Consider the following 288,358-nt stretch of genomic DNA (forward strand, 5'->3'; position numbering starts at 1 on the left):
ACCAAGAGGTATACCCTGGTGAAGCCACAGGGATCATGGTATATTGTAGCTGATTTCTGGTAACTTTCCCGGGACATGTTCTAACTTCTTAATACCATTTGTGATGCCCAGAAGAAAAAAAAGATATGTGAGATGGTGGGAGAGAAAGTTGGAGAATAGGAAGAGAGAGTGGAACCATTGTCTCCATAGTTAATTCCAACAGAAAGTGTGACTGGCATTCAAACTGATTTTGTTGTTGTTCGTTGTTTCAGTTCTGGCTTACCGTTTCCTCCTCCACTTCATTTTCTGAATAGATGAAGAACTGAAGCAAATAGGGTTAATGTACTTGTCCAAGGTCACACAGCTAGTAAGTGTCTGAGGCCAGATTAGAACTCATGAAGATGAGTTTTCCTGGTTCCACACTAAGGGTTCTATCCATTGTACCATCTACATTCAAACCCCTATTCAGCCAGAATCCTGATTTCTTAGAAGGAAAAGTAGAGTTCAGACCCCCTTAACCTTTTCTATCAATGAATTAGATGACGGGATAGATGCGGGGATGTGCTGGTAAATGTTTAACAACCAGTTCTCCAGGAAAAAAAAAATGTGCACAAGACGGGCTCTTAAGTTTAATCCGCATTAGTAACATTTTCTCTATCACTTTCTTAAGTTTAGACAATCAACAAAATTCTCAATCAAACCCCAATTGGTAGTGTTTACTGATTTTCAAAGTGTAATGAGCTCCAGCACACCCCTGGAGAGATGATATTCTTATCAAATTTCTCAATGGCAAAAGCTGGTTAGGACAGTTCATACCTCGGATGACAGAATCAGTATCCAGAAATATCTTGCTAAGCTGGGACTGTGTCCTAAAGCTAACAAGATGAAATTTAATTGGTACATAAATACAGAAGGTTTTTTACTTGCATGGCCAGTTCTTTGAAATGACAAAATGGGAGAGAAGTACCTAGAAAGCAGTTCACTTTGTTCCCTTTAAAAAAATAGTATTTTGGGGCAGCTAGGTGGCGCAGTGGATAGAGCACCGGCCCTGAATTCAGGAGGACCTGAGTTCAAATCCTGCCTCAGACACAACTCTTACTAGCTATGTGACCCTGGGCAAGTCACTTAACCCTCATTGCCCTGCAAGACAAACAAATAAACAAAATAGTATTTTATTTTATTTTTCCAAATTAGAAGTTCACTTGAAAAAAAGATTCAAGGATTTTAGTGGTCTGGCTGCCAGCTTAATATAGTATCAGATCTGACATGCCAAAAAGCTAATGTGATTTTAGTCTGCATTAATAGAAGCACAATGTCTGTAATAAGGGAGGTGATGAGCCTGCTGTCTTCTGCTCTGGCCAAAGTACATCTCAAGCATTTTGTCTAGCTCTGTCCACCACCATCCATAGGAGTTGTTGACCAGGTAGAACACCTGCCAGAGAGGAAAGCAATCAGAATGGTGATGCAGCTGCATTTCATGTCACAGAAAGACCAGGCAAAGCAACTGACTAATGGTTTGAATGGAAAAGAGAGGCTTGTGGGAAATAAGATGGTTATATTCAAGTATTTAAAAAGTTGTCTTGGAAAAGAGGGATTATACTTGGACTTCTTGGTTGTGAAGGGTAGAATTAGGTACAATGGAAGTTATACGGAGGCACATTTTGGTTCAGAAAGAGGAATATGATTTTATAATATTTATGTTTATCTTTACATTCTGTGGAGTTCAGATGGAAATGGCCTTAGGAAAAATCACTATCATACTTTTTAAATGTCTAATATTTATCTAACTATTATGCAGGTGATTAAAATAATTGGGCAACCAGGTGGTACAGTAGACAGCGCCTGGCATGGAGGGAGGAAGACTCATCTCCCTGAGTTCAAATCTGGCTTCAGACACCTCCTGAGCAACTCACTGAACACTTTTGCCTCAGTTTCCTCATATGTAAAATGAGCTGGAGAAGGAAATGGCAAATCACTCCAGTATCTTTGCCAAGAAAACCCCAAATGGAGTCATGAAGTGTCAGACATGATTGAAATGACTGAACAACAACAATAAAATAATTTATTCTTGCAATTAAACGAAAGTGTTGGGATGCAAGCTCATTTTCTCTAGACTCACGGAACAACTCCAATAGCAGAGAAGACAACAAGGTTGACATGCACTTTATCCTTCTCCCATGTGTTCTTTTTTTTTTTTTTTTTTGAGGCAATGAGGGTTAAGTGACTTGCCCAGGTTCACACAGCTAGTGTCAAGTGTCTGAGGCTGGATTTGAACTCAGGTCCTCCTGAATCCAAGGCCAGTGCTTTATCCACTGTGCCACCTAGCTGCCCCACCATGTGTTCTTAATTTCTTCCTAACTACATTGATTTTATTTGTACAAAACCTTTTGAAGTTTGTTTAATAAAAATTATCCCATTTCAGCATCTATGATCCTCTTTAGCTTTTGTTTGGTCAATAACTTCTCTTCAGAGTTCTGAGAGGCATCTCCTATTCTCTATTTTTATATTAACTTTTATATTTAGGTCGTGCATGCGTTTGGAGCTTATTGACTTATATTGTGTGAGATGTTCTTCTAAACATAATTTCTGATGAAATGCTTTCTAGTTTTCCTGACAGTATTTGTTAGATGGTAAGTCCTTCTCCAAATAGTTGACATCTTTTGGTTTATCAACAATTATTTTACTTATTTATTTGTTTTTCTTGTGCTGTAAACCTAATTGTTTCAGTGATTGATTTTTCTATTTTATTCCAGGACCAAATAGTTTTGTATCATAGTTTGAGGTATGGTACTCATATGCCTACTTCCTTTATACTTTTTTTTCTATTACTTCCCTTGAGATTCTTGACCTTTTGGTTCTCCAGATTAACAAATTTTTCTAGCTCTATAAGGTTATATGTCATCTCTAACTTTTCTAAAATTTTATTCAGGCCCTTAACTTCTTTCTTATTTAACTTTTTTGTTAAATATGTTGGTCTAGTTCTGAAAGGGGTGCATTGATTCTCCAAAATATTATAATTTTGTTGTCTATTTCTCCCTATAATTCTATTAATTTTCCTAGGTACTTAGGTGTTATGCCATTCAGCACATCTATAGCACTCAATCAATCAGCATTTATATGGCAGGCTCTGTTATTATTTCATTGTCTCTGCTGCTTTTTAGTACAATGTATTTTCCAAGGCAGCTAGGTGGCTCAATGGATAGAGTGCTGGGCCTAAAGTCAGGAAAACTCAGTTTCCTGAGTTCAAATCTGGCCCCAGACACTTACTAGCTGTGTGACCTTGGGCAAGTCACTTAATCCTCTTTGCCTTAGTTCCTCATCTGTAACATGAGTTGGAGAAGGAAATTGCAAACCACTCCAGTGTCTTTACCAACAAAACCCTCAATGGGATCACACAGAGCCAGACTAAACTAAAACAACTCAACAAGAAGTTTCACTATGCATTTCCTTTAACTATATCTATTTTAACTGCTGACTGTTGCCCCTCCTATTTTAGTTCACCTAAAGCACATTTAATTTGCTATATCCCCTTATTTTTACTTTCTAAATCTTTATGCTTCAACTGTGTTTCTTATGAACAATATATTTTTGGATTCTCCTTTCTAATTCTCCATTCTGCTGTTCTTTGTTTTATAGGTCAGTTCATCCCACTTATGTTCATCATTACTATGATTGCTAATTGTGTATTTTCCTACATGATATCCTCTTATTCTCTTTTCCTTTCCTTCAGGATAATAGATTTTGAAGTGGAAGAGAGCTCAAAGGTCACTGAGTCTACCCCTCTCATTTTACAAATGAAGAAACTGAGTCTAGAAAAATTAAGTACTATGTCCAGGGTCACACAACTAGTAAGAGGCTAAAATAGGATTTTAACCTAAGTCTTCCTGATTTCAAGTCCAACACTCTATCCACTGCATCATTCTGTACTTCCTAGTTGTTTCCGACGTCAACATTTTTGGGTTTCTAACCATCCTGTTGCTTTCCTGTTAGAAAGAGCTTTGCTCTCACTACCTCTGGATATAGAGTCTTTTGTGGTTCTGACTGTGGTTCCTGAGTACTCAAACTCTTTCTGCTTACATATAGTTTTTTTTCCTTGACATGTAAGCTCTGGATTTGGATTATGACTTTCCTGGATGTTTTCAGTTTGAGTTTAGTTGGTGATTGGTGAATTCTTTCTATTTTCACCTTGCTCTCTGCTACTAATAGATCTGGGCAGTTTTCTTTCATTATTTTTTGAAATATGGTTTCCAGGTTTTACATTTGGTCATTATTTTTAGGGAGTTCTGGATTCTGTCCTAATTGTTGATTTATTTCTCATAGAAATATTTTAAGGTCATTTTAAGATACTTCATATATATATATATTCTTTTATTAGATTGTATGCACCATGAGGGCAGGGACTGTTTTTGGTTTTTGTTGTTGTTGTTGTTGTTATTGTTGGTTTTTTGCAGGACAACGAGAGTTAAGTGACTTGCCTAGGGTCACACTGCTAGCGTCAAGTGTCTGAGGCCATATTTGAACTCAGGTCCTCCTGAATCCAGGGCCGGTGCTTTATCTACTGTGCCACCTAGCTGCCCCCAGGGACTGTCTTTTTTTAAAAAAATTGTATTTGTATCCCCAGTGCTTAGCACTTTACCTGTTCTTACCTTAGTTTCTGGCACATGGTAGGCACTTAATAAATATTTATTGATTGATTTTTTTGTTTTTTTCCCCCCAAGGTTTTGACTTTGTTCTAAGATTTCTTATTGTCTCATGAAGTCATTGGCATCTGCTTGCCCCATTATGTTTTCCATGGAGCCCATTACTTGAGTAAATGTTTTACTTTCTGTTCTAACAATTTATTTTCCTTCCCATTTTCCCTTTCAAACTCTATTTTAGGGGCAGCTAGGTGGCACAGTGGATAGAGCACTGGTCCTGGAGTTCAAATCCAGCCTCAGACACCTGATACTTTCTAGCTGTGTGACCCTGGGCAAGTCACTTAACCCTAATTGCCTTACCAAAAAAACAAGCAAAACAAACTCTATTTTAAATTATAATTTGTTTTTATCTCTTGCTTAACTTCTTCCAGTTCTCCCTGTACTTCTGTTACTAAGTTCTTATTTTTTCTGAGCCTCTGCTCATAGTTTTTAATTGGGGTGGGGGAGTAGTCTTTTCCTCTAGGTAGGTTTACTTCTTGGACTTTTTTTTGAATTATAGTTTTTCTTTATTTTGATCATTGCTTGCTTCTGTTTGCTCATATTGTCTACATCAGTTCTGGGACTGGCATTTTGTGTTTGGGCTAGGCTCCTCCAGCTCTCTTGAATAGGTTGGGCAGACTTGGTTTGGTCCTGTTTCTTCTGCAGTGTAGGTGTGACAGCTGACACTGATTTTGATGAGGTAGAAGGCCCCATCCTCCACCCCAACCGCAAGATAGTCTCCCGTGGTCCACTGCAGTTTCTGGCTTCAGTCAGTCTCTGTCTTCTCCTTTCACAGGAGCTGGTTCTGTCCCCTGCTCTGGCTCTGGATATCCAAAGAGGGATGTCAAGGAACATGATGGTCTTAGACTTCCTTCACAGTCTGCAATAGTGACACCTAGGTGCTGTTGGCCGAGTCTTCTGCTGCATTTCTAAGGGCCCCAAGGATGGCAGGACTGAGCCCCCTCTCTCAGTGCAGTGACATCCAGTCCCAGGATATGAGATATCATTGTGGTTTGGGAATCCCCTCTTGTCAGAACACCAGCTGGCTTATCATACAAGAGCTTGCCCTGGCTTTTCTGGCTCAGCCCCTCTCCCAGCCTCTGCTGGTTTTAAAATTTTATCTGCATTTGCATTGGCTTTCCTACTGTGACCTCTCTGTCAGCTTCAAGTTGTTTTTTTGTGCAGTTCAGCATGGAATGGAGGTAGAGCTGTCTAATGGGATCTTTTTCAAATGTTTCTTGGGGTTAATGTGGGAAAGTCGGACTTCTCTATGAACTTTCATGTCATCATTTTGACTAGAAGTCTTCATTTTCGTCTTCTTCAACAGTGTCTATGCCACACTTGTTTTTTTGCAGGGCAATGAGGGTTAAGTGACTTGCCCAGGGTCACACAGCTAGTAAGTGTCAAGTGTCTGAGGCTGGACTTGAACTCAGGTCCTCCTGAATCCAGGGCTGGTGCTTTATGCACTGCGCCACCTAGCTGCCCCCAATAACTTCTTTTTATGGTTGAATAATAATAGCAAGCACTTATATAGTGCTTTACAAATATGATTTCACAATAACCCTTGGAGATAAGTGCTAGCATTATCTACATTTTATAGTTGAGAAGTTAAATGACTTGCCCACAGTCACAAAGCTAGGAAATATCTGAGGCAGAATTATTAACTCAGGTCTTCCTGACTACAGGCTCCGCCCTTTATCCAACTGTACCATCTAGCTGCCCCTCCCTGGCAGCAATAACCCCACCATTTCCATTAAAAACAAAACAAACAGAAACAAACAAAACAAACAAACAAACAAAACCCTCTGAATGATTCATCCAATTGTATGAAGTTTCATTGTTGATATACTGTTGGCTGCTTTTATGTTGATGTCATCCTTGGTTGGCCTTTTGATGTCACTCTTGGATCTCAGTCATTTCATGGGTTCCATTCAGAAGCAAACCACTTCTGGTTGCATTGGACATATCCAATGGAGTGTACTTGTTATCTGCCTTTAGTGAGGCTCAGTAATGTCTGCTTATTCCAAAAGTACTTCTGGAGTTTTTTGACTATTTGTCATGTGCTCCAAAAATGTCTATCAATCGTCTTTGTCTCTTTTCTTATCAAAGAAGTGTTAATCATTCTGTTATCATTGTTATAATTAGTCTGAACCTGTTGTTTCATCTGTATAACAGAACTCTTGGTGAGAAAATTCCCTTTGCTGATGTAAATTTACAAATGTTCTGCAACTCTAGAGTCTTAGAAAATCGCTTGAGGCAATGAGAGTTTAAATGACTTTCCCAGGGTCACACTGTCAGTATTTGTCAGAGGCAAGACTTAAAACCAGTGATGCAGTGTATAGAATGTCAGGCTTGGAGTTAGGAAGACCTGAGTTCAAATCTGGTCTCAGATACTTACTAGCTGTGTGACCCTGGGCAATCTACTTAATCTTTATTTGCCTCAGTTCCCTCAACTGTAAAATGAAGATAATAACACCCCCTGATTCCCAGGGTGGTTGTGAGGATCACAAATCCTCAAATGAAATGAAATATCAAATGAGATAATACACTTAAAGTGCTTAGCATGGTGCCTAGCACATAGTAGGTGTTTTATAGATGCTATCAGTTATTGCTATTATTATTTTTATTGCTTTCCTCATCATCATGATTACTATGATTATAATTATAATTATCCTGACTCCTTGGCTAGCTCCCTATTCACTAAGTTTCTTTCCGACAACAAGAATAATCAAATAAAAAATAAAAGGGTTGCCTATGTCTGGAGCAAAGGTAGGCTGATAGTATCATAGATTCAGAATTGGTAGGGAATGTTCATAATCTTCCAAATGACACCCCCGCCTATTTTGTATATAGAAGGAAACTGGACCTCAGAGAAATCAAGCAACTTCTTCCAGCACTTAGCCCTGTTCCTGGCACATAGTAGGCACTTAATCAATGCTGACTGATTGATTGATGGACTGATTCAACAAGGCTCTTCTCATTGGTGATCTTCAAACTGGGCGGGTTGGACCACTTTTCAAGCATGTTGTAGATAGAATTCATGACAGGTGAGGACTAGATGACCTCTGAGCTATCTCACATCTCTAAGACTCATGATTATCAGGATCATGCTATCCTTCTACTTGTATAATGGGTGAAGAGTCAGTGTGAGGGGCAAGTATCATTTTGTTCTAGGGGAATTGGTGGCTTGGGGAGTGACTCATACTCCATGACTTCCAGAGAAGAGGGAGCCCAATCACTAGAAAAGCCAGCTATAAAATAAAGTCATTGCTGTACAAGTGACCAGAGGGATTGCTGTAAAGGATTCAGAACAGTACTTGGAGTTGGAGACTTTTGTCCCCACTGAGTCACATCAATCAAAGGCTTTAGATTAGGTGGGGAAAGCCTTTGTTTAATTTAGGAATCCAAAGCCATTCAACCAAATGGATTGATGGAAACATATAGGAAATATATTTGGAGTGGTTGAGGAAACTTGGCCATGCCCTATGAGTTTTGTATAAATGGAACCCAGGCATTCTAGCACCTGACAGCTGAATGAAAAAAGCTCCTATAACTTTGTAAGAAACATGAAGGGCTAAGTAAGGACAGAATAGACTGGAAAGGAAAAAAGTTGGCCATTGCTCCCACAGTAACTGGATGCTCTTTTTGGCTTTCCTTCTACCTTGCAGGAAGTTGCCTTTCCCAGAAGAATGGCAGAACTGAGTCCAGGTCTAATAAAGGTCAAATCACAAGAAAGAGGAAAAGACCTATTTGTACAAAAATATTTATAGCCAGGGGCAGCTAGGTGGTGCAGTGGATAAAGCACCAGCCCTGGATTCAGGAAGACCTGAGTTCAAATCTAGTCTCAGACATTTGATACCACCTCTCCTGTGTTGCCTCTCTGAACCTCTGTTTCCTCATCTCTAAAATGATGATGTTGGACAAGATGACTTCTGAAGTCCCTTCTCAAGTTGGGAGAGAAAGTCTAAAGCCCAAGGGATACACTCTTAGGGAAGAGAGGGAAGGGTCTTTCTCATCCAGATAGCCAGAATTGGGGTAAAGACGGTTGTACTCCAAGCCCTAGTCAATGAAGAGAAAAGTTTGTTTGGGGAGATGGGGAGGCATGGGGAAAGCTATAACACATCAAGGCCAACAACTGCTAGATCCAGAGGCAGGGATTCTAGAAGGGCTAAATCCCTCACAGCTTTGTTAAATGTGATTCATCGGTCAGTCAAACAATAAAGATTTATTAAGTGAATACCGTATCCCAGGTACTGAGCTAAGCCCTGGGGGGGGGGGCACAGAGAAAGGCATAGGACTCCCTTTGGGAGTTCATAATAAGCCAGAGATCAAGAACCTCTGGTGGATGATAGCCAAGTGGCTGACTTTGACATAGAGTAGTAGAACGTCCTCCTGGAAGAAAAAGAAAATAGTGAAAATGAGTCCCATCTACACGTGTGCTTAAGCCTAAGACTGACTAATAAGATCATACATTTCAGCAGGACGGGACCTCAAAAGCTATCTAGTTCCACTTCTTCATTATACAGATGAGGAAAATGAGGCTCCAGAAAAGGGAAGCGACTTGCTCAATATTACACAAGAAATAAATTAGCAGAGCTGGGTTTTGAACCTGGGTCCTCTGACTCCAAAGCAAAGGTCATTCTACCGTTAGGTAACCTTTTGATTGCTTTTCTATCCTCTCCCCTGCAATATGTTTTCCTGTAATGTTTAGTACTGAAAAACAACCCCCCAGCATTATGGAATCCCAACAAAAATGTGGATGATATGATGTTCTCCAGCAGCAAGAAAAGATAAAGGACTAAGAGATGGAGGCAGGTTATTTCCATGCCAAGCTAGAGAAGGGAGATGGTGGCAATTAAAGTCAAGCCCTTGGGTTTCCAGGTAGAAGAAAGGAATCAGGTCAAGTGGAGTCACAGCGTGCCATGGGTCACATCACCCACTCAAATCTGTGGTATAGAAAAAAGACCCCAAGCCTTGGAGGGGGGAAACAAGTTCAAGTCTCAACTCAGACATTTACTAGTAGTATGACCAATGAAACACAGAATCATGGACAAAGAGCTGGAAAGAAACTCAGAAGCCAGCTAATCCAACCCCTTCATTTTTACAGATGAGAAAACTGAGGATGAGGAAGTTAACTGCTCTTAATTAATTAATTAGTTAGATTAATTAATGTCAATTAATGTTAATGCTTTTAGTATTAATGGTACTTAAATTACCTACTTCACAGGATTGTTGAGAAGATCAAATGAAATGGTGTCTAAGCCACTTTGAAATCCAGGGCATACTCCATAAGCGTCAGCTGTTTTTACTACTTCCTGTGCTCACCAGAGTGAGACCACGGGTGACAGAGAATCAAACCTGAGCAATATCAACCACATTTGAGGAAGGCAGAGAACTTGCAAATGACCAATTCCTGACATGAGACAATAGTGACAAAAAAAATAATTACATAGAAAACTTTCAGGGCCTGGTAATGGGAATGAAGAGAAGAGGAAGGAGAGAGAGAAAAGAGAAAAGGAAGGAGTGCTCCTATGGGAATGTGTAGAGAAAGTGGGAAAGCTAGGACATTGTCTAGTCAGTAGGTGATACCCTTGGCCTTAATCTCTGAGGGGACAATACCATCATACTATAAGAGTAGGGATCCATTAAATTAATCAATGAATCGATCGATCATCCCATCCCACTGAAAAGTAATTATACTGGGGCAGCTAGGTGGCACAGTGGATAAAGCACCAGCACTGGATTCAGGAGGATCTGAGTTCAAATCTGGACTCAGACGCTTGACACTAGCTGCGTGACCCTGGGCAAGTCACTTAACCCTCATTGCCCCACCAAAAAAAAAAAGTAATTACACTAACCAGACACAAACATCTCCACTGAGTCACATCAATCAAAGGCTTTAGATTAGGTGGGGAAAGCCTTTGTTTAATTTAGGAATCCAAAGCCATTCAACCAAATGGATTGATGGAAACATATAGGAAATATATTTGGAGTGGTTGAGGAAACTTGGCCATGCCCTATGAGTTTTGTATAAATGGAACCCAGGCATTCTAGCACCTGACAGCTGAATGAAAAAAGCTCCTATAACTTTGTAAGAAACATGAAGGGCTAAGTAAGGACAGAATGGACTGGAAAAGAAAAAAGTTGGCCATTGCTCCCATAGTAACTGGATGCTCTTTTTGGCTTTCCTTCTACCTTGCAGGAAGTTGCCTTTCCCAGAAGAGTGGCAGAACTGAGTCCAGGTCTAATAAAGGTCAAATCACAAGAAAGAGGAAAAGACCTATTTGTACAAAAATATTTATAGCCAGGGGCAGCTAGGTGGTGCAGTGGATAAAGCACCAGCCCTGGATTCAGGAAGACCTGAGTTCAAATCTAGTCTCAGACATTTGATACTTACTAGCTATGTGACCCTGGGCAAGTCACTTAACCCTCATTGCCCCACCAAAAAAAAAAAAAAAAGATGAAATAAGGGACTCACAAGCCATTGAATGAAGGAGACATTTTTTGTCCCCAAACAGCAAGAAGATGAAATAAGAATTAAAGTGGCATTTAGTTTTTATGGAGATGATCTTTCCCAGGGTCACACAGCTAGTAAGTGTCAAGTTTCTGAGGCTGGATTTGAACTCAGGTCCTCCCGAATCCAGGGCTGGTGCTTTATCCACTGCATGACCTAGCTGCCCCACCTCATTTCATCTTAATGTTGAACCTGAACTTTAAAAAGTGCCATTCTTAAAGTTGTGACTTCAACAGGCATGGACACAGGTAGAAAAAGGCATGTAAGTAGATGAGCTGAGTTGGGGCTGAGGGACCAAAGAAGAAATATCATTGGAGAGGGATGCGGGACTCAGCGGCCAGAGGATATTGAATGCTTGGCAGAGTTTAGATTTGATATGATGGTTAATAGGAAACAATTTATTAGAAGAATTATCGTAGCTGATGAAGAAAATTCCTGGGCACAACTGCCTACCAAGGGGTAAGCAGATTCATAGATGTTTTGGCCAGTCACCCTTACCATACCAATGGTCCATGGAATTGGTTTTCACAGTAAAGAAGTCTAAAGGGAGTAGGAGACCCTGTGTGTGTGTGTGTGTGTGTGTGTGTGTGTGTGAGAGAGAGAGAGAGAGAGAGAGAGAGAGAGAGCAATTAATACAGTTGGTACAGTTGGAATCATGTTCTCCATGACTACTAGACACAATTGTTGTTCAGTCATTTCAGTTGTGTCTGACTCTGTGAGAAGAGTTGTAACCCCATCTGGGATGGCTTTGTCTTTACTATCAGGAGGAAGACACATGGGAAAGAAGACAATACTTTCTCCCCATTGTAGTGTTAAAGGCAAAATTCTTCATTTGGGCTTTCATCCTAATTAATGAACAACAAAGAGAATTAAAAGAATTTTAGCATAAGTACTTCAAGGTAGCAACACACTGATGGGCTGCTCACTGAATATCAGTCATGGCTCCAAGGTGGGGACGGCTTTTATAGGTAACTATGACAATCCAGATAGATCCACCTCAGCAAAAGAGGTTGGGTCCTTGAATCTCAGTTCCTTTCCAAAGTAGCAAGAACATGACAATTAGCAGGTAGGGGTACATGACAAAGAACAGGTGATGAAAAAACTACAGTCTTGGTGTCTACTTTCCCAGCAGAGCATCCCCCCAAAACTGACTGATCATCAGGCCTGGGAACAATGGGTAACTGAGGCAACCTAAGTTTCAACAGTAGTTTCCTTTTTCTAGCTAGTCTCGCCTATCTCATCCTTCTCTGAATTCCTTTTGCATTGAGTGGCTATAACATTTACTGTGACTATTATACATGTGTATGAGTTCTTGTCTCCCAGGGAAATGTTAGGTTCCCCAAGCTCTGAGTACATCCAGGAAATACTTGTTGAGTGAATGAAGGACTAGCTGAAAGATAAAATGGATAAATGAAAGAATGAATAAATACCCTTATGCCGCTCATATGCCATACCATACGCACTTTGAATAAGCCTCTCCCTATGTATAATTTCAGAGCCTTGACCAGCTTATTAAAGAGCCCTTTATTACACCATCACATCCTTGCAAGGCCAAGAGTATTACTCCCATATAGAAAGAAAAGAAAATGAGTCAGTCAAGAGGCCAAGAAGCCTGGGATGGAATGGGATGGGATGAAGAAGAAAGGAAAAGGAAGAGCATGAAGAAAGGGGTGTGGGAGAGAGAAAACAAAAGATCAATAAAAAGAGAAGGGAGGTGACTTCAGAAAGCAGAGGGAGTCAATCTCCTGATTAGAATTCATGAACTCCTCTCTTACATTAAGTCTTTATATGACACCTGGCCTTTAATGCGAAGCTGCCTGCGAGCATTAAAAATTAAAAGCCGAAGGTAGGCTACATCCATCTCCGATAGTGCGCGTGGTGCGGCTCCCCTCCTATCTGAGGTCTGCACAAAGCTATTACACATTGATAAATTATTTTGGGTAATAGCTGAGATATTACATTGTTTCTGAGTGAAGGTAAAATCTCTTCATGACATGGGCATTTATCAGGAGTGCCTTTCATCCTATTTATTATGGTCCAGATGAGCTCCTGGTCTGCTGGCAGAGCTGGGATGTTGGGCTGGTCCCCCTGCCCCCTTCCAGTCACCTCCCTTTTCCTCTGTCACTCCAGTGATGGGATATTGATGGGCCTTGTGACAAGTTAATTATTAACTAAAGATATGCAGTTCACCTTTAAGGGGGTGGGGGTACCAGGGAAGAGGGAAGGATGGCTCTTGAAAAACCAGATCCATCATGGACCTGTTTATCGATTCTCCCTCCTCCCCAACCCCTAGCCCCACTTACAGTTCTGTTTTTTTTTTTTTTCCTGTTGGATCAAGCTTGCAATGGGGGCCCAGGCAGGTAGTAAACCAAAGATATTTTCTTCTCTCTGGATCTTCTCCCTTGTCTCCTTAAATTATCTTCTGTTTATTTATCTGTGCCTGTGTTCTCCCTGCCCCTAGAAGATTGTATACTCCTTGAGGACAGAGACTTTCTCAGGGCTTTTGTCCTTGTATTCTTGCTAACTAGCACTGTGCCTGACACATAGTAGTAGCTTCTTAATAAATGCTCATTGGCTATGTTCAAATCAAATTGACATGGGTGTTGGCAATTCCTACCAGTCCCCTAATCCCTAGGTATGGAGAATAGGATGAAGCCTATGTCATCTCCAACACTTAGGTCAGCCTTTGGAGAGGTGACAGGCAGGTGAATGGAGAGCCTGGAGAACCAAGCTGGGATAGAGAGCAGTGGTAGAGAGATGCAAAAGGGGCAGCATCTCTCTCAAATGATTCAAGGTTGTGCTGAATCAAGATTGAGTGTAGAGTTAAATAGAAAAGAAGAAGAAAGGCTCTGATTTGTGAAGCCTATCTAAGGTAGGTTTCCTTAAGATTCAAGCTTAGTGAGCTAGATTGGCTTGGTGAGCCACTATTATTTTTATTATTATTTTTTTGTGTGTGCGGGGCAATGAGGGTTAAGTGACTTGTCCAGGGTCACACAGCTATTAAGTGTCAAGTGTCTGAGGCCGGATTTGAACTCAGGTCCTCCTGAATCCAGGGCCAGTGCTTTATCCACTGTGCCACCTAGCTGCCCTCGGTGAGCCACTATTATTGTTGGTTCCAAGATCTGGGATTCCCATAGGATTTTTGTCTGTGGTCCTTTTTCTGGCAGGCCTCAGTAGCCTGACTTGGGCCAGGGAAATTCAGTCATTCTACATACAATATTCCATTTCCCAAATCATGGCTGTGTTTAAAGACACATGAGGCAGAAGTGGTAGGATCATACGATTATCTACTTGGAACTGAAAGAGATCTTAGACACCATCCAGGCCAACTTTCTGGCCACTGAAATAACATTTCCAATATATTGTACTAACATATATGGACATCCATGAGACAGAGACCATTATCTCACTGCTTCTAAGGAAAGGTTGATAAGCATGAGTAGAATAATAAAAATCAAGAGTGTGTCATTTATATTTATTTTATAAATTAAAAATAAGACGAGAGAGAGTATTTGTTTAGTCTGTTGGATATTTCTTTGACCTTTCCATAGAATTTCTGCTAAGCCCTCACTGTTTATCTCCTGGGGTAGGGGATTGGAATGGGGCAGAAACTGGGTTCATATCCTGCCTCTGACTCTATCCTCTGTGTGACTTCAGCCACATGTCCTAATTGGCCAAGAAAACAAGGGGGTCATTTTGCTATCAATCCCATGAAAAACTTCCTACACTCAGTTGTGGGTTTAGCTGGAGTTCTTTCTTCTTTTTCTCTCCTCTCCCTGAGGCATGCCATATAATGTGATGGATCAAAGAGTTAAGGAGGTTGCACAGAGAACTGGGCCTTCAGTCAGGAAGACCTGAATTCAAATCTGACCTCAGATACTTACTAGCTGTCTGACCCTGGACAAGTCATTTAACCCCGTTAGCCTCAGTCCCTTCATCTATAAAATGAGCTGGAGAAGGAAATGGTGAACCACTCTAGTATCTTTGCCAAAAAAATCTCAAATAGGGTCACAAAGAGTCAGACAATACTGAAAATGAATAAACAATAACAGCAACATTACATGAGTGGCTACTGTGTTTGAAGACACATGTAATAGAAATGGTAGGATCATAAAAATCCTATATTTAGAATTAGAAAGGGTTGTAGATGCCTTCTATTCTAATTCTTCCTCTCATTACATAACTCTGCTGATTGGATGCTAGGGTGCTTAAAGTGATTTGACATTGTAGGAATTTAGTCAAATGATACTAAAATGCAATGAGAAAAAGATTAAAACATAACAACACTTCATTAATCTGTATTCCACTCATTTGGAAGCATGGGCATACCTCAGAGATATTGCAGATTGGGTTCTAGCCACCTCCATAAAGCGAATATTACAACAAAGCAAGTCACATATTTTTATTTTTTGGTTTCAAAGAGCATATAGAAGGTGTGTTTCCACTATACTATAGCCTATAAGTATGCAATAGTAGTATGCCTAAAACAATGTACAAATCTTAATTAAAATACTTTATTGCTTAAAAATGCTATCATCTGGGTCTTCAGCAAGATGTGAGTCATAATCACTTTGCTGTTGGAAGGTCTTGCCTCAGTGCTGATGGCTACTGACTGATCAGGGTGGTGGGTTGCTGAAGGTTGGGGTTATGGCAATTTCTTAAAATAAGACAACAATGGAGTCTACTACAATTGACTGACTCTTCCTTTCATGGAAGATTTCTCTGCAGCATGCAATATTGTTTGATAGTGTGAGATTTTGGTGGGAGGATCCTTAAGGTCCCTTCCACGATCGCCAAACTGTGAGATTTAAAATTGGATATAAGAGCATTAAACTCCCCTTTAACCTTTCCCTTATATATCTCCCAGACCAGTAAGAGAAAGAAGCCTCTGAGCTTTAGTTATAGATGGATTACTTAGCTTTTATTGTTTGGGAATTAATTAGCCAACAAACAAGGTGATGCTGATTAGAGAAATAGGAAAGTAGAAATACAAATAAATAGTCTTAGATCTAAGCTTAGTCTATATTCCTTGTAAAACTCACCAAATCCCAAGGCCACCTCTGAGGCTGAGAACCGCGTCAAGCACGTGCTGTTACTGAGGACCAGGCTGATCACCAGACCATGCCGTCAAACCTGAGTCAGTGTGTGTGTGCAGAGCAAGAGCGAGAGAGCAAGTGAGAGAGAGGGAGAGGGAGAGGGAGAGGGAGAGAGAGAGAGAGAGAGAGAGAGAGAGAGAGAGAGAGAGAGAGAGAGACCACTTCCGTTCTCTCCTTCCTTTTAAGCTCGCACCCCGGAAGTGGAGTGCTCGGTATCAGCAGGCGCAGGGCTGTTCGTCACGGTCTCCTCCCCGAAAGGGCAGTCCTTCAAAAACTGGCGTCCTTCAGTTATTGTTAACCAACTCTTTTAAATTTTAGTTAAAAGCTTTCATTTTTTGCCACAATGGTATTTTACTCATAGTAGAACTTCTTTCAAAATTGGAATCAATCTTCTCAAATCCAGTCACTGCTTTATCAACTAAGTTTATGTGATATTCTACAATATTGTTGTGTCTCACTGAATAGGGAGGCCCAAGGAGAGAGACAGAGACAGGAGAACAACTGGTCAGAGGAATAGTCAGAACAAACACATTTATCAATTAAGTTTTCAGTCTTATATGGGTGTGGTTTGTGGCCCCCAAAACAATTATAGTTAATTTTAAAAGTGATTTTTAGAGTCATTTGTTAAAATTTTTTCTCCATGACATTCTTAACTCTAGACATCAACAAAACAATAAATCTAGCCCTGATTTACTGATTGCTGAGTTATAAATGCTCACACTGAAAATTTAACAGACAAGCAGGTTCGAGCTGGCTCCAGCACACCCCTATAAGTTACTGCAAATCATTTACTTGTTCAGTAAAATCATTTGTCTGTTCAATTTCTAAATGATTTGCCAATTCAATTCCATTCAACTCATGAAGCACTTACTCTGTGCATAATAGACACTGGGTCCTCAAAGATAAGTATCCAATAGATATTCTTAAGTTGCTTACAGTTTAAAGGGGTGGAGGCAAAAATGCAAATATCTGTAATGAAAGGAAGAGTGAGACAAGTATGAATGGATAGGTCTGTGTCAAATGCTATGAGAAGTTTGGGGGAGTAGAGATAGCTTTCACCTGATCAGAGGGAAGGGATTGGTACAGAAGGTTCCATGGAAAAGGTGACATCCATGTTGGACCTTGAAGACAGGACATTAATAGATAACTATTCAACAGAAGAAATGCATTCTAGGCATTGAGAATGACATGAGCCAATTCACAGAAAGAGGTGGGGACAGCATGAGAATTAGATAGACATTAGTTCAGTTTGGTTGAAATATAGTGTATATATAGAGTAATTATATGAAAAAGACTAGATGATAAAGTGAAGCCAGATTATGGAGGACCCTTAAGGTCAGATTCGGGAGTTTTTATTTTAATCAGGAGACACAAAAATTTTTGACTAGAGGAGAAATATAATCACAGTTGTGTAAAAAGGGTATTTGGTTAGTGTTTTGGAGGATGGATTGAAGAAGAGTTAGACTGTAGGCATGAAGATAAATTAGGAGACTTATAATAGAGTACAAGAATAAGACAAACTGACATTTTAAAAACATGTTGAAGTTTGCAAAGTGCATTAGGTACATCACTGCATTTGAACTGATGGTAAGACTGATTCTACAGGTATTATTATACCCACTTTACAAATGAAGAAACTCAGGCTCAGACTTGACTTGCCTGTGGTCACAAATTAAGGGACAGAGGCAAGATGGGAACCAAGGTCTTTCTAACTCCATGTCTAACACTCCATCCAATGCCAGAGATGTTGTTGTTATTTTGTTCAGTCCTTTCAGTCACGTCCAACTCTTCATACCAGAGATGACAGTCTAAAATAAGTTAATTTTAGAGGAAGTAGAGAGGAGGGACACCTATGAGAGATAGTGAAAGGTAGAAACAAAAGGACTTGTGAATCAATTGAATATGAGAGAGGGGAAAAGAGAGAAGAGTAGATGATGACACCAAGGTTATGAATCCAGGTGATTAGAAGCAAGGCAGGGCTATGAATCCAAAAAAGGGATTTGGGGAAAGGGGAACAATTGGGGCAAGGGACATGAGTTCAACTGTTTATTTAAATTTGAAGTATCAAGTGTAGGTATCTAAAAGGCAGTTCGGAATATGGAACTAGAGCTTGGTGGAGAATCTAAAGAAAGAAATACGGATTTGGAAAAAATCACTGTAAGTAATAATTGAAGTTATCTGCATACAAGATGTTGGGGGAGAGGGGACAGAAGAGAGCCCAAGATAGATCCTTGAAGGTACTGACATGTTTATGGAGTGGGAGAAAGACACAGGTGCAAGCAAAAGATACAGGAAAATGGGTGAGAGATGGAGGAAAGCAATGTTATGAAAGTCAAGGGAAAAAAGTCAAAGGAAGAATGTTCATAAAGGAAAGGGTGATTCAACAATATACCACAGAGACTTCAAAGAAAGGGGCTGAAAAAAGGCCACTGGGTTAGTGATAAGTGACCTCACATTGTTGACCTTGAAGTGATTGATCTCTCTCATTAGAATTATAGGGCCAGAAGTCATATTGCAAGGGGTTAAAAAGGGAGGGAGTCATGAGGAAGTGGAAGCAACAAGTGCAGGCTGCTCTTCCTAGGAATTTGACAGTGAATGGAGAGAGGGGACAATAGTTCGAGGGAAGTGGCTAGATGAAGAAAAGGCCATTGGCTTTTTTAGGTTAGAGGAGACATGAACATGTTTATAAGTTGAGGGGAAGGACCCAGTAGAGAAAGAGAGATTGAAACATGGGGGAGGAAGGATGATAGATGGCGAAGTCATGAAGGAAATGGAATCAGATGGGGATGGAAGGGTTGGCTTTAGCAAAAAGGAAGGCCTCTTATTCCTCTGAGACTGGAGGGAAGGAGGAGGAGATGCATGAGACTGATAGATTTAGAAGAGAGAATTCAAAGGGGAATTCATATCAGAAGACCTCATCTTCTCAGTAAAGTGGATGAAGTCATCTTCTCAAAATGAGGTAAGTGGCAGTGGAATTGAGGGATTTATAATAGAAGATGTGGAACAACTGTTATAGAGGTTGTAATAGTCGATAAGAGTCTAATAAAAAAGATTTCATGGTCCAGTTGAGATTTGGTAGCATATATTTGAAGTGGACCTAATCATTTTGTGATGTCCTTCCCACAGTGTCTAGTGGGCTATACTAGGATCTGAATAGGTTGGGGAGTACAGGATGTTATTAGGGAAGCACAAATGATAGGAGACCAAGGATTTCTGGGATAGAAGAGAGGATTTTTTTTGTTTGTTTGTGTGTTTTTTTGTGGAGCAATGAGGATTAAGTGACTTGCCCAGGGTCACACAGCTAATTAGTGTCAAGTGCCTGTGGCCAGATTTGAACTTAGGTCCTCCTGAATCCAGGGCTGGTGCTTTATCTACTGTGCCACCTAGCTGCCCCAAAAGAGGGTATTATTGAAGTGACTAACCCAGTCAAGACTAGATAGGGAGGAAAATCACATAAGGGTTGAGTGATAAGGGGAACAGAGAGGAGTTAAAAGATCAAAGGTCATGATAAGGATAAAGACTAGATAAAGGAGGAATAAGGGAATTCAGAGAGGTGTAAGGACAAGAAGACTGTTGGCTAAGAGGGGAATTTCAGAGCTCAGAATCTTGGAGAAAAGAGTAGTTTTGTGTAATACTGAGGTTTGAAGTGTGACCTCTCCCTCCCCACTCCTCCCCTCCCCCTCACTCCCTGCCCAGGGAAATAACTGAAGAAGAGTAGATGTGAAAGTTATGAAACTTGCTTGTGGATGTGTTGGTTAATTTTGATGAACTGCTTTTTTTCTCCTTTTTCTTTTTTTAATCCCTTGTTACAAAGGGCAGTGGGGGCATATGAAAATATTAAAATAATGTAAAAACAAAAGTTTTCCATACAATTTCAAAATAAAAAGTTTTACTTGATAAGTTCAAATGGGGAAAGGGAATAAGAAACAACTATGTACCAGGAACTGTGCTATGCATTGACAAAAATTATCTCATTTGATCCTCCAAACAACCCTGAGATAGTTATTATTATTATACCCATTTTGAGGCTTAGGAAAATGAGGTAGAGAGGTTAAATGGCTTTCCTAGGTTCACACAGCTAGCTTATAAGTACCTGAAGCAGGATTTGAACTCAGACTGACTCCAGGCCTAGTACTCTGTCTATCAAAACTACCTAGCTGCTTCAAACTATAAAGACAAGGCATTAAAAAGGTTGTCCAGGGGCAGCTAGGTGGCACAGTGGATAAAGCACCAGCCCTGGATTCAGGAGGACCTGAGTTCAAATCCGGCTTCAGACACTTGACACTTACTAGCTGTGTGACCCTGGGCAAGTCACTTAACCCTCAGTGCCCTGCCCCCCACCCCCAAAAGGTGGTCCACATGGATATTAAAATATCTAAGGATAGTGGTAGGCAAAAAGAGTGATTAAATCATGGAGAAAGATAGGAAGGCATTTAGAAAGTTGGCAAATAGTGACATAGATAGGGAGGGGATGGACTGACTAGTGCCATGGATTTCAAAGAGGTTGTTGAGAGTCATGGTGGAAAGCAAAGGTTTGGAAAGAGTAGTGGGGAGCAAAGAATAGATTGATTTCTCTTCCATTCTCCATGAAATTGGAGGACAAGGGGTGACGAGACTTAGAGAGGGCAGCTAGAATGGTGGAATAGTAGTGGTAGAGTAGGGGAAAGCTCGATCAGTCAATTTGGAAAGAATATATAGGAGAAAATGGTCCAGGATTGGGGGCTCCATAGAAGACTTACCCAGACAAGATATAGCCTGAGAGGAGTAGGGTTAGGTGAATGAGAATGAAATTAGGAAGGAAGGTACTGGTAAGATGGAACTTGTGGCTCAGTGTTGGTGACTGGATGACTAGGATTGAGGGAACAGGATAGTGGGAACTTTGGAGGGACAAACACCATGAAAGGGACCTTAAGTTGGAGTGGTGAGGATCAACTGTGTTTCCAATGAGAAAGAGACCTTGGGACAGAGCCTTTCATGGGTGGAGACCCTAGGATACCATAATGCCATGGCTAGGGAGGATGTGCCCAGAGAGAGGGAATGGACCAACTGGTAGCTTGCCATTCTCACTAGTTATTCTAATTGACTAGGTGCTAACATTAATTGTTTCTTCAGGTTTGGCTTCTCAAAAGTCGGATTACTGGGTGCTGGGGGTGGAATATAACCTTTATATCAAATAGATGCTTCCAAGGAGGTTTGTAAGAGGCCAATATTCACCCCCACCCCCTCAACTTGGGGAACCCCGAGGGCCAGACACATAACCACAGTTGAGTTAATACTTACTCCTCCAGAAAGCAACTGCTAAGGTACTCAATCTTAGCATCCTTTTACCAGTCTCTATCCATCACATTCTTCTTTAGAGTAGCACAATTTTTTTGCATCTTCTAAATTTCATACTCTGGGGCAAAACTCTGGTTACCCAACCCTAGTTTGGGCTCTAGGGTTTAAGGTAAATTATTAAATTACATTAAATTATGTCTGGGAAAGATGGAAGTAGAGGGAAGTTAAGGAACATGGTCTTTTCTCTTGTTAATGAATACCTGGACATAGCCTTTAGTGTAGAATAAGCAATACAACATTTAAAAATGTAATAATTTAACCCATTTGTCAAGCAATAATAATAAGTCTGGATGTGGGATCATATGTATATGATGTGACTCTGTGTATATGAATTGTTGATCCCTGACTCCAGCTCAGTGTGACTTCAGGGAATGGTCATTGTTTCTAATTTTCATGTTTAAAGGTTCCCGTTAGATAGAACTTCTTAGTTATTCATTCATTCAATAAACATTTAATTAAGCATATATTCTGTGCCATAATAGTATTCCATCACATTCATGCCATAATTCATTCAGCTATTCTCCAACTGATGGATACCCGCTCAGTTTCCAATACTGCTTTTCATGGGGGTGACTAGGGCATAGAACATAGAATAATCCCCCCACTACACACTGTCACCAAGTCCCATCTGCTGGGATAGCCAAGCCCAACCTTCACATACACAGAACAAGTTCAATAGAGTGGTCAGGGACAGAAGCCAAATTAAAAGGGGTGGAAGACAGAGAAGGTGGTGAGGAAGTGGAGGCAACAAGGACCTAGAATCTTTTTCCTGAGTTCCAGTATCCTGAAGATTTACCTGTTCTCCTTTAAACAGGCCCTCTGACAGTCCTGAACCAAGCTGAGAAACATTTGGCAGCTTCCTCTACAGGAAGAGATTCATTCATCATTTCAACACTGAATTTTATAGATGGAAGGGACCTTGAGGATGATTTAGTCCAGCCTTATCATTTTACAGGAAGACTAAGAAACCAGTCTCCCCCAAAGTTAGAGAGGGATTGAGAAGTTAAGAGTAGAAATTTTCTTCTACTAAAGAACACACACACTCTCTTTCTCTTTCTCTCTCTTTCTCTCTCCCACCCTCTCTCTCTCTCCTTCCTCTCTCTCTTCATTTGCCCTATGCATTATGTAAAAACCAGTTATTATCATTACAATAATATTCCCTTAGCATTAAAATTTTAGATGGGATCTTCTGGTGGTACCACCAAGCAGATAAGATAAGCACAGGAGCCCTGGGAGTGGTAGAACCTCTCAGACCATCAGTCCTAATTCAAACACAGACCTCACAGCCATCATTTAGACTAGCAATTTCTGTGGAGAAAAGGTCAAAGATGGAAGGCAGAATATGCCCAGGAAGTCAAACCTAGACCTAGACCACCACCTTCCTTCAGTTCCAGATGGAGATAGCCCAGGACCCTGAACCTAAGAGCCTTAGGAATAGAAATGACTCTAGTCCAGCACCCTCAGCCATCATCCAGGGAAGCAACTCTTGTTCAAATGCATCCTAGCAACTGCTCCTACAGGTGCTATAGTCACAGCTACTGAAGACTCAGAAAAGAAAATACTTGCTGCCAAAGTCCTCGGTACCATCAAATGTTTCAATATCAGGCACTGATACTGTTTTGTCAGTGAAAATTGCATTAAAGAAAAGGCATTACTGTCCTGCCACTGTAGTCTCAAGACCACCTTTCCATCTGACTAGCAACTGAATCCTTCCATTGATGTTATCTCCCCCATTAGAACGTGCGTTTCTTGACAGTATGGAATGTCTTACTTTTCTCTTTGGACCCCCAGCCCTCAGTACAGTACCTTGTACACAGTAAGTGCTTAACGAATGCTTCATTCATTCATTCACTCATTCACTCATTTATTCATTCTAGGGATTCTGGATATCAGTGCTGATTGTACTAGCAAGGTTTGAGGGTTTGAGGAGATAGAGATTTATGGTGGATCAAAGCTGGAGAACAAAGTCCACATTTCCAGAGCTATTCCACAGTAGAATGGGCTGTCAGTGGAAGTCTGCAAGCAGAGCACAGCTTACCACTTGTGGAGAATGTCAATGCTGAGGACTCTTGCTCAGGTAATAGATAGGGATGCATCAAGACTGATTGTCCCAGCTTACCTGTTCCTGTGGGACGGTGAGAGAATCAGGTCACTTGGGTTCCTTTCCCATCCTATATTCCCCGACACCTAGCCTGCTGGTAGTGACTGACAAGGATTCAGAGAAACAGGTCACATATGCCTGGTAAACCCTATTCTCCCTCCACTTCAACCATCTTTCCTCACTTCTTAAAATTTTCAAGCTGTTCTGGATCATTATTTTGAATGCGTTTCCTTGGATTCAAAAGAAATGCAATATTATTGCTCTTTTTCAAATTCGTTGGGAAGGTCCAAAGACTGTCCTTCCCAAGAAAGGATTTCTCAGAGCTTGCAAAGCTGGGCTCTTTCTCACTGGGCAGAGGAGGATATTTCCTGCATACACCACAGTCCAACCTCATGGAAGTGAGGGAAACCTGCCTATGCAAAAAAAAAGGAAAAAAGAGAACAAAAAAATTTACATGATGGCTTTATTACATATTTAAAAGGAATAGTAAGTGGTACATAATAGACTTGCAATTTCATGTGCAATCATCTTTTTTTATTATACTATGTTATGGAAATGCTTGTTTTATTCTATAAACAAACAAATAAATAAATAATATTTTTAGAAAAAAGAAGCATTTGACTCAAGGTTGGTAGAGGAATCACATTAGTCTAGGCCCAGCCCCCCAAAGCAAAAACTAGACTAGAAGGTGTCTGATAAGCTTCTTCTCACTTTTGATGTCATTATGCAAGAGGTAGCTAGGCAGTAAGTTTGGTGCATTAAGTGTTAGAACCTGGAGTGAGGTAGACCTGAGTTCAAATCTAGCTTCAAACAATTCCTAGTGGTGTGACCAAAGTAAAATCAATTTGTCAGCTCCACTTTCCTCATTTGCAAAATGGGGATAATAATAGCACCCATCTACTAGGGTTGTAGCAAAGGTCAAATGAGATAACATCCAGAAAGCCCTTTGCAAACTTTAAAGGGTAGTGAAAATGCTGCTATTGTTGTCATTATCATTATTCTTAGCAGGTGGGATCTTTCTGACTCTTTGTCTAAAGGGTTAATCTCTCTGCTTTGGAGGGTGGGAGAAAGAGGGGAGGTGACAAGGTAAGATGGAGGGGGGTGGGGAGAGTTTCTATAAGCCCATTGCCTCTGCTCCTAGAATCTGCTAAGGGGCAGTGGTCAGAGGGAAACAGAGGGAGAGAAAGATATCAAGTGTAGTAATCAGAATGAAAAATGGAGCTTCGGTTACTTTAAACAAGAGCTAATTCATCACAAGAACGAGTGGATAAGTAGCTGAGTTTCAGACGTTCAGTAAGTTCCCCGTTCTGCTCCAAAAATTATTCCACCCCTGTCTCCATGCTCCCATAAATCATCCCCTTCTTCACATCGGCTCCGATTACCAATTACTCCTGCCTACAACAGGCTTTCCCTGCCCAATGCCATCTGATGGGGCCTTGCCTTTTAATTTTACAAATGCCTTCCCCCCCTTCCTCCCTCCTTCCTTCTTTCTATTCTTTACTTCTCTTTCAGTCTCTCTCCCTCTCTCTCCCTCCCCCCTCCCCCATCTCTCTCCCTCTCTCTTACACACACACACACACACACACACACACACACACGTGCATGTGCACACACACCTGAGAGGAAAATCTCCATAGGTGATGAGCAGTGATCCGGGGTGGATATTGGAGTGATAGCACCATAAGCAAAAGAAGGATCACAGGGAATAAGCTTTTTCTCTTCATACTGACTCACCCAGGCATTCCATCTCAGATTAGGAGTTGGGAAGGGTTTAAGAACTGGGATTTTGGTTTCAAAAAAAAAATTGCAATGGTAAAAGCAAAGCCAAGACTAGGACTAGGTGAAGTAGGCAGAAACCCAGAGAAATAATAAGAAGAAAAATCACATTTATATCACTCCTAGGCTAATTGGCTGGAGACAGAGTGATACTAAAAAGAACTCTGGATTTGGAGTCAGGTTCAAATTCCAACTCTGTAATGGCACAATGCAAAAGGTTCAGGATTAATAGTCAGAGAATGGGTTCAAATACTGCTTTCTAATAGATACAATTTATGTAATCTTAGACAAGTCATTTCACCTCAAATAATATCATCTGTAGAATGAGCAGATTTGACTCAATCTTTCCATCTGTAAGTCTATGATCTTACCTGTGTGACCTGAGGCAAATCACTTCAACTTTCTATGCCTTGGTTTCCCCATATGTAAAAGGAAGGGGCTGGATTAGATTACTGCTAAATTTCTTTATGACTCTAAATACATGATATTAGAGTCTTATAATCCAACTCCTTCATTTGTGAAGATAAGGCAATTGAGACTTGGAGAGGTGAAATGATAACTTCAGGTTACACAACTAGTAAGTAGCAATTCTAGAAGTCAAATACAGATACTCAGCCATCAAATTCAATGCTTTTTAATTCCATGATATCATCACTGTTTCCAAATTTGTCCACAACAATCCTGTGATATATCTAATACAAGTTGTTGTTTAGTTGTTTTTCAGTCAAGTCTCACTCTTCATGATCCCTTTTGGGGTTTTCTTGGCAAAGATATTAGAGTGGTTTGTCATTTCCTTCTTCCCCTCATTTTTCAGATGAGGAAACTAAGGCAAACAGGGTTAAGTGACTTGCCTGGGGTCACACAGCTAGTAAGTGCCTGAGACCAGATCTGAAATCTGGTCTTCCTGACTCCAGGCTCAGCACTCTAGATGATGCACCAACCCAGTTGCTACAAATATGTATAGCGTATACGGGGCAGCTAGGTGGATACAGTGCTGGGCCTCGAATCAGAAAGACCCATCTTTCTGAGTTCAAATCCAACCATAAGCACTGACTAGCTATGTGGCCCTGGGCAAGTCACTTAACTCTGTTTGAGCTGTACAAGCGAATGACAAACTACTCCAGTATCTTTGCCAAGAAAACCCCAAATGGGGTCACAGAGTCCAACACAACCAAAAAATGACTGAGCAAGGATCAAATTTGTTCAGATCTGCAGACAGAGACACATAAAGTGGTTTGCCATTGTCTCAAGGCCAGTAAATGTCTGTCTGAGTCCGGATTTGAACTAAGGCTTTCTGATGATCCCAAGCCTCTTGATTCCAAGTCCAGTGCTCTTTTCACTGTACCATGTTACATATACACCCACAGTTATGACTTGAGTCACAACAACCGACCCTTTTTGGTAATACATTTAAAAAGAAACGTGCTGATTTCTAATGCCAGAAAATTCCACTTTCCATGGAGTACTTCCCTGTATTTATGTTGTGACTCTAAACCAAATGATGAGTTAGAGTGATTGCCCAAACCCTCTGGTGGCCAGTAAACATGGAGAGAATGAAATCAAACCTTGCCTTGGGCACATAAAAGCCTTGTTTTGGCTGTAAGTAAAAGAATAGATGTTCTGCCCATTGACACAGCCCTAAGCTCCCCTCAAACCCAGGTGGTTACACAGTGAATATAATTATCACTATTGTGACCCAGCCTAAAAATAAATGTTTATTGGCTACTGGCAATTAAAGGAGGCGAACTGAGTTGGGCTTTCTAAATACCCTGGAGAGACATCTTACTCTCCCTGGTATTGCCTGCCTTTTATCTTCTAAGTTGTTTCTCTCATAGTCTTAAATACTGGGGTAGGCTACAGTGAAATGTATATGGAATGAGGAGGTCGGAGATCTGAGTTCTAATCTAGACATGCCGCTCACTAATAGTTTGACTTTTGGAACTTAAAAAAAAAAACCTGTAAATTAATTTGAGTATCATTGTTTTTATTATATATTAACACTTGTTGCCCAGTTGTGTCTAACTTCTTGTTCATGGACCATATTGTCCATGGGATTTTCTTGGCAAAGAAATTAGAGTGGTTTACCATTTCCTTCTGTAGACAATGGATACCCTCTTTTGGTGAAATTACTAAACCTCTCATAGCTCTAACAAAAAGTTCTGTCCCAGACATTTTACAATTGGATCCCCAGCATCTCTCAGCCATAAAAGAATTAAAACGGGCCTTGTTATCAGCACCTGCCCTAGGACTACCAGATTATAGTAAGCCTTTCACTCTCTTTGTGCATGAACAAAGGGGGGTGGCTTCTGGAGTTCTGACTCAATCACTGTGGCCTAACCAACACCCTATAGCCTACTATTCAACTCAGCTGGACCCTGTAGAGGCTGGAGCGCCACCTTGCCTTAGGGCAGTGGCAGCCACAGCCCTTTTGGTAGAAAAAGCCTCTGATTTGGTCCTAGGTAACCCTCTAACGGTGCAATGCCCTCATGAAGTAGGGGCTCTCTTACTACGTCACAGGACATAAGCCTTTTCAGATCAAAGGCTGGCTAAGTATGAAATAACCCTGTTAGGTAATGAGAATATCACTTTAAAACGCTGCACAGTTCTCAATCCAGCAACGCTACTCCCTAACTTACCATTCTCGGGGGAACCATTGCACGGCTGTGCTTCTTTAGTTGATATGGCTGAAAAACCCCGTGATGATCTTTTTGATACACCTTTAGAAAATCCTGATCTTGTCCTCTATACAGTTTCACACTTCTCTGGTGATTAAGGCAAACAGAGGTTAAGTGACTTGTCTAGGGTCACACAGGCTGGATTTGAGCTCAGATCTTCCTGACTCCAAGCCCAGTGCTCTATCCACCGAAATATTATTTTATTTTATTTTATTTTTGCTGAGATAAACCTTTTTATTTATGTTTCTCCATTTCACTTTTTAAAAATCCTTAATGTAGCTGGTATAGCCCCATCCTAATACATCACAGAGACCTGAGAGGTAAGGTGAAATGTACATGGGACAGGAGGAAAGGAGGAAATAGATATGAAAATACCCTGAAATCTGCAAAGGGACATATAAATGTGAGGCTGGAACTATGACTTGTTAGGCAAGCGGCACTTAGTACAATGCCTGGCACATAGTAGACACTAAATAAATGTTTATTGACTGACTGGCTGTAGCATCCAGTTGTAGATTCAAGGTTGTTTGTTTGTTTGGATTTGTTTTTTTCCAGCACATACTTATGATTCATTAGTGTGATACAGTACTTAGCACTGTACCTAGTGCTTATTAAATGTTTATTGATCAATTGTTTTCCACTTCATTGTGGAAACCCCCTCTGCCCATACGGGATTGACAACCTGGGCATCAGTGTTCCCATCTGTAAAAAAGGCAAACAATACTTGTATTTGCCTCAAAGGGTTGTTGTGGGAACAAAATGAAGTAAGAGGAATGTATTTTGTTTTGTCTGGACTTATGTTTTTATAACTATGGGGAGCTCCTGGTGGTGGGTGGCAGATCCTTCTGCAGATCTAGACAGGCAATTCATTTGTAATGCACATAGGCTTAGAGACACTTGCTGGGGCAACCTGAGGCTAAATGACTTCCCCATAGGCATATTGCTAGTGTTGTCGTTGAGTCTTGCCCCACTCTTAGTAACCTGTGTACCATACTGTCCATGGGGTTTTCTTGACAAAGATACTAGAGTGGTTTGCCATTTCCTTCTCCAGTGGGTTAAGGCAAACAGAGATTAAGTGAATTGTCCAGGGTCACACAGCTAGTATCAGAGGCTAGATTGGAACTCAGGTCTTCCTGACTCTAGCCCCAGAAGTCTATCTACTACACCATCTAGCTACTTCAGTATGACAAAGATAGAACTTGAACCCAGGTCCTTTGGACTCTAGCACTAATCTTTTATTCCCTGAGCTCCCCAGGTTCAATTTATATTTTTCTATTTGTATTTAGAACACCAGGAATCTGTGTGTTTTGATAGAATCTGGAGACAGATTTGAATACTCCATATGCTTTTATATTATCATAAAGAGGTACTGGGAGGCACAGTAGTGGGGCATGGAGTCAGGAAAACCTGAGTTCAAATGTGACCTCATACTTACTAGCTATGTGACCTTGGGCAAGTCATATAACCTCTGTTTGCCTCACTTTCATTGACTGTAAAACATGGATCAAATGAGATAATATTTGTAAAGCACTTTCCACAGCACCTGGCACATAGTAGGTACCCAATAAATACTTCTTTTCTGCCCTATATTTGTATATTCTATTCCATTTCCAGAATGAGAATTTCACTGACAATGATGCCTTTATAAGTGGGAAAAAACCAACTGCCCCTATGGGATTAAGAGAAATCAGTGTAGAAGGGTACAAATCCCCAGGAGAGAAGGTAGCATGCTACTTTAGATACTACATAGAGGAAGGCAAGATTTTAATCCTCTCTGCTTTGATCACCAAGATAAAAGTAGTGTGAGAAATAATGGGTTTTGGGATGCTCAGAGGCCCCCACTCCAGGGGATTATATGAAGATTGATTCGATTGACTTTGCTGATTGACTCACTTGGAGTTAACTTGATTGGAACCACATGCACCTGAAGGCCTGGCCCTCAGGGGGTGTGTTCTCTGAACCCTGACCTCAGCATGTTCTGCTCATGGACCACCCTCAGGTTCAGTGGGCCAATGGATTTGAGTAATACTAGCCAATTAACTTTGAGCAGTGTGGAAGGGCCGTCTCTCCTCCAGACCCAGAGGAAATCTCCACCCTCAGTTTGGCTCTCAGACAGGCTCTTGGTGGAGAACTTAGAGGAAGAAGCAGGCCAGGCTGAGCTATAGGCTAGATAGGCCTTTTCTTAACTTTCTGAGCCAAGTGTCCTCTCTTTACTCATATTTGGTATGCTTTAATAAATGCTTAATGCCCAAAACTGGTGCTAAAGCTTCTAATTTATAAATAACAAATATATTAGAAACCCCAGCTAATTTTCCCTAAACTTGGGACAGAAATAAGGTGACCACATATAGTTTTACTTGCCACAGTTTGTAGGGTGCAGATAGGTGGTACAGTGGATAAAGCACTGGCCCTGAATTCAGAAGGACCTGAGTTCAAATCTAGCTTCATACACTTGATGCTTACCAGCTGCGTGACCCTGGGCAAGTCACTTAACCCTCATTGCCCCATTTAAAAAAAAAAGTAGGCAATGATTTTGCCGATTTGTTTTAGGCAGGAGTTATTTCCATTTCACAGATAGAGTGTATGGGGTGTTCAAGGAGGCCTAGCATGATGGGGGCTTGCCAAAACCTTTTCAGGGCTGATCATACACCTTTGGTATCTACATGGCACTCAACTCTCACTTGTGGCTCCAAGAACCTGTAGTATGTGCAGTATCCACACCCAGGTAAACAAACCTCTTCTCACTTCTCTCTTTTTTTTTTTTTGGGTGGGGCAATGAGGGTTAAGAGACTTGCCCAGGGTCACACAGCTAGTAAGTGTCAAGTGTCTGAGGCTGGATTTTGTATGATATGATTATGGATTTGAGTCAGATTAAACTCTGAGGATGGGGTCTGGAAGGTACCCAGCCCTGACCCAGTATAGTTTGTTTAGAAGTTTATTGCTTATCAAATTCTCACTGTCTCCTTTAAGTTTTATTGCCAATTAACAGTATTTTTACTTCTGCTCAGTCTCCCCACTTGTCAGCTACATATTAGTTTTGTCTGCAATCCATCATGTGTCAGAACTCCAGTCAGTGGGTCAGGGAGTTTGCCCACCAATTCAATACTCGGGACTCAAGAAGAAAGGATGGGGCTTGGCACAGGATGCAGCAATTGAGTTGAGACCAGATGTTAAGTGACATTGTCTCTTTTTCTCAGAGCAGAATCCCCTTGGCCCTGGGGTCCCAACAATGGATTATTCTTTTCTTCACAACATAACCGAAGATAAATTTTAACCCTGTCATCCTTAACAATACTGAAGCACCTGAGTGACTCTTCCTGTTATTCAGGTTGAATATCTTTAGAGGCAGGGGCCAGGAGAGGGGAGTCAGTGGGAACTGTGAGATCTGAAACATCTGACTGTCACTCCCCTGTTTCCTCTTCCTTTGGTTTGACCTTGTTCCCCCTCCCCTTTTCCCCCTTGCTCCTGGAACACGTATGCATTGATCACGAGCTAAACACGCACCCTGGGTGAGACAGGACTGGATGTTAGATTGTGAGCTCGACCTAGTGTGCGTGGGGACTTCCCCTCTGACCGACATTCCTATATAAGGTCAAGGAATGTATTGGCTGGCGAGGTTCAGGTATTGAACTTGCCCATTCCCAAGGGAATATAATAAATCTGTCTCTGCTTGACTTGGTGGTCTCCTCGAGTTATTTGGGTAAACTGAGGCAGTTTGCTCCATACAATTTGAACTCAGGTCCTCCTGAATCCAGGGCTGGTGGTTTATCCACTGCATCACCTAGCTGCCCTGCTCTTCTCACTTCTAATGTCATTATTCAAGAGGTAGCTAGGTGGTAAGTTTGGTTAGCAGACAGGCTAAACCAGGTTAAGGGTATGTGACAGGCCTCAAACCCATCAGTGAGAGGGGGACATCTACCCTAAGCATGTGAAAGTCTTCACTCCCTGGTGGAATGGGCAGATGAGAAAAATTTACCCCAACGACCATGAGGTGGCTGATCAGGTGCTGTGGAGTGCTTAGAGCTTGGTCAGGCATTGAAGGTCATCTCCAGTGTTCCTGACTTTTGTCTTTCCACTGGACTTTGATGACTCTGGAAGAGAGAGTGAGGTGGATGACTTGAGGCAACTCTGCCTCACTGAAATCCCATTCACACACGAGTCAAGACATTACCCTGCTTCTCTTCAGAAATGAAGGGCAAATAACAACAACAAATAAGGCACCAAGTCATCACAAAAACCCTATGGGCTACACAAGCTGGCAAACCACAGTCTTCCAAAAACTGAAGCTGAGATCTTCCACTGCAGCTGGGGCCAGTCATCTTGACCTATATCCTGCCACTGAATTCTGATAACTCTCGAGCAGAGAGTGAGGCCAATGACTTTGTGCATTTCTGCCTCACTTAAATCAGGTTCTCACCCTCTTATGTCATTAGTCTTCTTTGAGAATGAAGGATGAACAACAACAACAACAAACTGCCTTCCCTCCTCCATTTTTTATGCTTTGTGATAGGTTTCTTAGGAGGAAAATAGGAAAGAAATATTTGGGAATAAAGGTGCCACAAAACCAAATTATATCAATAAAAGTTTTATTTTATTTTTTAAAGAAAGCATTCCTGGCTACAAACCATAAATTATCAAGTTTGATATAGTGAAAAGAGTACTGGACTTAGAGTTAGGAGATTTGGATAAAAATCCCACCTCTGAAGCTTGCAGACTGTGTGGTCATTGGGCAAATCTCTGAGCCTCAGTTTTTGCATTTGAAAAATGGGGACAATAATAGTTGCAATAGTTACCCCACAGGGTTTGTTTGTTATAAACCTTAAAGTAGAAGTATGAGCCGTTATTAGAGCAAGAGTCCCAAAGTAGATGAGTGAGCTCTACTATAGACTTTGAAACCAATGGCCACTGCCATGACCACCCCCTTCAAAGACTGCCAAGATTCTTATCAGTGGGAACCAGAGTGAATGGCAGAGACTTCACTGTCATCCAGACTTCCTCACCCCCAATGTGCCTCCATGTTCTGGAGAACTGTGAAGTAATTCCTACACACACACACACACACACACACACACACACACACACACAAGGACATTGAAATATTCCAGCAGAAGTTGAATTATACTTGGGGTGGAGGAGGTGCAGTTGCAGAGTAATGGAGAGCACAATGGATTTGAGATCACAGGGTCTGGGTTCAAAATCTGTCTACTTGCTGGCTCTGTGACCCTGGGTAGCTTGTTTAATCCCTCTGAGCTTCAGCTTCCTTATCTGTTTTGTTTTGTTTTTAAAGAGAGTAAGACCTGTACTGCTTATATCACAGAACTATTGTGAGAATCAAAGGAACTGTAAAATCAGGCATGTATGTAAAAGTAAAATATAAGGTGTTATATGGGTAGCTAAGTAGTACAGTGGATAAAGAGCCAGGCCTGGAGTCAGGAAGACTTGAGTTCAAATCTGGCCTCAGTCATTTACTAGCTGCATCACCCTGGGCAAGTCATTTAACCCTGTCTGCCTCAAGTTTCCTCATCTGTAAAATGAGCTGGAGAAGGAAATAGTAAACCACTCCAGTATTTTTGCCAAAAACTTCAAATAGGGGCACAAAGAGTTGGACAGGACTAAAACGATTGAACAACAACAATATATTATATAAATATGTTTTAGAAATGCCATATATGTTAAATTTATATGTTATACAAATGTCAATCACTACTATTACTATTACTAAATACTATTACTAAAATTATTATTATTACTATTGCTAATAGGAACACTTACCATCATTACTGTTGCTAATAGGAGCACTTATCATTATTACTATTGCTAATAGTAGTAATTACCATTATTTCTTTTTTTTTAATTTTTTTGCTGAGGCAATGAGGGTTAAATGACTTGCCCAGGGTCACACAGCTAGTAAGTGTCAAGCGTCTGAAGCCAAATTTGAACTCAGGTCCTTCTGAATCCAGGGCCAGTGCTTTATCCACCAGGCCACCTAGCTGTCCCAATTACCATTATTTCTATTAATATTAAGAATTACTACCAATATTAGATAAGGAAGTAAAGTTCAGAGGTCAAATGGACCTCATGTTTTGAGGTCCAAGAGTAGAATGGGTGTGCCTCAAGAGGTGGTGGTCTTCTTGAAGGTCTTCAACCAGAGGCTATAGCCTCTTGTACAACCATTTGTTACAAAAAAGATTCCTTTAGGTTATGGGTTGGCCCCTGAGATACCTTCCACCTCTCAAATTCTGTGATTTTGTGATCATCTGAAATATCCAATAGTGAAACACTGGGGACTCAAAGTCAAGTCTTCTGAATCCAAGTGTAAGATTGTTTTTTGACCAACCTAACTAATATGAGCAGGCAAAGAATGACAGGCAAACCAGTGGAACGTGTACTTTAGCCTGGGGGATTGAAAGATAATGAATGAGCCATGAAGTACCATTATTTACTTTCATGTGTTTTCTCCCCTAGTTAGAGTGCAAGATGCCTGAGGGCAGGGACTTTTAAAATTTATTTTATTTTATTTTTTTTGTATTTGTAACCCCAGAACTTAGAGCATTTCTTGCCACAAGGGAAGTACTTAAATGAATGCTCTTTCACTCATTCATCTATTCAATCATTCATTTATTTATTCAGAATATGGAAGATTCTGTAGGGAAAGAGTCACAAGGCACACATGACTCAAATACTTTTTTTTTTGGTCTGCTTGGAGATCAGGGGAGAAAAATACAGAGAAGGATACAGACATGGTCACTGGCCTTCAAAGAGATTACAAGTAGAAAAGTGTGAACAGAAACTAATCCTCTCCTAGAAATGGAGGAAAGGAAAAGAGACTAAGCATGTAGATTGCAGATAAGGCAGACCAAGGGGAAAGGAACATTGTCAAGAAAGGCAACTTCTTCCCAAGCAATGAGGTGCACAAAATCAATAAGGAGCCTCCGGTGACTGAGCATGAGGCTGTCTATTCAAGCTTGTTTGTAATAAGGAAAAAAAAAGGAAGGGAAATGAATGCAATTACAGAGTAATAATTTTTAAAAAACAGGCAGAGGGTCACTTAGAAAAATTAAATACCACTGGCATAAATCAAGGTGTTGGATAGTATGCTTATAGAAGGTTTTAAAGAGTATTAGCTAATGAAACTATGTAACTCCTGGTAAGTAGTTTCAGGAAGTTGCAGTGAACTGGAAGAGGGAAAGATCAGGTGATTTCAGGGAGCCCCACTGTCCTCTGCCCTGGTCAAACCATATCTGGAGAGCCAGCTTTAGTTCTGGATGCATTAATTCCAGGACATTGAAAAACTGAAAGAAATTCAGAGTAGGGCAGCTAAGATGGTGAGGAGGCTTGCCATGTGAGAACTGGCTGAAGGAACCAAGGAGTGTTTAGCCTATAGAGAAAAACGCTTGGGGAGCGGGCATGATAGTTGTCTTTTAATCATTTGAAGAACAGTCATATGAAAGTAACATGAGCATTATTATGCTTGTGGCATAGTGGGTAGAGCCCTGGGCCTGGAATAAGGAAGATCTGGGTTCAGATATGATCTCTGACATTACCTCTGTGATCTTGGACAAGTCACTCACCTAACCTTGGTTTGCCTCAGTTTCCTCAACTGAAAAATGAGGCTAATAATAGAACCTATCTCTTAGGGTTGTTGTGAGGATCGTATGAGATATTGTTTATAAAGTGCTTAGTACAGTGCCTGGCATAGTACTATAGAGATGCCATTTTTCATCTATCTATCTATCTATCTATCCACCCACCCTTCCATCCATCCATCCATCATTTATCTATCATCTATCCATCTATCATCTATCTGTCTGTCTGTCTGTCTATCTGTCTATCCATCCATCCATCTCCCCATCCATATATCCATCCATAAATCTACTTATGAGTTTATCTATTTATCTGTCTGTGTATCTAAGTATCTAGTTATCTAGTTTCAGAGAGCAGAACTAGAAGAAAGGGATAGGAGTTCATGGGATTATAGATTTGGAGCTGAAAGAGCCCTGGAGACTATCAAGTCCAATCCCTTCCTTTTGTAGATGAGTGACTTCCCCAGGGTCACACAGCTTGTAAGTGTATGAGGTAGATTTGAACCCACATCTTCCTGACTACTCTATCCACTACTTGAAGCTGTGTTAGAAAGGCAAATTCGAGTTTGATAAGAAGAAAAAACTTACTAATTATTAGAACTATTCGAAAGTGAAATGCGCTGGCTAGGGATATGCTTAATTCTCCATCACTAGAAAGTCTTTAAGCAGAGGATGATTGACCTGTTAAAGATGTTGTCTAGAGGATTCTTGTTCAAGTAGGAGTTGAACAAGATAAGCTTCTATGGTATTTATAGCCTATAAAAATAGGAAGAAAATTAGCATGGTAAATTTCCCAAGTTGAATCATAAGTCCAGTCTCTGAATAAGCCAAAAGAAAAATCTTATAGAATATTAAAGCTGAAAGGACCTTAGGGTTCATCTAGTTCAATGTCCTTTTACATTTAAAGAACCTGAGGCACAGAGAGGTAAAGGGACTTGCCCAAGTACACACAGCTAGGTTGGCAGACAAGACAATATTAGAACTATGTTCTGCTGACCTTTGCCTAGCCCTCTGCTCTTTTCCTATACCCAAATTTCAAATGAATGACTGAGTGACTGAGTGACTGAATAAATGAATGTCAGAAGAACAATTGATCAGGGGCAGCTAGGTGGTGCAGTGGAGAGAGCACCAGCCCTGGATTCAGGAGGACCTGAGTTCAACTCTGACCTGAGACACTTGACACTTACTAGCTGTGTGACCCTAGGCAAGTCACTTAACCCCAATTGCCTCACTAAAAAAAAAGAACAATTGATCTAGGACTCTAAGGTCATCCCATGAGGTTGATCCAAAAAACCAGGAACCCCACCATAGCTTTGGATTCTAACCAATTTATAGCATTAACAAATTGAGGAACTGCCCAAGATTTAGTATGCTTTTAAGAAAAACCTTTAATTCAGTGCCTCATGAAATCTGACTTTCAAAATTAATTTTAATTAGCAACTATTAGTAGTAGTTGAAGGGTAGGAATAGTAAATAGGGGTGATAAGAAAACTGAGGCTAACAGGGTTAAGTGACTTGCCCAAGGTCACAGAGCTAGGAAATGTCTGAGTCCAGATTTCAACTCAGAAAGAAGAATCTTCCTGATTCCAGGCTCTGTGCACTATCCACTGTGCCACCTAGCTGCTCCAACAGATGAGTTCCTCCCAGAATTTCTTTTTGGAAGAAGTGTCCAAACCAGGCATGCTCAGTCCTTCACTTCCAGCTCCACTCTTGACTCTATGCTTCTCCCTGCTTCCCCCAGGGATCTTCACCCCACTTCTCAGCCCCACTCTAAGCATTGTCTCCTTCCATGTGAATGTAAGTTGCTTGAGGGCAGGTACTGTTTTTCCTTTTGCTTCTATGTATATCTAGTCAAATACAGGCACTCCACCCTTGGGATAGAGGAGGACAAGCTTCCTCAGACAACCAGCTGCTAGATCAATTTTGCATTCCTTATTCTGTTGTACAGTCTGCAAGGGGAAGGCTGTTAGGAGCCAAATGGGCACGCTTAACTGTCAGACCAAGTATGGACTGGTGTTATCTTCTAGAGATATATTCCTAAAGCCCCAGTCATCATTGTTGTTCATTTATGTCCAACTCTTCCTGACCCCGTGGGCCAAAGCACACCATTCTGATGCCATATCTTTTAGCATTTTAGTGAAGTCAGTGGGGGTTTCTTGGCAAAGATACTGGAGTGCTTTGCCATTTCCTTCTTTAGTGGATCAATCACTTTGTGTAGCTCTGCCTCCCTTAGATCTAGTTCTCAAGCAAGTCAAGACATCACCCTCCTGTTGCTATTGGTCCTCTTCAAGAATGAAGGATGGGGGCAGCTAGGTGGCTCAGTGGATAGAGCACTGGCCCTGGAGTCAGGAGTACCTGAGTTCAAATCCGGCCTCAGACACTTAACACTAGCTGTGTGAACCTGGGCAAGTCACTTAACCCCAATTGCCTCACTAAAAAAACAAAAAAAAGAATGAAGGATGGAGGGCAGCAAGGTGGCACAGTGGATAAAGCACCAGCCCTGGATTCAGGAGGCCCTGAGTTCAAATCTGGCCTCAGACACTTGACACTAGCTGTGTGACCCTGGGCAAATCACTTAACCCTCATTGCCCCATCCCCACCCCCACCCCAAAATGAAGGATGAACAACAACAACAACAACAACAATAACAAATTCCTTTATCCAGAATGCTTCAATATGACCTGTTTGTCTTGGGTAACCCTGAACAGAGTTCATAGTTCATAGTTTCATTGAGCTACATGAGCCCATCCACAATGACAAGACAGTGATCCAGGATGGGTTTTGTTATAGAAAAGATTAAAATACACTAACAGGAAAGCCTCCCGGTCTGAGGAAGTCCATCCCCAGCTAATTTTGGGCCCCTCAATAAAAGTTAGCCCCATTTCCCATCTTCTTTTGAGTCATTGTCCAATAAGTCACTCTGATCAACTTCAGGTCACATGGCTGGTGTGTGTGAGAGTGTGTGAGAGTGTGTGTGTGTGTGTGTGTGTGTGTGTGTAAATGTTAATGGCTATCTCTAGAACCACAGTATATAGCTGCCTACTCATACTAAGGGAGTTGGTAATAATCACTTGCATTTCTATGGTATTTTATCATTTACAAAGCATTTCTCACACATATACACCCTGGAAATACCTGCAACATGATAAAGGATACTATGGCAAGAAACTATATGTGCAAAGACTCCTCCCGCCCCCCCCCTCCCCCCAAACCCTCTGGTCTGACTGTAGCTCACAATATGATTCTCCTTTTCCCCTAGCCCCAGAGCAGTACTTAGGACAGGGTTCCCAAGGCTTTGTCCCAGGGCACCAACAGGGATCCAGCATCTTGGGGCCAGGGTGGGGTGGGGGTGGGGGGGGGGTGGCTCGGTGATCTTCCAACCTGCCTATTCTATGCCTTTCAATCTTTTTCCTGCCCACAACCATAAGCTACTATCCTTGAGGGTTCCACACTTCTCTGGGACCCATTTTCTCCTACTACCATGACCCCTGCCTGTCACATCTCTAATCCTTTGCCTCTTCCTAGTGGCTAGGAACTTTGGGGTCTGCCATGTTGTAGGAAATGGAGTCAGATTCTCTAAGGAATACGCCATCCCCCTTTCCCACTCAACTGATGTATATTTAGGCTCTGCCTAGACCTCTTCCAAACCCCAACAGTGTGCTACTACTATGGTGGGGCAAAAGAGAGGGAATAGAAGCCAGCTACACAAGAGGGAGCGAAGGAGAAGGGAATGAATATAGACAGTCTAAAGGGAGCTGAAGACTTACATACTAACTTGGAGCTATGGTAAAGTGTCTCCATGATGTTCATCTAGGTAGGTTTCTTTCACATTTATTTCATGTCTTGAAAACAATCTCATTCTAGAAGGTTATCTTGGAAGCTCTTTAACTGATCCTTGCCTGTGTCCATTACAAGAGAAAACCAATTAAACTGCCCTAGAGGCACTGCTGCTGCCCAGCAGGGCTGGGATGGGTGTATCTAGTTTGGGCAGGAGCAATGATGTGGAATTCTGTATTCACAAGGCTCTAGGAACAGCAGACAATTGGGCCAATTTCCAGATCCTTCACCTACCTCAATAGAATACACATATGACCTATAGCTCCAATCTCCTCATATCAGCAAATTTCTTCGTAAACTGATCCCAACCTACCTTTCTAGCTTCATTTTCCATTACTGTCCTGTATGAACCCTTCAATTCCAGCCAGAAGGGTCTGTTCATTATCCTTCAAATATACCCAACTGTTTCCAGATTCCCTGCCCTAGTTTAGGCTTATTTAGTCTGCCTGGAATGTCCTGACCCCTCTTCTTGAACTACAGAAATCCAGTTTATCCTTTAACTCCTTCCTGTTTATCTCCCAACTCTAATTCTTTGATCATCCCAGTCTAAAGTACCCTCTCCTCCTCCTAACTTCTGGCATTCATATGACAGTTATCACATCCTGCCTTGTATTATAGTGATCTGCAATTGAGTCATTTCCATAATTGCAGTCCTTATTATTCCAGAGTCCTGGATCAGGGATTGGTGTATTTGAGACATGCTTAAAATTCAGTCATCACACAGGTTTGGACAACTTTGTGACTCAGTTTTCCCCAGTTTCTCCTCAATGCGCTCCACCTCCCAGAGCAGGGATACTGTCCGGTTTAGTTATTGGTTCTAACAGCTTCTTGAACTTATAATTTTAATCATGTCTGACTCTTTATAACCCCATTTGGAGTTTTCTTGGCAAAGATACTAGAGTGGTTTGCCATTTCCTTCTCCAGCTCATTTTACAGATAAGGAAACTGAAGCAAATAGTGTTAAGTGAGTTGCCCAAGGTCACACAGCTAGTAAGTGTCTGGGGCCAGATTGGAATTCAGGAAGATGAATCTTCCTTATTCTAGATGGAGCACTCTATCCACTGCACAGAGCTTCAGGCCATGTAATAAATATTTACCAAGGAGGCAGGTCACTGATTTTACTGAATCAGGTACCAGGGAGAATCCTCTGGGAGGAAATCCCCAGTATTCACTCCACAATTCCATACACAAGCCTCCTTAGGGATTCTGTTAGTTCCTTCTACTGGAAACAGTCATTGGAGTGGACAGAGGCCTAGATTTGGAATCTGAGGATTCCATTCTATCCATTCAATGTTATTTCTGCTACCTGTGGTCTTCAGCAAGTTGCAGCCTCTTCAAGCTTCTATAGAATGAGACAAGTGGGCTAAAAGACTTATAAAGTCTCTTATAACTCAAAATTCTATGATCCTAAAGTTGTTATCCTGAGCAGCCAATCAGGATGTCCCAGAAGGGAATGGATGAAAACTCTTACAGTTATAGCTGTGTGACCATAGAATTTAGAGCTTATCTAAGGTAATAGGATTGCTGTTTGTCCTTCATTCTCTAGGTAGCACAGTGTATAGAGCACTGGCCCTGAGGTTGGGAGGACCTGAGTTCAAATCTCACCTCAGACACTTACTAGTTGTATGACCCTGGGTAAGTCACTTAACCCCAATTGCCCTAAACATGCATGACCACTTCCAGTCATCCTGATCTCTCTCTCTCTCTCTCTCTCTCTCTCTCTCTCTCTCTCTCTCTCTCTCTCTCTCTCTCTCTTTCTCTCTCCCCCTCCCTCTCCCTCTCTTTCTCTCTGGGATTAGGTAATGGGATAATAGGGTATCCTAAGGTACTAGGGCTAAAGATATGTTGTATAACTCCTTCATTTTACGGATAAGGAAACTGAGGCTTAAGGAAGAAGGTTAAGTGAATAAACCACTGATAACAAGTATTAGAGGCAGGATTTGAACCTGGGTCCTTGGACAATGAAGTTAGTATTATTTCCACTGTATTTCTTGCCTAAAGAGTAAGCAGTCTGAGTCTTGGCACTTAAAAGGAATCAGTAGCTCCCACAATCTCCGTCTCTATATCTCTGACTCTGTCTCTCTGTTTCTCTCTGTCTTTGTCTCGTCTGTCTGTCTGTCTGTCTGTCTCTCTCACACACACACACACACACACACTTAACCTCTCCATACTTCTTGGAGTTCCTTTAATAGGGAATGAGGGCTTCATTTTCACAATTAGAAGGATTCAAATACAAATACCCCCGGGAGAGGGAAAACTGTGACTAACCGTCACATTGAGCCATAAGTGACTGACGTGTCTACCTTTCCTGAGAGTGGGAGAAAACACCAGCCAAAGGGTCAGCACTGCCTACAATGATCCTTTTCTGGTAAGTTCACTTTAGACATCAGGTTGGAAAGCTGCCTTGGCTTGCCGGGGCCCAGAGAAGGTTAAGGTATCCAGACCAGCTTCTAAAATCTGGCTGCTCGTCTCTGTGCTATTCAATGTGTTTTATCAATAACTTGGATGAAGACACAGATAATATCCTTATCATATTTGGGGATGACACAAAATATGTTCGATGGTAGGAGAGAGAGATGAACTCAATGGATTAGAACAATTGGGCCAAATCCAATCAAATGGAATGGAAGAGGGATAAACATAAAATTTTCCACTTGTATTCAAAAGGTCAACTGCACAGACACAGGATAGGAAGGAGAAAAAGACTTATTGAGCATGAGCTACGTACCAGGCACTGTGTTAAGCATTTTACAAACATTAACTCATTAGATCATCACGACAACCCTAGGAGGCAGGTGCTATTATCATTGTCCCCACTTTATAGGGGCAGCTAGGAGGTGTCTGGAAGACTCATCTTTCTGAGTTCAAATCTGGCCTCACACACTTACTAGTTGTGTGACCCTGGGCAAGTCACTTAACCCTATTTGCCTCAGTTTCCTCATCTGTAAAATGAGCTGGGGAAGGAAATGACAAGACGCTCCAGTATCTTTGACAAGAAAAAGCCAAATGAAGTCATGGGGAGTCAGACACGACTGAAACACCTCAACAACAAGAGAGCAGATCTAGAAGCAGGGGGTGGAAGATGCAGACAGGTGGCCTTTTCTTAAAATTATTAGGAAGTTTTCTTTACATTAAACTGCACGAAAGTGGAGCAGACTGCCTCTGATGATTCCTTTCCCTGAGGGTCTTTAAGCTGCTATTGGATGCTGGGGCTGACAGAGAGGGATTCCAATTCAGCTGAGCTAGAATGATCTCTGAGGTCCTGGCTAAGTCTAAGATTCTGTGATTTTTCCCCCCATACTTTTCCAATGTTATAACATACGTCGGCACTTTATGTTTTAGCCCAAGTAATCTTTTATTCCTAATTTTGCCTTATCCTTCCTTACCTCATCAGACTTGTGGCCCTTCCTGGAAGGGATTTCCTCCTCAACTTAGCCTGTTTTAATCTTCTTCTTTCTCTTAGACCCAGCTTAAGGTGCCAACTCTGTGAAGCACCCTGCCCCCTGTAATCCTCTCCTCCCATTCCCACCCAGAAAGCATTCTGCTCTGTTTGACTTATGTACTTGATACATTCTAAGGTATAATATATATGTGTGTGCACGTATATATGCATGTATATGTAGTTACACATATACACACATATACACACTATATATGTATGTGTATGTATATGTGTGTGTTTATATTTATGTGTGTGTGTATAGATAGGTATACATACATACACATGCATACATACATATATACATACATATACCATCTCTCTACTGGATTCGGATTTGCTAGAAACCAGAGACACTCTGGGGTTTTTTTTGTTTGTTTTTTGTCTTTGTTGTTTTGTTGTTGTTTTATTGTTTTTAATCTGAGCCTTCTCAGGGCCCATTCCTGAATATAGAAGACACTTCAGGGATGTTTGTTGAATTGAATTGTTAACCTGATTTAATTAGAAAATTGCTAAGCATCCGTTATGGTGCCAGGCACCAAGATGAAATTAAGGGGCACCTAGGTGGCATGGATAAAGATCTGGGCTAGAGTCAAATCTGGCTTCCAACACTAGCTGCGTGACCTTGGGCAAGTCACAAGCCCTATGTGCCTTGGTTTCCTCAACTGTAAAATGGGAAAAACACTTACCTCCCAGGGTTGGCATAAGGATCTAATGTGATAATAATTGTAAAGTGCTTAGCATAGTTCCTGGTACATTGTAAACTAACATATAAATGTTACATTATTATTATTGTTTTTGTTGTTATTATTATTATTAAATTAGGTAATCCCTGCCCTCAATGGGTTTAAAATCTGAAAGGGGGATGGGACATACCTACAAAAATAACTATACTACTGAAGGGGTAAGGAGCAAAAACCAAAATGTACACAGTTAAGTAAATACAAAGTAATTTGGAAGGTGGACATGAATAATACTTACCTCCCTCCCTTTCTCCTTTCCTTCCTCCTTCTCTCTGTCTCTGCTACATCCCACAGACGTTTCTACTCATGGTCCCAACTCAACCTCTCTGTCTCCTACCCCCTCCCCGGTTTCTGGACTCTGATCAAGATGCAGCATCACACTGAGTTGTTTTTAATCCTCTCTCTATCTCCTTTATTTTTTTTCCCCTTTGCTGGGCTTCCTGGGCTGTAATTTTTCCCTCGATGTAATCCATCACAGACACAACGTGGCTTGTGCAAATTAAAATGCACCTCGGAATAATAAAAAAGAAGCTTTTTTCCCTCTCCCTGTCTCTCCCTCCTTTCTTCCCAGCAGCAACTCCTCACCAGAAACCATTTGTCTCTGGTCAGGAATGCGGGGAAAGTTAACCCCGTACATGCCATCCCCTCATCCCATACCCACCTGTGTGGCTGGGTAGAGCTTCTGAGTTAAGTAGCCAGAAGGGAAGGGTTAGAAGCATGATGCCCTCCCCTGTTTGTCACTGTTCTCTTTGCCAAACAAGCTTCCTTCTCTGGGGCCTCCAAGCTGCCAATATGAGAGGAAACTAATCGGGCTAGGGTAAGAGAGGCCTTTGCCTAGGGCATTGAAATTTAGGCTGAGAGTGCTCAAACTTCTTTCCAAAGTATAGGAACAATTGAGCTGAGCACCTGGACAGCAAGAATAATTAAATAGGAAGCTACCAGGTAGCAGATGTCTTCACCCCAGGTTTTCAGACACATCCTGCTCCCCATAGCAGCCTCAGGAGCAGCCTTGCTTTGTCCTGGGGTCTCTTCTCCCGGCTTCTCAAGTTGAATTTGTTTTGAAAAGTTGATCTGAGGTTGCATTTCACGCTTTATGTCCTAGGCAACAAAACTGTTAGTTATAGGCCTGTCTGAGGGTAAACTTCTAATTGGGGGGATTCACAAACTCATCAGCTTCCCTCTATAAAGACCCCTTTCCCATTCACAGGTCCAATATTTTAGAAAAGACTGTTTCCTCCTTTAGATATTCCTTAATTTCCCTCATCAGAAAAGCTTGTATCATACCTTCTTTTTTTTTTTTTTTTTGCGGGGCAATGAGGTATATAAGTGACTTGCCTGGGGCCATGCAGCTAGTAAGTATCAAGTGTCTTAGGTCGGATTTGAACTCAGGACCTTCTGAATCCAGGGCCGGTGCTTTATCCACTGTGCCACCTAGCTGCCCCATATCATAGCTTTTTTAAGCTCTTATTTTTTTCTGGCACTTAAAGCTTTTCACAAATTGGCTCCAGCTCCCCTTTCCAGGTGAATTACACATTGCTCCCCTTCACACAATTGACAGTCTAGTTGATCTGTCCTTTTTGCTGTTCTGTAGACAAAACATTTGATCTCCCATTTTCATGACTTTTCATAGGCTGTCCGCCATTCCTGGACTCTCCCTCTTCATGCCTACTTCTTAATATCCCTAATGTCCTTCAAAGCTCAGTTCAACCCCTCTTCTAACCACTCCCCTTCCCCCACTCCTCCACTGCTAGCACTTCTCCAAAATTACCTTGTTTTCACTTTGTGTATTTATTTGTGCAGTGTGTGTATGGGGCAGTGGGTCTTGGTTTTCCCACCCAGTCCAGTTGTTAAAATCACAGAAGGGGGGCAAGTAACAGGGAGACAACATGCTAATGTATTCAAAAAGGTTCCAGCTAAAATGCAAAAATCAGTCTATGTCCTGTTATCTATTTATGGAGTATATAGAAGTTTTCCTCATGGAATTGGAAGGGCAATTGGCCATTGACTGACAAAAGATTGATCACATTCCTAGTGACCTTTAAAAAGCTATGTCCACCAGCTCCAGAAGGAGTTAAATAACTTGAGTTCCCTTTGTGGAATATGACCCATGTACTTCTACCAGAGGGCAGCAGGGGTGAAGGGATTTCTCATCCCTGTCTCTCCTTGGTCCCGACAACTGTAAGTGGATTAACTCATTCAATAGGAGACATCACATCTATCAGGGAGGAGAGACAGGGACAGATGAAGCTTCAAGAATCATGACCTCTGGCAGCAGAGAAGAGAGTCAGCTATGTAATCAAGACAGTACTAGTTCTAATAGTTGAGTTGAGCTTCAGAGAAGAGCACATCCAGGGAGATCAGCTGAGAGACCTGCATAACAGTGATACCAAGTCAAAGAGGAGCAACATGAAGCTCATGAGAAGAGAAAGTACATATGTGCCCTCAAGGACCAGAGTTATGAGTTACCTTAGCCATGTATGTTCCCTGGGTGTGTGCCTCACTATTAGTGGATATTAAATTTGTGCCCATTCTTCACAGAGACATTACATGAATTTATGGAAAAGTATTCCCTCTGTTAATTATTTCTTATTTCTCTCATATGTAGCTTGTTTGTAGATACTTGTTTGCATGTTGTCTCCCCCATTAGATCGTGAGTTCCTTGAGAGCAAGAACTGTCTTTTGCCTCTTTTTGTATGCCCAGAACTTAGCACAGTGCCTGGAAGGTAGAAAGCACTTAATAAATATTGATTAATTATTGTGGGAAGGAGGATATTTTACGATTGTTCTTATTATGCCATCTTAACAAATGCATTTGCTTTGTGTAAATTGTGTCTTTGTTGTTGTTGTTGTTGTTGTTGTTGTTGTTGTTGTTGTCCAGTCACTTTTCAATCCTATCCAACTCTTTGTGACCGAATTTGGGGTTTTCTTGGCAAAGATACTGGGGTGGTTTGTCATTTCCTTCTACAGCTCATTTTACAGGTGAGGAAACTGGGGCAAACAGGATTAAGTTACCTGCCCAGGGTCACACAGCTAGTAAGTGTCTGAGGACAGTTTTGAACTCACAGAGATGAATTTTCTTGACTCTAGGCCTGGCACTCCATCCACTGCACCATGTAGCTGCCACAAAATTGTGTTTACTCTCTAACTATTAAAAATAAGTTCATCAAATAAGGCCTGCAAATTATTTTGTTAAGAGTGTGAATTCACAGAGTACAATTCACAGAGAACATAGGAGTGCTTTGGGAGCCCAATATAGAAACCTTTGAGTACTGAGTTGAGGGGAAAGCCAAGATTCTACATGCTTATAAACTTATGTGTGTATATGTATGCATATATAAAAATATATACACATATACATGTATGTAATACATACAAGCGAACATATGTATGGGTGCATGCATAGGCATGTGTATGTATATGTATATGTGTATGTGTATGTGTGTGTGTGTGTCTATATATATATCCCTTCAATGTTGGTCCAATATTACAAATATATAATCTCACCCATTCCTGAAAGCTCTGTCCCCAGGAATTCTCCCATTGGCCTGGTGTTACAAGAATATTCACAGGCCAGCTGGAGGCACATCGTTCAACCCTGCTTGATGATCAAGAAGTTGGAAGCACTTTACTCCCATCCCCAAACTTCTAATCCCATTTCTTTGTCTCCATTGAAATTAAATGGAAATGGATATTTGGCATTCTCCCTTGAAAGCATGTGCTAAAAAAATTGTAATTGGAACCCAGAATACAACCAGCTGCCTCCCTGATCTTTGCCATCCCCACCCACTCCAACCATCCCCCCACAAAGAAGGAGGAAAGAAAAAGAAGCAGCTCTCCTACAGGAAGGAGAGGTAATAGGGGAGAAGAGGTTGGTGTTGGTGGGGGGAGAGTGATGGAAATCACCATTATTCTTAATCATTACCCGGCATATTAGAATAATATGATTATTCTGTGGAATTCTAATTAGGGCTAATGAAGAGTAATAGACATGCAAGTGGGTTTAGAATATATAGAGATACATGCTTTTACCCCCAAGCAAAGAAATACAAATGCCTCACTCAATTTTCCAATCACCCTACCTGTCTAAGGGGATGAGACCAGTCATCTAACCTGACTGACAGGTAACTAGTTAGCAAGAAAGTCTCTCAAAAACAATCTGGTCTGTGGTAGAGGGTGGGAAGCCAGGCTGTAGGTCCTACTTGGAGAAGTTCATTCATCTTCATTAGTTAACAAAATACAGTGGGAACTACAGTGTTCAATGGGATGGCCAAGGAGTGTGGAGAGGCAGAGTCAGTATGATGGCACATGGGTCACATGTCCAGGTGGCACGGGGTGTCTGGGCAGATTGCTCATCTCTTCCAGGTGAGCAATGATGGCATGGTAGGGAGGAGAATCAAGAGGAGAGGGTCAAGCATGCTGTGAATAGAAAGGCCTCTCTAAATGACTAGTTTCATGGAAAGTCAAAGGGAAAAGTTACATAGCTTACCATTTTCTGCCTCTAAGAATATTAAATGAGCACTGAAACTCACCCATCTTTCTTCTATACTGGCTCTCAGTTATTGTTTTATGCCAAAGTCCTGGCTGAGTATCTGAAATTTCGACTTCAACACCACCCTCTACCGAATTCTCACCCTGAAATATCCCTGATCTAGTGGGGCCTCCTCACCCAAACAACCATCCACCATGCCAGCTCACATTGGTGAATTCTTCCCAAGGTCTCAAGTTTGGAGAGGGACCCAGGCTGGCCAACTTTGATTCCTGTCCCAGCTGTGCCTCTGACTTTCTGATTTCATCATCATGCTCCACATTGAATATGGTAGGTCTGCTTTGTGTGTTGTCTCATCCCTCTAGGACACAAGCTTCTTGAGGGTAGGGAGTAGGTTTCTTTTTCTTTTTTTCTTTTTCTTCCTTCCTTCCTTCCTTCCTTCCTTCCTTCCTTCCTTCCTTCCTTCCTTCCTTCCTTCCTTCCTTCCTTCCTTCCTTCCTTCCTTCCTTCCTTCCTTCCTTCCTTCCTTCCTTTCTTTCTTTCTTTCTTTCTTTCTTTCTTTCTTTCTTTCTTTCTTTCTTTCTTTCTTTCTTTCTTTCTTTCTTTTTAGTGAGGCAATTGGGGTTAAGTGACTTGCCCAGGGTCACACAGCTAGTAAGTGTTAAGTGTCTGAGTTCAGATTTGAACTCAGGTCCTCCTGACTGCGGGCCAGTGCTCTATCCACTACGCCACCTAGCAGCCCCTGGTAGGTTTCTTTTTGCTCGTATTTGTATCCTCAGTGCTTAGCATTCCCTAGCACATAATACATAGTAATAATTAATAAATGCTTGTTGTCTTGCATTCCTTAAAATTCCTCCTGTTTCTGTGAAACATGGAAGACCATACCTCTTGAATTAATTTTTATGATTAGTGTACTCATCATCACAATAATAATAATAATATGTCATGATATAATATATAATAATAATTATCACCTACCATTAATATAATGCTTTAAGGTTTATAAAAGGCTTTACAAAAATTATTGTCAACACAGCCTTGGGAGGCAGGTATTTTTTAATCATCTTATTTTGCAGATGAAGAGACTGAGTACGTGATTTGCTCAGGGTCATACAGCTAATAAGTATTTGAGGCCTAATTTGAACTCAGTTCTTCCTTACAGGTCCAGTACTCAATCTACTGTGCCACCTCACTGCCTATCTGCCTATCACCACCACCATTACTACCACCACCGCCATCACTCCTGATTGCCTACCATTAGCCTGGCAAACTGTCTTCCCAAGACTCACACCTTTGAAATGGGGAAAGTGTGCCATATATAATCTCAGATGCTTCCAGCCCTGACCAATGTGTTGCTTGTATTTCTATTTATAACACTAGCCAATGTCTGCTATTCTACTGACATGGACACCTATTTTCCTTGCTTAGCTATGTCTTTTTTTGTGGGGCAATGAGGGTTAAGTGACTTGCCCAGGGTCACACAGCTAGTGTCAAGTGTCTGAGGCCAGATTTGAACTCAGGTCCTCCTGAATCCAGGACCAGTGCTTTATCCACTGTGCCACCTAGCTGCCCCTTAGCTATGTCTTAATCACATGACAAAACTCCTGGGATCCTGGACACCTTCATATAGTCTCAGACACTCCCTCCTCTGACCCTATGCACCCATCTTCTCTTTTTAACCCTCGACTAGTATTCCCATGAGGCAAACACTCCATTGCACTGGCATGCAATCTAATGGAAATGGAAATTCCAGGAATTTCTCTTCTTCCTGAGTTCAAATCTAGCCTCATACTAGCTGTGTGACCCTGGGCAAGTCACTTTACTCTGTCTGCCTCAATTTCCTCATCTGTAAAATGAACTGGAGAAGGAAATGGCAAACTACTCAGGTATCTTTGGCAAGAATAAAAATATGTGTGTGTATATACACATACACCTACACACATGAGTGTGCATGCATGATCATGCATGCATGATGGCCATGGAAACATATATACATACACAGAATACATATGCACATGCATTTGTTCTTATTCTGGAGTCAAATATGAGATAATTCCAAGTACTGACAATAAAAGAAAATCAAAGACTGTTTCAGGGAGAAGGTACCTTAGAGAGTGTTTGGTCTACAGCCCTCATTTTATAGGCAAGGAACCCAGAGATATAAAATGATTTGTCCCAGGTTTATACAGTTAAATGGCACAGTAGGACCAAGATGAGAATATAGACTGCTCAACTTCCAGTCCTTTAACTCAATGCATCTGAATAATCCCTCTTCCCTGCCCCTTGCCCCCCCCAACAAACCCCTGAGATACCCTAGTATCTCTAATTTTCTCTTCACCTCCTTATGCATCAATTTCAGCTTGTTTTGCTCCTAGATGATGCTGAGTTCTGCTAATATTTTAGTGTCTCTTAATGGAAGGTCTTTCTCCCACTGAGCTAGGGCTGAAGCCCATCTGATTCACGGTGACAAGCCACCCCCTGGTCGTGGAGGATGCTGTGTATAGCAAAGAGACATTTCCAAAAGGAGAATTCTCCACAGAGATGGAGAAATCCCTGATGGTGGAGGGTGGCTAGGCTGCATTGACCTCCCTCTCTCCCAGCAGCCCCAAGATTCCCTCTCTTCTCCCTCCACCCCTCTTTGGAAGGCACCCCCAAAGGAAGATGGATTGGGCTGCTGACTCTGAGCAGAAGTGACTTGATAGTCAGTGCATCTTTCGAAAGCAATGTACTGCCCTGTGCCCGCGGCTCGTTATGTGCTGGCTTCATTGCTCTGACAGCATGAAGGATGCCTCGTTTTGTTCCTTGTGCTGTTATCATTTATCATCCTCTTGTTAAGCTGGAACCCTCCACCTGCTCCCCCTCCCCCACCCTCTGTGCCCCTCTGGCCACTGAGTTACCTTGTTCTTGCCTCTCTTCTTCCCTAAGGAAGAGAACTCTAGGTCTTTGGGGCTCATCTCTGAAACTGGCCTTTAGACTTCCAGCTAGGATGGGCAAGTGAACGGTCACAGAAAAGCTCACATCCTATAGAAACCCCAGAAAATATCTGAAACCAACCTCGAAAGTACCAATGATAAAGAACTACCCCCACTCCCCAAAGAAAGAGAAAATATACCCCCATGCCCCAAAGAAAGAGAAAATATACCCCCACCCAGGCCACAACTACAGAAAAATTCTGGTCATAGACAGTAGAGGCTGGTAGAGGGGTCAGACCAGGATCCAAGGCCAGCACAGGTAAGTATATTAGTGATACAGGTAAGGATACACTTGGACAGGGAAGTCAACATGAACGCTGACAGCCTAGATGGAAGGTGGCAGAGGCAGAAAGAAGAGGGAATGTAGGGCCTGCAAATGAAAATGAAGCACACCAACATTCCAAACAAGGGAGCACTTGCTGTGATAATTGGGTACCTGAAGCTGGATCCATGCCCTGGCATAGCATAACAAAAAAGGCAGACAGGATCAACTCTGACAGGTCACTATGCACAGAGACAGGGCATGGTCATATAATGCTCAAAGGCCTGGGGGGTTGTATCAGGTTATATGACCAATTCAGCACCTGGGTGCCAATGCCAGGGGAGTAGGGCAGGAGGCCTGCCCAGTATGATCTCCCATATCCCACTGTGACCTATATCTGAAACCAGCCTCAAAAAGATCAGTGATAAAGAAATCTGCTCCCCTCTCAAAGAAAAAGAAATGCATACCCCTATCTAAGCTAGAACTGCACAAATATATACTGGCAGTAAAGAGTAGAGGCTGGTAGAGGGGTCTCTACCATCAGGGTGTGGAATCAACTCCAAATTAAGGATTGTGCAAAGAGAAGGAATAAAAGACCAACTGACTGCTGAATGTGCACTGGACAGTCTAGAGTTTGAGACTGAAAGGAGGCACTGAGTGGCTGGTAGGGTCTAATACCAGCCAACACTCCTGGATCAACAGTAGCTAGCACCCAGATTAGATAGGGGGAGAGAATCAAAGAAAGTCTACATGACTGGCCTGAGAGTGTCAAAAGGACTGGCCAGAACACAGAATTCCAATCCAAGAGCTAAGGTTAAAAATAAGACTTAATAGGAGAATTTTACACAATGATGAAATATTATGGGTTAAAGAAGCCCAAGAGGTGAACACAGAAGAGAGTAACCTCAAAACTGCAAGCAGAATCTCAGGAGGGGAAAAACACTTGGCCAAAAGGACTAGAAGAGTTGCTGAAAGAAACAAAGCTAGAGAAAAAAATGAAATGAGAATTTGAGGGGGAAAAAATGAAAGACTAAATAGTTTAGAACAGAAAGTGAAAAGCCTTACCTAAATATTAGACTTTTTCAAATACAGAAGGGAGAAAACAGAGATCAATGTAATACAACAAGAAATACTGGAACAGAGTTAAAAACCTGAAAAATATAATAAAATTTGTTATCTACTATAAAAATTGACCTGGAAAACAGATCAATGAGAGGTATTTTTCTAAAATAAGGTTTTGTCAATGTCTTCTGTTTCTTATATCATCATAGTTAATTTCAACTATCCCAAATATCTCCCTGTCCCTCCCAGAGGCTCATTCTACATAACAAGTAGCATTTTAGGGGAGTAGGGGAAAAATCAGCAAAATTGATTGAAACATTGAAAAAGTCTGAAAACACGTGCAATATTCACACCTGTGGACCTCCCACCTCCACAAAGGGGTGAATTGGGGGTGTTCTCAATGAGAATCAATCAAATAAAGAATCGTTGGACACCCTGGAAACAAAAATGTAAACATAATAGTTCAAGGAATATTAAAGGAGAGGCAGCTAGGTGGTGGAGTGGATAGAGCACCGACTCTGGAGTCAGGAGGACCTGAGTTCAAATCAAGCCTCAGACACTTGACACTTACTAGCTGTGTGAACCTGAGCAAGTCACTTAACCCCAATTGCCTCACCAAAAAACAAACAAACAAACAAAAAGAAATATTAAAGTAAAAATTCAAGAAACAGTAAAAGAAAATCTTCCATATTTATTAAAACCAAAGGGCAAAGTAAAAGTAGAAACAATCTACCAGTAACCTCCCAAAAGAAATCCTGAACTGAAAATGCCCAGGAATATCATAGTCAGAATATAGGCATATCTCATTTTATTGCACTTCACTTTATTGAGCTTTGCAGATATTATGAATCTGGATGTTTGTTTTATACAAATTGAAGGTTTGTGCATCGAGCAAGTCTTTATGCACCATTTTTCCAATAGCATATGCTCACAGCATGTTTCTGTGTCATGTTCTGGTAATTCTGACAATATTTCAAACTTTTTCATTATGATTATATCTGTTATCATGATGCGTGATCCATGATCTTTGATGTTACTATTGTAATTGTTTTGGGGCAGCAACAGTTGTGCCCATAGAAGATGGAGAGTTTAATCTATAAATGCTAGGTTTGTTCTGATTGCTCCACCAAACCAGCTGTTCCCCCATCTCTTTCCCTCCCCTTGGGCTTCCCTATTCCCTGAGACACAACAATATTGAACAAAATTACAACAAAATTACAAAAACTTAGTTGATAAAGCAGCAACAGGGTTTGAGAGAGTTGACTCTAATTTTGAAAGAAGTTCCACTATGGGTAAGATGCTATCAAACAGCATGACATGCTACAGAGAAATTTTTCATGAAAGGAAGAATCAATTGATGTGGCAAACTTCATTTTTGTCTAACTTTAAGAAATCGCCATAGCCACCCAACCTGCAGCAAACACCACCCTGATTAATCAGCAGCCATCAACATTCAGGCAAGACCCTCCACCAGCAAACAGATTATGACTCTCTGAAGGTTCAGGTTATGGCTAGCAATAAAGCATTTTTAATTTAAGGTATGTACATTGATTTTTTTATACAATACTACTGCAGACTTACTAGACTATAGTATAGTATAAATGCAACTTTTATATGCACTGGGAAACCAAAAATTTCTTGTCACTCCCTTTATTGCAATATTTGCTTTATGGTGTTGGTTTGGAACTGAACCTGCAATATATCCAAGGCATGCAAGTATAGAGTTTATAAGTTAAAGGAAAAAAAAATCCACAAGCAGTCAGAAAGAAAGAGTTCAAGTATCAAGGAGGCATAGCCAGGATTACACAAACTTTGGTAATAACTGTTGTAAAGAAGAAAAAATCTTGGAATACAATATTCTAAATGGTGAAAGATAAAGCTTTACAATAAGGAATAATTTCTCTTGTAAAATTGAGTATGTTCTTAAGAAGGGAAAATAGATCTTAAATAGAATAGAGGACTTTTAAGCATTCTTGATTTTAAAAAGAAAAGCTGAGTAGAAATATTGAAATACAAAAACAGGAGTCAAGAGAAATCTAGGAAAGTTAAATATATTTGAGCACTTATAAGGGGTTACATTGGGGCAACCAGGTGACACAGAGGATAAAGTTCTGGGCCTGAAGTCAGAAAAACTCATCTCTTGTAGTTCAAATTTCAACTCGGACACTTACTAACTGTGTGACTCTAGGGAAGTCACTGAATCCTGTTTGCCTCAGTTTCCTCATCTGGAAGACATGGAGAAGGAAATGGCAAACCACTCTAGTATCTTTGCCAAGAAAACTCCAAATGGGGTTGCAAAGAGTAGGACATGACTGAAAAAAAACTAAAAAGGCACTAAATAATGATGAAGTATCTACATATTAGACCAATTTGGATTTAAAACAGGTATTCAGGGTTGGTTCAACATTAGGAACTATCAATACCATAGAACACAAGAAACTTTACTTTCATCTCTTCAATTGACCTAAGACCACAGAGAAGAATAGGGGATTTTAGAAACCAAAGTTGGAAAATAAAGGAAACTGCTTGAAGTAATATAGTCATAGAGGAAATATATTACAATTGAATAGTAGGGATATGTACTGAAATAACCTGGGTTTAAATTCCACCTCTATCACTTTCTACCTCTGTGACTTTAGGTAAGTTATCTAATCTCTCTCAGCCTCAGTTTCCTCATATATAAAATTGTGGGATTGCATTGATGGTCTCCAAGGTACCTTCCAGCTCAAGATCTATGATCCAGACAGAGAAGCCATCTGGTCTTATAGGACATATTCTAGAATGCTGAAGGTCCAACTTTTTAGAGATACTGTAGGGATGGGAGGACAGCTAGTCTAGTAGCTTTTGAAATTACAACTCGTGCTTCTCAATAGAGTTGACCAACTCTACATGTAGCAATGGTGCTGGGATCTAGGTGGTGCAGTGGTTAGAGCAATGGGCTTGGACTCAGGGAAACTCATCTTTCTGAATTCAAATTTGGCCTTAGACACTCACTAGCTGTGTCATCTTGGGAAAGTTACTTAAGTCTGTTTGCCTCAGTTTCCTCATCTGTAAAATAAACTGGAGAAGGAAATGGCAAGCCACTCTACTATCTTTGTCAGGAAAACCCCAACTGGGGTCATGAAGAATTGGATGTACTGAACAACAACAAAGCATTGATGCTTACCGCATAACAATGACTACATTATAGACTGAATGAACAAGTTACTTAAAACTTTTTTTATTTAAAACATTTTAAAGATACAGTATGCCATTTCATTGTCCCATTGAAGTCATTCCCATCAAATATAGGAAGTTAAATTCAATTCAAGATACATTTATTAAGTGCCTTCTATATACAAGGGATTATATTAGGCTCTAAGGATATAAAGGCAAGAACAAAATAGCCCCTACCCTCTAGGAGGTCAACATTCTACTATTGTAGAATAGGACAGGCTTTGTAGAGGAGATTTGATCTAAGCTGAGTCTTGAAGGAAGCTAAGGATTTGAAGATGTGGCGTGTGAGGAGATAGTATCTTGCAAAATTAGCAGTCACAGGAGATGGTGTACTGTATTAGAGGGACAAAGTGAAGGCTAGCTTGGCTGGAAAATAGAGTGAGGAAAGAGAAGTAATGTATAATGATGCTAGAAAGAGAAATTTAGGACAGGTTGTTAAGGGCTTTGAAAGTCAAACAGAGGAGTTTATAATTATAACAGAGGCATTCACAATACTAAGGCTAATAGAGATTACCTGAAGTTTATTAAGTAAGGGAGTGACATGGTCAAACTTGTACTTAAGGAAAACCATTTGTGGAGGACAGATTGGAGTGGGGGAGAGACTTGAGGCAGGGAGGCCAATTAGGAGGCTACTGTAATAATCTTGGTGAGAAATAATGAGAGCCTTGACTAAGGTGGTGGCTATGTGAGGAGAGAGGTATGAGAAGAGAAGGAGTAGAGTTAGAAAAGGCAAGATTTGACAGTTTATTGGATATGCATGTTGAAGACAGACAGACAGACAAAGAGAAAGAGGGAGACAGAGAGACAGAACAAGAGAGAAGAGAGAGTAAAAAAGAAGAGACAGAGAAAGAAGAGACAGAGAGAATAAGGGGAGGGAAGGAAGAAGAAGAAGAAGAAGGAGGAGGAGGAGGAGGAGGAGGAGGAGAAGAAGAAGAAGAAGAAGAAGAAGAAGAAGAAGAAGAAGAAGAAGAAGAAGAAGAAAGGAGGATCTTGTTACTATTGTTGTTGTTTGTCTTTCATTCTCAAAGAGGACCATGATATTGGGGTGATGTCATGACTTACACTGAATTGGATTTAAGTGAAGGAGGGCTATGTAAGGTCACCAACTTTATTCTCTCCTCTAGAGCCATCTGAGATATAGTGGCGAGATATAGATCAATATAATCGGAGATGGCCCTGCATGATTTAAGGCAGTTGGGGTTTAGTGATTTGCCCAGGGTCACACAGCTAGTAAGTGTCTGAGGTGAGATTTGAACTCAGGTCCTCCCAACTTCAGGGACAGTGCTCTATCCACTGTGTCACTTAGCTGCCCCAATCTAAAAAAGGTACTAATTCTTTTTGTTTGTTTTTGTTTTTGGTGGGGCAATGAGGGTTAAGTGACTTGACCAGGGTCACACAACTAAGTAAGTGTCAAGTGTCTGAGGTCAGATTTGAACTCAGGTCCTCCTGAATCCAGGGCCAGTGCTTTATCTACTACACCACCTAGCTGGCCCCCAAAAGGTACTAATTCTCATGGTGAAACTTATTAATATGATCACAGGGAAAGTCTACTTAAGATTTATACTTTTTTATCATCCTCATTACATTTCCAATGTTGCTAATATCCCAAGTTTTCACAATTTTTCACTCCTACTTAAAGAAATCCTTGGAAAATGGTTGCATTTTTTTATTGTAGAATCTAACATTGGAGAATTAGCCAAAGTTCCTAAGTAAGCTGTTACTGGGGACTTAGCAACTTCTTTAGAACCAGTTACTTAGAAAGGTCTTGTTGTAAGTCCTTAATTTACTTAGACCAGGAGTTCTTAACCTTTCTGATGTCATGGACCTCTTTGATAGTCTGATGAAGCCTATGGGCTCTTTCTAAGAATATTGCTTTTAAATGCCTAAAATAAAAACATAGAATTACAAAGGAAAATGATTACTTTTTTCTTTTTCTTTTTCTTTTTTTCGAGGCAGTTGACATCAAGTGACTTGCCCAGGGCCACATAGCTAGTAAATTTTATATTGAAATAAAGATATATCATTTTCCCCCCATGCAAGTTTTTGGGTTCCTTGGAATCATGCAAGTTTATGGATCCCAGGTTAAGAACCTTTGGTTTAGAGGTAACACTCACACTGGAGAAGGAAATGTTCTAAAGTTGCCTCTAGAGAAGCTTTTGCAGGTCTTCTAGGAAAAAGAAAATGATAAAATCACAGATCTAAAGCTGGAAGAGATCTCAGAAGCCATCTTGTTCAAATCTCCCATTTTACAGATAAATAAACTGAGTCAAAGAGAAGGAAAATGACTTGGCCAGAGTCACACTGCACATTAGTGTCAGACCCGAATCTCCACCCTAGGTCTCCTGACTCCCAGGTGAGTGAACTTTTCATCATATCACACAGCCTCCCTTTGAAGACTACCTGGTTTAGTTGGGGAGAGAGGAAACAATGAGAAAATGATATAAGACCATGGGGAATCACAAGACAAATTGTATAGCATTGTAAGTGCAACAGTTCTTACTACTCTACAGAATTGTGATTCACTGTCCCAGTGGTGGGTGGCACCCAAGAATTATAGGGTTTTGAACTCGTCAAATACTGATTCAAATCCTGAAATTTTAGATTTTGAAGGGCCCTTAGATGTTTTCCAGTGCAGCGTCCTCATTTACAGAGGTGGAAGTAGAGCCCTACATAGATTTAATGACTTGCCTAAGGTCGTAGGAATCCCAGGGGAAGGCTTCAACCCTATGTCCTTTATCCCAAATTGAGGGATCCTTCGGCTGTCCCACAATGCCCCATGTCTCCATCAGCCAGAAGCAGACAGCATCCCAATGGAGTTCATTCCTGGGCTCTATTTCTGAGGTCTATGTAAATACTCTTGGTAGAGCTGACCTTACTTGGTGGGTATATGTGTAAACCTGCCCCTTGCCTGGGTCTCTGGGTTCCTTCCAACCCCTTATCAATCTTCTTTCCGAAGAGCTCTCCTATCACCCAGCCTGTCCTTGTTCTGGCCGCCCTCAGTGGCTGGCACACATCGGAGGAGTGACTTACAGGGGGCCTTCTCTTCCTGGGCTTGCATTTGCATCCAGTGATTGATGCTGATATGTCATCTAAACACCTCTGCATTTTGCATTTTAAACAAAGCAATTGCCAGAGAAGGCAGGCTAGAGAGAAATTGGAAAGTTTCCTATAGGCTCCCAGGAACCATCACTCAACCCCCTTCTCTTTGCCCAACCCCTCTACCTACTCTCTCTGTGTAGGTCAGAGGATCATAAGTCCATAGGATTTTGGAGCTAGAAAGGCTCATGGAGGTCACCCGGCCCAATTCCTTCATTCTCTAGCTGAGGAAACTGAGGGATAGAGAAGGGGAGTGATCTGTTCAAGACCTACTTATACCTGAACATCAGACATGTCACACTAGGTCAGGCCCATGGTTTGCCCATCCCCATCTGGGACAGGAGCACAAAAGAACACGTGAGAGGGTCAGGCAAGGACACTGGCCAGGTAATGGTAGCTCATGTTTACACAACTAACAAAGCGATTTCCCTCTAATAACCCCATGAGAAAGACAGGTCAAGTATTGCTCTCTATCCCCTTTTTCAGATGAGGAACAGAGATCTTAGAGGAAAGAAATAATCTAAACCCAACTAATCAATGTCAGAGCCAGGATACCAGGCCAATTCTCTTCACTATGTGTCCAATGTTCTTTCCAGTGCATCACATGGAACAAAGTGCTTGATAAATTAAAGAGGATAGCTAGAAAAAGAAAATTAGTAACAGTAACAATAAGAATACTTTCAGAGGGGCAGCTAGGTGGCACAGTGGATAAAGCACTGGCCCTGGATTCAGGAGTACCTGAGTTCAAATCCAGCCTCAGACACTTGACACTTAGTAGCTGTGTGACCCTAGGCAAGTCACTTAACCCCCATTGCCCCACAAAAAAAAGAAAGAGAGAGAGAGAGAGAGAGAGAGAGAGAGAGAGAGAGAGAGAGAGAGAGGGAGAGAGAGAGAGAGAGAAAGGAAAAGAATACTTTCAGAATCAAATATAAAATCCTCCATCTGACTCTTAAAGCCCTCCATGATCTGGACCCTTCCTACTTTTCTAGTCTTCTTCTGGAGGGGTTTACTCCCCTACAGCTACTCTGCAATCCAGGGACATTGGCCTCTTTGCTGTTCTTGCTATGAGACAGTCCATCTTCTGACTCTATACATCTTCTTTGACTGTTCCCATGTTTTCCTCAACACCTTTGCCTCCTTACTTCCCTGGGTTCTTTTAAATTTCAGCTAAAATCCCACTTTTTGCAAGATTAATTAATCCTGATTAAGCCTTTCCCCCTCAATGCCTTTCTTCTGAGATTATCTCTAGTTTATCACACAGACACACAACACATACACATGCATATGCAAACACAGTATGTATACATGTATACACGTGTATGCATGCACACCACACAAATGCATATTATACACACATGTGCAATGCACATATGTGTACACAATAAAATAAATTCTATATCCTGTGTCATATGTGAATGTATACATAATTAAATATCCATGTACATACATATACTGGAGAAGGAAATGGTGAACCACTCTGGTATCTTTGACAAGAGAAGCCAATGGACAGTCTTGGCATGCTATGATCCACAGGATCATGAAAGAGTTGGATGTGATTAAACAACTGAAGAATAAAATACACACACACATATATATGTGTTTGTGTGTGTATATAGAAATGTACACACATACACACAATTATTTGTATACTGTTTTCCCCATTAGACTATGAGCTAAGAGCAGGGATTTATTTCACCTTTATATTACCAGGCCTTAGCATAGTGTCCAGTTCACAGTGGGTGCTTAATAAATGCACTTTATTTGACCTGATTACTCAATAAAAACAAAACTTTCACCTCTTTACAAAACAAAACTTTTCACCTTTTTACATAGAACTGAGCTTGATTTGCTTTGTGAGACAGTAGGAATCCCTTGGATTCTAGGTGGTTATAGTTCTAGGAAATTTTAAAAAAATGTTTAATTTCAGTGTTTAGCCAGAGTTAGGGCAAGAAGGAAGTTTGTTAAAGTTGTATTTGTGGTGTTGGCTCATATTCAAGGCCTTTGGCCTCTTTGCTTTTCACTTGTGTGAAATAATTCAGTTTTACTAAGAAAACACTAGAGGTCTGCTATGTGCAAGGATGAAAAGATAAAAATGTTATACAGGCTCTGCCCTGAAGAAGTTTACATTTTATTATGTGGGTTAAGTATTGTACACATATAATATAAAGTGGAATTTGGGGCAAGGGAAAGATACAGACTGGATTCACTAGGAAAGTTTGTGAAAGGAGAGCAAATTTCCAGCTGGGGTGGGTAAATCAGGAAAGAAAAGGATTAGGAAAGGTAGCTGATTAGAGGTGGAGTTAAGTGAGTAGGAAAGGTCAGAGATGACTCTGAGGTTTCAAACCTGGATGAATGGGAGTATCTTGGTACCTTTATTTTATTTTATTTTTTTGCGCAGGGCAATGAGGATTAAGTGACTTGCCCAAGGTCACACAGCTAGTAAGTGTCAAGTGTCTGAGGCTGGATTTGAACTCAGATCCTCCTGCTTTATCCACTGTGCCACCTAGCTGCCCCCCCGCCCCGTACCTTTATAAGAAATAAGGAAATTGGGAGAAGGGGCAGGTTTATTGGGGAAGGTGATGAGTTCAGTTTTATATATATTGAGTTTGAGTTGAGAACAAGACATCCAGGAGAACTATTCAGCAGACAACTGTTGATGTAGCCAGTTCAGTAGAAAATTTAGAGAAGACTATATAGAACTGGGAGTCATCATGGAGCCCATGTACATGGATCAGTGTATGTAAGGGATATGGTGGTAAGTGATGTTGAAGGCTAATGAGAATGAGGGCTGAAAAAAATATCATTGGACTGAGCAATTAAGGGGTCATTAATAACTTTATGAGAAATTTCAGCAGTGATGGGATCTGAAATCAGGTTGCAAGGACTGACGAGTGAATTGAAGAAACAGGGATTGTAAACAATATTGATCTTTCTAAGAGTTTAGCAGTGGAGAGACACAAGATCTTAGCCTATGGAGATGGCAGAGTCCAGGGAAGGTTTTTTTTTTTTTAGTTTTGCTTTGTTTTGTTTTTAAACATGAGACCTGTACATGTTTGTGGATTGAAGAGAAGGAGCAAGTGGTTAAGGACAGACTTGAACATAGATAAAAAATGATCAATGGGGCAAGATCCAGAGGGAGATGGACAGGAATGTGATTAAAAGCATATGTAGAAGAATTAGTCTTGGGAAAGAGAAGTCCACTTCATCCTTTGATACTAGTACAAAGTAAGAAAGGATGGGTGAAGTATATACTAGAGAGACTCTGGAACATGGATAAGATTTAGTAAGGTAGTTCAGTAGAGCGTCAATCTTCATAGAATTGTAAAAGGGGAGGTCATCTGATGAGGGAGTGGGATGGGGATGGGCCGGGCTGGAGTTAGAAGTTTGAGGGGAGAAAAAGATTTGATTTGGAAGAGCCAGAGTAGGGAGTGTGATAGGTTAAAGAGCTGTAACCAGCAATTTTGGTGCCTGGGGCAGGCAGCAGGAAATGAACTTTCAAATAAATTTTATAATTCATGGTATAAAAATTGTACAAGAAATAAGACATATGCATTTGAGTTGGAAAGAAAAGTGATTATCCTAGTGACTTCTATCGTGTTGAAGGACTACATGTGTTAAATTTTTGTAACTGCTAAATTTTGGTGCCCAGATGAAAAATCCCAGACATCCCCACTAGCTACCGCTCTGGATAAGTATTCAAATAGAGATGAATAAAAGGACTTCTATTCCATGGTGACTGAGCAACAGAACTCAAATAACATTAATTTGTACTGAAACCCGTTCACTGTTTCAGGATTTTCTTCAGCAGTTCAGGGATAACAGCAGAGAAAAATGGATGGTGGGGAATGACCCAACATAGTGGTATGCAGAAGATTACCCCCATCTATGACCAGGTTGTCCATGACTGTAGCCACTCTACAAGAAAATGGGGAAGAGAAAGTGGGTGAGACAATAATGAATATTGTAATTCTATGCACTGAAGCCAAAGATATTCCCCATTTTACAGATAGGGAAATGAATCAAAGTTAAGTGACTTGCCCAGGGCAACAGAGTTGACTCATATGTAAGGCAAGATTTAAATTTAGATCTTCCTGTCTCCAAGTCCAGCACTCTATCCCCTATATCACCTAGCCAATAATAGCCAGATGAGTCAAATACTATTTAGCTGGAATTGAAATAATGTGGGTGAGACAGTATAGGACATCATGGTGCTACAGGCTAGAGCCAAATGTAGATCCAGCTCCTCTTGGGGTTGCCAATCAATACTAAAAAAACAGTTGAACTCTAATGAATGATGTCAGTTCTGGAGAAACTGCTAAGGAAACCAACTAGTATGTACTGTCAAATGTGGTTGCTATGTCATTTGCCTTTAAATGTTGTTATTCTAAGGGTGGGTTAAATACAGGGGGTAGGAATAGAGGAGGTTATGGGGAAATACATACAATATGGGGCACTTGTGGTGCAAAAATAAAAGATAACATGATATCTTTCTATAGTGCTGGATTAGGAGTGAAAACCTCTGTTCTAGTCTCAACCTTCCCACTAATGAGCTGGGGGCTCTTATGCAAATGGTTTCATTTTCTTCATCTGCAAAAACAGATGGTTGGATGGGATGGTCTCAAACATCTCTTCTAGCTCTCAATTTTATGACAAACACCGAAATCCTTTGCCCTTCACTGGCATCAATAAAATGACATCATTAGACTAAATGTCTCAAAGGTCTGGAGGATTCTATTATTTCAGGATTCTAAACTCCTGGATTTCTTAATCCCCTTTCTGCTGATTTGGCATGCCAACAAAAATCTTTCTTTTCTAAATGATGGGTTGCTTCTCTGGTCTAGTGAGACCCGAAGAGATAGTGAAGGACTTAGAATTCCTCTCAGGAAAAATTAAACAATCATAAAACATGGCTGTCCCTTCCTGTAAGTGATTCAACAGCAGAGAGTGGGGGGAGAAGTGCCTGGTGGGCGCTTGATTTCCTTTTGCTGCCAAACAGGGCATCTCCAGGTCTGGTAAGAGGGGTTGTAAAAGTTTCCAATTCAAAATGAGCTTAAGGTCACTTTAATTCTGAAAACACATATGGCTTTGTGTATGTAGAGGGCAGTGAGATGACGTCTTCCATCTACTGAAGAGAGGATACGACGAGGAAAAAAAAAAGAAAAAGGCTTAAAACAAAACGGCAGATGACTTAAGGAAGGGCCCATCCAGATGGATGAGGTTGTTGATATTGAGAGCTGTTGACCCTGAAATGCATTATTAAGGAAGGCTTTGCTTCCAGTTCGGAATTTACTACAGAATCAAGTTTCTGTCCTCTTCTTTAAGCTATGACTTAGCTCCCTGATCTGTCAAAGGTGAGGATAGTTACATGAATAATGGTAAGGTTCTTTTAACTCGATTAAATGATCAACTATCATTGTTTGGTTTTAACTAATGAAGGAACCAGTAACGACTGAGCCTCAAACTGAACAACACCCTAACTTCATATTTATCTTTAGAAGGCATTATAATTTTATAACACAGTTAGCTTTCCAATTCTGTTTTATTGAAACTGCTACTTTTCATCCCCCAATATAGACCAAGACAAAAGCCATGGGGAGGTAGAGAGAGGTGAGTACTGAATGATCTGGGTATAGTGGCAAGTATGTTGGGAGCATTCCGAGTATTGGTGCAGAGGATGACCTGAATATTGTCTGAAAATAAACTACAATGTGGATAATTTCAACTCAGCAAATATTTATTAGGACCATACTATGGATTATCATAGCAGGTACAGAGGACTTGAAGTCAGAAGATCTTATTTCGAATCCCACCCCTGCTGCTTACTCCCTCTATGAACTTGAATAAATCACTTAAACTCTCTGGGTCTCAGCTTTCTCATCTGTAAAGTGAGGAGGTGAGACTTTTAGCTCCAAATTGAAGCAGCTAAGTGGTGCAGTAGATATAGTGCTGGACTTAGAGTCTGAAAGACCTGAGTTTAAATCCAGTCTTAGACACTTACTAGCTGTATAACTCTGGGTAAGTCACTTAACCTCAGTCTACCCCAGTTTCCTTATCTGTAAAATAGGGATAATAATTGTACCTATATATCTGGGTTATTGTCAGGATAAGTTAATAGTTATAAAGTACTTTACAAACCTATGAAAATGATTTTGTTTGTTGTTCAGTCATTTTTTCAGTTGTGACTCTTCGTGGCCCCTTTCTGGGATTTTCTTGGCAAAGATACTGAAGTAGTTTGCCATGTCTTTCTCCAGCTCATTTTCCAGATGAGGAAACTGAATCAAACAGGGTTAAATGACTTGCCCAAGGTCATACAGCTAGTAAATGTCTGAGGCCAGATTTGAACTCAAGTCTTCCTGACTCCAGGCCCCGTGCTTTAGCCACCATATCACCTAGCATGTAAATGCTACTTATTGTTGTTGTTGTTGTTGTTGTTGAATCTATGATTTTTTGAGAGGCAGCTAGGTGGCACAGTGGATAGAGCACTGGGCTTGGAGTCAGGAAGACCTGAGTTCAAATCTGACCTCTGACACTACCTGTGTGACCCTGGGTAACTTAATCCTGTTTGCCTCAGTTTCCTCATCTGGAAAATGAGCTGGAGAAGGAAATAGCAAACCACTTCAATTCTTTGCCAGGAAAACCTCAAATAGGGTCATAAAGGGTCAGACTTGACTGAAATGCCTGAAAAACAACAAATGATCCTATGAAACTGGGTGACATGGCATAGCCAAAAGGAGTATGTGGCAGGGGATATGGAAAGAGACCTTAGAGATCATGTAGTACAGATGAGAATACTATTAAATGACTTGTTCTGGGTCATATAGGTAATAAGTAGCAGGATCAGGATTTAACATTGGCCCCCTCACTTCAAATTCAGTGCTTTTCCTACCATACCACATTTTCTTGTCCTCAAGGAAATTTTCAAGCAGTTAATAAGCTGGCTATACCCTGAAATGCTTAACTTTTGAGGCTCCTCCCTGCCTCCTCAAAGTTTGCCCTCTGTCCTGATCCCCAGTATAGGGTGCGAACTCTGGGGCTGAGAGCAGCTGTGTGATGGGGGAGGGGAAGAATGTGGCAGGGCAAAGGGAGAGAGGATGGAGAGAACAGTTGTATCTGTTGCTGTCTATTCCAAAGCCGAAAAGGCTTTGTCTTTTTAGATCATCTGTTATCTGTGACCATTAGTTATGTCGATACTTCAAGGATCTGTGATTTCATCAATGTCACTGCCTGGTTCTTCTACCATTAACAACTTAATAGGCAATTTCAAAAGTTTCTGTGGCCAAAAAAAAAAAAAAATCATTACCTGGTATCCAGTCTTCTGCTGATGAGCCTCTGTGATTTTGTAGGTTGGTCCTCAGGCAATAGACAAATGTCACCAAGCTGTACACAAACCTGTTCACAAGACTTAGAGCTAGAAGGAACCCTAGAGATTGTCTAGTTTAAACCCCTCTTTTTTACAAATGGGGAAATTGAGGCCTGGAAAGGGACTTACCCAAGATCATACAGTTAGTAAAAACAACAAAGGTATTGATTGAGCTTAGGCCTTGATTCCAAAACTAAAGTTCTTTTAACTAGGCTATACTGTCTCTCAACTTGGTAGGATCAGTCCAAGGGCATGGTCTTTAATCAATTGATAGCTGTTATTCAGTTGTTTCTGAGTCTTCATGACCCATTTTGGGGTTCTCTTGACAGAGATACTGGATTGGTTTGCCATTTCCTTCTCCAGCTCATTTTATAGATAAGGAAACTGAGGCAAACAGGGTGTAGTGACTGGCCCAAGGTCACACAGCTAGTAAAGTGTTTGAGGTCAGATTAGAACTGAGGAAGATGAGTCTTCTTGATTCTGAGCCATTGTTTTATCTACTGCATCACCTAGCTGCCCAGTCAAACATTTAAGTAAGCCTCTACTATATGCTAGGCTCTGTGCTCAGCACTGGGGATAAAAAAAAAAAAAAGAGAGAGAGAAAAAGGAGTCATTTCCCTCAAGCAGCTTACACTCTAGTAAGGGAATCAATGGAGTCACTTCCACAGCATAACCAGGAATCAGAAGAGGGTTTCAGCAGCCTCTCTCCACCATTTTCCAAATAATATCACAGAATGTTGCTTCCCAGATCTCCTCCTTACACCCAGATCGTGAGAACACCCCTCCTCCCAACTTGTACTCCTTCAGGCTTTACTGCTGAGTAAATGCTGACAGGAATTCTCAGTGAAATTGGAGTAAACACCTTGGAGTTGGGCCTTCTTTGCATCAGGGACCACTCTGGAAGTCTGGTAAAACCTATCTATGGTTGGCTCCCTTCTCAGACTAATGCTTAAATGCACACACAAAAATAAATAAGATCCCAGAGAAAACCAATCATACTGAAATAATTGTCAAAATGATTTTTTTCTGAAAGTTCACAGATCAAGTGAAGAACGCTTAAACCACGGGGCAGCTAGGTGGTGCAGTGGATAAAGCACCAGCCCTAGATTCAGGAGGTCCTGTGTTCAAATTCGGTCTCAGACACTTGACACTTACTAGCTGTGTGACCCTGGGCAAGTCACTTAATCCTCATTGCCCCGGGAAAAAAAAATCCTGTTTGGCTGTTAAAGAACGCTTAACCCTTTGAATCTTTAGAGCGGGCTTTGCAACAATAACTTGGGACACCTGTTTCGATCTGCCTGAAACAGGACTAGAAAGATAAAGAGTGCAGGGGGTGAGGGGGAAGAACGTTTCCATATACCTTTCGTGATTTATTAGAGATAGGGATGAGCCGTTTCATGACATCTAATGTATAAGGAGTTCTTCAGGAAAACATAAACAGAGACAGAGGAGACAAATGAGGGAGGCTGCAACGTAGGGATGGTGTCTTGAAAACTATTAACAGTTTGGGAAGCCATTTGGGTGAAAAAAAAAAGTGATCTTTTCTAGCATTTGTTTGTTTGGATGGTTCTCTTTCTTCCCACCTTTCTATTCCATGGGGATCTGGGTTCTCTGAGTTTTCCTGGGTTCCTTGGTTCTCTGAGCTATCCTGCAATTTGCCTCCTTGCTTCTCCCAAGCTTCCACAGGAAGCCGAATGGGGCTACCTGTACAGAAGTCTACCTCTCCGGGGACAGCAGCTCAGATGAAGAGGTTAGAGTCTAGCAGGAAAGGAAGGGGACTTTCAACAGGGAGGGAAGTTTGGGGGTCCAATTCCATGTGCCCTAGGGAGCCACTGATAGTATTACCTGACCAATTTAAAGCCACCAGCATGGCCCAGTGACACCCTGGCCTGGGTCTGAGTGCTTTGCTGTACTCCAAGGGATGATCCTTACATCTTGTTCTTATGTCTCCCTCTCTCTTGTGTGATGTTTGGCCTCAAAGGGCAGTGTGTGGAAAGTAGGGGAGCCTCTTAGGGCCAGGAAAGTGAACACAAATAATAATAAAACACTACATCTCTAAGGTTCCTTTGGGAGGAGAGAGGATTCAAGAAAGCCCAGCAAATACTATTTTCTTCAGGGTTGGATTTTTACATTTTATTTCTTGGATTGTTCAAAATGACCTGTACCACAAGAATACAATTGATTAGAGCATGTATTTCTTCTTTACAGAATTTTTTAGGAGCAGCTGTTTTTGTATAACCTTTAGGCTAAGTCTTTTTGTTTGGGGTATGGCAGTGCCCCTGAGCCTTTCTTCCCACCTTTCCATCTCTTCGGATTCCCTTGAGCATCTCCAATATCCCATCACCACCCCCCTGATCCTCATTCCTAACATATGAGCTGGCCTCAAGGATCAGGCAAAGGCTACAGAAAGTGTGGCCGCTCCTACTTCTTCCATTAGAGATGGATCCGCCAACCATTTACCAAAAGTTTTCCCATGGTCACTTATAACATTTAGTTTCTGAGCAAGTTCTGAATAGATTTAAAAGGGAGAACCTCTTGATCTACCTGCCCCTGCTCCCCAGTAATAATAGAAAGAAGGGGGTGCCACAGAAGCATGGGTTCCACGGCCATTTTCTGTGGGACAATGATGACACAATTTCGAGTTGTGATGTCCTCCCTGCATCCAAGAGTGGGACAAAGTTCAGTTTTATCTGGAAGGTCCATTTCCCATGCTGTTTTCTAACCTGCATTGAATTGCCTTCCATAGCACTGGCAGCCAAGGATGCCCCATTCCCAGAACAGATCAGCAGCAGATCATCAGGAGCTGTTTCTGAACCTCGGGCTGGGGCAGAGCTGTTCTTTACACTAGGCTGGCTGAGGGGTGCTCTGCAGCGGTGATGGAAGTGTCCCAATAAGGAAGAACCATGGCCTAATTTTCAACGCTGATAAAGTGGAGCCCATCTCCCTAACCATCCTGCACTTTTTTCCTAGGAGTTCTCTTTGTCAGAAATCAGAGTAATTCCCATAAAGCCGATCCCAATTTATCCTCTGTGAAGTTTTCTCAGCTCAAACCCTACAGGGCATGTGAACTCTAAGGATGTATCTTGCGGGATATTTTTTACAATAGGTTTGGTTTCTTAGTTATAATGCCCAGATCCCAGCTGAGTCTGAGAAAGAGAGAGAGCTATTGCTTTGGGTGCATGTGACTGTATAGATGAGGGTCAATGGATGAGTAATTGTTCCTGGGAGTGAAGAGTGATGTATGGGTTTGGGTCCTAATGCTTCTACTGACTTGCAGTATAACTAGCATTTTGTCTCCCCAAGCCTCAGTTTCCCTACAGACAAACCGTAGGGAGCATATTGCTTCCTGGTGAAGTATCTCGTGATTTGGGGTGAAATAGTCTATGTGAACACATAGCACTAACAGTTACAATATTGCTGCTGCCGACTCACCTATCGAGCCAGTCTGTCAAACATCTTGGTTTGCTACAAGGAGGTCGGGCCTCAGTGAATACCAGAAGCTCTGTTGGGGGTAGGACAGAGTGAGAGTCTATTGAGGTGAAGAGGCAGGGTGAGTGTATTGGAGGGAAGAGAAGTCTCTGTAACTGCTTCCTACTTAAAAATTATTCAGTATCAGGGTAGAAGGAATGTATGGTTTGTAGAGGTGGGAGCAGGAGGATTCTTGAGATCCTTGTCCATTTCTGGCCTTGCCACATGATGTGGCTTGGATAACAGCTGTCAAGTGAGAATAGGATGCCCAGGCCCTCAGCATGACAGAGGATTGGTTAGTTAGGGATAGAAGTGCGGGGATGCCTAGTATGAGTTCCTATACAGGCATCTGAAATAGAGTTTCTTTCTTTGTTCCCTTTGGTCAACTCAGCAGGGAGACCTCGTGCCCTGCCTTAGGAGACACGGTTCATATTAAGTTACAAATGCCTCTTCCTTCTCTCTGGGAACAGTTGCAGGACTTCTGAGGGATCACAAGAGAAGGGGCCTTTTTCTCAGAAATGACCAGGCAGGCCTCACGCAGAACTGAATCTCTTGTCCAGTTGGCCCCCTTACTGGTAGCAGACATATGTGGGTCTGGTTCTGATCGAAAGCTCCCCCACAATCGTTCCGGGGTGATATGTACTGAACACCTTTGAGGACTTCGCCAAATCCCCACCCCCAGTTCTAGGACTATTTAATTCCGGAGAGTTTTCCTATTCCCCAATCTTGTTGGATGTAAGAGAGTCAACAGATTTTACTGGTAGAACCCCAGCTCATCCCTCCATGCCCAAGGGAGTCTTCAGGGGACCTTGGATCATCCTTTATCCCCCCCACCCCCAGCTCCACACCTTCCTTGCTTTCTGATACCACGGATATGGCATAAAATAAGCTGTGTGGCAGTCTGAACTCAAGCATTGTCCCTCCTAGGACTGAGCCAGAGGGCAAAGGAATCTGCTGAGGGAACCCAATGGCCTCTGATTCTTTTATCAGGTGATACCACACTGGTTTCCTAGCTCGAGACACAATCCAGAGGTCACAGACACATCTGGCTAGACCCAGGATGGGGAGTGACAGATTCTCTGTGGCTGAAAGTACATTTCTTCTGTTGGATCAGGACCAACGCTGGGAGTGGGGTGAGGGGGTGGACAGGGCTGTGGAGCTTGGAATGAGGAAGGCAACCTTGGGCTTTGCTTTCTGATGGTGTTTGAGACATTTTCTCACTTCCCGTGGGCGGTTGAGTCTGTTGGTATGAATTAAATACATAAATGACCTATGATTTCATCGAACTGGAAATTCTCAATATGAGATCTGGCTATAACCTAGGAGGTAAACCCTATGGAGTTGCCTGAAGCCCATAGAAAATAAACGACTTGTCCAGGGTCAAAGGAAACTAGTAAGCGTGAGAGCCAGGATTTGAACCCAAGCCTTTCTAACTCCAAGATCAGTGCTCTATCCCTTCTACCATCCTGACTCTATTTAAATGCCTCTTTTTAAAGTCTTTAAAATGAATCTCTTTGGGGAACGAGTGGAATAGGGTCACAGTTAGCTATCTTACAGAGCTACTGTGAGTGAGGCCAACAGAGAAGCCACAAACTACCTGCCACCAGTGACTTTTACTCTTTTACTCCCAGCTACCAAAGTCTGTGACCAGACCAGCTGGCCAGAACCCAGACAAACTGGCTTCAGTGTTCTCTTTCCCTCGTCTTTCCCCTCCTTCACGTGCTGGGGAGGGGGGTGATGAATGGTGGTGAAAGGAGATTAGGAGAGGGAATCAGGGAGGCTGACTCCAAGAGGCAGGAGGTAGACTGTCTAAATACCAAGTTTCTTTTCCAGCTGGATTATTAGCCCCTTAGTCATCAGGAATTGAGTGAGCAGAGTTATTAGCCCCCTTGGCAGCTCTCTTTTTGTTTGTTTCCAAAGGCCTAAGGAGAAAAAGAAAGGATGAAGACTTGGGACTCATGATTCCTCATTCTCTTAAGTGATGTAAATCTCCCCAAGAGAGACTCAACTTTTCGTTTCTAAGAGTCTACAGAGTAGACCCAGAATGCTGAGTACTTCTAGACTAGAGCAAGCTCCTCCTCTTCTTTGTTACCTTGACCCACCATAATTCAGACCCCTTTCCCTCCCCCCACCAAGGCCTTAAGACTAATCTGGGGCAAGTTCTAGGGGTGCTACACCAGGGGCTATATGCTGGAACACATTTTCTGGGTTTTGCATTCCCATCTAGAATTCTCCTTTCTGTTCAGATGCCCTGCTTCCCTCCCCCATATATCAGTTGGTTTTTCATATTTAAATGTTTTCCTTGGTTTCTGTGATGCTCACATCACCTTAGCTGGATAACCACCTCAGCCAAGCAAGTGGAGGTAAGACTATATGTAGCCAAGGAGAAATCCTGGGGAATTGGAGAAGGAAATTATATGTTGGGAAAGGGAGTTAGGAAGGTACTTGGTTCCTGTGGAGGGAATCACCTTGGAAGGACGGAGATATACTAAAGAGCACATTAGCACTGGCTGTGATTCCTTCATCAATCAATGGGGGTTCTGGTATTGAACTCTGAGTGAGCTTAACTGGGTGTATGGGCAGATGCCTTCTAGCCTTTTGGTGCCAGCAGGAAGTTGTGATGCTAAGTGGGTAAGAAGAGACGGCATCCTGGAACTAAGGTGAAAAAAGGACTAGAAGCCCAGAGAAATTAGAAGACCAATATCCTATGAGCATTTCTGGTGGAGGCCTGACCCTCCTGGCACTGCCCCCACTGACAACACAGATGTTCCTGATTGGATAAAATCTCCTACTCTTTTTGGAAGGGGGAAAAACAGGTTCCTCTAGACTTTCTTCCCCCTGCCTCAATCCTACTGGACAATTTCCCCCCAAATTCTTGTCTTCCTCCCTGCCCATCCTCATCTTCCTGCTATTTCCCCGGGGAATGGAAGGGCAAGGCAAGCTGGGTAAGAATTGGGCAGTGTGAGTGCTCACTCCTGATTGGGGGTGCTAGCTTCAACACTTTCTCTAGGGATCTCCTATCTCTTCCCAGGAACTGGCCTTGACAGGGACCTTAGGGCTGCCCACCAAGGAAGATGCACAACCAAAAAGAAAAAGAAAACCAAAAAATCAGATCACAAATGAGCCGAACAGCCCCTCTTCTCCCCCAGCCCGCCCCCTCCCACCCCCCACATCCCCGCACCCCATTGTACATGTGATTCTGCATACAGACAGATGGTAAATGACTTCTTCCGGTTTTGCTCTTAGCCACAATGAATGATTGGAAGGTAAAAGCCAGTGGCCGCGGGATTGATTTTTCCCTCCCTCCCCACGTCTGTCTGTGGGCTGGAGTCTGTGTGTTTGCTAGGAGTGGACGCCAGGGCCGTCAGACCTTTGCCTCCAGCATTTCTAGGAAGAGTTTGTGCATGGGCACTTTGCCCTGCAGTTTGATGCTGTAGAAGTGTTGGACGGCCTTGGCTGCCGTCTGCCGCAGCAGGGGCAAGGTCAGCAGCAGCTTGCCCGCCCTCCGAGGCTCCTCGTGGCGCTGGCTCAGCTCGTAGTCCTGAAGGGCCTCATGGAGCAGGTCTTGGAGCTTCTGCACCGCCTCCATGTCTTCTATGTGCATGGAATCTGCAAGGAGAAGAAAGGCCAGGGAGTAAGATGGTGGTGACTAATGGGAGGGAAAACCCCTCCACAAATAAATAGTAGAATCATGGGATGTTTGAGCTGGAAAGGATCTTAGGGATGGAGAATGTTTGAGCTGGAAGAGGCCATCCTTAGAGGTCATCTGGTTCAAGATCTTCCTTTTTTTTTTTTTTTTTTTTGGTGGGGCAATGAGGGTTAAGTGACTTGCCCAGGGTCACACAGCTAGTGTCAAGTGTCTGAGACTGAATTTGAACTCAGGTCCTCCTGAATTCAGGGCCAATGCTTTATCCACTGAGCCACCTAGCTGCCCCCCAAGCTCTTCCTTTTATAGATGAGACAACCAAGGCTTAAGAGAGAGAGGAAATGACTTGGCCAAGGTCACACAACTAGTTTATGTTAAACCAGGCACCATACTCTAAGCTGCCTGATTCAGTTATCTCCTCATTATACCACCCCATCTCTTTTATTAAGCCCCTATCATTCTCCTGAGCATGAGTCTATGGAATTTCCATAGCTACTCATATGGGTTCAGCACCAATTACAGTTATCCCTTCCACATTGTGACTTTCTCCATCGAGGTTTTGATATATGGGCATAAGAAATTAAATGGGAATTTGGGGAGAATTTTTCAGAAGCTGCAGACAACATACAAAGGCCAGCAGATGACACAGAAAACATTTAGAAATTCAGAAATGCATAACACATTATTATTGTCTAATATCAGCAGATTTTATCTTTTAATACCCTGATAATTCAGATTTCTCTTTGGGTACAAAGGGAGGGCCAAAATATTTTACATGGATCTTCCAGATGTCCCTAACCCCCATGATGTGGAATGGATAACTATACCTGCATTCCCTTTGTCCTCCACCCCCAAAGTTATTCACTCAATTACTCATGAAAGCACAGAGAGAATTGACATTTGACAGCTTTGTAACCTCAGCAGAACGTAGGCAAACTGTTAGGGTTCAGGGACTTTCGGGAGGTTTGTCCTTGTATCTCCTTGTATCTAGCAGAGTTTTTTGCATATAGTAAGAAATTAATAAATGCCTGTTCATTTGGGTTCTATGGGTTTATGCTTTGTGAATGACATTGACTTTGCTTCTCTCTACCTCTTACCACCATATCTCTTAGACCTCTTGAGGCAACTGGGTGGTGCATTGGAAAGAGCTCTGGACCTGGAGTCAGGCACACCTAAGATCCAATCCAGCCTCAGATACTAGATGTGTGAACCTGGGCAAGTCACCTAACCTCTGTCTAACTCAGTTTCCTCATCTGTAAAATGGGGATAATAATAGCACTTACCTCCCAGAGTTGTAAGGATAAAATGAGATATTTGTAAAGTGCTTTACCTACCTTAACATACTATATAAATGCTAGCTATAATTATTATTATTAATATTATTATTATGGTGCTAATAACCCCCTGAGCATGTGTTCTGAGTTATTATAATTATATAAATATAATAAATTGTAAACATATAATAATTATATAAAGATTATATATTATACATATATAATTATATGAAGATGATCTATTATAAATATATAATCATAATTATTATAATACCTCAAAACACATGCTTGGGAGTTCATTAGCACCTCAAGCAATCAGCAGACATTTATTATGGGCCTGCTATGTGCAAGGTACAATTCTAGGGACTGGGATTAATGAAATACTCCCACAAGGTCCTTAGATTCTATGAGAATAAATAGCATGTAACTATACAACAAAGCTATGTGTATGTATGTGTGTGTATATATATATATATATATACACAGACACACACACACACACACACATATATATATGCAGGCATATTACATGTAGATATATGTACATTTACGTATATTTATCTATATAGATGTATCAGAAGTGGTATGGAAGACAAAAGGTTCACAGACAGTGAAGGAAACTAGAATCAGATTGACTCTCTGTGAGGTACCTCTGGCATTTTACAGGGAGTAGAACACCCTGGCAAGACAAAATAAGGCAGACAAGTCTGTTGCCAAAATACTTCATAAAACATTGGTCAGGGGCAGCTAGGTGGCACAGTGGATAGAGCCCTGGATTCAGGAGTACCTGAGTTCAAATCTGGCCTCAGACACTTGACACTTACTAGCTGTGTGACCCTGGGCAAGTCACTTAACCCCAATTGCCTCACAAACAAAAACAAAAAACAAAGCCAAACTTTGGTCAAAGCCAGCCACAGCTGGGTTGGGATTCTTAGGTGTCTTGGATTATCCATGCTTATGGAAGGAAGGAAGGAAACAAACATTTATTAAGCACCTACTATGTGCCAGGCACTGTGTTAAGTGCTTTACAATTATTATTGTGGCAGAGAAGTCCATGGACAGGGTGGTGCTCCCTGGACAGCTCCGTCCATGGGCTGAGCTAAACCTTAGAGGAAGGGAGCAGGGAAGTGTGGGGAAGGAAACACTGATGGCCTAGAGAGGTACAAGAGTTAGAGAAGGGGAAGCATTTAAGTTAAGGGTGAGCTTTTCTTTTTGAAATACAGAAATTTACATTTTTCAGACTCATAACTGGTCAGATCTCATGCTGTGGTATAAAGAACTGTGCTGTAAACATGTGGGTTTTCAATATATATACTTCGGTGTCTGAGAAAATGAAATAATCTTGGGAAATTAATGTCCCAGATTTCTACCCTTCAAAAATAAACTAGATGGTGAGTTCCTTAACAAGATATCTTGTTCATCTATGTTTTCTCCATAACACTGAGTATTCCACATTGTGGGCACCTAATTAATAGTTATTGAATGAATGATCAAATGAACAAATGAATGAATGAATGAATGAATACCTCCAACATATCCATCTTCTCACCCCAACGCAGGGGCACAAATGTACTAGAAAACATGACATTGGAACTGTCTGCGGTTGAATTACTGGAATGAACCAAGGGAAGGGAAAGAAAAGCCAGAAGAATTTCTCTGCCCCCCCCCCCCACTTTTGAAATTTCTTTTTTTAAAAAGATCAATTTCTCGATAATCTGGGTAGATTCAAACACAAATATGGCCAAACAGTTGATGAAATGGGGCATGTTCAGAGGAGGGCAGATGGGACAGTAAAGTGCCTTGAGTGCATGACACATGAAAATCAGTTGAAAGATGTTAGTTCCTCTTTCTAAAGTTATTTTGTCTGTTTTATTTCACAACCTGACTAATGTGAAGAGATTTTGCATGACTGCACATGTATAACTTATATTGAATTGTTTGATTTCATAGGGAGGGGTGAGGAGGGAGGGAGGAAGAAAATTTGGAGCGCAAAGTTTTAAAAAAGTCAATGTGAAAAAATTTGTGTTTTTTTTACATGTAACTTTGGGAAAATTCTAAATAAATTTAATTTTTTTTTAAAAAAGAAAAAAGAAAATCAGTTGAAAGAACTGGAAATATTTAGCCTGGGGAAGAAAAGATTGAAGTGGGACACGATCTCTCTCTTCAAGTATTTGAAGGGATCTTGTATGGAAGAGGGATTAGACCTTTTTGGCTACAGAAAGAGGAACTGGAATGATGGTAGTAGCTGCATGGAGGAAGATTTGCATTTGGTGGAAGGTAAGACCAAAGAATTGGAAGCCCCCTAAAGTGGAATGAACCACCTCTGGAAGTAGTGGGTCTCTCCTGCCACTCCTCACCATTTGAAACTTTTTTTTTTTTTTTTTGGTGAGGCAATTGGAGTTAAGTGACTTGCCCAGGGTCACACAGTAAGTGTTAAGTGTCTGAGGCTGGATTTGAACTCAGGTCCTTCTGATGAAACTTTTAAGTAAAGGCTGAATGGCCATTGGCCAGGTATGGTACAGAGAGAGAATCATTTTTTCCAGGTCTAAGTTAAACTAGATGACCTCTGGGTGTCCCTTCCTACTCTGAGGCTCTGTGTGATTCTGCATGACTTACCTAGACATTTTCTGACCCAGAAGTCTATTATTAGCCTAGACTTCTGCCTCTGATTTTTTTTTGGGGGGGGGTGGGGTTGGGGGAAGTTGACCAGGAGAATCATATGATAGCATTGTATCTTCAAACTCTCATCTTGTGTCTTGTTTTCCTGAAAGGTGACAGAATCTATGATTTATCTGGTCCAGTAACAGTGCCATTTTCTGGGTTGAGTGTTACTGGCCTCATTGTCCTTGATGGAAACGTGTAGGTCAGGAGTAATGTTGTTCAGCAGCCAGTGAGGGGTCAGCCTTTGTCACATGTTAGATCTGCATTCTTCCATTCTTGTTCTCTTGGCAGGTTATAAAGAGATCTCCATTGCACCTGACCAGAGGCTGTTTGGATCAGAGCCAGCAAGTGGCCGAACAGAGCCACTGTCTTGTCCCTGGATTCCAAAATGCTGTCTACCTTTCTTTTCTCCATTTTCACTCTCACCCCCACCCCCCTACAAAGGAGAATGAAATTGGCAGCTGTCTTTAAAAAAAAAAAACTTTGCAGGATTAATTTCTTTGCAATCCATCAGCAAGTCTGTATTGATGGCATTGATAAACTGTTAATTACAAAATCAATGACTATGAATTTTTACTGCTGTCAGGGAACTTTGGGACTGCAGTAGTGCAGGGCGAACAGAGGCCAGCAGAGTTCCCAGGGGATCCTTGGCCACAATAGCCATCATGGAAACCAGCACTGTCCTTTACCTGCATCTCAGCTCCTAAAGAAACAAGCCCCAAATACCTCAATGAACTGAGCAAAATGAGGAGGGCATTGATGGTCCGTCCTGCCCTGTTCCTTCTAACCCCATGGTATTTCCCTCATTTTTTCTATTGCTACTAGCCCCAGTACTCCAGGCCCTCATTACCTGTTCAATAACTTGTCCTGATCTATCATTTTGCCTCCAGTCCCTTTGTGCCCCAAATACACTGTGGTGAGATTAATCTTCCTAAAGTAGAGTTCTAATCACATCACTCCCTTTCTAAAGTCTTTAATGACTCCCACTGTAAAAATCCAAACTGAAGACCTTTTATAATCTAGCACTGATCTGCCTTTCCAACTCTATCTCCCACTCCCCTCCACAAATACCCCAACTTTTAGCCAAACATTTTTATTCTTCCTTTCTTTTATTTTTTTGACGTGTTTTTATTTTTAACTTAACACCAAGTAAAATGGGCATTTCCATATACACAGTAGAATGGAAAAAGAGGACTGCACACCCAAGTAATAATCATTCCTTAAAAATACCTATTCTCAGGGGCAACTAGGTGGTGCAGTGGATAGAGCACCGGCCCTGGAGTCAGGAGGACCTGAGTTCAAATCCAGCCTCACACACTTAACACTTACTAGCTGTGTGACCCTGGGCAAGTCACTTAACCCCAATTGCCTCACTAAAAAAAATTAAATAAATACCTATTTTCTAACACACCCCTATGCCTTTGCTTTTTCTAATTCTCCCTCTGAAAAGCCCTCCTGACCCAACAATACGTGTCAAAATCCTACTAACCTTTTAAGACCCAGCCCAGCTCTAACATCACTGCAGCTGTGAAGCCTTCTCTAGTTTCCCTTTCCACCCCCATCTACCTTAAGCTAGAAGTTATGGCTCCCTTCTCCCATCTCCCATCAGTGCTTTCAAGTCAATCAAATACTTATTAAAAGTTGACTGTGTGCAATGTGCTATGCTAGGTGCTGGGGATACAAAAACAAAAATGTAGCAGAGCTACACTCAAGGACATTACACTATGTTGGAGAGAGATGTAATATATATGTGGGTTTGTGTGTGAAGAGGGAAGGGGAGAAGGAGAAGGGGGAGGAAGGAAGGGACAGAGATAGAGAGACAGAGGGAGACAGAAAGACACAGAGAGAGACAAAGAGAGACAGAAAGATCTATGGAAATATAAGGTAATTTGAGGAAGAAAAGACAAATAACAATTGGGGATGCTGCATATCCATAGAAAAGGAACACAAGGTAATTTGAGGGGGAAAGAGACGTTCCAAATGGGAAGGGAGAGATCAGGGAAGACTTCATAAGGAGGAGACACCTGAGATGAGTCTGGAAGGAAGATAAAGGCTCATAGTGGCAGAGATGGAAAGCGAATGCATTCCAGGAATGGGGGACAGCTTTCATAACTTCCCAGAGTCAGAGATGGAATGGCAAATTCAGAGAACAGCTAGTTGTCCAGTTTGTCTGGTAAGTCAAGTTCATGCAGAAGAGTAATGGGAGATGAAGTGGAAAAGTTAAGTTGGAGCCATACCCTGGAAGACCTTAAACATCAGGCATAGTGTCCAGTGCTTAGCACTGTGCCTGGCACTTATCATGTAGTTAATAAAGGGTTGTTGACTGACTATTTTATTCTAAAGACAATAGGAAATCACTGAGCAAGGGGGTGATAGACTTGCATCTTAACGAAGATTACTTTGACAGCAAGTTCTGTGAAAGATGAGTTGTAGAGGGGAGAGATTGGAGGTAGGTGGATAAGTTAGGAACCTATTAAAATACACTGGTAAAGAGATGATATGGGCAGAACTAGGGTAAGGACCACAGGAGAAAAGAAAGGGGTATAGGTGTTAAAAATATTGTGGAAGTAGAGTTAACAGAACTTAGCTACTGTTTGGCTGAGTCAGTGAGGGAGAATGAAGAGTAGAAGAAGACTCTGAGGGAAAGGGGAAGAGAAGGGGAGGGGAGGGGAAGGGAGGGAAGGAAACAAGTATTTATTAAGTGGGGGCAGCTAGGTGGCACAGTGGATAAAGCACTGGTCCTGGATTCAGGAGGACCTGAGTTCAAATCCAGCCTCAGACACTTGACACTTACTAGCTGTGTGACCCTGGGCAAGTCACTTAATCCTCATTGCCCCGCAAAAAAAAAAAAAAAAGTATTTATTAATGTACTAAGCATTTTACAAACATTGCTTTATTTGATCCTGAGTGACTGGGAGGTGGTTGTACCATCAACAGAAATTTAGAAGAGGAGTAGGTTTAAGGGGGAAGATGATAAATTATATGGGGGCTTGTTTGATATGCTGTTGGGATATCCAAATGGATATATCTAGCAGGCGGTTGGCAATACTTTGCCTGAATACAAAAGAAAAAAAATTAGGGCTGGATCTATAAATTTGAAAGTCACTTGAGTAGACATGATAACTGAACTCATTGAAGCTGATGAGGTCCTAAGGTAAAGAATACAGAGTGAGAAAAGGGCCCCTGAAAGAGGCTTACAGCCAGCCAGGCTAGGGAAGAAGAAATTGATAACAAGTATAGAGAATAAAAAGAGTGGTTAGATAAGTAAGCGAAGCAGAGGGGGCAGTATCATTGAAGTTAAGAGGATAGAGTTTATCAAAGAGTAGAGTTTGGTCAGCAGTATTAAAAGTTGTAGAGTCAGGGATGATGCACACTGAGAAACAGGTCTTTGGCCCTGCCAATTAAGAGATCATTGGTAGGGGCAACTAGGTGACACAGTGGCTAAAGTACTGGCCCTGGATTCAGGAAGACCTGGGTTCAAATCCGGCCTCAGACACTTGACACTAGCTAGCTGTATGACCCTGGGCAAGTCACTTAATTCTCATTGCCCCACAAAAAAAGAAAAGAAATCATTGGTGACCTTGGAGAGAACAGTTTCAGAGCAGAGCCCTAATGACAAGGGGTGAAAAATGAGTGAATAGTGAAGAATCAGAGTTAGTAAGAGTAGACAGCTCTTTCTAGGAACTTGACTGTGAAAGGGATGACAAGGTTGTGCAAAGGTTAAGTATGAAAAAAAAGGTTAAGTATGGGAGAAGAACTAGGGATACTTGTAGGGAGTAAGGAAAGAGCAGAAAGATAGATGCTGAAGATGATATAGGATGGGATGGGATGATTGCTGAGAAACGTCCAAGAAGACAGGGAGAAGATAAGATCAAAGTAACAACAGTCTTGACAAGAAAAGGGCCACCTCTTCCTCAAAGTAGGAAATGGTGTTGGGAAAGGGAAGGGAATGAGCATTTATTAAGTGCCTACTATATATTTGGCACTATGCTGCAAATATTATCTCCTCTGAGCCTCACAACTCTAGGAGATAAGTGCTATTATCCCCATTTTTACAGTAAAGGAAACTGAGACACACAAAAGTTAAGTGCCCAGGTTCACACGACTATTAGCGTCTGAAGGCAGATTTGAAGTCAGTTCTTTCTGACTCCAAACCCATCACTCTATCCACTATCTAGGGGAGATAAAGGAATCCAAGGTAGATCCCATTGATTTTCTCAATAAAGTGGTTGGTGAGAATACCTGATGAAAGAGAGAGGACTGGGGGAGATTCAGGGAGCTTGAAGAAAGAGGTTTGTTAAAGCTATTTTAGGGACTGTAATAGAGGAAGCCAGCACTAGAACAATAAAACAATTACCATGCAACAGTGAGGGTCCATTGAGATTACATAACATGAATAACACTTTGAGCCTCCTCCATTGCATGTTCATTTCTTTCTTCATTTATTCCCCACACATTATTAAGTATATAATTATGTACAGATCACTATACTGGGCCTTGGAGGAGATACAAAGTTTAAAGCAGACATGATCTCTGCTCTCATGGAGATTAAACTAGCAGCCTCACATTCTATCTTGTATCATAGCTATTTGTGGACATGTGACAAAGGAGGGAGTAGAAAAAAAACCACCTACGAATCCAGTGATGGTTTAGAGTACAATCTGAAGTCTATTTCTATTAGGAGAGCACCTTTTCCACCTGATTTGTTTCTTTCCACTAAAGTCAGACCCTTAATGTGTCTGTTGTGGTAAAAATTATTTGTGGTAAAGATTAATATTGAAAGTTTTAGCTGACTCATTTGAGAGATTGCACATGCTACTGAAGCATCTTTTGAAGGACCTCCCCTTTTGGGAGGAAAACTCAAGAATGTGAGGAGCTTCTAGGACACGAACTTAAAAGTGAGGGCGGAACGGAAGTTGGCGTTCTCTGGCTGTTAACCTTAGCCATGTCAGTGTGCGCGGGAGAGAGGAGTTCGGAAACACATGGTTGGTGTTCGACTTTGGGTGTGCTGGTTCATGGCCTGGCTGGCAGTTTGGGATTCGGTGAGTTTTATAAAGGAAAATAGACTTAGTTTAGATCTAAGAACATTCATCCATATTTCTACTTCCCTGTTTCCCTAATTGGTATCACCTTTTGTTGTCTAATTCCCAAGCAATAAAAACTAATCCCTCACAGATTAAAGCTCAGAGGCTCCTTTTTCTTAGTGGTCTGGGAGATATATACAAAAGGGAAAAGTTAAAAGGAGTTTAATGTTCCGTATATCCAATTTTGAATTTCCCCCTGTGTTTGCATCAGATACTTGTGGAATAGAAGCTAAGAATGATAACTATTTGAAAGCAGATTGGGTCATCTCTGGAAGTAGAGTTCTTTGTCATTCAGGGCCCTAAAGAAAAGACATGGAATAGAATGATGTAATGGAACCTCTTGCTGGAAATAAAAGAGACCAAAAAGAATTGCTTAGATAAGTAAGCAAAGCAGAAAAGAGTAGTATCATAGAAATCAGGAAGATAGAATCGATCAAGAAGTAAGATTTGGTCAATGGTATTAAAAGTTTCTGAGAGGATTTTTTTTTCAGAGAGGATATTATAGAAGGGTTCCCTGCCCTGGTATGAGTTAGAGGAAATGTGCCCTGAGATCCCCTTTTGACTCAGATGATGTGATCTGTGTCTTTTAAATTGCAAGTTGACTTGCCCACAATGCCCAATGCCCTCCTGGCACCCACATCATTCCTCTTCCTACTCTCCATTGTCTAGCTTTCTGCTTGAGTATTCTCAGGAAATGAAATGTAAAGTTGTTTTAATGCTACACTAAGCAAAATAATTAGGATGGTAAATCTACCACCTATCAAAAAGTCATCACGCATTCTGGTACATAGTGTAATATGAATAGGATTTTCTGAATTAGGTGCCAGAAGGTCTGGGTTCTAGGCTGGGCTCTGCCACTTACTAGCTACATGATCATAGGAAAAATCAGTTCATCTTCCTAAGCCTCATTTTCCTCATATATAGTATGAAGATGATGATGATAATAATAATAATAATAATAATAATAATGTGTATTATATTTACCTTACAGGGATGTTGGGAGAAAAGTACTTTGTAAATTGTCAAGTGCTTGATCAAGGAGTTAAAATAATTATTTTTCCCCTCCCCACTTTGTTGAGATCATAGAAAGCTGAGTATATCCTACCATTTTGTCCCCATAGTTCTCGCTGGTCAATTCCACTTGTCTCTTTCCTCATCTCTTAACTTCAGTCATTGGTGGTAGCCTAGACAGTCTAGTTCACTCAGGAACTCAGGATTCCAAGACCTAAGAGCTCTGTTCTGTACTCTAAGCTTATGCTGTCGCCCATCTGCTCCAGCTTTCCTTGCCCCAAGGGTCTCCTTGGCTTGTGCAGATATAGCCTGGACCATTACCTGAGTTGGCGAGGGCGAGGGCCTTGAGGGTCACAAACTCTTCTTTCTCTACCTTGAGCTTCTTGTACCTGCGCACCAACTGCAGGATAGCCAAGTAGAGCTCTAGCAGTCCCGTGAGGCGGGAGTGCTCCTCATCCATGATGTAGTCCTCGGCGTACACCAATTTGTCCTCATACGGTAAGGAGCGGTACACAATGCCCAGGATGAGGATCTCCATCCAGGCACTCTGCAGCAGGCTCATCTGGTCTCCCAGGGAGAGGTTTGAGAACCCTGATTTAGAAGAGCAAGAAAGCCAAAAGACAAGAGCCTGGTCAAATTAAGGTAAGGGAGAGGAGCATTTGCCCAGTGGTCTCTGATGTAGCCAATGCTACATCAGAGGATGGTGCCAGTTAACTGCCAAACAGCCTACCATGGTATGAAAAGCAGTAGGATTGTATGCAGGGCAAAATCAGGAGTAATGAGTGGGCAGAAATTTCAGAGAGGCAAATTAAACTTGATTCAAGGGAAAAATATTCTAAATAGAGCTATCCAAAAGTGGAATGGTCTGACTTGGGAGGAAGGTCCTTTCTCATTGGTTATGATGTAGAAGAGATTCTTGCTTAGGTACAGTCTGGATTAGAGGTTCACTGAGGCTCCTTCTACCTCTGAGAATCTGTGTGAAACTGTATAATTAAGGAAACAAGTTTAGAGGTCAGCTCTGCCACTTAGTGGCTGTTGCTCCCTTAGCCTCTTCGGTTTCCTCACCCGTAAAACAGGGATGATAAGGATTAAGAGGCAGTATAATGTAGTAACAAATGCACTGCATTTGCAGGCAGAGCCTAGGGGTTCAAGTCCTTTCTTTGCCAATTATTAACCTCAGGCAAGTCACACCTTTGTTGAGCCTCCATTTCCTTATATTATAAAATGAAGAGGTTGGACTAAATGATTTTCAAGGGTCTCTTCTAGCTCAAAATCCTTTGGAGTAAGACCCATCTCTATCCTGTTCTTAATCTCAGCTCCTATTGTTGTTACATTACTACTAGAAGAACTTTTGCAGGTGGCATACAATTGTCTAGCCTCATGTTGGGTAGAGGGCATCCAACACTCAACTGACAGAGTTGGAGGTTTGAAATGATTCCATTGCTTCTTCCTGTGACTTTTTCCTTCCTGTTCATAGCCTCCATTTCTAGATCTTTCTGAAGGCATCGAGGCAGTGCCTAGATCCTTTGGTCTGACTCAGTTCCTAGGCTTCTCTGTGGAATTTCATTTGTGTTGAATGAATAGCATGATGCAGTAGAAAAAGTATTGAACTTTCAGTCATTTGACCTGAGTTCAAATACTGTCTCTGTCACTTACTATCAGTGTGACTGTGGGCAAGTTACTTAACCTCCCCAGGTCTCAGTTTCCCTCATCTGTAAAATGAGGGGATTTAAATAAGATGGTCTCTAAGATCCCTTCCACTCTATCTAGATGATCTAGTTCTGGCTTTATGAAGAACTTGTACATACACTTTCCCCTCCCCCCAAGTTATTTCTATAATACTGAGGGTCAAGATTACTTTAGTTTGTAAGCTGAAAAATTTCCTCAAAACTAAACTTAGCTGGTCTAAAACAAAACATATCCCCTCCCTTCCTCAATAAAAACACCCTCCTTTCTTCCTAAATTCCCAATCTCTGTTAACTGTGCCCCCATTCTTCCATTCACTCAGGCTTGAAACCTTGGTGTCATTCTTAATTCTTCACTCTCCTTCACCGCTCCCACCATATCCAATCAGCTATCAGTTCTTATCAATTCTACCCTCATAAAATCTTTCCCATCCATCCTCTTCTCTGGACTCACACATACTATACTAGTCCAGGTTATCATTACCTTTCTCCTGGTTCATTGTAATAGTTTCCTAATTTTGTCTTCCTACCTCAAGCCTCTCCTCTCTCTAAGCCATCCTCTATAAGCTTTCTTTCCAGACTTAGAACACAGTGATCTCCCTTATACATTCTACGTTCCTGCCAAACCAAGCTTATTGCTGTTCCTCACACTTTCTATCTCCTATCTCTGTACCCCACACAGACTTGCCTCTTTACTTACAGTTATTGTTTAGTCATTTTAGTTGTGTCCAACTCCAGTTGTGACCCCATTTTTTTTGACAAAGATACTAGAGTGGGTTGCCATTTCCTGTTCCAGCTCATTTTACAGATGAGGAAACTGAGGCAAGCAAGGTGAAGTGACTTACCCAGGGTCACACAGCTAGTAAGTGTCTGAGGCCAGATTTGAACTCAGGAAGATGAGTCTTCTTGACTCCAGACCCAGCACTCTATCCATGGCACCACCTGGTTGCCCTGTACTTAGAGTACCCTCCCTCATTGCTATCTCTTTGAATTCCTAGCTTCCTTCAGCTCAGCATGTTGTGTCCTACATGATACCTTTCCTGACTCCTCAGCTTCTGTTGCCTCTGCATCTTCAAACTTTGGAGTTATTTTGCATTCATTTTGCACATAATGATAAAATTATAATGGCATGGCTATATCACTCTACAGTTTACAAAGCACTTCACAAGTGTCATTTTTCTCTTCATTGGCAACTTTGTTTTTGCTTTTTTTTTTTTTTTGCGGGGCAATGGGGGTTAAGTGACTTGCCCAGGGTCACACAAGCTAGTAAGTGTCAAGTGTTTGAGTCTGTATTTGAACTCAGGTCCTCCTGAATCCAAGGCCAGTGCTTTATCCACTGCGCCACCTAGCTGCCCCCCTCATGGCAACTTGGTGAGATAGGTTCTATTATTATTCTCATTTTACAGATGAGGACACTGAGGCACAGAGAGGTTCATGTATGTGTTGTTTCCACTAATCAAATGTAAATTCCTTGAGGGCAGGTCCTTTTTCATTTTTTCTTTGTATCCCCCTCACCTAGCACAGTGTCTGGTACATAGATGTTAGCTGATTGATTGGTTGATTGAATTTTGAATTTGAAGCTATGGGTTCTGTGGTCCAATGAAATGCAACAAAAAAGAAGAAAGCTATTAAGGTAATTAAGGGATGGCAAGGCAATTAAGTCATCCTTTGGGGAGAATAGGCAGCATTCTCCTAAATATAAGTGCTGGCTCTACTCTGTCTCTTTCAATCATTTTTCAGTTGTGTCTGACTCTTCCTGACTCCATTTGGGCTTTGCTTGGCAAAGATACAAGAATGGTTTGCCATTTTCTTCTCCAGTTCATTTTACAAATGAGGAAACTGAGGCAAACAGGATTAAGTGACTTGCCCAGGGTCACACAACTAGTAAGAGTCTGAGGCCACTTACTTTAGATTTGGGTAATTTGAACTCTCAAAGATGAATTTTCCTGATTCCAGGCCTAGTGCTATATCCATTGCACCACTTATCTGACTGATGCTACTCTAAACTGGGAATAAAAGGAGAACTGAATTTTGGTCTAGTCTAGGAGACGCATTCTTTCTGCATATGGACTGTGCTTGAGAAATGTTTGTTTAATTGAATGGAATTGAATTGTCTTGACTTTGCCACACCCTTGTTGTATCACTTGGTAAGTCACTTAGAAGAGGACCCAGTGGGAACAGATTACCACCAAAATTTCTTTCAGTATTTGACAGTCTGTATGATTCTATGTCTGGCTGTGCACAATGAATACAATATTTTCAATTTGGCCTAAATATTCATCTTATTTTGTAATTCTATGGGTCCATGCATCATCAGTCTACTAACCAGGTTAAGTCCAAGGCTACATTCCCCCATGACCCAGACACTTTGAGATTGCTACCTTCAGACCCAATAATTGGCCTTTGAGTTTGATTACAGTTGCTGTGTGTTCAGAGAATATAGGCTCCTTCCAATATTAAGCTTGGAAAATAAAATTTGGAAGAGAAAGTCTGAGGCCAAAATATTTGATAAACCATTGGCGAAAACTAAATTTGGCTGATGTTGATATTCTTTGATGATCCATGGGTTGTCTGGGATAATCCATGCTATTGCTTTCCACTGCCAACTCCTTCCACAACCACCACTCCCGCTGTCCTCTCTTAATAACGATGATGATAATGATAGCCCGCATATCTCTAGTGCTTTACAAATATTTCAAACCACTTTACAAATATTTTCTTTTTTATCCTCACAAATACCCTGGGAGGTAGGTGCTATTATGACCTCCATTTATATATAAGGAAACTGGGCAGATAGAGGTTAAATGGCTTGCCCAGGGTCATACATTTAATAAATGTCTCAGGTCTTCCCCATTCCAGGGTCAGTGGTGTATCCACTGTACCACCTGAGTGCCCAAAAGGACTGGTCACATCAAATGCCATTTAGATACAAATAGACCTTGTGTGTCCTCTAGCTGCTTCTAGGGAAGTTAAATTTTGGACTTCACAGGGGTATTTGCAGACTTTTTCTTTTCAAGTGTCTTTGGCTCTTCCCCTCATCTATTTTTATCCTATACCTCCCTGTGCCCTCTACCCTGGCCTGCCACCAGCCCTCTTCTATAAATGGCCTTTTTTTTCTATAAATGGACGTTTCCTTTTCTACTTCCCTTCTCCCCCCAAAAAAGAATCACAGAATGTTAGATCTGGAAAGGATCTTAGAAGCCATTTAGTCCAACCACCTTCACTTGACAGATGAGGAAACTGAGGCCCTTAAAAGGTGAATGACTTGATGGATTGATTACTCAGGGACATGTAGGAGTCAATCCTGGATCTTCTGACTTCAATGGTCTTTCCACCATACCGCCCTGCTACCTAACATTCCTTTGCTCACCCTTCTTCAGAGCTCTAGACTCATACTCAGGAAGTTAATTATATGGACTCCCCAGCATCCTCCTTTTCTGAGCATCCTCGTGTCTGCAGCTGGGTTTGCGGAGCCCAGGTCTTCAATGATCATTTGATGTTCCTTGTTATCAAGTCAGCAATTAACAAAAGAGCTGATGATTGCTATATTGACTGGCCATGCATTGGGTTTTGATATATGTGTTATCTCAGCCAAAGATGCAGTAGCAAGGAGAAGGGCAGGTGATTATGTATTTATCACAATGCTGTTAGTGTGAGAGGATGTGTGCATGCCTATAGTTGCCAGGGGAGGTGGGAGGCGATAATGGAGAATCCAGGGATGGACATCCAATTTTCCTTATCAGACCACTGAAGAGGAGAGAGACCTCAGGCTACATTAATTAACAGATACCAATCAGCAGGCACATGAGTGTGTGTATTGGAATATGTTGGCTTGGGGATGGGGGTTAAGGCGGGGGAGGGTAGAAGGCAGATAGGCAGAAGAAAGAGAAAGAGGAGTAAGGAGACAGAAGGGAGAGGAATCGATAGACCATTGAGTTGAGGAGGTGGGAGAAGAGGAGGGAGAAGGAATACAACTAGAGAAAAAATAGGGGGCAAGGCCTTTAGAAATGGAGGGAAAATGCCAAGCAAAGTCCTGCTGGTGTAATCAGGAAAATAAACTAGAAAGATGTTAGATAGCTTGAATTCTTTCTAATGGCCATTGGCTCCCTAGTTATTGAGAGGGTATTCCTATGGAGTTTTACTTCATACTGAGGACCACAGAATTTTAGATGGGACCTTGGAAACCATCCAGTTCAAAGTAAATCTGAACAAGCATTTCTTCTATCCTTGGACTAAGTTTTAAGGTCAGTGGCCTCTGCAATTTGTATACTCTGTGTGTGTGTGTGGTTGGGTGTGGGTGTGGGTGTGTGGGTGGGTGGGTGGTGGGTGGTGGGTGGTAGTCCTGCTTTTAGGGAAATAGGTAATCACATGGAAGTTTATATTGTGTTCCAATTGTGCCTACCAGGTGTAGTGAAAGGTATAAAGAGAACCATCTTAGCCTAAGCATTACTAGTAAGAGTAGATGGGTTGATTTCTCTCTTTGGTTATCTTTGAAAGGAGTCAACCTCTTTTTACAACCTTCTAATCCAAACTTCATTCCAAAAATATTCCCATATGTATATTCAAGTGACTTTTGAATGCCATTCCAAGATAGCAGTCATGACCTCCCCTTTCCTCTCTGTGCCCCTTGAACCATTAATCCAAGTAAGAAGTGAGAAACAATGCAAAAGAAATAATCTGAGATGGAAGACAGAAATCTTCACCAATGTCAAGAGTATAATAACAGGATGCAGAAATGCAAGAGAAAAAGAAGAAACTATCTGAATCTTTGGAATGATTGACAAGATGCCTAAGTGGTGTGGGGCTCTTGACATAAAGAGTAGATATTCATCTTTTGAATAACAAGAATTCGTAGGTTCAGGAAACACAAGAAAACCAGTTATTAGTTATTAGACCCAGGAAGAAAGATGTGCCATATTGGCTAGTAAATTGGAGTTAGAAGAGACCTCAGCAATCTTTTATCTAACCCATACTGGACCCAGAATCCCTTTTACGACATCTCAAGAAATGATTATCTAGTCTCCTCTAGAGCAGCATAGTGGCACAGTGGATAGAATGCCAAGTCTGGAGTCAGGAAGACTCATCTTCATGAGTTCAAATTTGACCTCAGACACTTACTATCTGTATGACCTGGGCTAGTCACTTAACCCTGTTTGTCTCAGTTTCCTCATCTGAAAAATGAGCTGAAGGAAATAGCAAACCACTCCAGTAACTTGGCCAAGAAAACCTCAAATGTGGTCACAAAGAGTCAGACATAACTGAAAAATGACTGAACAAGTCTTCTCTTGAACATCCTCAGTGAAGGGCATCTCACTAACTTCCAAGGCACCCCATTCTACTTTTGGACAACTCAAATTGTTAGGAAATTTTTCCCCACATCACCCTAAATATGCCTCAATTTAATTTCTGCCCATTGCTCCTAGTATTGAATTATAGGACTAAGCAGAATGTGTATCAGAGGAAGATGTGGTCCTTCTCTTTGCTAATACCAACTCCTCTACTTGTGCCATTGATCCCATCTACTCCTGTCATCTCTGAGAGCTTGACCCTTCAAGTAGGGGTCAAAGAGAGGGATCTCCGCTCTGTCCTTGCTACTTTAAATTAAAAGTGGAGGGGCAGCTAGGTGGCACGGTGGGTAAAGCACCAGCCCTGGACTCAGGAGTACCTGAGTTCAAATCCAGCCTCAGACACTTGACATTTACTAGCTGTGTGACCCTGGGCAAGTCACTTAACCCCCATTGCCCCACAAAAAAAAAATTAAAAGTGGAGATTTTAGAATAGAAAAGAGGATTTGGGAACATACTATTAGTGAGTAGTATTTGGGTCTATAGAACAGACTGTGTAGGTCAAGATAAAGTTCTATTGGTCTCTTGGCCAGCTAATGAGAAGTGGAAAGAATACTTTTGACTGAAGAGTTGCTAAAATGATCAAAAGAAGAGAGGGGAAGAAAAGTGCCTAAATATAACTGCTAAGTTAGACATCATGGACAACAACTGGTATGGCATGGATAGGATAACAGTGGAATTGACCAGCAAAGGAGAAAACAGCTGGGAACATGGGCAAAAATACTCTCATGCTGAGTGCTTGGATAATAAAGTGCACTTCACTAACAGTTCTTTGCTACTAAAATAACTAATAATAAATGTGATGGAAAGACTATCGTGTTTTTTTTTAAATGATCTCAAAAAGGCATGGAAATATTTTGTTAAACTGATGTTGAGTGAAGGGAGCAGAGCCAAATTGATTTATACTATAATAGCAATATAATAAAAATGAACAATTTTGAATAATTTTATAAATTGATGAAGAATGAAATGAGCAGAACCAGGAAAAGAAGTTATATGATAACACTGTAAAAACAAACAACTGAAAGCTGTAAGAACTAAAATCAAGGCAATAATCATTCATGATTCCAGATGATCCATGATGAATTACAGAAAGGCAGTGGATTTTGGATAAAAACTAAGGAATGTGTGTTTGCATATATACACACATACATATACATAGCTATACACATATATGTATACATACCCACATGTATATATATATTATATATTTTTTCTATGCAGTTGTTGTTGTTCAGTAATGTCAGACTCTTTGTGACCCCATGGACCATAGCATGGCAATACTGTACATGGGGTTTTCTTGAAACATGATACTGGAGAGGTTTGCCATTTCTTTCCCCAGTGGATTAAGTGATTAATAAAGATTAAGTGACTTGCCCAGGGTCATACAGCTAGTAAATGTATAAATTCAGATTTGAACTCAGGTCTTCCTGACTCCAGGCCCAGCACTCTATCCACTGAGCCACCTAGCTGCTCCTGGTACACACACACACACACACACACACACACACACACAGAAATTGAAGAAGCTTATTTTACTTGATTATGCAGATTCGTTACAAGAATTTTTTCCCCTTTTTCCAGTAGGGTAGAAAGTGTGAAGAAGAAAAAATAGATTTCTGTTATTTTTTTTTAAATAGAGAATGGTGAGGGTACTATAGATATGAAATGTGCATATACTCTCAGAGGAGGTCACCGTAATATTAGTTTTACTTAACTGCTTAATTTTGTTACAAGAGACCTTTCAAAAAGTGAGAGTTTATAAATATTTATAACATCAAAACAAAACATCAATAAAACTTTAAAAAACCCCGCTCTAGCAGTTGTAATTGCTGAACCACTGTTGTTGATCTTTAAGGAATCACAACAAATAAGGTGCCACTGAGATGGGGATAGAGGAATGGGACCTTTTTATTTTATTTTATTTTATTTTTTTGGCAGGGCAATGAGGGTTAAGTGACTTGCCCAAGGTCACACAGCTAGTAAGTGTCAAGTGTCTAAGGCCAGATTTGAACTTAGGTCCTCCTGAATCCAGGGCTGGTGCTTTATCCACTGTGCCACCTAGCTGCCCCATGGGACCTTTATTTTTTAAGAGGAAAAAGGTGGAATCCACAAATTATAGACTGGAGAGCTAGACATGGACCCTAGTAAAATTCTCAGAAGGATGAACAAAGGGAAGATTTCTGAGAACTTAGAAAAGGAAGCGATGGTCACCATAAGCCAAGAGAGGTTCACTAGGAACAAGTCGAGTCATCCTAGCCTCATTTCCTCTTTTGACAGGTTTTCTAAGTCAAGGAAATGTTGTTTGTCCTTTGTTCTCAAAGAGGACTAATGATATCATGAGGGTGATGTCTTCACTTGCTCATGAATTAGATTTAAGTGAGGTAGAGCTGTGCAAAGTCAGCTCTCTTCCCCAGTCATCAGAGTCCAGTGGCAAGACAAAAGTCAACACCAGATCAGGGAAATACCATAGACTTAGTGTACTTGGACTTGAGCAACACATTTGTCAATCTCTCATTAAATCCTGGTGGACTTGGTTGTTTTAGAATTGGTCGACCCAAAAGAGTACTGATTTCCAACCAGGAGGGAGTTTTCCAGTGTAGTAATACAGGAGCCCGCCATTGCCTATGTCCTATTGAACATTTACCAATAACTTAGATAAAGCCATGGGTGCTCATTAAATTTGTAGATGACATGTATCTGGGAGGGCCAGCTGATACCCTGGATGACACAATCAGATTTGGAAAAGATTGGCTGGAATCATGGCTATATCTATGAAGGTGAAATATAAGTGGGAAAAATGTAAAATTATACAATTAGATTTTTAAAAAATCAACAACATACCTGCAGGATGAAAGAGACATGATTAAATATTAGTTTAGGTGGGGAAAAAAAAAGACTTGGGGATTTAATAGACAATAAACTCAAAGCCTTTACTTAGACTTCTTGGAATAAAGAATTGTGTCAGAAAGAGAGGGGACAGTTCTTGATTATGTTTAGTTCACGCTGCTACATTTTAGGAGGAACACTGACAAGTGCTGGCAGCATTCATCAGTCCCTCAACCTCAAAAAACTGGGTCTTTAGCTTCTTCTCTTTCCAACCTACTCTACCTGATGGTGTAGTGGATAGAGTGATGGGTCCGAATTGAGGAAGATACAGGGTTGAATCCTGCCTTAGATACTTACAGGCTGGGTAATGCTGGATAAGTCACTTAACCTCTTACGTTAGCCTCTTTCTACTCACAGGGTTGTTGTAAGCTATTACTCAGATATAAAGTGCTTTGTGAACTTCAAAGAACTAAATAAATGCTAGTTATGATTATTCACTATTCGGCTCCTGGCACTGTTAATTACCAAGGCAACCCCACTGAAGACCTTGTTTGTTATCTTTGGCTCTTCCCTTTTCTCATTTACATCTAATTTTTACACATCTAGTCAATTCTGGGGCAGTTAGGTGGCACAGTCTAGAGTCAGGAACAGTCATCATCATGAGTTCAAACTCAGCCTCAGACAATTCCTAGCTGTGTGACCATGGGCAAGTCACTTAACCCTGTTTGCATCAGTTTCTCATGTATAAAATGAGCTGGAAAAGGAAATGGAAAACTCCAATATTTTTGCCAAGAAATTTCCAAATAGGAACATGATGAGTCAAACATGATTGAACGAAAAGTGAATTCTACTTCCACAGCATCTACATCATTTCCCTTCACTCTCACCATTTCTTATCTTGTTCCCATCTAATTCATCCATCATACCACTACCAAAGCAATCTTTTTAAATACACATCTAATCACATCACTCTGTTGCTCAAAATCCTTCAATAGTTTATTATTGCATATTGAGTAATTCTTAAACTCATTTGCCTGGTAGTCAGTTTCACCAAGTGCCATAGTTTTATCTTTCTAGTCTTGCCCAATATTGCTTCTCTCCATATACCCCACACTTCAGTCAAATTGGATGACTTACCGTCCACCATATTTGCCTAGCACTTTCCTTCTTAAATACCTTTACTCATGCTATTCCTTATCTCAAGAATGCCCCCCCTTCCAAGATAGTTCCAAAGGACTCATGATGGAAAATGCTCTCCAAATCCAGAAAAAGAAGAACTGTGGAATCTAGATGCAGATTGAACCATACTATTTCTATTGTTTTTGTTGTTTTTCTTTTTTGAGGTTTTTCCTTTTTGTTCTTATTCTTCTTTCACAGAATGACTAATACAAAAATATGTTTAATGTGATTGTACATATATAATCTATATCAGATTACTTGCTGTTTTGGGGAGGGGGAGAAGGGGAAGGAGGGAGAAAAATTTGAAACTAGAAATCTTATAAAAACAAATGTTGAAAACTATCTCTACATGTAACTGGAAAATAATAAAATACTTTTATGGGGGAAAAGTTACACAAATAACTGCAAGTATCAGAAAAAATTCTGGGATGGGATGTACAAATACACTGAGTAGTCAACTTCAAGACAGTATAGATCCAATAATAAAATATATTTGCCTTTCAAGAAATGCTCAACATTCGGGTGGAAATAATGAACTTAAATAAAATAGGCTTTTCCCATTTTGAAAAAAAAAAAAGAATGCCCTCCCTTGTCTTCTAGCTATTGAATGCATCCTTTAAGGCCAAATGCAAATGCCACTTCTTCTAAGAAGCCTTCAGTTACTAATACCCTTTCTCTCTTCAGACTTAATATAATATTGTGTATGCAATTCTGAAGTAATCACCATATAATTTCATATTATCATTATTTGTATATCATATATTATGAGGGCAGGATGACTTATCTAAACCTAGTATCTCACCCAGTGCTTGGCTCAGTGCTTACTCTACATATCGTAGGTACTCCATGTTTACTGAATTGAAGTCACAAGTTAGAGTGTGTCCATGGAAGGATCACCAGGATGGTGAGGTCATTCAAAATCATGTTCTATGTATGAGCAAGATGAGCTGGAGGAATTTGAGATGTGATAGAGGAAAGAAAATTTGGGGGAGGAGACACGGTTGTTGTTTTCAAATATTTGAAAGGCTAAGGGGGCAGCTAGGTGGCACAGTGGATAAAGCACTGGCCCTGGATTCAGGAGGACCTGAGTTCAAATCTGGCCTCGGACACTTGACACTTACTAGCTGTGTGACCCTGGGCAAGTCACTTTACCCTCACTGCCCCACAAAAATAAAAACCTTCCTCAAATATTTGAAAGGTTGGCACAGTTGTTGTGAGGATATAGTGAGTTATTATTTATAATATATAATTACAAAATATGTATATATGTGATATCCAATTACAAATTAGATATGTGCAATATCTAATTACTTTGCAAACCAGTGATATATATATATAATTATAATAATATAATTACTTTGTAAACCAGTGAGATATATATATATGTATATATACATACATGTATATATACATATATATACATATATATATACATATATATCTCACTGGTTTGCAAAGTAATTATATTATTTATTTATATATATGCATATATATAGAGAGAGAGAGATAGAGAGAGATTATTGTTATTACTATCAACAGGAGGTAGTGAGCTTGCCCATTACTGGGGGTATTCAGAGGCTAGATAACTTTGGTTTAGGGACTCTGTTTAATGGATTCATGCTTCAGGTAGGAGTTCAACAAGTGATTTTTAAGACCCCTTCAAGCTCTGAGATTCAAGTCTAAAGTTCTCAATAATAATAATACTAATTCTTGAATAATGAAAATAGTAAGAATAGCTTTTATTTGTAAAATGTTTTGTGGGATAATAACAGTGGACATTAATAAAGCAGTCAATAAGCATTTATTAGGTGCCTACTATGTGCCAGGCAATTAAGCACCTATAATATGCCAGGTAGTGTACTAAGTACTGAGGTTGCAGCAAAAGACAGTCCCTGCTCTCAAGGTACTCATATTTTAATAAATAAGAATAGTTTTTTAATTCATATAATGTTTTAGAGGATAATAATAGTCAACATTAATCAATCAATAAGCATTTGTTAAGTACCTACTATGTACCAGGCACCATATGAGGTTTTAGGGATACAAATTTCAATACAGAACTTAGAAGATTTTCAAAGCACTTTGCATATATTACCTCATTTGATCCTGACAATAGGAGGTGATTGAGGTGGGTACTATTATTATTCCCATTTCACAGATTGGGGTCAACGAGGGTTAAAAGACTTGCTTAGAGTCATATAACTTAGGGTTTATAATTTGCTTTCACAAGCATCATTTCATTGATGTTTGAAACAAGCTGTGAGATAGGCAGGGCAGGGTGTTATTATTCACATTTTAAACAAATAGGAAATCAAGGTTCACTTAAGTGACTTGTCTGAGGTCACACAGTGACTGAACCAGAACCAGAATCTGGATCTTTTGATTCCCAGTTCAACATACTAGAGGCCCTGCATCATGTTGGAAATGCTACTGGACTCTAAGTTAGGAAGTTAGGAAGACATAGCTTCAAAATCAGCCTCAGGCACTTAGTAAGTGTATGACTTAGGCTTAAAATCTGTGCAGCTAGTAGCACAGTAGGTAGAAATCTAGATTTGGAGTTAGAATGAACCTGAGTTCAAATTCTGCCTCACATACTTTGGCAAGTCACTTAATCTCTCTGAAACTCAGTTTCCTTATCTGTAAAAATGGGGCAGATGATAATATTAGTCCTTACCTCTAATACAGAGGTGTTAAACATATAGGCACCGTAACGCTACTGAGTACAGACCAAATCAGGTTAAAATATAATTGGGAAGTATTTAACAAAACGAATAAAAATATAACATAGACAATGTTAATTCGTGGTTTTCTAAATTAAGATTAGAGAATTTGGGATCCCTTTCTAATTTAGTTTGACACTATTGCTCTAATATATGTAAAGCTTATAATGCTATATAAATGTAAGTTAATATTACTTAATTTCCCCACCTGTAAAATGAGGGCCCTCAACCAATGGCCTTGAGGGGACACTTGGGCCACTTTTAGTTCTAAAATATTTGATCATACTTTCTTCTCCTTTGTTTTTGTTCTCTTGGACACAATCAGGATTAAATGACTTGCCCAGGTTCACACAGCTACTAAGTATTTGAGGTTAGATTTGAACACTGGTCCTCCTGATTCTAGGGCTGGTGTTTCACCCACAGCGCCACCTAGCTGACCCTTTGAGCATACTTTCCACCACAATAAGCTTTCTCCTAATAAAAACTTATTGAATTTAAGGTCTGAGTTTCACTCACAGCCCATCACTTTCCCTAAGAGAGTTTTAGAATTCCCTTGGTTGGAGATCATTCCCTCCCCCAGTGAGGCACATCTACTTTCTACTAGGATGGAAATATATCAATGCTCCCATTCTTTCCCATCCATGGGATGGAATAGGCCTTTGAATCATAGGCCCTCCCAGGGAGCACTACAGCCTAGGAGACAGGTGGAAAGTTCCCTTCACTGCTCTTCCTCTCTACACCCACATAGATCCCAGAAAAGTTGCTTTATCGGCACTGGCTGAAGTAGTGACATTCAAGCTCCTTTTTTCCCCCTCTCTCAGTGCTTTGACAGTATGAGCTCCCAGAATTAAAAAAAAAAAACATAATTTGTGGCAAGTAGAGTTCATAATCTGTTAATTTATTATCGTTTCTGTCGTCCTGGAGGGCCATTAGTAGAGGTAATAAAGGGAGATGTAATTATAGGATCTGAGGCCACTCCAGACACAGCTGCTGTCACTCGGCTCCCCATATTTCATCATCTGCTGGTGCTCTTGTCTTCCTGGGGAGAGAGAGACAGTGGCTACCTTGGGAGGAGAACCATCTCCCAGAGCCTCCCTTGTCAGTAAGGAGGCCCCTCCAGGTGGCCCCTCCCAAGCCACATGCAAATGGCAGGAGTGATAGATGCAGGGGTGGTAGGGAGGTGGGGAAGTATAGGGAGTGACAAGAGAGAAGGGGAGACCTCACTGGAAAGGGAAGGCCTCCGAGCTGCCTGGGGAGGATATTGAGCTAATAATGTTTGTTGAATGCAATTAATCAAGTAATTCCCATTCTTGGTTGTAGTCATGGGCTCTCCATTTAATCTTCTCTCCCTCACCTGGAAAGAAATCTGGGCCACTGGCTCTTTAAGGACTCAGATTTCTTGCCTGAGCAAAAATAATAATGCAAAATACAATACAAAAACACATGTTTAGGGGCAGACCTGGCCCTTAATTAAGTGGTAATGATACTGTTAATTTATGTAGGGCCTGTCTCTAAGGGGCTATCCCTGCTACACAGGCAGGATTTCGTTCAGTCTTAATGTTCAGCTTATTTTTCGACATCAGACTTTGCAATTTACACTTGTGAACTGGGGTCCTGTGTGCTTTGAAATTAGGGGAGCAGGAGGGGAATGGTAACTGAGAATTTGCAACCCCTTTCACTTCAGACTCAGTCTCTTCGTTGTCCCTTGAACCCACCTCTGTTCCCTATGTTTTCCCTTGGACCCCTCCTCCCTCTCTCTCCCCTTTGTTGGTCAATATCTTAGCTATCAGTGAAGATTGAGTTTCCCTCTCCACTCTCCCCATGAAATCCTCATGATTTAGCCTAGCTCATAGAACCCTTTCACTCTCTGAACCTCTCTAATATTTCTTGTCTGCATATCACTCATTTGGCAATAAATCACATCTTGCCTCATTAGTTGTCCTTTCATGTGTGTATATGTATGTCTACGTGTGTGTGTGTTGGGGAGGGGTGCTTGTTCCCAAACTAGACCAAAAGACCTCTCAAGAGCTGCTTGGGTGCTATGTATGGTTTGCCTTCCTCTAACACAGTCTTGTACATGTTCAGAGTTTAATGAATGTTTGTTGATGGATTAGTTGATGGGGCCCAGGCCCTTCCCATATGGTCCATCCCTGAACAACCTAAGATAGTATGTTCTCTCTTTCTGTCTAGGAAAGGATCTCCCTACCTGAGGGATCCCAGCATACACTCCGGGAGTACTAGAAGCTTGCTTAGTTGGGAGTGTGAATATTTGTTAAATAATTATATTATCCTATTGAAATTAATTAGCTATTTAATTTCTTTATGTATTTCTTAGGTGTTTTTTGGGGAGAGTTTCAGTGGGCTTTTATTGAGATAAACAAACAAAATCAAGATTTTGCCAACTATCTTTTGAGCTTTTTGAACTGAGTGGAGATTCTCAGCTCCATATTCACATGCATACAATATATCACACATCTTAGCAAAAATATAGCCCTACTGTGTTTGCATGGCAAACTCAAATTCATTTCCTTTCAAATTGAATAAGATGCCAATACCATTACTTGGTCTATTTCCAAAGATTATTAGGGGAATAGGAAAAGAACCTATATGGTCTTCAATGTTAAGGTAGCTCTCTTTGTGGTGGCAAAGAACTGGAAATTGCAGGCATGTCCATAAGTTACAGAACAGCTGAACAAGTTGTGCTATATGATTGTGATGGAGTACTACTGTGCTATAAGAAATGATGAGCTCAGTGATTTTAGAAAAAATCATGGATAGACACACAAAATAACAAAGAGTGAAGTGAGCAGAAACAAGAGAATATTATATACAGTAATAGCAATATTGTTTTAAGAATTACTTTAAACAAATAAATATTAATATTTAAACAAATAAATATTAATAAATGACTATAATAAATAATATAAAGGATAAAAGGAGATACTATTTGCATCCAGAGAAAGAACTAACAGAGAAGTATGTATAGAATAATTATATATGTATGTGTATGTGTATATGTGTGCACACATATACATCTGCATATACATATACATCTGCATATATGTATACATAGACATATATACCTATTTGTGTCTAATGGTAGCCATCTCTAGGATAGGGTGGAAGAAGGGAAGAATAAAAGGGAAAAAAGAAATTTACATGAAAATTTTATTGTATATTTGAAATAGCAAGTTGTGCATAGTAGATTTGCAGCTTCATGTGCAATCATCCTTTTTATTGTACTATGTTATGGAAATGTTTGTTTTATTCCATAAATTAAAAATTTTAATTTATTTTTTAAAAAGGGTATGAGAAGGTTTACTGAAAATCTCAAAGGGTACAGAAATTCAAAAAGGTCGGTAACCTATAGTCAGGGAGGAAGAACAAATGAAACAGGGCTGCCATTGGGCCCACTCCTAGACAGAACACTCTCTGCCTTGTTTCCTCAGGGACTGATGGACAGTCATATTCAGCTGGGTTTTGTCATTGATCCTAACTGAGTTGTCAATTGGTTAAAAAAATGATTGGTGTAAGCTTGTCTCCAGAGAGGGTTGAAGAAAGGTACCGCCCTGTCATCTTTTCAAAGATGGAACACCATGAGCACGGGGAGTTGCCTACTTGGTTAAACCTTAAAACTTCATCTAGACTTTTTGGGACACTGAATACTATCAAATGTGGTTGATACGTTGATTGGTTTTGTTGAATTGCTTTTTCCCCCCTTCCTCTTTCTTTCTTTCTTTTTTTTTTTTGCAGGGCAATGGGGGTTAAGTGACTTGCCCAGGGTCACACAGCTAGTAAGTGTCAAGTGTCTGAGGCTGGATTTGAACTCAGGTACTCCTGAATCCAGGGCCGGTGCTTTATCCACTGCACCACCTAGCCACCCCACTCTTTCTTTTTAAAATCTGTTACAAGGAATGATTCCCCAGGTAGGGAAGGGGGAAATATATTCAGAAATGAAGGTAGGTAAATGAACAAATGAACGGATAAAAAAAAAAAAAGCAGCCATTATGTGTTTATTCTGTGCCAATCATGGAGCTAAGAAAAGGGGGAAAACTGTAGGAGAGTTCAGTAGTGGGTGGAAGAAAAGTGAAGATAACAATTAGAAAAACAAACAAACAGAACTTTTGGACTGGATCTGTGATTCCTTTGGCATTAAGACTTTCTGTAAAAACAAACAAACAAACAAAACCCAAAAACAAACAAAAAAAGAAAGACTTTCTGATGAGAACTCTGTTCCCAGAGTTACCTGGCCTGTGGGTGATTAAACATTTTTCCCAGGATTACACAGTCAGTTTGTGCATCAGAGGTGGGACTTGTAGCAGGTCTTCCAGGGTTGGATGCTGTTTCTCTAGACATTAGGCTATAATACGTCTCAGAAATAAAAAGATGAAAAAATGAAGCTAAGATGGGGTTTACCTGTAGTGGTCTGAGTTTGTGCTAATTAATTTTTATTACTACCTTAATGATAATGATAACAGACATATAATACTTTAAAATTTGCCAAGTACTTTAGCTACATTATATCATTTGGGGGTTTAAACCCGGTTTAAACCTGATTCCAAGTCCAACATGCTTTATGTCCATCTCATGCTTACTAGCTTTGTGACCCTGAACAATCACTTAACCTCTGCCTGTCTCAGTTTTCTTAATTATAAAATGGGGGTAATAACAACATCTACCTCAAAGATATCAAATGAGAAATCAAATGAGATCATATTTGTAAAAAGTACTTAAGATAGTGCCTGGCATATGGTAAGCACGATATAAATTCTTATTTCCTTCCCCTTACCATTTGCCCTTAGGTATTAAAACCCTATGAATTTAGCGTACAAATGTATTTAGAACAAGAAGCAAGTTAATATTTGGGGTTTTGTTTTATTATATTTTTCTAGTCAACACAATAATAATGAACCCAATAATAATAATAATAGCCAACATTTATATAACTCTTTAAGATTTACACTATATTGACTATACCACTTAGCTGTCTCAAGTGCAATATAATTCATGGAAGGGTGTGAGGATAATCTTTCATTACTACGACTAAAAAGCAGCTGAATTCTGTTTTGCTTTACTGTACTGTCACGCGGCAGGGTCACAATGAACAGCACCCTGGTCCTAGAGTCAGGAAGACCTGAGTTCAAATCTGACCTCAGATACTTCCTAGCTGTGTGGCCTTGGGTAAGTCACTTAACTTCTGTTTGCCTCAGTTTCTTCATCTATAAAATGTGGATAATAATAGTATTTCCTTCCCAGGGTTGATATGACGATCAAACGATATAATTATAAAGCGCTTACAAGTACCTGGCACAGAGTTATAAATGTCGTTGTCGTTGTCGTTGTTGTTGTTATTATTATTATAATTAATACCTGTTCCTTCTCTGCAACTTACAATCTTAGATAGCTGTCTAGAGTATTGTGAGATTAAGTGACTCGCCTTAGGTCACAGGGCTTCTCTATGAATGATTATTATTATTATAGTCCACCTTTTTATATCACTTATGAGAGGCAGTGTGGTCTGGTGGTTAGAGAGCCAGCTTCCATCCTAGGACAACCTGGGTTCTGTCTCTGATACTTCCTAACTCTGTGACTGGATGAATCACTTGACTTGGTGTTAGGAAGCTTCCTAAGACCATCAGCTATAGAACCTCAAAAATCTGCCTTGAGGGAGTATCTTTACCTGGGAGCTCCCTATACCTCTGACATCCCAGGTCCAGTCCCTAAATGATGGTTTCTAAAGTGTTTTTACACTTAGATTATCATCTAATTTGATCCTCCCAACAATGCTGTGAAAGTTATGTACAAATATTAGTATACCCATTTCAGAGAAGTGACAGTAAATGACAGGACGGATTAGGACATACCCCCAGGAAGGCCCAACCACAGGTTAATCTAAGGGGTTCAGGTGTTCAAGGAAAGGTTCTGTTTTGAGTCAAACGAGCTTGAAGCCCTGGGTAGCCAGGCTCCACTCAGTGATCCCAACCAAAGCCTGGTAAGGAGCAAAGACAGGATTCACACCCAGGTCCACAGAGGTAAATAGTTTCAAGGAATACACTGAGGGACAAGGAGAACCAGGGAAGCCCATCCCACTGAAGGGAGACCACAGGACGGTAGGGCGGGCTGCAATGGCTCAGGGCTCAAGACAGAGAGAGAAAGGTGGTGACACAGCAGTGACACCAAGGGGCGCCCAGAAGCTGCCAATACACAGTCCTATCACCCTCCCCCATGCTGACCACCCATGGGTTTCAGGCTCAGTGTGCAAGCCGGAAAGATTGTATTGGATCCCTTAGCTGGGTTAGTGGAGTAATCCAGGCTGAGGTATCTTTAGCAGCAGCCTAACCCCACCACTGGTGCTGAACCAGCAACAGGCAGCTTCGAAAAGCACTGAGTATATAATCCTGGCTGGCCTGAGCTCCTTAGGAGGGTACACCCGCATTAACCGCCTGCAAACACATGCATGCTGAGTCGGAATAATGTGGTTGGCCTTCTACACTAAAAGGGGAGCGCCTTGGGGAAAAGGGGGGTCCTCAAGTTTGTAAGGCTTAGAAAGCCTTGCTGGAGCTGGCCATCCTGGCTCTCCAAATCCAGAGTCAAGAAAACATGCGATATCAAATCCCCAATGATCAGGCGCTTGAGCCGATTCCTATTTGTCACCATCATCCTTTCTAAACTCCAGAGTTGGGGGTCCCATCTCCATAAGATGGATGGGACCTCTTCCCCTCCAACCAACCCCCATACCCTTTGAGGACGGTTCAAGCATGACAGAAGGAAGATAGGTTATATGAAGAGTGTTGGACAACCCACGTACAGTTCTTAGAATGAACAGCTTAGGTTATTAGTCTAATTGTTAAGATTTTGGTGACAGGGGGGCGAATTTTCTTTCTCACACATGACAAGGCCTATGCTTATGGAAAAGATACAGCATGGCCTGGTAGATTAAGCCCTGAATGTGGAATCAGGAAGGTCTGTGTTTGAATCTCAACTAAGTCATTTACTCACCAAAATGTAAGTCACTTAACCTCCCTGACACTCAGCTTTCCCACCTGCAAAACGGGTAAAATAATAGCACCTACCTCAGGAGACTATTGTAAGGATCATAAAAGATGATGTATGAAAAGTGCTTCACAAAACTTGACACACTATAGAAACGTCAGCTGATAATATGCAGGACACAGTTTATTTGACCCCTTTAATTTATTTTTTTAACTTCTCACTGGGTCTGAGGTATGCAACTAGGTAGTACAGTGGTCTCCAGTTTCAGTAAACACACTTTTAAAATAAAATCTGTTGACATCATGCTTTTGTCGGGGCCGATGCTAAAGTTACTGAAGTTTTAGTATACAGAAGCTGTATGAATGTCAGCATAGAGGAACATGCATATGGCTAGAAATATATCAAATCCAGTCACCCTGGCTGCTCCTGGCAGGGATGGGCCCTTTGCACATAGGCTACATGGTCACTCTACAAATGCTAAAACCCATGGATGGGAAAACTAAGTGGTGCAGTGGATAAAGCACTGGCCCTGGATTCAGGAGGACTTGAGTTCAAATCTGGCCTCAGACAGTTGACATTTACTAGCTGTGTGACCTCAGGCAAGTCACTTAACCCCCATTGCCCTGAAAAAAAAGAAAGAAAGAAAGAAAAGAAAAGAAAAGAAAAGAAAAGAAAAGGAAAGAAAAGAAAAGAAAGAAAAAACCATGGAAACCTAAAACTGTCTGAAAGTCACAGAGCCCCTGTAAAGTAAGAAGACAAGCCCCTGCCCATCTGGCCTTGCTGAATTGAGGCAGAAAACACTCGGGTTCAAGAGTGGGAGCCCCACCCCATACCTTACCCTCTCTGCCCTTGGCCTATCTCCCCTTCCCCAAGTCTGCTCTGTTTCACTGGCCTCCCCAACCAAGCCCTAGGCAGGCAAATAATGGCCCATCAGAGGCTGGAAGGGGGCCTGCCCCCCAGCACCTGATCCAAACAAATAATCATCGAGTTCTGACTGTGATTTTGAAGACACTGTATGCAGGTCTCTAGAAATCAGGACAGTGAGGGGAAGCAAACACAGCTCTGTCCTTCCCTTCTAGACAGCAGAATGACAAAAGAGCCTATGACTGGCTTGGCTGGTAGTTTTCCACTGTTCCCAGATGGGAGAAGAGAATCCTATACTTTTGGCTCTCTGGGGTTAAGGGATCTGCGCTCTGAAGTCTTTCTGCTGAATACAAGGTAATTAAAAACACCACCCGAGGTGGTGGTGATATCATTTCTTTGTGTACATCACCTGCTTCCGAGACTCATAGCACTTCCAACTGCCTCTACCACTAGCTTTCTCACCTTGGGCAAGTAGGTCACCTTACCTTGACAAGCCTCAGTTTCTTCCTTTGTACAATGGGGATGATAATATTATTTATATTACCCACCTCAGAGTTGTTGTGAAAAAGATGTCTTCTAAACTTTAAAGCATTATATAAATGAGTTACCACTGTTAATGTTAATTAATTTCTTTTTTTGTTTGTTTTGTTTTGCACTGGATCTATGTCTTCATCTGTGTAGAGAACTCCCAGTATTTGAATGTAGATGGACAAGTTTTTGTATCTCATACTCTTAGAAAAAGGCCTTCTACACTACAAGTTTAAGTGACTTACCTAAGGTCACATAGCCATTTTATGTCAGAGATAGGACTTGAACCTGGGTCTCCCTGACTCTAAGGCTGGTATTCTATACACTATCCAAGGGCCTCAGCTTCTTCATCTATAAAATGAGGGGATTGGATCTGATGAACAGCTAGGTGGCGTAGCAGATACAGGTACCAGGCCTGGAGTCAGGAAGACTCATCTTCCTGAGTTCAAATGGGGCCTCAGACACTTACTAGCTGTGTGACCCTGGGTAAATCACTTAACCCTGTTTGCCTTAGTTTCCCCAACTGGAAAATGACCGTTCCTATATCTTTGCTGCAGATGGAATCAGGGAAGACTGTATCTTTATTGAAATGGCAAACCATTCCAGTACCTATGGCCAAAACCCCAACTGGGGTCACAAAGAGTCAGACCCAACTGAAAAAGACAACAAAAATCCCTTCCAGATCTCAACCTATGCTCCTAAGCTTCTATAATTGTACCTTTTATTATTGTTGTTCATAAATATTATTCCATCGTTAATCAATCAAGAAATATTTACTAATTGTCTACTATGAACCAGGTACTGGGGGGATAAAGAATAAACAATGAAACAATCCTCACTCACAAGCCACTTATGTTTTAAACTTCTTCTTTCCACCAGCAAAATAGGGGAAAAAAGAAACAAGGGAAAAGTGACTTGCCCAAGATCTTCCCATATACCGTTGGCACCCAGGCTTCCTGTTCTATAACTTTTAAAAGGAATGAAGGCCTGAAATTAACCTTTTGGGTTCCTTCCTGGGCTCTCCCACTTACAGGCACAGGAGCACCAACCTTGGTATATTGGTTTTTCTGTGTATTTTCCTACCTCTGGCCCAAGGAACCCCCTTATCCACATTTATGCCACAGAAGTGACTTACCTGGAATGTGCTTGGCCCAGCCAATGATGACCACAAGCTCCCTGTCTGCCAGATCACAGAGGGTGGTCAGGGCTTTGATGTCGCTCTCCGGCATGGTGGGGTCAGGCATGGCATAGATCTTCTCTGGCTCAGCCACCAAGAGATGGGAGACTATCTTTGTCACTGCAAGGGCCAAAGAGGGAAATATGAGCACCTGGGAAGAAAGAGCAAGAGAGCCTGGGGTGTGAAGGAGGCAGACAACAGAGGAGGAGTAGGAGCCAGAGGGCTTCAGCCTGGACGTTAGCAGCACCTCAGCATCTACAAGAGCACCATTTCCATGGGATCTGTGTTTGGGGTTTCAGCATTGCTTCTGGGTTCGTGGATGGAAGGCTCTAATAGGGTTCAAGAACCAGATTCAACTACTTTTCAAAGCAGACCCCTTTCTCCAAGGCTTAATATAGACAGCATTTGCATGTCAAGTGATGCTTTTGGCTGCATCAGTTAGAGAGACCTTTGCTCAGTCATCAGTCACGTCCAAGTCTTTGTGACCCTATTTGGTTTTTTTGTTTGTTTGCTTGTTTGTTTTGGGTTTTTTTTTTTTGCAAGGGTTGAGTGACTTGCCCAGGGTCACACAACTAGTAAGTGTCAAGTGTCTGAGACAGGATTTGAACTCAGGTCCTCCAGAATCCAGGGTCTGTGCTTTATCCACTGCACCACCTAGCTGCCCCCATTTGGGGTTTTCTTGGCAAAGATACTGGAATGGTTTGCCATTTCCTCCTTCAGCTCATTTGCAGATAAGGAAATTGATACAAACAGGATTAAGTGACTTGCCCAGGGTCACACAGCTAGTACGTGTCTGAAGCCAGATTTGAGCTCAGATCTTCTGACTCCAAGGCTGGGTCTTCTATCCACTGCCCCACCTAACCTCCCCTTTACTAGAAAGACCTTGAACCACTCATCATAGGGATGAAGAGTTGATGTGGCATCCTAAGGAAGAGAGAGACCTGAGGGTAAGACCCTCATGGCTAAAGACTGACTTTTAGTAAGGATGATATACATAAACCCCTTGCTTTCTCTATGGATACAATACAACTAAGGATAAAATATATTTCTGTGTTTCTCAGCTGAGGGGACAAGCCACAAATGCAGAGTACAAATACAGAGAGATCAATCAAGCAGGGCTTATGATATTCTTGCAGAAGCCAGTTTGGATATACCACAAGAAAGCTGTATTATTACTCTGCAGAACAGTTGTATGGGATAGCTGGGGGCAGGCCAACAGAACAAAGAATATTGATTCTCTTGTTTGGAGTGTGTTCAGGACATGGGAGTTCATGTCCTGAAACACTTGGGAAAAGGATCCCAGCATCTTTTGATCCCTGAACATCCCAACTTTATGACTTGGTTCCAAAGATCAGTGGAGTAATCATTAAGGGATTAGCCCCTCCCAAAGCCTGGATCACTGGACTTGCTGAAGATTCCAGGCTGTGAAATCCCCTTTCTGATTCTGAACTACCATTTGCCAAAGCACCCTCCAAAAGAGAATTGGAGAATTACCTGAATTCTCCTGGTATGAGTTCATGGGGACTAGCCTATAGAACAAGGGAGTATCTTTTTTGTTGTTGTTTTTTGTTGTTTTTTTGCAGGGCAATGGGAGTTAAGTGACTTGCCCAGGGTCACACAGCTAGTAAGTGTCAAGTGTCTGAGGCCAAATTTGAATTCAGGTACTCCTGAATCCAGCGCCAGCACTTTAACCACTGCACCATCTAGCTGCCCCCTAGAACAAGGGAGTATCTTAGGAATGCTAGGACCAGTGATTGGTTATACTGCTAAATTAAGTAAATTAAAATGTCTTGAAACCTGTAAAGTTCCATACAAATATAAGGTTACTTTCTCTAGTTTGGCCTCTATCTCAGCTCTCAAACAAGGAAGTTAAACTAGGTGATTTTAAGGTCCTTTCCTGCTATAAAATGATTCCATATTAAAGAATTGGCACATCCTTTGTAATTCCTCGAGCACTCTCTAATGGGAGTTATTCATATTCAATATGGAAAAGAATATGGGTTCTAGAGGAAGCCACTGAGTAGAGGTCAAGGAAGCAGAAGGGATGCTGGGACAGAGGGATGCCATATGTGGTTAGTACTTACAGGGCTTTTTGGCTGGAGGAGGAATCTGTAAGCTCAGGTAAGTGCTGCTTTCTGAGTCCAGCCTTCGCTTGTATTTCTGGCGGCCTCCACGAACTCGATCAAGGCGAACCCCTGTCCACGAAAGAAGGGAGAGGGGGGAGAGAAATCCTAAATGTTTATTGGCCATACCATCACCAGTCTTTGACCTGGGCTCCTGAATTTCAGCATCAGGCAATTCCTTTATGATAACCACCTCAGGACGGTCAGAGTGTTAGGAGTACTAATGATATGGGGAGAAAGCATGTGGGTCGTTAGGGTTCCTCTGTAATGAATTACACTCTCTCGCAAGTCCTATTTAGGAATAAAAGAACAGGTTTATTGGGGTACAAGAGAAACTGGCCGGGAGGAAGGTTTTGGACAAACAAAGCGCTTTCCTCCCCAACTAGCTCAGGGAACGCCCTTTTATAGGGTTCAGATGGCGTGGGTAAGAATGTCCCTTATTGCGTGAGGGGCTGGGGGTTCTCTGGAGTTGGGCTGGGGTAGGAGAGGTTGTGAGCAATCTGGTGATGGGTGTTAACTCTCTCCTGATGGGTCTGAGCAGTCTGCTGGTGGGCGGTTCCAGGTAGTATTCTCCTGGTGTAGTCACTCCCAACAGGATTACCTCATCCAGATAGTCAGGAGGACTGGCATGCAGGGTGGTGGGGAATTGGGTGAGGAGTGGCAGACTATCCCCCATTGGTGGTGGCTGGAGGAGTTGGGTGAGGGGTGGCTGCAGATCTCCCCAGCCATTTCTTCAGAACATAAAGGAAGCAGCCACACCTAATCTTATCGCCCCAGGGTTGAGGGAGACTAGAATGAAGAGTGAGGGTCCCAAAACTAGCTCAGTCCAAACTGGTTCTGCTTATCTCTCTAGGCATATCTGTCCTCTGGTTTGGTTTCTCAAGGAGAAGGTTCTTTGATGTGCCCCAGAGAACTTCTGGGGTACTCTGGGCCCATAACACTAGGATCAGATATTTACATTGGGTCTCTACTGGGTCTGCTCTTCACCTTCCCAACACAACTGTTCAGAGTAGGTAGACCTCTGCTGCAGAACTGCCTTTCCTTCTTAGTAAGAATGTGTTGATACACCTTAGTAGTAAGGTGTTGTCACCTTTCTGAGATGTCTAGAGAAGATATTAGCCCTCGTAAACCTGCTGAAATCTTCTGTTTTAAAAAGCGCAAAGCACTCCTGTGATTCCCTATTACCTCCAGAATCAATTAATCAATAAACATTTATTAAGCACTTACTATCTGCCAGGCACAATGCAGATGGGTATACAAGAAGAGACAAAGGACAGTCCCTGCCATCAAGGAGCTTACAATCTAATGGGAGAGACAACATGAAAACAGATATATACAATGCAAGCTTTATACAGGATAAGCAGGAAATAATGGAGAGAAGGCACTGGAATTAAGAGGGTCTGGGCCAGGCTTCCTGTAAAAGGGGAGATTTTAACTGAGATTTAAAGGAAGCTGAGGAAGATCAGTAATTATGGGTGGAAGAGGAAGAGCATTCCAGGCATGGGAGAAAACCAGAGAAACTGTTCAGAGCTCAGAGATGGAGTGCCTGGTACAAATACAAAATCCTGTTTTGGAATTTATAGCTCTTTATATGGGCCCTGGGAGGGGGGGTATGGAAGCGGGGAAAGGGCCTGGCCCCATCCCACCTTTCCAATAGTCTTGCATTTTGTTCCACTCCATGAACTCTGTGTTCCAGCCACACTGGCCTCCTTGCTTCTCCTCACACACAGCACTCACTCACTTCCCTGCTCTGGCTGTGCCCCGGGCCTGGAATGTTCTGTCCCCTTTCCTCTGCCTCTTAGTTCCCCTTGCTTCATTTTAACACTCAGTTCAAAGTCAGCATTGTGTAAGAGTTGGTCTCCCCAAATGCTATAGCCTTCCCCTCTGGGAAATCTACTCTGCATATGTCTTGGAGGCACTCGGTTATTTGTTGTCTCACTCATTAGAATCTAAGCTTTTTGAGGTGAGAATTATTTTTGCCTTTCTTTGTATCCTTGGTGTTTATATAGTGTCTTGGACACAGAAAGTGCTTAATAAATGCCTATTGAGTATAATAGCTGGGCCTTATACAGTACTTTAAGGTTGAGAGAGAGAAGAGAAGAGAAGAGAAGAGAAGAGAAGAGAAGAGAAGAGAAGAGAAGAGAAGAGAAGAGAAGAGAAGAGAAGAGAAGAGAAATAAAGAGAAGTAAAGAGAAGAGAGAGGAGAAAAGATGAGAGAAGAGAGGAGAGGAGAGGAGAGGAGAGGAGAGGAGAGGAGAGGAGAGGAGAGGAGAGGAGAGGAGAGGAGAGGAGAGGAGAGGAGAGGAGAGGAGAGGAGACAGAGACAGAGAGACAGGCAGAGAGACAGAGAGGAGGAGAGGGAAGGGGAGGGGAGAGGGAGGAAGGCATGTGGAATGAGGGAAGAGAGAGACAGAGACACACACAGAAAGACAGACAGAGAGACAGAGACAGAAAGAGACAGAGAGAGAGACAGAGAGAGGTACACATACATCCATTCAAACTCATTAAATCCTCACAACAACCCTATAAAGTAGATGCTATTAATATTTTCATCTTAATGCTGAAGAAATTTCAGTTGAAAGAAGTTGCGACTTGTCCGGGTTGACTTAAGTAACCTGAGGCAGGATGCAACTCCAAGTCTAGCCCTTATCCACAATATATAAACTTGAGCTCTTACCCATTCCCAGAGGACTCTAAGCACTGAATGAAGTTCCCTAAGGGCAAAGAGGGCAGTATAAAGTAAAGGGATGTGTTTAGTTAAGTGTATATAGAAAGTCCCCTCTGATAAGGACTAGTCAAGTGCTTCTTGGGGTGTGGGGGTGGATTGGTCCTATTTCAGTAGTTCCCTCTAGAGGTAGTAGAATGCACTGCCACAATTCTGGAGCTGACCAGGTCACTTCACACTCAAGGAAATCTGGGTTTGAATACTGGGGCAATCCCTATTCCTCCTCAAAGGTCTCATCTAAAAGAACCCTTCTTGGCCTACAGGTGAACTAACGGCTTGGCACCCAGCTTATGTGCCCTGGAGGGTGACGGCTGTTGCTGACGCTGAAAGGAGCTGAACCAGGATTTTCCATAAGCTTAAGAGTTACAGACCTGCTACTTAGACTGTGTAATCCATCTCTGTTAGCACGTTGCAGGATTAAAGGACTATGCAAATGCCAACCATTTCTCTGCCTTCCCACTGTAGGACCAACTCCCATGTGCACCAACTCTTGGATCAAAATTCCCACATATAATGCCCTATGCCGTTGGCGGAAAAGAAACACACTAAAATACAAAGTGTCTGTTACAGAGCCACCAACGTCATCCTTTGTGAACAGTAACAAAGTATTCCCAGAATTGAAACCCCACCATGCTAGCTGCTAAGATTCATGGGAGTGCTACAGCTAGACCCAATCAAACCTTACCAGTAATAGAGTTCCTGTCCCCCTCGTTTCCCTCATTCACTAACATTCATTCTTTCAAAGCAGAAAGTCAATATAAGAGGTTTTTTGTCTAATAAAGTCAACTTACAGGGACAGGGACCTTTGATTAAAAAAGGCATAGATACCCAGAAAAGGAAACAAGCCATAAGATGAGTAAGAATAATTAATAACAACAACAATAATACTTATAGTTAGCATTTATAAAACACTTTAAGCTTTGCAAGGCACTTTACATGTTATCTTGTTTGAACCTCACAACACTGAAAGAAAGATGCTATTATTGATCCAATTTTACAGATGAGGACACAGAGGCTGAGAGATTAAATGACTTGCCTAGAGTCACATAGCTAGTAAGTGCCTGAGGCAGGATTTGAATTCAGGTCTTCATGATTCCAGGTGTAGTATCTGCCTTATCACCTCACTGCCAACATGCACTTACAGCAAAACACTGCTAAAAGAATTAGCAGCTAGGTGGCCCAGTGAATAGAGTGCCAGGCCTGGAGTCAGGAATATTTGAGATCAAATTGGACCTCAGACACTAGCTTTGTGACCTTGGGCAAGTCACTTCTGTTTACCTCAGTTTCTCCATCTGTAATATGGGGATAATAATAGCACCTATTTCTCAAGGTTTTTGTGCAGACTGAATGAGATAATAATTATAAATACTAGCTACTGCTGTTGTTTTTGTTTTTGTTGTTATTGTTATTATAAGACTGCCTTCTCAGATGGTTGCCAAGCAACCTGGTATAGCCAACAGTACACTGGACTTGGAGTCAGAGGGTCTGGTTTGGAATTCCATCTTTCCCATTTGCTTTCCATGTAACCATATGCAAGTCATTCCTTTCTCTAGATCTCATTTTTTCCTTTGTATAATAAAGGGGTTCGACTAGATAACCTGTTCTGCTTCTAGATTAATTTTTTTATTCATTCATTCATTCATTTATCTATCTATTTATTTTTAATTTATTTTTGCGGGGCAATGAGGGTTAAATGACTTGCCCAGGGTCACACAGCTAGTTAATGTCAAGTGTCTGAGGTCAGGTTTGAACTCAGGTCCTCCTGAATCCAGGGTTGATGCTTTATTCACTGTACCACCTAGCTGCCCCTCCACTTCTAGATTTTAATCTTTTTTCCTAACTCTTAGAATTTGATGGTAAACTTATGAAGAGGGTAAACAAGTGTAGTTGCCCCTATAGAGGGAGAAATTGAGTCTTAATATAACTAATGACCATAAAATGATGTTTGGTCTAGAGTATGTCAGGAAGGCAGGAATGAAACATAGGGATCTGTGCTAATTATTATTATTATTATTATTCTAAATAGTGACTTGAATAAAGACATAGATGGCTTACTTGTCAAATTTACAAACAACAAATTTGAGAGTATGGAGCATGGAGCAGAATTTAATAAGAAAATTTAAGAGGGATAAATGCAAAGTCTTTCACTCTAGTTAAAGAAATCAACTTCAGAGGCAGCTAGGTGGTACAGTTGATAAAGCACTGGCCCTGGATTCAGGAGGACCTGAGTTCAAATCCGACCTTAGACACTTGACACTTACTAGCTGTGTGACCCTGAGCAAGTCACTTAACCTTCATTGCCCTGCAAAAAAAAAAAAAAGAAAGAAAAAGAAAGAAAGAAATCAGCTTCAAAAAGACAAAGGGGGGGGGGGCAGCTAGGTGGCACAGTGGATAAAGCACCAACCCTGGATTCAAGAGTACCTGAGTTCAAATCTGGCCTCAGACACTTGACACTTACTAGCTGTGTGAACCTGGGCAAGTCACTTAACCCCCATTGCCCTGCAAAAAAAAAAAAAAAGAAAAAGACAAAATGGTCAAAGCCTGGTAGACAAGAGTTTGTCTGGAAAAGATCTGGAGGTTTTAGTGGACTTCAAATATGAGTTGATAGTGTGATATGAAAATCAGTCAGTTAACTAGTAATAAGCACCTACTATGTGCCAGGTACTATTATTAATCACTGGAGATTCAAAGAAAGGCAAAAGGCAGTCCTTACTCTCAAGGATCTCCCATGCTAATGAAAGAGACCACATGTAAACAATTGTGTACAAACAAGATATATGCAGGATAAACTGTGTGTGTGTGTGTTTGTGTGTGGGGGGGGGTCTCTCAGAGGGAAGGCACTAAAATTAAGGAGGCCTGGGAAAGACTTCTTGTAAAAGGAGGCACTTTAGCTGAGAACTGAAGGAAGCCAGGAAAACCAAGGGGCAGAAATGTAGAGGAAGAACACTCCAGGCATAGGGGATGGACAGTGAAAATATTCAGAGTCAGGAGAGGGAGTATTGGGAGCAAGGGACAGCAAGGATAGTGTTAACTAGATTGCATTGGTATAAGGTGTCAGAAGTTTGGAGAAGTAAGGAGGACTTGGCTTATGAAGGGCTTTGAAATCCAACTAGAGGATTTTATGTTTGATCTTGGAGGTAATAGGGATTCCCTGAAGTTTATGGAGTGGGACATAGGGGCAGCGAACAGTAAGATTTGCATTTTAGGAAGACCAGTTGGGCAGCTGAGTGGAGAATGGCTTGGAGTAGGAAGAGACAAAGAACACAGCAGGCTGTGGTATGCAGGGATAAGGTCCTACACTAAGGTAGTCTCTGTGTCAGAGGAGAGAAGGGGTAAGTATGAAAGAAGTGATAAAGGTGGAAACAAGACTTGACCACTGTTTGGATGAGAGGAGGTGAGAGAGCATGAGGAGTCAAGGATGACATCTAAGTTGCCAGCCTGGGTGACTAGGAGAATTGTGGTGCCATTGACAATAATAGGGAAGTTAGGAAGAGGGGAAGGCTGGGCAGTGGGGAGAGGAGAAGATAATGAATTTGATTTTGGATATATTGAGTTTAAGATGTTTATGGGACATCCAGTTCAAGATGTCCAAAAGGCAGTTGGAAATATGAAACTGGAGGTCAGGAAAGAAGCTAGGGCTGGACAAGTGGATCTGAGAGGCATCTGCAAGTCCCAAGACAGGGAAGCCCCTTAGCTAGTAGCTATTCCCATACTGAACACAGTTTGCAGGGGACAAGAGGCTTGTGTTAGGTTCACCTTGCCTGGAATGCCCTTGGTACCTCGTCTGCTTATCTAGGCATCTTTCCGGGCATAGTTTCAATCCTTCCTCTTCTGTGCAATCTCAGACCACCTAACTCTAAACTTGGAGAGCACAGTGTGTGTCTGTGACTCATTCTTTTATGTTCTGTTTCCTCCCCACCACATTTACTAGCTTAGCCCTTCTTTTTCCTCCTGATGGCCTCTGGGATTCTAATAGAAGAAGAAGGGAAAAAAAAAATGTCCAGCGTGTTCTTTGGAAGGTAGGAGGCTCCTTTAAAGGCAGCCGGATTGGACATTCCCTGGGGGCACCTTCAGTTTCTGTGAGATGTAGTCAGGGAAAAGAGAGGAGAGAAGGAGGGAGGGAGGGAAGGGGGAAGGAGGGGGATTGGCTTTCTGTTTTCCCTAGAGTGACGCAGAGAAGACTATAGCACAATTGCAAAGGACACAGAAGGAAAATGGCTACACAGGTTGCTTAGAGGCATTTGGGATCCTCAATCAGATTAGGGGACATAAAAGGCTTCATTGCACTAACGGAGATAAGAGAACCCCAAGTAGATTCTTTTTTTTACCACCCCCACCTACAAGAGTGGGACAGTATAAAGCCCTGCTCATCCAAGACCTTGGCCAGTTAATTTCATTCACATCTCCTTTTCACATACCTGATTGATGCTCCTTAAAGCAATGAATACCAAAGAACCACAGAACTGTCAGAGACCTTAGAGGTTATCCAAGTCCTGCCCCCTCCAAGCCCCTAGAAATAGTTCTAGACCTGAACAGACAATGGGAGAGCCCATCTTGGCATTGGTGTCACAGGGGAAGACAGAGGTTCTATCAGGCACGTAGACTTTCTTTGTAAAATATGTGCATGTGTAGCCTGTGATCATTTAAGTCGGACTGGTTGGGGTGGGGCATGATTTGATCAGAAATAATGTTCTTAGGATCAGTCCAGGGTCAGATTTACTTGAACTTGGGGGCCTTTTAAATCTGCCTCATCAGACCACAAGCCTAGGGTTACAGAGATGAGCCTCCAGGAGGTTAAGTGACTTTTGCCCGAGGTCATACAAGTCAAAGGCAAGAATCAAACCCAGGTCCTCTGATTTCCGAGGCAGCATTCACCATGAAACTCCATCATCCAAGGGACCTTGGATGAACCTGGACCTCTAGGGGCTGCTTTAGGTTCTCACTGACACAGCCCTGTTTTATTCTGACTCAGGATCAACAGGGAAGGTTTTGTGCCAATGAACAAATAATCCCAACCTAAACTTGTGCACAGAACTAGAGGGAAAAGACCTCCCCCCACCCCAAGGTTGTCTCTCTCCAACTCCTTAGATGGGGGTTTCAGCCTTTGACCAAAAGCCTCCTTTCTATCCTCATCCTGGGCCCCTAGGAGGGAGGCTCCTAGGTTGATCAATCCCCTCCCTATTTCCCTAATTCTAACTTCTGTGCCTGGATCACTGTTATGGGACCAGGCCGGAGTTTCTCTGGAAGGGGAATCCTGCCAGCCTGGGCCTCTGCAGTACATCCCTGATTTGCTGATCTTTCCAAAACCTTCCTATCATCAGGCCACGTCAGAGCAATGCAGGCATGTCTGCCTGGCAAGTTCTGGATCAAATGTCCACTCGCTCCCTTGATAACATCAGGCTTCTGACTTTTTTTTCTTAATGGAAGTAAAATAATTCCTGCTTCCCCCGCCACCCTCCCCCTTTCCACTTCTTTCATTCTTTCTTTTTTTTTCTTTCCCACAGCTGGAATAGATCCCAGTCTTTTGGAAATAAAAATAGCCAAGTGTGCTGGGGATGGGGCTTGAGGGGTGGTGTATGAAGGGGGAGTCAGTTTAAGTTTCTTTTATTCCTCAGACCTAAAAATAATTTGCGATAGCTTGTGAAGCACAGCCCTGGATGGTAGGCACTGTGGGCCTATCCCAGTGGCAGCTGTCAGGTTGAGTTATAGGGCTCACATCGCTTCATATTGGAGCTGATCAAAAGCTAATGAATTGGTAGGAATTGAGCTAAACCCCTCACCAGTCAGGAAGCCTGAAATGTCCCAATCAACATGCTTACTGCTCTCTCTCCCCTTGCAACCTCCTTCCTCCTAAGTGCCTGCTTTGTCTACCCGAGGAAAACCATATTCAAGATAATCATAGATATGAGTGAGGGTCAGGAATAGGTGGCACTTTTCCTTAGGGGACTCTCTCTTCTCAAATACAGTACTTGACCAGAAATCCCTACCATCCCCATAACTGACCACCATGGCACCTTTGTCTTCTCCCATTCAATAGTATCTCAGGAAGACCTGAGTTTACATCTTGCCTCAGACAATTATGAGTTGTGGGACCCTGGGAAGACTTCTCTGCCTCAGTTCCCTCATCTGTAAAATGTGGATAATGATAGCAATCAACCTAACAGAGTTATTGTGGGGATCAAAGGAGATCATATATCTGAAGTACTTTGTGAACCTTAAAGCAATATAAAAATATTAGCTATATATCCCCACCAAAACATCCTGTGAGTTAGATGCTGTTATTATCCCCCCTTTTTGTTTTTACTTTGTTTTGTTTTGTTTTTGTTTTAGTGAGGCAATTGGGGTTAAGTGACTTGCCCAGGGTCACACAGCTAGTAAGTGTTAAGTGTCTGAGGCCAGATTTGAACTCAGGTACTCCTGACTCCAGGGCCCATGCTCTGTCCACTGCACCATCTAGCTGCCCCCTTTTTGTTTTTACTGATGAAGAAAATGAATATCAGAGAGGTTAAGTGACTTGCCCAGAGTCACACAACTCATAAGCATCTGAGAAAGGATCTAAAGTCTAATTGTCTTTAGGTTCAAACCTTATATTCACAAGGATAGTGGAGAGAGTTATGAACTATGAAAAGGTTCAACAGATCTCTACTATTGATATTTTGCCTCCTATGGGCATATTCATTTTCATGGCCAAATACACACTGTTTACACTGTGATCTCTTTCTTTTTGTTTTTGTTCAGTTGTGTCCAGTTTGGGGTTTTACTGGAATGGTTTGCCATTTCCAACTCCATCTCATTTTACAGATGAGGAAACTGAGGCAAACAGGGTGAAGTGACTTGCCCAGGGTCACACAGCTACTAAGTGTGTGAAGCTAGATTTGATCTCAGGTCTTCCTGACTCCAAGTCCAGTACTCCATGCACTTCATGCCACCTAACTGCCTAGATTTCTTCCCTAGTTTGTTTTTTTAATTTCAAAAATTTATAGGTAGTCTTCCCAACTAGACTGTCAGAAACTTGAGGGTAGATCAGTGTTAAAAAAGCAATGAAAGGGGGAAGCTAGGTGGCACAGTGGATAAAGCACTGGCCTTGGATTTGGGAGGACCTGAGTTCAAATCCAACCTCAGACACTTGACACTTAACTAGCTGTGTGACCCTGGGCAAGTCACTTAACCCTCATTGCCCTGCAAAAAATTTAAAAAATTAAAAAGGCAATGAAAGTCACCTCTTCCCACCCTCAGTAGTGTGCATTAGTGTATGAGCATGTATGTGTCCAAGCGTATGTACAGCTGAATGAGTGTTCTCCTCCCCTTGGGAGTCAGACTCATTCCAGTAATGCTTCTGTCACTTCAAACATGTACAGAACGCCTCTTTGAAAACCGACCTCAGAATTAATTTGAGCCACACAAGATGAACCATCCCATGACTCACAGGAAGTTTTTTTTTTTTACTCCAAATAGTATTGTCTAGCTTGATAAACCCATTTGGTTGGCTAAATTTGGATTCCAAAAGTTAACTACACTCTCAAAAGACACAGATTTGCCAGATTTGAAGAAATTCAGATGTTTCAAGACAGCTAGGTGTCATAGTGGGCAGAGCATTAGACTTGGAATCAAGAAGACCTGTGTTCAAATTCTCCCTCAAATGCTTACTGGCTGCATGACCCTAGGCAAGTCACTTAAGCTCTCTCAGCCTCAGTTTCCTCATCTGTAAAAATGAAGATTATAGTAGCACCTACTTCATAGGGTGGCTGTGAAGATCAAATAAGACAGTAAAACAATATATACACGGTAGCTATTATTCCAAATAAAACATTGCTGGCTTTAAAGACAATTCCCAAGGTGGAATTCCCAAAATATTTTGAGCACTGACAATAATACCCTGAATAACTTCCTGAGGAAACTACTTCGAAGGGAATAAAAACTCATTTAGACATAAAAATCTAGATGTATTTGCTTTAAAAATAATCATGTTACCACATTTACTTCCTCTATAAAAATGAAGGGCTATTCTTTAAAAAAAATTTTTTTATGAAGAGCTATTCAAAGTGTTGATGATGATAATAAATACATAGTTTTTTGAAGATTACGAAACATAATTGATTATCTCAGAGACTCGCACTGACTTGTAAGGTAGGTAGTTATGATTGTTATGTTTATAATCATTGTTTTTATTATTGTTAAAATGAGGAAACTAAGGTTCACGTAAGCAAGCCATAAGTCCAGTACTACACGGTGATGAGACAGGATTCAACCTATACCTTTCTGAGTCCAAATCTAATACTCACTCTACTCAGCTGCTGTCTTTAAGCTTTTCCCCCCTCTTTTTTTTTTTTTTTTTTAGTGAGGCAATTGGGGTTAAGTGACTTGCCCAGGGTCACACAGGTAGTAAGTGTTAAGTGTCTGAGGCCGGATTTGAACTCAGGTCCTCCTGACTCCAGGGCCAGTGCTCTATCCACTGCGCCACCTAGCTGCCCCTCCCCCCTCTTTTTTGTTGTTGTTGTTGTCATTTTTCAGTTGTGTCTGACTCTCTGTGACTCCATTTGAAGTTTTCTTGGCAAAGATACCTGAGTGATTTGTCATTTCCTTCTCCAGTTTATTTTCCAGATGAGGAAACTGAGGCAAACAATGTTAAGTGACTTGCCCAGGGTTCCACAGCTACTAAGTGTCTGAGGCTGGATTTGAACTCAGGAAGATGAGTCTTCCTGACTTCAGTCTCAGCACTCCATCCACTTCACCTATGTGTCCCAAGCTTCTTCTCTTACAGCTCAAAAAAATCTAGGCTTCCTATGACTTTATGGTATTATACCTTATACTTATTTCTTAGAGTGATAGACTTAAAAAAGGCACCCAACCAATATCTGTTGATTGAATAACCACCAAAATATTACCTTCTAACCTGTACTGTAGTACTCTGAATCACAAGGCTTATTATAACTCTCAGAGAATCTTCATTTAATGGGAAAAGTATTCCACGTCTATTAATAAGATGCAAGAAGATAGATGGACCCTAGATTTAAAGACAAGGTAAAGGGAACAAACATTTATAAATCCATTTTTATCGCTACCCATTCTTCTCTCATAATCTGTCCTGTTTTGGGGGGACCAGGAAAGAACTAGAAAGTATTTGGGGGCAGAGATTTGGCTTAATTCTCCTAATACACACACACACTCACACTAGAAAGAAGAACTTTATCCTTCTCCATATAAACACTAATATAGTACCTACTATGTGCCAGAAACTATGCTAAGTGCTTTACAAGTATCTTATTTGATCTTCACAACAACCTCAGTGCCATTATGACTTCCATTTTACAGTTAAGGAAACTGAGGCAAACAAAGGTTAGATGACTTCTCCAGGATCACAGAGTTAGTAAGACAGGCTCTATCCAATGTGCCAACTAAGTTGCCTAACAAAAGTCTCTGCCATTTCCAAAGCCCATGATTTCTAGGCACTGAAACATTAAAAGCTCACAGTCCCTTATAATACATGCTCAACTCAGACTGGAATTCTCCCCAAACAAGTGGAAGCCCTGGCAAGGAGAGGAAACCAATCTACTGCATTTTTCAGTTAATACTCTCCTATCACAGGCAAATGTGACTGAATGGTCCAGAGTTCAGGGATGCTAAGGCGTTTTGTGTTCTTAAAAGCTGATGTATGTTGGGGAACCAGGGGAGGATGAAGAAGGATGCTGACATCAAAGTTTCTCAGCTATACTTCTGTCCTATCCTCTGAAGTGCCGGAAAGTTGGTTTGTTTCTGAACACAGGGGTAAGTTAGAAAAGAAAAAGAATTTTAAAAAGTGAATAGTCTCTCATTCTCTTTCTTCATTTGGATGCCCAGAAAAGTGATATTTCTGGCACGGGCTAGAGGCAGAATACTCTATAAATACAAAACCATTAAATCTCATGCAGTCAGGAACCCGATCAGGGCTGCCTTTTAATTTCCTGACATGAGCTGGCCACTAACCCAATTACCCAGAATCCCCGGAGGAGTCCTCATCCTTCCCAGCAAGCACAAAGAGGGAGTGAGAGCATATTGCATGGATGTCAGCCCAGCTTTGGCTGAAATCAAATATCTTTTAGAAAACACATGGGTAAAACCGAAGGAGGAGGGGAGAAGAGATGAAGAGGAGAAGGAAAGGGAGCAAAAAGGGGTTCCAGTGAGGGTCGTAGAGTCATTTTGCCCTACAGAGCCCTCCTTAAATCCCCAAACTGGCCCTTTAACTTAGGAACCATCCTGGAAAATTCTTGGTGAATAGTATCCCTGTTCCTTTATTCCTGGATATGGGGTCCATGTATATTCTAGAAGCATCCAGAAAGAGAGTTCTGGTGCCCCAAAGCCCCTTGGTTTTGTTTTTTTTAACTCTTAACTCATAGTCTGTCCTGTATTCTGGAGACCAGGAGAGAATGGGAGAGTATTTGGGGGGAGGGGGGGACTTTTTCCTTTATTCTCCTAAGAACACACAACTCTCTCTCTCTCTCTCTCTCTCTCTCTCTCTCTCTCTCTCTCTCTCTCTCTCTCTCTGTCTCTCTCTCTGTCTCTCTCTCTGTCTGTCTCTCTCTCTGTCTCTCTCTGTCTCTGTCTCTCTGTCTCTCTGTCTGTCTCTATGTCTCTCTGTCTCTGTCTCTCTGTCTCTCTCTGTCTCTCTCTCACACACACATACACACACTGGAAAGAGGAACTTTATTCCTCTCCTTAGCTACTTCCTTCTGGCTTTGGACCCTCCAGGGATAAAGAGCAATACATCCAGCTCCTTCCTTTAGGATTAAGTCCCAGAATAATGATAGGAACAATAATTCACACAGTTAGTAGAGGTACCTAGGTGGCACAGTAGATAGAGCTCTGGGCTTGGAGTCAGTAAGACCTGAGTTCAAATTCTATCTCAGATCCGTACTAGTTGTATGACTCTGGGCAAGGCATTTAACCTCTGTTTGCCTCAGTTTACAGTTATAAAATAGGGATAATAATAACAACCATCTTCCAGGGGTTTTGTGAAAATCAAAGGAGATAATATTTGTAAAGTGATTAGTGCAGTGCCTGGCACATAGCAGGTACTTAATAAATGCTTATTCCCTTCCCCTTCCCTTTATAGCACCTCAATTTACAAAGCATAAAAGATCTGCAATATCATGTGAAATCATATTTTTAAAATTTGACTATATCATAGAAATTCTTGTTTTATTTCATAAATTTAAAATTAAATCTTTTTTTTTTAAAAGCATTCACAAAGCTTAAAACAACCTCATAAGAGAGATACAGATGAAACCCCTGGTGATAAACAAGGCCTAAAGAATTAAAACAACTGGCTTAATATCACACTGTTAATTAGTGATGGCACCAGGATTTGAATCTTGGTCTTCTTGGCCTGGAATTAGGAAGACTCATGTTCTTGAGTTCAAATCTAGCATCAGATATTTACTAGCTGTGTGACCCTGGACAAGTCATTTATCCCTGTTTGCCTTAGTTTCCTCATCTGGAAAACGAGCTGGAGAAGGAAGCTCCAAGTAGGGTCATGAAGAGTCAGACATGATTGAAAAAAATGACTGAACAATAAAGTGTTCACAAGAGCAAGTTTTTAGACCTTTTCTCTTCGGTCATTGAGAGTTAAGAATTAAGAAATAATAGCTCCAACAGGGGCTGAGGCATGTCAAGTCATTTGTCCTGGGTCACCCAGCTAGTGTCTAAGGCAATATTCAAATCTAGGTCTACTTGACTCCAAGTCCAGTCCCATGTCCACTATGTCAAAGCTTCTTAAACTGTAGGTCTCGACCCCACGTGGGGTCACATAACTGAATGTGGAGGTCAAGAAAAATTTGGTAGTAAATATTTGATTTGTATACCTATTTTATATAGCTATATACCTGGGGTCATGTAAAAATTTCTTGGGCAAAAAGGGTTCATGAGGGGAAAAAGTTTAAGAAGCCCTACACTATATCATACTGCCCCTTGGTTCAAAAAAGGGGAGAGTAGAATGAATAGAAATGCCTAGAACTGTTTGATAAAGTGCCATGGAAAACTTTGCAATATAGTTAGATGTGTCTATGTTGTGAGAGAGACAGAGAAAGAGAGCAAGAGGGAGATCGAGGAAGAAGACAAAAAGAGTGACAAAGGCAGGGAGACACACATGAGCCCTTCAGAGGCAAGTGGAAAAGGACATGGAGAGAATCACCATATGATTCCTGATCCTCAAACAGGTCCAGGCCCACCACCATCACTTAGAATATAAACCAGGAAGCGTTGTTTGGCACATAGAATATTAGAGCTCCTTGAAATTATCTAGTCTAATAGGCTAGGCACAGGAAACACAGTAGCAAATGACACTAGTAACGTAGTGTTTGATAAACCCAAAGACTCCAGCTTTTGGGATAGGATCTCAGTATTTGACAAAAACTGCTGGGAAAACTGGAAGATAGTATGGCAGAAATTAGGCATAGACCAACATCTTACACCTTATACTAAAATAAGGTCAAAATGGATACATGATTTAGACATAAGAGGTGATACCATAGGTAAATTAGGAGAGAAAGGAATAGTCTACTTTTCAGATCTTTGGAAAGGAGAACAGTTTATGACCAAACAAGAGATAGAGAATATTATGAAATGCAAAATGGATGATTTTGATTACATTAAATTAAAAAGGTTTTGTACAAACAGAAGCAATGCATCCAAAATTAGAAGGGAGGCAGAAATCTGGGAAACAATTTTTATGGCCAGTACTTCTGATAAAGGCCTCATTTCTAAAATATATAGGGAACTAAATTAAATTTATAAGAATCCAAGTCATTCCCCAATTGAGAAATGGTCAAAGGATATGAACAGGCAGTTTTCTGATGAAGAAATCAAAGCTATCTATTCCCATACGAAAAAAATGTTCTAAATCACTATTGATTAGAGAGATGCAAATTAAAACAACTCTGAGGTACCACCTGACACCTATCAGATTGGCTAAAATGACAAAAAAGGAAAATAATAAATGTTGGAGAAGCTGTGGGAAAATTGGAACACTAATGCATTGTTGATAGAGCTGTGAACTGATCCAACCATTCTGGAGAGCAATTTGGAATTATGCCCAAAGGGCTATAAAGCTGTGCATACCCTTTGACCCAGAAATACCACTTTTGGCTCTTTTTCCCAAAAAAGTCATGGAAAAGGGAAAAGGACCCACATGTACAAAAATATTTATAGCTGCTCTTTATGTGGTGGCAAGGAATTGGAAGTTGAAGGGATGCCCATCAATTGGGGAATGGCTGGACAAGTTGTGGTATATGAATGTAATGGAATACTATTGTGTTGTAAGAAGCGATGAGCAGGAGGAGTTCGGAGAAACCTGGAGGGTCTTGCATGGGCTGATGATGAGTGAGATGAGAGGAGCCAGGAGAACATTGTACACAGTATCATCAACATTGAGTGTTGATCTACCGTGGTGGACTAGATTCTTCTCACCAATGGAATGGTGCAGAAGAGTTCCAGGGGACTCATTATGGAAAAGGATCTCCAAATCCAGGGGGAAAAAAAGAACTGTGGAGTATGGCTGCTGATTGAACCATACTGTTTCTTTTGTTTTTGGTGTTGTTGTTTCTCTCTTTTGAGGTTTTTCCTCATTGCTCTGGTTTTTCTCTTATGGCATGACTAGTGCAGAAATATGTTTAATGTTATTATATATATGTGTGTGTATATACATATACATATACATACATATATATACATATATATATATACATATATATATATATGACCTATATTGGATTGCCTGATGTCTGGGGGAGGGGAGAGGGAGGGGAGGGAGGGGGAAAATCTGAAATTGGAGAGCTTGTATAGACAAGGGCTGGGAACTGTCTTTCAATGTAGCTGGAAAAGAATAAAATACTTTTATCAGGAAAAAAAAGAAATTATCTAGTCTAATGCCTTCGTTTTACAGAGAAGGAAACTGAGGCACTGAGAAGTAAAGAGATCAAGGGGTAGAACTGAGCTCTGATCCCTAGACTAGCACATTGCATCAAGTTTCCTCCTCCTCTACTCCAGGTTTCCTGCTATCTGTACTCCACTCATTCTTGAACTCTGAAAATTCCCCATCATGGGTCTTCAAAGGCAAGAACCCTCTGGGGATGAGCTTTGGAAAGGTTTTTTGGTCTTTGGGGAAGATTGAATGGTTTTCCCTTTCAGTGACAGCCTTGGGAGGGGAGGGGAGGGTTAGTCGTGGTACTGCTCCCAGAGGGCATCGCTGCCTGCCAGCAGAGGGGAGAAGGAGGCACCCAAACAAAGCCCGGAGCAGTAGCTGCTGCCAAAAGCCCCCTATCTGGCGGGTTCCCAGCCTGGGGAACAAGGCACTTGATTCCAAAGGAGACAGCTCCCTGAGGGTCTTCAGATCCCAGGATTTCTCTGCCAGTCAGCAGGGGCTCAGGCAATGAGTGAGGAAAGAGATTGAACCAAAGTTGCTCTGCTCTGTCCACTGGGGAACCTTTGTGTCTTTCCCTCTCCGGATTTGGAGATGCCAGTGCTGAGGTCTCTGGTGACTGTCTTTTTGTCTCCTCTTTCAGGCTGAGCTATTCTAAGTTGAAAAAAGTTTCTTAGGGTCACAGGCAGAACTCTGCGGCTCTACTTCAAGGAAAGGCAATCCAAGGTGTCCAATTGACCCTGGAGAGACCTTTTTTCTATCTCCCTTGAAAGACTTTTCTCCTGCTGGTAATGCTGAGTCCTTCCCTTAGCAGACCTGCCTCTAAAAGCATTCCCAAGTCTCACCTGTCTCCAGACCTCAAAGGCTCACTTGTCGCTAAGGCACAAACCCCCAATCATTGCCCTCTCCCCTGGGGCTGACCTAAGTACAACATCATGGTATATAAGAAGTCTTAAGACAACTGGGCTCAAGCCCTAAGTATCCTGTACTCTAAAGCAGGGTTTCTTCAACTTTTTCCACTCTCGACCCCTTTTCACCTGAGAAAATTTTTTTAAATTTTTATTTATTTATTTGCTTATTTGCTTATTCATTCATTCATTTATTTTGCAGGGCAATAAGGGTTAAGTGACTTGCCCAAGGTCACATAGCTAGTGCCAAGTGTCTGAGGCCGCATTTGAACTCAGGTCTTCCTGAATCCAGGGCTGGTGCTCTATCTACTGTACCACCTAGCTGCCCCCTCACCTGAGAAATTTTTGTGCCACCTTGGGTATGTGGGTATATAAAATTGGTATACATAACCTTTTACTGTTGCCAACTTTTTCATGACCCTCAATTCAGTTATGCAGTTTAAGAAGCTAAGGTTTACTCCATATCCAGAAAAAGAACTGTGGAATCAATGCAGATTGAAGCATACTATTTTTACTTTTGTTGTTGCTTTTTTGTTATTGTTCTTGTTTATTCTTTCTTGCGTTTTTTCTTTTTATTCTGATCCTTCTCCTACAACATGACTAATGTAGAAATATATTTAATATGATTGTAATGTATAGCCTATAATCAGATTTCTTGCTGGCCTCAGAAGGGGAGAGGAAGGGGAGGATGGGAGAAAATTTTAGAATTCGAAAAGATATCTTTACACATAATTGGAAAAAAAATTTAAAAATACAATTTAAATTAAAAAGCTAGAGTATAGACCAGGGCTTCTTAAACTTTTTCCACTCATAACCCCTTTTCACCCAAGAAATTTTTACACAGACCTGGGTATGTAGGTATATAAAATAACCTTTTACTGTTACCAAATTTCTCATGACCCCCACATTCAGTTACTCAACTCCATTTGGGGTTATGACCCACAGTTTAAGAAGCTGTGCTCTAAAGCCTCCCCTCAAAGAGACTGGATTTCTCCTAAGTTTTCTCCCCACCCCCTTCCTTGTCTCCACCCACCCCTTCACTCCCCTGCCCCAGATACACAGCATTGATCACTGTTCTTTTAAATAAAGTGGCCCAGCCGGATATCTGAGCTGTTGCCTATTGATTGGGAGCTCAACAACCTTCCTCCCTTTCCTTTGTGCATCTTCATCCCCTTCCACCCCCTCTTCTTCCTTTCCCCTTTACTGCAGGGCCTTTATAAAGCTCCCCTTCTCTCTTCCCAGCACCAGGTAGCTCTTACTGAGAATCCATCTTCAGCATGTCATGAATCTCCAGGGATTTACAGGGGGGAGTCTCCTTTCTCTGTTTCACGCTCTCTCATCCTTTCTTACTCCAATGATCAGTCCTTCTTCCTCACACTCCCAAACTCATTCTCCTTCATTTACACATCCTCCCCTCTTTAACTCTCATCCATACCCTCTTCTCTCCTTTGCAAGAGACCAAAAGTCAGGGGACCTTGGTTCTAATCCTGTCTCTGTCACCAAGAGCTGTGTGACCTGGGGCAAAAATCACCTCTCTGGTAACTCAGTTTTTCCATCTGTAAACCAAAAGACATGATTATCCTTGATGTTCTCTGAGATTACTGGTAGCTCTAAAGTTTTAATCACTGTCCTCTCAAAATCTTTAACCCTTTTTTGTGTCTTGGTGAAACCCATGTACCCCTTCTAAAATAATAATTTGTTGCCTATATTCATAATTGAAAGAAGTGCTACATTTCAGGTAGAGGTAAGTGAAAACAAAGGTGTAATTTTTTCCCATCAAAGTTCAAGAACACCCTGAAATTTTCCATAGACTCATGGAGATGTCCATGAACCCCAGGTTAATAACTCCTGTTATAGTTATGGTAAGGACCAAGAGGCAAGTATATGAAACACCTGGAATTCTTTGAAAGAATTATGCATACAATTCCACCATGGTTGTTTTGTGGGGTGTGTGTGTGTGTGTGTGTGTGTGTGTGTTTAAGGGCAGCTAGGTGGGATAATGAATAAAACACCCAGCCTGGAGTCAGGAAGACTCACCTTCCTGAATTCAAATCTGGCCTCAGACACTTACTAGCTGTGTGACTCTGGACAAGTCACATAACCTTGTTTGCTTCAGTTCCTTGTCTGTAAAATGAGCTGGAGAAGAAAATGGCAAACCACTCCAGTATTTTTGCCAGGAAAACACTAAATGGGGTCACAAAGAGTTGCACATGATTAAAGATAGATAGATAGTGGGGGGGTTTTCAACCAATATCTTTGTCAGGAAAACCCCAAATGGGGTCATAAAGAGTCACATACAACTAAAGATAGATAGTGTTGTGTGTGGGTTTTTTTTTAACCAACGGGTTAAATTATTAAAATAATTAAGTCTGTTGAGTTGAGTGAGCTTGGACATGTCACTTAATTTCTTTGGGCCCGATTTCCCAAACCCATGAAATAAAAATGAACTAGATCTACCCAATAAAGCTGTGTGTGATTTTGTTATTTTTTTTTCTTCTGGCTAGCCCTCTGTTTTTATCTTAAGAGAATGTTCAGATGAGGAATATCCACTACAAATTCAGATTGGTACTTTTTCAGTGACTTATAATCTTAGGCAGTTGCCTAGGCCACAGGAAGTTTAAATGATTTACCCAGAGTCACACAAGCAGTATGGATTAGATATGGAATTTGAACACAGATCTTTCTGATTCCTATACCAGCTCTCAACCCATCATGCCACACTACCTCTCCAAGATGTGTGGAGAAGAAAAAAATGAAATGATAGTTGTGAAAACCTGTTAAAAGTAAAGGTTTCATGTATGTACAATGTCATGGTAGATTCTATGGGGCTGTGGATAGAACACTGGGCCTGTAGGCAAGAATACCTGAATTCACATCCAGCCTCAGACACTGACCAGCTGTGTGATTTCATGCGTAAAATGGAGATAATTATAGCCCCGACCTCCCAGGGTTGTTGTGAGGATCAAAAGAGATGAAAATTGTGAAGTACTTAACATAGTGCCTGGTACTTAGTAAGTGCTACATAAATGGTAGGTATTATTATTATTACTTTAAAAACATGTAACCAACAAAACCAATGCAAACAAGATTAGAAGGAAAGCAAAAAGCTGGGAAACAATTTTTACAGACAGTGTTTCTGATAAAGGTCTCATATCTAAAATATATAGAGGATTGAATCAAATATACAAGAATACAAGGCATTCCCCAGCTGAGAAATGGTCAAAGGATATGAACAGGCAGTTTTCAGATGATGAAATTAAAACTATCTACAGCTATATGAAAAAAATGTTCTCAACCACTACTGATTAGAGATATGCAAATTAAAACTATTCTGAGGTAACACCTCATACATATCCAATTGGCTGATAAGACAAAAAAGGAAAATGATAAATGTTGGAGAAAATGTGAGAAAATTGGAACACTAATGCACTGTTGGTGGAGCTGTGAACTGATCCATCCATTCTGGAGAGCAATTTGGAACCATTGTCCAAAGGGCTATAAAACTGTGCATACCCTTTGACCTAGGAATACCACTATTAGGTCTGTATCCCAAAGAGATCATAGAAAGGGAAAGGGACCCACATGTACAAAAATGCTTATAGCTGCTTTTTTTGTGATAGCAAAAAAATTGGGAATTGGGGAGATGCCCACAATTGGGAAATGACTGAACAAGGTGTGGTATATGAATATAATGGAATATTATTGTGCTGTAAGAAATGATAAGCAGATGGATTTCAGAAAAACATGGAAAGACTTACATGAATTGATGCTGAGTGAAATGAGCAAAACCAAGAGAACATTGTACACAGTACCAACAACATTGTATGATAAGCAACCATGATAGACTTAACTCTTCTCAGCAATGCAATGATCCCAGACAATGCCAAAAAACTTATGGTAGAAAATGCTCTTCACATCCAGAAAAAGAATGATGGAGTCTGAATGTATATTGAAGCATACTATTTTCACTTTTGTTGTTGCCTTTTTGTTATTGATCTTGTTTATTCTTTCTTGCATTTTTTCCTTTTGTTCTGATTAATGTGGAAATATGCTTAACATGATTGTAATGTATAATCTATATCAGATTGCTTGTTGGCCTAGTGAGGGAGAGGGAAAGGAGAGTGGGAGAAAAATTTGGAACTCAAAAAATATCTTTACATGTAATTGAGAAAAATTTTTAATTAAAATTTAAAAATAAATAAAAACATATAATCTAGAAATGATGTATCTCCACCTGCATCACAAGATGGTGATAAGAAGAGATCCCCAGGTTTCCTGCTTTAAATCAAGTAAGCAGGAGAGACTATGACAGGATCTGTGTTGTTTTTTTCCAGGAGCACCTGAAATAATCTCATTCCCCTCTCTTCTTTTTTTCTCTCTTTACCCACCCCACTTCTTTCTTTTTTTAATCATGAAAGTATTTTATTATTTTCTAGTTATATGTAAGAGATAGTTTTCAACATTTGACCCCACTTCTTTCCATACTGTTAGGTAAACTACATTCCCTCCTCACAATGGCAAATTATCTTCTTATTTTCGGTTCCAGCACTGACTTTTCTACCCCTTCCTCATGGCCCCTAAACACACACATTCAGATAGGGAAGGTGGAAGGAATGACCTTGGTGACCTTTGTTGCTTCAGAAGGCTCAAATCCAGAAAACTCACTGGATCTCAAGAGGATAAGATGAGGCAGCTATATAGGGATAGGTAGCATGATGCAGCAGGCAGCACTCAAGCCTTTTTCCATCTCTCCCCTCCTCCTCACCTCCCCCTACCCCCCACACACTCCTGCTTTTTCACATTCCAGAGGGAATCCTAGACCATGAAGCCTTGAAGTCAATCCATAAGAATGTATTTAATTGCCACTGAATTCCCAGAGGTTTACTTTGAATAGAGAAGGGAGAAAAAAGAAAAAAGAAAGAAAGAAAGAAAGAAAGAAAGAAAGAAAGAAAGAAAGAAAGAAAGAAAGAAAGAAAGAAAGAAAGAAAGAAAGAGGAAGAAAGGGAGGAAGGGAGAAAAAGAAAGAAGGAAATAAATAAATAAATAAATAAAAAAGGAACAGAGAAAGAAAGGAAGGAAGGAAGGAAGAAAAAAGGGACTGAGCACTGTTTAAGGAACATGGAGCAAACCAATAAGGGAAGTTGGAGGTAAGATAGAGACAAGAAAAAAAGAATTAAAAAGAGATAGGAAAGAGAAAAGTAGAGGAACAGAAATAAGGAAAGAAATGGGAAAGAGAGAAGGGAGGAAGGAGACAAAAAGGAGAGTTGGAAGAAAAAAGAGCCAAGGGAAAAAGGAGGAGAGGCAGTATCATCTTGGACCAGAAACAGCTAAGCATAGCAGTCTACTTTCTCCAGGATGAGTATCTTTTTCCCTATGGATTGTCAAAGTAAAAGGACCACTTAACATTCCCTGGGCTTAAAGTCAGCCTTCAGTCTGAACAGGAAATGGAGAGTGTAAAGGGGAAAGGACTAACTCAATGTGGTGTAGGGAAAGAACCTTGGACATCCATCACCTGATTCCAATCTCATCATGTTATAGATGAGAAAGGACAGGGATAGGGACTGGACCTGCAGTTTTATTAACATAGAGAACTCAGATGAGGAAACTCCTAACAATTCAGTTTGGAATTTTATCTACAATTTTTAGTCTAAGAAATGCCCTGAGTACTGAGGGGTTAAGCGATTTGTACAGAGGGTCATGCAACTAGTCATAAGTCATACAAAGGCCAAGACTTACTGGTTCTCAGCCCCAATCTCTAACTGCTAGACCACACTGTCTCTCACAGGTTAGGAAACTGAGGCACACAGACAGTAATATTTGAACCCAGGTCTAGTGACATCAGATCCAGTGCTCTTTCTACATTAAGGCATCACCTCAAGGGGGAAAGGGAACTGAAGTGGGGATTGCTTGGAAGCTATATACGATCTAGTCCTAGCATGGGTCAGGATTCTGAAGAGCAATATGGTGACCTTTAATCAAGACCTTAAAACCACATATCCCCAATAACCATCTCTCTGCCTGGAAAAAGGGGAGAAGCCCCTGAATTGTTGGTAGGACTTATCACAGATAATCCTCATGGAGTCAGATGCTGCCTTAAACCTGTATGAGTAGCTCAGAAGTCTTAATTCTACAGTGAAAGGAATTCAAAGAGCTGGGCACAGGGACCTCCCTGGGCCAGGAAGTTTGGAGACTGTAGAGAGGTCAGAGGTCAGCACACAGAAAGTTCCGCCACCCCAGTCCCCACCTCCCCTAGCTTCTTACCTTCCTTCAGCATCCCCACTTTGAGACATTTCATAAAGCGACATGCCTGGCAGGATTTACGCCTCCGTTTTGTGATTTCACATTCATTTGTGGCCGGGCAGCTGTATTCAATGTTCCCTGCAACCAGACATAGAAAGGGTCACTTCTGGTGAGCATCTCGTGGCACAGAACCTGTCCCCTCTGCCCCTCACCTGTGTGGCTGTCCAGAGGGGGTGAGGGTGGAGGGAACCATAGGGGCCCAAGCTGGTAGCTTTCTGCAACCATTTTTCTCAAACATCCCCCTAAGATTTCATGACACCTTAATGGCTCTGGAGCCATCAGTGAGCTGGAGAATCAAAGCTTATTAAATAGCCATGTGTTAAATGTACTGCTCCCGATGGATTTCAGAAAAACCTGGAAAGACTTACACGAACTGATGCTGAGTGAAGTGAGCAGAACCAAGAGAACATTGTACACAGTATCAGCAACACTGTGTGATGATCAACCATGATAGACTTAATTCTTCTCAGCAATACAATGATCCAAGACAATGCCAAAAGACAGGATGAAAAATGCTCTCCACGTTCAGAAAAAGAACTATGGAATCTGAATGCAGACTGAAGCATACTATATGCACTTTGGTTGTTGCTTTTTTGTTATTGTTCTTGTTCCTTCTTGCGTTTTTTTCCCTTTTTGTTCTGATCCTTCTCTTATAGTGGAAATATGTTTAACATGATTGTAATGTATAACAGATATCAGATTACTTGCTGGCTTCGGGAGTGGGAGAGGGGAGGGAGGGTGGAAGAAAAATTTGGAACTCAAAAATCTTTACATGTAATTGGAAAAAAAAAGAAAAAAGAAAATAATTTTAAAAAGAAAAAAAAGTGGGGGCAGCTAGATGGCGCAGTGGTTAAAATGCCGGCCCTGGATTCAGGAGTACCTGAGTTCAAATCCGGCCTCAGACACTTGACACTTACTAGCTGTGTGACCCTGGGCAAGTCACTTCACCCCCATTGCCCCGCAAAAAAAAAAAAAAAAAAGAAGAAAAAAAAGTATCGCTCCCCTTTTCAACAACAGAATTAGGGGCATTTCCTTATAACAACATCATCTGGGTAGGGAGCAGCTGTAGACAAACAGCCTTTGTTGGTTTCAACTCCAGTGCCCTAACTCCTTCAAGGAAGTCACTGAGGGTCTGAATCTTAGCTTCTGTGGCCCCTGAAAGATCCAAGCCTGGTTTTCCTAGCACTTCATGAACTGTCTGCTACGTTCCCAGCCTGGCTCTAGAGCAGCTCTGAACATAAGTGAAAAAACAAACAAACAAATAAATGAATGGTTGAATGGTTGAATGGAGTGCTCAGGGCCACATAACTAACTTCCTTGAAGCTAACTCCCTGGTCTTCCCTGACCTAGTATAGCCTTGTGAGGTGACTGATGTTGAGTCGTTTCAGTCATGTCTGACTTTTTGTGACCCCATTTGGGGTTTTCTTGGGAAAGATGCTGGAGTGGTTTGCCATTTCCTTCTCCAGCTCATTTTACATGTGAGGAAACTGAGGCAAACAGGATTAAGTGACTTGACCAGGCTTACACAGCTAGTAAGTGCCTGAGGCAGGATTTGAACTCAGGAAGTCTTCCTGATTCCCAGCCTTATGCTCTATCCACTGCACTACCTAGCTGCCCCTTGTGAGATGACTGCTCTCTGGAAATTCAGTTTCCTGTCTTTGTCTCCAGCATCTGTCCTCACATTCTTTTTTTTAAATTGTTAATTAATTGATTTATTTAGAATTTCCCCCAATTTACGTTTAAACAAATTTTCATGATTTTTAAAACTCTATGTTCCAAATTCTCTTCCTCCCTCCCGCCCCACTCCCCCATAATAACGCAAGCAATTCAATATAAGTTAAACATGTGCAGTCATGCATAACATTTCCACATTAGTCAGATTGTGAAAGACAACAAAAAAAAACTTTATAAAGAACAAAAAAATTATTCTTCAATCTGTATTCAGATACCATCAGTTCTTTTTCTGTAGATGGGGTGCATTTTTCATAAGTCCTTCCGATAGCATCCTGCTCATCATTTCTTACAGTATAATAGTGTTCCATCCTAATCTCATCTCACAATTTGTTCAGCCTTTCCCCAATAGATGGGCATCACCCTTATTTAAAATTCAACTTTTTTTAAAAATCTTGTTGAGGGTACCAGCCTAGTAGTGGTATTGTTAGGTTGAAGAGAATGCATGGTTTTATAGCCCCTTGGCCATAGTTTCAACTTTCTCTACAGAATGTTTGAATCTGTTTACAACTTTACCAAGAGTGTATTAATGTCTCATTTTCCCCATATCCCCCACAACATTTGTCATTTTCCTCTGCTGTGCTATTATCCAATCTAAAAGGTATGAGGTAGTACCCAGAATTATTTTGACCTGAATCTCTCCAATCAATAGTGAGTTAGAGCATTTTTTTTTCATATGGCTATAGGTGGCTTTGATAATTTCATCTCCCCTTCCTCTCCCCCTTTCCTGCAGGACAAGATATATTACTATACCCAATTGAGTGTGTATGTTATTCCCTCTTTGAGTCAATTCTGATGAGAGTAAGGCTCACTCACTCCCCCACACCTCCCCCATCTTCCCCTCTACTCCATATGCTTTTTCTTGCTTCTTTTATGTGAGAGACTTTACCCCATTCTACCTCTCCATTTCCCTAACTAATTTCAACATGAAGGGAATCTAAGCATAATCAGGAAAGTAAAAACAGATGATATATTCTAAAGGCAAATACAAATGCTCTGGGGGGATTCCATTACTTTGGAGTAACTATGCCATAGAATTAGAGAGCCTCAGAGCTAGACTAGACCCCAGAGATCATCTAGGACAAGGGTTCTTACCTTGGTGTCCACAAACTTTAAAAAAAAGACAAATCGATAACTGTATTCCAATAACATTTGCTTCCTCGCTAATCCTGCATGTTTTATTTTATGCATCTAAAAACAACATTCTGAGAAAGGGTCCACAGGCTTCTCCAACTGCCAAAAGGGTCCGTGATACACGAAAGGTTCAGAATCCTTGATCTAGTTCAGTGATTTCCATTTGGAAGTTAGAGACAATGGTCCAAGGGGTTCATGCTAAAAATTTAATGGGACCTTAAGAAGTAATTGCAGCCTATTATGAATAGCATATTATAGTACCCCGGAGGCTCGCAACACATTTTATTTATTTTCTCAAAAGGGGTTCAAGGAACAAAACCCATTGATCTTAGACCAATCTACTCCTGAACAAAAATCTACTTTACAATAGCCCTGACACAAAAGCATCTAGCAGCAGTCCTGAAAACCTTCAGTAATGCGGAATTCACTCCTCTCCAAAGAAGCCCATTCTATTTTAGGGAAACTTTGCTGGTCCCTGCTCCCATTCGTATCTGCCCCCTTCATCCTCACCAACACTCATTAGCCCATCTAACCGAGTTAGGACTATATAGCAATAAAATTAAGAAAATGTCACAACCAGGATACTCAGTGCAGAGAGATCCTGAGATCTAACTTGACCACAAAGTCTAGTTATCCCTTCCACATCACAGGGGTTAGGGGCACATCACTCCCACGATCTGGAAAATCCATGTATAATTTTTTTTTGCCCTCCCTTTGTAGCAGAGAAGAAGTCTGAATTATTATGGTATCAAAAGATAAAATATATTGATATTATACAATACTATCCATCTATTTTATGCATTTTTGAATTTCTAAACTTTTTCAGTATCATCTGCTGGCCTTTGCCTGTCATCTGTGACTTCCACAAAACTCCCCCCAAATTCTTATTTAATTTCTTATGCCAACCCATGATGATGTTGAAGGGATAATGGCTCTGAATGACTCCAAATGGAGGTTTGTAACCTTAATTAAATTCTAGGAGTAGTGGGAAGAGGGGGAAGTAACTTCCACAGTAACAGCTTCTAGGTGGCAAAGTGGATAGAACTGAGTTCAAATCCCATTTCAAACACATACCAGCAGTGTGACCTTAGTCAAGTCATTTAACTTCTGTCTGCCCTATTTTCTTCATATGTAAAATGGGGATAATAATAACCCCTTCCTCCCAGGGTTGTTGTGAGGATCAAATGAGATCCTATTTGCATAGCTTTATGTATATGCTATTTGTAGTTCATAGTAGCATCACCTACTCCACAAGACTTTGGTGAGATTCAAATGAGACAATGTATGTGAATTATTAAATAAAGGTCAGCTACTATGAAGAGCACTTAGATTGCCTTGCGACATCTCTTGTTATGGTTATATCTTACATCGTTACCTAATTCTTATGGGAATGGTACAACCAAAAGGATGCTGCTCACCTGAGCATTAGAAAGACTGGGATCTAATCCTGGCTCTGCCATCACTGCTGAATTAATGTGTTTGCCAGCTGCAGATAAAAACAAAACCCACCATGGGAGACTGGTGGCTGTGGGTGAGTCTGTTGGCCAGGGTTCCCACCGTCACTAAAGACTACTGGGATCTCAGAATCTTATAATTAAGAAGGGCCTCAGTGATCATTTGGGTCAAGCCCAATCCAAATTTTGAAACCCATATACAACCCCTCTGATCATCCTCTCCTACTCATACACTGGGGACAGGGAGCTCACTACCACCCCATCCCATTAGCTGTAGGGGTGAGTCAAGATCTGCCTCTCTGTAACTTCCACAGACTATTCCTAGTTCTTCCCTCTGAGGCCAGATCTAATCCTTTGACCCTTTCAATAAGTATTCTCTTCTAGGGGGCAGCTAGGTGGCACAGTGGATAAAGCACCAGCCCTGGATTCAGGAGGACCTGAGTGCAAATCCAGCCTCAGACACTTGACACTTTCTAGCTGTGTGACCCTGGGCAAGTCATTTAGCCCTCATTGCACCGCCAGAAAAAAAAAAAAGAATATTCTCTTCTACAGGCTCGACACCCTCAATTCCTTCAATAGTCACAGGGCATAATTTTGGATCCTCAAAATTTTTTTTTGCCTTGTTCTAGGTGCTTTCCAGTTTGTCAGTTCTAAAATGAGGTGTCCAGAACTGAACAGAATATTCCAGATGTGGCCTGCTCAAGTGAGGAAACACCTTGGACTTCACTGTTTTTTTCTCATTCTAAGCATGATGCTTCTATCGATTAGAACCCATTAGTTTCCTGGGACCAACCTCCTGAGAGCAGGTAGAAAGAGGGTGGGCAGCAACAACCTAAGTAAAGTTCTTGGTCCTTCAGAGTTCAGACTGGGAATGGGGGTGGGGGTAGAGGAAGGGGAAGGTCCTGATTTTATTTGTTTATTTATTTATTTATTTATGTCCCTTTCAATTTATTTTATGGGCCTGGCGGCTGGCTGCCAGCAAAGCCGGCTGGTAGCTTCGTCTTGTAATTTCGGTAAGTGCCCCATGATAAAGTGATGAGATTACCTCATCAGAATTCCAGCAGTCTCTCAGGGGCAGCCGGTCACACGTCTTGTTCCATATCCCTGTATGCTAAGAAAGGGGATGATGGGGAGAGCTTCAGGGCTGGGAATAAGGCTTCAGAAAGTGCTGATGGACAGGGGTAGGGGGAGTTGGAGGGTTTCAGAGGTTGCAGGGTCCTTGCCAGGGTTACATTACATTCATGGGCAGGGTGGCTATATGTCAAGGGTTACCTAAGCATGTATAAACCAGGCTGGGCAAGACAGCTACATATTTTTAGCTGTGACATTTTGAAGAAGGAGTCCACAGTTTGAGATTTTTAAAAATGCATTGGGACCTACCATTGGCTTCACCTCAGACCTCTGGGGTGCAATGAGAAGGCACAGAACCAGGTCTGGACTTGTATTTTAGTGTCCTCAATTACGATTGGAATCCACTCTAAAAAATATACTTCTGGGGAGAAGCTATGTGGTGCAGTGGATAGAGAACCGGTCCTGGAGTCAGGAGTACCTAAGTTCAAATCTGGCCTCAGACACTTAACACTTACTAGCTGTGTGACCCTGGGCAAGTCACTTAACCCCAATTGCCTCACTAAAAAATTAAATTAAATTAAATTAAATTAAAATATATATATACTTCTGGGACTTATCTTATTGTAGTGGAGACCATCCCGTGGAACATGGATAAGACTGGGCCTATGCCCTGGCTCCATTTCCCCTCATTGTACTCTAGCTAAACTGGACTGTTCATCTTCTAAAATTAGTCTTTGGGGGCAGCTAAGTGGCACAGTGGATAAAGCACCTGCCCTGGATTCAAGAAAACCTGAGTTCAAATCCGATCTCAGACACTTGACACTTACTAGCTTTGTGATGCTGGGTAAGTCACTTAACCCTCATTGCCCCACCAAAACAAAACAAAATAAAACAAACAAAAAAATAAAAACAAATAAAATTAGTCTTTGTTTTCCAACCTTTATGTCTTTTTTGATTCTGTATCCTACTCCCAAAATACCCCTCCTTCACATCTTCTTGCTAGATTTAGTGTCAAAAGGCCCACATTTATATCCTGACTCTGCTTATCAACTGTGTGACCTTAGGTAAGTGACTCAGTTTCCTCATCTATAAAAATGAGGGAATCAGACTAGATTGCTTCTAAAGTACTTCTGGCTAAGAATCTATGATGCTAATAAATTGTTACCATGCTTCAGGGTTTGCCACCTCCTTCATGAACTCCTAGCCAAAAATATTCTACTGCTATGAACTGTCATGGTACAGAGTGGGCCAAAAATCACTAAGAGGTCAAATGTTTTAATAATTTCTTGAAAATTAATTTTTCTTTATTTTGCCATTTATGAGATTTTATTTTTCACACATAATGTAAATTCACTTCCTATATATACTGTATATGATGCTATGTTGTTGTAAATTTAAAACAAAAAATAAAAGTTATTAAATATTCTTGACTTTTGGCCCATCCTGTACTTCTGAATTTATTGAGCCCCATTTCATTTGATAATTATTTGTATATTTCTTATTACCTCTACTTGCTTGTCAGCTCCTTGAAGGCAGGAATTATGTGTTATTCACTTTTATATCTCCCCAGGGCAGCTAGGTGGTTTAAGTAGATAGAGTGCCTAGTCTGGAGTCAAGAAGACTCATCACAGGAAGATGCATCTTTGTGAGTTCAAATCCTTCCTCAGACACTTACTAGCTGTGTGATCCTGGGCAAGTCATTTGACCATGTTTGCCTCAGTTTCCTCCTCTGTAAAATGAGCTGGAAAAGGAAATGCAAACCACTCTAGTATTTTTGCCAAGAAAACCCCAAATGGTGTCATGAAGAGTTAGACATGACAGAAAGAACTGAACAACTAACAGGGCTTTGAACTTGGTAGTGGCTAGATAAACTTAGGAATGAATGGTTTAATGGCTGAGTCTTCATGAGGATTTGATACCTCCTCACTACCCACCATGAGATCCCCAGATTTGCCATCATCATCTTGGACTGAACTAATGAAGAAGACTCATCTTTCAATGATTATCTTCAACAGCTAACAATGAACATGCTTGGGACTATGACCTTTGTTAGATGCAATGAATTATGGGAATGGAATGGGGAGCCTGTTGTCTCAAAGACAGGATAGGCAGATCTCAAAACCATTATGGGAGGCAAGGAGTTAAATAAATTTTCAGGTGTCAAGGACCAGGTTGGGGGGAGCCAATTGTGGGTAGCAGCTGGCACAGACACAAAAATGGGCCTCTCTAGTTTTAAAAATAACCCTACTATTGTCAGGGTTATCATTTAGAAATGTAAAGTATTATTCACACTTATTCTCAAGGAATAGTCTCCACAAAGTCCTTCTCTAATGTGGAGGTGACCCTGGGTTGCCAAAGGTTATGCCAACTGAGGAAAAGCTTGGACAGGTTGTACTACGCTGGGTGAGGTTTTGAGTGTGATCCTAGCAACAGACTCTGCTTTCCAAGGACCAGGTGGCCTCAATTGATCAAAGCTCACCAGTAAAGTGGCCCTTTGGTGATTTTTTTTTACCATAGCAACCCATGAAACATCAAAAAGCACAAAATTGTCCATAGCCATGCATGGAGGCTTTTTCCTATGGTGGTGGCACCCCAGTGGTGAAAAGATGCTAGGGCAGTAGTGGTTACTAAGAATCACAAATTTTAGGCCATCTATAAACATTAATTAAATTAATTAATTATAATGGGATAGCTAGATGACACAGTGGTTAGAGTGCTAGGCCTGAGTCAGGAAGACTCATCTTCCTGAGCCCAAATCTGGTCTCAGACACTAGCTGTGTGACCCTAGGCAAGTCATTTAACCCAGTTGGTCTCAGTTTCCTCATCTATAAAATAAGCTGGAGAAAGAAATGGCAAACCTTTCCAGTATCTTTGCCAAAAAAACCTCAAATGAGGTCAGAAAGAGTCAGACATGACTGAAAACAACTTAATAAAAATTAAAATCATTAATTTAGCTGTTGATACTCTAAATGTGAGATCCTTGTCCAGGGACCAATGAATGGACACTCCTACAGGAAGAGAATATATTTATCTTGACATTCTCACTATAACAACAACAATAATAGCATTTTTATATAGTGTGTTAAAGTTTGCAAAACACTTCACAAATATTACCTTCTTTGATCCTCACAACAACCCTAGGAGGTAGGTGCTATTTTACAGATAAGGAAAACGGGGTAGATAAAGGTGAAGTGACTTGCCCAGGGTCACATAGCTAGTAAGTGTCTGAGGGAGGTCAGATCTGAACTCAGGTCTTCTTGACTGGAGATTTAGCGCTCCATTTATTATATCACCTAACCACCTCTCAGGAGCTATAAATAAAACTGGAAGAAAAAAGAGAGTTGCAACTCAAGGGACAGATGGCTCACAAGATCCTGAAGAGAACTGGAAAAGTTCATTGCATTCAAAGGCATCAAGAACCATTTCAACTATAGTCCATCCAATATTCTTATTATAGATGATAATGGGTTGATTGCATCAAACATTGCAGAGCCTCCTAAGTGACATCTGTAATCATTCAATAGAGTTCAATCTAACTGTACATACTGGGAGAGTGCATGCCCTTTGATGCATACAGCTGAGTCCTAATAAATGTAAATAATGAATTCCCTGAAGTGGCCACATTATTCCCATGGCATATTTCAATACTTAACATATAGTAGGCACTTAATAAATGCTTTTCTAAAAATGGCTGCAGTCAGGAGTTGCTAGACACTCACAGACGCTAATGAGTCATTCATTCATTCATTCACTCAGTCTTTTCATTCATTCATTGTCTGTAACTCATTCATTCATTCTTCCCTATGTCCATTGGTATTCATTGATTCGTTCATCCCGCTAGCTCCTAATTAGCATATTTTCATTTGTACCAGCCAGTCAGCCAACAAACAGCTGTTGGCCATCCAAGATGCTTTGCATTTAACCCTAGGTGCTATAGTTCTCTCTGCCCCACTAACTACCTATGTAGGGCAGGTAGATAGTGTATTGGGTAAGTGTTGGACTTGGATTCAGGAATACCTGAGTTCAAATATCCTGACACTTATCAGTTATGTGACCCTAGGAAAGTCACCTGTGTGTGTGTCTGTCTGTCTGTCTCTCACTCTCTCTGTCTCTGTGTTTCCTCATCTGTAAAATGGTGATAATAATCATACCTATGTCCCAGGGCTGTTCTGAGGACTAAATGACATAACAAAAATAAAGCACTTTACAAACCTTAAAGTGCTTTATAAATGCCAACCATCATCATTATTATAATGAATTGATTAATATGTTCTATTACTAGAGGAGTGTGTTCTCTGCCATTGGTCTGTGGACAAAGATCTCACAGGTAGAATATGGAAATGATAGTTTTTATTATTACTATAATTAAAATTGTTGTATAATTATAATCATTACATTTTCTTTCCTTCTTCAACTTAATCTTTTCCCTCCTCTCTCTCAGCCCTGACTCTCATCACTTCTATGGGCTAGGCCTTTTCCTTCTTTCTAGGAATGCCTAGATCCTTTCAAAGCCCTATAAACCTAATTAACCCAACTTCGAATAGAACTATCCTAGAGGTCAGTCAAAACAACTTGATTAATCCTAGCTTTAAGGCAGTTAGGTGGCACAGTGGATAGAATGCTGGATCTCAAGTCAGAAAGACTCATCTTCCTGAATTCAAATCTGGTCTCAGATACTTACTAGCTGTGTGACTTTGGGCAAATCACTTAAACCTGTTTTTCTCAGTTTCCTCATCTGCACAATGGGCATAATAATAGCACCTACCTCACATGGTTTTTGTGAAAATGAGATCATTTTTATAAAGTGCTTAGCACAGTGCCTGGCATATAGTAGGTTCTATACAAATAATTACTTCCTACCCCTTCCCTGCTACCAACTTCTCTGGCTTCAGCTAACTGCACTGCAAAATTATAGGGTTAGCCCAGCACATAACCTCTGAAGCACCTTTTAGCTCTAAATCTATGAAATTATCTACGTGTCCTTGGACAAATCACTGCTCCTTTGAGGGCCTCGGTTTCCTCATATATAGAATGAAGAATTGGGCTAGATCAGGGATTCTTAAGCTGAAGTCTGTAAATTAGGGTTTTTAAAAAAATATTTTGATAATGACATTTCAATATAATTGTTTTCCTTGGTAAGCCTATAGGTTTGGTTTTGTGTATTTAAAAAACATCATTCTGAGAAGGGGTCCATGGACTTCATGAGACTTCCAAAGGGGATAATTATATATACACATATATATCTATATCTATACGTGTATATATACACATATATATATGTGTGTGTGTGTGTGTGTATAATGTATCACACATATATATGTGTGTATATAATTATATTTAATAGTAATAGTCATCATCATCATTGTTATAGAATTTAGATAGCATTTTAAGGCTTGTAAAGTACCTTAACATTTTTTTTAAAACACTAAGAACCCATGGATTTTCTAGATCCAGTGTTTCGCATTTGTGACCTCCCCTCAATTCCCCAAGAGCTTTCTGGGACATAAGCATATATGCTTAGATAGCTCTTAGGGAAGCCATGAGGGGACAGTTGGCAATGAAGTGACTCTTGGATTACAGCATTTCCCAAAGAGATCAAGAAAAGCAGATGGAAATCAGCTCCAACAATCCCATCCTCTCCCGGTGCCAGACACCACCCTTGTGCCTCTCTGGTGTCTGCCTGTTTTGGAAAGGTTTTATCTCTAAATGCCCATGTGTGTCACTGAACTCATCTCCCCTTGGATCAGCCAATGTTTTCCAGGACAAAAGGCCTTGGAATAGATCCAGAACAACTTGGATCTAGACAAGCACCAGCCAAGCAGACCCCGTTTCTGATAACTGATCAATCACCTCCTGCCATTGCTTCTCCTCGGGGGAATATTCGTTCAGTCTCATATCTGGGCTCGAAGTGAAAAACAAAAGCATTTTAAAGGTCTCGCCTCTGCTTCCCTCCCTCCCTCCCTCCCACCACAACTCTGCCCTCTCTTTCCTTTCTCTGTAAATAAAAGACATTGAAGACATATTTGACTCCTCGTGAGCTGGTGGCCTACCAGTTCAGTGCATGTTAGGTCAGTGTGAACCTCATTTCCTTCCTTTTTTCCTTTTTCCTTCTTCCTAAGGCTGGATAGAACCCCCAAAGCAGGCTGATGCCATCTCCAGGTCCAATTCCCACTTGTATATGGACATTCAATTCAACTGAATCCAACAATACCTACTGTGTAAAGCATCATCAAAACTTTCCTTGCTTTGATAATATACGTCCATTTTGCTTCCGGTTTCAACGGGCACAGACACAACTGATCAGTATCCCTCTCAAAAAAAGCTTTTCAAATAAATCCTTGATGATGTTTAACAAAACCAACTCTGAACCTGCTTCTCTAGCTTTTAAAAGAATAAGTTTCTGTAACCTTTCCTCATCTGCATTTGTCACACTAGTCTATCTCACTGTACTTCACACATTTGCTCCTAAATGTTGCTTGTAAATCTTTTTTATTAGTAAATTCAGTCCTATTTTAAGTGTACTAAGGAGCTAGTACTCTTTTTCCTTAAGAGATCTGATTGTGAATCCCTTTGTAAAGCAAATAAATTATCTTCTGATTCATCTATAATAAACATCCAGATTTCTAAATTATGTATTTCTTAAAGACCTCTAGATTTAAAGTTGAGAGGGCCTTCAGATATATAGTCTATCACCACCACCCCTGCCTTTATTTTACTGTCAGTCAACATATATTAAGTACATGCTACATGTCAGGCACTATGCTAAGCACTGAGGATACCAAAAAAAGGTAAAAATATGGTCCCTGCCCTCAAGGAGCTCATATTTTAGTGGGGGAGACAATGTGTCCCCCACACAAATTATAAGATATACACAGTATAAATGGAGGTAATCCTAGAGAGAAGACAGTAATGCTGAGGCAGGGAAGGGGGAGACAAATGGAGAGGGGGGAAAGGGCAGAAGAAAAAGTAAGAATGCAAAAAAGAAAGAGGAAGAGGAGAGGGGTGGAAAAGAAAGAGAGGGAAAAGAGAGAAGAGAGGAAAGAAGAGAGAGAGGGGAGAGAGAGAGAGAGAGAGAGAGAGGGAGAGGGAGAGAGAGAGAGAGAGAGAGAGAGAGAGAGAGAGAGAGAGAGAGAGAGAGAGAGAGAGCGCAAGAGAAAGAAAGTGGGGGGGGGAGTGGGAAATATGCTAAGTCTTGAAAAAAACCAAGGGAATCCTTGAAAGCAGAGGACAGAATGGGGAACAGCTAGTGAAAAGGTATGGTGTAGAGATATGGTGTCATCTGTGAGGAACAGCAAGTGTCAATGGATCTTAGAGTACAGGTAGGGGAGAAAGGTAAGAGACTGCAAAGGCAGGAAGGGGTCAGATTGTCAAGGACTTTAAAAGCCAAACAAAGAATTTTGCATTCAATTCTGGAAGCAATAGGGAGCCATTAGAGTAAGGAAATAATATAAGGAAAATTACTTTGGCATTGAAATAAAGGAAGGATTGGAGCTGGGAAAGGTAGACACACCAGAAATAGTCCAGGTGTGAGGTGATGAGGGTCTTCATAGATGCAGGTCAGAGGAGAGATGGAGACATTTACAAGAGATGTTGCAGAGGGGAAAATGACAAACTTTGGCAAAAGATTGGATATGGGGCAAGGGAGACAAGTGTGAGTGAAGAGTTGAGGATGATGCTAAGGTTCTGAGGCTGGGTTGGCTGGGAGGATGTCAGTCCCCTCAACAGTAATAAAAAGGTTCAAAAGAGAGGGACAATCCCAAAGAGGTTAATCAACTTTCTAAGGTCACAATGTAGTAAGAAGCGGAGTTAGTGTCCTCTGATTCCCATTCCAGCCCTCTTTACGCTGACATTTGATGCTTCCTTTCTTTTCTTCTCTAATTTCTCCACATCCTTTAAAAGTGTAATGATTCAAACAAGACACGATCATCTCCTATGGATCCGATGACTGCAATGCCATACCAGCAGGATTCCTTCCCAGCACCTGCAATTCAGTCTCCTGTAAGTATCTCCCTATGGCACGATGAGATGATATCGGTCACATGGTACTTGACTGCTATCAATCTTTGACTTGACTACTACTAACATCTTTGGCTAATATTAAAACTCTGACCCTCTTAGGCGAGTCTTTACTTTCTCCATCTTTCTCCTTCCTCAAATGATCATGTCAAGTTTTTGTCTCTCAGTCTATGCTGTTACCCTTATGCTTGCTGGATTTCTTGTTTTCATAGGAATTCCTTTCTAATTTAGCAGGCCACTTTGGGTTTTATTTTCTCTACTTTAGAGTTTTAACAACTCCAACAAATGTATGTTACCTACAGATATGATGGACCATATTCTCAATTCCTTCATCATCAAAAAGATAAGCCTTCAGGCTGGTTTCTGAAGACCTCTCTCTATTCTATTTTAATTTCTATTCTAGTTCCATTTTATTTCAATTTCAATTTCTATTCTATTTTAATTTCAACATCATAAACTGAGATTACTGCAAGATATAGAATCATAGATGTTATAGACTAAGTCTAGATGGGTACCTGAAGAAATCTGCATGTTATCAAATGGGCCCCATCCACATATGAAGAACCATTTAGAGAAGAGCTTCTTAACCTGGGTTCTGTGAACTTCGTTTTTTGTTGTTGTTGTTGTTGGGTTTTTTTTGGGGGGGGGGTGAGGCAATTGGGGTTAAGTGACTTGCCCAGGGTCACACAGCTAGTAAGTGTCAAGTGTCTGAGGTAAAATTTGAACTCAGGTCCTCTTGACTCCAGAGCTGGTACTCTATTCACTACACCACCTAGCTGCCCCTTAACTTGGTTTTTTAAAATATTTTGATAATTATTTCAATATAATTAGTCAACCAATAGTTAATCAATAAGCATTTATTAAGCACTTACTCTGTATCAGGCACTGTGCTAAGCGTTTGGGAATACAAAGAAAGGCAAAGGACAATCCATGTCCTTGAGGAGTTCACAATCCAGTTGTCCTTGCGATCCAGTCTGTTTTATTTTATGCATTTGAAAATATTCTGAGGAGTTCATGGACTTCACCAGATTGTCACTGTGCAGTGGTGCAGTGTTTCTCTCTCTCTCTCTCTCTCTCTCTCTCTCTCTCTCTCTCTCTCTCTCTCTCTCTCTCTCTCTCTCTCTCACACACACACACACACACACACACACACACACACACACACGTTAAGAACCATTGCTTTGGAGCTATTAAAAGTCATTGACTATTAGTTCTAATCTGAGTTAAGTAGAAGGAATCCCATTTACTGCTTTTACAAGTTCTGAAAACTTTGTTTGCAAAGCCTGAATATCTTGTGAGTACACTTTTTTTTGGTGAGGCAATTGGGGTTAAGTGACTTGCCCAGAGATCACATAGCTAGTAAGTGTCAAGTGTCTGAGACTGGATTTGAACTCAGGTCCTCTTGAATCCAGGGCCAGTGTTCTATCCACTGTACCACCTAGCTGTTCCTTGTGAGTACATTTTAATAGGCTTATTATTTATTGGACTTAATGAAAGTTAAAGGAGTGACATTTACTTCTTTTGGTTATGGGTGATGCTAATGGCTCTCTGAAATTGGGCAGATTCCATCAGGCTATTTGCAGCCCCATACACTGGCCTTTGACATGTAGCTTTTGTGCATTCCAAGGGCCAGTGTCTTCAGCTACTCCCTGGTGTCAGTGTTTTATTTGAAGTTCACTCTTGGAATATGTGTATGATATGGGACTTTAGGAAGAGCATCAATATGGAATCCAAAGACCTTAAGGAAAATCACTGTGTCTCAATTAGCCTTCGTTTCATCATCTAGGAAGTGAGATCAGAAGTTCTTAGCCTGGGGCCCACAGATCACCAAGGGACCCATAGATAGATTTCAGTGAGCCCATGAACTTGAATGAGAGAAAATTACAACATTATTGCAATATAATTTTTCCCTTTGTTATCATATGTATTTTGTTGTATGTATTTAAAAATGCTATTCTGAGGAGGGATCCATAGATTTCACTAGAACACCAAAGGGGTCCATGGTGCAAAAAAAAAAAAAAGGTTAAGAACTCTTACTAGATGAATTATAAGGGGATTGATACCTCCAACATTCCCCACTTCTATATGGTGCCTACTGCCCTATGTCTATTCAGTTATTAATAAACTGAAAATATAACCGATATCAAAAGCAACCTGGTCCATGTGGGAAGGCTTCTTGAATCTTTCAAAATCCCCTTTTCAGTTTTGACCCATTCAATACTACTTTCTGTCATTATCCCAACTGTCCATCTGCATTGGCAATGGCAATATTTTATAAGGAAGAGTTCAAGATTGACTTCTAAGCAGAGATCATTATCCTATTCATGGTAGCAAGTAATTAAATGTATTTACAGATTCTCAAGACAGCTTGCTCTCCTTACTTGCTGATGACTGTGTGAGATACCTTCCCTTACCAACCTCTGGTTGGTTTTTTGGTTTGTTGTTTTAGCCTGAAATCAGGCCTGCTCATACCTTTGCCTCCTATCTTAGTTTTTAGAATAGTTGAACCAAATCTATTCAGCTACCCAAAGGTTATGGAAAATGCCTTTAAAAATCAACTTCAAACTTTTATACCTAAAAGTAGCTATGGAGACTAAATCTGTGATTTAATTGATATAGGGAACTTCTAGGTGAGGGAACTCCCTCCATCACTGTAGGTTAGCATCTTCTTTGTATCTTAGAATTTATGAGAATTGTCTGTGACCCTGAAATGACTAACCCAGGGTAACAATTCAGTATATGTCAGATGTAGAAGTATGATAGAAATAATATGAAAATGAAGCACCTTTCTACCCACATACATACATGAACTGTATATCCAAAGACATTTGTTTCCTGACCTTTTTTAAAAAATAAATATGTAAGTAATTCCAGTATATGAAAATAGTTTTGTTAGATAAATTAGTGGGAAGATCTTCATTTACAAAAGGATTTAACACAGAAGTCCTGAGAATAGCCATTTTCCCTGTGGCAATTAAAATGTGATCCAGTTTATAAAAATTCAATTTTCACATAACATTTTTAAGAACTCATCAATTATATAAAGTGAGGAACCTTGTAAATTCAATATTTCTGCCCTTTCAGGATGAATGGCAATAGAGGTTTTCCAATTACAGAGCTCTTTTGCATATCTGTGAGCGTTTGCTGGCATAGACACACACGCATACATATGTGTCAATAATAATGACAATCATCATATCTAGCATTTTTCTAATCCTTTAAAGTTTACAAAGTGCTTTAAATCTATCATCCCAATGTCTGTCACAATCTGGATGTGTCTTTTAGCTGCACTGATAAATATGCCCAGATATACATGTGTGTTCCTGATAAATTCTATTTGCGCATGCATATTCACTTTCAAGATGCAATTGTCTAAAATTAAGGATTATATACCTATTATCATGGCTGACAGTGAAACTCAGAATTTTAGACTTGAAGGATAATAGGATTATAGATGTAATGCTTAATGGGACCTCAAAGGTCATCTAGTCCAACCCCCTTATTTTAAAGAAACTGAGACCCAAGAAAGATTAAGTGACTACATTGACAAAAGTAAAAAATTGCAGAGCTGGTATTCAAATACAGGCCCCATGACTCTAAGCTCAATGTGAAAGTAGTGGGCTTTCTGCTATAAAATGCTGTTCCCTGCCTCTCACTCCCCAAGATGCAGTGTCTTGCCCCAAATAAGGAAAAAAGAAGGAATCACAAAAATCACAGTCAGAAGAGAAACGAGTTCCTTGACGATATCCCCAACAAATGGTCTTCCAGCCTCTAATTAAAGGCTTGCAGTAATGGGGAACCCATGATCACCTGAGACAGCCTGTGCTTCTTTTTATCACCTCTCTTTGTTAGGAAGTTTTCCCAGACATAAAGCCAATCCCTGCCTCTCTACCACTCACTCCCATCCATTGCTCTTATGTCTTTTAAGGCCAAGCAGAACAATTTCATCTCCCTTCCCTGTGACATTCCTGTAGAGCTCTTGACTCTCCCAGATTCTATGCCCTCTCCATTTCCCATGCAGCCTCATGCTTGAGTACAAACACAAAGACATAACTGTACCTTGAATTGTCCTCTTGAAGAAAGCTTTGCAGGCTTCACAGGAAGCCACCCCATAGTGGTACCCAGAAGCTATGTCCCCGCACACCAGGCAGAGCCTCTTGGGGATGGCATTTAGCATATACTCGCACTTGGTGGGCGAGTCTTCCATGATGGCGCTGGCACAGTCCTCATAGCGCTTGCGGCAGGGGGTGCCACCCAGGCCCGTGCCGTTGAACATGGGGGGTGAGTCCAGGCCATTGGGATGACCCATGGCTAGGCCATAGCCACCACTGGCATCAGAAGAGCCGCTGGGACTGTGGTGGCTGATGGCATCAATGCCTGAGGACGGGCTGGAAGGCTCTGTCTTGATAAAGGAGCCACAGCTGGATGTGAGATGCCGCTCTTCTGCAGACATCCTATTCAGCAGCCTGTAGAGAGAGGGCACAAGGAGTCACCTACTGAACTGAGCCAGGATCTGAGTCCTGTGGGGGGAATGGCTAGGGTGCATTTGGCCAGAGACCAGGTCCCTGGCATTGGCATAGAAGGGGATGGGCTCTGTGTTATTTGATTGATGGTATTCCAGGATTGCTGAGAAGACCATACCATATATTCCTGCTAATGGATCAAATAATTATTTTATTTTAATAATAATAATAATAATAATAAATCGCTTGTGTCTACATAACACTTTTAGATTTTACAAGATCCTTTTCTTACAACAACCCTTTGAGATAGGCAATACAAATTATTATCATCCAAGTTTCCAGATGAGAAAACTGAAGCTGTGAATGATGAAGTAACTGGTCCAGAAACTACATAAGTGTCACATTCAGGATCCATAGGCTTATAGATCTCACCCTGGAAAACACCTCAGAGGGCATTTTACAAGTGAAATATCAAATTCAAATAGAAACAGGAGTCACTAAACCAATCTGTACATAAGGATCTCTGCAGGCTGCACAGTCACTTAGTTTTAAAATATAATGTTATTTGTTTTAAAAAATAAACCATACATATGGATCTTTTTTTTTTGCGGGGCAATGGGGGTTAAGTGATTTGCCCAGGGTTACACAGCTAGTATGTGTCAAGTGTCTGAGGCCGGATTTGAACTCAGGTACTCCTGAATCCAGGGCCGGTGCTTTATCCACTGTGCCACCTAGCTGCCCCCCATGTAGATCTTTGAAGAAAGAAAGAAAGAGAGAGAGAGAGAGAGAGAAGAAAGGAAGGAAGGAAGGAAGGAAGGAAGGAAGGAAGGAAGGAAGGAAGGAAGGAAGGAAGGAAGGAAGGAAGGAAGGGAAGAAAGGAAGGAAGAAAGAAAGAGAAGATGAATGGAGAGAAAAGCAAAAGAAGGAAGGAAAGAAAGAAAAGAGAAAGAAGTAAAGATGAAAGAAAAGAAGAAAAGAAAAGAAAAAAAGAAAGAAACTGGAAGTGTCTTGCAAAGGATACCCAAGTACAAAGTGTCAGAGGTCAGATTTGAACTCTGGGGCAGCTAGTTGGCACAATGGATAGAGTACCAGAATTCAAAATCAGGAAGATTCAGTTTCCTGAGTCCAAATCTGGCTTCAGACACGTCCTAGCTGTATGACCCTGGGCAAGTCACTTAACCCTGATTGCCTCATTTTCCTCATCTGTGAAATCTTCTGAAAAAGGAAATGGCAAACCATTACAGTATCTTTGCCAAGAAAACCCCGAATGGGGTCGCAAAGAGTCAGACACGACTGAAAAATGACTGAACGACTCCTTTTCAAGTCAGCTAGTGAAGGCTAGAAGGGTAGTTTATGGCTATAGAGCAGAGCCAAACTAATGAACCCATAGAGAGATTGAGCCAATGACCTTGAGTTTATTACCACCCATAGAGTTTACCAGACACGGAAAACGGGAATAGGATAATCAACCCCAGCCTTAGAAGGGTGTTTGGAGGCTGCCTGACATCACTTGGTGATTGATAATTCATGAACCCATGCCTTCAGTTATTTTAGACCCAAGTCTCTCATTTTCCTTTTTATTCTTAGATTAGATGGGTCAGGCTTCTCCAATTTCTTCTGTGCTTTCCATCACAGACCCCAGGGGAATGCTGTGACTAAGGAGTCACAGCAGAAGCAATCTTTTCTTAGGGTCTCTACTTGGCTGATGAGTCTGGGTCTCCACCCCAGGATACTCAAGTTTGAAAATGCAGGCAATGATAAGAACCATTGTGGGGACACAGCTACTAACTGGCCAGCTTCCTTGGCTCAAAGGGCTAACATTTCCCCATCTCCAGGGTCCTGGCCAGTCACACCCCTTTCCTGGGTACTTTTCTACCAGGTGAGGTGAGGTGGCTTTTCTCTGCCAATCCCCCATGAACTGCCTGACCTGGGGGATTCACATTACACATACCCCACCATCCCTCTTCATTCCACCATAACTGCACTGGCCACTGCTGGCCCCCAGTTCCCCAACCACAAACTCAGCCTTATCAGGGTAGACGAATCACTCTGCTTCTTTGCCATCCTTTCCTAGCGTGCTCTCTGAAAATCTTCTTCTGTCGCCTTAAAGTGAGTAGGCTACCAGATATGGTGTTAGCTCACCTGAATTTGAATCCTGGTTCTGCCACTCATTAGGTGTGTGACCCTACACGAGTCACTTCTCTTCTCTGGCCTCAGTTTCCCTATCTGTAAAATAAAAGGCTTGGACTAGATGACCTCTGAGTTCCATTCAGCTCTGATTTATGATCCTGAAGGTCAATGAAAGTTGATCTCAGCTAATAGCAAGGTGCACAGGGTCCTCTTCCCTTCCTTTAGCAATTGCTCTGGGAGAAAGTGACAGCAGAGACGCAGAAGAAGAGATTCATGTTTCAGGTATGGGTTGGACCAAGTGATCCCTGAGGCCCCTTCTGACTGTGTGTACTCAGGGAATACAAACATTTTAATATCAGCCTGAACAGAGCCTAATTAGGAAGGTAAATCTGATGGGAAAGAATTACATAATGAGAATTTGGCTACTATCTGCTGTTTGGTATAATCCATACCACTGCTTCCTTCTGTTAGCTCAGGTCATTGTAAGTTGACTGAGTACACTTTATTGTTTTTCATTGAATTAATTAATTGGGTGCCTGCTAGGTCGAAGCACAGTATTTGGTAATGGGGGCGATAATAAAGATGAATAGGACAGGGGAATCAGACAATTCAATTCAACCTTTACTTGGTATTATGTACAGGTGTTTAGTATTTTCTACGTACAGGACAAGAGCTAAAAAAACACAGGGAAAGATGTAAGTTATATAAGAATCATACACACAATCCCTTTTGTTTTATTGCTCCAAGTTCTACTGATCACCCTTTGTAGAATAAAATCATCCTGCTGGAGAAATAAGCAGAACACCAGCCTTTGCTAAGACTTCCTTTTCACCACGTCTATTTTAATCACTCTTTGGGATGAAATAGGATGAACCGCCCTTGGGCTCTTCCAGTCATTAGGTGATGTGGGCAACTAACCAGAGGAAGTTAGACAAAGACCCACCACACAGTCTCTGCAAAGGACAATGAGGAAAGAATGTTTGCCTCATCACCTCCCACTGGTCCTCGGATGAGCTAAGTCCTAACAGGGGAAAAGGTAGAAAGAAAGAAGACAGTACTCAGAGCAAGCTAGATTTTCAGAGTTTTGCCTTTAAACATGCCCCAGCAATCTTTGTTTTAGACCTAGGGGAAAGGCAGCAAGAAACCCAAGGGTAGTCCCAGTCCACCCAAGCTCCCACCTTATATTCAGATTTGGCTCACTAAGCCCCTTCTCCATCCTGCAAAGAAAATGCCAGGCATGTTCACTGGGTTCTGGTGACCTCAAGAACAAAAAGGAAACAAATTTGATCCTGCCTTCCTCAGAGCTGGCCAGGAAGCTGGGCTGCTATTTTGGTGCCCAAGTCACGGGCTTGGGGATGTTGGGGGGGTGGGGGTCTGAGCATTTCATTCCCTTAGTGTCTCCTCTGAGGTCATTCTTTCTACTGTTTGCCATTTTCGTGACCATGTTTTAGCCCTGCCTTTACCCCAGAGAGCCCTTTCCTGTCCTGAGATTTCTAGAATTACACACAGTGCAAGAGCTATGCAGAGGAAGAGTGTGACAGCTGGGGGGGGGTGGCCAAATTCTAACTCCTCTCACTGGGGTGAGCTGGCTAAGGTACCAGTCTTAGGGATCCAAGGCTGGAAAGGATCTTAGAGATCTCAGAATTAATAGAATTAGAACTAGAAGGAACCTTAGACACCACCGATTCCAATGTCTTCATTTTAGCAGGTGAGAAAACTGTTAGAAGATTTGCCCAGAGGTCACATAACTAGAAGAAGGATTGGAATCTAGGTCTTCCTGACTTCAAGTCCAGCACTCCATCTGCTATTCCAAAGTTGTCTCATGTAGCTCAGTCCCTCAGGTAGGAAGAAAGAGTCTCAGAGAGGGGATATGTCTACCAAGGTCACCTGGGTAGAAAGTAGCTAAGCTAGGATTCAAGATCCAGGTTCTTGGCTTCAAACTCCATTGGCTTTCACCACATTATGTTTCCTCCCAGCCCTATTGGGATGTGTAGGTGCATGGCTTCTCCGATGTCTGGGCAGAAGCAGGGACTACTGAGTTTTCTTGCCTTATAAGAGGGATTTAAGTATTCCAACTAAGTGTGACTGAAACATTAAGATCCCTTGAAGCCTCAGACTCTGAGAAAGGTTGTTGTTGTTTACCCTTCATTCTCAAGGAGGACCATGGCATTGGGGTGATGTCATGACTTGAACTGAATTGGATTTAATTGAGGGAGCACTATGCAAAGCCACCAGCCTCACTCTCTCCTCCACAGTCATCTGGGTCCCGTGGCAAGATATACATTAGGACAACTGGGTTTAAGTGATTTGCCCAGGGTCACACAGCTAATACGTATCTGAGGTGAGATTTGAAACTCAGTTCCTCCTGATTTCAGGGCCAGTGCTCTATCCACTGCTCTACCTAGCTGCCCCCTGAGGAGTGGGTGTAAGGATTTGTTGAAGAGGACCTAAATTCTAGGGAATGAGCATATTAATGATGGAAGAGCAACAGCTCAGAGCCTGTTGCTAACCAAAGGAAGAGATTCTCAAGATATTTAAATCTTCAAAATGAGTGTTTGGTTGGGTCTGGGTGACGATGAGTGACTCCAGTCTAGGCTAATCCCTCTATTAACAAGTGGTTCTTCCTGCCCCAGTAAACTGTTCTCCCACGTTCTCCCACATCTACTGTAGATCTATTGTAAACAGCAGCTAAACTGTTATAGTACACAAGTGAACTATTAGGAGTGGGGCTAAGAAAGGGGACAGTAGTTCCTCCAATTATATTAAGTCACCCAAGCAGCCTTGAAGAAACTGAAGTGACATCATCTACATTATTATCATCATTAACTACCATTTATTTATATGCCTAATTAAGGTTTGCAAAGCACTTTACATATATTATCTTATTTGAGCCTCATAGTGGCCTTGGGAGATAGGTGCTATTATTATCCCCATTTTACATATGAGGAAACTGAGCCAAACAGAGGTTAAGTGACCTGCCCAAGGCCACATGGCTAGGAAGTATCTGAGGCAAGATTTGAATTCAGTTCTTCCTGATTCCAAGTCTGGTACTCCATCCACCTAAAGATGTGACCAACTCTGGATATTTTTCTTGCTGCCATGAAGTTAGGAGCCAAGAAGAAGACTTCCATCTTGGCCCCCCTTTTCCCCTTTCTTCTTGTTGCTACCTAACATTTTCCCATTTGCTACTCTCTTTTGGTGAGCTCTCTTCACAATTAAATTAGTTCCATAATTATTATGGGTGGTAGTATTGTGGTAGGGATGAGGTAGACAGTAGATGAGAAGAAGCTGAGCACAGACGAGAGTTAGGGGGATTGGATTGAAATTAGTGGCCAAGGGCCACCCCTTATGCTGCATCCAGGAATTCTTTCCGTGCTCTGAGGTGGTGGTGGGAGGCAAGGCCAGGAAAAGGAGGGGGAAGGGATTGGTTTAGAACTGCTGTCCTCACTCTGGGGAGAAGTGGGTCATATCAGATCCATTGTGCATTCCTGGCTGAAATCCAGTTCCAAAACGGATCAATGAAAATTGACTCTTTGTGAGGAGGGGGAGGGGAGGAGAGGGAGGCACTGGAGGCCAGAGTCAGAGTTGCCTTTTGTAAGAGCAATATTCTGTGGCTGAAACCCCCAGAGGTATTGTTTTCCTTTTGATCCATCTTGTAACTAGATCTGAGCTACATACTGACAGACCTGCCCTGACCCAGATTTTTACCAACATCCTAACCAATACTGCCTTCCCCCGCCCCACATTCCACCATGCCCAGCCCATTCAAGGGTCATCCCTCCAGGCTCCTAGAAAGAGGCCTCCTTAGGGTGAAGCATCTTACCCCCCTTAGGCATCACTGCTCTGGCAAGTTCTTAGAATGAACCCTGGAAATGAAAGCTATGGAGGTTTGATTTGGGGTGAGAACAGGAGGATTACTAAATCAAGGGTCTTAATTCCAAACTGAGAGTGACAGGATCTCTTCTGTCTTGTTCCATAGCTTCAGAAACCTGCTCTTAACTCTAGTGCCCCCCCTCTTGATTATCCTTAATGTCATATTATATATGTGTGTGTATGTATATACATACACACACATATATGCACACAATATATGTGCATATACAATGCATCCTATGTGTTTGTATACACACAGAGATATGCACAATTATGTATATACTCATGTTTATAAATGCATATACACACATGCAACTTGAACACACCTATATGCACATGCATGTATAGATTGTGTTTTCTATATGTTTTACATGGTTTACATATTGTCTCTCCCATTAGACCATGAGCTCACTAAAGTCAGGGACTGTCTTTTGCCTTTCTTTGTATCTCTAGTACTTAGCCCAGGCCTGGCACATAGTAGGTCCTTAATAAATGTTTATTGACTGATTTAGAGGCATGATGAAAACAGCTAAGTGGATAAGTAGATAGAGGTCAGGAAGACCTGAGTTTAAATCTAGCTTTAAGATACTAACTCTGTGACCATGGGTAAATCACTTAAACTTTATTTTCCTTAACCTGCTGGAGAAGGAAATGGCAAACTATTCCATTATCTTTACACATGGACAGTATTAGCAAACTATAATCCCTGGAGTCATTAAGAATCGGACCCAACTGAAAAACAACGACAACAATAATATAGAGATATGATAGAAGACAATTGGATTAATCCCATGAATTTATTGCAAACTAACTGTGTACAAGACACTGTGCTAAGTTCTGTGATGGACACAAAAAAATGCTAACTTGATTGAAAGTTCCTGTCTTCAAGGAGTTTACCACCTAATTGGAAAGGGAGTAAAGCCATAGTGGATAGTATGTTGTCCTTAGAATCAAGGATATCTGTCCTTGAAACCTGCCTTAGACACTTACTAGCTGTACAACCTTTGGTAGCTCTCTGGATCTTAGTTTCTTCATTTGCAATATGGGAATAATAAAAGCACCTATCTCACAGGGTTATTGTGAGGACTAAATAAGATGATGGATGGAAAGAGCTCTGTAAGTGTTAAAGCACTATATGCTAGCTATTTTAATTAAATGCAGACATTTAATGTTAAATAATGATATGAGAAATAAACATCAGACCATTTGTTGTCTAGGAGATGTCACAAAGTAATCTGTCATTGATTGGTGGATACCAAAAAAGGTATTTAGATGGATAAGATGCTTTCTGAATTCAGAAAAATGTTGCTATATAATGAGGTAGCCTGGGAAGATGTCTTATAATACATGAAAAGAGATAGACTTTGAACGATGGATAGAAAGGATGTTATTGCTGAATTCTCTAACTTTTCACATATAATTTCATATTTTAATTACATGGGACATCCTATGGAACACTCACTTTGGAGTTAGAGGACCTTGGTTCCAATCCTGTCTCTTCTACCTTTGCAGCCTTGGGCAATGTGCTTTTTTTTTTTTTTTTTTTTTTTTTTTTTTTTTTAGTGAGGCAGTTGGGGTTAAGTGACTTGCCCAGGGTCACACAGCTAGTAAGTGTTAAGTGTCTGAGGTTGGATTTGAACTCAGGTACTCCTGACTCCAGGGCCAGTGCTCTATCCACTGCGCCACCTAGCTACCCCACAGACATCAGTATGGTGGAAACATACATAGAATTTCAGAGTTGAAAGGGACCTAGGACATGACCTAGTCCAGTGTCTCCCTAACTCTGGGTTGCCAAAAGACACAAATAAGGCTTTCAGTGAGATCATTTCAATACCAATGATATTTCCCCCTTTAAAGTATTAAATATGAAAATATGGCCATATGAAAATACTTCTGTAAGAATTCATTTGGTATGAAGATAAGTTCAATTTCTTCTGTTTTGGGCTAAAATTTCCCTGACCTCCCCTACCTAGGGGAATTTCATACCAGAAGAGGCAGCTAGATGCAGTAGTGGGGATTTGCTGTAATGACTGAAGAGTTCAAATCCTGCTACAGACACAAACTAGTATGTCCCTGGCCAAATCACGTTCACTGTGCCTCAGTTTCCTCATCTGTAAAATGTGGATAATAATAGCACCCACCTCCTGTGGTTGTTGTGAGGATCAAATCTGATAACATTTGTAAAGCTCTTTGCAAATCTCAAAAGTGCTATTTTAATATTAATGATATTATTGTTGTTGTTGTTATCATTATTATTGTTACTATTATTATTGTTGTTGTTATTATTGAAGACAGTCTTCCTAGGAGTCAAGAAGGTTCACATTCAAATCATGCCTCTGAAACATACATGGTTTGTGACTATGGACAAGTCACTTGACCTCTTTGTGCCCCAGGTAATTCTCTAAGACTAGCAGGTGTTCTCACTGGGAATCCCCTATATCACTGAAATCATAGGTTCAAGTTAAAAAAAAAAATTGAGACTCCAAGGTGCCCCCTTCCCAAGCTACATTTATGGATTGCATAGATACAGTTTAAGCCCCAAAGAGTTCTGGAGCAAATTAGTTTGTAAACCCCTGACTTAAGCTAACTCTCATTTTTTTACAGATGAAGAAACTGAGACCCAAATTGGTCAAGTGACTTGCCTAAGATCACACAGCCAGTGTGACAGAGCAGGTGTCCTGACTTCCAATCTAGGCTATTTGGAAATATAAAGAATCAGAAGATAAGCCTGGTATAAATATAAGGCCAAGAGGTTAGGTCTGAAGCATCCCATTACATTGTTGGTGCTCACAAGGCTTGGTTTTGGAAGCTGTGGCTGTCTATTGTGTGCCTGCCCACTCCCCCACCCTCTTTCTCTTTCAGGAACCCCTCCGTGACCCTTTGCTGAAAAATGACCCCAAAGCAAACACAAGCCCTGGAGTGAGAGGCTGCCTGTTCAGTGCCCACTGGAGCTCGGGGAGAAATCTGTAATTAAGTGTCTTGTAGTTAGGAAGATTAGTCAAAACCAGGCTGATCCTGGACAACTGATTGAAATCTCGTTCCACACAAATTACAGCGTGGAAAATAATGATGGGTAATTAGTGCTTTTCAATCAGGGTTTTTTATCCCTGACTTTCTTGGAAGCATCAATCAGGATGAGCAGGGACAGAAGCAAGTGCGTAGAACAGTGAGGAACAGCGTGGTGCTCAGGGGCCCTGCTGAACTGGAAAAAAATGGACAGAGACTGGTAAGAATTTGGGCCTGGCACTGCACAGAGGGCCACAGGTCCGGCTTAAGTCATTAAAGCATAAAAACTGCTACCCCAGACCAGGTCCAAAGGCCAACTAGGTCAGGACCATGTCTTTAACTGAGGTGCCAAAGGATGAGTTATGGGACAGGAAGGGAGAAGAGGAAGGAAGGGAGGAAGGGAAGGAGAGGGAAGGAGGGAAGAAAGGAAGGAAGGAAGAAAGGAGGGAGGGAAAGAAGGAAGGAGGGAAGGAGGGAAGGAAGGAAAAAAGAAAACAATAATTTATTAAGTGACTACTGTGTGCCAATCATTGTACTAAGCACTTTAGAAATATTATCTCATTTGATCTTTACAATAATCCTGGGAGGAAGGTGCTATTATTATCCCCATTTTATAGTTGTGGAAACTGAAGTGGAGAGGTTAAGTGACCTACCCATAGTCACACAACTACTTAATGTTTGAAGCCAAATTTGAACTCAGATCTTTCTAACCCTGGGCCCAGAGCTCTGTCCATTGCACTACTTAATTGTCTCTGATTATCCTCCAAGATTTCAGTTTCTAAAAAGTTAGGGATATAACTATAAACATCTCTAGTTTCCATGCAGAAGCTATTATGTATCTGTCATGTATAGATTTACTTAAAACCTTTCGTTGTTCAGTGGTGTCTGACTCTGTGTGACCCTGTAGGGTTTTCTTTGCAAAGATGCTGGAGTGGTTTGAAATTTCCTTCTCTAGGGGATTAAGGTAGAGGTTGTGACTTGCCCAAGGTCACACAGGTGCTAAGTATCTGGGGCTAAATTTGAACTCAGGTCTTCCTTAAACCCTTCTTGAATCTGTTTTTATATCTAGCCCATATCAAAAACTAAACAGATGGAAGACTAGATTAGGAGTAGGGGTCCTCAGTTTGCTACGAAGAAGTCACTTCACCCCTACATCTATACTATCACTAAAAGATTGTAAGGGAAATGTGAGTGGGGAGTAATTTCTCTCCAGCCTCAATGCTTCATGGCTCTGTGTATGTGTGTAGTGTGCATGTGCATGTTTGTGTGTGTGTGTGTGTGTGTGTGTGTGTGTGTGTGTGTGTGTGTAAGCTACAATAGCTAGGAAAAGGACAAAGTATGAAATTCACCTCTTCTCATGCTCTCTTTCCCCATCCCTATCAGGTGGAGGGACACCAGAAAAAAGAAAGGAAGACAAGCTCTAATATATAGGGACAATACACCTTTACATGTGGTTCATCCTTATGCAAACACCAGGGCTTTTTTCCCTTCTTCTTCCAAGTTTGACCTTTCTTAGGGACCCATGATTATTTTCCTCAAGGAATTCCCTGAAGATCTTCCTAAAGCACAGATCTTGTCACAGTTTATCCTGAACATACTGAGTTTATACCTACTTGTCTGTATGTTGTCATTCCTATTATGCCGTGAGCTCCTTAGGAGAACGGATGGTATTTTTCCTTTCTTTGTATTCCAAGTATTTGACACACTGCCTGACACAAAGTAAGCAATTAGTAAATGGTTGTTGACTTGCAGATATCAACTTCTCCAATTCCTAAAACTTTCCAACTTAAATCTAAATGGTCCAAATTGAACTAGATGGTAAAAACCTCACACTTATGTATTAATTTATCAGAAATCAACCAAGTTTTATTGGCAACTAAGATATTAAGCAAGAAAAAGTGTATTTGAAGGACCAGTTCATTGGTAGCACTGACCAACGGAAGTGGGGCATTATCTAGAGAAAGAGAAATGTTGGTGTCATCAAATAAATATGGAATAAGTCTAACTAATACTGACTTTGATTCCACACACTGTCTCTCCCCCACAAGTCAATGCCAGCTATAGTTTCAAGACCTCCAGTCTCATTGTGTCTTGAGGATAAAGATGGATTCTCCTTGTCAAGTCTGGGCACTGCTTGGCCATGACCTCTAACCTGACCTACAGGAATTTAGCAGGGGTCCTTGGTCAGGTGAAATCTGCCGGGAACTGAGAGACAAACTAGTTTGTCTAGCAAGTAATTAGTTGCATAATCTAGGAACAGATTATCATTCACAACTGTCTGCTCATTCTCTCAGTATTAAGAAACATAGAAGAAACTTCCTCAGACTGCTTTGGGGATGCCAGAGGGAAGTACATATGGAGAGAAGATATCAAAAGAATTGATAATTAGGTGAAAGAAAAGAGTCACCGGAGAATGTTCTATAGGGAGGTCTAAGAGCCACCAAAGTCATAATTGTGACCTTAGGAGAGATTCAGGCCCCTACTAGAAGAATTCAAATCTTAGAACTCCTTGAGAAGTGTCAAATAACAAGGGGCTTGCAAGAACCTCCTCTCTCCTCTCAAAATATGAACTACTTTGACACTATAAGAAATTGACTATACCTCAGTAATTCTGACAACTGAGCCAAGTGTCAATTCCAGCTTCATCTCTTACCACAACTGCAGTTTTTTCAGCTTGTTTGGGTGGTCCAGCATCCCTCTAACTGAGGGGTCAGGAATCTTGGGAGCAAAGGAGGGAGGGAGTCCTAAGGCCAGGGCTCAAAGCAGCATTTCTGTGAAGGGAACATCACTAAGGTGGACATTTTTCCCTCTCAACTTCCCAGTGAGCCAGGAAAGAGGAAGTTCTATAGACCCAAGTCATTCAGTGTTTCATACAGGAACAGGAGGTAGCCCAGAGAATGGACAAAAGAATCTCTTCAGACAGGATACCATGAAATTAGGAGTGCATCTAATCAGAAGTATCATTTATCAAATCTGCTGCTTTTGTTGACCCATAGTATTTCATCATTAAGAGGCTTAAAGTCTGTTCCCAAAAGGCCTGTGGTCCAAATGCTTTAGCAGTCTTTTGGTAAGTCAGTGGTAAGAAGGACACTATGGATGACAATTCTACAATTATTTCCCAGACAAACTAGACGACAGGGAAGAAAGCAATCAAAACCACTTGGCTTGGCAGGTCTTGAGTGATTTCAATTGTGTGGTATTTGAAAACATGCATGAGCCCGAGCACTTTTAGGTCAGAACTAATCAGACAAATTAATCCTTATTAATAGGTTATCCTTCTGGGAGAACTCTTCCTCCCCATCATCCATGCACACTCCCATTCAAGTCATACCATATAGGCGCTTCTATCTTCATGCTCTCTTTCTACCATAGCTAGGTCTGGCCTTTAGAGCCGCAGTAATCTGCATCTCACAGATACCAACGTTAGTGGACTGACAGATACCAGGTGTTTGGTATATATTTGCTGGAATAAACGATCATCCTTGCAAAGCAGAGGAAGGAGGTCGAAAGGAAAGAATTCAACAGTGAGACTGTCACTTTAGCTTGCTTAATTTTTCACATGAATGGGGGCTGAGGATACCACTCCCCAGGACTGAGAATGGCCACTTGGGGAGTAATCATGGTACCCACTCCACTGGGAAAGAAAACATAGATTGGATACTGGTCACACCAAATCAATATCTCTGCCCTCAAAGAAAGAAGAATTCATGGGATAAATTGTATTTTTCTATTTTCCAAAGGTAAAAGAAAAGTTTCCAATGTTTGTTCTCTCTTTCTCTATTCATCTTCATCTTCCCTTTTTCTCTTCCATCATTAAGACCTCTGATTCTAGCATCTTTCTTCTTCTTTAGGAGAAGGGGGTCGTATTATACAAACTAGGGCTTTGGGCCAAACAGACTGTGAGTGTAGGTACTTTGAAATATTAGATATGGGGGCAGCTAGGTGGCGCAGTGGATAGAGCACTGGCCCTGGAGTCAGAACGACCTGAGTTCAAATCTGGCCTCAGACACTTGACACTTACCTCAGGCAAGTCACTTAACCCTCATTGCCCCTCCCCCCCCCCAATAAAGATTAGATATGAGGTAAGACCAAACTTGTAGGACTCTCTTTTAATACTGGTATTGAGGGACAAAGACCAGAACACATTAAAGGATTGTCAGGGGATGTTGCAAAAGATGCATTCTAGGTTACAGTATACATGGGGGCTATCATCTGACTTGCAATATAACCAAATCTGACCTGCCTTTGGAGAATCTAGATTTGCTCCTTTTGCTCCAGAGGGAAGAAGCAGGTGGAATGGGTGGAAGTGGCAAACAGGAAAATTTTTACTCAAAATTAGGAAACAGTTCCTAATAATGAGAGCTCTTCCAAATTAAAACATAACAAGAGAGATAGTGGGTTCCCCCACTTTGGAAGTTTTTAAGCAGAGTCTGAATGATGATTTGATGGGAATGTTATAGGGGTGGGGTCCTTTTAGGTATGGTTTGAACTAAAGGCCATGGAGGTCCCATTCATCTCTCAAATTCTATGATTCTATGATTCTATGAATAGACAAAGATTTTTTAAAATGGAATTTTACTGCCTTGCCTTTCTATGAGTTTATACAACAGAAACTTAAAAGTCCAAACCATAAACCATACCATTATATCTACCTTCATTACCCACAAGACTCACCCACTTAACAGGATAAAATGCCAATGAAGAAGTGGAATACTTTCTAACTCCCCTGATTTAGCACTTTTCCCCAGGGTAATTTGCAAAGAGGGTTGAGTCAACACCTTGAGGACTTTAGTGTCAGTTTCGCTTTCTGACTTGATTCTTCAATCTTCTTGATAATGGACAGTGTAGGTAGGTGATAGAGAGACAAGGTAACTCAGGTGGACAGTCACCTGGGAAGGAAGGGGTGGGAAGTGAACTGTGGCTGGCTCTAACACTCACCTCTGTAGTGAGTTTACCTGCAAGCAGGGATGAAAAGGGAGCTGATGGAATTTGGAAAAAAATATAAATCTCATTAGTCAAATATAGAGCCCATTTTTTAAACCAGGGAAGAGTGGGTATTTGGGGTGTCACAATGGAGATAGCAAATGTCTTAAAATGGAATTGAGAAACTGCACATATGTAATGGGATTACCAATTTCCCATTCACCAATTCTCTCTCTCTCTCTGGGGCAATGAGAGTTAAGTGACTTGCCCAGGGTCATAAGATAGTGTCAAGTGTCTGAGGCTGGATTTGAACTCAGGTCCTCCTGAATCCAAGGCCGGTGCTTTATCCACTGTGCCACCTAGCTCCCCCCCACCCCATTCACCAATTCTTAGTCCTAATCCCATAACTTTCTTCTCCATAAAATGAAAGGGTTGGACTGAATGGTAGCCAAGGCTACTTCTAACTTCCTAGGCTTCTATCCAACTCAGAATGGCATGGTTTTCTATAGCTCCTGCCCAGGTCCCATCCCACTGTCCCCCATCCAGGATCCCATCCCCCATGGAAACCTCACATACTTTAAAGGAGAAAAGGACAATTAAACATAAGCATATGACCAAGTTGTTATCTTTGTTATTGTGGAGATTCCTTTGTAGTGAGTTGGACTTGATGGATACTAAGGTCTCTTCCAATTCTCAAATTCTATGATTCTGCGAAGTCTTATAATGGGGGTTTTATTGGATTTGCTTTTGGATCAGGTTAACTGTTTTCTCTAAGGTTTTTCTTTGTGTTACAATAGAAATCGAAAAGTCCAAACCAGAAATCATCCAACTGTCCGGATGCCCTCTCCCCACTCTCCTTCCACAGAAAGTAAAAGGTCGTGAGAAAGCGAACTTTTTTCTACCACCCCTCTCCTGTCTTAGTCTTAACACCCAGAGGACTTCAGTGACAATTTTACTTTGTGGCCTTTTTGTTCAACCTTAATGGACAGGGCAGGTAGGTGGCTGAGGGTCTGTCTAGTCCAGTGGTTCACAGTCCGTTTTGTGTGTGTGTGTGTGTGTGTGTGTGTGTGTGTGTGTTTAACTTGTCATCAATCCATTTGGGAGTCTGGCGAAGCCCATGTCTCCTCAGAATAATGTTTTTAAATGCATAAAGTATATAGGATTACACAGAAGATCAATTATATTGAGATACAGTTATAAAAACATTAAAAATAAAACAAATCCATGGACCCCAAGTTAAGAGTTTTTATTCTAGTCCAACACCGATATCAAAGCCCAGCCTTCTCAATTTACAGAGAAAGAAACGGAGGCACCGACTGACTAGCCCAAGGCCACCCAGGTAATACGTAGCAGAGCTAGATTCAAATTCAGATTCTCTTATGCCAAATTCGATTCACTTCTCACCCCAGCATACTACCCCACCCCCAACCCCCATTCCACCACACAGCCAGATCTGCTTTCCTTTGCTGCCACTCCAAACAAGTGCCTTTGTCAGGGAAGGGGGAGTCGTCGAGGTGAGTGTCACTTTCCTTGATCCAGCCTCTCCTTGATCCTCCTCCTGGTCTGGGGAGTCAGAGCCCTGTCTCCTGCTTACCCTTGGAAATGCTGTCACTTATTATCACGCTGACTTCTCCAGATGGGGCATTTTGGCTATATTGATCTGATAAATAAACAGCCTGCTCGCTCGATCAAAATGTTATTTTGCATTTCAATTACTGCTCACTAATGCAACCTTCATCCCGCCAAGAGAGCTGCTGGCAATGACACCCGACCTGGCACCAGTCTTGGGAGAAGATTCGGCAGTATCCACCGCAAGGACCCAACGGGATTACCACACTCCGTTAGCTGTGCGAGGGACGAAGGAGACTGGAGATGAACAGACAAGCTTCGGCTGGTGTGTGTGTGGCCGGGGGGGGGGGGGGGGGGGGCGAGGGAGGGTGTCACAGATGTGGATAGAACGAAAAAGCAGCTGTGGGCTTCGAATAATAAGAATGAGGCAAGTATAAGGGTGAGGAATGGAGTGAGGTGACTTGTCGGGATGGTCGAAATGACCAACAGAAAACTGAGTCATGTGCTTCCTATGAAGCTTTTTCTACTCTGCAATTTATGGAGAAACTCAGTCTGCCTAATCTGCTTCAGAACTCAGAAATTCTCTCCTAAAAACTTCAGTGACGTGTGATTGGCTCGACTCTGTGACCTTGGAGAAACCATTTAATCTGTTTCCTCATTTTTAGGATGTTAAAGAATACCGACTATGTCTACTTCAAAAAGGTTGTATGGCAGGAATTTTGTTTCTACCCAGACCTGTATTTTCACAAGTGTGGGGAGAACTCCCAGTGTGGAAACTCCCTTCACTGATGTAGATCAGAAACTTGTCCAGAAACTATGTAATGACCTCTTCCTGGGTGTACTGAGAAGTTATATAATTAGTCCATGCCAGTACGTGTCAGAGGCAGGATTTGGAAAAAAGGGATTTTTGACTCCTTAGTCAACCCTCAATCTAGTAAACCATGCTACCTCTCTATAGGCATATAAAACCTTTTAAAAATAAGTTTAAAGAGCTATTATACATATACACAATGGGGATAATATAGTTTTATAATTTATATATTATAATAATATAATTTGGAGATATATAATTGATATATAATTTGAAGATATCACACACACACATATATTTATAATTTAAAGGCAGAGAGTATTCCAGGAGAAACAGAGAGACTTTGAGTTTGTTTCCATTCCTCTTCCTTGCTATGACTGGATATGAAGAAGCCATACATAATTTTGGGAGAGATGAATAATTGAGTTGAGGAGAAATAGTTTCATCCTTCTCACTGTAGGTTGAAAAGGAGAGAGAAAATTCTGGACATTCTGAAGGCTACTACTGACCAGAAAACCACTGGCCTTAGGTTATATACCACACAGTACAAGAATTCAAGGTAGTAGAGAGAATATCCCAGGAACAAATAAAAGATAGAGACCCCAGTCAATGGAGTAACAAAAATCAAATTCATAGAAGAAACAAGACAAGAGTTGAGAATAGGCCTAGGGACCTAGAGTTTAAGAGTCAGTAGAAATTAGGTGAACTTGAGACACCTACATATTTGGGTCTGGACTGAGGGAAGTCTCACAACCTGGAAGTAAGTAGAATATTCATGATACTAGACAAAGAATGGGGGTAGCAATTTCCTAACAGGAAAACCATAGAATTACCCAATTGATATTTTTTGGACCATAGAAGCCCTTTTCCATCACCAGTCTGTGACTCACCCTCCCCTCACCATTCTTTCATTAAGTTCCCCCCAAAAGTGGATGTGGGGGAGCAGCTAGGTGGCACAGTGGATAGAGCACTGGCCCTGGAGTCAGGAGTACCTGAGTTCAAATCCAGCCTCAGACACTTAACACTTACTAGCTGTGTGACCCTGGACAAGTCACTTAACCCCAATTGCCTCACTAAAAAAAAAAAAAAAGTGGATGTGGGATATTTTTTTTCCTATCTCATATTTCACAGTTAAAAATAATCTCCATAGCCTAGTATTGACCCATTTATGACTGACTGATTTGGGTTCTGCTCTCAGTTTCACCACAGACAGTATGTCCTTTGGAAAGTCATTGGACCTAGAGAGGCACAAGCATTTATTAAGTGCCTACTATGTGCCAGGCACTGTTCTAAGCCTTGGTAGAAGTTCTACCACTCCTTTCTAAATTTGCAAACCAAGAAATGCAAAAAACTCAGCCTGTTCTCAAAAAAGCATGTACTTAGAAAAAAAGAGCACAGGTTATGGAGTCAGAGGACCTGGTTTTCAATCCTTTGATTCATTCTTTACTACTTTGGTGAAGTCATCTCATTTCTCTGGGTCTCAGTTTCCTCATCTGTGAAACAAGGTGGACAATGGAACTCGGACCAATACAATGACCAGTCATAGCTTCAGAAGACCAATGATGGATGAAACATGTTTCCTGCCTCTTGGCAGTCCATCATATAATGGACCAGAGGTAGCAGAAAAAGATAAACATTTTTTAAGCTTGGCTAGTTTGGAGCAGTTAGGTGAAGCAGTGGATGAACTGCTGGCCTAGGAATGAAGAAGACTCAACTTCCTGAGTTCAAATCCAGCCTCAGACTCTTACTAGCTGTGTGACCCTGGGCAAGTCGCTTATGGTTAAAGGTAGAAATGGAAAAAGAAAAGAATGAAAGAAAAAAATCAATAAAATTCTCAAAGAACAAGAGGACAAAAAGTTCAGAAGAGGGTATAAACAAGGTGATTTTGTTACTACCATACTAAATTTAAAATAAACTTTTAAAACTGTATATGAATAGATCATGGTTTCTTTTTTGTTCTTTGTATAGTGAAATGTTCGTGTTTGCTGGTAATTATTCAACTAAAATAAAATAAAATGAAGAGGCCAATTCAGTGATCTCTAAGGTTCCCATTCTAAATTCTAAGATAATAGGAAGGTCATAAAGATGAGTCAAGTTGCATATGAGACCACATTCTGGCTCTTTTAAATGAAGATGCAATATCAATACTAAGGATAGAGAAGTAATACAGAGAAGTGGAAAGAGTGCTGAACTTTGAGTCACAGGACATGAGTTTGAGTCCACATTGAGTCCACCTATTATTTGTATGATCTTGGGTGAGTCATTTCACATCATGCGGCCCTAGTTAATCCATAAAATGGAGTGTTGGACTGGATGACATCTAAGGTCACTTGTAATGCTACATCTATGCCCCTGTGATTGTTATTATCTTCATCATCATTATTAAGGCATGTACCTCTCAGTCTATTCATCATTTTTTTGCATGTTGATTTTCCCTTAACGCCCACAGTAAACTATTAATGGGAACTCTAGGGTTAAAAATAAAGTTGAACAACAAAAAATCCACATTACACAAATGAAACACCATAATATACTGGAGGGAGATCAATATGATGTGTAAAGACAGAGAATCCATAATTCCCTAGCCTCCAACCCCAATCTACAGACATAGCCAAAGCACATTCTCTGTCCTAATGCCACCTCCATCCAGCCTGCTCTGGGGCATCTAGTTGCCTGCTTCATTTTCCTATCACAAAGCCCAGGAAGGCTCCAAGCTTCATGTGCTGTCACTGCAGTGATGGAGGAGTCAGGGTGAGGGGTGGAAATCATGGAACTAGGAGGCAAAAAAACCTAGGATCACCATCCAGTTTTGCCATCAACTATCATGTGTCTTTGGGTAAATCCCCAAATCTCTTTGGACATCGGTTTCCTTATGTGAAATATGGGACCTCAAAGATCTCTTTCAGTTCTATGATTCCTTAATCTAATTGACTCAATTCTGTTTCCTCATTCTAGCCATTTAACCACATCTCTTCTAACCTATACTTTAAAGTATTCTTATATTGGATCACACGGGGTAATAAAATGAATACTATATTAACTCACATTTATATAACCATTGTGAGGTTTTCTAAATGTTTTCCAGATAAGAAGAGGTTTTTTGTTTGTTTGTTTGTTTTAAATTAGGCAATTGGGGTTAAGTGACTTGCCCAGGGTCACACAGCTAGTAAGTGTTAAGTGTCTCTCAGGCCAGATTTGAACTCAGGTACTCCTGACTCCAAGGCTGGTGCTCTATTCACTGCGCCACCTAGCTGCCCTAAGAAGAGGTTCTTAACCTGGGATCCATTAACTTGGCTTTTAAAAATGTTTTGATAACTATTATATTACAACTAGTTTCCTTTATAATCCCATATATTTTATTTTATGCATTTAAAACATTATTCTGAGAAAAGGTCTACAGGTTTTACCAGATTGTGAAATAAATCCATTACGCACAAAAAAATGGATAAAGCACTGGCACAGTGGATGAAGCGCTGGCCCTGGATTCAGGAGGACCTGAGTTCCAATTCAGCCTCAGACCCTTGACACTTACTAGCTGTGTGACCCTGGGCAAGTCACTTAACCCTCATTGCCCCACCAAAAAAAAAAAAAAAAGAAAGAAAAAGAAAAAAAGAACTCTTGCCTATGATACTGATAATATAGGTAGTGCAATTGTTATTGACCTCATTGGATAGATAATGTCCAATGTCAACCTTCTAATAAATGGCAGAATCAGGACTTGAAGTCAGGCCTTTGACTTTCAAATTATATCCATTCAACAACATCCAATAATCACAATTATTTAATTAGTATTTCAAGGATCTATGATTTTGTCCATGTGGCTTCTTCTTTCCACAAGACAGCTCACACCTCTTCCACAGAATGATAGGCTAGTCTCTGAGAACTTGTATGGCTAAAAATAATAGTAGCAACAATAACAGCTGACACTCAGGTAGTTTTGTATAAATTTGACTTATTCATTTGATCCTCAAAACAACCCCTGGAGGTAGGTGGTATTCTAATCATCCCCATTTTAAAGATAGGGAAACTGAGGCAGGCAGAGGTTAAATGGCTTGCCAAAGGTTATGCAGCTGGTAAGTCTCTGAGACTGCATTTGAACTCATTGTTCAGTCATGCCCAACTCTTTGTGATCCAGTTTGGAGTTTTCTTGGCAAAGATACTGGAGTGGTTTGCCATTTCCCTCTCCAGGTCATTTTACAGGTGAGGAAACTGAAGCAAACAGGGTTAAGTGGCTTGCCCAGGTTCAAACAACTAGTAGGTATGCGAGGTTAGCTTTGAACTCAGGAAGATGAAGCTTCCTGACACCAGGCCTGGCACTCTATCCACTGCACCACCTAGCTGCATTTGAACTCAGGTCTTGGTAAATCCAAGTCCAATGTTCTATTCACCATAACACCTAGCTTTAATCCTCTAATCGACCCTCTAAACCTTGTCAGTTTGGTCTTTAGACAGGACATGGTCGGTCGGTCACTGGGCTTATAAGGGAAGCTTTTAGCCTTGGAGAACCTGTTTGTGCCCCCAAACATCAAAGACTGACTTTGCACCACAATGAAGCATCAGTGGAATACTTTAGTGCAAGGGTTGCAATAAACACAATATCAATATATCAAATGAGGAAATGAATAGAAATAGAAAAAAAAGTAGAGCATTGTCTCTTTAAAAGTCATCAATTTCAAGCTAGAAAAGACATCAGAAGCCATCTTATTAGAGAACCATAGATTCAGAACAGGAAGAGATCTTGGATGCTCTCTGTTCTAAGCCCCCCTCATTTTACAGATGAGGAAACTTTTGACTCCTTCACTCCCAAAGAGATAAAGTCACTTCCCCAACATCAAATAGGTAAGTAAATGAGAGAAATGGGTCTGAAGCCGCATTGTCTGACTCTAAATACTAAGCTCTTTCCTCTCTACTAAGCTGTTTCCAAGAAAAACGTTAGGGACAGGAAGCTACAAGTTATAACACTTCCACAGGAGATGCTGGAGTCTACCTCAAGGGTACAGGCCCCCACATCAATCAGCCACTAAGTATTTACTAAGCACCAATTATTTATAAGAGATACAAAGATCCTTTGTGGGGGATACAAAGTGTAGACTCTGCCTTTAAAGGGTTCACAGTTCAGATGAGATCAGAAATCTATATTTGAAAATAATTCACCAGACAGTCAATGATTTGTGCTGAATGAGCAGTGCAGACAAGAGATGCGGGAGGAGGCTAATATATGGAGTCAGTTGCCTTCTGAGGCACTAGATACCCCATCCCTGAAAATATTCCATCAGAAAGTAGATAACAACTTGTCATGGATGCTGTGGTGCTTTCTGCATGGAATGTGAGGTTGGTCTTTATTTCTTCTGAAGTCACTTCCAACTCTGAGTTTCTATAGTTCTGTGAGTTCAGGAGAGAAGGATGGATATCCCTTTGGGCTGAGGTCATCCGGGGTGGCTTCATGGAGACAGATGCATTCTCTGTAAGTCTACCAAGTCTATAGTCAATCAATCCAATTTGGGGCTGTGCAACCAGTTAAAGACTTACCTGGGTCTAAATCAGCCTTTTGAAAACCAGATCACATTTCACAAGGGAAAATCCAATGAGTGTGATAAAATGCAAAACGCAGGGGCCCAGGAGTCAGGGGACCAGGATGGTCAAGACCCATATACTTTCTATGCCTCAGTTTCCTCATCATTGAAAGTCTCCTCAAGGTTGTTAGAAAGAATCAACTAGGATAATGGATGCAAATTGGAAACATTGTATAAATGCAAGGTATGAACACTGGCATATTTGTGTATATACATATACACATACATATATGTGTCATAATATTTGTGTATATGTATGTATATATGCATCATATCATGAAATAAATGAGAAATTGGAGCTTACAATGAATGATGCCATTTACCATCCAGTTTCTTGGACCTGAGGCAATACCTATAGAGAGAGAGCTACATCTTGGGGCACCAAGCACAATGTGGAAGACTTCCAAAAACTCAGAAAACCTAGAACAGTACTGACCTTCCCCAAGCTCTTTGCTCAAGCATCAACTAGAGAAGGTACTGCAGAAATAGCCTGTAAGTCTATAGGCAAGGAGCCCCTCTGCACGATAATATTTCCCCAAGAGTTGTGCCTTTGTGATTCCAACTTTCTGACAGAAAACACCAAAAAGGGGAATGGGGTGGGGTGGGAAGAATTTCCACAGTCTATGCCATAGGTTATTTATGGAAAATGCAATGAGTCAAAAACATTTATTAAGTGTCTCCTATGTGTCAGGCACTGTGCTAACCTGGGCGCACAAAGATGTGCAAAAGACGGTCCCTGATCTCAAGGAGCTAATAGTCTAATGGGGGAGATGACATGCAGACAACGATGCACAATCAGAGAGACCAAAAATATATACAAGGAGTAAGTTGGAGATAGCAAACAGAGGAAAGGCACTAGAATTAAGGGAGACCGGGAAAGGCTTCCTATAGAAGGTGGAGGTTTGCTGGGACTTGAAAGAAGTCAGGAGATGGAGATGAGGAAGGGGAGCATTTCAGGCATGGGGGATGGCCAGAGGAAATGCCTGGAGTCAGGAGGTAGAATGAATGGAGGCTGGTGTCGCTGGATCAGAGACTTAGGAGATGGGGGAGCAGAAGGTATACTTTAACCATCATCATGATCATAAGCACTGTATAAATGTTGTTCAATCATTTCAGTTGTGTTTTACTCTTTGTGACTGTTTGGTTGTTGTTGTTTTTTGCAAAGATACTGGAGTGGTTTGTCATTTCCTTCTCTAGTACATTTTATGGATGAGGAAACTGAGGCAAATAGGGTTAAGTGACTTGCCCAGGGTCACACAGCTACTTAATGTCTGAGACCAGATTTGAACTCAGGTCAGCCTGACTCCAAGCCTGGCTCTCTATGCACTGCACCACTTATTTTTATCATTATTTCATCTGTTCTTCACGACAACCCTGAGAGGCAGATGCTGTTATTATCCCCACTTTACAGACAAAGCAGACAATAGTTAAATAATGTGCCATGGGCCACACAGTTGTTGCTGATGTTGTTTGTCCTTCATTCTCAAAGAGGACCATGACATCAGGAGGTGATGTCATGACTTGCAGTGAATTGGACTTAAATGAGGTAGGGCTGTGTAAGGTACCAGCCTCACTCTCTCCTCCAGAGCCATCTGGGTCCAGTGGTAAGATATATATCAGGATGACTGGAGATGGCTCTGGATGTCTTAAGGCAATTGGAGTTCAGTGACTTGCCCAGGGTTATACAGCTAGTAAGTGTCTGAGGTGAGATTTGAACTCTGGTCCTCCTGACTCCAGGACCAGTGCTTTATCCACTGTGCCACCTAGCTGCTATACAGCTAGTAAATGTCAGAGGCAGGATTTAAACTCCGATCTTTCCTGGCTTCAGTGTGCTACCTAGCTGCCTAATAATAGAATGGCATAGTATAATAATAATAATAATAACAACAACAACAACAACAACAACAACAACAATGTCACTCAGGCTTTCAAATTTATAAATAACTGTAAGACATTTGAAACCTTTCGCCATCTGGCTCTAACCTATTTTCCCAGTCTGATCCCATCTTTCTCCCTATCACGTATTCCACATCGCAGCCAAACTGCTATACTTCAAACATCCCCCCACGGCAGTTGTCTTTTGTCTTTGAGCCCTTGTACAGTCTGCTCTTCCCCCACGCCACAGGCATGCTCTCCCTCCTTCCTTCTGCCTTTAGCCACTTTCAAGGCTCAGCTCAAACAAATACCATCTCCTAGGAGAAGTCTTTCTTATTTCCCTTAAGTTGTTTAAGCTCCTCCTCCTAATTTGGGTACAAGGACCTACCACATTTTAAGTGTGGAGGATATAAAGATGGAACCGAAACTGTTCTGTCCCCAAGGAATGTGGTCTACTGGGGGTCAGAGAAGAGAAAAAGGGATCCATGGAACATATATAGTCAAAATAAGATTTAAAATAAGATAAGTACAGTCAAAATCATTAGTCTCTTAAGAGTAAGAGACTAACAATTGGGAGAATCATGATAGGTCTCAAACTCTTGAGAGATGTGGGCTTTATTCCATCAGCACCTAGTTTGGGTTGTAATTATAGTTGTTCTTGTTCAGTTATTTCCTATTCTTTATGACCCCATAGACCATTGCACACTAATACTGTCCATGGGCTTTTCTTGGCAAAGATACTGCAGTGGTTTGCCATTTCCTTCTCTGGCTCATTTTACAGATGAGGAAACTGAGGCAAACAAGCTGCATTCAGTCATTCAGTCATGTCTGACTCTTCATGATCCCGTGGACCATAGCATATCAGTTCTGTACATGGGGTTTTCTTGGTAAAGATACTGGAGTGGTTCTTCATTTCCTTCTCTAGTAGATTAAGGCAAATAAAGGTTAAATGACTTGCCCAGGGCCACACAGCTAGTGTCAATTCATTAGGGCCCATCATGGTGGTACACTCTTCTAATTCTTGATACTGGAGAGGCAGAGGCTGGTGGATCACTTGAGCTCAGTTGTGATCTGCCCTTCTAATAAGCCCTGTGAACTAAAAGAGTGGGCTGGGTTGCATTTGGGAAATTGTGACTTATGATTACTGTGATTAAAAGAGAGTGTGGTGAAAAGGAAAGAGCACTGGGGTTTTTTGGAGTTCAAGGACCTGAGTTCAAATCTTGGTTCCTGTGACTTTGGGCATATCACTTAAGGCTCTCTAAGCTGAGCTTTCCTCCTCTCTGAAATAAGGGCAATAGGTTATAAATCCTCTGAGATTCCTCCTAGCTCTAATCTAAGCAAGAACATTTGACATAAAATACCATCTATTTAACAGGGATGTTCTCCCATTGATTCTATATGGCTGAGGATCTTGGCAAACCCCAGTTTCTGAAGAATCGATGTTGCAGGTGACCCAACAGCAGTAGGGAGGGACAGATAGTGGGTATGGTCTGCAGAATATTTTCATCAATGAACTAAAGTGCTTAGTACAATGCCTGCCACATAATAAGCTAGTTAGGGCAGCTACATGGCAGAGTAGATAGAGTACTGGGCCTGGAGTCAGGTCCTTCCTAAGTTCAAACCTGACCTCGGGCACTTACTAGCTGTGGGACCCTGGGCAAGTCACTTAACCCTGTTTGCCTCCATTTTTTTATGTGTAAGATGAACTAGAGGGGCAGCTAGGTGGCGCAGTGGATAGAGCACTGGCCTGGATTCAGGAGAACCTAATGTTCAAATCCGACCTCAGACATTTGACACTTACTGGCTGTGTGACTCTGGGTAAGTCACTTAACCCCAACTGCCTCACCAAAAAAAAAAAAAAAAGATGAACTGGAGAACAGCAACAACCCTGATAGGTAGATGTTATTATTATTCCCATTTTACAGATGATGCAGATAAAAGTAAAATGATGTGCCCAGGGACACACAGCAAGATGTAGGAAATGACATAAAGAACTATCACTCAGGAAATAAATAATTGGAAAAGTAATTTGACTGGTGATAGTGGTTAAAATTAAGGAATAACAGAAGGTGAAAACAGACAATCCTAGTATCTGACTTGTCCTCGTGTGATGTGAAAAGAACTAGAGGAAAGGGCAGCTAGGTGGCACAGTGGATAGAGAACCCGCACAGGAGTCAAGAGGACCTGAGTTCAAATCCAGCCTCAGACACCTGACACTTACTAGCTGTGTGACCCTGGGCAAGTCACCTAACCCCAATTGCCTCACCACCTCCCCCCAAAAAAAAGAACTAGAGGAAGACCTCTGGGACATAGAATAGATCTTCTGTGGAAAACTACGGGAAAACATGGATAAGGATTGTATATGATGGGGGCAGCTAGATGGCGCAGTGGATAGAGCACCGGCCCTGGAGTCAGGAGGACCTGAGTTCAAATCCGGCCTCAGACACTTAACACTTACTAGCTGTGTGACCCTGGGCAAGTCACTTAACCCCAATTGCCCCACAAAAAAAAAAAAAAAAAGAATTGTATATGATGAGAAGGTATGTATGGGTTGTGGTCTGTCCCACTGGAAGGAATATTCATTGATGAGATCATGGATCTACTAGTCTATGACTGAATAAATGGATGAATTTTAACGAATTAATGAAAAATCACATATTAAGCCAAACACAATGTTAAACATTGGGAATGACTTCATTTTCCTCTGGGAAGCAGCAGGAGAAATAGTTGCTGAGCAATCTGACTGGGAGGTGAATTACATTGTGTTTTCCTCTGGTCTGGGGCACTTACTCATGAAATCATAGAGTGTCAGAATTAGAAGGGATTTTAGATTTCCTCTAATCCACCTGTGAGTAAATTGGAACCCCTTTTATAATGGACAGATGAAAAAAAGCATTATTTCTGAAGTCACTGGACCTCGGTTCAACACCCATCTCTGCTATTACCTGTGTGATCCCATCAAGCAAGCCACTCAGTCTCTCTGGGCCTCAGTTTCCCCATCTATAAAATAAAAGAATTGGACTCAAAGATCTCTGAGATACCTTCCAGTTCTATATGTGTGATTCTAGTCCAACCCACATGTGAAGAAGAATCCCTTTTATAATCATGGTACAGTGAAAAGAATCCTGGTCCTGTAATCAAAAGGCTTGGGTTCAAATCCCAGATCTAATGTTTACAACTTATGGGATCTTTAACAACTGACCCAGTCTTCCTACACTTCAATTTTCTTATTTCTAAAATGAGAAGACTGCACTAGGTACTTTCTAAGATCCCTTCCTGCTCTAAATTTTATGAGCTAGTCAATAATTTTATACTCTCTGCATTAGTTTTTTTTTCTTTTTTTCTTTGTTTTCTTTTCCTTTTTCTTTCTTTCTTCCTTCCTTCCTTTCTTTCTTTCTTTCTTTCTTTCTTTCTTTCTTTCTTTCTTTCTTTCTTTCTTTTTTGAAGGGAAATGAGGGTTAAGGGACTTGTCCAGGGTCACACAGCTAGTAAGTGTCAAGTGTCTGAGGCCGAATTTGAACTCAGGTTCTCCTAAATCCAGGGCTGGTGCTTTATCCACTGTGCCACCTAGCTGCCCCTCTGCATTAGCTTTGAGGTCATCTAGTCCTCATATTATAGATACAGAAACTAAAGTCTAGAGACATGAAAAGATCTTCCCAAAACCACCAGTTAGGACTGGAACCCAGGTATCCTGAGTCTCCAACCATTACCACATTTGGCCTCTCCTCTATGAGAAGGAGAAGAAAGGAGAACAGGGTTGCAGAATAGGCTATCCAATCAGCATTTATTCTAATCAATCAACTCAGTTCAATCTAGGTTGCCCCCCAAAAGGTAATAAACAAAAACTGCAGCAGGAAGTAATTATTAATAATCAAGTAAAATTGGATTATTCCTCTCACTGCAGTGCTGACTGCATGGGAGGATGAAAAGTGAGAAAGTCCATTGGAGAGCAAGGGACTAAACAGAATATACCAACCTCAGCAGCCATACACCAGATCCTGAGGAGGCCTTGGGGAGGAGCAGAGCATGGGATGGAAAAAAAATCAACGGACCTTCTGGGAACATCACTGACAGAGGACATCCCTCCTGGGATGCTGAGAGGGTATGTGCCATGCAGAGAGGGATGAGCCCCATTCTGGCTTCTAGCTTATCTCACAAAGAAGGGACGGGGGCAGCTAGGTGGCGCAGTGGATAGAGCACCAGCCCTAGAGTCAGGAGGACCTGAGTTCAAATCCGACCTCAGACACTTAACACTTACTAGCTGTGTGACCCTGGGCAAGTCACTTAACCCCAATTGCCTCACTAAAAAACAAACAAGCAAACAAAAAACCCACAAAGAAGGCAGGAACCCAGTGCCCAAAGGGAGATTTTGGAGGCAGTAGGATCCTGGGTCTCAGCTGCCATAGACAGCTCTGAAACTCAGAGTCAGAAATCCTAAGATGCAATTCCTAAATTAGCATATGATGATTTCACTTTGAAAATGGAATAAAAGTCAGTTGTATAAATTCTATTTTTCCTTTATTAATTGGGTGTCCAAAAAGTAAGGGATGGAGCAGCCTGAGGCTGCAGTGGATAAAGTGCTGAGCCTGGAGGCATGAGTTCAAATCTGGCCTCACACACTTACTAGATGAGTGATCCTGGGCAAGTCACTTAACCCTGTTTGCCTCAGTTTCCTCGTCTCTAAAATGAGCTGGAGAAGTGGCAAACCACTCTAGTATATCTGCCAGGAAAACTTCAAATGGGGTCACAAAGAATCAGAAATGACTGAACAACAAAAAAGAAAAAGGTCCCTTACTGTTGTAATATTTTTCTGAAGATCATTGATTCAATGACTTAAAGCTGGAACGGATCTTAGAGATTTATTCCAACTCCTTTATTTTCCCAATGAAGAATCTAGGGACTGTGGAGATTAAATGACTTGCCCAAAATCTCACAAGCAATAAAAATCAGAGGGAGGATTTGAATCTGGATGCCCGGACTCCCTATCTTTCACTGAGAAAGTCAGCTTAGAAGAAGTTCAGGCTTTAGGTATAATTCTATTGCGGGGCTGGAGAAGGGAATCAGACAGAGAAGTTATATAAAATGAGACACTAAATGGAATAAGATGGGAAAATGAAGGTTAGTACACATTCTGGTATGGTTTGACCCACGCATACAGCTCAGATGTTGCTGGAGAAGTGAGCCTTCCATGAGATTTATGGCAGAAAAGCTAGATTTGGGGAGAGGAAGTCAAATCTTACACACTTGAGAAGTTCAAACACCATTGTGTATGTCACACTATTCACCTACCCAACATGTTGTTCAGTCATTTCTGTTGTGTGTGACTTTTCGTAACCCCTTTGGGGTTTTCTTGGAAAAGATACTGGAGTGGCATGCCATTTTCTGCTCCAATTCATTTTACAGATGAGAAAACTGAAGCAGAGTTAAATGACTTGCCCAAGATCACACAGCTAAAAAGTGTCTGAGGCTAGATTTGAACTCATATCTTCCTGACTCCTGATCCAGTGCTCTATTTACTGAGTCACCTAGCTGCCACACAGAAAGAGGAGGCAAATATCAACCTCTTCCATTTGAAAGAAATGAAGAAATAAGTTTACTTATGGTGGGAACTTTTTTTCTTTCTTTTTTTTTTTTTTTAGTGAGGCAACTGGGGTTAAGTGACTTGCCCAGGGTCACACAGCTAGTAAGTGTTAAGTGTCTGAGGCCGGATTTGAACTCAGGTACTCCTGACTACAGGGGCCGTGCTCTATCCACTGAGCCACCTAGCTGCCCCTGGTGGGAACTTTTAATATAGCCTAATACAACCCTCTGTCCCTGTGTTTTACATATCATAACCAGTTCACCTGGTCTTTGTAGCCATTCTTTAGAGAGTTAGGAATGTAGTTTGGAATGTAGTCTATACTAATTACAAACATTTGTAAATGAAAAAAGTGTGTGTATATATATGTATGTGTGTATGTGTACTTGTATATGTACACATATGGGTACATGTATGTGTATATGTATAATTCCTGATAGCTATGTGGATGGAATTCTCCTCTACTTTCCCCAAACTCAGCATTAACTCCAAGTCTATGGTCATCCATTGCTTCCATTTCAAAGTCCAATGGCCACTAAGAATACCTTTTAGTTCCATCTCAGAAGTTTTCTTGTTATTGAAAAGTGATAGATAAAATATGAGGGAAAGGAATTCTTGTTCTATTTCTAGGTTTACTGTGGATTCATCATTGATCAGTGACTTGGTTTCTGTGAGCATGCGTGTGTGCGTGCATGTGTGTGTGTGTGTGTGTGTACACACACAGAAGAAAATTCCATCCATATGACCTTCAGCAAGGCAGGATGGGAGTATGGAAGTTGGAAAATCCCTCAGGTTCCCTGGTGCTTAAAGGGCAGGTATTCAAGTGACTCTCAGTAGAGCGCCTACACCAATCAATGTATTTGCCTTGCCTATAGGTTGATCAAGATGTGGCATGGTAAAAGGATTTGGAATGAAAAGAGCTGGTTTCCAAACTTTTCTCTACCATTTTCTATCCTTATGACTTTGGGTAAGTCTTTGGGGCCCCAGTCTTCTCATCTATAAAATGTGGGGGTAGGACTAGAGGGCTACTAAAGGCCCTTCTACCTCAAAATCTATGATCCTGAGATTCTATGTCCAAATGCTTATTTGGTCTGGATTGGATAAAATGAAAAGATGGATAATACCTTGACACAGGGGAAAAATTAGGTTGGAGAAGTGCCAAAGTTACATGAAACATAAATGGTATCCAACTGTTCTGTGGTCTCAAGTCATTCCTCTGCATCAGAAAGGGTCATGTTTTCTCCCTTTCCCATGAAGGCCACCAAGGCCAACAATTAAGTTTTCATTCTTATCCTCTTTCCCATTAACTCTAGCAACAACCTATACTAAGACTTAGCCTGAATTCACAATCATCTCTTCATGCAGTCAACCTGCCCACCACCTCCCCTAACCCACTCCCTCCTCAAAATGGGCCTCCTGAACTCGTTTGGCTAATGTATTCTCAAACCATATTAGGGGCCCTCACTCCCCAGGAAGTTCTACAAAGCCACTTGCCACAATGCGCTGAATTAAAGATAAGATCTTGGACTTAAATCAGATTAGAGACCCCCCCTCCTCCACATGCCCACCACATGCAAAAGCCTACTTTCTAATCAATTTTACAAAGGGCCTTCTGCAGAGATACACTAATGGTATTGAGCTGAGATCTTTAAACTAAGTCTGCAAGAAGTCGTGGGAGATAAAACACATTCAGTATTAAGTAAGAAGTGAGCCTGTCGCAGTGTCCTTCCCCTCAATGAGAAAGCAGCATGGAGTGGGAGGGAGGGGGGATGGTAGTGGAGACCCAATTTTTCTAACAGCCTATGTCCTCCTTGCCCCCAAGAAAAATGCATTTCCGTTTCCTTTTAAAATTCCAAATTTTATTGCATTTTTTTACTCCTCTCTCCCCTTTCCATATCCTTTGGTGGGACTACACCAGAGGATAACTGAGTATGTTCCCATTGGTCTGGAATGGAACTTGGTACTTTTCCTTGGTGGAGAATAGAAGGGGAGAGAAAGCATCAGTGGTACCTTCCCCTAGGAAATACCTGGATTCATAGGAATCACCTATGGACGTCATTTGGCCCCAATTTCCAGTCTGGAGTCCCCATTGTATCTTTGGCCCTCCTGACCTCCTTTAGAATGTACTATCTCCCCACACCAGTCTCCTGAAGCTCTCCCTCCCTGCAGAGAAGGCTGTGTGTTCCCTCTAAGTTGAATAGTTTCACAAGAATCTTCACGCCAATACCAGGACACCCAAATGACTAGAAAAGTTCATAATCACACATAGGGTCAGGTTTAGGAAGCTCCAGCCAATCTTGAGTCGCAAGCCCCCTTGTGAGGACACTGAGCTACTCAAGCCAGAATCCTGAGGGCCTGTTACCCTGAGAATATGTTCTTCTTCCTCTAGCCTGGGTGGGGGGTGCTGTGCAGTCCCAATCTCCAGTCCTTCCCCAAATACCCCAAACAAGACTCCCCCAAAGCATCTCTCAGCTGTTGGACCCCATGCCTTTGTCTCAGTGCTCAGAAATTAAAGACTGAGGGAGCAGCTAGGTGGCACAATGGATAAAGCACAGGCCCTTAATTCAGGAAGATGTGAGTTCAAATACAGCCTCAGACACTTGACACTAGCTGTGTGACCCTGGGCAAGTCACTTAACCCTCATTGCCCCACCCCCCAAAAATGTTGAAATTAAATACTGAAAATTAATGAGACACCATAGCACTATAGCCTCCTGTTGGAAGGATATGAGACATAGTCTGCAAGCAAAAATAGCTCTTCTCCCTTTGTTATTAGAAAATACTGGAGAGGGTAGGGGAAGTTGGGGACCTTTTTTGCAATACAACCTTCTAACAGAGAAGGACTAGGGGGTCAAAGACATAATAGAGATTGTGTACCGAAAGTCAGGGCCAAATAACCTCCATGGGGCAGGCTGAGAAATACTCAGGATTAGAGGCTCCTAGGCAGCTCAAAGATCAGAGAATGCCACAGCTTCTAGAACAAATGGTGATATGACTGAGCGGAGGGCCCCACGTTGTGAACAGGGCCTAACACTTTTGATGTGGCCTTTGATACAAGGGACCATGCCTTAAATGTGCCCACATCCCAAGGCCAGCCCAGGGACTTATACATAACTCCAGGACTTGATCCAAGGATGACTTAAGGGATGAAGGCGGTGGCCGTTCATCACAGAAGCAGTGAGAGCTAAGCATGAGCCTAGAGGGGGATTGAAGCCCAACTATGAGTTCAGAGCTGATTCTGGCCACAGGCTCACAGCCTACGTGTTCTAGGCCTGTCTCTTGAACCACCGAATGAGAGGAGGAGGGCTCTGGCCTCCCCTCGCTAAGTCCTGAGTTTGCTTGTGACTATTCATCTCCGCCTTCCTCTCATGTTACAGAGCCTGGCTGATGCTTCACAAAGACTCTTTTCCCCTGGGCTCCATCCCAAGATGTTAAGGTAGCAACAAAGGAGAGAAATGCAAAGAGTTCTAAAAGCAGGCCTTAGCGCCTGGGAGCTCAGCTCCCCATGGCACCTCCAGCTCCTTCAGCGGCGTTCAGAGACAGAAGAAGAGGTTCTGAGAGGGAGGCAGGTGATGCCCAGACCAGTTCACAGAATCAGCCTGCATTCAGAGTAGTGGCTTTGTATACAGGTACATTCCCTATTTCACCTTTGCACAAGATTTACACACACACACACACACACACACACACACACACACACACACATACAACTACCTCAAAAAATAGCTTAGGAGATTAAAAAGAGAATTGAATTCGGAATCAAAGGACCTCCACCACTTGTTATTCATATGACCTTGGACAACTCACTCAAATTTTCTAAGCCTCAGTTCTTCATCTGTAAAATTGGAGGTGGGGGTGGACTTGAAAGCTTCTATTATCCCTTCCAGTTCTAAATCTACCATCCTACGTTTGAAATTAACTACCTCTTCACTTCTACCTCATAGAATCCCTAGCTTCCCTCAGTGCACAGCTTAGGTCCCAATTCCTATACATCTTACACGAAGCTTCACCTGATCCCCCCATTATTAGCACTCTATACCCATTAAAATGTGAGCACCTTGAGAATAGGCACGATGTTTTCTATTTTCTTTGTATCCAAAGTGCTTAAGGCACAGTGCCTGGAACCCCGTAGGCGCTTAATAAATGCTTTGTTGACTGACTGCTTACTTGTGTATATGGTGCAAAGGGGAGCCGTCTTGGAGATTGTTTCATCTTTATATCCACAGAGCCTTGTGCATAGTTGATACTTAATAAATTTTTATTAAACAGAGTTGAGCCGAGTCACATGTATTCTTTCTGGAGATTAACTTCTCTGGACTTCTTGACCTTGGTAGGGTCTCTTAGACTCCTGTGGTCTCTAGCCTGTTCCTAGGGCTCAGTTATCCAAGTTGTACTGAATCACCATTCATTTTCACAGTGTTCTGTGGATATGACTAATCAATACAAAACCCTGGAGAAGTATGCTACAATAAGCTATTGATCAGGAGAGAAGATGGTACTCTGTTGGGCCAAAGGAAAGGATCTTCCAGGAAAGAGTCTTTGAAGAGAGAAAAGCCATGGAATGGAACCAGAATGTCCGAGGCAAGAGTCTTGAAGCAATGCTAGTAAAGCCTGATACTCTTACTCAGTCAATAAGCATTTATTAAATCTCTGCTGTTGCTTTTGAATTGTGGTACTGGAAAAGACTTTTTTTTCTTTTTCTTTTTTTTTCTTTTTTTTTTTTTTTTTGCAGGGCAGCGGGTGTTAAGTGACTTGCCCAGGGTCACACAGCTAGTAAATGTCAAGTATCTGAGGCTGGATTTGAACTCAGGTACTCCTGAATCCAGGGCCAGTGCTTCATCCACTGCGCCACCTGGCTGTCCCCTGGAGAGGACTTTTGACAGAAAAGAGATCAAACCAGTCAATACTTAGAGAAAATAATTCAGGCTATTCAATGGAGGGTCAAATACTGAAGCTGAAGTTTAACTACTTTGGGCACTATAATGGGAAGACAGGACTTATTGGGAAAGACCCTGACATTGGAAAAGATTGAAGGTAAGAGGAAAAGGGGATGGCAGAGAATGAGATGGATAGATAGTGTCATGGAAACAGTGAACATGAACTTGGACAGACTTCAAGAGATAGTGGAAGATAGAAGGGCCCGGTGTCCATGGGATGGGGAAGAGTTGGACACAAGTGAACAACTGAACAATAACATATATCATGCACTGTGCTAAGCACTGGAGATATAATGAAAGGCAAGAGACAGTCCCTACCCTCAAGGATCTCACAATCTAAAAGGGGAGTACTCTGTCTTCAGAGACAGACAGAGGGGATCAGATTGAAGACGAATGCCTGGCTTCCTTAGATTTTCCTTGAGAAGCAAGTGAAAGGGGGTTTGAAGAGGCAAAAGGCTAAGTCCCAAGGATGTTTTGTTGATGCAGCCTAGAACTTGGCACTTGCTAATTCACCTGTTTCTTCAAGATCCCCATCTTATTTGTCAATGTAAGATTCTACCTGGATTCCATATGCCACATACTTGAGTCTAAGCAAAACCTAGCTCACTTACTACTGTCAGTTTAAATATAGAAATGGGGCAAGTAGAAAGCTTAACATGATAAATCAAAAAACCAAATGCTTATTAGCTGTGCAACCCACAGCAAAACACTTAAATTTTCCGAGCCTCAGTTTACTCATCTGTAAAAGAAATTAAAAGGTTGATCTCACTAAGGTCCCTTCCAGGTCTAAATCTATAATTCTATGTTATGTCTCTCCTCATAACACCCCTTATTAAATCAATTATTAATTAAAGCCCAGTGTCCAGTACTGGGCTTAGCAGCTTAGGCCTCCCTGAGATGTAAATCAGGCTCCCAGAGCCCAGAGAAGGATCAAGAATCTTACAGCTGGAAGGAATCTTGCAGGTCATCTGGTCCTAACCTGCCATTCTACAAATGAGGCAACTGAGAGAGACTACGACTTGACCCAGATCATAAAACTAGTTGTTTTGTGTCGGAGTTGGGAAAAGAGCCCAGGGATCGCCTGACTTTTAATTTGTTGTTCGTTTCACCACTACGCATGATGCTGCCTCATCAAAAAGTGATTCGAGATTTAGGAAATAGGTTTGGAGAAGGAGGGAAGCTCCCAGCTGGTATAAAGATTACTTAGAGTCAAGAAGAAAAAGATTGGGTTTGGGGGTGGAGAGAAATATCACTGTAGGGAAAAGAGAGTGAAGTGAATGACAAGTTTCAGATATGCACATCTGTAGAGATGTTAAGGTGGTGGCTTCATTTCTGACAACAGGTAGAAAGGGGTCAACATGTCAGCTCCAGTCCATACAATACAGCTGAATGGCCTGCAGGATAGGACCTGGGTCATCCCGATAGTCTCTCATAATTTTTTTTTTTTTTGGTGAGGCAATGAGGGTTAAGTGACTTGCCCAGGGTCACACAGCTAGTAAGTGTCAAGTGTCTGAGGCCACATTTGAACTCAGGTCCTCCTAAATCCAGAGCTGGTGCTTTATCCACTGTGCCACCTAGCTGCCCTCATAAATTCTTAAGACTTAAGGCTAAAGATCACGCAGGCCAACCTACTCATTTTATGGGTGAGAAAACTGAGGACTATGGAGGCAAAAGGACTCGACTCAAATCTCACAGGTATTAATTAGCAAAGCTAGTATTGGGAGCCAAGCATTCTGATCTCAAATCACTCCTTCCCTTCTTTTTTTTTTTTTTTTTGACTCTTTTTTTTTTTTGGTGGGACAGGGCAATGAGGGTTAAGTGACTTGCCCAACTAGTAAGTATCAATTGTCTGAAGTCGGATTTGAACTCAGGTCCTCCTGAATCCAGGGCCAATGCTTTATACACTGAACCACCTAGCTGCCCATATTCCTTCACATCTTACTACTATCCTCTTCCTCCTTCCACACAAATGTATAGAATTCTCTCTCCATTCTCTCTCATCCATCTTCCCTCTAAACCTCCACCTACCATGTACTTAATGCCTTCCTCCTATTAATCACTCAAACAGCTACCAAGACTTCAAAAACTGTGGGCACTTGTGTTTAGGTACATACATGTAACATGGCATGTTTTTGTCAATAAAACTGGGTTATTCCAAAAAACAAACCTATAACATACCAGATTTTACATATCTTATTAAGTGCATCTTTTTAAAAAAATGCTACATAAGATGAATTACTCTTTTCCTCTCAGTGTGGATTGTCAGGTTTGTGAGGATGTGATAAATGCTGACGGATACAGCTACTGTGTCCATTGGTTTTTCTCTTTAAGAGAGGAGTCCTGGGGTAGAAGTAAGAGATATATTGGAGAAGTAATTAAGGTTTAAAAATGTGCATCAATAGCACTTTTTAAAAAAGCATGTTGTATATTTATCACACCAATTCTGTCACTGCTTAAAGCATTTTGGAAATTCCTCTTTTGGACTTGCCTTTAGAACCAGTTTTAAAATCACACACACATGGGGGCACACAAGTGTCTGAGGCCGGATTTGAACTCAGGTCCTTTCGAATCCAGGGCCAGTGCTTTATCCATTGCACCACCTAGCTGCCCCCTAAAAACTATTTTTTAAAAATTCAGCCATAATACTTTTAGTCTTACTTTATACATGGAATAAGGACTAAGCCTATAATTTCATTGGTAAAAGGAACTCCTGGGTGAGAAAACTCCTTCTACAAAGCAGGTTGGTACTTTCTTTGCAGCTTAGTTCTCTGCTTAGAAAACTAAGAGTTTGAGTGATTTGGCTACAATCAGTCAGCCAGCATGTGACAGAGATATACCAACTTATACCAAGTTGCTTCTCATCTATTGGATACATACATTTATATGTATGTGTGTATGTGTATACACGTATGCATAGCAGCTGGGTGGTGTTGTGGATAGAGTACCAGCCCTGGAGTCAAGAAGACCTGAATTCAAATCTGGTCGTAGATACTTAATCTCTGTGTAACCCTGGGCAAGTCACTTCACCCTGTTTGCCTCAGTTTCCTCATCTAGAAAATGAGCTGGAGAAGGAAATGACAAACCACTCCAGTATCTTTGCCAAGAAAACCTCAAATAGGGTCACTAAGGGTCAGACATGAATGAAATGACTGAGTAACAACAACGTGTTGGGTGGGTGAATAGTGTGATGTGCCTGTGCATGTATATAAACACAATGTGTATCTATAGATGCACATACATATAAATATATACACATGTATTTATATATACACGTATACGTATGTATATACCTATACATATACACATACACAATATGTAACATGGGGCAGTTAGGTGCTGGGCCTAAAGGCAAGAAGACTCATCTTCCTGAGTTCAAATCTAGCCTCAGACACTTTCTAGCTGTGTGACCCTGGGCAAGTCACCCTATTTGCCTTAGTTGCTCATCTATAAAATGAGCTGGAGAAGGAAATGGCAAACCTCTCCAGTATCTTTGCCAAGAAAACCCCCAAAAGGGTCATGAAGAATGGACAATGACTGAAAAATAATATGTAATATATAAATTTTTCCTAGATATGTGTATATGACATATATCCCTATCTTTCTTCATAGAATAGGTTTCAACACCTCCTAAAGGAGCCACTCCTATCCCTCTCAATTACTAGCATTTTCTCTTTTTTGAAATTACTGGGAATAAAATTGGTATTTACTTCTCTGTCTCCATGTTGTTTTGCCTCAGTAGAATATAAACTGCTTTAAGGCAGAGGCTATTTTGTATCCCCAGTGCTTTGTGCATTGTTGAATTCAATTGAATTGATTATGACATGCACATAAGTATATGCAAATCTGGTGAGTATAGCATAGTGTCTCACAAGGATCCCCAAAGGACATATTTTTGCAAGTCCCCATGACAAGCTGATAAATAGACAAGTATGGTGCCATGCATTCAGTAGGCACCTGGTAAATATTGGCTGCTGACAATACACAGAAACACCCACACTCAAGATTGCTTTCCTAGAAATCTCTACTGCAAGGTACAGCGTGACACTATTGTTCAATTAGTGAATGGCAAGGCAGACATTGAGGGACATTCGCCACATTACATCAAATATTGACCCAAGAGATCCTGCTCCAGTCATCCAGACGCCTGTTTGTTAGTCCTGACCTTTCCTTTGTCTGTACCTTTCACAGTCCAGGTCCAAGGGCATGGGGAGGTTCCTGTATCAGAGATGGGGCAGGGCAGGATCTACTTGCAATGACCAGAACGAGACATTGGGTTTCAAACATTCCAAGCTGATGCAATGCCCTCTTTCTGATATAATTGATTCATTAACCAGACCCTTCCCCCTACAATTCCCATCCCCATCCCACTTCCCAATATATCTTGGCCTTCCAAATGTCTCTTTCCCTGCACCTCTCCAGCTGTCAAAAATAACAGAGAGGATTCTTTTTCAGGTGCAAGTTTGACTAGATGGGCATTCCAACCCTTCCAACTCTGAAAGTCTGTGTTTCTATAACCTCTTCACAAAAAAATGGTTTGTTTTGTTTTGTTTTGTTTTTTGGGTGAGGCAATTGGGGTTAAGTGACTTGCCTGGGGTCACACAGCTAGTAAGTGTTAAGTGTCTGAGGCTGGATTTGAACTCAGGTCCTCCTGACTCCAGGGCCGGTGCTCTATCTACTGCGCCACCTAGCTGCCCCCGAAGATGCTTTTTAATTAATCTAATTCTAGTCTCTGTTTAAGAGATAACCTTTACTATTCTTATATCACTGGTCTATCTCTTCCAGAAAGCCTTCCCTGATTACAAGTTGGAGAGCACAGGAAGGAGATAGTATATGTGTATATATGTATGTATATACACACATATACAAATATGGATATATGCATTTATATAGATATACACATATGTGTATACATATATATATGTAAAACTATTCTACATATATTTCTGTTCATCAGTTCTTTCTCTGGATGCAAATAGTATTTTTCTTCATATGTCTTTTATAGTTAATTTGGGTATTTATAATATTCAAAATAACTTATTCCTTCAAAGTCCTTCTTAAATTAATATTGCTGTTACTGTAGACAACATTCACTTGGTTCTGCTCATTTTGCTCTTCATAATTTTGTGCAAGTCTTTCCATGCTTTTCTAAGATCATTGGTTTTATCATTTCTTATAGCACAGTTATATTCCATCACAATCATATCCCACAACTTGTTCAGAAAAGAAACACTTTGATTGGCAATGTCTTATAAAAGGTCTTTTTAGTATGATATTAATGTGGGCAACTAAGAGGAGAGGCAAGCTAGCAATTAGGAGCTGCTTTCTCTCTGCTGCCTTGAGGAAGTAAGAATGATTCCAGGGGCAGCTGGGTGGTGCAGTGGATAAAGCACTGGCCCTGGATTCAGGAGGACCTGAGTTCAAATCTGACCTCAGAGACTTGGCACTTAACTAGCTGTGTGACCCTGGGCAAGTCACTTAATCCTCATTGCCCCACAAAAAAAAGAAAGAAAAGAAAAAAAGAATGATTCCCTCAGGTAAGTCAAAAAATCTCAGTAATAGTAAGGATCTCAGAGGTCTAAGCTTGAATCTACTCCACTGAGTGCTGGAGGCACCAAAGTTTAGTAGAAAGACTCATGGAATTGGAATCAAAAAACCTGGGTTCAAACTCTGACTGTCATTTACTATTTGTGTGACCTTGGTCAAGTCTGTTAAATTCTCTCTTCATCTGTAGCTTAAGGGAGTTGTATCAATTAGAATATAAGCTACCTTCTAGCTCCAGATCTATGATTCCAGGCCAAATTTTCACTCAGTTCCTTCTTAAACCTCCAGTGTCAAGGAACTTCCTGGTTGCAAGTGATCTATTCTGGTTTATAAAAGTCCTTATTAAGAAAATCTTCTGGGGACAACTGGCTGGCGCAGTGGATAAAGCACCAGTCCTGGATTCAGAAGGACCTGAGTTCAAATCCAGCCTCAATCACTTGACACTTCCTAGCTGTGTGACCCTGGGCAAGTCACTTAACCCTCATTGCCAAGAAAGAAAGAAAGGAAGGAAGGAAGGAAGGAAGGAAGGAAGGAAGGAAGGAAGGAAGGAAGGAAGGAAGAAAATCTTCCTTATACTGAGGTGGAAAGTTTAATTAATTATGGCTTCTGAGCAGCTGGGTGGCACAATGGAGAGAGTGCCAGGCTGGTAGTCAGGAAGAGTCATCTTTCCAAGTTCAAATCTGGCCTCAGACACTTAGCAGTTGGGTGATCCTCAGTTTGCCTCAGTTTCCTCATCTAAAAAATTAGCTGGAGAATGAAATTGAAAACCTCTCCATCATCTTTGCCAAGAAAATCCCAAATAGGGTGACAAAGAGTCCAACACAGCTGAAATGACGGAACAACAACATGGTGTCTATCCATTGGTTCTGATTCTACCCTCTCAAGGTGTCCTGCCTACAGAGAAAACCCAACCCTGAGCCAAGCATATCATGAGTTTATTACTGAGAAATCATCTAAGGCCAAAGGACCAGTGGAGAAATGTTAAAGGTGACTTCCATTGTGAATGGCAGTCCTGATCAGAGTCACACTTGTTCTTTCTTTTCCCCTCGAGGCTGGGAGTTTTGTGCTTTTCCTCCAAAACATTTGTCCCAACTCTCACAATCCCTCCCAAGTGGATAACATTGGCCGTGCCCAACACTGGCAATGGCTCGGACCCAGAGATCAAGACGAAGGGTAAGGGGACCCTTTCCTCCCAGACAGGGTAGAGCAGGAGACATGAGCTCAGCGCCAACTCCGGAAGGATTTTGTAGATGGAGAAAAGGCGACCACGTCGTTCCTATCTGTGGTGCTCAGAACCGATCGCGAAAAGAAATCTTATATCTCTGGGACCTAAAATCGGCTTCCTGCCTGCTGAACAAAAGAAAAGAGAACTCCGTGTAGGCAAAATAGAAGTGCTGGGGTGGACTGACATATGATCCAACCACGTTCCTTCCCGGCTTAAATTGCAAGCTGCAATATTTGTTTTCCTTGACTTTCTGGGGGTCTGGAGCCTCCGACTGGTCCTTCTGCAGGCTTCAGGGAAGGCTGGCTTCTCCTGGAATATCCTCCAGGGTCCTCCCCAGCCTTGTTTCTTGACCTCCCCTTGTAATCACAGCTTGCCATTTTTCTTATTCCAAACCTCTAAAATCATGGCTCCCAAGCCTCCACCTTTCCACAGAACAACTTCTCTTGGATCTTTCTAGGAAGAGAAAATGTCAGGGGGCTGTGATCAGAGGAAAGGATGTGGAAGGGCTTGATTCTAGGGGGTGGGCAGTCAGGTGAATTTTCTTTTTTTCTTTTTGGTGGGGCAATGAGGTTAAGTGACTTGCCCAGGGCCATACAGCTACTAAGTGTCAAGTGTCTGAGGTCACATTTGAACTCAGGACCTCCTGAATCCAGGACCCATGCTTTATCCACTGAGCCACTTAGCTGCCCCTACTCAGGTGAATTTTCAAGAGCACACGATATGCAGTGTGACTGGATCATATGTTTGCTGTCTCCACTAAACGAGGAGACTCTGGCTAGGTGGGCTTTCTGGCATGTTCACAGGGAAGGAGGCCATCAAAGTTCTACTAGGGAATTGGCAAATTTGGGGATGGTAAGGCACACATTTGGAGCTTGTGAATGCAACCCTCATCTGCCATAAATTTCTAGAATTTTCTCTGTTACCAATCTGGGCTCTCACAAAGACTGTTGAAGAGCATTCATTTAGTTAGCTGGCCCAGAGCTCTGGCTTGAGACTAAAAAAGCAGGACTTTCTTTCTTTCCTTCCTTCCCTCCTTCCTTCCTTCCTTCCTTCCTTTTTTCTTTCTTTCTTTCTTTCTTTTTAAAACAAACCCCCCAGAACTTACACACTCATCCAAACGGACATTGTTACACTAAGCACAGTCTCCTTGAGATACTCTATACTTTTTTTTTTTTTGGCCAGGATACTTTCATTTCTGAAAACAGCCCTCTTATATTCATCTCTTTAATCATTTTAATAATCACATTTTGTTTCTTGTATTCCTCAGCTTGATCATCTACCTTATTTACCATACTTGGCTCTGAATGACTTTTGACTGTTTTCTGAATTGAAATCAACTCTCAAAAGATAAAGACTCGCCACCCCTGCAGATATGCAATATAATGAGCCAAAAGCTCCAAAGGTAATTCCCAAAGAGAAATTGCAGAAAAAACAAAGTGCACAAACTTCTGAGATTGAAAGCAATATCATTCATTTGGACACATTAATTCTAGCACTTTTGTTAAAAAATATGGGTCCTTAAAATTTTTTTTAATTAAAATAAGGGTCCTTACTTTTGATTGACACCTCAAACTTTTTTCATGGGCTTATGAGATGTTTTTATTGTCTTCATCTGCAAAAGGTAGTATGGAGCAAAATGGAGCCATAACTAGTTATTGTGGCAGCAGAATAAGCATCACAAAATGTACAGGGTAAGGTAGGGGACCAGGTAAGAAAGAAGTTCACTTCCCTTGAAGGTAACCAAATATTTCTTGACTTCCCATTTTAACTGATCATTCTTTCTAATTCTGTGCTAAGATACATTGGTCCAATGCTCTCTTTACTTCGGTGTTCTGCATCAAGGCCCCAGTTTCCCTGCCTTTTTTTTCTACTATGAAACAAGGGGAATCTAACCACGGTCAAGGATTCATTGTCCAACCTCACGAAAAACTCTCTGAGGCCTCACATGAAAAATGATCATAGTAATTTCTCCTCTCTACTTATTTCATTCTAATGGCAAACCACTCCAGTATCTTTGCCAAGAAAACCCTACATGGGGTCACAAAGAGTTAGACATGACTGAAACAACTGAACAACAAACATAGGTCAACCAAATTCCTTTAAAAAATGAGAATTAGGTAAAATACTTTGAGATCCCTAGCATACCATAAGTCAATAATTGAAGTCATCCTAAAGTCCTCACTTCTTAGCCCTGGCCTGACTCTGACTCACCCTCATCTCTACTTCTCACCTCCTATTATAGGCCAACCTGGTCTACTAGCATCCTCCCTTCTTTTTATTCCTACATATCCATCATTTCTGTCTCATCCCACCCAGATGTTTGCCCACCAGGATCTGCCAAATAAAGTTTAGCCTCTATTCCAGACAGGTACAAATGACATGGCATAAGGATTGTGTTTTCTCTTAAGAAGCAAAATCAAGATTGAAATGATATTTTCAGCCCACAACAAAGGGAGACCAAATTATTCCCAACAAGGGGAGAAAATAGACTGGTGAATCCCACTTGTCTACCCCCAAAGTAGTATAACGATCAGCCTTTATAAAGGCTGTGCATTGAATCCTATTTTAAATATGATATGGCAGTTTATTAAAGGAAGCTTACACTGAGACTTTCAGCATTTTGAAAAATGCTTCCATAAAATCAATAAGTAAAAAAGCTTTTCTTCAGTGCCTACGATGTGTCAGGCATTGTGCCAAGTGCTGGAGATACAAAGAAATGTAAAAAAAAACAGGCCTTGACCTAAAGGAGCTCACAGTCTAATTGGGAACAACAGAATGAAAATAGCTCTGTGTGTGTGTGTGTGTGTGTGTATGTGAGAGAGAGAGATTAGAGATAATCTCAAAGGGAAGGCACTAGCACTAAGACAAATAGGAAATGCTTCTTGCAGAAGTTCAATAATCTCTTCCTACTATTTGAGTTTTGATACTTTTGACTTTTCATATTTGGGATTTTCTGAAAGCAGGATACACTTGTGTTGCCTATAACAAGTAGTATATATAAGTATAATGAAAAAGTTTTCAAGGGGAAATAAAAGGTGCTGAGATGCAGGGTGTTCCAAAAAAATTTAATGCAGTTTTAAGCTTTAATAATTTCAACATATTGATATAATAATTAAATATACTTTAATAACTTGAATAATACACTGGGAAACCCAGTAAAGACATGAGTAAACCAGCTCCCCCTACACATTCTTTCTGTCTGGGTTCAAGAGGAAAAGGGAGTGAGATGCCACCAAAAGACCCCATGGGACCATCACCTACCTCTTCCTCCAATGCATCACCATGGCATGGAGGGGACCCAAGATTTTCAAAAACTATGAGAGCAGAGGGCATATAATGTCATTCCTACCAACTTAGAAAGACTCTGTCTTTCGTTGAGGAATCGACCTAGTTAAATGCCAAGAGACTCATCAACAGGGGGCTGCTCACTTTGGCATGAACATTATTCAGGCATGGAAGGGTTATGATCTGTATTGAGAGAAAAAAAATAACCACACTGCTAAAATTACTACATTTTGAAGTAGACATAGAAACATAGTAAATAATAGATCTGGAGGAAGAGGCAGAGTATGTTTGGACTGGCAGGATGGAGTAGTGGTTACAATGCTAGGTTTAGAGTCAGGAAGAGCAAGGTGCAAATTTTCCCATTACTCAACTATATATGTGACCCCGAACAAATCATTTAGCCCCTATGTGCCTCAAGCAACTATCTGGGACTTACATACTAAATCACAGAAAACTGAGGGCTGCTACTTAAGTTAGTGGAGGGAATTCCCCACTGAGGAAATAGCAGATCATTTATAGTGAAAGGGGAGCTCAAAATCCCCAGAGTAATCAAAAGCCTGCTCTTTTTAGTAACCTCACCTACTAGAATTGTCTCCTTGCCATTTCGGAGGCTCTTCTCCCATTCCTAGGATTCACTCCCTACTCAAATCTTTCTCTTCTAATCTCTTGTATGCTTCAAGGCTCAGCTCAAGTACCATCTTTTGCATAATGCTTTTCCTGGCCCCCACATCTATTAGTGCTAAAGCAGATAAGTGGCATAATAGATAAAGGAGAAATCTGAGTGTGAATCCTTCTTCAGATAAAAACTGGCTGGGTCACTCAGGACAAGTCATTTAACTTGCCCCAGATTCCTCATCTGTAAAGTGCTCTAGCACCTATCTTCCCAGGGTTCTCCTGAGGACCAGATGAGATAACATATATAAATCATTTTAGAAACTTTTCAAAGTCCTATAAATGCTAGCTTTTATTATCATGATGATGCCCTTTCTTTTTTCTTTTTCTTTAATTTTTGTTCTTTTTTTTAAATTAATTTAATTTAAATTTTTTCCCAAATTACATGTAAAGATATTTTTTGAGTTCCAAATTTTTCTTCCCCTCCCTCCCTTCACTCCCCCCTCCCAAAGTCAGCAAACATAAATAGGTTATACATTACAATCATGTTAAACATATTTCCACATTAGTCATATTGTTTTTGTTTTTTATTTGGGGTTTTGTTTTTTTTTTCAGGGCAATGAGGGTTAAGTGACTTGCCCAGGGTCACACAGCTAGTAAGTGTCAAGTGTCTGAGGCCAAATTTGAACTCAGGTCCTTCTGAATCTAGGGCCCGTGCTTTATCCACTGTGCTACCTAGCTGCCCCACATTAGTCATATTGTAAGAGAAGCAGAACAAAAGGAAAAAATGCAATAAAGAATAAACAACATCAACAACAACAAATCAACAGTAAAGGTAAAAATAGTGTGCTTCAATCTGCATTCAGACTCCATAGTTCTTTTTCTGAATGTGGAGAGCATTTTCCACCATGAATCTTTTGACATTATCTTGGAGGTGATGCCCTTTCTTAATCCCTGAAGCTACTAGTGCCTCCTTCCCACCCTAGGCCCCAAATCTTATTTCATACTATTTATCTTTATTTCTATACTATTTTAGATTGAGAGACAACATGATATAGTTAGAGAAAGATGTGGTCATTTAAGACAGACCCAGGTTCATAAAAGGCCTTTGATTATATCCTAGCTCGGTGACCCTGGGTAAGTCACTTAGTTTCTCAGTGTTCTGGGCAATACTCTACAAATATATTCCTGAGAAAGTCCCAATGCACAATATGATAGAGACACTCCTCACCTGGGAGTCCTTGTATCCAAAACAAAAAACAAAACAAGGTTTAACTGCTAACCTTATATTTTTCATTTCCCTATAAAAGTATATGTTGTCTCCCCCATAGACTATTTGTTTTTGCATTGTAGCCCCAGTGCTTAACACAGTCCTTGGCATGTGGTAGGTAGGTAATAAATGCTTGTTGGTTCATTGATCTTTATGGCTGGCAACCTTAACATTTTCCCTCACTCAGAAAATTGGTTCTGTAACTCAAGACTAGTTTCTTCAGGTCAGGGTCAGACCATCCCAGAGGGTAACAGGTCATTTGCTCTTTATTCTGTGGGGTCCCCTGTACTTTGTGTGTTTTTAGGGGGGGAGAGCAGGAAGAGAAGAGACCAGCAGTGAAAAGAAATTCTGGTCCAATATCACCAACTGATCCAATGTCACAAGAACTGCTTAGCTTATGGGATAGGGACCTTCAGAACCTGGCTCTGTGGATGCTCTTTGCTCTACATAAAGCACTATGGAGCTCTGCCCTGCAAGTTCATCATCAAGACCCTCAACAGAGGTATGTGCACCGGCTGTCTCTAAAGGCAGGCCTTCCCATGACCTTGAGTGTCCCAGATCCCACCAAAGGAGTAACAGCGAGCTACCTTGGCAGACTTTTCTCTTGGAGGTGCCCCCAAGCTAGAGTCAAAATAGAAAAACACAAAGCCAGATGGTCTTTTCCCAGGGTCTTGGTCCACTTTGGAAAAGAACCCAGAGCTGGTCTGCATCAGGATGGTTAGGTGCAGAAAGGAATAGATGGTGGCAAGAGGAATGGCTTCCTGATGTAGACCACTCCCACAGCAAAGTACCCGGCATCTGTACATCCTTCAGGATGGTTCCTCCAGGAACAAAGGGCAAAAGCAAATGGGTAAGAAGAACTCAAGGGTTTGATTTGTTGCTAAGAAGGGGGTGAGGAATTATTTGTTTTTTAAATCAGAGTAGCAGTTGTCACCAAGAAGAAATTGCTTCAGACTTAGAATCATAAGACTCAAAGCAACCTTAGCTTTATAATGAGGTAATTGTGCTGAGGACTCTATAGTAAATGACAGAACTAGAAGCAGGAGCAGTCATTTAATACCTGGTGACCTTGGAGAAGTCACTTACCCTTAGTTTCCTCATCTATAAAATGAGACTTGTACTAAATGACCTCTAAGATGCTTTTGAGCAACTGCGGTGGGGGGAGACATAGAGGAGGGGAAAGAGAGAAGGGGGGGAGAGAGAGAAAAGAACAAGAACAAGAAGAAAGGAGGAGAGGGAAGGGTGGGAAAAAGAAAGAGGAGGAGAGATGGGTGAGAGAGGTAAGAGAGAAGAGAGAGAAGAGAGAGAGAGAGAGAGAGAGAGAGAGAGAGAGAAAGGGGTGGATGGATAGACAGACATAAATTAAACAATATATAGATAAAACGATGGGGCAGCTAGGTGGCATAGTGGACAGAATGCTGGGCCTGGAGTCAGGAAGACTCATTTTTCTTAGCTATGTGAACATGGATAAGCCACTTCACCTTGTTTGCCTTAGTTTCTTCACCTGTAAAATGAGCTGGAGAGAGAAATAGCAAACCACTCAAGTATCTTTGCCAAGAAAACACTAAATAGGGTCACAAAGAGTTGAACATGACTGAAAAACCAAAAAACAACAGATGATAGATAAAATAGAAAGATATATGGAGAGAGAGAGAGAGTGAGAGAGAGAGAAGCATTTGTTAAGCTTTTGCTATGTGTCAGGCAATGGGGATACAAATATAAGCAAAACTGTGGCGCAGTGGATAGAGCACCGGCCCTGGAGTCAGGAGTACCTGAGTTCAAATCCGGCCTCAGACACTTAACACTTACTAGCTGTGTGACCCTGGGCAAGTCACTTAACCCCAATTGCCTCACTAAAAAAAAAAGACAAAAAAAAAGAATTTCTAAAAAAAAAAAATATATAAGCAAAACAAGTTCCTTGTCTAGCTCTACGAACTGATGGGATTAAACAACACCTAGATACTGGACTGGATTTAGCCTTTGCCCTTGAGGGAGGATCTCTTCCCTTAGGTCATCTGTAGAGTTCATTTTAATTTGGACCACCCTCAAGTCATGTCAACCAAGGGAATCGAATGATGCTAACCAATTAGCTTTGATCAATGTATAATGACCCACCTCTATCAAAAGAAGATTTAAAACCTTCACTATGAAAGGCTTCTTCTCTCTTAGCTCCCTTGACCCACTCCCTTGGCTTGGAATGCTGTCTCTTGGTGCAAACTCTTCCTTAGGACAGTGTAGGTTTTATAGGGCTTCTGAATTCTCCTGGAGACTACTAGGTGCTGTCTCTCAGAGACAGCACGGGTCTTCTGGGGTTTTTCTCCTCCCGCTTGTGCTAACTGCCACTTGGTCAATTCTTTACCGGTATATATGATATTAATTAATAATAAATGCTTACTTTGTTAAGTGAGGCCAGATTTGAACTCAGGTCCTCCTGCACTGCAGGACCAGTGCTCTATTCACTGTGTCACCCAGCTGCCCTGATTTTTATACACCCCTCTTTTTTTGGAGGTAATTGGGGTTAAGTGACTCGCTTAGTATCACACAGATACTAAGTATCTGAGGCCGGATTTGAACTTATATCCTCCTGACTTCAGGGTTTTAAAAAATAAATATGGAATTTAATAATTCCATTTTAATAAAAATGGATTTTTCAAGGGTCTCTATCCCATAGAATTAGAGATTTGAGTTGAAAGAAGCCTCAGAAGTCATTTAAATAACTAATTCCTTTTTAACAGGATCCTTTAAGGTTTGGAAAAGCTCTTTCCCTGAAATCTAATTCCTACCCAATTTATCATGAATGACCTTTAACAAAGAATGGACATCCAGCTTCTGCTTGAAAACTACCAGTGATGGAGAACTCACTACCACAGCCCCAAACCCCTAGGAGTTGGTCCATTGCATTTAAGCACACCTGTAATGGTTATGAATTTTTTTCTCTTCTTTCTTTCTTTTTTTTTTTTTTTTGGTCTTGCAGGGCAATGAGGGTTAAGTGACTTGCCCAGGGTCACACAGCTCGTGTCAAGTGTCTGAGGCAGGATTTGAACTCAGATTCTTCCAAATCCAGGGCTGGTGCTTTATCCACTGCGCCACCCAGTTGCCCCTGAAAATTTTCTTTATCTGTCTCCCTGTAACTTCCACCCATAACTCTTAAATTCTGCCCTCTGAGTTTAAGAAGAAAACGTTTAACCTTATGTATGGATGGACAAATGGATGGATGGACAGATGGACGGACAGACAGATGATAGATAGATAGATAGATAGATAGATAGATAGATAGATACATACATACATACATACATACATACATACATACATACATGCATACATAAAGATGGATAGCTGGAAGGATGGATGGATGGATGGATGGAGAGAGAGAGAGAAATTTTGGCTATCATATCCCAGTAACTCCTGTTGAATTTACAGTCCATTAGAACTCCTGGGGCCTTTTCGCATGAGCTGCTTTCTGGGCAAATTTTACCCATCTTGTACTTTTTGAGCTTAAATTTTTTTTATTTATCCTTATTACTTTTTCTCTTCTTATCTTCAATGTACCCTTTCAAGACTTTGAAAAATCACAATTCTGTCATATCTCTCCCAGCACTAAATTGCCTTAAGATTTGATAAAGATGTTCATGTCTAACTTCAAGTCACTGTTAAAAATATTGACCAGGAAGCTGTGTGACCCTGGGCAAGTCACTTACCCCTCATTGCTCTGCCCCCCCACAAATATGTATGTGTGTGTATATATATATATATATATACCAGGATGCAGCCAAAGATAGAGCCCTGCAGTTCTCTCTTATAGACTTCCATCTATTTCAATGCTGGCCTGTTAATCAACAATGTTTGGTACACAGTAAGTACTTGATAAGTGCTTTTTTTTCATTCCTTTGACATCTTAAGGAGGTCACAGGGTTGTAAGTAAGCAATGCTGCTTCCTAAGTTATGCTACACACTAACTAGCTGTGTGACCCTGGACAAGTAAATCACTTAATCCCAATTGCCTTGGTCCCCTCACTCCTGCCCTGGGCCAAAAAAAAAGCAAGTGAGTGATGGAGAAAATGTTAATAATGCAGATCAATTTGTCTGCCATTTCCCCCCAGAAAGCCAGTTGTTAAATATTTATCAGCATTCCCCTGCCCCATCTTACAGGGGGAAGAATGAGGCTCAGAGGGATTGACTTTATCAGGAAAGATATATCTAAAGAACTTTATAACTTAAAAGTGTTTAGCTACAGATTTGAACTATCATTGGTGTTGGCACCCTTCACTAATACTACACACTTCCTCTCCTATTGTAGTTACCAGAAAAGCTTAATGCTACCCATGAGTAGGAGCAGAAGAAGTGGTGGTAGCAGAAGAGGATAGAGATAGAATGCTGAGATTTACCCCTGAAGCTGTAACTCTCAAGAGGAACCTTGCACCATCCCAATGTTCTGAAGACTCCTTTCTTGGGCTTCTTAGACTCACTTTTCACTAACAGAAGAAAAAGTTGTTGTTTGCCCTTTGTTCTCAAAGAAGACCATGACATCAAGGGCTGTCATGACTTGCAATGAATTGGATTTGGGGGGGGGGGGTCATGCAAAGTCACCAATCTCACTGTCTCCTCCAGAGCCATCCGGGTCCAGTGACAAGATATACCTCAGAGCAAGTGGAGATGGCTCTGGAAGGCAATTGGGGTTAAGTGACTTGCCCGGGGTCACACAGCTAGTAAATATCTGAAGTAATATTTGAACTTGGATCCTCCCAACTTCCGGGCCAGTGTTCTATACACTGCACTATCTAGCTGCCCTATCAGAAGAAGATATATTTGGTTAGACTACACAGGATACCTACAAAAATCACTAGTTCAATCAATCTAACAGCCTGGATGCTGACCTTGAACAGGCTTTGTCGGCCAGATGTCATCGGGCAGAGCTTGAAGCAATGGTCAACATGACAGGCAGGAGGCAAAGCTATTAAAGACCCAAGAGGACGAAGGTGTTCCCATCTGCTGGGGTTTTAACACTCCACTCTAATCTGTCTGAAATTGGGCTCACTTTCTTGGGTTATGGGACTATGAGCACACTTTATTCACAGCCTAGCACAGGGCCAGGCACGAATAAGATGGGTCTTTTTCTACAAATGGAAAGAAGTTTATTTAGTGCCCACGGAAGATATGCATTGGTGGAGGGGTAGGAGAAGGCAGACAACTGGAGATCTCTCACATGCTTCAGGCTGCAACAGTCTTCCTTAACCAGGGTCTTTCTGGGTCTGAGGGTGAGATTGTAAGAGTGGATAAGTCTGTTCTTCAGTAATCAGCCCATCAATGCGTTGATACTTTGACATACTTATAACAAACTCCTTTTAATTCTCTGTGCTGAGTTTTGCCTTGTTAATCAGGGTGAAAAGCCCAAAGGAAGAATTTTCCTTTCAAAATTGCCCTTCTCATCTATAATATTCCCCTATTCCCCAGGAAATATCTGAATATTTATTTTCTGGAATTCACCCCCTCAACTTCATATTACCTAATTAGGCACATAGTAGGAGCTTAATATGCTGGTTAACTGACAGATTTTTTTTTTCCTTTGGTCCAGTGAAATGGTTACGCTAAAGGATACATTCTTTCCTTTGTAACAGTTTAAGCATCACTTTTTAAAAATAAGTATCCTTTCCTACCTAAAGAGCCCAATCTGATCTGACCCCAAACTTTTTTGTTCTCTCTCTGGATCACATAGCTCAGTAGGAAAATACATGCACACACACACGTGCATGCACACACACACCACACACATACACCGCCCCCCACACACACACACGGTTAGGAAGTTTAGAGGGGCAGCTAGGTGGCACAATGGATACAGAACTGGATCTGGAGTAAGGAGGACCTGAGTTGAAGTTCAGTCTCTCGGACACTTACTTAATTAATTATGTGACCCTGGGCAAGTCACTTAACTCCAATTGCCTCAAACATCTGGAGTCATCTCCAGTTCTGATGTATATCTTGCCACAGGACCCAGATGGCTCTGGAGGAGAGAATGAGGTCAATCTTGCATAGCCCTCCCTCATTTAAATCCAATTCACCCCAAGTCATAACATCACCTCCCAATGTCATGGTCCTCTTTGAGAATAAAGGACAAACAACAACAACCTTGACTCAAGAAGGAGTGATTATCCACCAATACAATCATACACACATACAAACTAATATTGTCTATTAGCTACCAAATTACATCTCCTTCAATCATAACTGTCTTGGGAATCTTTGGGGGTTTTTTATTTTTCATACATGGGTAGCTACAATGGTATCTAAACACTCTGGCGGACAGCCTAGAAATCATAACTCCTAGGTTCTGTCCCTGGCTTTGCCTTGGGTTTGCTAGGTGACTTTAACAAGTCATTTCAAAATATTTGTGCTGCCACTTTATTTCCTGTATAGTAAGGACATACAGCTTCCTGAAGTATGAGTGTCCTGCAAATTCCGGAAACCCAAGATTCATGAAGGGTCTTAGAGATCGTCTAGTCTAGCCATCTCATCTTAAAATGGGAAAATTGAGGACCAATAAATAAGAAAAGAGAAAATTCTGATGAAAAACAACGAGAGAAAATGATATTGAAAGAAAGAGGTGAAGTGACTTCCCCAAGAACGTACAGCTAGTTTGTGGCAGAGCTGAGACAAGACCTGTGTGTCCCTGATGCCTAGTTCATTGTTTTATTCAGCACACTGCACTTTATCCAACACTGCCTTCTCAGCATCTCAAAGCCCCGAGAGATTTGAGACATTTTATTTGTATAATAATTTTTAGCTTGATAATTTAATCATTTGATTTGATCAATTTTAAATTCGTACTCTTTTATTTGGTTTAAAGCAGCAGTTCTCAAACTTTTTAATCTCAGGACCCCTTAACCCTCTTAAAAATTATTGAGGACCCCAAAGAGCATTTGTTTTATAGAAATTATAGTTACCAATATTTTTCATAATAGTAAAATTTATTAGATTATTATTTAATAGTATTGTTTAATAATTAAACATACATTTGAATAATTAATAATTGACTGTTGATTAATTCATAATTAAATAGTTGGGGGCAGCTAGGTGGCGCAGTGGATAAAGCACCGGCCCTGGATTCAGGAGGACCTGAGTTCAAATCCGGCCTCAGACACTTGACACTTACTAGCTGTGTGACCCTGGGCAAGTCACTTAACCCCCATTGCCCCCCCCACACACAAATTAAATAGTTAACTTCTGTTATTTCATAATTTAAATAATAATTTAATTATCTAATACCAAAATTATTTAAATTTATTAGTAAAATTTTAATTCATTTAAATAATAATTCCATTATATATGAGCATAAATAACATTTTAGTGAAAAATAAATTTTCTGAAACAAAAAATAGTGAGAAGAGTGATATTGTTCCACATAATTTTGTAAACTTTTAAATACCTGGCTTAATTATAGTCAGCTAGATTCTCATATCTGCTTCTGCATTCAATTTGTTTTGATATATTGCTTCGGTTAACATTTGTAAAGAAAATCTGGCTTCACATAGATATGTAGTTGGAATAAGGAGGAATATTTTAGTGGGCAAAAATGTCTTACTATTATGAAAATAGTTTTAAGCTTTTAGACCTTTCCCCACTACACACCAACAACTCCTAAAGGGGTCTTAGGGTCCCTAAAGGGTCCATAGATCATATTTTGAGAACCACTGGTATAAACGAACAGTTGTTCTGAGGGTGATGTTGGATTCGTGGAAAAGCTAGTAAAAAAGGGGGAAAACAATTTGGGGATGAGAGGCATGGGTAAATTAGGAGGCTGAACTAGACAATCCCTAAAGTCTTTCCCAGCTTTAAAGTTCTATGACCTCTTATTACGGTCCCCCTAAAGTGAATTTCCTTGAATGTAGAATCCAATAAGTTGACATAGAAAGAACTTAATGTGCAGAGTACTTATGGTTTTCTTTTAATGATCTATATGCACAGTCTGTCTTCAGGAGCTATTACTATGTTTTTGCTTCAGAAACAAAGGAGAGTGAGAGACAAATGGAGAGATAAATAAGGATATTTATAAATAAACAGGATAAATAAGAAATGAGAAAAATTACTATGAGAAACAAAGATATGAAGTGATATTGAAAGAGGTGAAAAGAACATGTGCATATGTGTGTGTATATATAGGTGTGTACACACCTATATGTACACACATATAATGTGTGTATTGTGTGTATATGAAATGCATGTTGTCATGAACAGTCTGGGCTTTATGTACCATGAACAGGGGGAGTTGTTGCTTTTTTTTTTCACTTGAATGGGAGAGACTGGCATTCAGTCTCTAGTAAAGTAAGATGTATGAGTTCTCTCACTGAAAAATATCTCACACCAATAAAAATTCACAAAAGATGATAAAAGATAGGGATATTCAGTGTTAGAGGTACTAAGGAAATATATGCACACTTATACACTGTTTGTGGAATGACAAATTGGTTTGACCATTCTGGAAAGCAATTTAGAGTTATGCTAAAAACAAAAATAAAAGAAGAATGACTAAAATGTCCATATTTGTTGACCCAGAGATCCTCTTGCTAGATATAAGCTAGGTCCCAATTAGTAGAAATAATGACTCCCCTGAAGTGGTCACATGTATTCAAATTTGCACTATCTGGATTTATAATTATGTAAAACATGGATCATTGGTTCCAGTCCAATGGAAATATGCAATATGAATTCAAATAATGCCACCACTTCAGGGGATACATTTATTTGCACTAATCAGGACCTAGCTATATAGCCCAAGGAAGTTAAAGACAGAAAGATCCTTTATACACTATAATATTCATAGAACACTCTTCATGGTAGCAAAGGACAGAAAACAAAATGGATGTCCATAAATTAGGGAAGGGCTTAACAAATTGTGGTACATGAATATAAAGTAATATTACTTTACTTTAAACATTGACAGCAATGAGGAATTCAGAGAAGCATGGACTTATATGAAATGGCACACAGTGAAATCCAGGAAAATATTTAATGACTCAATACTATGAATGAAAACAACAACAACAAATCTATCAAACTGAATTCTATATAATTAAAATGACCAAGCTTTGAGGTTTCAGAAAAGAAATCAGAAAATAGACTTCACTGCCTTCATTGGAAAGGTGGGAGCTCTGGGGGTGTAGAACATAGATCTTTGAATTGGGGGGAATGTATTAATTTTTATAAACTCTGTCTTTTATTCATTGTTTATTCATTGTTGCAAGGAATGGGAAAGGAATTGGGGAGGGATATCTCTGGAAAAGGTGATATTAAAACAAAATATCAATATAAAAATTTTTAAAGAAAAATAGCATGGGGGCAGTTAGGTGGCACAGTGGATAGAGCACCGGCCCTGGATTCAGGAGGACCTGAGTTCAAACCTGACCTCAGATACTTGACAGTTACTAGCTGTGTGACCCTGGGCAAGTCACTTAACCCCAACTGCCTCACCAAAAATTTTTTTAAAAAGAAAAGAAAAGAAAAGAAAAAATAGCATGGAGAAAGATGGTTGTGCTAGATTCTTTACATGTTCATTGGTTTTACTAAACTTTGTTGTTTTGCTTTCTTTTTAAATCTTTGTTATAAAAAAGGATCACTGGACATGGAAAGGGCAGAGAGATGTAGCAAAATAAATGTGATGTTAAAACAAAGGGCATCAATATAAAGAGGGTAAAAGTATCCTAACCACTTTCCCTCCAATACCCATCCCTGGATTCTCCAGTTTACTTATTTCTTATTCTCTTGGCTATCTTATAGGTTTGGGCATTTACTGGTAGCCCTCCCAATTTTTCCAGGAGATGCCATATTTATTTTATTTTATCATATTTATTTTTTGGTGAGGCAATGAGGGTTAAGTGACTTGCCCAGGGTCACACAGCTAGTAAGTGTCAAGTGTCTGAAACAGGATTTGAACTCAAGTCCTCATGAATCCAGGGTCCATGCTTTATCCACTGTACCACCTAGCTGCCCTGATGGAGATCCCATATTTATTTAGTGTTCTTTATGTTCACAGCTCAATATCTGCCAATGGTTGGCTGTTACTAGATAATAAAAAACAAGCAAGTTTTCTAATCTAGTTTCCAAATTCCCTTTAAGTTTTTGCACTTTGCTTTGTGATGAGCTGGTGGTAAAGAGTATGGGGATCCATCTCCCTTGGAAAAGTTTCTTGATACAAGGGCTCCACTAGATGAAGCCAGAGACACCCTTTGGCCAAGCCAGCAAGATTTCTACTGTATCATTTTGAAATAAGATTTACCTTTCAGGGAGTAATTTAATCTTCACTCTGAGGACTGCCCATAGGCAATGAGGGGACACTGGCTTCAGCTGGCTTTCTCCCATCCCCAACCTAAGAGGTTAACACTCTGACACTTTTATATTATCGTTTGCCCTTTGTTTTCAAAGAGGACCAATGGCATCATGGGGTGATGTCTTAAATTGCACGCGAATTGGATTTAAGTGAGGCAGAGCTGCACAAAGTCATCAGCCTCACTCTCTCTTCCAGTGACATTGAAGTCCAGCGGCAAGACAAAAGTCAGGACAACTGGCGATGGCCTTGACGTCTTTGTTGTTTGACCAGCCTCTATGTGCTCCGCAGTGCCTGCTTCACCTATCTTCATGGCCACTGGAACAAACTGTTCTTATCCGCCCATTCTGCTGGGGGAAATCTTCACATGCTTGAGATCCCCCAACTCGCTGACAAGTTTGAGGCTTATCAATGACCCTCAGTATGGTTTAGCTGGCCACCTTTCATATATGAGGCTAGGGAAGCACCAAATGCATGGGAAATCCTTGCGTCATTAATTTAAAGCTGGAAGGCACCTTAGAGGTCATTTAGACTAACTCCTTCATTTTACAGATTAGGATGCTGAGGCTTGGAGAAGTCATGTGACTTCCCAAGGTCACAAAGATAATCAGTAGCCAAATCCAGATTTAACCCAGGTCTTCTGACTTCAATTTCAGGGTTCTCTCCATTGCAGCGTGTTGCCTCAAAGGGGCAGAGTGAGAATTAAATTATTGGATATGGACCATGTGCGAATTTGTTTTGCCTCACTATGCATATTTGTTACAAGGACTTTCTTTTTCTTTTAAATTGGAGCTGGGTGGATGAGAAAAAAATGAATGCATTTTCATTGAAAAAAATAAAATTTCGAAAGAAAGAAATTGATATCACCTATATATATAAAAAAGCCACAAAAACAATCCCCTCCCCTAACCATCACAGGAAATACCAACAACACCCTTGCTCATTAACGCTAAGTACACACATGCGCAGCAATTAACATTTAATATAACCTCCCCACACACACACACACACACACACACACACACACTAATAAACTACACATTGAGGTCAAACACAAGCACTCCCTCTCACTGTAAAACACTCTGTGTATTTGCAAAGGACTGTTTACTCGAAGGGCACTTCATAACTGTCCACAAGAATTGAGCCCCAGATTACAAAACAAAGGATATTGCTTATGTCCTCTTTGCAGCTCACTCATCCTTGGCACAAACAGGTATTCATTCCCACTGCACAGAGCAGAGAAGAAGCAAACTGCTGAAGGTAATCAAATGAATCCCTGATGGCTCATCCCACAGTGGCTGCTGCAGAGAGCTACCCTGGATGGAGTTACAGCCTGGGTCCTTCCAGGGAAATTAATATAGCACAGATGTTCTTTAGACACTGTATGCACCCACTGACCCTTAGTGCTGGAGCCTCTTCAGGGACTGGTAAGACCACCCTGATTTGGACTGTGCAGTGCCAGAGGGAGAACTAGGAAGGCTGATTCTGAGCTGGACTGCTTTGCGAAGATCAAAGGACCCTGGGAGAACCAGTGGATTTTGAGCTGGTCCAAGACCAACAAACCCAAACTCCCTAGTGCCTAAACCACATTAAAATGTAATTGAGAAATGTTTCGTATGACTATAGATACTTTTATTTCTTTATTTGAAAACTGCCTGTTCATATCTTTGACCATTTATCAATTGGGGAATGACTTGTATTCTTATAAATTTGATTCAATGTTCTTTATATCTGAGAAATGAGGCATTTAGGAGAGATACTTACTGTAAAAAAATTTCCCTCAGTTTTCTGCTTTCCTTCTAATTTCGGTTGCATTGGTTTTATTTGTGCAAAAACCCATTAATTAATTAATTGTAAATTAATTGTTTGATTGACAATTAATCATAATTATCTACTTTACATTTTATAATGCTTTCTATATCTTGTTTGGTGCTAAATTCTCCCCTTATCCATAGATCTGAGAGGTAAACTATTTCACACTCCCCCTAATTTGCTTATAGTATCACCCTTTATGTATAAACCATATACTCATTATGACCTTATCGTCGTATGTGGTATGAGATGTTAATCTATACCTAATTTCTGCCGTACCATTTTCCAGTTTTCCCAGCAGTTTTTGTCCCCAAAGCATGGATCTTTGGATTTGTCAAACACTATATTATTATGGTTATTTACTACTGTGTTTTGTGAACCTAGTTTATTCCACAACTCTATTTCTCAGCCCGTACTAGATTAATTTGATAATTACTGCTTTATAGTACAGTTTGAGATCTGATTAAGAAAAACAAAAGCTTTGTACCAGGAGTGGTAAATATTTAACAAAATAAATACTACAGCAAAACATAGATAATGTTAATTTGTGGTTTTCTAAGGCCTTAAGTGGTAGGGGTACGTTTCTATTTGAGTTTGACACCACTGTTCTATGGAACATGTGGCAGGCTGTAGCTCTGTATTAAACCAAAAAGTAAAGGATCTGGAGTAAATTAAGTTCTAGATTCCATAATGCAGTGAAAGTCACAACTCCATACAGCTAGAAACATGCTGACCCAAGTCAGAGAACTCAGAAACAAATTAGCTCTTGCAACCTCTGGCCTTCCTATCTTCTCTTCCTGACAAAGAGTCTAGGGCCCTGCCTTTCTTGATCTCCCAACCACCTCCTATACTTCTGTCAAGGTCAAGGCCAGTATCAAGATTCCAAAGAGAAAAGCAGAGACCATTTAGTCATTCTCATGTACCTCCCCGACTACTCAACCCTGGCTTGAGATGGGTAATCAATATCCTCTTGTCATCATCCAGACCCCAGTCTCATTTGGCTTCCAGAATATGGGTTGTCCTTCATTGGTGCTCATGGAGTCATTGGCCTTGGCGACTCTACTTGACCACAGTTAAGCATTACTTCACCAGCCTCTTCTGGATACTTTGCTTGACTACATCTGGGCTGTTTTAGTTTCATATAGAAAGTCCTTTTATAGGGGTCTCAGCCTTTACTCCTCCTTTCTTTGATCAAACCTACTTTGATCTAACCCAAGACTGGTCTGGGATTTTCAGGTCATAGCATCTCTTTTCTTTTTTTCTTTTCTTTTCTTTTCTTTTTTTGCAGGGCAATGAGGGTTAAGTGACTTGCCCAGGGCCACACAGCTAATAAGTGTCAAGTGTCTGAGGTCAAATTTGAACTCAGGTCCTCCTGAATCCAGGGCTGATGCTTTATCCACTGCGCCACCTAGCTGCCCCTAGGTCATAGTATCTCAAAAGCCATCTTTGTTGCTGTTCTGTTGTTTAGTTGTTTTCAGTCATGTCCTAGTCTTCCTGATGCCATTAAGGGTTTTCTTGGCAAAGATACTGGAATAGTTTGCCATTTCCTTCTCAAGTCCATTTTATAGATGAGGAAAATGTGGCAAACAGGGTTGCACGCCTAGTAAGTGTCTGAGGTCAGATCTGAACTCAGGAAGATGAGTCTTCCTGACTCTAGGCCTAGCACTCTATCCACTGCACTACCTAGCTGCCCCAGGTGCTGTTATTATTCCTATTTTACAGATGAGGAAACTGAGACAAACAGGGTTAAGCGACTTACCCAGGATCACATGGCTAGTAAGTGTCTGAGGTCAGATTTGAACTCAGGAAGTTGAGTCTTCCTGACTCTAGGACCTATGCCCTTTTCACTGAGCCCCCTAGATTCCCCCAGAAGCCATCCAGTCCAAGCCAAAATTTACTGATAAGGAATTGAAGGACAAAGGAAATTCAGTGATTTGTCCAAAGTCACATAGGGAGTAAGCATCAGAGGTAGGATTCTAATACAGCACTTCTGACTTCAGAGTCAGTGTTCATTCTACTGGACCAGGTTCCTTCCTAGTAGAAGCCTGGGGACATTTTCTTTTTATGTTTCATCTTCTGGTTGTTTCTCTTTGTCAGGCCATTTCCCTTCATAAACCAGCCTTTTCCAGGAGTTTGCTTCTCAATGAGCATGGCATCCTTACTACCATCATCCTCTTCCTTGCTCTGATCCATGGCTGATATTTAACTCCAGTTTCTGATCATTGCAAAAAGACCTACCTCATGTAAAACATGGCAGCTAGGTAGCACAACGGATAGAGCTCTGACCCTGGAGTCAAGAACAGTATCTTTGTGAGTTCAAATCTGGCCTCAGAGACTTACTAGCTGGGTGACCCTGAGCAAGTCACTTAACCCTGTTTGGCTCAGTTTACTCATCTGTAAAATAGGCTGGTGAAGGAAATGGAAAATCACTCCAGTATCTTTGCCAAAAAGACCCCAAATGGGGTCAGGGAGAGTAGGACATGACTGAAAAACAACTCAGCAACAAACACAAAACATCACATAAAGGGCAGCAAATTCATAGAGGTCATTAACTGTTAGAGCTAGACAGGAGCTAGTCATAACATTATAGATTTAGAGCTAGACAGGAACATAGAGACCATTTTTCTAACTTCCTCATTTAATAGATAAGGAAACTCTGGTCTGTGGAATTGAGGTGCTTCTTTGAGTGTCTGATAGTTGCTTAGTGGTAGAGCTGCCACTCAAATTCCTAATGTATTATTCTTTCCATGCTCTGCCACAGTTACTCCCCCAAATAATCTTTGAACAGGCTGAAAATGTAAAGATTACCTCGCCAAAAGGCAAGTAATTGGGGTTTGCCATGTCCTCAGCCTTTGAGGCCAATGTCAACAACATCAACTTCTGGCAAAGACTACGTGTCTGGAAAACACTAAAGAACAAGAGACCAGATGAACAATGTGCACCTTGGGACCCAGTATTAGTGGAAACTTGAAGAGCTGAACCCTTCCCTTTTTCCTGCCTCAGACTACCCCACCTACCCAATGGGCACCCAAGAGTCCAGCACAGCAGAGAAGATATCAACCTTCCATTATATGTTTCCTTCCTGCCTATATCTTGATTCTTCCACTCCATCCTAACCCCTCTTAATGGAAAGAATCAAGAAGCTCTACTCTACTCCAACCTACTTCCAAGTGTTTAGGGTGGGGGGATCCCTCTATCCCATCTCTACTGCTGGCTTTGGGTTAACACGTCTGCTCATACTACTTGGATGAAATGGGAATCACCAACTGCAATGCTTCCTCTAAGATGGAAGATCACTGGGCCTTTCCATCTGAACTGTTACTATACCTTACAGACCCCTGGGTATTGCTATCTTATCTGTTTCTACACCCTAAGAACCCCCAGGACCTTCAATCTTCTCTAAATGAACCCTCCCTTTCTGTATTTGTTGTCTTGTTTGATTAGAATGTTAGCCTTTTGAGAGCTAGAGCTATCGAACTTTTCTCTTTGTAATCCCAACACGTAGCATCCTGCTTGTTACACAGTAAGTGTTTAATAAATGTTTCTTTCATTCATTCTATAGAAATGCTTATGTTCATTCTTCACCCCCTCTAACCCTTAACTTATTTTTTTTCCTGCTGTGCATTATAGCAGTAATGTAAGCGGGTGGGGAGCTTGGCCTCAGGTTTCCCCTTTCACACAACCCTCTGCATATTATCCACATGCAACCGAGGGTCTTATTTAAGAGGCTTGAAACACAAAACTTGTGTATCTGAATCCTCACTGCTGAGATGAATACGAACACCTGGTCAAAGGTTCTAACAGAGGCAGGCCAGCCATTGATTTTTCACAGTTGTGAGGCACTGCAGTATCCATCCCATGGGAGTAATTTAGACAAGACTGGTCAGGAATTCTAATGGGGGTGGTGGTGGTGGTGGTGGTGGTGGTGGTGGTGAAAATATATTAAATCAGAAAGATCAGAACAGAATTCTAAGATATAGGAGTTGATCTTCTTTGGATGCTTTCTCTAGTTTCCTGCTTCTATCGAATTTTCTCTCCTTCACTTCCAACCTAACCTTTCTCCTCTGGAGAAATCGTCCCACTGGGGTTTAAGTGACTCAGAGTTTGGGATCTAATGCAAACAATTGGTTGATGCTGGTGGAATTGCTTCCATACTGCCTGTAGCCTAGGGTACCTGCCACCCTGGCCCCTAGCAGTAAATATCCTGGATAGAGAGATGATTACATCAGGTCTTCCAACAATAAGACCGTTGAATACTTACTTGACATTCCATTATAGGATTTCATAATTGCTGAAACTGAGCAAACACTGAGCGCATTTTGAATAGTGAGGTGTGCTCCTGATGAGGAGGGTGGCTTAAGAAAAAAACTGATGTGTGAATTCTAAAGGTAAATAAAGAACTGAAGCTATTTTCTGAAGCTTATTCAGCAATAATGTTCCTCCTCCAGATCATTGATCTCTGCAGAAATTTTTAATGGAATCGCTTTCTGGAATTTCCTGCCTCTGGAACACTATAACCAGTTACATAGGTGCAGTTTTATCCAAGCCCTGTAGGGGGCTCTAGAATGCTTCTGTTTTCCACACCCTAGGCTATTTGATGCAGAGAGGTTTAAAAACCATGTACTCTATTACTCTAAGGGTAGAGGTTAATGGGGTCTTTTTCATTCATTCATTCATCCATCCATTCATTCACTCGTTCCCTATAAGGACGTCAATTCATCCTTATCCCAACTGGTTCTATTTCTTGTTCAACCCCTCTCTATTCACTCATCCTTGATTTATGTTATTCCTTCCCCTCCAAATAAATAGTGGTATGAGTGGTCAGCCAGCCACCACTACATGACTGGGGAGTGAAGGACAACTGATTTGGAGTTTCCAAAAGTAAAACATTGGGTGGACTCCTGTCACAAAGAACTTCAGCATCCAAAGAGTCTCTAAAATCAACATGTTCATGTAGTCAACTTAAGGAAACAGCATCTCTCTTATCCTACCAAGAGCTCTGGGTAGATTAGGAAACTTGACCATATAGCTAGTCTTTTCAAACTGCAAAGTTATCAGAGTATTTATATGTTATCCATTCCTTCCACCTACTAGTGTCCCAGGATTGCGGTCAAGGCCAATGAGCTAACATTGGTAAGTTATTTAAAGCTGCACAAAGAATGAAATAAAACAATACAATATCAGCACATGACCAAATACTGGCTTCATAGCTTGGCCATAAGAAAACCAAGTTTTGATCAAATTAAGTTTAAAACATGCATGCGTATGTGTATGTATACACACATACATATACCCATGTATGTAATGTAAATATATGTGTGTGTGTGTGTGTATATATATATATATATATGAACATTTGTTGTTCAGTCTTTTTCAGTCATATCTGATTTTTTGTGATCCCATTTGGGGTTTTCTTGTCACAGATGCTGGAGTGGTTTGCTATTTCCTTCTTCAGCTCATTTTCCAAATGAGGAAACTGAGGTAAACAGGGTTAAATGACTTTCCCAGGGTCACATAGCTGAGGCTGGATTTGAACTTATGAAGATGAGTCTGATTCCAAGCCCAGTGTTCTACCCACTGTGCCACCTAGCTGAATTATATACATGTACATATTTATATATAAAAGTGTACAATGAGTATGTGTATATATGTATACATACATATGTGTGTATATATACACACACATATTTACACACACACATATATACACACTGCAAGAATTCACCCCATCTTCCTTTTTTACTGCCCATATAATATACCAAAGCCCTAATCTGAATTCCAGATCCTTTCTACCAAAATGTATTTTCATCAATTCTCAATCTAACAGGGCTGGGTCAAGCTCTGATTGTGCAATGATGTTTATAGCAAAGTACATTTTTAGCACTTTTGCCCACACATCGTGGGCCAAAATAATAATAATAATAAATCATGGACAGTGTGTGATCAAAGGAGAAACGTAAAGAAAAGGAATGTCTCTAAGCCTGACTTCTGTTCTTTTCAAAGGTGGTCCATTTTATTGCTTTGAGGCTCAGTGAGAGTTGGGGGGAGGGTTTCGAGATGAGGGCGGGGACCAAGCACAACTCTATCTATTCTGAAATGAGCTTACTCATAACAATAGAGTCTGGGTCAATTGGGTTGTATATTATTTACATAGAGAAATTATTTCAATGACCTATCACCAGTTTGAAGTATGGAATTGTAAGAAAATAAATGAGTGGGAAATGCCCCTGGGTCATCGGAACTTGACCTTACAAGCAAAGACGAAATACTCCTTCTTGGGATAATAAACATTTCATTTGCCAGCTTTGCTTTTTCTGTCTGCTGCTAATAAAGGCAAGCTTGAACCATTCCTGACTGCTCAGAGGAGATGACACTCAGATTCCAAATGTTCTCTGTAAGAAAAAACACCCCTTTTTCCTAATCCTTCTTAAACTCAACAAGACTGATTGGTTTTTATTATTCATGAATTAATTTTTTACTCAGGGCCCAACAGGGGAATTGAAGCTATAAAATTTCTCACCGATTGAGGTAAAAAACGCAGCTCCAGCTTCAGAGCTGCTTAGCCAAACTCTGGTTTAGTTTCTTTGGTGCGGTATTGTTAAGCCAACTAATAATCATTAGAAGCAACCCAAGCTTTTTCTTTTTTTCCTTGTAAAACATAATGGATGAAATTCTCAAGGGCCTGGGTGGAGGAAGGAAAAGAGACATGCATATACACACAAGATAAGAGCTAGTGCTTCAAGGTGTGTAAAGTGTAGACATATAAAACAGATTTTAACTCATTTGATCATCACAACAACCCTGGGAGGTGGGTGCTGTTATTACATCCATTTTATGGACAAGGAAACTGAAGTTCAGAGACATTAAGGAACTTATCCAAGGTCACACAGCCTGTCTGAGACAGGATAGGAACTCAGGTCTCCTGGACTACAAGCCCAGCCTTACAACAACTAGTTGTGTCAATGCCAGAAATACTATGCTGCCTCATATTTCCAAAGTAAATAGATGAAAAGGTAGAGAGAAAGGGGAACAATAACAAAGGTATTTTTTATTCAAAGGTAAGGCTTCACTGAATCTGGTCATCAATGTTAAAATTCCCAGAAAGGGTCCGTTCAAGGTATGGCCTGTGTCCAAAGAGAAATGGTGTTCTTGATCAACTTCAGGCAGTTGTCTCTAAGGATTTGTTCCACAAGCTTCAGTTCAGCGTATGTGATGCCCAGAGATGGTTATTGAATGGTCAAGAAAAAAACCAAGGGCAGAAAAATGCCTCTCTCTTTAGTAATTCTTTCCCTATCATTTCTCATGGACAAACCCAAAAATATTCCTGTATTCCTGTGAGCTTTTGGCTTATGAAGCCCAACTGTGGTCCTTCAAGGAGGACCCTCGGGCAACCCAGCTGTGGAGTTCTGGGTCACGCAAAGGTCAATACTTTTTTTTTTTCTTTTGGCTGCATCAAGGTAAAGTCAACACATCTATAGTTCCTTAGGTAAGTCTTAAGCCTGAGCCTCCCAAAAGTTAAGTGAGTTGTCCATGGTCATGAGTTATAAGTGTCAGAGCTGAGAGATGAACTCAAGTCTTCCTGACTCCAAGCCCAGTACTCTGCTTGCTATGTCACTCGGCCTCCTGCCCATCAATGGTTCAAAAAAAACCCTCAACTCAGACTCCACATTCTTTTATATAAAACATACCCACCTTCTTGAGTCCCTCTCCTATAGGGATTTGTTCTCACCTAGAGAATATACAATTTTAACACACAGATGAAATCAGACATGCATACATAGAATTCATGTATATGTAAATTTATGTCTTTATGTTTGTACCAAGACGCTCACGTTGAAGACAAAGCACCGGCTTTGGTGGGATGCCATGAGAAAACTGGTCATGAATTGTTTGACTTATTGGGAAGGAGAAAAAAAAAGCCATGAGCTATTGTTTTTATTAGTAACTTAGCAAATTAGTAACTAATAAATACTTAGCCTTTTTATACTATTACTATGATGACTGCCAAACCAGCATTCTTTCTACCCCAGCTTATCTTGTCTCCTTAAGTAATGCACTGCCAACATGCCAAATGAGAAAAGTGATGAAGAATGATGCTACAAAGAAAGGGATAAATACTGTTTAATGTCTGAGCAGTGGGGCTATGTTTCACCACCAAAAAGGACTGTTTTTGGAAAACAGAGGTATCCGTGAGACTTCCTCCTTCCTCTGGCTCAGTGGTTCTTCACCTGGGGTCTGTGAGCTTTTATATAAATATATGTATGTATGTGTGTATATATATACACACATATATGTGCATACATATATGTGTGTATACATCTCACATATGTATCTTACACATATATGTATATACATCACATGTGTGTCTTACATGAACTATATCCTGTAACAACATAATATCATGTATGTGTATATTACACATATACATGTATGTATATGGGTGTAATTATATTTCAATATGATTAGTTTCCTCCTATGTGCTATACAGTTAAAAAACATCCTTCTGAGAAGGGCTCTACAGAGATCATCAGAATGCCAAAGGGATCTGAGATACACAAAAAAAGTTAAGAAGCTCAGATCTAGACAAAACCTACCTTGTCCTTCTGACCCCCAAATGAGAGACCAGGAGTGGGCAAAGAGGATGGTGGTGTTTAAAAAATCCATTTTGAATAAATCTCAAATAAACTCAGAACTTTTTGTCATTCTCTGCCGCATCCCAAGCCTGTGTTCCATTGTACCCCAGCCTCCACAACTGAACCAATCTTTGAAATTGCCTGCAATTCAGAGGCCAGTAAGCCCATGAAGAAACACTAGGGTCTTACTTTCTTCCTTTCCCTTCCACCAAAGTACCTGGGCAGGACAACTGCATGAGATAATCATCTCGACTGGTATTAGGGTTTTGTGTTGTTTGTGGGGGATCACGAAGAGTCGGACAGAACTGAAATGATCAAACAACAACAACAAGATTTGTTTGATGCTCAGCATCTTAAATCAGCACCCACGGCGGCTGGCAAGCTGTGCTAGAAATTGTATGCGCACAAGAGAGACACACAAATACACACATATACACTTTCTTTAAGTCAATCAAAAAGGGGCGAAGTGGTGGAGAGAAGGCACTTAGAATGAAGAGAAAAAGAAAAAGCCACGTAAAAATGAGAAATTCTCAAAAGAAAAGGACCAAGGAAGAATAAACTTTCATAAGAAAACCTATTCTCTCCAATTCTCAGCCACCCCTCCCCTATTTCCTTTCCTCTCAGACAGACAGTATTTCCTTGTTCTATGTCCTTCAGAAACCAAGAACAGGTGAAAGATCCCGTGACACTCAGAAACCCCTTCCAAGTATCTTTTTTAAAATTAAAAATCAAAAAAATCAAAAAGCAGGTGAGGGCACTCACGAGTCAATATAATGAGGCCATTGAGATTATTTTCTGAACAAAAAGAAAACTTGTCAACTTCAGTTAATTCAAGGTAGTCTTTTCTTTTAAGAATTAAGCTAAGGTTTGGGTACATCGAGGGTTTTTAAAGCTTTGTTTTCCTAGCTACAAGGAGACAACTGCTTGTAATTGATTATCTTACATGCTTATCATTTTAAATGCAATTTCAAGATAAATAACAACGAGCAGGAAATTGTTTGCTTCTGCAACTGCTTTAAAGCAGGTAAATCTGTTGTACAAATGTTCATATCTGAGACTAGAAGAAGGGAACGGGATATTGTTAGGGGATGTTTAGGGACCGTCTTTTGACCTCTAGAGATAAAATGACATTGGGAAATAAAATGACCCTCTCCAGCAACATTGTTCCAGAAACTGTTCAATCACCGGGACTGTGAGTGACGGTGCTGAATAGAATACTCTAAAGTGCTCAGAAATAAACAGAAGAAAAAAATTCAACGACCTCCCCCACAAACAAAACTCACCTCCATTCTCCAAGACAATAATGAGTGGGGGGGGGGGAGCAGAAGAAAAAGGTGAAAGAAATATCTTTTTCTCCTGCTATCAAGAACAATTTTTTAGGTGGTTCCTTGGTTTTTAAAATAGAGTAGAGACTAATTCTGAATTGGAAGCATTTAAGTGATAATTTTTTTTTTCTCCTACTCAATATGAAAGTCCCATGACCAGATTAACCAAGATTCTCTCCTATCCAGGATTAAGTTTGCCAACCAAAAGCTATAGAATGATCATGGCTCTTTCCGTGGTGAGGAAGCAAAGTTGGGATCTTGACACAGAGATTGTCAAATTCTCTTTTGACTGTTGCCAGCTGTTAACCCAAAGAAGGAACCCAAATTCCCATTCTCCCTCCCTAGCCCCTTATTCCAGTCCCATCCAAGCAAGGAAATTCGAAAGATGCCCTAAAAAGACAGAACACCTCTCTGGCAATGTAGGCTGGGACGAGGCAGGTGTCTCTACACTTCCTTTCATATCATAGGAAAAAAAATCTAAAACACAACAGCAGCTTTATCAAAGAATGCTCCAGACAGTTAAATCCTAACATTCCCCCTTCCCCCCCAAAAAAGCTGAGAATAGGAAGCTGTTTTAAATAAGAGATTTGCATAAGAAAGCCAAGCCTTTAAAAAAAAAGAGATGAGTGGCTTTCTTATGAATGGAGTCAGTCTTTATTACCCAGAAACACACACATGTGTATGTGTGTATATATATATATATACACATATATATCCTTACATATATGTATGTGTAGATATATAAATGTGTGTTTATGTATGCATATACATACATATATATCCTTACATATATGTGTGTATATAAAGCTCTTTCTGGATTCAGGAATACATATAAATAAAATAACATAACTTATAAAGTACACATATTTTCCTTTTTACTGGTGCTGGCTCTAGTGGCTTATCTGATTTTAAATCTGGGTCAGATGACTAAAGTATCTTAGATTCACCTCCTTCCGTCTTTCTCCCTCCACAAGAAAAACCAAAAACCAAAATCCTGTGCCTCCCCACTCCTTGTCACTTTCCTCTGTCCCTACTTCACGCTTTCCCACATTTCTGCCTGGTCTACCCTTGCCTTCTATCCCCATTCAGAAAAGGAACAGCCAACCATTGGGTTCTGCTGGGGAGTCAGAGCCTAGACAGGCAGGGTTGCGTGATAGCAACCTGCCCCCTGCTTTTCACAAGTTGTCTCTGCAAAGTGAGGGAGAGAGGTGAACACACGCAAATATCCACTGGGATGGAGAGGCACTATTCTAACTATCCTGAACGATGGTGGTGGCCCTTTTAGAACAAGGACTGCACCTTCTGACTGGGAGCAGTCACTGAGTGGCTGGAGAAGGTTGGCGATCCTGGGAAGAGACAAACTGGCTGAGAAGGTTTCTGCTAAAGTCTTGGCCCTGTGGAAGGGGAAGTGGGTGTGGATGTTGGGACTCTGAGTGGGAAGGAAGATTCTACCAGTGCCTGAATTCTAGGATCAGACTATATCATATTTAGAAATAGAGTATTTGAGCCAAGACCTATAGGATATGTTGTTGCCCATATTCTTTTATCCTATCAGAGGGTGGGAGCATTCTCCACCTGCCTCTTTGAAAGTGTGCCTCTTGAGCTGGCATCATGATTGTCACGGTCATTTGAGAAACCTTGTTTGTAAAGGTCACCTGACCCTGCTACTAAATTGCATAGGGTAGGAGTGGGGGTGGGGAAGAGCAGAGGCTTTAAGGTGCCAATAGTTCACACTCTGAACCCAGATCAAGGGGAAAAGGGAAAAGCAAGCTGGACCAGATAGGGTTAATATGTCCTGGCCCAGACATTACAAGGGGTCATCCTGATGTGCAGGGAAAGTTGAACATCTCCAATCCCCCAGAGCTGATCTGCTAATTACATTTGCAATTACAAACATGACAAACATACTCACTGCATTCACTGAGCAAGGAGGGGGCCACCCAGAGCTGACAGGACTGGGTGGGTAAGGGTGCCAGGCTTCCAGGCACATTACTCCCCTCCCTCCAACACACACGCATCATACCAAGGGATTCTCTGTAGCCTCTGTGGGGTCATGACTACCTTCCATGACTGTGTAGGTTACTCTGGTGTGGCATGGTTCATTACAGGCTCCACGCAGGAAGGGAGAAAAGAAAAACTTAACAGACATGAAGGATATATAGGGACTCACCAATTCCATTCAATTCAACTCAGTCCAACAAACATTCCTTCCAAGGTTGAAAAAAAGACAAATTGGGAAGGTTCAGCAAAATCTTCTGGGCTCATACCTGTCCAGAATCCAGTTACCTTCTTACCTTTCCCCCAATACATTTAAAGATCTTGCTTTATCCCCTACTCTGTGCCACCTCACAGCCTCCTTCCCCTAGATTTTTTAAAAAATAAGAATGTAAAGAAAGATGAACTATTCAACAGTAGTTCAGGAATGAAAGTGCAAGCTTGGATCCCCTGCTGAAAAATTAAGTTAAAGTGCCCTCAAATTCCAAGAAAGGGGCTTCCTGGGGAGAGTAAGTGGAATAATGACTAATTCCTGTAACAGATTCCCTGCTTCCTCTGACTCACACTCACACACACACACACACACACACACACACACACGAAACTAGCTGATAGCGTCTCTCTGAGAACTGCCTTTAAATTGAAAGGGAAGAGGTGGATCATTTGGACTGGATCCTATAACACAGCATGAGGATTTGGATTGGGCTGGTAGGGAAATAGGAGTAATATTTGGGTTTTTTGTTTTTGTTTTAGTTTTAGCTGTTTTCCCTCCTTCTCCCTTTACCTAGCTAGCCATTCTTTCTCCTTTTAACATCAAGACAGTCACCAAAATAAAGACATTCATCCAGAAGGTTAAATATGATGCTCACATCTTCCTCCACATGTAATTTTTTTTCTGTCAACTATAGTCATTCGGGTCTTTCCAGCTAAGGAAATAACCACAAAGAATTCCAAAGGAAGAAATCCAAAGGGAGAATGGAGCAAAGTTCCCCTATGAGTTAACAAAACCTTAAAAGATGACTTTGAGACATGTTAAATTCCCAAGGATATGAGTCAAGTGCCCAAGTTAAGACGGGTCAGCTGAGAAGGGAATGGTCCAGGATAAAGGACTAGGATAAGGGATGAAGAATCTTGTGCTCATCTAAGTAATGCTGTGGTTGAGATGTGAAAATCTCCATCGAAGCAACTTTCCTCACATCACTTTCCCCGAAAGTCCTCCCTCTCCCTCTATCTCTGACTAAATGGAATATTTATTGATTACTCCAAATCAATAGAATGAAAAGGTTCCTGTTTGGTGGGGTAGGCAGGTTTATTCTTTTCTTTCTTTTTTTATTAAATAAATTGAGTCTTTCATGTTTCCATATTAATGATAAAAGGATTCTTTAAAAAAAAACAAGAAAGAACAACAGGAAAATAAAAGAATTAAAGGGAAGATTTCCAGTTAAAGTCAGTATCTTACTAAGCTGAGCAAGGGCCTTACAGTCAACCTGAGAACTCAACATTTACCTAATAGTCTCTGCTTTTTTATCATTCTCTGCCCCCAGAACAATCCTCAACTCTCACCACCACCCCTCCCTGCCCAATCCCATCCGGGGCCCAAAATAACTCCTTAGAATAGAAGTCTTAGCTAGCATTTTAGTTGTCCCTGTCTTTCCCCATATTTTCCCCTCTCCTTCCCAAGACTTCACTGGGCAGGAATTTTCCTGAAATTCCTTAGAAAAGGAAGGGCAATCTACTATCTATTTAATAGCCAAAAAGAAAAAAAAACTGTCTTTGAAAATTGATGTATTTTTAATTTTCCTCTGGGCCACTGATTTTGAATTATGGTGTGACAATTTATTCTACTTTTGAAGCCACGTTGTTTTTGTTTTTGTTTTTTACCTTTAGTCCAGTTTGTTCTTTGTTGCTTTGGGTTACAGCAGAGATAGTGGATCTGAGAATAAGATGGTTGAGAGGACATCCACATTTGTCACTGTTTTTGTGGCCGCTGCCTTCCCGTCGGTCCCAATTGTGTCTGAGCACACAGCATGGACACACACACACGCACACTCATGTTCCTGCTGATTATATGTGTATATAAAATATTGATTAGAAATGGTAATGGTTTCACCTACATTTATTGACTTGGCTGAAAATGAAGGAGAAAGGAGGAAAGAATTCTTCTCACCTGGGAAAGTGAAGAGAACATTAAAGGCTGAAATATGGAAATTTTTTCTCTCTCTCTCTCCCTGAACTCTAAGCTGTGGCATACTCTTGGGTTTGTATAAAATGCAGAGCTACCAAATAACCTCATGCAAAAAGATCCTGTTTATGATGGGGACAGAGTACAAGTATACACATCCACATACACAATCATGACAGAGTGCATGTGGTGTCACTACCCATTCCACTAGCAGTACAATTGATGCATTCACTCAACCTGCCAGGCAGAAGACTCAAATCATCTGCTTTGTTATTGGGCCGCTCCTGCTCTAATGGAAGGTTCTTCCATAGGGTTTGGCTCACCTGTCACAGAGAGAAAGCGAGAAAGGAAAGACCCTAAAGAAGAAAACTTTCCCCCAGACACCAGCCTAGACCGTGGCCCCACGATCTCTCTCCATTGACCTCCGCAGCACCTGGACCACAGAAAATGTGAACCTACTTGGAATCACAGCCAGTCACACAATATAAGAGGAATGTGGATGAGCATACACACACACACACACACACACACAGACATAAACATATACAAGCTTAAAAGGTACTGATAGCTCCTGCAATCATAGGCTTTGGACTTGAGGAAAGCAGTATATTATCATGACAGAACTTTACCCCTGATGGTTTCTTATTTCCTCGGTGAGTTGAGCAGATAGGTATCTTTCTACTAGTCAGAAAAACTAATAGTATATATATATATATATACACATACATATATACATATATATATATACATATATATATACATACATACACACACACATATATACATATATACACACAAATGTGTGTGTTTGTGTATGAGAGAGTTCAAACATTTGTCAGTTTATTTTGAAGGCATTTGCTTCCTGGGATTCTTCCCAAGGATGCTGACTAGAGATCCCTTTACAGCTTTTTTTTTCATTCTTTGGGCTTCCCTCATTGCCTATGTGTCTGTTCAGACTCAAACCTGGTATTATAGCAACTCAACTGATTAGCCAACCCCTAGATCCACAATCTTCCCTTGCTTGCCTGATCAGTACATACAAAAGGGTCTACTTTCTCTACAGAATTTTTATGCTTGCTTAACATGTCTGAGACCAAGAGAGAGTATGTGTGTGTATACACACAAATCTATGTATATATACATATATGTATATTAGTTGTGCCTATATGTGTGTGTACACACACATATAGGCACAACTAAAATAAAGTCATCTTTAGAGAGATCTAGTCTTAATAATTTAGATATCCAATATTTGGCATCCATGGTAATCTGATGTGGGGAAAATGGATATAGATATATTAATACTTCCACAGGATCATGTCCACACACATTCAGGTTTCTTCTTGTTTCTCCCTTTTACTTCCATTCTATTCTTGGGAGACACCAGCATTAAAACTCTCTCTTATCCATACTTGAACCAAAATGTCCTTTTCTGCCTCATAAATTAGTAAGATTACTGCTTGTTTGTTAAATGCAAAGAGATTCCTTTTGGAAACCCCACCAGAGGCCAGCTTCCATCCACAGGGTAATTTGCCCCACTTCTCAATCCAATTCAACCTTTTCCCTAAGATTCTGGTATTATTACTTGTGCCTAGAGAAATACTGGAACTTGTTTGAAAGAGGAAAACTGAAGCCTGCCACTAGTCATGACCTCCAAATAAAAGGTTGCCTCAAAATCACCATGTGGATTCATCATTTCTCTTGGGTGGGAATCATGGAGATGGTTATGGGGCTTGTGGGGGTACATTAGATGTGTTTCCTAAAGCTTCCCTGAAATCCAGAGAGTTCCTTGGGAGGGGCAGGGGGTTGATGTAGCAATTGTGGTTGGAGGTGGGGGAGGGAGGATGAACGGGGGAGGGAATAGGGTAGGATGAGGAAGGGAAAGAAATGTTAACTTGAGTTGTTGACAAAAAGAAAGATGAGCAAAAGAAAGTTTTCCCCCACGTTCCTCAATTCCGAATTTTATTTTAATCTTTTAAACCCCCACAAAGACCTTCAGTGAGCACACATTTACAAATACATACAGACACATGCCCTTTCTTTTAATGGACGGAGTGAATGGACTGGGGACAAGGGAAAGCTGTGCGATATGAATAGGAACAACTCTGGAAATTAAGTGAAGATAAATCCGAGAGGAAATAAAGGAGACAATAAGGGCGAAGACTGAGAGGACATATGACAGTGAGAGAGATCTGCATGGGTTTCTTTAGCATCTTGGACACGAGGCACACAGTAAATGAAGGGGAGAGGGGGAAAGAACGAAGCAGTCCTAAAGGTCGGATGTGCTGGGTCCCCATCGCCTAGAGCCTTGCACAGATCACAAGAAGCTGGAAAACAACTTAGCCCTGGTACAGCCCTAGTAATGAGGAGCTGGTGGAAAAAGAAATCACGCTGAGCTCTTGTGTAAAGTAATTTCCCCCTCTCTTCCCAACTTTCCCGAAAGTCTCCCAGTCAACTTTCCTGAAGGAAGTCCTATGTGGCCAGCGCACAACACACTCGATCCTGATCTCAGAGGAGTGGGACCTCTCTTCCGCTTTGCCTTCCCGCTCCAGCCCCAGGCTCAGCATCTCTGCCTTCCATCCACTCCTAGGCGGGATGCCGGCTCCTAGCTTAGCCTCGGTCCCTTTCCCCCGGGGTCCCGAGAGAAGCTGCGTCTTTCTCTACTCTAGATTTCAGGGAGTTGTCTACGATTCCCGCCCCCCCCCCCCGCCGCCCCCGCCTTCCTGCCTAGAGGAGGGGAGAACATGGCATGGAAGGGGGCTCATTTTGCACACAGTCTGGTGCACAGAGCATATTATAATCCGTAAGGAACACAGGAAGGGCAGACTCGCTTGCCAGCGAGTGAGGACCACTGAACAAACACGAGTAAACCTGCTGAATCAAAACTATGCCACGGGAGGTTGAATTCTCTCTCTTCATTCCTCTCTCCTCCCCCTCACCCCCTCAAAATCTCCCCCATGAAGGAAAAGAAAAAATTAAAAAATAAAGTAAAGGGAGTGGACGGGAGTCTTCTTCCTGGAAGGAGCGGACTCTTAGTCCGAAAGCCGAGGCTAAAAACTTCCCTCTCTGCCCCGGTCAGGGCTCTCGCATCCCTATCTAATAATAATGCAAATGTTTTCTTCACAATGGAATAAAGAAGTAGAAGAAACGGATGGAGAAGAGAGAATGAATGAAGGAGATGCCCTCCCCAAAAGCTAAGTGAATAAGAAAAGGGGAAAAAAGTTACGGGATAATTTATCCTAGCAGAGGAAAACCCCAAAAGTATGACAGCCTTCCTCCTACTGAGAGTAAAACACCTGCCACTTTTCAGGTCCCCGCCTGCGTTCAGCAACATCCCCATCACTTTATTTGTTTTTAATGCCTAGTAGAAAGATTGCAAAACTGAGAACAGAGACACAGACATAGACAGACAAGCAGGGCACCTACTGGTTGTGGTAGCTGAGGGGGTCCGAGATGCAAAGTTCTGACATGTCCATCAGTCCAGTTTTAGCATTCCCAGTTGGTAGAGAAAGGCGACAAAAAGAATCACACGGAAAACAGAGTGAAGGGTAAAGAAAAGGTCCGGAATCCAGGCAGGGGGACAATAGAAGGGAGAAAGAAGAGAGAGAAAGAGACAGTGTGAGAGAAAGAGAAAGGGGGGATGGGGGTGGGGAGAGAAAGACATATGCACATCCAAACGCTCACGCTCATCCAGACACACTGAGGTTGGCAAAGGGGAAGGGAGACAGCTGAGGAGACTCGGGCACAAGAGATTTAGATCCCACTAACCCCACTGTAGCTTTAAGACTGAGAGACTGATGAATATGGTATTGCTCCTATTGGCTACCTCTCGGGGGCTGGACTTAAAGTGACAGAACAGAACTGGGGTGGGGGGAGGGGGGGAAGCAAGTGAGACTTCAATGGAATAAAATACCCACACATGGTCTAATACCATCAGAAGAGGAGAACATGGATTACATAGCCAGAGGGCTTTCAGTCTCACAGTTAATGAAAACATGTCAGACTGGTTGGGCAAATCCAGGACTACCTGGGGCTAGGGGAGATAGGGTGATTTGATTAAGACCCCTCATCCCTTTTTCCTTGGGCATTCACACCAAGCAAAGCTATGGACCATTTTGTTATATAGAACTGAGTGAGAGCCACATCTCTCCCATGTCCATGATAGTTAGTCTTTTCTACCTTCTACCTAAAAGAAGAGAATTACCAATACTTAGGGATTCATAGACTTATACTCTGCTTACGTGTACCAAAGTGTGAAGTGTGAGTGCTGTGAAAAGAAGTAGATTCCTTAGCAATATTGTCACTGAATTGGCTTTAAAACTTCCTTGAACAACTGGGATATTAACATTCCCTTACTATGAAAAAAGCTCTCCAGACTTGCATCATTATTTCTTTACCCAGATAATTTATGAATATACAACTTTCAGATTTGTGGCAATACATGCCTACCTGCTAAAGTAAGCAAAGTATGGTGGCCAATTAAAATAACCCATATGTCCCAACTCACTGGAAGGTGTATACCCAGGGACACTCCTTCCAACATATACCTTAAAATCTGTAAAAAAAAAATAATAATAATCTATCATCAGACACATCTCACACTTCTAGACAGAGCCCTTCACAGACCATACAATGTACAATTATACAGTGACATCTTATTGAAACAACTTGTCAGACAAACCATCTTTTTTCTGTCTTTTCTTCTGTTTTCATCTTTTGAGTTTTGCCAGCCAAAGGGATAATAATCAATTTAATAATTTAAATGAGTCAAATAAGGTAAAGAATTATTTAAAGAGAGAGAAGAAGAAAATCTCAGGAGAGACCACCACCTTATTCTCCTATAGTCTACAGAAGACAATGAGCCAGTAGGGGAAAGACATAATTTTATCATCAAAATAATGTCTAAATGGAATGTAACGGCAGGCAGCAGTATAGCCCGTCAGAAATAAAAGCAGTGAGAATTGTGAGAAACCCCAGGAGGGGCTAATCATATAGGGAAGAGGTGGGGGTTTGGGCAGCATGGTGGCAGATGATGTTTGACTTGGATAAATGTAAGTTAATACATACTGGGAAATGGAATTGAGATTTTTCATGTATACGAATGTTCTCAGAACTTGTGGGACTCTCTGAAGTGAGAGACTTAGGAGGCATCACGGAGGAAGATGGATGGAGATATCTGCTCAGTGCACCAGACCAAGCAGCAATCCCAGATTTTTCTTTTTAAAAATATCTACAGTACTTGGTTACATTAGAAAGAAAGGAGAATCATAAGCACCTACCACAAAAGATTGCAGTTCGGTTTCCCCATGGGCATGGCCCCCAGTGTTAATTTACAGAAGTGAAGTCTACTGGAAAAGCTGAGATTAGGATATCCAGACCAGAGATGAGACTGCTCTGGTATGGGCCAAACATACCGGGAAGACAGATAACCACAAGGGTTAGCCAGCATGAGAAGATTTGAGGAGTGGCATCATTCATTCAGGCTGGGTTAAAAGGACCAATGTGTATACTAACAGACACACCTGAGTGTGTCATTTATTCTTTTGTTTTGTTTTTGTTTTTTTGCGGGGCAATGGGGGTTAAGTGACTTGCCCAGGGTCACACAGCTAGTAAGTTTCAAATGTCTGAAGCCGAATTTGAACTCAGGTACTCCTAAATCCAGGACTGGTGCTTTATCCACTGTACCACCTAGCTGCCCTGTGTCATTTATTCTTAAGAAGGGAGAGACCACATAGCAAGGGAACCAAACATCTTTACGCATATGCTAATTCAAAGAAAAAGAACCTTCTAATGCAATGTCACTATGCCATGAGCCTCCAGCAAGCCACTGGAGGACACAGGGAAAATAAGGCTGTGTTGGCTAAAAATCTTGGCTAGTGCTTTGACCAGCAATAATGATACCAGCAGCCATGGCATACAGATAAGGATGACTGAATGCCATACTTCAGGGCACAAGCTGATGGCCCTCATGAGACAGGCATCCTCTTATCTCCCACTTCCTACCTGCATCCACCTAACCCTCCACTCTCTCACTGCCTGTATGGTGCGAGAGCTCTGGTATCCTGCACAAATATACATGAAGCTCTTTCCCCTTTCCCTCCATGAGAAGCAGGACTTGGCAGCCCATCTGATAGCAGGGGGCTGAGAGTCAGTGATATGATCTGACCTGGAAGACCTGAATCCTTCCTTTGCCTCCCTCTGTAAAATCTCTCCTGGGTCATGGTTGTATATGGAACTGACCTTTCTGGGCACATCTTAATGAGGCTTCTCACAAAGGATGAGATATCAGATGAAGCAAAGTTATTTGTTTCTGAAACCCAAGGTCAGGCCCTGGCGACTCTTGTTAGAGAGGAAGTAATGGTATAACACAAAGGACACTGGAATATGGGTAGGAAAAGCTGGATTCTGGAGTCCCAGTTCTGCCGCTAATGGTCAGTGGGTTTTTGGATACTACGCAGCCTCTCATAAAATGACAAGATAACCTTTAAGGTCCCTTCTAGTTCTAACGTTCTATGAGTCTATGGGTTGTAGTTTTGTTCAACCAAATGGCTAATGAAAGCTTCCATTTTCTGCCACTGTGTTGGAAAGAAGGGGAGGTCTTGCTTTCCTAGAATAGGTGGCTTTTGTCACCAGGTACTAATAATAATCCAACCACGTGGAATTTTGGAAGGGAAAAAAATCTCTCATTATCCACATAATTTTCCCTTGGCCTAATATCCACCATGCCTCCAGCCTAGGTGCTTCCAGCATTCCATCCAGCTATCCCCAAAGGGATAAGTCAATGAATCTTCAAAGAGGTGGGTTAAGGACATTAAACTGAGTGAGCTTGGAAACTGTAGAGTTGCTATGGCTCACTATGAATGGCAGAGTTCTTCAATGCATTTATTTACATCTGCTCAGTTCTGAGATCTTATTCCCTTATTCAACCTCCAAGTCCTTCTCTGATCAGCTTTCCATTCTTTCATTCCCCCTTTCTTTAAAAAGTCTCAGCTTTGGGGGCAGCTAGGTGGTGTAGTGGATAAAGCACGGGCCCTGGATTCAGGAGGACCTGAGTTCAAATCCGGCCTCAGACACTTGACACTTACTAGCTGTGTGACCCTGGGCAAGTCACTTAACCCTCATTGCCCCACCAAAAAAAAAAGTCTCAGCTTCTTCCTAAGAAAAACTAAACCCAGCAATCATAGAGGACCTGGTAACAACAACAACAACAACAATAGTTAACATTTACGTAGTACTCTAAGGTCTGGAAAGTGCTTTATATTTATTATCATATTTTATCTTGACAACATTCCCGGAAGATAGGTACTATTATCTTTGCCACTTTGCAGATAAAGAAATTGAGGCAGATAGAGGTTAAATGATTTGCCCTGAGTCACAAAGCTAACAAGTGTCTGAGGAAGGATTTGAATTCATCTTTCTGGTTCCAAGTCTAGCAGTCTATCTAACTACACCAATATACACTCAAGGAAGGGGCAGTTTTGGTGCCACCATGTATGGAGTAGAAGTCAAAAGTCATTGTGTCCACACTTGTACCTTAATCATCCCTCGCTGACACCTTTTAGGGAAAAGGGTAACGCTGATGGGTAGATTAAAGATTTAGCACCAGAAGTGACCTTGGAGACGATCAATTCCAACTCCCTTATTTTTTTCATTAGATTTTAAGCTCTTGAGGTCAAGGGACTGTCTTTTACCTCTTCTTATATCCCCAGTGCTCAGTATAGTGCCTGTTACACAATAGATGGTTAGTGTTTATTGATTGATTGATTTTTATAGATGAGGAAACTGAGGCAGATAGCAGTCATGTAATTTGTCGGGGGTAATGCAGCTAGTCTGAACAGGATTTGAACTTAGGTCTTCCCAACTCTATCTATCATCTACACTACCGATGATCTATCCAAGATGCCACCTAACTTCACAGCATAATACCAACAATATTCAACAAATGTCCTCATGATAGGAAGGGTAAGTCAATGAGCATCCTCACATGCACCCATTGAGCTGCTTGATCCAGACTGTCCAGTCCATACTGCCCCAAAGCACTCAGTACACCAGTAACTAATATACCTCAAAGCGAGGTGGCTGGATCATCCCAATGTGAGCACTGCTTGAATTCACATAACAAGGTAACCTGATTCTATAATCAAGATGGCTGGAGATAGCTTCATGAAGGGGCTGAGGGGTAGACCTCAGTAAGGAACTTCTTCCCATGGGTTTACTGAGAAACCTCTACCCCAGAGTATACTAATTATTGCTTGGCATGCTCATTCAGCCTCCATTCTTCCAAGGTCATTTCCAGGGTTGCATAAATAAAAAAGCTTTTTTATGAAAAAGGAAAGTATAGATTAAAAACACACAGAAAAACAACCCAAAGCTCCCCATACCACTGAAGTTCAACTCTTAATAATAGTAATAGCTAGCATTTATATAGTGCCTTAAACTTCACAATACATTTTACACATATTATCTCATTTGACCTATGCAACAACCCTGTGAGGTAGATACTCATATTATGACGATTTTACATTTGAGGAAACTGAGACTAATAGTGGTTAAGTGACTTGCCCAGGGCCACTCAGCCATGTATCTGAGACAGGGTTTAAAGTCAAGTTTTCCTGACTCTAGGTCCGGCAATTTATCCACTGACCCTTCCATTACCAGGAGGGTTTATATATTGCAAAAGGAAGGGCTTGGCAGATGCTGGCAGAAACCATCCTAGCTTCCAATAAAGCAAGGAACTAGACTGGATTAATCCTCCCTAAAAGATAAAGTGAAATGAGAAGCTACAGGAGGTCTACTAGCCAAGATAATTTCACTGAATAAGAAGAGACTAATTCTGGTGAAGGTCACCATTCATTTAAATTAACTCCTCTTTCCCCTTCCAACTTTTCCCAGAAGAAGCTTCCTTCTCAAGGTGATACTTTGGGAAGGATGCATGACATGCCAAGATTTTTTCTTACCACCAACTTGGAGTAAGGAAGAAGTCTCCACTGAACTTCCCCAAACCTCAACTCAAGCTTGTTTCAATTCCACACCAGGGCAAGGACTGGGGTCAGCTTGTTCAGGAAGTCAATCAGTCCTTAGCCAGTGGTCACTCTATCTTGGGCCTGGTTGGCAAAGCCAGTTTATCACTCTAGCCAGTGAATTCCAAGGATGAAGGTATCATGGACTCCAGGTTAGGGGAGAATACTGTCCCCTACTTTATATGCTGCTTTCTGACTCCCTTTAAGTTAGGATTTGGAGTTATATCCCTCAGTGGTGGTCAGCCAGCCTCCTATCTGATTGGTTGGCACAAGTCCCATGTAGCATAATTAACTGATAACATTAATACAATGTGAGTTTGTGCTTCTATAATAGTCTCCTGATGACAGATAAATGCCAAGAAGACAAGATGGTTTTTCCTGAACCGGTAATGGGCCATTATTGGTGCAAAAAGTCTCATATCCTATTAGTATTGTTGCCTTTACAACAAAGATAAAAAAGTAAAGGGAACTTCTTGAAGGAAGAAATATTTGGATTCCTCCCCCTAGTTCACTTATGTGCAAGCACACACATACACACACATACACTTCGCCTTAGGAAGGTCACTAGAAAGAGGAAGAAGACCTAAGAACTGATTTCAAAGGACCACTTTACTTACTAAGACTTTCCAAGACCCATGCTCAACAAGGCACCTGAGGCCAAGTGATTAGTCTCTGTCTAACCAAGAACATTTATACCTTTGTAAGAGGTTTTCAAGATAGAAGCTATGGTAAGAAGGAGGATTCAGAAATTGACAGTCTATGGAAACCAAAAACTTATTTTCTTCTTTATTGTCCAAAAGAAAAAGAAAAAACATGTGCCCTAACACTGAGAGTTTCTCCTCCTTCATACTTTTGACAGCAGCTGAAGGATTTTGCCTCTCCAGTGAAACTGGTTTCCATTGCAGTGGGTTATTTTTGCTGTAATGAGTAAATGAGACCATACCTCTCTGTACACATCACATATAATGTTTCTCGAATTTCGCGTCTTTGACAACCACCCAAGCATGATGACTTCTTAAAATAAAGAAGCTTCAAATAATGATTCCAGAGAATCATCACTGATGGAAGGAAAACTTCGTGTTTGTTCGATAATGCTATTATAACAGCTCAGCTTACAGTCTTAACAGGAAGGAACAATTGCAAAACCAGTAAGTTATTCTTTTTACACTTATGTTTCCAAGTCCAGTTATTGAAGAAGTCTTAGGTCTTGGGTGGTACAATGGAAAGGGTTTGGGGTCAGAGAACCTGGATTCAAAAGCTTATGTGTGACCTTGGGGAAATCATGTCACTTGCAAGAATCTGAGTTTCCTCATATTCAAAAGAAAGAGATTGTACTAGATTTGTACTTGCCCCTGAGGTCTCTTCCAGCATAAATCGATAATTGGAAGGGTAAGCTCTGGAAAATCTTGGCTCAATCTCTCTCTTTATCACTGTTATTTTGTTATTGTTGTTGAGTTGTTTTAGTCCTGTCTGACTCTTAGTAACTCCATTTGGGGTTTTCTTGGCAAAGACACTAGAGTGGTTTGTCATTTCCTTCTCTAGCTCATTTTCCAGATGAGGAAACTGAAGCAAATGGGGTGAAGTGACTTGCCCAAGGTAATACATAGTAAGTGTCTGAGGCTGGATTAAAACTCAGGTCTTCTTGGCTCCAGGCCCAGGGCTCACTTATTTTGATAGACTATTATTGATTGATTATTATTTTGATTGTAAAGGCAGATCCTCATTATTAAATATTTCTATTTGGTAATTGCAATACATAGGATCATAAGATTTAGAGAAGAACCCTTAGGGATCATTTGGTCCATCCCCACTGATCTTTCAGATTAGGAAATATTTTTGTACTATAAGATTTAGACTATTTAAAAAGAGACATGGTATACATACTGACAGGCTAGTTGTTGGACTTCTCACCTATGGATACTACTAAGTCATAGGAACATATATTTAGACGAGGAAATGACCTCAGAAGTCACTGAGTTTCAACCCCCTCATTTTACAGATAAGAACACTGAGGCACAGAGAGATTAAGGATTCTCCTGGGGTCACACAGCTAGCAAATGTCTGAGGAAGGATTGAAACCCAGGTTTTTCTAATTTTAAGTCCAGGGCCCTATTCAACACCCCAATCCTCAAACTTTAAGTATCCCTTTATACTCACAAAAATTATTAAGACCCATTTAAGGCTCTTAAAAGTTATTGATGACCCAAAGAACTTTTGTTTATGTAGGTTCCTAAATCTATTGATATTTACTATATTAGAAATTTAAACTGATAAAATTTTAAAATATTGATTCATTTAAAATAATTGTCATTAGCCCATTACATGTTAACATAAGTAAAACATATTTATGAAAAGGCTATATTTTTCAAAAAAAGAATAAAAATAATGAGAAGCTTGGCACTGTTTTATATATTTTTCAGCTCTTCTTAATGGCTGGCTTAAAAGAAGACAGCTGTATTCTCACATCTGCTTATGCATTTAATCTATTGTACTCTATTGGTTTGATTGAGATGTAAGAAAATATGACCTCCCCTAGGTAGGGCAGCAAGGTGGTACAGGATAGAGTATGCCAGGCCTGGAGTCAGGAAGATGAGTCTTCCTGAGTTTAAATCCAGCTTCAGACACTTATTAGCTATGTGACCCTTAGCAAGTCATCACTTAACCCTATTTGCCTCACTTTCCTCTTTTGTAAAATGAGTTGGGAAGGAAATGGCAAACCACACCAATTATCTTTGCCAAGAAAACCCCAAATGGGGTCTTGGAGAGTCAGACACAATTGAAAAACTACTGAACAAGTGGGAAAGGGAGGAGTGTTTTAATAAGTAAATAACTCTTAGCATTCTTGTAAAAAATAGTTTTAACCTCGAAGACCTCCTATAAGGGTCTCAGGGACCCCCAAAGATCTAAGGACCACACTTTGAGAATTGCTACTCTATGCCTCATTGTTATGATTGGTTCTGTACCAATACCAAGCAAAACTGTTTTGTATTGAGGATTACCCTATAACCCTGTGTTAAATGACCTATAGTATCAAGCTTTGATAGGACTCATAGATTCAAATGCTTTGCTTTACCAGGAAGAGAGATACCATTAACAAAATGCAGAAATTGAGCCAGTAGAAAGATTAAAGAGAGTTTAGAAAAATCAGCAGAGGGCAGTTAATGATACTAGATTTAATATGGATAAACACAGGTAATACACTTGTCAGGAATGACCCTATCCAGAGCTGCAGCCTGCCAGGGAGCTGGTTAGAGAGCAATGATGCAGAGAGAGACCTGGGGTCAAAACAGATAGCACATTAAACACGGCCATCCAGTGCAATGGCATTATAAACACTGCTTTGGGATAATTCTGTAGAGCCCAGCAGAGCAGGGAGTTGCAATAAGTCCTCTTTACTCTGCCTTAGTGAAGACACAGACTGAGTTCTATGTTCAGCTCTAGGGGATTCGCTCCACAAGTAAACTACAAAGGGGACACTAGTGATCTGGAAAGAACCCAACGATAATAAAGATGATAATGTGGATCCAAAGGTGCTTCTGAAGGGGAGAAACTGAAGGGGAGAACTAGGGATACACAGAGGCAGGGGTGAACAATAAGGTACCAAAGGAGGTGATGCATCGATATTCAAATGCCTAAAATCTAATAATCAGTCATAGGATTTAGATCAGAAGGGGTCTCACAGACCACCTAGTCACCTGCTCTTATTTTATCAGTGAGGAAACTGAAAGCCAGAGAGGTAACATCATATAGGTGGTAAGATGGAGGATTAACATGTAAATTCAGGCCCATTGATTTGTTATTGTTGTTTGTCCTTTGTGCTTGAAGAGGACTAAAATGACATCACTATGTCAGGGTCAAGGTACAGTGTGTGCAGCTGTGGCTGATCGGTCCAGGCTGAGAACAAATAGTCTGTATGACCGTTTGGGAGGAAGATGTCTTTAAATTTGTGCATCTTACAGTTCTTTTGAACTACTGCAATTCTGCTTTGCTCATGGAGCACAGCATCTTCTTTAATGTGGGCTCGCCATGCTGGGCAGTCCTGTGCCAGTGTCTCCCATGTCTCACAATCGATACCAGAATTCTTCAGAGAGACCTTGAGAGTGTCCTTGTATGGTTTCTTCTGACCTCCATGTGAGTGCCTGCCTTGTGTGAAATCTCTGTAAAAAAAGTCTTTAAGGCAAATGTACATTTGGCATTCAAACAACGTGGACAGACCATTGGAGTAAAGTATGACTGTTTGGCAATAACTGGCCAAAGAAACCCATGACTATAAATCTAGTGCATCACCCTTGGAGCAAGCTCAGCTCAGGCTCAACCATCTGAGTCCTAAGTCCTGACCTTCTCTAAATGCTAATCTCACCCCCACCTGCCTGATATTCCCTTGTATTTACTTGTTATATATTTCCCATATACTTATAAATTTTTATTTAATTTAATTTTTTGTGGGGCAATGAGGGCTAAGTGACTTGCCCAGGGTCACACAGATAGTAAGTATCAAGTGTTTGAGGTTGGATTTGAACTCAGGTCCTCCTGAATCCAGGGCCAGTGCTTTATCCACTGTGCCACCTAGCTGCCCCCTATTTCCCATATACTTATGTAAAACATGTTGTCTCCTCTGATAGAATATAGTACCTTGAGGATGGGAATTATTTCATTTTGAGGTTTGTATCCCTATTATCTATTTCAGTGGCTCATGGCAGGTGCTTAATAAATGTTGATGGACTGATTGGAAGGTGGGAGGGGAGAGGATGCTAGGCTCAATTCATCTATATCTACTGTACTCCCTGAGTTAAAAAAAACACTCAACTTGGGGCAGTTAGGTGGCACAGTGGATAAAGCACTGGCCCTGGATTCAGGAGGACCTGAGTTCAAATCCAACCTCAGACACTTGACACGTACTAGCTGTGTGACCCTGGGCAAGTCACTTAACCCCCATTGCCCCACAAAATAAAAAATAAAAAAAACATTCAATTTAGGAACATTGCATATACATACTCACATACACACATGTGTGTATGTATATATATATATATAAATGTGTGTGTGTCTGTATACATATATGTGTGTGTACACCTATATATATATTAGTAGTAATAATAGCTAGCATTTATATGGTGCCTAATACATGCCAGGCATTATGCTAAGTACTACAAAAATATTATCTCCTTACCTGTGAGGTAAGTGCTATTATTATCCCCATTTTATATTTGAGGAAATAGACAAATAGAAGTTAAGTGGCATATATATACACATATATGTTCTATATGTGTATACATATAGTGTCATGATTTGAACAGCTGGTTGAACTTTGTTCCTTCTTCCTCTCATTCACCTTAAACCTGCTCATCTCCCTGTTTCAATCGCTCTTGTGACAAAATTACGACAGTGCTACCTGATAGCTAGCTAGCTCAGGGGACTCTTTCCCACCATCTTTCTTTCTTTCTCTCCTTTTGTCACTGAGCAGAGAATTCACTCACGCTAACACTACTCTCTCTTTTCTATCTTTTGCCATTCACAAAAATAAGTGAATATCTTTAGAAAGGACATGCACACATCTCCTTTAACCACCTCCCTGATACCCTTCTCTTCCAAATCTTCCTCTGTTACCTCCTTCCCTAGTAGCCAAGAAACTTTGAGAAAAGAAAGCAGTTATTCAGGCTTTCTTTATGGTGGGGTGGGAAGTGGCTAGACTCAAGTCAAGAAACCTATATTCATCTCTTAACTCTGACAATTACTAGCTCTGTGACCCGCTGTCTCTGTCACTTACTATCTGTGTGAAATGGGGTGGGGAATACAACCTCTGTAAGCCTTGGTTTCTTCACCTGTAAAATGAGGGGATTAGACTAGTTGATGTCTAAATTCCCTTGTAGCTCTAAATCTATGAGCCTAGAATGCCATACCATGTTGTTTCCAGGGAAGTACTGTAGGCCCAGGCTGAGCCAGGCCAGGTTGCTGGTTCAGGTTTGGCTTAAGAATGAAATGGGGGGGGGTGGCGCAACTAGGTGGCGCAGTGGATAGAGCACCAGCCCTGGAGTCAGGAGGACCTGAGTTCAAATCTGACCTCAGACACTTGACACTTACTAGCTGTGTGACCCTGGGCAAATCACTTAACCCCAATTGCCTCACAAAAACAAAACAAAACCAACAAACAAAACAAAAAAACAAAAAAGAATGAAATGAGGGGGTAGCTAGGTGGCACAGTGACTAAAGCACTGGCCCCTTATTCAGAAGGACCTGAGTTCAAGTCTAACCTCAGACACTTGACACTTACTAGCTGTGTGACCTTTGGCAAGTCACTTAACCCTCATTGCCCTAAAAAAAAAAAGAATGAAATGAGACCCTTATAGATCATGTAACAAAAGGAAGTTTACTGAATCATGCCATAGGCATGATATAACAATGATATAACAGTGTGTTAATCATTTAAACCTCTTTGAGTCTCTGCTTCTTCATCTGTTAAAAAGAGTATTACAAAGTATTACAAGGGCAGTTAGTTGGTGCAGTGGATAAAGCACCGGCCCTGGATTCAGGAGGACCTGAGTTCAAATCCGGCCTCAGACACTTGACACTTAACTAGCTGTGTGACCCTGGGCAAGTCACTTAACCCTCATTGCCCTGCAATTTGAAAAAAAAAAGAGTATTACAGTAATACTTCAACTACTTACCTCACATGGTTGATGTGAGGAACATACTTTGTAAGCCTTTAAAAACAATATAGATGTAAATTATTTTTACTCTTGAAAGCCCTTGAAATTGCCCCCCCAGATTTCCTTCAGGATATCCCCCAATGCAGTATCATTCAAGGTCTCTTCAGCTTCATAATTCTATGATTTATGATCTGTAAGATAAATAAAACTCTTTCCAATTCAATTGCAGTATTTTTCTGTTTTGTTTGATTTCTAGTATGACAACTATAGTTTCCTACCTACTATTTTCCCACCACAAATATACTAGGATCATTACCTACCACTTATAATATTGTTTTAATGGAAAAGCTGTCCTCAATTCCAAATGGCCAACTTATTAAATATTTTGAAACACAATAGAGTTGTAAGACAATGGTCTGCATTTGAAAATCACTTGAAAAGTCCTAAATGAGAAGTCTGGCCGATTCAGCTCAACAAACATTTATATTTTTGCCTCCTGCATGCAAGGCTCATTTTTCTGTCAATATGAACCTATGTGGAGAGTAATTATTATTAGAGGGTGGAACTGAGAGAAAGGAATTAAGAAAAGGATCACAAGATCGCAGACTTAGAGATGGATGGGATTTCAGAAGTCATCCAGTCCACCTCTCTCACTTTATAGATAAGAACATTACTGCTTAGGAAGCTAGCTTACTCCTGAAAAAAGCCAGATACCTAAAGAACAAATTGTCATTAGATAGATAGATAGATAGATAGATAGATAGATAGATAGATAGATAGATAGATAGATAGATAGATAGATGGATGGATGGATGGATGGATGGATGGATGGATGGATGGATGGATGGATGGATGGATGGATGGATAGATAGATAGATAGATAGATAGATAGATAGATAGATAGATAGATAGATAGATAGATAGATAGATAGATAGATAGATAGATAGATAGATATGAGTAGCTGGAAGGATGGATGGATGGATAGATAGATAAATGGATGTATAGATAATTTCTTAAAGATTTGCTATGTGTCAGACACTACAATAAGCACTAGAGATACAAATAAAACCAAACAAGGCAGTCCCTATCCTCAAAGATCTTCATGGCATAGAAAGGAGAACATAAAAATGAATTTACATTTTTTTTTCTGAAAAACAATCTACTGCTCAGAAGTCTGCCCACTGAAGGCAATTTGCTTGGGTTGGAGCAGATTCAAACATGGAACATTTGTCTGACCTATCTGGATTTACTACAATCATTCCTACAAACCCATAAAGTAGGAGATCTAGTCTGGTTTAATTTCCCCAGCAAAATTCAGGAGTCCTACTCTCTGGGTACTTCAATTTCCAGATAGCAGGACCCTATGTGACTGAGTAAATAGATTTAGTTTTTTGTTGCTCCAAACACCTTTTATTTTTCTTTCTGGGTTTTAGGAAACCAGTTCTTCATGGAGATTGATCCACTTTGTGTTTAATATTGAAGGACTGCAAAGAGGCCAGGTAGCTCCCTGACTCATCTTCACCTACACAGCCTAAACCAGCAACTTTGTTACCTGAGGCAGAAACGTGCCTGGAACAAGCAGCATGAAAGGGCCCTCAAATTAACTTTGTAATTCATTTTGTGAAAATATTATCAAAAGTGATTAAGATGAATTTAATTAAAGGGGATTGGTTACTATAATAACTATATTTTGTACCCATGAAAATATTGGACCAAAGTTCCTTTGTTCACCTGAAACTGGAGAAAAGTTGTTACATAATGCAATGCTAGCTACTGTGAAGAAATCTGCCACTGCTAAGAACACTTTAATTTGAAGCCCCCCCTTTAATAATGGATCATGAAAGGACTTATCCTAATGAGAATCTCTAACCGTGTGAAATCTAAATTGTAATAGCGAACATTTATATGTTTTGAAGCTTGCAAAGTGCTTTATAAATATGATCTCATTTGATCTAAGTGATGCTATAATAACATAAGACTTGCCAAGACTGGGTTAGGCACATGATCTATCACTGTCTATGGCACAGGCATCAAAAGCGTATTATGGGAAAATGCGGTAAGCTTGCGTGATAACAACCTTTGGACAAGTCACTTTATGGCCCTCAGTTTTCTCATTTGCAAAATGAGGGAGTTGGACTATGATTCAAGAAGCATTTTATTAAGGAATTCTCACATTCCAAGCACTGTGATTAGGGCTAGGAGTTACAAAGAAAGTAAAAGATAGTCCCTGTCCTCAAGGAGCTTACATTCTAATGGGAAAGATGAAATATAAATAACTAGGTACATAGTGGAGAAAATGGAGATTTGTAGCTTCATATACAATCCTGAAGTAAGGATGTCACTTGGATGGAACACCAGACCTGAAGCCAGGAAAACTTGAGTTTGAATCCTGCCTTGGATACTTACTAGCTGTGTGACTCTGTCTGCCTCAATTTCTTCATCTGTAAAATAGGGGAAATAATAGCAACTATCTCCCAGGGTTTGGGGGAGGATGAAATGAGATAATATATGCAAAGTGCTTTACAAACCTGAAAACGCTAAAGTAACTTCCTCATATAGATATATAGAGAGAGAATGAACTATATCTAGTATGCACTATATATACATATATAGTATGAACTCTGTGTGTATATTTATATGTTGTGTGTGTGTATATATGTGCATATATATGTGAATCAAATGAACCAACTTGGTTGTGTGTGTATATATATATATGTATGTATATATACATATATATACACACACATGCATACACGCTTATATGATATGAACCAAATTACTTTTTTGTATGTATATACGTGTGTGTGTGTGTGTGTAGTATGAACCAAGTTACTTTTTTTTTTTGGTGGGGCAATGAGGGTTAAGTGACTTGCCCAGGGTCACATAGCTAGTAAGTGTCAAGCGTCTGAGGCTGGATTTGAACTCAGGACCTCCTGAATCCAAGGCCTGTGCTTTATCCACTGTGCCACCTAGCTGCCCCTGAGCCAAGTTACTTTTAAATTTTTATTTTGAACTTAAACACTGAATAAGAGCATTTCTGCAGGCACAGCAGAACACAAAGGAATAATAATTAATAATAGCCAGCAGTTATATAGTGTCTTAAGGTTTGCAAAGTACTTCACAAATAGCTCATTTCATTCTCCCAACAACCCTGAGAGATGATTGTTTTTTTCCCCCATTTCATATGTAGAGCTACTTGTGTGTATATATACATATGTGTATTGTGTATGTGTATGTATGTATATGTGTATGTATGTGTGTGCAAATAGAAAGGTGGAGAGAGAGAGAAAGAGAGACATAGAGAGACAGAGACAGTAAATGGAAAGTAATCTGGGGAGGGGAAGGAGACACATTAGCAGCTACCAAGACCTGGAAACCTGCAGATAGATAGAATTGGGGTAATATTTGAAAGAAACTAGGGATACTAAGGGGCAGTAGTAAGGAGGCAAAGCATTGCAAACCAGTGCAAGGATAGTCAGGAGATCCAGTGTTGGGTTCAAGGAACAGGAAAGAGTTCAGTGTAACCAGATCATAGAGTGGGTGGAGGGGAGCAAAGTGAAAAGAGATTGGAAAAGTTTTTCTGACTCTCAAAATATATTTTGGACTATAATACTCTAACCCAGAAGATTACATCTGTATTCTAAACATTCTAGTCATCCTTATTAATGACCCAGGATGTTCAGTATGACTCCAATCTATTTGGCCTAGATAGTAATATAGTAGATATGGGTGGTGTGGCAGGACTAGAATGAGCAAAATAGCCACTCTTTGCATCCCATCATCTACTATTCTCTTCTGATGCCCTGCAAGGTGTCTACTGAGGATTGCTGTCTGGGCCACCAACCCTAGGGAGTTAGGATGGGAGCTCTCAAATCTGACCTATCAGTGATCTTCTCCCTTGTGGCTACATCCATTTACTCTATTACACTCAAACCTTGATAAGATTCTACCCTAGTAGGACAGGACACAAGTGAGGCATTAGCTGCTGACTGATCTTATTCAGTGTGACAGCTGTACATTTTCTATTCAGAGGCATTCACTTTCCCTCATCCCGCCCCCAAGTCCCAGAAGATCTAAGCTCCTATCATTCAAACTGTAGATAAAGGACAACAACAGCTCTTAAGACTCCAGCACCTGGAAGGTAGATTCTCTTTTAAACTACTTCCACCTCAGCCCCACTCTTCTCACAATAAGCTTCTTAATCGTGCCATATGTGTTCAATTGATCTGACCTCCTTCACTAAGGCCATGCTCAAGGGCTTCCTTGGGGCATTCAAGTGACCCAATGTAGTGTGAGCTGTGCCAGGCCTTACTAAGCTGTAAGGTAGCAGCAACAGACAGGTCCTTCTGGGCTCAGCCTACATTGAAAGCTTCATCACCAGAGACTTGGTCATCGGGTGATGGGGGGAATATTTTCTTTTGGCCATTGTAACTTAAATGAAGACTGATTGCTATGGTTGGTAAGGAGAAGTATTCTTGGAAAGAGTACCCACACCCATTGCATCCTAGATATTTAAGTATGAGTCAACACATGTATAACCTATGTCAAATTGCTGGCCTGGAGAAAATTTGGAACTCAAAATCTGAAAGAAAGAAAGAATGTGAAAATTGTTTTTACATGGAATTGGAGAAAATATTAAATTTTTAAAAAGCATAAGTCGGGGCAGCTAGGTGGCGCAGTGGATAGAGCACCGGCTCTGGAGTCAGGAGGACCTGAGTTCAAATCTGGCCTCAGACACTTAACACTTACTAGCTGTGTGACCTTGGGCAAGTCACTTAACCCCAATTGCCTCACTAAAAACAAAATTTTAAAAAAGCATAAGTCAGCCCCACTATGGCAATTATTATATTGTTATCAATGAACAAGTATGTATCAAGCATCTACTCTAGATATCAGGCCTGTGTAAGATAACAGAGATAAAAGTACAAAGGATGAAAGGATACCTACTTGTAGTGAGCTTATACTCTAAGAACAAGGCCAGAACATCAAACTGGTAGGTATCCCTATTGATCTACCAAAGGAGGCAATTACTCCATAGTTGGACTTCCTTACGACCCTCTGGTTCTTTTTCTGATTGTAATGATTTCAACACATGTCAAGTTCCTGAGCTCCTAAGTCACCCTCCATCATCCACTCAGACTCAGTGTTCCATCCTGACCCTCAGGGTACTGTAACCTCCTAAATGGTCATTATAGGCTCCTAAATGGTGAATTCTCCATACCTAGGATCTCCCCAAAACATCATAATGCTCTCTGGCCATCTTTATGCCATGCTTCATCTCATTCCCTATTTTCCAACTCATGTTCTGGGAACAATAATCAAATTAACACTACCATCCCTGGAAAAGGTGTGTTAGTGAATGGATATGACCCTCCTCACCATGCCTGTGACTTTCCAGACCAAAACACTCCTCTTTGTCTACCATTCTCCTAGATTAATTCCTTTATTAGAATGTAAGCTCCTCACAAAAAGGGGGGGGCAGCTAGGTGGTGAAGTGGATAAAGCACTGGCCCTCAATTCAGGAGGACCTGAGTTCAAATCCAGCCTCAGACACTTGACACTTACTAGTTGTGTGACCCTGGGCTAGTCACTTAACCCTCATTGCCAGAGAGAGAGAGAGAGAGAAAGAGAGAGAGAGAATGTAAGCTCATTTCTTGAGGGCAGGGACTATCTTGGGTTTTTTTTTATTTGTACCCCATTGTTTAGCCCTGTACTTATCAATAGAAGGCACTCTTTTATAGGATGTAAATTGATACCGAGACTTGTACCATAACTTCATCTACTCACTATTCCCTGGCCTACAAGCCAAAATCTCCCTCTATCGGGGAGGATGACACAAAATACTTGTCTCTTTAGAGGATTCTGCTAAGAGACTTCCCACTTTCTTTCAAAAGACCAACAACTTCACCTCCCCTCTGTCACCAGAAGGCTAGGCATTTCCTTACAATACCCCTTGCTCCTCCAAGCCCTTTCTGAGAATCAAATGCCCAATACCACAGGGTATTATAATGACAAGCCTTATTAGTTCCAGATTACAGTAAACAAAAGGCTACTATGGTAATTGTAACACCTATGAAGCTGATCATGCCAGCACCCACTCTGCTGGGGCCTGCCCACTGCTGCTATACATCCTGATGTGATTAGGGCCTGTGGCACTCTACTGCCCATTGCCACTGCATCCTGTTACACTACCTGCTATGCCAAGGCCAAGAATTTTCCCATTTTCCCAGGCTCATGGGCACTAACACTGCCTCCCCTGCCCCCACCTACATCAGAAAAATGTCCCTCATGCTGGTTTCTGAACACTGAATAGAGCCAATGCCCCCAGTGTCAAGGCCCTCTTGTGCTGAGTTCTAGCAATGCTCTTCTGTGCCAGGGTCAAGAACTTCCATGGATACCACCAGTGTTCTCCTATGCTGTGTCCTGAGCAATGTCCTGCCTCTTCCAGGGGCTAAACACTGCTGCCACCATCCCCCTTCTGCCTGGATAAACTCTCAAACTCACAGTAACATCCATTTTAAAATCTCTGCTCACTTACCTATGCATAGGGAGAGAGACACCAAGTAGAAGGGGTGCCAGAGACTGATCTAGGCCAACATATGTGACCTATCTGCCAGGTACAAGCAGATGCAATTTCTGCAAGAACTGGGGAGGATGTCTGGGCTTTTCATTCACCCCTCACTGGATGTCCCAAAGAGAAAAAAAAAAAGCTATGATTCTGGAGCAAAAAATAAAGCTATTTTTCCCTTTGCATTGACCCAACCCTCTCTGGTCTCAGCAAATCAATTAGGGCATATTTGGTACATTATCCTTATCCTCCATTCTGGAAAGATCTATGGGGGCTGGCAAAGATCAAGGATTATCCTTTCAAGTGTCTCCCCAAGTGCTTTTTTTTTTTTTTAATTTTTTTTTTTGTGGGGCAATGAGGGTTAAGTGACTTGCCCAAGGTCACACAGCTAGTAAGTGTCAAGTGTCTGAGACTGGATTTGAACTCAGGTCCTCCTGAATCCAAGGCCAGTGCTTTATCCACTGCGCCACCTAGCTGCCCCCCCCAAGTGCTTTTTACCAAAAAATACTCGAAAAGCCTACATGGCAGAGTTCCCAATGATTTCTCAAACTCCACACAAAAAAATCCCAAGCAGTCCATTCAGAAATAGTTCTTAGTATCAAAAGCCCAGGCATTTGTGAAGATAAAGGCCTACCACAGCGGGTGTGCCCATAGATCACTTTCATATCCAAATACAAAAGTTATGCAAACTCAACAAATGATACTTTATTGAATTAGTTATCTTCAAGGCAGAGTTCTTAAAGATACAGAAAATAGTCACATCAGTTTTCTAGTTGCTGAATGCCCACAGATGGTTTATTCTCTATTCTCCCCAAGTCACAGAACCAATAGAATTATCTAGAACCAGCAGAAGTACCATCTGAACCAGAGACACAGTGTGTAGGACTTTATCAGTGCCTATGATTAATAGGGCTCGCCTTCTTCCTCATTGTCCTTCTCTCCCTTCAACAACTTTATTGTAATCAGTTTCTACTAATAAATGTCAAATGTTGTAGGCCAAACTTGATTTGGGCTGATATGGCTGTTCAGATTCAGGATTAGAATGAAATCAAGCCCTTGTAGAGCATCTAGAAGTTCACAAAAGGAAGTTTGCTTAACTGCAACATGGAAAGGATGTTCAGGTGGGATATGGCATTGATTCAGTTACGTGTACCTTCCCTCTGCTTTGACCAGACCTGTGTCAAGTCTGAAGTAAGATCTCCTCATTCCTTCTGTGCTGCCTTGTGTATTTAGGCCACCAAGGAAGCAAAAGCAGTGGTTTGAGCATTAGTTCTGTGAACCCAAGTCTTGAGGACAGTTTCAATACTTTATAAGGAAAAACTTGTCTAGCCAGCATGGGGTAGATGTTGTCCCTACAACAGAGAAGGAGGGGGAAAGCCAAACAGAGAAATAAAAGGGGGAAACTGGAGAATAAGGGAGAGAGGGAAGGAAGGTATTTAGGACTTACAGAGCAGAAGTCCATTAAAGGTAAATGCCATGTCCTCCCAATGGGATTGCAGGAAGGAATAGAGTCATATCAGAAAGAGAGGATTTCTACCTTTATGGAAGTCATTGCTTTGAGGGTGAGAAACAAGTCATCTTTCTTATCACCAAAGCCTGGTTTATAAGTAACAGAAAAGACTTCCCAAGGATGCTCAATAATTGTCAGTGAATGCACTAAAACCCTGATAAAAAGCAGTTTTCTAAGCCATGGTGTTGGCCATAGATTTGATCAAATAACATCCATCAAACCCACCCCAGACATAATGATATATGTGAAATTCTCTCATTATAACATGAAAAACCTATAGTATGTGTAATATTATTACATTCAAGCAGCATTATCCAAAAGTCCTCTTACCAAAAAGATTGGTAGATGCCCCAGATGTCTATAATGTAGCCTTCCTACAAGGTTAAATACAGAACTCAAAATAGATCATTGTTGTTGTTCAATCGTGTCCAACTCTTGGTGACCCCATTTGGGGTTTTCTTGGCAAAGATTCTTGAATAGTTTGCCTTTTCCTTCTCCTCATTTTCATTCTCCTCCATTCTCCTTTTCCTTCTCATTTTCCAGATGAGGAAACTGAGGCAAACAGGATTAAGTGACTTGCCCAGGGTCACATAGCTGTTAAGTGTCTGAGGTCAGATTTGAACTCAGGTCTTTATGACTCCAGGCCCAGCACCCTAGCTGAGTGACAGTCTCCATATTTTCCCCTGCTGCTGTGAGAATGCCCTCAAAGGAAGAGGAGACTATATGGGATGCTGAAAGGATGCTGAAATTTTAAAAATATATATCTTTGTTCAATTTTTAAATGCCTTAAATGGTAATGGAGAAAACCTTGGAGTCCAAGGACCTGGATTCAGATTATAACACTACCATTTATTACCTGAGTAACTTAGAGCAAGTCACTTAACCACTGGGCCTCAGTTACCACATCTGTCCCTGACAGTATTAAATCTATGTTCTTAGATGTACAATGTATAATTTTTCTGTGGCAAACCCTCTATTGGCAATCCTAGATCTAATGATTTCCCACATGTCATTTCATTGTATACACAATAGTTCATACAACCACCTCCATTTCTCATGATGCAACAATTTTATTAATTTCTTATCACTGTCTTAAGATCTAAAATGTTATAATCTTGACTTTCAAATCAAATCAAAAGATATACAACTATGTACCCAGCACTGTGATGGGCACCATAGAGATAAAAGAGAATTTTAATACCTGGTCTCTGTCTTCAAAGATCTTCTGATCTAGTTGGGTAGACAGGTCAAATGTGCAAAATTAAATGACACAATTTATTTAATTTTAAATCTTTGTTGTTCTCACATGAGCCATTTTTGGGGGAGGGGAGAAGCAAGAAAAAGAAAGTTTAAAAAATGTTTCAATTTGCACTCAGAGTTTATCAGTTCTTTCTCTGGAGATGGATAGCATTTTTCATCATGAGTCCTCTCAGATTGTTGATGACACAAGCTTTAAATAATAGTTCAAGGTAATAAAAGAGATACCACAAGGTAATACCTAACATGTAGCCAAATATTTTGGAAGAGATAATAACTAATGCAATAGGAAATCAGAAGAGGAAGAATCCCTCTCAGTCGGGGTGATTATAGACAACATTTGTAAAGAATGTGTGGTTTGACTTGAGCCTTTAAAATTATTAGGATCTGAAATGATGGAGAGGAAAGAAAAATTAAAGTGAATGAGCATTTATGAAGCCCTACTGCATGCCAGGCTGTGCTTTAAAGGTATTCCAGTTAAGACAACAACATGAACAAAAGCACAGAGTATTATAGAGATGGACAGGTACTTAGACAAGTGAAAGGTTCATTGGGGAAGCAATAATTAAACAAGTTTGAGTGGAACAGAGAAGGTAAATAAAACTATGGTCAGCACGATATTCCCTAGGGTCGGGCAACAGGACACAGTGGATAGGGTGCCAAGCTTAGAATCAGAAAGACTCATCTTCCTGAGTTCAAATCTGGCCTCAGACACTTCCTAGCTGTGTGACCCTGAGCAAGTCACTCAACCCTACTCACCTCAGTTTCCTAATCTGTAAAATGAACAGGAGAAAGAAATGGCAAACCACTCCAGTATCTTTGCCAAGAAACCCCAAAATGCAATCATGAAGAGTTAGATATAACTTAAACAACTCAACAACAACAATGTTGATTTTTTTTGGATCAACTCCAGGTAAAGGCAAAGGGTGAAAGAGAACAATTAACCCTCATGGATCATTCCCCAGGATCAGAATGTGTGAGTCTAAAGTCTGGAGGAGGGGGATACCCTGAGCCATAGGTTACATATGTACTGATGGACAAATTCATTTGTTGTCTATCTGTTTATCATCTTCCAGGCTACAGACATCCTTTATGTTCACCACAACACCTAGCTACCCCTTTAATTAGTTTACAATGCCATAAATGTCCGTAGACCGGGAAAAAGATTTCCTTCCTTCTTGTATGTCTCTTGTCCACCTACGCAATTTGACCAGAGTTAGAAAAACAGAGAGAGAGGCTATATCTTTTTTGAAGGCTTTGAAAGCTCACTTATACTCATATCAATCAACTATACTCATAATATAGCTCACGTCCAGGTTTTTCAAATAGAGTCCCTAGCTCCTGTATAAGCACACCAAGTAGCAAATGCTTGCCAGCTACAAGACAGTCTTTATTTCACCCCATGCATATGACACAAAGGATTCATAGGAACTTATAAATATATAAGATACTCAAATATTCCTTCTACCATGCCCTACTCTTTCAAGTTCAGTTTCTTTACCTATATAGTGGGGATAATGATAGCATTTATCTCCCAGGGTCATTGTGAGAACCAAGGAAGATAACTTACAATTTTTTTTTTAATTTTTATTTATTTATTTATCTGCCTATCCATTCATTCATTCATTTATTTGTTCATTCATTCACTTGTTTGTTCATTTGTTTATTTATTTATCTATTTATTTGGTTGTTTATTCATTCATTCATTTATTCATTCAGTTATTCAGTTATCTATTCATTCATTCATTCAGTTATTCAGTTATTCATTCATTCATTTATTTGTTCATATATTCACTTATTTATTTATTCATTTATTCATTCATTCATTTATCTACCATTCATCCATTCATTTATTTATTCATTTATTTGTTTGTTTATTCATTCATTCATTTATCTATTTACCCATCTATTCATTTATTTATCTATCTATCTATTTATTTGTTCATTCATTCATTCGTTTGTTTGTTTATGCAGGGCAATGAGGGCGAGTGACTTGACCAGGGTCATACAGCTAGTAAGTGTCAAATGTCTGAGGCTGGATGATAACTTACAAATCTTAAAGAACTATGTAAATGCTAGCTTTTATTTCATTGCCATTAGGGCAACCCTTTGATACTCTAGGCAGCTAGGTGACACAATGGATAGAGTGCTGGGCCTGGAGTCCAGAAGACTCCTCTTCCCAAGTTCAAATCTGGCTTCAGAAACTTACTAGATAGGTGACCCTGAGCAAGCCATTTCATCCTGTTTGCCTCAGTTTCCTCATCTATAAAATGAGCTAGAGAAGGAAATGGCAAACTACTCCAGTATCTTTGCCAAGAAAATCCCAAAAAGTGGTCATGAAGAGTCAGGCATGACTGAAACAACTGAACAACAAAAAAACAACAAATTGATATTCTAGTGAGTCCTTTCCATTTTCTCTAGGACTTACAGTTCCCTGTAGTTTAGACTACCACAAGAAGGTCAATAAACTTTATGGGCTACTGAATAAGCAATCCCTTTTCCTTTTGAGCTGCCCTGTTTTAGTAACTACTGGCTTTGCTCTTCAAAATAGATACTAAGCAAGAACTATGTGTATACAAGTCTCTTATGTCTCCAAGAAGCACATGGCATCAGGAAATCCCCTTCTCTTTCCAAAAGGTCTGTTCACTGAACTCTCAAAGTCTCACCCAGGAGGCATTTCCCAAAGTTAGTTCTGCCTAGGAAATCTTCCTTCTGTGCCTAGAAAGCTAAATTCCAGGATCAGATTGGTTAGAAAATTCAAAATCCCCTGTCTTCTACATAGTAATTTGGGGTTCACACTATTAACTAGCCTCTCAGGTGAAGTCCCCAGTATTCGGATCTAATCTACTACACAGTGTTCTGTCTTTGCTTTTACAGATCACAGAATGGGCAGTTTCTTAGACAAGTTTGTCTCCGAGTCTCAGTTGGCCAATCATTAGGAAATCCTAGGGGTAGCTAGGTGATGCAGTGGATAAAGCACCGGACCTGGATTCAGGAGTACCTGAGTTCAAATCCAGCCTCAGATACTTGACACTTATTAGCTGTGTGACCCTGGGCAAGTCACTTAACCCCCATTGCCTCGCAAAAATAAAATAAAATTTTAAAAAAAGGAAATCCTTATATCCTATCAGCAAGGTACCATGTCCTTTTCCATGGAGAGGTTGACTGTAGATATCTACCATGACCTAGCTTATCAGGTTGATTAGGGAACTCATCAACTTGATCAGGAACTGGCCTTATCAGTTTCCTTTTCTTATGTGTGTATGGATGTGTTGCATAGAATTAATTGTTATTTGAGGTTTTTATGACCCCATCTTTTGGCTAGAATTTTAAAAACCCTGGTGCACACACTGGCCTGGGGCTCAAGCCAGTGCCTCCACTAATGGCATGGTGCTCCACCCACTGGTTGTAGCTGTTGCCATGGCGCTGGCACCTCATGTCATTACCACTCGCTGACACCTACATGGGCCTGGCAAAATTATAATGACTGGAAGCCCAGTGAGGGCAGTCATGTGACTGTCAGTCAGAGCTGCCAGCCAATTGGCTTGGGGCTGTGTGTGGTCAGCCTGGGGTCTGCTGGGAAGAAGGAAGTTTTTCACCATTCTAGCTTGAAGCTGGAAGGCGACAGGACGCTGCTGTGTGTTCTCAGCTGATTCCTGGGTGGTGGTGTTATTCAGGTTGTATTATTTCCCTTTCCCCATTTTATTTCCTTTCCCTTAATCCTACTGATCTTGTTTGTGTTTTTTTAAGTTTGTACTTGCTAAATAAATCCTGCTCTGTTTTGAGGGAGGCTGTTGGTCTCCTTTCTTACCACAATATTGCAACGAGCTGCCTAGCTAACACTCCCCAATTAAAAATTGGTCCCGGGGCAGCTAGGTGGCGAAGTGGATAAAGCACCAGCCCTGGATCCCGGAGTACCTGAGTTCAAATCCGCCTTCAGACACTTGACACTTACTAGCTGTGTGATCCTGGGCAAGTCACTTAACCCCCATTACCCCGCCAAAAAAAAAAAAAAAATTGGTCCCTACACTTTGTATGTATGTATGTATGATAAGCACTGCCAATAGATGAGTTGATCCCAGAATTGAATAGAAGGGGGGAAAGCAGAGTGAATTGATTATGGGAAATTGCAGTTATTTTAGTAACCCCAAGCTTCTCCCTAAAATAAAAGCCTATCCTTTTAATACTATTATTATTCTGGTGTTAAGTCCGTAGCCATATAACATGATGGTCTCCAAATGGTTTAAATGGAAAATTAGCCAAAAGAGCCAATGAAGAAGCCCATGAGTATGTATAGACCACAGTGCATTTCAGTTAAGGAATTAGAAGAAAAGCAATAAAGAGTCTCATTCAAGAATTCTATGAATGAAAAGGGCAGGCTCATCACTGGCAAGAACAAGAGCTAACCTTTGGAAAGCCTATGTATTACGATGGCACCCTCTTCATGACATTACCAAATAAGATAATATTTGAAAAGCTTTAGCACAATGCTTTAGCACATACTAGGTTGCTGTTAAGTGGTTGTTACTTTCCCCCTTCAAGAGAAATTGAGGAAGGCCACCAGAATATTGGAGGGGAGGTCAATGTAAAACTTATTGGATGACACAAATATGGATTGCAGGCATGGATGAGTTGCCATCTGCCTCACCGAAAGGAATGGCAAACTTGGATGAGATTAATCAAGCAGCGAGTCAACAAGAATTCATGAAGTGCCCACTATGCACCAGATGGAGATAAAAAGACAAAAAAAAATTGAAACAACCCCTGCTTTCAAGGAGAGATCACCACTTAACACCTGGATAAGTAATTAATCCATGGGAACTTCTCTTGGCATTGTATTTTCCTCTTCTTTCACATCTTCTTCTCAATTTACACTCAGATAAAAGAGCCAAGTAGAGCCAAGCCTTCCCTGGAGCACACAGTTCATCTTAAAATTGCTTTCATCCCCTTTTTCCCCTTCACTAGTGAGGCAGAACAGTAGTGGGAATGTTTTGATGCAAGGTCTTAAGTTCTTAATGTGTTTATTTTTTTAACCTCTCCATTAACCTTGTAAAGCTGCCAAGATTTAGGTATAATGTATTGAAATTTGGGTGTGGTATGCAGGCGTGGAACACTCCTGATGGTCTCTCCCCACATGCTAGAGATGCTAGAGAACCTGCTTTCTGTTCCTGGGAGAGTCATGACAATGGGAATGGAAGTGCCTTGGATAGGCTATGGAGAATGCATGAACTGGTTCTGGTCAGCTAACCATGTGGTGAAGAGGAGGCCCTTTGATTGGCTTCTACCACATTCTCTTTGGGAGAGCTTGATGACTCCTTCATTCATGATGATGTGAGAAGGGGGTAGTGCCTCAAGTCTTGTGAGTTAAGTGGTCTGGAGGGTAACTAAAGATCAGAGATGGAGTTTGGCTTCATCACACTCATAATATCTTCCCCATGTGACAAAATGCCATTACACTGACTACACATGGACCAGACCCTCATTACAATATGATTCCACCATATTCCACTACCATATATTAATGAGGTCCATGTCCTCAAGGAGCTTATAATTAAGCAGCCAATTAACTACCCTATAAATCTTACCACAGTCAATAGAAACAGAGTACAGAAAACCTCTCCTCTGGGGTGGTCTGAAGAGCTCAATTATTTCAACAAAGTAAACATATCTTGGCAGCTAGATGGTGGAGAAGATAGAGCTTTGGCCTGGAGTCAAGAAGACTCATCTTCCTGAGTTCAAATCTGGCCTCAGACACTTACTAGCTGTGTGACCCTGGACAAGTCACTTCACCCTACTTGCCTCAGTTTCCACACCTGTAAAATGAACTGGGGAAGGAAATGGCAAAGCACTCCAGTGTCTTTTCCAAGCAAACCTCAAATGGAGTCATAGTCAGACACGACTGAAAAAAGACTCAACAACAACAACAAAAATATCTTAAGTACCTACTAGGTACAAAGGATTATAGTGAGGATAATAAAACCTGTGATGATAAAAACAGCCCCTACCACTCCTCTCTCCATCTTCCTTCTCCCCCTCACTAAAGGACAGAAGTAAGCTAGCTAGGCTTCAGCAGCTGGCACCTGTCATTCAAAGTGAAGACAGGGAACTGTATTTCATAGGTCTTCAAGGCCTGATCCACTCTTCCAGATAAAGAAGGCTTCCATAAATCCAATGGCTCCAGGGATTCTGTAAGGCATTAAGCCACTTTATGCTGCAACCTAACACAAACCCATCTCTCCAAATAAGTGTCTTTCTGCAGTCAAATTCTGTGGTTATTATTAAGAAGGAAGGAAACAACCATTTATTAAATACCATCTATATGCCAGCATTTTACAAATATCTCATTTGATCTTCACAACAGCCTTAGGAGGTACATGCTGTTATTATCCCTATTTATAATTGAGGAAAATGAGGCAAAACAAGATTAAGTAATGTGCCAAGGGTCCCACAGCTACTAAGCGCCTGATTTGAACTCAGATCTTCAAAACTCTAGGCACAGCTCTCCATTTACCTAGCTATTTCTAAAATATAACTTACATTTGAAAGACAGAGTAGTGTCATCAGAATACTTGGGGTCAAATGTCAATATGTATAGAAAATTCTATGTATGACAAGAATATAAAATTCTGTTCAAAGTATGTCTATAAATTGCTATATGTAACGTGTGTAATTCTATGAATGTGATAAGAATATAAAATTTTATGTATGAAATACATATAAAATTCTATGTGTAATATGCATATTAAAATCTATATATTCTATGTAAAATTCTATGTGTAATATGAATATTAAAATCTATATATTCCATATAAAATTCTATGTGTAATATGCATACTAAAATCTATATATTCTATATAAAATTGTATGTGTATAATATGTATATGATATTCTATGTCAATAATGTATATATTGAATTATATATATGTCTATTAAAATCTATGTATATTGGGGCAGCTAGGTGGCACAGTGGATAGAGCACCAGCCCTGGAGTCAGAAGTACCTGAGTTCAAATCCGGCCTCAGACACTTAACACTTACTAGCTGTGTGACCCTGGGCAAGTCACTTAACCCCAATTGCCTCACTAAAAAAGAAAGAAGGAAAAAAAAGTTTTAAAAATATATGTATATTGTATACAAAATTCTATGTATATAATATGTGTAAAATTCTCTCTATATGAGATGCAAATTAAAACAACTCTGAGGTACCACCTGACACCTATCAGATTGGCTAAAATGACAAAAAAGGAAAATAATAAATGTTGGAGAAGCTGTGGGAAAATTGGAACACTAATTCATTGTTGGTGGAGCTGTGAACTGATCCAACCATTCTGGAGAGCAATTTGGAATTACGCCCAAAGAGCGATAAAGCTGTGCATACCCTTTGACCCAGCAATACCACTTTTAGGTCTTTTTCCCAAAGAAATCATGGAAAGGGGAAAGGGACCCACATGTACAAAAATATTTATAGCTGCTCTTTACGTGGTAGCAAGGAATTGGAAGTTGAGGGGGTGCCCATCAATTGGGGAATGGCTGGACAAGTTGTGGTATATGAATACAATGGAATACTATTGTGCTGTAAGAAATGATGAGCAGGAGGAGTTCAGAGAAACCTGGAGGGTCTTACGTGAGCTGATGATGAGTGAGATGAGCAGAACCAGAAGAACATTGTACACGGTATCATCAACATTGAGTGTTGACCTACTGTAATGGACTATATTCTTCTCACCAATGCAATGGTACAAAAGAGTTCCAGGGAACTCATGATAGAAGAGGATCTCCAAATCCAAGAAAAAAAAAAAGAACTGTGGAGTATAGATGCTGATTGAACCATACTATTTCTTTTGTTTTGGGTGCTGGTTTTTTTTTTCTATTTTGAGGTTTTGCATCATTGCTCTGATTTTTTTCTTATAAAAGGATTAATGCAGAAATAGGATTAATATTATTATGTGTGTATAGATATATATCTATATGTATATGTATATAGATATATAGATATAAACTATATCAGATTACCTGTTGTCTAGGGGAGGGGGAGGGAGGGAGAAAAAGCTGAAATTGTAAAGCTTGTATAAACAAAAGTTGAGAACTATCTTTACATGTAACGGAAAAAAATAAAATACCTTATATGTAAAAAAAAATTCTCTCTATATAATATGTATATAAGATACCCAGAGAGGTGGCATGGCATGGTAGATAGAATACTAGACCTGGAATAAAATAATCTGGATTGACATCTTATCTGGACTATTATTAATCATGTCACCACAGGCAAGGTCCTTAATCTTACTGAGTGAGTCTCACCTTCCTCAGCTATAAAAGGGGCATACCTACTCCATAGTGTTGTTCTAGGCCCCAGATGAGATAATATAAGAAAAGCAATGTACCAACTTTAAAGTGCTACATAGAGAAAGACATGGTATAATGACTATAAAGCTGGCCTTGGTGCTAGGAAGATCTGGGTTCAAGTTGTTAAGGGCTAAAATTCTAGCTAAACTGTCTAACATATCTAATGAGTGGTCGCCAATCAATTACAAGCTTTAGCAAGAGTTAGACTTTTAAGCATTTATTAAGGAGAATAAGAATTTGGTAAAGAGAGAGAGAAAGGCCTAGATTCCTATCTATTAAAGGGAGAGCACATTTCTAGCTCCGCTCTCCACCAGAGTCCAAAGGAAAGAGCCCCAGAGTCAGCGCCAGTCTCTTCCTTCCTCCTCCCACCAGTCCGCGTCACTTCCTGACTCCTGGTCTTGCCCTCAAAGACCTTCGCTTCATGGGCAGAACTCTTCTACAGTAAGTATCCAGCAGGTGGCGTTATTCCAATCGTTACAAAGTCCCACCACTGAAATATACTGACTGTGTGACCCTGCACAAGTTATGACTATTGAAGGCTCTAGACAACTCTGAGACTAAGGTACAGAGAAGATGCCAACTTGCACTGGTAGAAGGAGTTTCCTGATTTGAGAGCTCCCTAAACCAATGAAATACAGGTCTAATCCTTATCCTTAAAGCACTATATAAATATAAGTTTTTACAAAATTCCCCATGGGACAACATACACAAACCAGTGCAGTTACTACCAAAGGCTCAACAAACTCTTTCTCTTTTCCCATGAGATTAGAAGGAACAAGGGACATGAGAGGAGCAGAGCATTGGACAGAGGCAAGAGGGAGGTTGGCTTCAAAGCCACAGAAGTTGTCTAGCCACCCACGAGCCATCAAAGTGCAGTACACTGATGGGGACAGACAGAAAGGATTATTTATTGATGCAATTCTTGTCCTCCTCTTCCCAGGGGTTTTCATCTCTGCTATGAAAGTCTGGCGAGGAGCGAAGCAGCAAGAGGAAATCTGGGGTGATTTCATTGTTTATATAGGTTCATGTGGAAAGGCAGTGAAGGTACATGGGAAAGACCACTGGATTTGGAGGAGTTGGGTTTGAATCTCAGTTCTGCTGCTCACTACCTACATGATGCTGGGCAAGTTGTTTAACCACTCTGGGCCTCAGCTGCCTCATCTCTGAAATGGAGGTGGACTAGATCAGGGGGTCTTGACCTGCTATCCAGAGACACACACCCCTTCAAGAAGAGATGTAAGGGATCCATGAAATTAGATGGGGGGGAAATACGTCTTTATTTCAGTAGAATTGGCTTCCTTTGTAATCCTGTGGATTTCATTTTATGCATTAAAAAATTATTCTTGTGCAGCTAGGTGGCGCAGTGGATAGAGCACCGGCCCTAGAGTCAGGAGGACCTGAGTTCGAATCCGACATCAGACACTTAACATTTACTGGCTGTGTGACCCTGGGCAAGTCACTTAACTCCAATTGCCTCACCAAATATATATATATGAATACAATGGAATACTATTGTGCTGTAAGAAATGATGAGCAGGAGGAGTTCAGAGAAACCTGGAGGGTCTTACGTGAGCTGATGATGAGTGAGATGAGCAGAACCAGAAGAACATTGTACACGTTATCATCAACATATATATATATATATATATATATATATATATATATATATACATATATATATATATATATATATATATTCTTAGAAGAGGGTCTAGAGGCTTCACCAGATAGTCAATGGGACCTATGACATGATAAAAAGTTAACCCAGGTCTTTAAAAAAATTTTTTAAATTAAAAAACAACTTTTTAAAAAGAACCCTAGTCTAAATGACCTCTACAATCTCTTCTAACTCTAAATCTATGACCATATGTATAGAACTCAAAATGAAGAGGCAGTAGAATAACCATACATATTAGGACAGACCCATGATCCCTGGCTCTCTTAAAAATATTAAGCTTTGGGTGAGCAAGAATTCAAATAAAATCTCAAGCTCTGTCATTCTTTAGACTGCTGATTTATGATATAATAACAAGATCCAGTACAAGGATCATGGATATTGTGAAAGACTGTAGAAAAACCAACTACTAATACTACAAAACTGCTTACTCCTTAAGAAATCCCTCATCTCTACCTCATCCTCCCTTTCCCCCAGTCACTAAGGAACACAAGTAACAGGCATGAGCATCCTGGCCCGACCTCTGAAGGTGCCTCAGAATTTTCTCTGTATAACCATCCTCTTCCTCTCCAATACCACCCCACAAAATTGAACTTTGTCCTGAGACAATGCTCTGAGGGTCTTTCAATGGAGCTCTCAATTTCTCTTGCCCCAACTCTTCCTCCATGCTACTTCCTATTCATCTCTATACTATGCTGTTATGTATCTCTCCCTTTCCAATTCCCTTTTACATTGTTATTGTTGTTCAGTAATTCAGTCGTATCTGACTCTTCATGAGCCCATTTAAGGTTTTCTAGGCAAAAATACTGGAGTGGCTTATTTTTTCCTTCTCCAGCTCATTTTACAATTGAGGAAACCAAGGCAGTTGGGATTAAGTGACTTGCCCAGGGTCACACAGCTGGTAAGTGTCTAAGGCAGGATTTGAATTCAGGTCTGTCTGACTCTATATCCAACACTATCCACTGAGCCATCTAGCTACCCCTGCTTAACACACTGTAGGCACTTAATAAATTCTTGTCCTTGTCCCTTCCCTTCTCTATGCAATGTCTTCCTCCATTAGAATACAAGCTTCTTGAGAGAAGGTACTATCTTATTTTCTTGTATTTCTATCCCTAGAACTTAGCTCAGTGCCTAGCATATAGTAAACACAATAAATTTTTCTCCTATCAATCCATTTATATGCCCCACCTCGATTTCTTTATTTACCTTCTATCTATATATCTATCTATCTCTCTATTGATCTACCCATCTTTCTATTTTTCATTCTAAATGAAGACAGGGAACTGTATTTCATGACCTGATTCATACTTTGCGATAGAAAATGCCTCCACAAATCCAAAAATTCCATAAGTCATTAGCTTACTTTGTGCTATAAGCTAACATTGCCCTATCCTTCAAATAAATGCCTGTGATTGCTTACATTCTGTGACTTTTTCTATGTTAATACTATTGACACTCAGAGACATGGTGGCATCATAGGCAAAGCAATGAACTTGGATTCAGAATACTTTGAGTCAAGTCCCAACTCCAGCCCCTACTAGATGTGTGACTATGGGCAAGTCATTTAATGATAGTAATAATGTCACCTAATCTGGAAGGAAATGATACATACAGAAATAATAGGAAGTCCATGTTTATACATAGTTATTTGCATGATGACTCTGCCCTTAGACAGCGAGCTCCTTGAGAACAGGGAATATCTTTTGCCTTATTTTGTATTCCCAGTACTTGGAACATAGTAGGAGCTTAATAAATGTTTACTGACTGACTAACTAAAAATAGTATGAGAGCTGCAAATAAAGTGTTATATGAGATGTAGGGGAGTAGAGGAGATGTGATTACCAACTGGGAGAATCGGGGAAGGCTTCACAGAAGAAGTGGCATTCAAGTTTGACAATAAAGGAGGGATAGAGGTGAGGAGGTTGAAGAAGGGATGAGCATTTCAGGAATTAGGAAGAACTTAAGCAAAACCATTGAGGTGGTAAATTGAAGAATATATTTAGTATATAGTTTACTTTATCCAAAGCACAGAGTATTTAGTGGGTCCCAGTATGACATAAGGATAAAACGTCATGGCCCTGCCATATTGTCAAGCACTTTGAATGCCACTCAAAAAGTGTGTTTTGTTTGGGTTGTTATTTGGAGCCACTGGCAATTTTTGAGCAAAGAAGCTATATGACCAGATCTATTCATAAGGTAGATGAATGTGAAGAGGAAGTAAAGGGGAGAAGAGAGTAGATGCAAGAAGATAAATCCATTAAAAGACACAGCATTATCTAGGTGGATGATAATGAGAGTTTCTGCTGCTGTTGATAATGATGACGACAACAATGATGATGAAGATGTCATTGTTTGTCCTTCCTTTTCAAAGAGAACCAATGATATCACTGGGTGATGTCTTGCTTACCTGTGAATTGGATTTAAGCGAGGCTTTTACAAAGTCATCAGACTCACTCTCTCTTTCAGAATCATTGAAATCCAGTGGCAGGACAAAAGTCAAGATGACCAGTGATGGCCTAGGACACAATGCATGATTTTGGTATCTTGGATGTCTGACCAAGCTCTAAGAGTTCTACAGCACGTACTTCAGCCGCCTTCATGGCCATTGGAACAAATTGTTCTCATCTGCCCCTTCTGTTGGAGGAAGGCTTCACATGTTTGAGGTAGATATCCCTCTAATTCGCCAATGGGCTTGAGGCCTGTCGGTTACCCTCAACCTGGTTTAACTCATCTGTAGGAATGGTTTTACTGGGCTGTGGTCACTGCCCATGCTACAGTTTATTGGAGCCACAGGGGAGAGTTGGGTAACAGATAGAAACCAAAGATGGTTGAGGAGCCCTGAAAAGGGTCCAGCAAGCTCTCACACCAAAGGTGCTAGTCCTCCCTGAACACCCCACATATCCTATATTAGGGTACTAGATTATGGTAGTAGCAATAGGATGAAGATCTCCTCTGGGCAGTTATAGCATACCTCAAAGACTGGTCAGAACTAGAGATGTATATTTCTCTATTATCTGTGTGGAGATTATAATTGAAGCCAAGGTCATAAACCACTGATGTCCAGCTCAAAAGAAACCAATTTCTGCTGATGTATATTGTCTTAGAAAACCACAAATTAACATTATCTATATTGTACTCTATTTTTATTTTGTTAAACAGTTCCCAATTACATTTTTTAAAAATTGTTGCAGGGCAATGAGGGTTAAGTGACTTGCCCAGGGTCACACAGCTTGTCAGTGTCAAGTGTCTGAGGCCAGATTTGAACTCAGGTCCTCCTGAATCCAGGGCTGGTGCTCTATCTACTGTGCCACCTAGCTGTCCCCCCCAATTACATTTTAATCTGGTTCTGGCCCTACCTTTTTGCCCAGGTTTGTCACCTCTGGCATAAACTTTACTATTTCTGTCAAGGGTTCATTCTTCCAGTCATCCAGGTTTGGAATCTAAGATTCATCCCCAACTCCCCACTCTTCTTCAGTCCCCATAGCTGATCAGCTGCCAAATGTTGTCAATTCTAACACTTCCACATCTCTTCTATCCATTTCCTTCTCTCCACTGACGCCCCAACCACCCTAGGTGATGTCCTTATCATCTTTCACCCAGACTCTTACAGAAAGCCTTTCAATGGTCTCCCTACATCCAGTCTCTCTGCTTTCCAAACTATCCTCCACATAGCTATCAACTGATATTTCTTCTCTGTTCTTTCACCATATAAGAGATCTAGAGTTTTGAGGGGACGTCAGACTCCCTTATCTAGTCTTACTCCCTTATTTTAGTGATGAGAGAATTGAAGCCCAGGGAAGAAAAATGAGTTACAGAAGGTCACACAATTCTAACCTCATTGATTTCCATGCTCAAGGACCTTCAAGAGCTCCCTATTACCTTGAGGATAAAATACAACAAGGTTATCTAATGTCCTTCCTGTTCTGGTTCTGTCCTGTTTCTCCAGATTGATTACACATTATTTCCTCTCACTTTCTGGTCTAGGTAAATTGGCTTACTTGTTGGCTCTCACACATGAATTTCCATCTCTTAATTCCATGAATTTCCATCTATCCCCAAAGACTGGGATTCTCTTCCTCCTCACCCTTACCCCTTAGAAATTCAAGAACTACTTCCTTCAAGAAGTCTTTCCTGATCATTCCCTCAGTTAGTGCCTCCTGCCAAATCTGTATGTCTATATGTATGTATTATGTATTATTTTTATATGCATACATATAAATACATACCTATATACACATATATAGAGAAAAATTATGTTTCTATATGTATAAATATGTGTGTATGTGTATATAGGGCATTTAAATGGTGCATTGGATAGAGAGTTGGACCTGGTGTCGGGAAGACTCATCTTTATGAGTTCAAATCTGGCCTCAGACACTAGCTGTGTGGTCCAGGGCAAGTCATTTAACCCTGTTTGTATCAGTTTCCTCATCTACAAAATGAGCTGGAAAATGAGCAAACCACTCTGTCATCTTTGCCAAGAGAACCCAAATGGAGTCAACAAAGAGTTGGACATGACTGAACAAATATATATGTGTGTGTATGTGTATATATATGTGTGTGTGTGTGTGTGTGTGTGTGTGTGTGTGTAGCATACATATCCATATATACGTGCACATGTGTGTATATGTAGGTGTTTGTTCATAAAAAAGTAAATACAGAATATATATGCATATATGTTCATTATATGACTGGATGCTTCCCCACTGCCCACAAATATGTCCATGTCTTCCCCATTCTCAAAAAACCCTCACTTCATCCATCCCTGCTTGCTGTCATCCTATATTTATCCTCCCTCATGTGGTGAAATTCTTTAAGGAAATAGTCACCATTTGCTCTCTTCTCATTCTCTTCTTAACCCTCTGCCATCTTGTTTCTGACTTCATCATTCAACCCAATTTGCAATTGAAGTGTCATCCTGGACTCCTAATGCTCCCTCTACCCTCATATCCAATTGGTTGCCAAGTCTTGTTGTTTCTATCTTTGCAACATCTCTTAGCTATTCCCCCTTCTCTCCTCTGACACTGCCACCACCTTGGTGCAGGATCACATCGTGCCTAAACTATTAAAGTAGCCTGCTGCTTGGTCTCCCTGCCTCAAGTCTCTCACCACCCCAGTCCATCCTCCTTTACACTGTCAAATGGATCTTCCTAAAACACAAGTCTGATTATGTCACACTGCCCCCCCCCACTCAATCAGTAGCTCCCTATTTCCTCAAAGATCAAATATAAAATTTTCCATTTGGCTTTTGAAGTCTTTCATAACCTGGTCCCTTCTTACCTTCCCAATCTTGTATTTATACCCCTCAATCTATTTTGCAATCCAGAGACACTGGTCTCCTTACTTTTCCGTTCATACAGTACTCCATCTCCAGACTCCAGACATTTCCACTGGCTGGTCCTCATGCCTGGAACTCTCTCCCTCCTCATCTCTGTATCCTGGCTCCTATAGCTTCTTAAAGTCTCAGGTAAACTCCCATCTTTGTAAGAAACTTTCCCCAGTCCTCCTTATTGTCTTTCCTCTGAGACGCTCTGCAAATTAGCCAGTATATATTTTCTTTGTATATGGTTGTTTGCTTGCATGTTGTCTCAACCCCCATTATACTGAGAGCTTCTTGAGAGCAGAGACTGGGTTTTTTGTTGTTCTTTTCACTTCTATTGCTAAGCACAGGGACTGGAACATAGGTGCTTAATAAATACTTGCTGACTTGCCTTGATTATTATTAACTATTGATTGACCAGGCAAGATGGACAGGTTTGAGAATAGGTGAAAGTCATTCCACCATATTGAAAAAAAAAAGTGAGCTCAGATAAAGTTTAAGTCACAATCCTTTGTAGTTAATCTCCTTTCTCTATTATTTTCAGCTAAGTAGGCACGGTTACCTTATAGATCTGGGGTAGGAAGAGTTAGGGCTACATGCTGGAGGAACTATATTTTTAGAGTAGCTACTGAATATTTTTTCATTGCAAATCTTTAAAAAGGTACCAAGAAGAAAAAAAATTCCATGAGACCTTATAAAATGTAACTTCTGTTTTCCTGGGCTCTACTCTATCCATCCAAGGAGCAAAAGTCCCCTTATGCAACTTTGGGGCACTTTTATTCTCTTCAACTCTGTCAGTTCACACCCTGATCTCCTTGCTGCCTCCAGCCTCATGCCCCTCTGCTTCCAAAATGACAGTATCAAAATCATACCAAGGAACCTAAGAGTCCAAAAGGGAGAAAATGACTAGGACAAATACTACATATATACTAGTCATAATATATATTTATTATATTTTTATATATTGTAATATATCGTACATTAATCTATAATAGATTATATTTGTATATTATGTATACACCCATACATTTATTACATCTATTTTGTCCCAGTCATATATATGTGTGTATAATATATGTGCACCCATGTATATACACTCGCACATACATACATATGTACATGCATGCATGCATACATACGTACGTACATACATGTTGAGGGAAGGGTGAGAGTTAAATATGTCATGAAGGTTGAAAATCCAGATTCCTGGAAGGATGGTGGGCCTGTCTTCAGTAATGGATATGTTTCTAATGGGATAAATTTGGGAGGAAGAGTAATGAGCTTTGTTTTCAACATGTTGAGTTTGAAATACTTTTGGGACATTTAGGTGGAAATGTCCAACAAGCAATTGCGGGGGCGGGTTATATCTATAGATAGATGAGAGAGATGATAGACAGATAGATACATACATACATGTATATACACACATATGTACATATTTACAAAAAGGAATGCAAAAACCCCTATCTTGTTTCCAATTTCTCTCCAATTTGTTTTCTGAAAATGAAAGCTGAAATCTTCTTAGGTTACAGTCCATATTCCTACCCTTACTCATGAATCTTAAATTCCCATTTTTCCATCTTTATGCCTTTCCAGTCTCTGAATGAGGGTCTTTCATATCTTTACCTTGTTTTCCATCCACACCCATCATCTGGCCCAATAATGTAAGCTAGGTGCTATACAGGATTCAGCCCTAGATCTTAGGCTCACCACACCCAAGACACTTCCCTGGGGTATCAGCTTCTTTTTTTGGAATTGATCCTAAGGGCCTTTTCCCTTGGACCTAAGATTTGCATATTACACTTCCACTTGATAGACTTCCACCATTCTTGAACCTTGGTTTGAAGTTGCAAAGCTCTGGGAAGTCCTATGAACCAGTTTGGCTCCCTGAGATCAGAAATTTTCCCTACTCAGTCCCTAATTACCTGTGCCCCTTCTGTCACAGTCATTGACAAATTTTGGTATCTATTTCTACTCCTCCCTTTGCTATTTCCTTCACACACTTTATTTATCACCAAACACTTCAGACTTCAAGAGTACCTTTTCTAGGGCTCATTTGTATGTGAACATAAAAATTCAGAAATAATGTACTAGAGCAAGAAAATTCAAAGTATGTACAAAATCTAAGATAGGTGAGGAGAGGTCGTTCTACCACATTAAAAGAATAGAGTTAGGTGAAAGCTTGGGTTCCAGTCCTTTGTAGCTCTGTTCCTTCATCTAATATGTTTAATTATAATACCCCCAATAGGGGATGGGTCTGGAGTAAGAAGAGTTAGGGGTCACATGGAAGGAGAAATACCTTAGAGAGGTTAAGGAAGATATTCTCACTGCCAGATCTTAATGCATGTTAATGAGAATAGAATTTGTGAGTCCTTGACATCACAAATAGTATGCTGGCCTTAGAGTCAGAAAGACTTGGTTTAATGATTCATATCAGCCACTTCATCGCTGTGTGACACTGACCAGCTCACTATACCACTCTGGGCCTCAGTTTCTTCATCTGTATAAGGGGGATAATAATAGCACCCACTTGACAAGGTTGTTGCAAGGAACACAGGTCTTTGCAAACCTTAAAGCACTATATGAACATGAGTTCTTATTGCTACAGACTAAGTAGCAATAGGGAAAGCTAGGAGATGCAGTGAATAGAGGCTCATCTTCCTGAGTTCAAATCCAGCCTCAGACACTTACTGGCTGTATGACCCTGGGCAAGTCACTTCACCCTGTTTGCCTCAGTTTCCTCATCTAGACAATGAGCTAGAGAAGGAAATGGCAAACCACTTTAGTATCTCTGCCAAGAAAACCCCAAATGGGGTCATAAAGAGCTGTACATGATTGGAAAAACAACAACAAAAAGTGGTACTAAGGGGGCAGCTAGATGGCACAGTGGATAAAGCACTGGCCTTGGATTCGGGAGGGTCTGAGTTCAAATCTAGCCTTAGACACTTGACACTTAACTAGCTGTGTGATCCTGGGCAAGTCACTTAACCCTCATTGCCCTGCAAAAATAATACAAAAACAAAACAAAACAAAAAAAAAGTGTTACTAAACTATTCTATCTAGCTAGCCCCATCATGACTCTTTCTAAATTGAGCACATCTACTTTCCCCAACCCACAGTGAAATCTTCCACTCACTTCTGCTGACCACCTGCCAGCCACCAGCTGTTTGCCCTTCCCAATCTCCATGGAGTAGGAAGCCATTTTCCCCAGGTCTCAGCAGCATGCTACCTTTGGTATGGCTGCCATTCAAACGGCATCAGCTAGTGGAATGTCTCATTCTCTTGCTAATCTACCTCATGGAAAAAAATAATCCTTCCACACTCTGCAAAGCTCACTGTCCTTCTGATAGCATCGGCCTCTATTTGCCAACCTCAAGGGAAAAATCTAGCCCTGTGCCTTGGATATGCTGAATCCAATTGAATCCCTGAATAACACACTCAGGGTACTGACTCCTTCAGTTGGAGGTAATAGGTAGATAGAGAGGCAGAGGCAGGGAAGTGTTTGTAAATATTTAATGACTAGTTTGTGGGAGGGAGGAGAATGCATGACACACTTTTTTTAAGTTTTACCTGCATTACTAACATTTTCTGCATCACTTTCTTAAGTCCAGACAGTCAACAGGACAATAAATCAAGTCTTGCTTTGTTGCATTTGCAGATTTCTAAGATGCAAATGCTAACATTGAAAATTCTAGCCAGGTCTCCAGAGCCAGTTAGAGCTGGCCCCAGCACACCCCTGGGTAAAAGCATCCAGGTGGTACAGTAGATGGAAGCCTAAGTCTGGATCCAAGTTCAAAATAGGCCTCAGGCAATCATACTATCTGTGTTACCCTGGGCAAGTCACCTGGCCTTTGTCTACCTCAGTTTCCTTATTTGTAAAATGGGGATAATAATAGCACCAACTTGCCAGGGTTTTGATGCGAGATAATATTTGTAAAGTGCTTTGCAAATTTAAAAGCATTCTGTAAATGTTTACTATGACTACCATCAGGCACAGTGATAAGCACTGAGAATATGAATACAAGCAAAGACATAGCAAAACCCTATTCTTTAAAGAGCTTTTGTTTTAATGGGGGAAGGCTACATGTAATACAGAATAATATGGGGCAAAAGGAAGGAGGGACCAGAAGAGAAAGATGAGGATACGGCTGTCCCAGGTACATCTTCAAATAGAGCAGAACTTGAAGATGTACCTGGGCCAGCCATACCTTCATCTTTCTCTTTTGGATAGAAGTCACCAGTAGAAATTGGTGGACCTGCCCAAGAGGCAGAGGCATTTCCAGGGTGAGAAGGCATCCTGGATGGAAGTAGGAAAGACCAGAGGGTCAAGAGCAGACTGCAAAACCAGAGCTAGGGGGCAGCTAGGTGGCGCAGTGGATAAAGCACTGGCCCTGGATTCAGGAAGACCTGAGTTCAAATACAGCCTCAGATACTTGACACTTACTAGCTGTGTGACCCTGGGCAAGTCACTTAACCCTCATTGCCACCCCACCAAAAAACCACAAAAAACAAACAAAAAAATTAACTATCTAATTATCTAAGCACACAAATTTAATTCAGCATGGAGAGGTACAAAATGGTATAAAAGCTCAGGGAACAAAGAGCTTTACATAATCAATTAAGCAACAAGCATTTATCAAGTGCCAACTATGTGCCAGATGCCATACAAGGCACTGGTGTTACAAAGAAAAAAGAAGAAAGGAGATCCAGGATACCTTTTGCCCTTGGACCAAAAAAAATTGCTTTTTTACCTTACATTATTTTCTACTTTTCCCTAGTTACTAAACCCCAAGTCAAGATATCGGACCTCCTGGGTTTCAGAGTCCAGCTTGGCTCCTTGGGTTCAGAAACATGATCTGTTACCCCCTGATTACCTGTTTGCTCTCTTGGGGGTACTGCTCCTTTTTCTAGATTCTATCCCCTGGTGGCCACTGTCTTCTTTCTGTTCTACCCAATCTCTATACATTCCAAAGCCCCAAAGTTAACTTTTAAGGCTTAAAGGAAAAGAGAATATTAAAAATTTTAAATAGGGGCAGCTAGGTGGTGCAGTGGATAGAGCACCGGCCCTGGATTTATGAGGCCCTGAGTTCAAATCTGGCCTCAGACACAACACTTACTAGCTGTGTGACCCTGGGCAAGTCAACCCCAATTGCCTCACAAAAAAAGAAAAATTAAAAATAATAGAATGAGGTATATTTGACATACATATGAAAGAAAATTCTATAAAATCCCAGGTTAAGAATTGCTTAACTGCTCAGCTATTCTATCTAGCTTTCCCATAGCTACCTAGATCCATTCATGACTCTCTGTAGGCTGGGCAAAAACATCACTCCCAAGATCCAAGATGAATATTATATCTTCTTAACTACAACAGCCCCAAACTCAGTTTAACTGGTTCATTCTACAATCCCAGGCTTGTCCTTAAGTCAAAGAGGACGTGGCCACCTTTGCCTCTTGGTTATTCTACCTAGATTCCTGTGTAATTATTTATCTGACTAATGTCCCTCTTTTCTACCAAAAGAAAACAAATAAAATGTGAAAAACAAACAAACAAAACATTGGAGGTTGTCATCCCCTAAAAGTCAGTCTATAATCTAACACACAGCTCACCCCCAAAGTTCTTAACAGACATTTTGGTTTGCTGGGTCAAAAAACTAAAATAAAGAATTTGTGACACTTTAATTATGCTTCTAAGTGAGTCATTTACCACAACTAGATATTCTACTCTCTAAAATGGGGCCAATATTCCATTGATTGCTCCATTCTCCCCCCTTTCCCAATGAAGGTGACCTGAGACTTATTGCTGAGTAAACATCAATAGGTGAAATTGACTCCGGTTTCTATAGATGGACATGGTACAAATATCTTAATTTTCATTGGCATTCAGGCTTTCTCACTTGGTGGATTTCAATTCAGAATCCTTGCTTAGGTGAATTGCCAGTCAGGGAGCCTTAGGATTAAATCCTTCAGATCATCAATTCCAAACCAGGATTTCTAAGCAAATGTCACTGAGAAGCAGGATCAGCTAATGAAGATAGACTCTGCACATCCTGGTCCTACCTAATGCCAGAGGGACCTAAAGGAGGGGAGAAAGGGTTGGACTGAATTGTAGGGTGGAGTGCTAGGAAAGTAACCAAGCAAGGCAGCTAGGTTGTAGAATGGGCAGAGCCCTGGAATGAAAATCAGGAAGGTCTGAGTTTGAACCCTGTCTCAGACATTTATTGCCTATTTGGCCTGTTGTGTGTGGGTTTTTTTTTCATCTATAAAATCGGGATAACAGTAGCACCTACCTTCCAGGGCTGTTGTGAGGATAAAACGAGATAGCATTTGTGAAGCAGTTTGCAGACCTTAAAACACTATATAAATGCCATAATCATCGTCATCATGATGTACCACATTGGAGGCAGCCGGTGGTTCAGTGGATAGAGTGCTGGGCCTGGAGTCAGGAAGACCTGAGTTCAAATGCAGCTTCAGATACTTCCTAGCTATATCACCCTAGAGAGGTTCCTTAACCTTTCATTGCCTGACAAAATGGATCCACTGGAGAAGGAAATGGTAAACCACTCCAATATCTTTGTCAAGAAAACCCCAAAAAGGTCACAAAGGATCAAACTGAAACAACTGAACAACCACCACATTATAGTTGCTTTCGCTCCCAATAATTATCGATTGACTTGAACTCGAGAATTAGAGAATCAAAATCTCTCCTTTTTTCTGCCTAAAACTCAGTTTAAACATTTTATAGAGAAGAAAAAAAATAAGATTTTTTTTTTTATTAAAAGGAAAAGTAGACACTCCTCAGTTATCATAACCCCTGTGGTACCCAGATCCCCAGGGGCTGGAACTCTTGGCCAGCCGTGAGCTCCATTAATGAAACCATTTCTTCCCTCTGCTCTATCTCCCTCAATTCCAGGGGCTTCCTCATGGGCTCTGTCCAGCAGGATTCATCTATGTTCCCCGCTGCTTTCTAGAATTCTAGAAAATCTAAGCGATAGCAGATGACTGGAGGCAGAGAGTGGCCAAAGCTTTCTCCTTAATAATAGAGGAGAGGGGAAAAAAGAAAAGAAAGCAAGAGCACCTTGGAATGGCAAATATGCCCTTTTAATGACCTTCAGCAAAGCTGGAGACTGCTGGGCATCTGGGAGCAGTCCCAGCCAGAACCTAACTCCAGAGGTGCTGCTGAGACATCCTTGACCACCAGAGGGCACCCTGAATCTCACAGATAGAGATAGCAATAATCATAGTCCCAGATCCAATGTGTGAATATGCATGTGTGTATGGGGGGAGAAAAGGGAGGAGGTAATGGTAATAGGGGTAGGATAGGAAGCAGGAGGGGGTGTGGAAGTTCTTTTATTTCCATCAGTTGAACAGAGAGCAAGAACAAATTAATTATGATGGGTCTCGGGTTTTTTGTTCCCCTCCCCCACCCCCACCCCCAAGGTCCTTATTTCCTCTCTAGCAAGTGGTGCTAAGGAATGGAAAGAAAGCCCAACAAACTAATAAATACTCACATACTTTCACACTCACACCGACTGGTTAATCAGGGAAATTATATGGAGTAGTTTGGAAGAGGACTAGATTTGGAGTTGAGAGATATGGGTTCAAGTGCTGGGACCCTGGATAATTTGGGCCTCAATTTACTAATCCATAAAAATGAGCAGAGTTGCACTTGGTGGTTTTTAAGGTTTCTTCCTGTTCTAAATTCTACTATGATCCTATTTTCCAAAATAAGCCAGTCTTCTAGCTCTGACATTACTAGCTGGGTAGTCATGGTTAATGTCACAGAATTCTCTGAGTTTTGCTGTCCAGATTAGGACATAAATTAATTAAATAAATTAATAAAATGGAAATAATAATAATGATAGTAATAATAATAATACCTATTTTTGCTATTTTAAGGAAAATACTTAGTAAACCTTAAAATACTATATAAATATGTTATTACTATTGAGGATAGCAGATGTAGATTATTTTTGTTGTTTTTGTTTTTATTAAGGAAAGCACCATGACCATGTTAAGCCTCCAGGGGTGGAAAGCCACACAGAGATAGTTTAATTCTCATCCAACTGGGTAGGATCATATTGGAAAGGTCCTCCAACATCACAATTCACCCTAAGACAAAACACAACAAGCATAGTTAAAGAAGCCACCCATCACTTTTAGCCCCTGCCTTTTTACCTTTTCTATTTCAGCAAAGTTTATGCTCATATAAAATAAGTACAAAATTTGTAAACTATCGAGATACATTCAATACTAATGGATAGACTATTATAGAATACTCTTTACGGAAATGAAGAACATCTTAAGATAATTGAAGGGATATTCAGTGCTCATGGCTGGGCCATGCCAATATAATAAAAATGACAATACTGCCAATTAATTTGCGGTTTAGTGTTATATCATATTACAAATTGGATACTTTACAGAGTAAAGCAAAATAATAATAAAACTCATTGGGAGGATCAACAAATCTAGAATATGAAGAGAAATAGTGGAAGGAAAAAAAGATAGGAATGGAGGGAGACTAGCACATCCAGACCACAAAGTATATTATAAAGCAATTATCATTAAAAACTATTTGATACAGGGGGCAGCTAGGTGGCACAGTGGATAGAGCACCAGCCCTGGATTCAGGAGGATCTGAGTTCAAATCCAGACTCAGACACTTGACACTAACTGTGTGACCCTGGGCAAGTCACTTAGCCCTCATTGCCCCCCAAAAAACAAAAACAACCAAAAAAAGCCCCCAACTATTTGATACAGGTTTTAAAAAATAAGAAAGTCAATCAGTGGACCATATGAGATGAGGGAGAATATGAAATTAGTGAAACTTTATGGGGGCAGATAGGTGGTGCAGTGGATACAGCACTGGCCCTGGAGTCAGGAGGACCTGAGTTCAAATCTGGCCTCAGACACTTGACACTTACTAGCTGTGTGACCCTGAGCAAGTCACTTAACCCCAATTGCCTCACCAAAAAAAAAAAAAGAAAGAAAAAGAAAAAGAAATTTTATGTAACATTGCCCTGCTTCTTAGAAAAACAATACATTTTCACCCAATGCTTTTCATAAAATAATATGCAAATAAATTTCAAAGTGTGTATTTTATTGTTTCTTTAAATTAAAATGTATTATAACTTTATAACAAAAAATCTTAAACATATAAGAAAATTATACACAAAATAACATAAGTAGTCTCTGAGCTGCATAAACCATCATGGGGTCATAGACTTAGAGTTGGGAAGGACTTTTGAGATCATTTAATTCAATAACCCTTCCCACCCATTTTACAATTAAAGAAATTTAGGCTGAGAGAGGTTAAATCACTTGTTCAAAGTCAAGTAGGTAAGTAAGTGACACAGAAGTTGAACTCGGGTCCTCACTTTCTGATTGATCATTCTGTCCACTGTCTCATGCTGCTAATGAAAGGAAAAACAGGAAAATGGCAGGTGACCTCTGGATCTTTAAACCTCTGTTTTGGAACACCCAGGACTAAGAGTAGAAGAAAGGCATGGAATTCCTCCCCAAAGGTACCCTGAAGCAGGACTTAGCTTTTAGGTAGCCCTGCCCTGCTTGGTCTGGCCCCAGCCCCTAGCCCCTAGCCAATCGTTGGACCCTCTTTCACCCATAGGAGAATGGAAAGTGTATCACCAGGTTGTAGAGAACCAGCGATGCAGCAGCAGATTAACTTCTTCAGGGTTCCATTTCTAAGGAGTGACCACATGACAAGTGGTAAGTAAAGAGATAAGTATTCTATCTACTACACTATGAGGTGAGGGTCAAATGAGATAGTATATGTAAGGCGTTTTGCAAAGCTTAAAAAGCTATATAAATGAGGGCTATTATTATTGATCCTCATACTTGGGCTCATCTGATTTCCATTATGTCCATTCTGAGGCCAGTTTAGGTGGTGCAGTGGATAGAAAGCTAGACCTACAGTCAGAAAAACTCATCTTCCTGAGTTCAAATTTGACCTTAGACACTTATTAACTGTGTGGCCCTGGTCAAGTCACTTAATCTTCATTGCCTCAGTTTCCTCATCTGTAAAATGAGCTAGAGAAGAAAATGGCAAACCATTCCAGGATCTTTGCCAAGAAAACTCCAAAGGGGGTCACAAAGAGTAACACAACTGAAACTGAGCAACAACCTTTCTGGTTGTCTTTTGGTCCTGGACATACATACCTGGGTTTACCTGCTGAGTCACAGTGGAGAACTTGGAAATGGGTACATTGATGAGGGCCACAGATTGAGAGAAATACATTCCAGGAGGGATTTCTAGCTGCACTTCCAGCTTCTCTTCATGTGTCCTTTCCATCACCGTTTCCCCCCCTAGCTATGTGCTCAAACCTCTCTTCCCCCTCCTACCAATGTTGCCCACGTAGGCATTTTCATGTTGTAAGCTTAAGATCTGTAAGTGTGGGGGTAGATAGGTTGCACAGTGGATAAAATATCGACCCTGGATTCAGGAGGACCTGAGTTCAAATCCATCCTTAATCCCTGGGCAAGTCATTTAACCCTTATTTCCCTGCAAAAAAAGAAAGAAAGAAAGAAAGAAAGAAAGAAAGAAAGAAAGAAAGAAAGAAAGAAAGAAAGAAAGAAAGAAAGAAAGAAAGAAAGAAAGAAAAAGAAAGAAAGAAAGAAGGAAAGATCTGCAAGTATGGTTCTCCAGTGTCTAACTTCATGTGCCACTTGCCGTTCCTATCAAAAACTAAAAGAGAAACAGATTTCTGGTCCGTTTCGGGCATATAGTAAACATTCAATAAGTGCTTGATTGATTGAATGCTCTTGTGAAATGTATAGGAGAAATGACTTAGGGGCAGTCACCCAAACACATATGGAGAACAGTAGCTGAGCATTCAAGACCACACTGCTGAGCAATGAGAACATGTCAAATCTTAGGGTGATGCACAATAGAAAATAGCCGGGGGGGGGGGGGGAGGGGCGGTGAAGCTAGGTGGCGCAGTGGATAGAGTACCAGTCCTGGAGTCAAGACGACCTGAGCTCGAATCTGGCCTCAGACACTTAACACTTGCTAGCTGTGTGACCCTGGGCAAGTCACTTAACCCCAATTTCGTCACCAAATAAATAAATAAATTGCCACAGGAGCTTCAAGTCCCCACCTGCCCCCTTCTTCTTCTTCTCCTCAGGATCAAAATGCACATGTCCATAATTCTGCTAGAGCTATTACATAACTCCCAATAGCCTTGTCTCCATCTATCTCCAAGATGCCATTGGGTTAGCCACTCAAAAAGGTCTCAGTTTTGCTTCTGGCTGAGTCGAGTTCCCTTTCTCAACAGCATAGTCTTAATTCCGACTCCTCTGACTCCTGAGTGCCCCCCATCAGCCATTGCCAGTTTAATTTACTCTGCAAGGATGTGCTGACTCATGAGATGGCTTTGTGACCAGGCAGGTTGCGGAGGACACCTCCTCAGACACAATTACATTTGAGGACAAAACATTTCCTCTGAGCTGAGGACAAGCGAATGAAGAGCTTGTCTTTTTCCTTCCCTTTGTTCCCCTCCCTCCCCACTCCCCTTTCCTTTCCCCCCCAAGGACAGGAAGGGAAAAGAGTCTGAAGATGAATCACGAAACAAGAACATAGTAGGTTTTCAGAAACGCATCAACATCTCACTGCAAGGTTAAGTTTCTACCTTGGTCTGTTGTGCAGCACTGACTTGCTCTCTTTGGAGTGAGATAGGGAAAGGGGAAGAAGGGGAGGGTTAATGAGTATCTATCTGTATTACTTGTGCTTGACACTAGCTCAGCGCAGATGAAATCCTGGTAGAAATAGCTGCCGGGGTACTCAAAGTCCCCATCACACTGAGCTGTAACTATAAGTTCCCTAACCAATCAATCAAAAAGTAGGATCACGGGTCGAGCTGCAAGGAATCTCAGAAGCCACTGAATCCAACCCTCGGTTTCCCCTCATTTTTACAGAGGGGGCAACTGAAATATGGAGAGTGTCTTGCTCAGAATCACACAGCTACCAGTTGTCTAAGGAAGAATTACAACTTGGGCGGCCTGATTGCAAGTTCAATATTCATTCATTCGTTTGCTTGTTTGTTTGTTTGAGATCGGGCCTACTTATCCCACCTAGGCTGGCAGTTCAGAGAGCACTCACAGCTCTGTTGGTTCTGTTTGTTACCTGGGCACAGTTTTCCCTCCATAGGCAGCTGGTTCCAGCCCCTTCCCAGGGACTCACCATATTTTTGCCAGACTTGGTGTGGACACCCAATCGGCTTAAGCCCTACCTACTGTAGTTCAGAACTCCCGAGCTCAGAGATCCTCCAGGCTCAGTCTTACCAGTAGCAAGCAGTCCAGGCCTATGTCATTAAGCTCAATGGGCTTGGTAGGAGGTAAAGGGAGAGTGTTTCAGGGGAATATAGGGTGGGAATGAACATGTCAGCTTCCCAGAACCTCAGGTTCCTCATCTCCAAAATTAGGAGGTTGGACTATATAATCTCTAAAGTACCTTTCAGTCCTAGAACTGTGATTTTATTATCGTATCATAGTTACGAGGTATCAAGAGAACCAAAATGACTATGGAAGAGAGGGAGTATTAAATAAGACTGCATGGGGAGGCAAGGGCCAGATTGTGAACAGCTTTGAAAAACAAGCTAAGGGGACTAGATTTGATGAATTAGGTGAATAGGGAACTATTGACCATTTTTCAATTCAAATGTGATACAATAAAAGCACAGTTAGTAAAGATTAATCTTGCATTTTACCAAAGGGATTGAAGAGGAGCTGAAGACTGGAGTCAGGGAGGCCAATGAGTGAGAAGGCTATTTTAGCTTTAGGCATGAGGTTGGATGAGGTCCTAATCATTCCAAATAAATCTTGCCATCAATGCCAAGTGTTCTAGGTCAGGCCTGACTCAGAATGGTTCAGCAGTTCATTAGGACTGGAATGAAATAAAATACTCAAAAGACAAATAACATTTTATCAAAGGAAGTTTACTTAACAACACAGAAAGGACAGTCAGCAAAGATATAGCATTGGCCAGTTGGATGTAGCTTCTCTCATCTCCGTATAGAGTTGTACTGACTCAGGGGGTCAGGAGTGTTGATTCATACAGCAATGGTAGATAGTCCATCGAGTATGAGGAGCATTGAGGACTCATGAGATAGTCTTTTTATGCTTTAGGTAACTCAGAAGCTTTGTTAATGGTTCAAACCTTCTTGCGTTGGGCCAGTTTAACTCAAATATAATTTCACTGACCACCTTTTCAGGGGAAAACTAGCTTGCACTATGTGGCAGGTAGTTTCCAGTCTTAATAGATACTTAAGTTTGTCGTGGAGTTGCTTTCAGTCATGAAAACCATGACCCCATTTGGGCTTTTCTCGGAAAAGACACTGGAGTGGTTTGCTATTTTCTTCTCCTGCTCATTTTACAGATGAGGAAACTGAGGCAAAGAGGGTTAAGTGACTTGCCCTGAGTCACACAGTGAGTGTTTAAGGTTGGATTTGAACTCAGGAAAATGAGTCCTCCTGACTCCAGGCCTGGCGCTCTATCCACTGTGCCACCCAGCTTCCCAGGAACTACTTCTCCTACCACCCAAAATCTACAAATTGCCAAGATGCTTAACAACAAAGAAGCAAAATCATAATGGAATCTAATAATGCCCTGGGTTGTAACAATCAGGGTACAAACTCTAGAATTTTATAGGGCCTCCACAATGAGATCTGTGATTGTGAAAAAAGATTGGCCTAATAAATGGATAATCAGTCAATAAACACCTGCTATTTTAATAATGACTGCTCCCTTTCAGGTAGCCCTTGTAGATTCTCAAATAGTTTTCCTTATAACAACAGGTAATGTATTACTATTCACATTTTATAGATTCAGAAACTTAGAGAGGTTAAGTGACTTAGTCAGTCATGAGGCTAGTAAGCAAAAGAGCAAAGATTCAAAGTCAGATCCTCTGCCACCAAAATTAGTGTTCTTCCCCCAAAATTTTTGCTTTTTTTTTTCAAGGTAATGAAGGTTAAGTGACTTGTCCAGGGTCACACAGTTAATAAGTGCCAAGTGTCTGATTACTGGACTTGAACTCAGGTCTTCCTGAATCCAGAGTTGGTGCTCTACCCACTGTGCCACCTAGCTGCCCCCCATATCATTTTTAATATAAGTATTTTATTATTTTCCAGTTACATGTACCCATATCATTTTTATAGCTAACAAAATATAGTGCAAGTTCTTTCTTAAATTTTTGCTCAGGAAGGGGAACAGGGGGAAGGATCAGAAGGGTAACAATGGCTACCGTTGATTAAATTCTATAAATTCCTTTCTGTGCCTAACATTACTGTGGGAACAGATTGGGCCAGGATGTGGACACTGACCATCCTTTGAGTCGACAAGATTCTTTTTTTTTAAATCTTAATAGTATTTTGGGGTTTTTTCCAGTTACATGTAAAGATAGTTTTCAACATTTGTTTTCATAAGATTTTGAGTTCCAAATTTTTCTCCTTCCCTCCCTTCTCTCTCCCCTCCATAAGTTAACAAGAATCTTAAGATAAGACTCCAAAGTGGCTGGAGAAACCTAAATTCTGAATGCAGCAAGGATCCAAATAACGAGACTTCCACTGGGGGTTGCCTATTTGCCAGGGTTGCTTTTAAAGGTAACAAATGTGGGGAAGGTAGGTGGCACAGTGGATAGAGCACTGGCCCTGGATTCAGGAGGACCTGAGTTCAAATCCAGTCTCAGACACTTGACACTTACTAGCTGTGTGACCCTGGGCAAGTCACTTAACCCCAATTGCCTCACAAAAAAAAAAAAATAAATAAAATAAAGGTAACAAATTTGTGCTTAGATCCTGGCTGCTGTATTTCTATGGGTGGCCCATGATGAGAAGGCAGGGGGATGGATGGAAGAGAATGCCACACTCCCTACCCCAAATCTACTATGGAACATTTGGGTTTGGCAGCCTACTCTGTAAGGAAAGCATTTGCAGAAGCCCGAGAATGTGCATCCCCCCCGTGATGTTATTCACAGCCACTGGCCGACAGTAAATAAGACAGTGGCACTTGATTCATGAGGCCTGACAGGAAATCTATAGCAGGTGGTGTCTATAATCCGCTCGCTACTTCGTTGCAAAATGAAAGAACAACAGTCCAATTACTGAGTCCTTGTTGATCTTAGGCACATTCTCCTGCTCCCGCTTGGCTCTCTCAGCTAAGTGGGAAGCCGCCTGCTGGGCCAAGCCTAGGTGGTCACCCTCTTGTAACAGTGGCTGGATATGTCAGGCACAGGGGCTAGGAATTAGTTCAGGAAGCAACGGCCAATCTACAGTTCCTAGGCAGAGTCTGGTGCCTGAAAGCAATAGCCAACCTGTGATTCCTAGGCAGAGTCTGTCTGCCTAATGGGAGGGTTGAATATGGGGTAAGCATGCTGATGCTCTAAGCTGGCTCTGCCAGGGCCCAGATTGGCACCAAGAAGCCTGGCACTGTACAATATGTCACTCTGTGGTTAATGAAGAGCTATTTGGCATGAAAGACAGACAGTTCACCATGGTCCCTTGTTCCCTCCCACCTTGTCCTAGAACCAACTACAGGGGGAACTCGGTGATATGCCGACAGGTAAAATGTACTTGGTGAATTGCAGAATGATCTCAAAGAGAGGAGGAAGAGAATTCATTAGCAGGGTGGCTTAGCTGGGCTGTTCCTACATCTTAGATTCTAAACTCAGATGCCACCTACTTCATCACCCATATGGGCCCCAGGAGGTGACTCTCCCAAGGTCACAGGGGTTAATTAATCTCAGAGGTTGGGTTTGTACCAAGGTCCTCTGACTCAAGTCTCTAGTCTTTCCCCTGTTAACAGGCAGCCTCCTTCTTAGGGGGCAGAAGGAATAATAAGCAATATAGCAACAAGAGAAGCTCAAATACATCACTTTATGTAACACTTTATGAATTTGTCAAATTCTTATAATTCTTCATCTTTGTATGCTCGGTACCTCAGGGCCTTGCAAATAGACATGACAATTTTTACTGAATTGAATAGCATACCTGTGAGGTCAGTTTTATAAGTTTTATCATCTTTATTTTAGATGGGACTCAAAGACAGCAAGTGACTTGCCCAAGGTCACACAATTAATAAGTGTATAGTATTTAAACCTAGGGGAAAAATATTAGAAAATGAATGGGAAGTTTGGTACACTGGAGCTCAGTTGCCCTGGAATCCTGGGCTATGCATTCAGGAAAGGGGGTAACATTTAGGCTAATCTCCATCTCTGATCCTTTTTTTACATCATATTAATTCTCATCTCTATATACCTTTGCATAAGCTATTCTCCTCACACCCCTCAAACTTCTCTGCCTACCCCACACCTCTACAATATTCCCCTGAAATGTCTTTTCTCCATCCTATTCATTTAAATCTTTCCCCCACAAAAGAATCTTTCCCCCATAAGGAGACAAGGGTCCAGCTGAAACCCCACCTCCATTTTCACAAAGCTTTCCCACACTCCTCCAGTCCACACAAATCTCTCTTTTCCCTGAATACCCACGGCATGTATAATCCAGCATCCTGTAGTGTAACAATTCATTTTAATTTAATTCAATTCAGTAATCATTTACTGAGTACCTGTTTACTATGTCCCAGTCCCAGTGCTAGGGCCTGGGGTTACAAAGATGAACAAAAAATATTCCCTGCCCTCAAAGAGCTTACATCTTACTGGGGCTGGAGGATGGGGGTGGGACTTGAACAGGACATGGTGAAGTATTGGCCCCCATTTTAAGAGGTCCTAAACCTTATCTAACTGGAGTTTGGTTGTAGTGAGACAGGCCAGAACTGGGAGGATGCATGTAGACCCACAGGAATGAGACTAGACTGGGAATTGGACAGTCCATGGGAACTGGGCCAAAGTAGCCGGAGCCCCCAAGACAATAATTTGTGAATAACTCAGCAAGGACAGTATGGTCCCTGACCCATGAGACTATGTTTATGCCACTCAGAGATTAACCTGATGACAGAAAATGTGCCATGACTTGGGAGATTAACTGGCTGGAAGGCTACTTTTACTTCCATTTGAGACAAATGATAAAAAAGGTGAGTCCAGAGATAAGTGAGAAAAGCAAAGGAAGGCCTCAACTATCAAAGGTCTAACGCACAGTCTAAGGCCTAGGCTGTCTATCTGAAGAGAGACAGAGACGGTGATTAGCAGTGGTCCAGGATGAAAAGAACTGAGGACTCAGTTAGGAAGAGACTGGGTCTCAGGGAGAGAAGAAGCTAGTGTTGAAAGGACATGAGTATCAGGGAAGAATCACCAGGAAACAAAGCAGGAATTCATTCATTTGGGGGAATGAGGTATAATTGTTAATGTGGAACTATCAGGAAGACTAAGTAAAGATTAGAATGTTAGAAAATTGCTAGAGGGGGTCTTTATATACCTGTAGTCTAGCAGCAAGACTAGTCTCAGAGTAACCTCCAGTTAGGGGTTATGTGGCCCCAGTTTCAAAGGTCAAGGGACTACAAAGGCAGGGAGACAAGTGGGTGTTACTGGATAACTAGATTTCCCTAACCCACTACCACTCATTTGACCTTTGCTTCACTGACTACACCTTCAAAATGTCCCTATGTGGGCAGCTAGGTGGCACGGTGGATAGAGCACCGGCCCTGGAGTCAGGAGGACCTGAGTTCAAATCCAGCCTCAGACACTTAACACTTACTAGCTGTGTGACCCTGGGCAAGTCACTTAACCCCAATTGCCTCACTAAAAAAATGTCCCTATGTTCTTTGAGACTATGGCTATAGGATAATAGAATCCCCACAGATGGAAGGGACCTTACAGGTCTCCTCATTACTCAAAGCATGAACCCCATCTACTGTATCTTCAAAAAGTAGTTCCCCAGGTCTCTACTTGGATACCTGCAACAATGTAGAACTCCTTACCTGCAGATCCAGCCCAGTCCATCTGGTAGGGACTGGGACAACAATAGACATATTTATTATAAGATTTTCCCCATATGGAATGAAATCTGGGTTCTACCCATTGACTTTTATCATCTGGAATCCAGCAGAAGTAGTTTTATCCCCCTTTCTCCCAGGCTGTCTGGAAGTGTCCAGCCAGTTAACATCCTAAATTATGGCACATTTTATCTCATCAGGTTAATCTCTGAGTGGCAGACATACAGTCTTGTCAGGAACCAAAGCCATCCAGGCTGAGCTGTTCACGAATTTCGGTCTCTGGGGTCTGTCTGCTTTGATGGTTTATCGATAGTGTTGGCCAGAAGAAACACCCCAAACAGCTGGGGGGCTTGTCTTTATTTCCTTAGGAACCTGAAGAATTTTAGATCCCAAAATAAAAAATCACATTTAACAAGCACATTGTTACATCCAGTTATAAAGGAACTCAATAAGCATTTATTAAGTGCCTACTATGCATCAACTTCTGTGCTAAGCTCTAGACATACATAGAAAGGCAAAAGGCAATCCTTATTCTCCAAGAATTCACATTCTATTAGAGGAAAAAAGATAGAGTAGGAAATTATGGGAAGAGAAAGAGAGAGTGGCAATTCAATTCAATTCAACGAAGAACATTTACAAGGTACAGTGAACAGTGTGCTGAATTTGGAATCCCAGGACCTGAACTTGAATCCTGCTTCTATTACTCACCCTTTCATATTTATGTGATCTAACCCAAGTTCCTTAAACTTTCTGGGCCTTGGTTTCTTCACCTGTAAAATGAGTAGGTTAGATCTGATGACCTCTGAGGTCCCTTCTAGTTCTAAATCTATAATCCTATTATCCAATCCAGATACAAAAAGGAAAAAGGAAAAAGGAAAAGGAAAAAAAATATTACTTCTCCATTGATGAGTCTAACCCATTCCCCCCTTACCTTTTAGAATACCCCTTCCTTACCATTCTTTCTGCCAGAGAGCACTTGAGGCCACAGACATTCTGCAGAGAATAAGAGAAACTCAGCTATGCTTTTGAGGCTTTCTGAAAGGGGTTATCTCCTTAGGTGGATGGACACACTCGGGCTCCCACTGTCCTGTCCCTGTTGCCTCTGTTCCTTTTCCTGCCCCCCAATTGTTATCTGTCAGTAAACAGTAATTAGAGATGTGGCATGCTTGATAAAGATTACCGCCTGCCCTGAGATGGAACTGCCCTCTTGGACGTGTCTAATTAAAATCCTGATTGATAAGATGGAGAAATTCCACCCGGATGTCTGCTTGCCTAGCCTTTCTTTTTTTGCCACTCTGAGCCTCTTCATTATGGGAGACAGGGGAGAGAGATATAAAGGACCCCAGGAAATACTCCTACAAACCAATCAATATGTCCTTTTGTTGGACGTGATGGGGCACTCAGCTCAGCCTTTTGAACTGGGCCTGGATCATGCAAGGCAGCTGAGTTCCTTGGAGCATCCCTTTGCGACAGGGTGACAGAGGCTGGATTTTGGCTTCTGATTTTGCCAGATCTCTGTCTGTTCTGAGTGTGCCAAATGACACATGGGATCATCCAAACTGGGACTGGAACAAACCTTGGAAATTGTCTAGTCCGGGGGTTCTTAATTCAGGATCCTGGAAATTGGTTTTTTATAATGTATTTTGGCTTGTGTTTCAAGGTAATGGGTCTCTTTCATAATATCATGGGTTTGTTGGGGTTTTTTGTACATCTAAAAACATTAATGTGAGAAAGGGTCCACAGTCTTTATCAGACTGCCTAAGGATTCCTTGACACACAAAAAAGCTAAGTACCCCTGATCTACTGTCTCCCCCTCATTATACAAGTGAGAGACTTAAGGCCCAAGGAACCAAAACGAACTCTCCCAAGATCATGCAAGTAATATAAAATAGAGCTGAAATTCAAATTCCGCTCCTCTGATTCCAAATCTAAATAACTTTCTATGATCTATTTCACACGGTTTGCCGTTTTTTAATGGAATGGTCTTGATTCCAGTTTAATTTTTCTTAAGTGGGGTCACTGGTCCTTTTGAAATGAACTACCCTAAGTACAGGGCAGCTAGGTAGCTAAGAAGATAGAGCACCAGAGCTGGAATCAGGAAGGCATCTTCCTGAGTTCAAATCTGGCTTCAGATACTTCCTAGGTATGTGACCCTGGGTGAGTCACTTAACCCTGTCTGCCTCAATTTCCTCATCTGGACAATGAGCTGGAGAAAGAAATGACAAACCACTCTAGCCAAGAAAATACTAAGTGGAATCATGAAGACTAGGAAATGACTGAAACACCTAAACAACCAACCTATATTGGGGTGGGGGTGTGGAAAGAGGCAGAACGGGGTTCTGTGCTTTTCCAGATGCAACTTAAAGTATGCTTATAGATTATAGAATCATAGATCTGGAGTTGGAATGAAGCTCAGAGGCCATTTAACACAATAAAAAATAAGGATTCTTCCTCAGGGAAGTTAAGTCATGTACCCATGGTCACCCAGATAGTCAGCACCAGAGGCAGTTTTTAAACCCGACTCTCTGAATTTAGAGCCAGACTCTCTTTGACTACACCAGGCTGTCTTCTAAAATCCCCCTAAGGAAGCAGTATTGTTGTTTTTCAAGCATGTCCAACTCTTCATGACCCCATTTGGGGTTTTCTTGGCAGAGTTACCAGAGCGGTTTTCCATTTCCTTCTCCAGCTCATTTTCCAGATGAAGAAACTGAGGCAGAGTGAAGGGACTTGTCCAGGGTCACACAGCTAAGAAGTATCTCAGGCTGGATTTGAACTCAGGAAGATGAGTCTTCCTGACTCTAGGCCAAGTGATCTATCCACTGCGCCACCTAGCTGCCCAAGGAGGCAGTGAAGTGGAATAAAAAGAATGCTGGGTTTGGAGCCAGAGGATTGAGATTCAAATCCCAACTCTGTCATTTTCTGACTCTGTGACTGTGGGCAAGTCACTTTAACTGAGTTTCAACTTCTTCCTCTAATATAAATAGCTCAAGGGCAGCTAGGTGGCGCAGTGGATAGAGCACCGGCCCTGGAGTCAGGAGGACCTGAGTTCAGATCTGGCCTCAGACACTTAACACCTTACTAGCTGTGTGACTCTAGGCAAGTCACTTAACCCCAATTGCCTCACTAAAAAAAAAAAAATAGCTCAAGTTGGATGACCTAAGGCCCCCTTCTAGCTCTTTATCAATGAGTTACCCATCTCTGATTTATTCCAACTTTTTCATGAAAACTAGCATAATAGGAAGAACATTGGTCCCAGGGTCAGAAGACACGGGTTCAAGTCCAAACTCAGACATTTAATAGCTGTGTGACCCAAGACAAGTCTCTTAACAGTTTCCTCATTTGTAAAATGGCAGTGGAAAAATGCTGGTCCTCATTTTCCTCATTCGTAAAACAGCTATGGGAATAATGCTGGTTCTCAGTTTGCTTATTTGTAAAATGGCAATGGGAATAATGCTGGTTTTCAGTTTCCTCATTTGTTAAATGGGCAATGAGAGTAATGTTTATGCTTCCTCTCTTATGATTTTTAAATTTGTAAATGCTATATAACTGAGTTCTTATTATTAAAGGAAATAGGTTGCATAAAGAGATGGGGTGGAAGGCATTCGGAGTCTATGGGTAACCTTATTTACATCAATAACAGCTGCTTCTCCGATGTGCCCAGATTTGCCATTGACCCACAGTCAGATCTGCTATTGACCCAATGCCCCCGAAATTCCAGTGCTGAGTGGCACAAATATAGACATACCTATAGGGATGAATCCAGGAGGGGTCTGTCTGTGGCTTGTAATAAACACATGGTGCAGGGGACGGGGGTGGGGTGTGGGGGTATCAACAGCTCTACACAGTTCAGAAGGACTAGTGGGCAGCTCTAAATTCCCTGGACCGGTTGAAATGACAACAGCCAACGGCAGGAGCTGGGCAGCAAGCCCATCCCAGCGCCTGGACTCCTGCAGCAGATGGTGCTGTTGGGGCTGGTGGGGAAGCGCTCAGCTCCTTCCCAGCCCCAGCCTGGGCTGGCACCTGGGCTTGATAGAATGACACATTGCTGCACCAGCTAATAAATAGAAGTAATTTGATTAGCTTTCTCTAACTAGCGATAAGATCCTGACAAACCCTTTTTAATGCGTTTCTGGAGCAGGATGAAATTGTTTCATTCGGAGAGCATGGCCCCCCGGGAGTTGCCTTGAAGCTCCTTTAGTGAGAGGTAAAAATACGCCAATCATTAATGAGGGGAGAATTACGGAGACTTTAATGCAATCAGAAAGAGGAGCCCTGAGGCAGCTCAGGAATAAAACCTGCCCTTAAATCAGAGAGAGGCGGCTGGAATAAGGAAAGGGAAGTGGATCCAATGTGGCTGTGAGATACACTTGCACACAGGTGCACTTACCTTACAGAAAGCAAGAGTGTTAGGCTGCTCAGTTTGCAAAGAGGCCCCGCTATCACCCTGGCAACCAGTGGTCCAGTAGGGCACCCTAGTGATGATGTCTGGAGGATTAAGATGTGGCACCCGTACCAAGTCAAGATGCAAGCCGTGTCCCCAGCGTGTCAGCTGCTCTACCCATCCCCAGGACTCCCTGTAGGGCAGTGGGGATCCCATGAATTTGAGGTTAAGGAATAAGGATGTATTTGTGTAGAGTTATAGGACATACAAAACGCTCTCCTCACAACAACCCTGCCAAGTGACTAGTGCAAATATTATTATGCCCATTTTATAAGTGAGGAGCCTAAGGCTCTTTCAGTAATCTATCCTCCACCACACAGCTAGTAAATTTCAAAGCTGAGATTTGAACCCAGATCTCCAGATTTCAATTCTAGTAGATTTCTCACTATACCACATTGCCTCTCTGGTAACAAATAATCATTCTTAGTGGAAATTCTACAAGGACCAAGATCAAAATAAAATAAAAACCTCAGTCCTTTGAGCAAGAAAAAAACTCATCTCTACTCTCAAGGAATACTATGTGTTATGCTGTACAATCAAATTAATTGTTATCAGGTGCCTAAATCTAGCACTTAGCACAGTGTCTGACACATAGTAGGCCCTTAATAAATGTTTATTGACTGATTAAATATTTATTAACTAAGACCCTCTTTTGTACTGCCTTAAGAAGGGTCTTCACAGGAAACCCTCAAAACCACAGAAAGTGGTCCCAAGGTGATACTATGCATCATTTTTTTTAAGTAAGAGCTCTTTATTATAAGATTGTAGAGTAAGAGCTGAAGGAGACTTCAGAGGCCATCAATGCAACACCCTCATTTTACAGCTGAGGAAACTGAAGCCCAGACAGGTTGTGTCCTGCCCAAGGTAACATAGTTAGTTCTTTTCCCAGAACTTCAGTGGCCAGAAAGAGGCAAGCAGCAAACAACCCCAGAGGACTTAGAACTCTGAGTTTTCTCCTTGGTGGCTTGAGATGGTTGATGTCCATGTCTAAATACACATGGCATCCTTTATCCCAACTTCTTGAGGATGTATGACACCTGGACAAAGACAGGCATATGATCCAAGCTGAGGACCAGGAAATAGAACCCACAGTCCTAAGTAGCAGTGACAAGGCAGAAGGTTCAGGATAGGACCCATAATTAGCAAGACCATATAAGAATAAGGTAAGGAATACAAGAATGCAACCAGTGTTGGAGCCAATAGATCAGTTAATCCAACTGGAATGCATTAGTCATTCTTTCATTCAATATTTATTGAATGAAATATGAATTAATGAATGTGCTGTGTGCAGTGCACTGTGCTAGGTGATGGGGATAAAATTTAAATAAGACAATCACTGTCTTCAAGGAACTTACCATTTAATAAGGGGATGAGATAGAAACAAACCACTATTACATGGTACATTACATTAATGTATTACAGTAGTTTAGATCTTTCTAGAGCAATTGCTTACAACCTGAAATAAGTGGATGGCATGGTGTTCAAGAAGAACTGAGGTCAGGGGGCAGCTAGGTGGTGCAGTGGATAGAGCACCGGCCCTGTATTCAAGAGGACCTGAGTTCAAATCCAGCCTCAGACACTTAACACTTACTAGCTGTGTGACCCAGGGCAAGTTGCCCCACAAAAAGAAGAAGAAGAAGAAGAAGAAGAAGAAGAAGAAGAAGAAGAAGAAGAAGAAGAAGAAGAAGAAGAAGAAGAATTGAGTTCAGTCTGGTCTCAGACAGCTATGTGAGTCTGGGCAAGTCACTTAACCTCTTTTCCCCTCAATTTTCTCAACTATAAAGTGGGGAGAGTAGCACCTACTTCATAGGTTTTGTTGTGAGGATTGAATGAGGTATTATTTGTAACATGCTTAGCACAGTGCCTGGTACATAGTAGGCACTTTGAAAATACTTCTTTTTCCTTCCTTCAATCCATCTTTTCCCCTCCTTCCTTCCTTCTTTCCTTCCTTCCATCCTTTCCCCTCCTTCCTTCTTTCCTTCTTTCCTTCCTTCCATCCTTCCTTCCTGTCTTCCTTCCTTCCTTCTTTCCTTCCTTCCTTCCCTCTTTCCTTCCTTCCTTCCTTCTTTCCTTCCTTCTATCCTTTCCCTTCCTTCCTTTTCCTTCTTTCCTTCCTTCCATCCTTTCTTCTTTCCTTCCTTCCTTCCTCCTTCCTTCTTTTGTAGAGTGCCTAACACATAGTAGGTGCTATATAAATGCTAATTGCCTCTCCACTCCCTATAGACATACTCATTCTCTTGGGCTCCCATCACACTTGGGAGAATCTAACTACATTCTCTCTCTCTCCCAACCATCACCATTTCCAGACCATCAGGAGAGAATTCCAGAGCAGGACCGATCTCCACAGTAACCTCCAAGCTGCTCTAGATCTTAACCAATGGAAATCCAAGAATGCCCTTTCCTCTCTGGGGTGCCAGACCACCACCCCAATCCCCCCTCCAAGTGATCTCTCCAGAACCAGTATTGTAGTGAGGTATTAAAGGAAGGCTCACATTCTGCCTTCTAGCTTTGGGTCTATCTCATCAGACTTTCCTGAAGTTGGATGGAAATTACACGTATCTCATCGGGGCAGCTAAGTGGCACAGTGGATAAAGCACTGGCCCTGGATTCAGGAAGACCTGAGTTCAAATCTGGCCTCAGACACTTGACACTTACTAGCTGTGTGACCCTGGGCAAGTCACTTAACTCCCACTGCCCCACCAAAAAAA

The 288,358-nt window shown here is 41.1% G+C and overlaps 1 protein-coding gene across 1 annotated transcript; it reads right to left on the bottom strand.

Moving 5' to 3' along the window:
• Positions 1-72,930: 72,930 nt before the first annotated feature.
• On the bottom strand, positions 72,931-226,486 carry ESRRB (estrogen related receptor beta). Its single transcript, XM_043987574.1, has 7 exons — positions 226,392-226,486; positions 150,087-150,493; positions 132,583-132,699; positions 108,759-108,869; positions 106,633-106,794; positions 83,676-83,945; positions 72,931-73,287 (listed from the first exon to the last, which is right to left on the bottom strand). The coding sequence occupies exons 1-7, from the start codon at positions 226,439-226,441 to the stop codon at positions 73,043-73,045; spliced, it is 1,362 nt and encodes a 453-aa protein (XP_043843509.1). The 5' UTR covers positions 226,442-226,486; the 3' UTR covers positions 72,931-73,042.
• Between the last annotated feature and the right edge of the window lie 61,872 nt (positions 226,487-288,358).

The sequence above is a fragment of the Dromiciops gliroides genome, chromosome 2 (assembly GCF_019393635.1).
Source record: "Dromiciops gliroides isolate mDroGli1 chromosome 2, mDroGli1.pri, whole genome shotgun sequence".
NCBI classification, from domain to species: domain Eukaryota; kingdom Metazoa; phylum Chordata; class Mammalia; order Microbiotheria; family Microbiotheriidae; genus Dromiciops; species Dromiciops gliroides.

Excerpts from the sequence above, each read along its gene's own strand:
- ESRRB (XM_043987574.1), bottom strand. The coding sequence starts at position 226,441 with ATGGACATGTCAGAACTTTGCATCTCGGACCCCCTCAGCTACCACAAC. Across the intron at positions 150,494-226,391 it reads CCCCTCAGCTACCACAACCA|GCTGCTGAATAGGATGTCTG; the intron begins GTAGGTGCCCTG and ends CTCTCTCTACAG. Across the intron at positions 132,700-150,086 it reads CTTCAAGAGGACAATTCAAG|GGAACATTGAATACAGCTGC; the intron begins GTACAGTTATGT and ends GTCTGGTTGCAG.